At 51.0% G+C, this 225,902-nt stretch overlaps 5 protein-coding genes, 1 long non-coding RNA gene, 1 other non-coding gene and 1 pseudogene across 15 annotated transcripts; 4 read left to right on the plus strand and 4 right to left on the minus strand.

The window, feature by feature from the left end:
- Nucleotides 1–23,881: 23,881 nt before the first annotated feature.
- On the plus strand, nucleotides 23,882–29,723 carry LOC122472806 (annotated as a pseudogene).
- Nucleotides 29,724–36,014: 6,291 nt separating this feature from the next.
- On the minus strand, nucleotides 36,015–36,121 carry LOC122474185. Its single transcript, XR_006294865.1, has one exon. It is a non-coding gene; the product is annotated as a small nucleolar RNA U13 (small nucleolar RNA).
- A 19,636-nt stretch (nucleotides 36,122–55,757) lies between these two features.
- On the plus strand, nucleotides 55,758–76,696 carry L3MBTL2 (L3MBTL histone methyl-lysine binding protein 2). 2 transcript variants are annotated; one of them, XM_043562708.1, is made up of 17 exons: nucleotides 55,758–55,892; nucleotides 57,729–57,972; nucleotides 59,362–59,495; nucleotides 62,952–63,075; nucleotides 63,843–63,922; nucleotides 65,528–65,645; nucleotides 66,071–66,205; nucleotides 66,477–66,565; nucleotides 69,670–69,901; nucleotides 70,339–70,415; nucleotides 70,593–70,697; nucleotides 71,365–71,512; nucleotides 71,917–71,999; nucleotides 72,323–72,557; nucleotides 73,040–73,105; nucleotides 74,136–74,252; nucleotides 74,638–76,696. In XM_043562708.1, the coding sequence occupies exons 1-17, from the start codon at nucleotides 55,869–55,871 to the stop codon at nucleotides 74,748–74,750; spliced, it is 2,124 nt and encodes a 707-aa protein (XP_043418643.1). In that variant the 5' UTR covers nucleotides 55,758–55,868; the 3' UTR covers nucleotides 74,751–76,696. The 2 variants fall into 2 exon arrangements, with proteins under 2 accessions (XP_043418643.1, XP_043418644.1); XM_043562709.1 differs by having other exon boundaries at nucleotides 76,058–76,696.
- On the minus strand, nucleotides 74,109–86,347 carry CHADL (chondroadherin like). The gene is made up of 6 exons (XM_043562707.1): nucleotides 85,058–86,347; nucleotides 83,381–83,549; nucleotides 81,133–82,833; nucleotides 80,386–80,552; nucleotides 79,318–79,516; nucleotides 74,109–74,328 (listed from the first exon to the last, which is right to left on the minus strand). The coding sequence occupies exons 1-6, from the start codon at nucleotides 85,063–85,065 to the stop codon at nucleotides 74,302–74,304; spliced, it is 2,271 nt and encodes a 756-aa protein (XP_043418642.1). The 5' UTR covers nucleotides 85,066–86,347; the 3' UTR covers nucleotides 74,109–74,301.
- A 1,043-nt stretch (nucleotides 86,348–87,390) lies between these two features.
- Nucleotides 87,391–88,520, minus strand: LOC122473913. The gene is made up of 2 exons (XR_006294740.1): nucleotides 87,935–88,520; nucleotides 87,391–87,689 (listed from the first exon to the last, which is right to left on the minus strand). It is a non-coding gene; the product is annotated as an uncharacterized LOC122473913 (long non-coding RNA).
- Nucleotides 88,521–91,179: 2,659 nt separating this feature from the next.
- RANGAP1 (Ran GTPase activating protein 1) lies at nucleotides 91,180–123,543 on the minus strand. Of its 4 annotated transcripts, none has more exons than XM_043562713.1 (16): nucleotides 123,267–123,543; nucleotides 119,719–119,868; nucleotides 114,480–114,607; nucleotides 111,507–111,566; nucleotides 108,142–108,321; nucleotides 105,292–105,426; nucleotides 102,403–102,561; nucleotides 101,043–101,156; nucleotides 100,524–100,623; nucleotides 100,353–100,437; nucleotides 99,167–99,353; nucleotides 98,108–98,227; nucleotides 95,987–96,089; nucleotides 94,703–94,791; nucleotides 94,324–94,445; nucleotides 91,180–92,236 (listed from the first exon to the last, which is right to left on the minus strand). In XM_043562713.1, the coding sequence occupies exons 2-16, from the start codon at nucleotides 119,828–119,830 to the stop codon at nucleotides 92,167–92,169; spliced, it is 1,764 nt and encodes a 587-aa protein (XP_043418648.1). In that variant the 5' UTR covers nucleotides 119,831–119,868; nucleotides 123,267–123,543; the 3' UTR covers nucleotides 91,180–92,166. The 4 variants fall into 4 exon arrangements, with proteins under 4 accessions (XP_043418648.1, XP_043418645.1, XP_043418646.1 ...); XM_043562710.1 differs by lacking the exon at nucleotides 123,267–123,543 and adding an exon at nucleotides 120,250–120,410; XM_043562711.1 differs by lacking the exons at nucleotides 98,108–98,227; nucleotides 123,267–123,543 and adding an exon at nucleotides 120,250–120,411.
- Nucleotides 123,544–133,069: 9,526 nt separating this feature from the next.
- On the plus strand, nucleotides 133,070–193,911 carry ZC3H7B (zinc finger CCCH-type containing 7B). The gene is made up of 23 exons (XM_043562715.1): nucleotides 133,070–133,484; nucleotides 158,240–158,298; nucleotides 162,322–162,355; nucleotides 162,490–162,687; nucleotides 163,645–163,803; nucleotides 166,617–166,697; nucleotides 167,514–167,570; nucleotides 173,959–174,001; nucleotides 174,544–174,737; nucleotides 175,086–175,407; nucleotides 176,365–176,423; nucleotides 177,251–177,350; nucleotides 178,792–178,953; nucleotides 181,007–181,212; nucleotides 182,297–182,397; nucleotides 183,357–183,538; nucleotides 185,712–185,797; nucleotides 189,264–189,397; nucleotides 189,570–189,675; nucleotides 189,818–189,926; nucleotides 190,191–190,324; nucleotides 190,443–190,606; nucleotides 190,976–193,911. The coding sequence occupies exons 2-23, from the start codon at nucleotides 158,246–158,248 to the stop codon at nucleotides 191,220–191,222; spliced, it is 2,931 nt and encodes a 976-aa protein (XP_043418650.1). The 5' UTR covers nucleotides 133,070–133,484; nucleotides 158,240–158,245; the 3' UTR covers nucleotides 191,223–193,911.
- Nucleotides 193,912–198,110: 4,199 nt separating this feature from the next.
- Nucleotides 198,111–221,693, plus strand: TEF (TEF transcription factor, PAR bZIP family member). Of its 5 annotated transcripts, none has more exons than XM_043562719.1 (4): nucleotides 198,111–198,319; nucleotides 211,457–211,789; nucleotides 216,587–216,807; nucleotides 218,021–221,693. In XM_043562719.1, exons 1-4 carry the CDS (start codon nucleotides 198,217–198,219, stop codon nucleotides 218,234–218,236), a joined length of 873 nt encoding a protein of 290 aa, XP_043418654.1. In that variant the 5' UTR covers nucleotides 198,111–198,216; the 3' UTR covers nucleotides 218,237–221,693. The 5 variants fall into 5 exon arrangements, with proteins under 5 accessions (XP_043418654.1, XP_043418655.1, XP_043418653.1 ...); XM_043562720.1 differs by having other exon boundaries at nucleotides 198,115–198,319; nucleotides 211,472–211,789; XM_043562718.1 differs by lacking the exon at nucleotides 198,111–198,319 and adding an exon at nucleotides 207,302–207,485 and having other exon boundaries at nucleotides 211,472–211,789.
- The last annotated feature ends 4,209 nt before the right edge of the window (nucleotides 221,694–225,902 follow it).

The following is a 225,902-nucleotide window of genomic DNA, read 5'->3' on the forward strand; positions in this document are numbered from 1 at the left end:
ACTCGACCTCAATGGTCTCAGCTGTGAAATGGAGAGAATGTTGCCCACACTCCTCACCAAGCAGCCGTAAAGATAAATGAGTACCGGTGAGGATGTGCAGAGACCAGAACTCTTGCGTGTGGGTGGCGGGAACGTAAAATGGTACAGCGACTGTGGAGACGGGATAGCAGTTCCTCAAAAATTAGACATAACATTATCCTATTGGCCAAGAATTCCAATTCTGAGTAGATACACTAAAGAATTAAAGGCAGGGACTTGAACAAATATTTGGACACCCGTGTCCATGGCAGCATTATGCATTATTCACAATAGCCAAGAGGTGGAAACAGCCCATGCGTCCATCAATGGATGCAATGGATAAAGAAAATGGGGTATATCCATACAGTGGAATATTATTCCTTAAAAAGCAAGGAAAATCGACAAATGCTACGACATGGACGAACCATGAAGACATGATGCCAAGTGAAATAAACTAGACACAAAAGGGCCAATATTCTATGTTTCCACTGTGTGAGGTACCCAACTAGTCAAATTCATAGAGGTGGCAAATAGGATGGTGATGGCCAGGCGTTGGGGACACGGGACTGGGAGATTATTGTTTAATGGGTACGGAGTGCAGTTCGGGTTGTGCGACAACGTGAGTGTGCTTAGTGCCACTGAACTGCACACTTAAAAATGGCTAAAATGGTAAATTGTGTGTTCTGTATAGTTCATCACAATAAAAAGATTACATAAAATCATGTTAATGAAACTATGCTGCAAACTGTAAAGCCCTGACTCATATACTATTTTTCTCTTTCCTTCGTGGATGCTGTCCATCAATTAGCCAAAAAGGAGCCAACTATATGTTATTACCTGTGATGGCGAGATTTCTGGCCGTGAATTCTAGTCCTTCCTCCTAGTTCACACATGCAACAGAGGCCGACAGAACAGCACCGCCAAAAGGAAGGGGAAAGACGGCTGCGTCCTTGGGGCAAAAACAACAGGGTAGGCACGATTTTCCATATATGGCCTGGTGATGAGAACCACAGGAAAGGAAGCAGTAGGTGGTGACATCCTGGAATACGAGGCACAGAAGAGTACCCTCGATTCTCAGGGCTACCAGGTGGTCGAGGAAAAGAAGAAAAAAGACACACCACAGAAGGAGTGTATGATCGGACACACACACAGAACAAGTACTTGGGTGCTGTCCTGAGCGGGGAGCCGGCGGGGGCGGGGGGGGGGGGGGGGGAAGGGGGGGGCACTCATGCCAACAGATGGCCCTTCCAGAGATGAAAAACACCGTGTCTGGAGTGGAAAGTTAATGAATGGGTTTAACAAAAGATTTAATATCACAGAAAATTATGATTGGTGAATTAGAAGATACGATACAAACCATCTAAAATGTAAAGGAGAGAAAAAAGACCGAAAATGCTGAACAGTATTTCAGTATTTCTAGCCTCTGTAGAACACTATCAAGCATATGTGTAATTAAAGTTCCAGAAAAGGGGGTAGGGAAAAAAAAAATTTTTTTTTTGAGAGAGAGGGAGAGAGAGAAAGAAACACAGAGTGTGAGCAGGGGAGGGACAGATAGAGGGAGACACAGAATCCGAAGCAGGCTTCAGGCTCTGAGCTGTCAGCACAGAGCCTGACGCAGGGCTCAAAACCAGGAACCGTGAGACCTGAGCCAAAGTCAGATGCTTAACCAACTGGGTCACCCAGGCGCCCCAGGAAAAATAGTTTTTGAAAAAAATGACAGAAAAATTTGCAAATTTGATGAAAAGCATAAGTTCACAGATCCAAGAAGCTCAACGAACCCTAAACAGGATAAACACATAGAAAATAAAACCAAGGCACATAATAGCAAAACTGCTAAAAAGCCATGAGTAATAAAAAAAAAATGCTACAAACAGTCAGAAGAGGGCCTGGGTGGTTCAGTCAGTTAAGCATTAAGCGTCTGACTCCCGATTTCTGCTCAGATCATGATCTCACGGTTTCGTGAGTTTGAGCCCTGGTCAGGCTCTGTGCTGACAGCCCGGAGCCTGCTTGGGATTCTCTCTCTTGCTCTCTCTCTTAAAGATAAATAAATAGGGGCTCTTGGGTGGCTCAGTCAGTTAAGTGTCCAACTTCAGCTCAGGTCATGATCTCGCGGTTTGTGGGTTTGAGCCCCGTGTCGGGCTCTGTGCTGACAGCTCAGAGCCTGGAGCCTGCTTTGGTTTCTATCTCTCTCTCTCTCTCTCTCTCTCTGCCCCTTCTCCACTCACACTCTGTGTGTGTCTCTCTTTCTCAAAAATAAACATTAAAAAAATTTTTTTAAAAGATAAATAAACATAAAAAAAAAACAGCCAGCAGATAAAAAGACACTTTATGGAACAAAGATGAGTGTAAATTTCTTATCAGAAACTCTGCAAGTCAGAAGTCAATTAAAAAACAAAACAAAACAAAACAAAACTCTCAGGGCACCTGGGTGGCTCAGTCAGGTAAGCATCTGACTTCAGCTCAGGTCATGATCTCAGGGTTCGTGAGTTCAAGCCCCAAGTTGGGCTCTGCACTTACAGTGAGGAGCCTACCTCAGATTCTCTGTCCCTCTCTCTCTCTCTCTCTCTCTCTCTGCCCCTCCCCCACACCTGTGCACTTTCTCAAAAATAAATACTTAAAAAAACCTGTCAACCTATAATTCTTTTTTTTTCCCCATGTTTGTTTTTGAGAGAGAGAGAGAGTGCACGCTCATGCATGCACGAGCAGGGGAGGGGCAGAGAGGAAGGAGAAAGAGGATCCAAAGCGGGCTCTGCACTGAGAGCAGACAGCCTGATGCGGAGCTCAAACCAACCAACCGTGAGATCAGGACGTGAGCTGAAATCAAATACCTAACCGACTGAGCCACCCAGGTGCCCCGAAATAGAATTCTATACAAGAGAAAATAACCTTTAATTTAGTAATTTTTAAAAGTCCATTTGAAAAAGTCTGTTTGCCTTCATATTTAAAGGTTGGGGCACCTGGGTGGCTTGGTCAGTTGAGCCTCCGACTTTGGCTCAGGTCATGATCTCACAGTTCGTGGGTTCGAGCCCCATGTCGGGCTCTGTGCTGACAGCTGAGAGCCTGGAGCCTGCTTCGGATTCTGTGTTTCCTCTCTCTCTGCCTCTCCCCTGCTTGCTCACTCTCTCTCTTTCTCTCTCTCAAAAATAAACATTAAAAAAAATAATGTACAGGTTTAAGCCTAGATTTCTAAAACTAATGAAAATAACCTTTAAATATAAAGACAAATACTTTTTCAAATGGGCTTTTTTTCATGTATTTTTTTAAAGTTATTATTATTTGTTTTGAGAGAAACAGGGACAGCATGAGCAGGGGAGGGGCGGAAAGAGAGGGAAAGAGAGAGAATCCCAAGTGGGCTCTGCGCTCAGACAAAACCAAGAGATCATGACCTGAGCCGAAACCAAGAGTTGGACACTTAACTGACTGAGCCACCTTGGTGCCCCTTTCTCATGTTTTTTAAAGTAAAGTCTACAACCAACATTGGGCTCAAATTCATGACTCCGAGAACAAGAGTTCCATGCTCTACGGACTGATCCAGCCAGGTGCCCCTCAAATAGACTTTTAAAAGTTACTAAATTTGGGGCGCCTGGGTGGCTCAGTTGGTTAAGTGTCCAACTGGATTTCGGCTCTCTTGGTTCGTGGGACTGAGCCCCACGTCAAGCTCTGTGCTGGTAGTGCGGAGTCAGCTTGGGATTCTGTCTCTCCCTCTCTCTCTGCCCCTTCCTTGTTTTCTCTCTCTCTCAAAATAAATAAACTTTAAAAAAACTTTTTTAAGTTACTAAATTAATGCAAAAGATTACAAAGAACAGATAGAAAAATAGCAAGGTGTGAGATTTAAACTCAACCACAGTATTTATAGTAAATGTAAATGTTCCAAACACTCCAATTAAAACGTAGACATTATTAGATCATATTTTAAGAAAGACCAAAACACAACTATATACACTCCATAAGAAACCCATTTTAAATGTAAAGACACAGATAGTTTAAAAGTGAAAGGATGGAGAAAGATAGACATACAGATGTTAAAAGAAAACTGAAATGGCAATATTAATATCAGGAAAAGCAAACTTCAGAACAAGGAACATCAACAGGGATGAAGAGGGAGATTTCCTGACGGTAAAGGTGTCAGTTCATCAAAAAGATGTAGCAATCCTAATGTGCATGCCAATATATCTGACCATTTATATAAAATGGAAACATTCCTTGAAACATAAAAATTACCAAAACTGGGGTGCCTGAGTGGCTCAGTCAGTTAAGCGACTCACTTCAGCTCAGGTCATGATCTCGCGGTTTGTGAGTCGCGCCCCGCGTCGCGCTCTGTGCTGACAGCCTGGAGCCTGGAGCTGCTTCGGATTCTGTGTCTCCCTCTCTCTCTGCCCCTCCCCTGCTCACGTTCTGTCTCTCTCTGTCTCTCAACAACAAATAAACGTTTAAAAAAATTTGTTTAATTACCAAAACTACCAAGAAAAATAAAAAGTCTAAATAGCTCTACATCTATTTAAGAAATTCAACTGATAATTCAGGGGTGCCCGGGTGGCTCAGTCGGTTGAGCATCTGACTTCGGCTCAGGTCATGATCTCACAGCTCGTGAGTTCAAGCCTCGCCTCAGGCTCTGTGTCGACAGCTCAGAGCCTGGAGCTGCTTCGGATTCTGTGCCTCCCTCTCTCTCTGCCCCAACCCACTCGCATTCTGTTGCTGTCTCTCTCAAAAATAAATATACATGAAAAAAAAATTGTTTTTAATTCAATTCCTAATTCAAACCTTCCCACAAACAAACTTCCAGGCCAAGATTATTTCACTGATGAATTCTATCAAACATATAAGGAATAAATAACAGAAGTCATACATGATTCTTTTAGAAAATAGCAGGAACACTTCTCAACCCATTTTTATGAAATCAATGTTACCCTGGTACCAAAAATTTTTTCAGTGATAAGAAAACAAAAGACCAGTAGCCCTCATGAACATAGATGTAAAAATCCTAAGCATCTACCCAAAAGAATAGCTATTACGTTATAAGTGTAACATAATGAGAGCAAAGGATTTCTCCCTAAGCTCAGGAATCAGGCAGTAATCTCCATTCTCACCAATTCTTTGCAACATTATACTGGATGCTTTTGGCAGCAATATAAAACCAAAAAAATAAATAAATAAATCAAAGACAAAATTGTTAGCAAGAAAGAAGTGAACTGTTTTTATTCTCAGTGTCATGATTGTGTAAATAAAAAAAAACCCATTAGGAATCTACAAAATAGCTATTCAAACTAGTAAGTTAATTAATCAAGGAAAGAAGACACAAGAAAAGTAAACAAAGATCATTAGCATTTCTATGTATCATCAATTAACACTTAGAAAATGAAATCTACAGGGGCATCTAGGTGGTCAATCGAGTAAGCTTCAGACTCTTGATCTCGGCACAGGTTATGATCCCACAGTTCGTGGGATCAAACCCCGCATTGGGCTCTGCGCTCACAGTGCTGAGCTTCCTTGGGATTCTCTCTCTCCCTCTCCCCCATGTTCTCTCTCTCTTAAAAATAAATAAACTTAAAAAAAAGAAACATATATTCTATGGGAGCCTAAGTGGGGTGGCTCACTCAGTTAAGCATCTGACTATTGATTTCAGCTCAGGTCATGATCCGAGGGTCCAGGGATCAAGCCCTGCATCAGGCTCCTCGCTGAGCATGGAGCCTGCTTAAGATTCGTTCTCTCTCTCCTTCTGCCCCTCTCCCATTCATGCAAATACATAAATAAATAAAATATATATTCTAAATATGAGTCTTTTGTCAGATATGTGGCTTGTAAATGTTTTTACCAGCTTATAGCTTATTTCCCCATCCTCTTAACAGGGTTTTTTATGAAGTCCAGTAATACAATTTTTTCTTTTATGCATCATGCTTTTGGCATCATGTCTAAGAACTCTTCAACCAGACCCTAGGTCTTAGAGATTGTCTCTTATGTTATCATCTCAAATTTTACAGTTTTATGTTTCACAGTAAATCTAAGAACCATTTTGAGTTTATTTTTGTACAGAGAGGTTTGGCTTGAGGCTTGCTTTCTTTTTGTTTTTTGGTTTTTTTTTTTTGCCTACAGATATCCATCCAGTCACTCCAGCACCCTCGGTTCCAAAAACTATCCTTTCTCCCCCAAATGACTTGTATCCCTTTGTCAAAAATAAAACAAACAAATGAACAAAAGTTGGTCATACTTGTGTGGGGCTATTTCTGGATCCATGGAACCATATGTGCGTTCCTCTGCCAATACCACCATAGTGCTGATTAACGCAGCCCAAAGTCTAAAAATCAAGCAGAGCGATTCTTCCATTTTTCTTCTTCAGAATTGTTTAGCTATTTTGGTTCCTTTGTTTTCCCCATAGAAAGTGTGGAATAATCTTGTCAAAATATACAAAATAATCTTGCTGGAGTTTTGATAGGAATTGTGCTGAATCTATATATCAACTGGGGGATAACTGACATCTTTACTATATTGTATCTTCTTGTCCAGGAACACAGAATGTTTCTTTATATCTCTTTGATTAATTTCATCAATGTTTTTTTAGTTTTCAGCATGCAAGTCCTGTACATGTTTTGTTACATTTACACCTAAGTATTTTTTTTCTTCTTTTTTCTGTTTTTTTGGTGTGTGTGTGTGTGTGTGTGTGTGAGTGATGACTTTTTTATCTCATTTTTTAAGAATTTTTTTTAATGTTTAATTATTTTTGAGAGAGAGAAAGACAGAGTGCAAGCAAGAGAGGGAGACACAGAATCCAAAGCAGGCTCCAGGCTCTGAGCTGTCAGCACAGAGCCCAATGCGGGGCTCAAACTCACAAACCAAGAGATCATGACCTGAGCTGAAGTCAGCCACTCAGCTGATTGAGCCACCCAGGTGCCTCTTCATTTTTATTTTTAGAGAGAGAAAAATATTGAGAGTGCATGAGCAGAGGAGAGGAGCAGAGGGAGAAAGAGAATCCCAAGGAGGCTCCACATTGTGCCTGACATGGGGCTCAATCCTACGACCCTGGGATCATGACCTGAACCGAAACCAAGAGTTGGACACTCAACTGACTGAGCCACCCAGGCACCCCTGTAATTATACATGCTATTTTTACTTTTAATTTTGATTTTCATTTTTTAAGTCTTTCTTTTTTAATTTACATCCAAATTACTTGGCATATAGGTTTTTTTTTTTTATTTCAGTCTCATTGATAGTATACAGAAAGAAATACAGTTGACTTCTATATGTTCATCTTGTATCCTGTAACCTTACTGAACTCATTTATTAGTTCCACTGAGTTTTATTGCTGTTGATGCCACGGGATTTTCTACATAGACCATCATGTCATCTGCAAAAAGAAATGTTTTATTCCTTCCTTTCTGATCCATATCCCTTTTATTTCCTTCTCTTGCCTCATTGCACTGGCATGAACTCCCAGTACATGTTGACTAGCAGTGGTGAGAGGGGACATTTTTGCCTTGTTTCTGATCTTAGAGGAAAAGTATTCAATATTTCCATTAAGTATGAGGTCAGTTGTAGGTTTTCTGTAGATGTTTTTTAGCAAGTTGAAGAAGTCCCCTCCATTTCTAGTCTCTTGAGTTTTTATCATGAATGGGTATTGAATTTTGCCAAGTATTCTTTCTATATCAATTCATACGATCATACACTATTTCTTGGTAAATTACACTGGTTTATTTTCAAATACTGAACTAGCCCTGGATCTCTGGAATTAACTTCACTTGGTTGCGATGTACAATTCTTCTTATACATTTCTGAAATCTATTTGCTATTATTTTGTTAAATATTTTTGAATCTATATTCATGAGATATTGGTCTGTAATTTTCTTTTTTTCTTTTATTTATTTTTTATTTGTTTATTTTTTTACTGTCTTTGGTGTTTTTTTTTTAATTTTTTTTTTCAACGTTTATTTATTTTTTGGGGGACAGAGAGAGACACAGCATGAACGGGGGAGGGGCAGAGAGAGAGAGGGAGACACAGAATCGGAAACAGGCTCCAGGCTCGGAGCCATCAGCCCAGAGCCTGACGCGGGGCTCGAACTCCCGGACCGCGAGATCGTGACCTGGCTGAAGTCGGACGCTCAACCGACTGCACCACCCAGGCGCCCCTACTGTCTTTGGTTTTAATATCAGGGCAATACTGGTTTCATAGAATGAATTGAGAAATGACTGAAATGGCTCTCATCTTCTATTTTCTGGAAGAGATTATATAGAATTGGTGTTAATTCTTTAAACATTTTTTTTAGAACTTTCCAATGAAACCATCTGGACCTGGAGACTTCTTTTTCAGGAAATTTTATGAATTCAATTTCATTAATAGTTATAGGGCTATCAGGGCTATTCAGATTATCACTTTAATATTTGATGAAGTGAGGTAGTTTATACTTTTTAAAGAATTGATACATTTCACCTAAATTATCAAATCTGTGTGTATAGAGTATTTTGTGGCATTCTATTATCCTTTCAATGTCTGCAGATTCTGTAGTGATATTCCCTATTTCATTACTGATCTTAATAATGTGGTTTGTCAATTTTGTTGATCTTTTCAAAGAACCAGGTTTGGTCTCATTGATTTTTTTCTATTTTTCTGTTTTCAATCTCAATTTTTTTAGCTTCATTATTTCCTTCATTCTATTGGCTTTAGAATTTTTTTTTTTAATTTTCTATGTTTGTTTTTGAGAGACAGAGAGAGACAGAGCACAAGTGGGATGGGGGGCAGAGAGAGAGAGAGGCACAGAAAATGAAAAAGGTTCCAGGCTCTGAGCTGTTTGTGGCTCAGGCTCACAAACTACAAGATCATCACCTAAGTCGAAGTCAGATGTTTAACCAACTAATCCACCCAGGCTCCCCTGCTGTAGGGCTTTTTAAATCTCTTTCTGATTTCCTGAAGTGGGACTAAAGATCATTGATTGATTTGAGACATTTCCTCTTTCCCAATATAAACAGTAAGTGCTATAAATTTCCCTCTCCATTCTGCTTTAGCTGCATCCTACAAATTTTGCTATGTTGTATTTCACTTAAATTCAGTTCATTTTTTTTTTTTAATTTCCCTTGAGAATTCATCTTGGAGCCATGAAATATTTAGAAGTGTCTTGTTTAATTTCCAGGTGTTGGGAGATTTTCCTATCACCCTTCTGTTACTGATTTCTAGTTTGGTTCCATTTATTCCAGTGGGCAGAGATTTTACTTTATATGATTTCTATCCTTTCAAACTTGTTGAGATTTGCTTTATAGCCCCAAATATTATCAATCTTAGTTCCATGGGCACTTGAAAAAAAAATGTGTATTCCGCTGTTGTTGGGTAGATTGTTCTAGAACATCTGTAATGTCCGTCAGATCTTGTTGGTTGATGGTGTTATTGAATTGTATATCCCTGCCGATTTTATGTCTAATTATTTATAGTTGTTGAGAAAAGGGTGTTGTCTACAGCCATACCACCCTGAACGTGCCCGATCTTGTCTGATCTCGGAAGCTAAGCAGGGTCGGGCCTGGTTAGTACTTGGATGGGAGAAAAGGGTGTTGAAGTCTCCCAACTGTAACTGTGGAGATGCCTATCAGTTTACGCTTCACCTATTTTGCATCTTGTTATTTGGTGCACAAACATTTAGGATTCTGTCTTCTTGGTATATTGATTCTTTCACCATTATATAATACCCCTCTCTGTCCCTAGTAATTTCCTTTGTTATAAAGTCAACTTTGTCTAATATTAACATAGCCGCTTCTGCTTTCTTTTTATTAATGTTTGCATATATTTTTTCTATCATTTTACTTTTAATCTATAATTATTATATTTAACATTATGTGATATTTAAAATGTAATTTTTTTTTTAATTTTTTTTCAACGTTTATTTATTTTTGGAACAGAGAGAGACAGAGCATGAACGGGGGAGGGGCAGAGAGAGAGGGAGATACAGAATCGGAAACAGGCTCCAGGCTCTGAGCCATCAGCCCAGAGCCTGACGCGGGGCTCGAACTCACGGGCCGCGAGATCGTGACCTGGCTGAAGTCGGACGCTTAACCGACTGCGCAACCCAGGCGCCCCTAAAATGTATTTCTTATAAACAGCATATAATTAGGTCATGTTTTGGGGTGCCTGGATGACTCAGTCAGTTGGGCATCTGACTTCAGCTCAGGTCATGATCTCACAGCTTGTGAGTTCAAGCCCCACATTGATCTCTGTGCTGACAGCTCAAAGCCTGGAGCCTGCTTCAGATTCTGTGCCTCCCTCTCTTTCTGCCCCTCCCCTGCTTGTGCTCTGTCTCTCAAAAACAAATAAACATTTTTTAAAAATTAAAAAAAAAAAGAATACTCTGTGCTACCCCAGTAGTGCCTAGATGTAGACACACATAAATAAGACATATTTTTAAAAATTATGCCATGTTTTTATGTTATTATTTTTTTTTAACGTTTACTTATTTTTGAGAGAAAGAGAGTGAGCAAGCACACAAGGGGAGGTGGGGCATAGAGAGAGAGGGAGACACAGAATCTGAAGCAGGCTCCAAGCTGTCAGCACAGAGCCTGATGCAGGGCTCAAACCCATGAACCATGGGATCATGACCTGAGCTGAGGCTGGATGCTTAACCAACTGAGCCACCCTGGTGCCCCTATTTTTAAAAAAAATTTTTTTAATATTTCTCAGTAATCTCTACACCCAATGTTGGGCTCAAACTCACATCCACAAGATCAAGAGTCACACACTCTATGGACTGAGCCAGCTAGGCACCCCTAATTGGGCCATGCTTTTAAACCCATTCTGCCAGTCTCTTCTAACTGGTGTGTTTAGAAGATTTCCACTAATGTAATTATTAGTATATTAAGGCCTCAGTTTGCCATTTGTTTTCTGTTTGTTCTCTCAGCTTTTCACTTCTGTTTTCTTTTTCCTGTCTTACTGTGCATTACCTGAATATTTGTAGAGTTCCATTTGAATTTATGTGTCGTGTTATTTAGTGCATTTCTTTGTAAAGTTTTTTAGTGTTTACTCTAGCTATTTCATCATTTACACATAACCTATAAAGTCTCTTGGTGTTAACATTCTACCAGTTTGAGTTAAGTACTAAAATCTTCACACCCGTTTATCCTGCCTCATTCTAGTATCTTCTACAAACGCTGAGGACCACATTAGGTCATACTAAAGGTTTTGCTTCAACTGTCAAATACAATTCAGAAAACTCAGAAAGAGAAGTCTATGTATTTACCCATATTTTTGCTCTTACAGTGTTCTTTGTTCCTTTCTGATGTTGTAAAATTCAATTTCTTTTATTTCCTTTCTGTTTAGACAACTTGTTTTAGTCATTCTTTTAGGTTAGGGCTGCTGGAGACAAACTCTCTTAGTCTTCATCTGAGAATGCCTGGATTTCCTCTTCATTCCTGTCTTGCTAGGCTTCCCATTTCCTGGGCCTTTGGCTTGAGGATTTGTTTTTTGTCTGTGTCTGTGGACGGTTCCAGGTTCCAGGCTTCTCCAGATCCAGTCTGGGAAGCGTCAGGCAAAAGGAAATTCAGGAACTCCCCGCCATGTCATTCTTTGTGTCCAAACCTCCCTATCCGGTCCACCTTCTCTCCACCTTTCAGAATGTTCTTGTTTGTTCAGTGTATAGTCTCCGTATATAGAATGCCCAGGGCTTTTAGCTGTACTTAGCAGGGAAAATAAGGAATACTACGTCTACTCCATCTTCCTGGAAACAGACCCCCAGGAAATTATTTTTTTTAATACTCATATTTATAATGGCATTAAAATATGAAATACTTCAGAATAAATCTAACAAAACATGTAAAATGGCTGTACAATGAAAAGGACTAAGCACTAGTAAAAGAAATTTTAAAAGCCTAAGTAAATGGAGTGACATACCATGCTCCATATTATCCAATATATCCATCCAATATTATTAAGATACTTTCCCCCACGTGAATTATAGATTTAGTGCAATCACAGTAAAAATCCCAGGGTGGTTTTTTAATTGATAAGCTGATTATAAAATGTCTATGGAGATGCAAAGGATACAATAGCCAATTTTGAAATTTTAATAGCAAACAATCTTGAGAAGGAAAGACTAAGTTCAAGGACTTCTACCTGATAAAGACATACCGTAAGTTACAATAATCAAAAGAGTAAGACATTATCATAAGCATGAACAGGCAGATCAATGGAACAGAACACAGTCCAAAAAGAGAACCACACATTCATGGACAACTCATGTGCAACAAAGGTGTCAAGGTAATTCAACAGTGACAGAATAATCTTTAGAATAAGTAAAAGTGGAACAACAGACAGAGATCAACAAAACAACAAAAACCCCTTTGATCTATACACCAAACTACAAAATATTAACTCAGACTTTATTTATTTTGAGAGAGAGAGAGACAGACAGACAGACAGACAATGAGCAGGAGGAGGGGCAGACAGAGGGAGAGAGAATCCCAAGTAGGCTCCGCACCGTCTTCCTCTGCTCCTCCCCACTCTTGCATGCGCGCGCACATGCGCTCTCTTTCAAAATAAATGAACTTAAAAAGAAAGAAACAAAAGTGCTTACCAGCATTCATCTTCAGGGGAATGCAAATTAAAATGACAATGAGATATATGATACGCCCACTAAAATGGCTCCGATTAAAAAGACGGTCAATACCAACTGTAAGCACAACTAAATTTCTGTTTGGCATGTAAAACGCCTAGCTTTGGAAAATAGTATGATGGTTTTTTATAAAGTAGATGATACCCTTACCATGAAACCCAGAAATTCTACTCAGAGGTACTTACCCCACACGTCTGTCCATGGTGTATGCCTGTTCACTGCCGCTTTGTTTCCAACAGCCCTAAAGTGGAAACAACCTAAATGTCCATCACCAGGCAAAAAGATATCCATACCCTGGAATACTACTCAGCAATGAAAAGAAATAACCTAATACGTGCAAAAAAAAAAAAAAAAAAAACATGGATGAATCTCAAAAACTTTATGCTGGGTGGAAAAAGCCAGATATAAAAGTATATACTATATGACTCCATGTGTGTGGAATTCTAGAAAAGGCAAAGCTAATCTATCAGTAGCAAAAACCAAAATGGTGGTTGCCTAGGGCCAGGATACTGGGGGTAGAGTGGGAATGACTGCCAAGGTGAGAAGTGAGAACTCTTCTTTGTGGTGGTTGGTGGCTACATATCAAACTGTATCCTTAAAACGGATGCATTTTAGGGGGAGCTGCCTGGCTCAGTTGGTAGAGTGTGTGACTCTTGATCTCAGGGTCATGAGTTCAAGCTCCATGTTGCATGTGGAGCCTACTTAAAAAAAAAATGGATGCATTTAATAATATACATGTCCTATCGAAATAAAGTTGATTTAAAAGACATTTAACTTTTTTCCTAATTTCTTCACATCTTTCTGCAAGATGTGATACTCTTCCCACTCCTTGCTTCTAAAACACGGTCTTTGACTTCCTTAATATCATCTGTCTTGATTTTCTTCCTCCTTCTCCAACCACACACCTTAAATCTTTCCCAAACAGGTTTCACAATTTTGGCCAATTTCTCGAGTATTGTTTTTTTTGTTTGTTTGGGTTTTTTTTCAGATTTCTGCTGCTCTCTCTACACACTTTCCTGGCCGACCTCCCCTACTCCCAAAGTTTTACATTAATTGATAACCTCTATTTGGGGCCCAGATCTGCCCCCCAAGCCGCTGGCCCACATTTTCCCCAAAGGCAAGGGAAACAGTTCCACCTTGAATATACTAGACACCTCCAACTTCACATGCCCTATACTGGGCTCATCACCAAACACTTCGGTGTCTCTTTAATGACCACTGAATCCCAGCTACTCAAGTAAGAAACTATGGAGTCTTCCTGGCTCCTCCATCCTATTCATTTTCCATCCAGTGCAAGTCTTGGCTACTCTATCCTCTAAGTTATTCAAGAACTTGTTTCCTTTTGGCCACCCCCACTGGCATATGTCAGGCCCTCAGAGACTCTTTCCTAATCTATCACAGTAGCTTCCAAAGTGGCCTCCCAATCTCTGGCTTTTCTCCCTAAATGCATCCCCCTAACCACAGCCAGATTACCTGTGTCATCCTCTTGACTTAAAACTTTCTAGAACATAAATTATCCATAGGTCAGGTTCCAAATTCCAAATTCGCATGACACTCACAATCCGGTCTCGCTCCCTTCTCCAATGTCGCCACCTTCCAACACCATGTTGTGACAACTCCAACATGCAGGGTGTCACATTATTTCTCATTAAAACGTGCTCTGGACGTGTCCTCTCTTCCCTGGGCTCATGATGTTTCCTCTGGAATTCCCACTCATCCTTCAGGACCCAGCTCCATATTCCTGCTCCATGAATATTCTCTGGCTCTCCCTCCATGTCCCTAAAGAACCCCATTTCTGTCTAGACTCCAGCATACGAGCACATATGACACTGTATCATAACTTTCTCCATTTGAGTGTGTCTCCCACCAGACTGACCTCCTAGATACTGTCATTCATCTTTGTCTCCGGGCCTAGAGCACACAGCACAGTGCTCAGCACAGAGCAGCTGCTCAATAAATGTTGGACAGACGGATGGATGGATGGACGGACGGACGACTAAATGAATAAAAAAGGAAGCTCTTTGGCCCAATGGTTTCTACTTTGTAATATGATGCATCCATATGCACACGTTCACATCCATCTTCAATTCATTCCTTCTAAATATTCCTGTGATTTTCTTTTCCTTCCTGTTATATTTTACGAAAAACTGAAAATTCTCGTACAAGCCATCACGAAGTGTTGGCCTGGTCAAGCAGTTGTCATGGAAACAGGAGACTTACTGCACAAGCAGTTCTAGAGACCCCTGATGCTCTTTAGATCATCGCTGTTTCTTCCTCCTCCCCCCAGCTGGCAGGAGTGCAGAGAACATCAATGAGGGCAGCCCGCAGTGGGGGGGGGGGGGGGGGGGAGGGGGAGTTCAGAACTTTGAACCCTAATTTTTCCTTGCAACTGATGAATTCTAGGAAAAAATCCTGAAGTCATAAGGAGCAACAAAGGAAGAGGAGGCGGTGCAAAGACAAGTCTGGATTGTTTCCTTCTCAAGGGAGTGAAGCAAGGCCCAGCTCAAGGTTCAGTGTCCCATGGAGCCTACCCCTACCCCAACCCTCAGCACACATTCTTAGTCCTTCTTGGCCCTCTTCAAGATTCAGTGAGCCTAGAAGGAATTTTTCAGCTCACACAGGCCCCTCCAGTCTGCTAAGAGTTTATCATGAGTTGACTCATAGACATGTCCCATCTTATCTCATCTAGACAAACCTCCTGGCCAGGGGCCACACCTTCTCTAGCCTCCCCCCTGCCCCAGCACCAGGCCACCAATCCCAACAACCACTTGAACTTGGCACCATGCACTATGCTTTATATTCATCGTTTCACTGAACTCTCCAGAGAGGACACGTGTAATGGTGGAAATGTTCTAGCTCTTCATTGTCCAGTACAGAGCCACCAGCCACAGGTGGCTACTGAGCAGTTGAAAGGGGGCTGATGCAACTAGGGAACTGATTTTTTATTTAATTGTAATTAATTTAAACTTGGATAGTCATACGTGGCTAGTGGCTGCTGTGTCACACAGCACAGCCCTAACTGCCCCTGAAGTGGGGATGATAATCCTCATTGAACCAATGAATAAACCGGGGTTCTTGTGAGGTCTTTGTATCGGTATGTAAGGGAAATATTAGGGTTCTCCCAACCACTCAGGGGAGACAACGGAAACGTGAAATGGAAGGTCCCCTAATGGATGAGCTCAACACTACAAAGTCACCACAAGAAAAAAAGCAGGTCCCAAGTCTACACTGACGTCCACGACTGATGTTAACACACCAGAAGAAGGGCCAGACAACAATGGCAATAAGGAAAAAGGATGGTCAGACACCCGCACCCTGCTCCATCACCAAAGGGCAATCACCTCATATACACATCCCAGCCCTGGCAAAGGGTCAGCCCAGACATGCCCACAAGTCTTCAGGCTCTCAGAGTTCAAGGACACGCATTGCTAACCAATTCCCCCTGCACAAATCCCACATCTCCCAGCAACGGCCTAATGATAATCAGGTGTCCCACTTGGCCTGTCTCCCAGAAGAGCGTGCTAGATCAGCTCCCAATTTCTCCATGTAAGTCTACGAGCTAGTGCTTGTTCTGTTGGCCTCTGCACCCTTGCTGATCACGTGGGGGGTGGGGGGAGGGGGCTCTGAGGACAGGAGGTGCTCTCCCAGAGCTGAGCTGGGTTTCTGAGCCTGCAGGAGATCCCGGCTGACAACTACAGCTGGCTGCCTAGCGAGATGCCCATTTGTCTAGGACCAACTGATCTTTCCCAGGTAACTCCCCAGCTTTTCCGCCAGTCTCGTTTCCAGTTAACCGTACACGGCACTTAGCACAGGGCCAGGGTGCGCAGGAAGCACCCAGTACTGGTTTGAGGCCCTCCTCTCCCAGAAAGCTGCCCTGAGCACGGGCCCACACAGACTCCTTTCCTTTCAACTCACAGAGACCCTTAGGCTCACAGCACACTTGAGCTCTGGTCACACACTGTTCCCCCTACACACGCTGCCACATTCCTGGTCACCCTGCGCCAGGCTGGCCTGTCTTCCGGGCTCACCATGCTCACCCACGTCAAGGCGTGTACAAACCGGCCCTGCCTCGCCCAGGACCGTCGCGTGACAAGCTCCGCCTGGTCATCAGCTCTCAGCTAAAGTATCACCTGCTCAGAGAGGCTCTCTGACTCAGGCTGCAGAAGGCACACTCTTGCCCCCCAGCACATTGCTCCGTGTTCAAGCTCCCCAGAACCCTGTCACTGAAATGTTTCCTGTTAATTGTTTGTTTCAATCCTGTTGACTGGATTAAGTCCCGGTTCTACTTACTACCCACTGGGCTCTGTGATTTTCGCCAATAATAAAAATTATCGCTCAAAGTTCCTGAGAAGTTGTGACCTGCCAGGCACTGCTAACCTCCATTAATACTCCCAAAACCATGGGACGCCTGGGTGGCTCAGTCAGTTAGGCACCCAACTCTTGGTTTCAGCTCAAGTCATGATCTCACGGTTCGTGGGTTCGAGCCCCATGTAGGGCTCTGTGCTGATGGTGTGAAGCCTGCTTGGGATTCTCTCCTCTTCCCCCCCACTCTCTCTCTACCCCTCCGCCCCTCCCCTGCCCACTCCCGTGCTCGCTCTCTCTCAAAATAAAGAAACTTAAAAGTTTTTTTAAAAAATACTCCCCAAACCCTAGTGACGTAAGTGCTACTGTTACTCCAGTTTTACACGTGAGAAAAGTGAGACTCAGGAAGATTGAAGAACTTGCCCAAAGCCATGCAGAGAATCAGTGATAGAATGACACAAATTCCTCTGTACCCCAGTGCCCTCACCCAGAACGGGAAGCTCGCCTCTCAGACGAATAACAGTAGAGAAGACAGTATCTCATAAAATTCCCATTAGCTTCTCCTTTCCCGCTAGGTACAGGATGTCAGGGCTGTCTGGAAGCCAGGGAGCTGGTGGCGGGCCTGCCGATATGTCCACCTGTACAGGGAGGGCCCCAGCTGGCGGAGGCATCGCTCTGCTGGCGACGGGGATTGTGCACATGCGAAGACCACATAAAGCACATGCTTAGGGACGACGGAGGCACACGGCCCTCTCAGGTTTAGAGCAGATGGGATTTTAATCTGCGCCTCTGTAGGCAAAGTTATTACATGAACAAGGAGGTACACTAATGCTCCCCTGGGGAGAAAATCAGTTCAGGAATGTGAACTCAACTCCTGCTGAGTGCTGGGATAGTAAGCTGGCCTGGAATAGAAGACCATGAGGGAGAAACAGAGCTCAGGAAGCAGGAGGAAGCCCACAGATCAGTCGGACTTGCTGCGGGCGGCGTCCGTCGGGGAAGAACGGGAACGGAGCTAGCCGCACACATCCGACCGCTGTGGCCCGCTCGCTGCAGGACGAGGTCACGGAAGAAATCGTGTATCTGCGTCTCCACTGCTACGGTATTACTGCTTAAGCGTCTCTTGAGTCCCAGGAAAGAGGTTTTCAGGGGATGATAAGAAAATGGTAGAAGGGATGGGGAAGGTAACCAAGCTCTGGGGATGCCCTGCTGGGAGGAGGGAGCCACAGAAGGAGCCCCAGAGTCTGGGAATGGCTCCCTTCCAGCCACGGGGTGACTCCTGAGCCCCGACACACTCGCTGGTGAGACCCCCAGATGCCCAGGGGGAGGCTGGAAGGCCAAACAGAGGTTTTAGCAGCCACCCCCTGCAGGGGAACACCAGTTTGGAGTGTGAGCCCTGCCAGCTCAGTAAACACCTTGGCTTTCTACTGACACCCCAAAAGAGCTGCACTGGAGGGGTAAAAACATCTCAAGGACTAAGGGATTGATCTTGCCGTTAAAGGTAAAACTATGATAGGCTGCCCCAGTCAACCCTAAAAACAAGCCACAAGATCAAAGTGGCCCGCCAGGAATTCAACCACCCATCCGGAGTCACTATGACCTGTCATCCGTAGCGACCAGTAGATAATTAAATACATAAATAAATGTAATTAAATGTAAATGTAAATGTAAAATTAAATAAATGTAATTAAATAATTAAAGGGGCATACAAAAAAATCAGAAAATGTGATCCACTCTGCAAAGGACTGCCAGGCAACAGAAACAGGCACACAGACCCATACTGGAACTGGCAATCAAACTATTTCCTTATTAAAGTATAATGAATATACATCGTTACATTAGTTCAAGTGGCAGTCAATCTTACAGCTACAATATCTTTTCTAGTACCATTTATAATATCTCCAAAAGAAAGAGGAGGGGGGGGGGAGGAGGAGAAAGACCTAGATATAAATCTAATAAACTGCGTGCAGGATCTTTGCGCCGCCAGTACAAAACACCAGTGAGAGAAATCAAAGAAAACCTAAACAAATGGAGAGAGATGTCACGTTTACGGATTGGAAGACGCAGCGCAGTAATGGTGTCAATTCACTCCAAACTGATCTGTGGATTGAACACATTCCCAATGATTATTCCAGCACTGCTTTCCGTAGATACAGACAAGCTGATTCTAAAGTATATGCGGAAAGTAAACATTAAAAAAAGAAAAAGAGGGGCGCCTGGGTGGCGCAGTCGGTTAAGCGTCCGACTTCAGCCAGGTCACGATCTCGCGGCCCGTGAGTTCGAGCCCCGCGTCAGGCTCTGGGCTGATGGCTCGGAGCCTGGAGCCTGTTTCCGATTCTGTGTCTCCCTCTCTCTCTGCCCCTCCCCCGTTCACGCTCTGTCTCTCGCTGTCCCAAAAATAAATAAACGTTGAAAAAAAAAAAAAAGAAAAGAAAAAGAAAAAAAAGCAGCATGGGTGGCTCAGTCGGTTGAGCATCCGACTTCAGCTCAGGTCACGATCTCACAGTTCGTGAGTTCGAGCCCCACATCAGGCTCTGTGCTGACAGCTCAGAGCCTGGAGCCTGCTTTGGATTCTGTGTCTCCCTCCCTCTATCTCTGTCCCTCCCCTGCTCACACTCTGCCTCTCTCTCAAAAAATAAACATTAAAAAAATTTTTTTAAAGATTTAAATTATATGTGGAACTAGAGGAGCCAACAATTTTGAAAGAGAAAAACAAAATGTCAGAACTAATGCCACCTGATGTTAGGACTTACTATAAAGCTACAGTAATCAAGACGGCATGCTTCTGGAGAAAGAAAAACAGACACACAGATCGAAGGAACAGAATAGAGAGTCCAGAAATAGATCCACACAAATATGGTCAATTGATTTTTCACAAAGGGTAATTCAGAGGACAAAGTATACTTTTTTCAGCAAGTTTTACTGAAATATCTGGATACCCACATGCAAACAACCTCAACCTACACCTCACATCAACCACAAGAATTAACTCAAAGTGGATCATAGACGTAGAGGCAAAAAATAAAACTATAGGGGCACCTGGGTGGTTCAGTCAGTTAAGTGTCCAATTTCAGCTCAGGTCATGATCTCACAGCTCGTGAGTTCGAGCTCCTCATCGGGCTCGCTGCTGACAGCTCTGAGCCTGGAGGCTGCTTCAGATTCTGTATCTCCCTCTCTCTCTGCCCCTCCCTTGCTCATGCTCTGTCTCTCAAAAAATGAGTAAACGTTTTAAAAAATTAAGAAATAAATAAAACTAAACATAGGGCAGAAACAAAACTAAGCGTGGGTCAGTCAAAGAACTCTTACATAGGACTCTATACCGGGACTCAAAACAATCATAAAGTGGACTTGATCAAGATTTCACTTTGCAAAAAGAATAAAAAGACAAACCACAGACTAGGAGAAAATATCTGGAAATGACATTTATAACAAAAACTGGTATCCAAGAAATTAAAGGCAACAAAAACAAAAGTAAACTTGGAGCACCTGGGTGGCTCAGTCAGTTAAGCGTCCGACTTTGGTTCAGGTCATGATCTTGCAGTTCATGGGTTCAAGCCCCACATTGGGCTCTGTGCTGTCAGTGCAAAGCCTACTTTGGATCCTCTGTCTCCCTCTCTCTCTGCTCCTCCCCTGCTCACTTAAATGCTCTCAAAAATAAATAAATATTTTTTAAAAAGTAAATAAATGTACTACATCCAAGTGAAAAGTTTCTGCACAGCAAAGGAAATCATCAACAAAATGAAAAAGCAACTTATGGGGCAACTGGCTGGCCTAGTTGGTAGAGCAGGTGAGGCTGGATCTTGGGGTCATAAGTTTGGGCCCTACGTTGGGCATAGGATTTACTTTAAAAAAGCAGGGGCGCCTGGGTAGTTTAGTTAAGTGGCTGACTCTTCACTTTGGCTCAGGTCATGATCTTGTGGTTCGTGAGATCAAGCCCTGCATCAGGCTCCACACTAAGTGTGGAGCCGACTTGGGATTCTCTCTCTCCCTCTCTCTCTGCCCCTCCCTGGAAATAAATAAATAGGTATTTAAAAAATTTTTTTAATGTTTTAATGTTTATTTTTGAGAAAGAGAGAGACAGAGTGAGTGGGGGAAGGGCAGAGAGAGAGGAAGACAGAATCCAAAGAAGGCTCCAGGCTCTGAACTGTCAGCACAGAGCCCAACGTGGGGCTCAAACCTGTGAACCGTGAGACCATGACCTGAACCAAAGTCAGATGTTTAACCAACTGAACCACCCAGGTGCCCCCAAAAAACTTTTTTTAAAAGCAACCTACTAAATGGAAGAAATTATTTGCAAACCCTATGTCCGATAAGGGGTTATTATCCAAAATAGATAAACGACTCATACATTTCTAAAAATCCGAATAAAAACGGGCAAAGCATCTAAACAGACATGTTCCCAAAAAATACACACAGATGGCAAGTCAAAACCACAATGAGGTATCCCCTCACACCTGTTAGAATAGCTACCATCAAAAAGACAAGAAATAACAAGTATTCGTGAGGATGTGGAGGAAAAAGACCACTTTTGTGTCCTGTGGGCGGGAATGTAAACTGGTACCACCACTCTGGGAAACTTTATGAAATAACTAGAAATAGAACTATCATGTGACCCAGCGATTCCACTTTATCTTGAGTGAGAGAGCACACAAGCAAGCGGGGGAGGGGCAGAGAGAGAGAGGGAGAGACAGGATCCCATGCAGGCTCCATGCTATCAGCACAGAGCCCGTCTCAGGGCTCAATTTCACCAACTGTGAGCTCATGACCTGAGCTGAAATTAACAGTCACTCAACCGACTGAGCCACCCATATACATACATACACGCACACACACACAATGGAATTTTACTCAGCCATAAAAAAGTAGGAAATCCTGCCATTTGCAACAACCTGGATAGAACCACAGGGCCTTATACTATGTGCAATAAGTCAGATAGGAAAAGATAAATACCATATGATCTCACTTATGTGTGGAACCTAAAAAAAACAAACAAAAACCTTGAACTCACAGATACAGAGAATAAAGTGGTGGTTAATAGAGTCGGTGGGGGTGTAGGCAAATTGAGTAACGGGGGTCAGAAGGTACAAACTTCCAGTTATAAAGTTTTAAAGTCCTGGGGATGTAATACACAGCATGGTGACTATAGTTAATAATACTGTATTGAAGGGGCGCCTGGCTGGCTCAGTTGGAAGAGCGTGCGACTCTTGATCTGGATCTTGGGGTCATGAGTTCAAGCCCCACGGTGGGCACAGAGATTACTTAAATAAAAACTTTAAATAATAAAAATTAAAAAATAATAATATATTGCCTCTTTAAAAATTGCTAAGACTGTAGACCTTAAAAATTCTTATCGCAAGAAAAACAATTGTAACTATGTGTGGTAATGAACATTAACTCAACTTATTGTGATGATTTCTCACTATTTCACCATATATAAATTATATCAAATCATTATGTTGTACACATTATGTTGAACGTATAATGTTATATGTCAATTATATCTCAATTAAAAAAAAAAAAAAACCTAGTATCCAAAACATATAAAGGACTTCTATCTCAAAACTCAACAAGACAAACCAAACCCAATTTTTCAAAGTGAGAGAAAGATCTGGACACTTTGCCAAAAAAAGACATACAAATGGCAAATAAACATGGGGAAAAGAGACTCATTATTAGACATTAGGGAAATGAAAATTAAAAACCACAGTGAGATATCACAACACACCTATTAGAATGGAGGGGGCAGGGGAACCTGGCCATAGGGTCCTGGTGAGAATGTGAATGAGGGACTTTCATGCTTACGGGATGCAAATGTACAACCACTGTGAAACAGTTTGGCAGTTTCTTATAAAGTTAAACATACCCAAGGAGCCCCGGTGGCTCAGTCAGTTAAGGGTCCAACTCTTGATCTCAGCCAGTTTTTGATCTCAGAGTTGATGGTTGAGCTCCACACTGAGCATGAAGTCTACTTAAAAAAAATAAAAAATAGGGGCACCTGGGCAGCTCAGTTGGTTAAGCGTCTAACTCTCGATCATGGCTCAGGTCATGATCTCACAGTTCAGGAGTTTGAGCTCTGCATCAGGCACCTGGCACTGACAGTGCAGAGCCTGCTTGGGATTCTCTCTCTCTCTCTCTCTCTCTCTCTCTCTCCCCCTCTCTCTCTGCCCCTCCTACACATATTCACTCTCTCAAAATAAAGAAATAGCCTTTAAAAAAAAAAAGAAAGAAAGAAAATACAGCACATATTTTTAAAATAATAATAATAAAATCAAGGGGCACCTGGGTGGCTCAGTCGGTTAAGCGGCCGACTTCGACTCAGGTCATGATCTCACAGTCCGTGAGTTTGAGTCCCATGTCAGGCTCTGTGCTGACAGCTCAGAGCCTGGAGCCTGTTTCAGATTCTGTGTCTCCCTCCTTCTGACCCTTACCCATTCATGCTCTGTCTCTCTCTGTCTCAAAAATAAATAAACGTTAAAAAAAAATTTTTTTAATAATAAATTAAAATAAATAAAAATAGGGCTCCTGGGTGACTCAATCAGTTGAGCATCGGAATCCTGATTTTGGCTCAGGTCACGATACCAGGGTCGTGGGATGCAGCCCTCCTTTGGGCTCCACACTGAGCAGGGAGGCTGCTTGGGATTCTCTCTCTCTCTCTCTCTCTCTCTCTCTCTCTCTCTCTGTCCCTCTCCCCTGCTCTCTCTCTCTTAAAAAAATAATAAAATTTAAATTAAAAAATAGAGTTGGGGGGGCAAAAAAATAGAGTTAAACATACCCTTACTCACCTTATAACTCAGCAATCGTACTCCTAGATATTTATCCTAGAGAGAGGACAACTTCCGTTCACATAAAACCTGTACGAGAATGTTTGTAGCAGCACTGTTGATAATCATCAAAAACAGGAAACTGAAATTAGTGTTTTTTCTCTCCCAAAGATTTTTTTAATCATGGTAGGATATGGTAAAATTAAACATTTAACCATTTTCACGTGGGTAGTTCAGTCGTGTTAGATAAATTCATCTTGCAACCATGCCCAGGACTTATTTCATCCTGCAGATCTGCAACTCTGTACCCACTAAACCCGAACCCATCCTCACTCCCACCAGCCCCTGGCAACAGCCTAATTTCTGTCTCTATGTGTTGACTACTCCAGGTACCACATATAAATGGAATAATAGTTTGTCTTTTCCTGACTGGCTTATTTAGTAAAATGTCCTCAAGATAAATGCATAGTGTAGCATGTGTTAAAATTTCCTTCCTTTTTAAGGCTGAATAATATTCTTCTGCAAATATATATATATATATATATATATATATATATATACACACACACACATTTACATATATATGTAAGATACGTATGACAGACATATATAAACGTGTATATATATACATATGGGAATGTTATATATACGCACACATTATATACATATATTTTTAAATTTATTCACCTGTCAATGGATATTTGGGTGTTTCTACTTTGGGCTACTGAGAATAATGCTGCTATAAATATGGGTGTATAAATTTCTCACCAAGGGGCACCTGGATGGCTCAGTTGGAAGACTGTGCGGGGCGCCTGGGTGGCTCAGTGGGTTAAACGGCTGACTTTGGCTCAGGTCATGACCTCGCAGTTTGTGAGCTTGAGCCCCAGGTTGGGCTCTGTGCTGGCAGCTCAGAACCTGGAGCCTGCTTCAGATTCTATGTCTCCCTTTCTGCCTCTCCCTGCTTGTGCTCTGTCGCTCTCTCGCTACACACACACACACACACACACACACACACGAGTGTGCAATTCTTGATCTCAGGATTGTGAGTCCAAGCACCACACGGGGTGTAGAGATTACTCAAAAATAATTTTGTTTTACACTTTATTTATTTTGAGAGCAAGCAGGGGAGGGGCAAAAAGAGAGGGGGAGAGAGAGAGAATCCCAAGCAGGTTCCACACTGTCAGCACAGAGCCTAACACAGGGCTCGATCTAACAAACCGTGAGATCATGACCTGAGCCAAAATCAAAAGTCAGACACTTAATGGACTGAGTCACCCAGGTGCCCCACAAAAATAAATTCGTAAAAATATATATAAATATAGGGGCACCTGGGTGGCTCAGTCGGTTAAGCATCCGACTTCAGCTCAGGTCATGATCTCACACTCCATGAGTTTGAGCCCCGTGTCGGGCTCTGTGCCGACAGCTCAGAGCCTGGAGCCTGCTTCAAATTCTGTGTCTCCCTCTCTCTCTGCCCCTCCCCTGCTCATGCTGTCTCTGTTTCAAAAATAAATAAAAACATTTTTAATATATATATTATATATAATATACATATATACACACACACACATGGATATGTATACATACGTATACATATCTTCACGACCCTGCTTTCAATTCTCCTGGATATACTTAGAAGTATAATTTCTGGGGGCGCCTGGGTGGGTCAGTCAATTAAGCGGCCGACTTCAGCTCAGGTCACGATCTCACAGTCCGTGAGTTCGAGCCCCGCGTCAGGCTCTGGGCTGATGGCTCAGAGCCTGGAGCCTGCTTCCGATTCTGTGTCTCCCTCTCTCTCTGCCCCTCCCCCATTCATGCTCTGTCTCTGTCTCAAAAATAAAACGTTTAAAAAAAAAAAAGAAGAAGTAGAATTTCTGGCTTTTTTCCATTTTTAGTTTTTTGAGGAACCACCATACCGTTTTCTGCAGCAGCTGCATAATTTTTTGCATTCCCAGCAGCAATACAAAAGGACTCCAATTTCTCCATATTCTTGTCAACATTTATTATTTTCTATTGTGGTTCTGACTTGCATTTCCCTGAGTGATGATGAGTGATGTTGAGCATCTTTTCACGTGCTTGTTGGCCATCTGTATATCTTCTTTGGAGAAATAGCTATTCAAGTACTTTGCCCATTTTTCAATTGGGTTATTTGGGTTTTGTTTCATTTGAGTGTACAAGTTCTTTACATATGCTGGTTGTTAACCTTTTATCAGATACAGGATTTGAAAATATTTTCTCCCATTCTGTAGGCTGCTTTTTTTTTTCTTAAGTAAACTCTACACCCAACATGGGGCTCAAACTCACAGCCTCGAGATTAAGAGCCACATGCCCTACCGACTAAGCCAGGCAAGTGCCCATGTGGGCTGCCTGCCTTTTCACTGTTGATTGTGTCCTTTGATAAACAGAAGTTCTTGATTTTTATATAGTCCAATTGATCAATTTTTATTGTTTCCTGTGCTTTTAGTGTCAGAGTCAAAAAAATCACTGACAAATATACTGTTCTGAGGCTTTTCCCTAATGTTTCCTTCTACGAGTTTTATAGTTTTAGCTCTTAGGTCTTTTTTTTTTTTAACGTTTATTTATTTTGAGAGAGAAAGAGAGCAGGGGAGGGACAGAGAGAGAGTGAGAGAGAGAATCCCAAGAGCACACACCCAACGCGGGGCTTGAACCCACAAACCATGAGTTCATGACCTGAGCCAAAATCAAGAGTTGGACACAACCAACTGCACCACCCAGCTGCCCCTAGCTCACAGGTCTCTGAAGTTCAGTCTCGTGGGTCTCTTAAGTCTTTGACCCATTTTGTGTTAAATTTTGTACATCACATAAGGTCTTTTACATGTGAATAATCTAGTTTTCCCAGGACTACTTGTTGTAGTGTTTTTACATTTTATTTTTTTTAATTTTTTGACAGAGAAAGAGCACAAGTGAGCAAGGGGCAGAGAGAGAAGGAGAGGGAGACTGAATCCCACGAGGGGCAGAGAGAGAGAGAGAGGGAGAGAGAGAAGTGGGGCTCACCCGAAGTGGGACTCAGGCTCACAAACCGTGAAATCATGACCTGAGCCAAAGTCAGATGCTTAACCTACTGAGCTACCCAGGTGTCCCTTCTTCAAAAAAATTGTTAATGTTTATTTATTTTTGAGAGAGTGAGTGAGTGGGGTAGGGACAGAGAAAGAGGGAGACAGAGAATCCAAAGCAGGCTCCGCACCGTCAGCACAAAACCAGATGTGGGGCTCGAACCCACAAACTGTGAGATCATGATCTGAGCCAAAGTCAGGTGCTCCCCAGGACTACTTGTTGAAATGACTCCTTTCCCCCATTAAATGGTCTTAGCACCCTTGTTGAAAATCATTTGAGCTATTTTTTTAAATATTTTTTAACATTTATTTATCAATTTTTGAGAGAGAAAGAGACAGAAGGAGAATAGGGGAGGGGCAGAGCGAGAGGGAGACACAAAATCTAAAGTAGGCTCCAGGCTCCAAGCTCCAAGCTGTCAGCACAGAGCCCGACGCAGGGCTGGAACTCACAAACCTCAAGATCATGACTTGAGCCGAAGTCGGACACTTAACTGACTGAGCCACCCAGGCGCCCCGAGCTCCCTATTCTATTGAGTGTTAGTGTTTAATGAGTACAAAGTTTCAGTTTGGGAAGACGAAAAAATTCTGGAGATGGATGGTGGTGATGGTAGCACAATGGGAACGTACTCACACAAACTCCTTCAGAAAGAGGAAGAGAAGGGAATATTTCCCAGCTTGTCTTATGAGGCAGCATAACTCTGATACCAAAGTCTGCTACTGTGCAAAAGAAAACTGCGGATAATATCATTCATGAACTTAGACCAAAAAATTCACAAATTGAAAAATATCACTACCAAGTTGTAAAACAAAATATTAGCAAATTAAATCCAGCAATATATAAAAATGATAGTCATATCCAAGTGGAGTTTATACTAGGAATACAAGGTTGGTTCAACATTTGAAAAATCACGGGCACCTGGCTGGTTCAGTTGGTAGAGCGTGCAACTCTTGATCTCACGGTTGTGAGTTTGAGTCCCACATTGGGTGTAGATTATTATGTAAAAATAAAATCTAAAAAAAAAAAAAAAAAGAAAGAAAGAAAAGGAAAGAAAAATCAATGTACTCCACCATATTAATGTAATAAATGAGAAAAATCGATACCATTTCAATAAATACAGAAAAGTATTTGACAAAATTTAAGATAAAACTTATTCAAGATCAAACTCCTCACAAAGTAAAAATAGTGGGTGATTACTTCAAACTAATAAAGAGCATCTATGAAGAATCTATAGTAACAACATCATACTAATTGGTGAAACAGTCAGTGCTCTCCCCCTAAGATTAAAAACAATGCAAAGATGTCCACTCTAAACACAGTCTAGTCAACATTGTAGCAATGTTCTCAGTCGATATAACGTAAGAAAAGAAATAAAATGCATAAAGATTGGATATAAATAAGTAAAGCTGTCTTTATTTGTAGACCACATGATTGTGTAAATAGGAAATCCTAAAGAATATACAAAAAAGCTACTGGGATAGATGAGTTTAACAAAGTGGCAGGATGCAAAGTAAATACTCAAGACAGTATAGTATTGATGTAAAGTTAAATCAATGGAACAAAAAGAGGTCGAAAATTCTCACATACACAATTAATTGATTTTCAATAAAAGCATCAAATTAATTCTATGAATAAAGAACATTCTTTTCAATATGTATTGTTGGAACAACTGGATATATACATTATGAAGAATTAATCTTGATCCCTGCCTTACACCAAATATAAAAATTATTTTGGGATGGATCTAAATGTAACATCTAAAACCATACAATTTCTAGAAGACAACACAGGAGAAAATCTTTGCAACCTTAGAATGGCCAACAATGTCTTAGAACACAAAAACACTAATCATAAAAGAAAAAGCCGGGGGAAAAAAAAAAAAAAGGCTGATAAATTGGACTTCATCAACATTAAATTTTTCCGAAGCATCTGGGTGGCTCAGTTGGCTGAGCGTCTGACTTTGGATCAGGTCATGACCTCATTGCTTGTGGGTTAAGCCCCACATCGGGATCTCTGCTATCAGCATGGAGCCCGCTTCAGTTCCTGTCCCCCTCTCTCTCTGCCCCTCCCCAGCTCGTGCTTTCTCCCTGTCTCAAAAATAAACTAAAAAAAATTTGTAATTAAAATTTTCTGCTCATCAAAAACTGAAAAGGTAAGTCTTAGATTGTGAGAAGATATTCATGATAACAAAGGACTTACAATCAGGTTATACTTTTTAAAAACTCCTAAAACTCAATTAAGAAAAAAAAAAAGACCACCCCAATTTTTTTTTCAATCCAATTTATAAAAATGGGCAAAAGTTGTGGACATTTCACAAATGAAGGTATAAAACTGGCTAATGACCACATTAAAAGATACTAAACATCATTAGCCTCTTCCCGTAAGCGGCCTGAGGTGATCTCTGAAAATGGTTCGCTATTCACTTGACCCGGAAAACCCAACAAAATCATGCAAATCAAGAGGTTCAAATCTTCGTGTTCACTTTAAGAACACACGGGAAACTGCCCAGGCCATCAAGGATATACATATCCGAAAAGCCACCAAGTATCTGAAAGATGTCACTTTGCAAAAGCAATGTGTGCCATTCCGACGCTACAACGGTGGAGCTGGTAGGTGGGCCCAGGCCAAACAGTGGGGCTGGACACAGGGTCGGTGGCCCAAAAAGAGTGCTGAATTTTTACTGCACATGCTCAAAAATGCAGAGAGTAATGCTGAACTTAAAGGGTTTAGATGTAGATTCTCTGGTCATTGAGCACATCCAGGTGAACAGAGCCTCCAAAATGCGGCGTAGAACTTACGGAGCTCGTGGTCGGATTAACCCATATATGAGCTCTCCCTGCCACATTGAGATGATCCTTACTGAAAAAGAGCAGATTGTTCCTAAACCAGAAGAGGAGGTTGCACAGAAGAAAAAGATATCCCAGAAGAAACTGAAGAAACAAAAACTTATGGCCCGGGAGTAAATTCTGCATGAAATACATGCAAATAAAAGTAAAAACAGGAAAAAAAAAAAAAAGATACGAAGCATCATTAGTAATTATTGCGAAAATTAATATAGAAATCTCACTACAGTAGTCTTGGAGGCTAGGAGGGGAGGCTAGAAGAACCTACCACTCAAAATCAATTACAGGAAAAATTGTCAATTTTTTGACAATTACAGACCCAACAGAAGAATGTCAACAGGAAAGAACTGTCAATTGCAGGCCCCAACAGGGAAAGATGCACATTGCGTCTCCTACAAGAAATCAACTACCCTTTCGACTCAGCCAATGATAAACTGTTGTCTCCAATGGACTTTCATTCAAAACAGCCCCTTCAAACCACCTCCTTCTCCAGAAAATAACATTCCTCTCCTTTGTTTGGTGGACGTGCCTACGGTTTTGCTCTAGCTTGCGTGTTCCAGATTGCAAGTCCCTCCATTCCTGAATAAACCCGTTTTCACTGGGAAAATAACTGCTTTATTTTTAAGGTTAACATTATGAAAATAGGGATCAAAACCACTGTGAGGTCTCACTACATACCTATTAGAATGGCTGACATAAAAAAGACTGACAAGACCACGTTTTTGTCAAGGACACGGAGAACGGGAACCCCCACCTGCTGCTGGTGGGAGTGCAAAATGGCATAAACACTTTGGCAGTTTCTTCTAAAGCTAAAGTGTACTTAACACACCACGCAGCAGTCCCACTTGTATTTACCCAAGAGGAAAAAAAAACAACTCTATGTTGGCACAAAGACCTTCATGTGCTTTATTGATAACAGCCAAACCATGGAAATAGCCCAACAAATGGTGAGTGTATAACCAATCTGTGACATAGGCACATGGTACATTGTTGGAGCAACTGGGTGGCTCAGTCAGTTAAGCATCTGACTCTTGATTTCGGCTCAGGTCATGATCTCATGGTTCGTGAGTTTGAGCCCAGAGTTGGGCTATGCACTGACAGCGCAGAGCCTGCTTGGGATATTCATTCTCTCTCTCTCTCTCCCCGCCCCTCCCCTGCTCGGATGTGCACTCTCTCTCTCTATCAAAATAAATAAACTTAACAAAAAAAAAAAAAGAAAGAAAGAAAGAAAAAGAAACACACTACTGAGGGGTAGAGGTAGGGCGGGTTAAAAACAAACTACTGATAAACACGACATGACCAAATCTCAAAATTGTTATGCTAAGTGGAAAAAGCCAGATGCAAAAGACTAAATACTGGATGAAATTCTAGAAAAGAACATAAAGAAAATAAAGCAATGGAAACTCTCATACCATGCTGGAACAGAGTAAAACCGTCCTGAAAAAAAACTTGGCCATTTCTTGCTTTGCTTTTTTAAGATTTTATTTTTTATCTTTTTTTTTCTTTAAGTTTATTTATTTTGAGAGAGAGCTAGCACAGGGAGAGCACAGGCAGAGAAAGAGGAAGAGAGACAGAATTCCAATATACTGGCCTGATGTAGAACTCAAACTCACAAACTGTGAGACCATGACCTGAGCTGAAATCAGAGTCACAGACAATTAACTGACTGAGACACCCAGTGCCCCTAAAGATTTTATTTTTAAGTAATCTCTACACCCAACGTGGGGCATGAACTCACAATTCCAAGATCAAGAGTCACATGCTCCACCAACTGAGAAAGCCAGGTGCTCCTGGCCATTTCTTATAAAGTCAATCATATAATTTTCTTCTGACCCAGCAACTCTACCTCTGGTATTTATTTAAGAAAATGAAAATATTTGTCCACAGAAAAAATGTTCACAGAGCTTTATTCATAGTAGCCAAACCTGGAAACCATTCAATTGTCCATCAACAGGCAAATGGATAAATAAACTGATACAATGGAATACTACACAATAAACATGAATATACTGTCGGGGCACGTGTGTGGCTCAGTTGGTTAAGTGGCCGACTCTTGATCTCAGCGCAGATCATGATCTCATGGTTCGTGAGTTCAAGCTCCAAGTCGGGCTCTGTGCTGAAAGCATGGAGCCTGCTTAGGATTCTCTTTCACTCTCTGTCTCTCTCTCCCTCAAAAAATAAACATTAAAAAAAAGAAGATGGGGGCACCTGGGTGGCTCAGTTGGTTAAGCATCTGACTTCAGCTCAGGTCATGATCTCACAGTTCGTGGGTTGGAGCCCTGCGTCAGGCTCTGTGCTGACAGCTCAGAGCCTGGAGCCTGCTTGGAATTCTGTGTCTCCTTCTCTCTCAAAAAAAAAATACAACATTAACAACAACAACAAAAAAAGAAGGTATGTTTAAAAAAATAATAAAAATATATTGGATGAATGAGTACAATAAAGTAAGTTGAAACAGGGATTAAGCTAGTATACGAATGTATGCCATTAGTCCTATATGCTTGCAAGAGGAGGGGTTACAGATTTGATTTTTAGCTTGTTAGCCACAGAAGCAAAGAATAGAAAACAACTGGTTACATGACTGCAGCCAAAAGATCAGAAAAACAGTATTTCCACAATTTTTGGAACAGGGATATGAGAAAATTCACTCACTGATCCTCATGGTGGACAAGATTCTCGACAATACCCTGAGTTTACACATGGAATTCCATTAGGCTGTAGTTTAAAAGGTCTTGTGAGGTAACAACAAAATGAAATTCGGTTCAAGCAGTTCCATGAGAGGTCGTGACACATCTCTAATGGTCTAGATCATTCTAAAGGCAAGCATTTGATATTCAGGGATGAATGACATCAGGGCAGATGTCCCCTCCACAGAGGGCTCTTCCAGCCCCTGACATTGAGCAACCCAAGATGTCATCACATTACCCCATTTTATTTTCCGCATAGCCCTTGCCCCTGGTTGGCACTGTTTACACATTTACTGTCTAATTCTACTGACTGGAATGGCTGCTCCATGTGGATAATGACCTTGTCTTTTTCATCATCGTATGCCTAACATGTAGTGGGTGCTCAACAAATACTCTGAATGAGAGAACAATCTATTATTTCCCGCAACCACTCGATAGCAACCACATCCCTCCAACTCAGACTAAACAACACGGGGTCACTACGCATATGAAGAAAGACAGCAGGGGCGCCTGGGTGGCGCAGTCGGTTAAGCGTCCGACTTCAGCCAGGTCACGATCTCGCGGTCCGGGAGTTCGAGCCCCGCGTCGGGCTCTGGGCTGATGGCTCAGAGCCTGGAGCCTGTTTCCGATTCTGTGTCTCCCTCTCTCTCCGCCCCTCCCCCGTTCATGCTCTGTCTCTCTCTGTCCCAAAAATAAATAAAAAACGTTGAAAAAAAAAATTTTTTTTTTAATTTAAAAGAAAGACCACAAACTTTGCTGGGCACACTCTCACTGCCCTGTACCGGTCCCTCAGGAGTGAATGCTGGCTTCTCAACGTTTCCAGAATCAGACTCTCCTCACCCCTCCTCTGACTACTCTGGCCTCACTATATCCTGTCCAATTTTGCCAGAGCCTCTTGCCAGGTCTTTCTACTCCAACCCTTGCCCCTCACTACTCCCCGGTTCTTCCTAGTACGCCAGAGAGAAAGACCGACTCTTGCTGTTCCTCTGTGAACCACCCACCCGTGTGGTTCCATCTCACTGAGAGTGAAAGCCCAAATCCTCACCAGGGCCTCACGGGCCTCATGTAAGCAGGAACACTTCCTTCCTAGTCTCTCACCCAACCCAGCCCCAGGGTGTCTGCGATGCTGTGGAACTCGCCAGACTTTTTCCTATGGCCGTTCATCCTGCCTGGAATACTCTTTCCTCAGAGACCAGTTGAGCAGATTCCCTCACCTTCTTCAAGTCGATTCCAATCTCGCCACCCAATTTAAACATGGAATCCGCCCCCTCTTAAGAGCTCCCACAAACACACAGGACTTACTAGGTGGCGGGGACGGTTCTGAGCCCTTCAGCTTTCCTCCTGGGTTCCCATGTGCCAAAACCATTTTATTTCTGCCCTTCTCCACCCCAACCCCTGCGCGGCTCCTGCACTAAAACCCTGCATGTTTGTGAAATAGTCACCAGCCACCTGCCCAAGTCCCGGTGGCATCTCTGTGGAACGCTAACCACTAGGAACTGCTCCAAACAAAGCTCTATGTTTTCATCTGCCACCGAAAAGAGGGTGTAACTACCAATGTCACAGCTTCCAAAGGGGCCAGGAGTGCCTGGTGACGGGGAATCAGGGAATCACGTGCCTCTTGAGTTAACTTTCCTAAGAATTCTTAGCCAAGGAAGCAACTCTTAACACTTTCTGAGACCACTATTAGTGAAAAGCCTCAGGGGCATAGCTGGCTACCTTCCTCCCCACACAACCCACCTTAAAAGCCTGGCTTTTAGAGCAGTTCTGTATTCAGAATGGCCGTCTGAGCATATTCTCAAGCAGAAGACACATCAGAGAAGTGCCCGGGAGAACTCAGAGGGCCTTGGGCTTATCCCCAGAACCCAAATACGATTCCCAGTGTTCCCAGTGGTGGCGGCAGAGAAATCTTCCAGATCCCCCAGACCTATTTCAACACAAGACACCCTTAGTTTTATCTTCTCAATAAATAAAGACACCTTATCTTCTTTGGGCTTCACAGACCTAATCCCTTCATCTTTCTTCTTGGGTTCCATGTTCCAAAAACATTTTAATCTCTGTTCTCCACAGGGCTTAAAGGCTCCCATCTGCCTTCTCAGATCTGGTTAGTAGTGGAATTCTCAAGTGACCAGAAGTGAAAATCCTCATGGTTCTTTTCTAACCCTTGTTCAAATTCTATGCCATCTTTTATTTCACTGTATGCTTTTTTTTTTTTTTGATGCTTACGTATTTTTGAGAGAGAGAGAGAGAGAAGGAGAGAGAGAGAGCACAAGCAGGGGAGAGGCAAAGAGCAAGGGAGACACGGAATCTGCAGCAGGCTCCAGGCTCAGCTGTCAGCACAGAGCCCAACACGGGGCTTGAACCCTCGAACTGTGAGGTCATGACCTGAGCTGAAGTCAGATGCTTAACCGACTGAATCACCCAGGTGCCCCTCACTGTATTATTTCAACAGGTACTGGAACTAAGCTGTTCATCTCACAAAGCAACGCTAATAATCTGTTTCCGTAAAGCACTTTATAGTTCACAGAGTATTTTTTTTTATATTCCTTCTGTCACTTGAGGCAAACAAGATGTCACACATCTGCTAGGGAACACACCATTAACAATGAACACTTTTTCTCGACCTCTGAATTACAGATACAGAGTTGGATGGAACAGAGCGGTGGGGGCAGGGGGTGGGGGCGGTAGTTCTAAAGTTCATTTGTATTATTGATTTATCACAATTCAGGACAAAGAACTGGACTTTTAACTTTGCAGGAACAAGATTTTATTATTTTAATGTTTATTTATTTATTTACAGAGAGAGAGAGAGAGAGAGTGAGAGAGAGAGTGAGTGAGTGAGGGGGAAGGGATAGAAAGACAGGGAGAGAGATCAGGCAGATTCCATGCTCATAGCAGAGCCCAGAGTGAGGCTCAATCCCACGAACATAAGATCATGACCTGAGCCGAAATCAAGATTTGGCACTTAACTGGGCCATCCAGGTGCTCCAAGATTTTATTTCTTATTTTATTTTTTATTTTATTTCTTCTAAGTTTATTTATTTTGAGAGGGGGGAGGGACAGAGAGAGAGAGAGAGAGAGAGAGAATCCCAAACAGGCTTCCTATTGTTAGTGCAGAGCCCCACGTGGGGCTTGACCCCATGACCTCGAGATCATGACCTGAGCAGGAATCAAGAGTCAGAAACTTAACTAACTCAATCACCCAGGTGCCTCTATTATCTTTTTTTTTTTTTCTTTTTTTTTTTTTTTAATTTTTTTTTTTTTTTTTCCAACGTTTTTATTTATTTTTGGGACAGAGAGAGACAGAGCATGAGCGGGGGAGGGGCAGAGAGAGAGGGAGACACAGAATCGGAAACAGGCTCCAGGCTCCGAGCCATCAGCCCAGAGCCCGATGCGGGGCCCGAACCCACGGACCGCGAGATCGTGACCTGGCTGAAGTCGGACGCTTAACCGACTGCACCACCCAGGCGCCCCTCTATTATCTTTTTTAATAGGCTCTACGTTCAATGTGGGGTTTGAACTCACGACCCTGAGATCAAGAGTTGCATGCTCTACCAACTGAGACAGCCAGATATCCCAGAAACAACCTTTTATATTTCTTTTATATTTCCCTGTCTTTCAAAAGGCACATGGTAAATACTCATTAAAATATTTTTTGATTGCTTAGAGTTGTATAATTCCCACAGCCCTCTTTTTACTTCACTAAATGGGTAGCTCTAATGGGGATACTTAAACTTGTTTATGAGCTTCTAGATACATTTGTTTCCACGTCAGACAGGTAATGTGCCAGTGCCATAAGAAGGTCTGAGGGAAGCACATCTCACACAGTAACAGCATGAACTCTCAATCATCACATCTATGACCCACAAAAGGTTCTACAAACATTTTTTATTAGACTTCTGATTTTTAGAGTTTTAGGTTCAAAGCTAAATTGAGTGGAAAGAGGGGCACCTGGGGGGGTTCAGTCAGTTAAGAATCCGACTTCGGCTCAGACCATGATCTCATGGTCCATGAGTTCGAGCCCCGGGTCAGGCTCTGTGCTGACAGCTCAGAGCCTGGAGCCTGCTTCAGACTCTGTGTCCCCCCTCTCTCTCTGCCCCTATCCCGCTCATACTCTTATCTCACTCGGTCTCTCAAAAATAAATGTGAAAAAAATTTTAATAAAAAATAAATTGAGTGGAAAGTACAGAGATTTCCTATACGCCCCTGGCCCGCATACATTCATGGCCTCCCCCATTGTGAACATGTCCCACCAGAGCAGTACATTTGTTACAACTGATGAACCTACACGGACACATCATTATCATCCTAACTCCACAGTTTACTTAGGGCTTACCCTTGGTGTTGTACATTCTGTGAGTTTAGGCAAACGTATGACACGCATCCATTATTATAGCATCACATGGAATACTTTCACTGCCCTAAAAATCCTCTGTGCCCTTGTCTCTTCATCTCTCCCTCCCCCTAACAACCACTGATCTTTTATTGTCTCCATGGTTTTACCTATTCTAGAATGTCATATAAGTGGACTCATACAGCATGTAGTCTTTTCAGATTGGCTTCTTTCACTTAGTTATACACATTCAAGGTTCCTCCATTGTCTTTTCATGGCTTGCTAGACCATTTCTTTTTAGCACTGAATAATATCCCATTGTCCGGATGGACCACAGTTTATCTCTCCATTTGCCTTTTGGCAACTACAAAGAAAGACACTTACGAACGTCCATATGCAAGTTTTTGTGTGGACATAAGCTTTCAACTTCTTTGGGTGGACACCAAGAAGTACAATTGCCGGACGGTAGGGTTAGGTTATGCTTAGTTTTGTTAGAAACCATCCAACTGTCTTCCAAATTGAATGTACCATTTTGCATTCCCACTACCAGTGAATGAAAGTTCCTGCTGTTCCGTATCCCTGCCAGCATCTGCTGTCAGTATTCTACTTTTTGGCGATTCCAATGGGTGTATACTGGCACCTCGTTTTTTTGCAGTTCATTGCTGTTACATGATGTAGGGCATCTTTTCATATGCTTACTTGCCATCTGTTGTGTCTATTAAGATCTCTGGCCCATTTTAAAAATCAGGTTAGTTTCTTATCATTGCATTTTAAGAGTTCTTTTTATATTGTGGATCTTGGTCCTTTATCAGAGATGTCCTTTGCAAATATTTTCTCCCAGTCTGGCTCTTCATTCTCTTGACAATGTCCTTTGTAGAGCAAAAATTCTTAATTGTAATGAAGTCCAGTTTCTCAATTCTTTCTTTCATGGATCACTCCTTTGTTGTATCTAGAAAGTCATCACCATGGGGCGCCTGCCTGGCTCAGTGGGTAGAGCGTGGGACTCGATCTCAGGGTTGTAAGTTCAAGCCCCACAATGGGTGGAGATTACTTTTAATAAATAAATAAAAATCTTGGGGCGCCTAGGTGGCTTAGTTGGTTAAGTGTCTGACTCTTGATTTCGGTTCAAGTGAACATGTCACAGTTGTGAGACTGATCCCCTCTGCTATCAGTGCAGAGCCTGCTTAGGATTCTCTTTTCTTCTCTTTCTGCCCCTCCTCTGCTCATGTGCTCTTACCTTCTCTCTCAAGAAGAAAAAAGTTAAAAAAGTCATCACCATCTCCATGGTCATCCATATTTTTACCCTATGCTATCTCCTAGGGGTTTTATAGCTTTGCATTTTACATTTAGGTCTACGATTCACTTCAAGTTAAATTTTGTCAAGGATTGAGGTGCCTGGGTGGCTCAGCCAGTTAAGCATCCAACTCTTGATCTCAGCTCAGGTCATGATCTCAAGGTTCATGGGTTCGAGCCCCCCACAGGGCTCTGGGCTAATGGTCCAGAGCCTGCTTAGGATTCTGTCTCTCCTTCTCTCTGCCCCTCCCCTGCTTGTGCTCTAACTCAAGAAAAATTAAAAAAAAAAAAGTTGCCAAGGATGTATGGTCTATGTCTAGATTCTTTTTTTTTTTTTTTTTTTTGCATATGGATGCCCAATTGTTCTACACCATTTGTTGAAAAGGCTACCTTTGCTCTATTGCATTGCCTTTCTCCTTGGTCAAGGAGTCAACTGTTTTTATGTGCGTCTATTTCTGGGCTTTCCATTCTGTTCCATTGACCTATTTGTCTATTCCTCACCAATACCACATTGGCTTGATTACTGTAGCTTTCTAGGAAGTCTTGAAGTTGGGTGGTATCAGTCCTCTGGAGATGGAGAAACCAAAAGACTCCATAAAACTCTGCTCTTTGCCAGGTGCCTGGGTGGCTCAGTCAGTTAAGCATCTCACCTCGGCTTAAGTCATGATCTCGTGGTTTGTGGGTTCGAGCCCCGTGTCGGGCTCTGTGCTGACAGCTCGGAGCCTGGAACCTGCTTCGGATTCTGTGTCTCCCTCTCTCTCTGCCCCTTCCCCACTCATTCTCTCTCAAAAATAAACAAACATTAAAAAAAATTTTTTTAATCTGCTTTTTGCTCCTTTTCCCACTTCCAATCTTGCTAGGACCTGCACACCTCACTTCACACAAGCCTCATAATGCACATAGTGGACATCCTCCTTGTAAGGGACAAGGAGTTCATGATTTCTTCAGAATAGACAACATCTAAAGGAGGACCGGTTGAGAACGACCAACAGAACCATCATATGCGTATTCCAGACCACAGGTGCTAGACATCTCAATGCCAAAACCCCCTGGCGCCAAGGAATAACACTTGAGCCTTTGTCTTTGTTCTAACAGGTTCCTTGATGCCTGAGAGGGCACATACACCAGACTATAAGCCTCAGTCAAAACCCCAGATCCTGAGCAAAGATGAGACCCTCTGCTTTCCTCTCTCAGTCTCCCAGACACTCTGTACCTGCACTCTCTTTGCACCTTCAGTAAACTCTCCTCTCACCTCCTGCTGGCCTGCATTGGATCTCTACCCTGCGTGCAGCTAGGGATCCTCTCGGCTGGTCCTGTAGGAACCCCTTTAGATCCTTGGACCTGGTCTGCCCGCATCGCTCAGACTTTGCTCTTTTTCTTTTTCTTTTTTTTTCTTTTTCATGTTTATTTATTTGGGGGGGGGGGCGGGGTGGGCAGAGAGAGGGAGACACAGAATCGGAAGCTGGCTCCAGGCTCTGAGCTGTCAGCACAGAGCCCGACGCAGGGCTTGAACTCATGAACCGCGAGACCACAACCTGAACTGAACTCGGACGCTTAACCAACTGAGCCACCTGGGCGCCCCTGACTTTGTTCTTTCTCAATGCTTAGTTATTCTTTTTGCCTCTACATACAAACTTTAGAATCCACAAAAGAACTTGTGGGATCTTGAGACTGAACTGAATCTATAGATCAAGTTGAAAAGAACGGACATCTTGACAATATGGAGTCTTTCCATCCATAAACATGAAATATCTCTCCCTTTACTTAATCTTTAAAATCTTTCATGAGTTTCGCAGTTTTCCTCATACAGATCTTATACGATATAAATTTTTAAAATGCAACTGATGTATTCAATATGGAGTTTGTCCGTGTAATTGCTGTCTTTGAGGTCAGGGCCATGTCTGTTTTGTTTTGTTTTTTAAAGTTTATTTATTATTGAGAGAGAGAGAGAGGCAGAGCATGAACAGGGGAGGGGCAGAGAGAGAGGGAGACACAGAATCTGAAGCAGGCTCCAGGCTCCGAGCTGTCAGCACAGAGCCCAAAGCGGGGCTCAAACTCACAAACCGCGAGATCACAACCCGAGCGGAAGTTGGACACTGAACCGACTAAGCCACCCAGGCGCCCCTGGGCCATGTCTGTTTTTAAGCAGCAGATGGTCATGACAACATCTGCAGGTGTGGGTATGGGAAATGCTGATGAAGAGGAAGAGAATCTGATGGATTCCTTTAGAATCTGGATTCTAGTCCCAGCTCAGCCACTAACTTGCTGTATGACCTCTGGCAAAAGATTTCCCTTTCTAGGACTTAATGAAAGGGTTAGGCTAGACCAGTGGATCCTGAAACTGACCCAGGGCTCAACTCCCAGATACTTTTTTCAATAGGGTCTCGGGTGGGACGTGGGGAAATCTGTAGAATTAAAATATTCCCCTGGTGTTGCTGACTTGTTTGGAGTAAAGGCTCCCAACTTTTCACAATTCATGGGGCAGCCAGTGTTTCACTAATTGTTTCATGACTCCCTAGGTCTCCAGAAATACCTAACAGTTCTGTTCATTAAGCAGATAAGCCCGAACAAACTCAGTATTTCTGTCCCAAGAACTGAATGCCTGTTTAGCACCGCACACCTCCTCAAACCTTGGAATCAGGAATCATTTCTGGTTCCACATCACACACAATACTTTTTATCACAACAACATCTAACAAACTCAGCTTTGCAGACACAGGATGGCACCTAAAGGAATGTAGTGTGAGCTCCTGCTGAAACTACCTCAAGCTGGCAGCTTTGTGCAGCACCAGACAGATGTCACTTGTGTTATGGGCTCAACTGCATCCCAACCTCTTTAAATCTGTGACTGTGACTGTATTTGGAGACAGGGCCAAGATACAATCAAGGTAGGGGCACCTGGGTGACTCAGTTGGTTGAGCATATGATTTTGGCTCAGGTCAAGATCTCACAGTTTGTGAGTTCAAGCCCCGTGTCGGACTCTGAGTTGACAACACAGAACCTGCTGAGGATTCTCTCTCTCCCTCTCTCTCTGCCCCTCTCCTGCTCTCTCTCTCTCTCTCAAAAAATAATAAACATTAAAAAAAAAAGATATAATCAAGGTAAAATGAGGTCATGTAGGTGGGCCCTATGACTGGTATCCTTATAAGAAGAGATTAGGGCACAAACACGTGCACACAGATGAATGACCATGGGAGGACACAGCGAGAAGCTGGCATCTGCACACCCGGGAGAGAGGCCTCCGAAGAAAGAAAACCTGCCGACACTCTGATCTTGGACTTCCGGCCTCCAGAAAAAGTAAACTTCTGCTGTTTACGCCACACAGTCTGTGGCACTTTGTTACAGCAAACTAACACGCTAGGGTCAGCCAGGAAATTTCCATTCAACAGAAATACACATTTCTGCCCTTTAGGTCACGATCTCATGGTTTGCAAGATGAAGCCCCACGCTGGGCTCTGCACTGACAACACGGGATCCTGCTTGGGATTCTCTCTCTCCCTCTCTCTCTCCCTGCCCCTCCCCTGCCAGTTTCTCTCTCTCTCTCTCTCTCTCTCTCTCTCTCTCTCAAAATAAACAAGCTTAAAAAAATATATTTCTGCCCTAATAGTGCACCTGATTCTTTGCTTCAGCAGATACCAATAAGCAGTCAGAAGAGGTGCCTGAGGCCAGTGATTTAGGTAACCACTGGGAGGTAGTAGTGACATCTAGGACAAAGTCAACCAAGAACTGGAGAAGGATGGTAGCAGTGGGAACACAGCAAGTGGACATATGGAGATATATATTGTAGGTGAGAAGTTCTGCTTCTTTGCAGAATTTGCAGAAGGAATTGTGAGTGGCAGAGAGCAGAATCAAGGCTAATTCCTAACTTTTGGTTAATGATGTAGTTCGATATCTACTGTGACTACAATCTTTCATTCCACGATTGTAATTAAGAGCCTGCAAAACACCGTGCAATGTCCAAGGTGCTGGGACGCAGAGGTGGGAAAGATAAGGTGTCTGCTCTCAATTAAGAGTGTGGGTACAGGTTTCCCCAGAACTAGAACACATAGTTAAAATTTTGTTTGGAACCACAAAAGATCCTGAATAGCCAAGCAAATCTTGAAAAAGAAGAGCAGGCTGGCACTATCACAATCCCAGATTTCAAGATATACTACAAAGCTGTGGTAATTAAAACAGTACGGTGTGGACACAAAAAATGGACACACAGATCAATGGTAAAGAGTTATGAGCACATGGGGCGCCTGGATGGCTTGGTAGGTAGAGCATGCAACTCTTGATCTTGTGGTTTGAGTCTGAGCTCCACACTGGGTATAGAGATTACTTAAAAATAAAATCTTGAGGGGGGGGGCACCTGGGTGGCTCAGTCAGTTAACCATCCAACTTTGGCTCAGGTCAAGACGTCATGGCTCGTGAGTTCAAGCTCTGCATGGGGCTGTCTGCTGTCAGCACAGAGTCCACTTCAGACTCTCTCTGTCCCCCTCTCTCTCTGCCCCTCCCCTGCTCATTCTCTCTCTCTCTCAAAAATAAACATTTAAAAATAAATTAAGTAAATTAAATTAAGAAAAAGGAATAGAGAACCTGGAACAAAATCCACACATATGCTTAATTAATCTACAACAAAAGAGGCAAGGATATTCAATGGGCAAAAGATGATCTCTTCATTAAATGTACTGGGAAAACTGGATATCTACATGCAAAAGAATGAAACTGGACCACTTTCTTACACAATACACAAAAATAAACTCAAAATGAATTAGAGATCCAAATGTGAGACCTGAAACCATAAAACTCTTAGAAGAAAGCAGAAGCAGTTAATTTCTTTGATAATGACACTAGCAACATTTTTCTGGATAAGATTCCTCAGGCAAGGGAAACAAAAGCAAAAATAAACTATTGGGATTACACCAAAATAAAAAGCTATTGTTGCACAGAGAGGGAAACCATCAACAAAAGGAAAAGGCAACCTACTGAATGGGAGAAGATATTTGCAAATGATATATCCCATAAGGGATTAATACCCAAAATATATAAAGAATATAACTCAAAGCTAAAACAAAACAAAAATCCCAAAAACCCAATTAAAAATGATCAGGGGAGGGACGCCTGTGTGGATCAGTCCAGCTCTTGGTTTTAACTTGGTTTTAACTCAGGTCATGATCTCAGAGTTCGTGAGTTCAAGCCCCTTATCAGGCACTGAGCTGACAGTGCAAAGCCTGCTTGGGATTTCTCTTTCCTTCTCTCTCTGCCCCTCCCTGGCTTGCTCTCTCCCTCCTTCCCTCTCTCTCTTTCAAACAAACAAACAAACATTTAAAAACTGGGCAGGGGTGCCTGGCTAGCTCCGTTGGTAGAGCATGCTCAACTCTTGACCTTGGGGTTGTGAGTTAGAACCCCATGTTGGATTTACAGATTAAGAAAATTAAAATTTTTAAAAATGGGCAGAGGACCGGAATAGACATTTTTCCAAAGAAAATATACAGATGGCCAACAGACAAATGGAAAGATGCTCAATATCACTCATCACAGGGAAATACAAAACAAAACCACAATGAGGTATCACCTTACACCTGTCAGAATAGCTAGCATAAAAAAGACAAGAAGGGGCACCTGGGTGGCTCAGTTAGTTAAGCATCCAGCTCTTGATTTTGGCTCAGATCATGATCTCACAGTTTGTGAGATTGAGCCCACATCAGGCTCTGTGCAGATAGCATGGAGCCTGCTGAACAGTCTCTCTCCTTCTCTCTTTGCCCCTCCCCTGCTCATGTGCATGCACTCTCTCTGCCTCTCTTTCTCAAAATAAATAAATAAACATTTTTTTTTTAAAGACAAAAAATAGGGGCACCTGGGTGGCTCAGTTGGTTAAGCGTCTGACTTCAGCTCAGGTCATGCATGATCTGTTGGTTTGCGAGATGGGGTCCTACGTTAGTTGTGCAGAGCCTGCTCGGGATTCTCTCTCTGCCCCTTCCCCACTTTCACTCTCTCAAAATAAATAAATTTTAATATGTATGTGTGTGTATATATATACATCTATACATACATATTAAAATAGATATGTATGTATATAAAATACATATGTATATATACATACATACGTATTAAAGCACTTGGAATAGTGGCTAACAAGAGTAAGCATTCGATAAGTCTTAGCTATTACAATTCAGGGAAGCAGAAAATAAATAAACACTAAATAGTATATTGTGGTAAGTTCAATGAAGAAACTTTAAGTTTTTTTTTTAATTTTAATGTTTTTTATTATTTATTTTTGAGAGGGAGAAAGACAGAGCACGAGTGGGGGAGGCACAGAGAGAGAGGGAGACACAGAATCCAAAGCAGGTTCCAGGCTCTGAGCTGTCAGCACAGAGCCCCTTGCGGGGCTGGAACCCACAAGCTACGAAATCATGACCTGAGCTGAAGTTGGATGCTTTAAGATTTTTTTTTTTATGTTTATTTATTTTTGAGACAGAGAGAGACAGAGCATGAATGAGGGAGGGTCAGAGAGAGAGGGAGACACAGAATCTGAAGCAGGCTCCAGTCTCTGAGCTGTCAGCACAGAGCCCGACGCGGGGCTCGAACTCACGGACTGTGAGATCATGACCTGAGCCGAAGTTGGCCACTTAACCGACTGAGCCGCCCAGGCGCCCCAGTACAAACCAGACCCGACCCTGCTTAGCTTCTGAGATCAGACAAGATCGGGCGTGTTCAGGGTGGTGTGGCCATAGATTCAATGAAGAAAACTTTAAGAGGTGATACGGTAGAGAGCTTCACAAACTACATTGGGTGCTCAGGAAAGGCCTTTCTGAGGAGACATTTGAACTGAAACCTAAATGGCAAGAAGCAGCCAGACATGAGAGTATCTAGGAAAAGAACATTCTAGAAAGAAACTACAAGTGCAAATTCCCCAAGGCAAGAACAAGCTTGGCATGTTCCAGCGACAGAAAGAAGGGGCAGTAGGGCTGAAATTCAATGAGAAAGGAACAAAATGAAATGGGCTAGGCAGGTAGCTGACAGATCATATAGGCCCCTATAACTCAAGGTAAGGAATCAGATTTTAAGAGGGATGAAGGAACCAGGCACGTGTTTGAAGAAGGAGGAGGGCATAGTTTGATTTGTATTTCATTTTTGCAGCTTCTATGCATTTTCATTTTTATTTTTCGTAAGTAATCTCTACGCCCGACGTGGGGCTCAAACTCAGGACCCCAAGGTCAATAGTCTCATGCTCTACCCATTGAGCCAGCCAGGTGCCCCTGATTTATATTTTAAAGAGATCATTCAGGCTGTTAGGTGAAGAATAGGTTTTCAGTTGGCAAGTGAAGACACTGGGAAAATAGGCATCTACTGTAGGACCACAGGCAGGAAATGATGGTGACTCATCCGGGGTAGTAGGGTAAGGAGGTAAGAGGGCAGATTTGGGATGTGTCTGAGATACAAATCAACCAGACGGGTACTTTATACGGCAATTTCCGCTGTACAAAGATCTGGATAGTCTGCCTAATACTAGTCACAGGTGTTTATGTTTGCAACATAGATTTAGATTTGCAGCCTTAAGGCTTTAGATTCAGACAGACGTGGATTTGAACTCTGGCTCTATCACTTAGTCACTGTGTGACCTTACACAAGTCACCTGCATAGCCTCCTACCCCGTAAAATGGGGATAATGAGATTTAGCTCAAAGATAACGCACACACAGCCCCCCCCACAGGAAGAGCTCAACGGATGAGAGCTGTTAGCATTTTTATCAGTTACTGGACACCTCCACGTTCATTCCAATTAACTAACTGCAATAGTTCTTTTCCTGACCTCCCTGCTTCCAGTTCCACCTGCTCCAATCCATCCTCAACTCTGCCGTAGGACTTCACCTAAAGTATATACCCATCCTGTCACTTCCCTTTCAAACACTGTAGTGGCACCCACTGCCCACAGATTAAAACTCGAATGTCTTAGAATAACATCCAAGGCCCTTCAGACTCGGAACTGTGCCTCGCCCACCTATTCAGCCCCCTTCCCGCAGCCTGGCTTATAGCCATGTCAGAATTTCCACCTGATGTTTTTTTATAAGTAACAGCTAATTGGTCCAAGTGTCGGATCAATGGTTAGTGCCATTAATCACTATGTGTGCCTCTATCACAGGAAACCAATGGCATTTTCAGACTTAATTGTCACCAGTGGGAAAAAATGCTCTTGCAACTCAATTTGTCATACAAGTCCCACATTCTGTGCTCTGCACCAACCTTTTGAAGAGGTCAGGACTATATTAAAGGAATTGCTGCTGTTGGTATCCCCACAACACCCATCATATTTAGAAAGGGGGGGCATAACATTCCTGTGGATTTCCACATGCTTATCTCCTGTCCTACATGAGGGAGTGGACTATTTCCTTTGAATGCTTGCTAATAGATTGCAAGCAATCAATAGATTGCTAATAGATTGCTAAGGTGATCGGCTGAAATGGGCAAAAGGCACGACTGCCTGTCATGAGGATTCAATAAAATACTCAAAAGCACCTGGCGTAAGTAGATGTTCGTTAAATATTTGTTGTCTCTGAACCTGGATCAACAATGTGAAAAGTGTGGTTTAGTGAAAAGTTGTTCTGGCTCCAAGAAGGCTGGTTTACTTAGCCTTCCTAAAGCTTAAGTCTCATTTCTAAAAAAGATAAGAACTCCTCCTGCCTTTTAAGTGTGTTGTGAGGATAAAAGTGGTTACAGGATAAATGAAAACATTTAGCCCAGAAAACACCTGGTACCCATCACAGACATTAGGAAACAGAGTGCCCATCTTCCCTTTAACAGACCCATAGGGACTGAAAAAAATTGCATCTCTCGGGGTGTCTGTCGTGTTTGTGATGACAGACTGCCTGCCACCTGTGTAGACCTCTCCCCATGTATTATGAAATATACTCTCAAAAATGGGCATTGGATAAGCATCTACCAATTAACTTTACACATCCTGAAATGGTTATCACTACATTAACTGCCAGTATTTCCTAAATAAACAGTTTAGGTTCCTTTAACTGATACTTCAAAATCCCTACTTACATTTCTCATGTTCATTCCAAACATTTGCTAGGAGGTGGACCTGTCAATAGGAAGGACAAAATTATTATTATTTATCACCAATGCCCTCAAAATCATTGTTACTTAGAAGACCCAAAACAGTTGGAATATTCAGAATGCAACCAACTCCCCATCTGACTCCCTCTCAGTTGTGACTTTGCCTGAAGGACTCATCGCAGCACAGCCAAGACCCGAAAGAAATATTAAAAATAATAGCTGTGTCCTAGCAGTTTGGGTTGCGTAGGTACAGTTTGTTGACAGTCGGGAAGGGCAAGCAGATTCAGCAAAAGTATTTTAAACTAGCAGATGATGAGGTCCCAGGATGTTCGAGTTCTTGAGTTTTATGCTCATCCAAGGCAGTTATCCTGAAAAACCTTTGACTTATTCAATATAATGCTCTATCACTGCTCCCTGATCTAACAAAACTCTCTAGGACACAATGTCTTCATCTTCCAAAGAGGCTAATAAAAAAGCTTACTAGGGGAGTTAATTGTGAGGCATTACCTACGACAACGTAATTGAAAGTGCTTTTTTATGCGTTGCAAAGCACTACTTACATATTAGTCATTAGTTTTCCTAAGTCCAGCCATTTTTACGGTGGAGGAAAGTGTAGCCTATTAAGAAAAAAAAAAGATAAAAGTCTTCCCACGGGCGATTAGGGCTGAGCTCGCCCGGTTATTGCCACTCATCAAACCCTTCCAGGTTTTCAAATCCTGTTTCACATACACGTTTTCCTCATCGTGGCGCAGTGCGGGCCAGGAGCCACATGTCCCAGGTTCGTATCCCAGCTCTGCCTCTTCCACAATTCCAGGACACATGCTTGTGTCCCGTGTGCCTCGGCTGCCCCCTCGGGAAGGAAGAGGCGGTGACTGCTCCTGGCCAGCCCGGGGTGCTTAATAATGGCAGTTATCCTCCGTCAGCCCAGTTATCACTCCCTTTCTGGTTCCCCTCCCCCCACCCCCGCACAGTGATTGCAATCAAGGCCGGGACACTGCAAGTCCCAGTCGCTCCAGGCCCGGCGCTGGGCTAATTGCTCTGGCCGGGCGCAGCCCCCTACCTCCGAGTACCTAAGACAAAAGGGGGAGGGGTCTCGCCGCCCCCGCCCCCACGGCGGAACCCGGGGGCGGTGTCCCAGCTCTGCCGGCCCCCAGCTCAGTGGTTCTCCAGGGCCTGGTGGCCCGCTACACCCCCGGCGCCTCCCACCTACACGGCCGGCACTGACCGCCCCCCCCCCCCCACCCCGGCCTGGGCCCCGGTGCCCAGGCGAGCCCGCGCCCCGCTCCTTCGCGCTCCGGCCGGACTCGCTCCCCAAAGGGCTTCAGCCTTCCAGCCCCGGGGAGGGGCGGGCCGCGCGCCGGGGGCGGGGGCGGGGCAGGCGGGGCTGCCGGCGGTTGGCGCTCGGAACCTGCGCGCGCCCCAAGCCACGTGGCCGCGGGCCCCGCCCCCGCCCCGCCTCTGCGGGCTTGGAATTGGCGGGGCCTGGGAGACCACCACCTCACCCCTCCGCTTTTACCTCCACAACGTACCAGTGGAGCGCCAGGGGCGGGAGCTGCCCGTTGTCGTCCCATTTTGCAGAGGAGGCAAACTGAGGCCTGCCCAGAGTCACAGGTGGCCCGGCAGCGTCAAAGCTGTTAGCACCTTGTGGGCCCGAGGTCACGACCAGAAGGAGTTAGGCTCCTTTCCTTTAGATCACATTGGAATGGAAGCTCCATGAGGACAGGAACTGTGCCACCCTCCTTGCCCCTTCTCCCAGAGGTCTTGTAAAATAATTGGGGGAAGCCCAGCAGATGTGGGGGATTTGGTATAGAAAAGAGCACCCAACCTGCAAATCAGTGATTGGGGGGAATTAATCGATCCAATTTATGGGTTAGGGTAAAACAGGAGACCAGCTAGGAGGCTCCAGTGGCATCCAGGGGAGGGATGATGGTGGTCTGGATTTAAGCAGTGCCAGTAGGGATAGAAAGAAATGGAAATATTTGAGGCAGGTTTTGGAGAATTAATGGGATTTGTTGATGGATTGAAAGGAGGGATGGATTTGCTGATGGGTTCAAAGTTCTTGAGTGCTCAGTAGAGCTGTGTACTGAGATGGGGAAAACTAGAAGAGAAATAGGTATGCGGTAAGGGAATAAAGTGTTCTGTTTTGTGGTTTATGATGCAATTTCCACTTGTCATCTATAAAGATGGGTATAGGAGTCTGGAGCTCAGATGACAAACACATGGGCTGGAGATGTGAATCTGGGGCGTATAAATGATATTTAGAGCACTAAAAATAAAAGACGTCACTCATGGTGAGAAGTAAAGAGAAAAATGCAGGCCCAGGACAGGGCCCTGGAGAACGCCAATATTTAGGGTTCGGGTAGAGGAGAAAAGCCCTAGAAAGGAGAGAAGGCTGGCCAGAGAGGCAGGAGGAAGACCAAAGGGGACCCAAGAAAGGACAGCATTTCAGGAAGGATGGAATGATCACTTATGTCAAATGCTGCTGAGGGAAGAAAGGTGTGGCTATACATCAGAGAAGCTGTGTGTGAACTTAACAAAATCATTTTTGGTGGAGTGTGGGGACAGGTGAAGAAGGAGAAGCAGAAGTAGAGGTAGCGTGTGCAGACAAGTCTTCCAAAAGATTGGGGGTGGACTAGCACAATACAAGGGATGGAGAAGGTGGGTTCCAGGGATTTATTTGTATAGTTTGGGTGACACAAGAGCACGTTCGTGTTGCTACTGAGAATGATCCAGTAGCAAACAAGAGATCAATGACCCCCAGAGAGAGGAGCAGTGACTCACAAAAGGGAGACCCTGAAAAGCGAGGGGTGTAGGAGGTCCATGTGTAAAGGCATGATTCAGATTTTTCTTAATGTTTATTGATTTTTTGAGAGCGAGAGAGAAAGAGAGAGACAGAGACAGAGCGTGAGCAAGGGAGGGGCAGAGAGAGGGAGACACAGAATCCGAAGCAGGCTCCAGGCTCTGTGCTGTCAGCTCAGAGCCCAACGAGGGGCTTAACCCCACGAAATGTGAGATCATGACCTGGGCTGAAGCTGGACACCTAACCAACTGAGCCACCCAGGTGTCCCCGAAGGCATGATTCAGACCAACCAGAAAGGGTACCTGCCGTACATACAACATGAGACCCAGGCCCAGGAGCTCTGTGGCAAAGGAATGGCCACATGTTTCGGTGGCCACTGTTGCTTAGCAACCTGTGTTGAACAAGATGTTTCAACTGAATTCCTAATTAACAGTCATTTCAACTTATGCTAACGGTTCCTGCCACTGGGGTCCCCACTCTGCTTCTTTCCCTTTCTGAAAGTCTAGTACTTTTGTTGAAATGCTCTCAAACTGGAAACCTCAAACGTCTACTTTCTTGTACTGTTGATATATGTATGCATCAAGATACAAAAATTGATACATCACAGAGCAGATGGATTTAGGGACTCTCAACTTTATTTATTTATTTATTTATTTATTTTACATTTATTTATTTTTGATAGAGAGAGCACAAGTGGGAGAGGGGCAGAGAGAGAAGGAGACACGGAATCAGAAGCAGGCTCCGGGCTCCGAGCTGTCAGCACAGAGCCTGAGGCGGGGCTTGAACTCACAAACCGTGAGATCATGACCTGAGCTGAAGTCTGAGGCTTAACCGACTGAGCCACCCAGGCGCCCCTAGGGACTCTCAATTCTATTTATTTTTTTTCATTATTTTTTTTAACGTTTATTCGGACAGATCATGAACAGGGAAGGGGTAGAGAGAGGGAGACACAGAATCTGAAACAGGCTCCAGGCTCTGAGCTGTCAGCACAGAGCCTCACGCGGGGCCTGAACTCACGAACCCGTGAGATCATGACCTGAGCCGAAGTCGGATGCTCAACCGACTGTGCCACCCAGGCGCCCCGGGACTCTCAATTTTAAACGGAGGATGCCCAAGCCTTCAGGTTAAAGATCAGAGCCCTCCAATGAACTCCAATTGCCCTCTTGCCTTTTTCCCCATGGGCATCTCAGACTAAGCAGAATCCTTAATGCCTGCTATTCATCCACCCAACCTCACTCATTCATCTTCCAATTTTTAACTATTAGGAAACATACTCCCAGCATCTACCCATTTGACATGTCTTCCCAGAGTCCTTCTGGATTCCTCACTCTACCCCCTCCATACAATGAATTACTGCCTCCATCACATTTCTCAAAAAGTCTACTTTTCAGCATGCCTCGGTGGCTCAGCTGGTTAAGCGTCCAACTCTTGGTTTTGGCTCAAGTCACGATCTTGCGGTTTGGGGGTTGGAGCCCTGTGTGAGGCTCTGCCCTGCTGGTGTGGAGCCTGCTTGGGGTTCTCTCTCTCCCTCGCTCTCTGCCTCTCCCCCACTTGTGCGCATGTGTGCGCACGCACTCGCATGCACGTTCTCTCTCCCTCTCTCTAAATAAATAAATAAATAAATAAACTTTAAAAAAAATCTACTTTTCTGCATGCCCTCTGAGTCTGCCCCATTCCAAGTAAACATCACCCATCAGGATCATTACAAAAGCCTTCTAACTGGTTTTCCTGCTGCTTCTCTCAACCCACCTCTATTCCACACTGCAGCCAAAGAGTGGTCTTTCAAGGCAAAACCAAATTGGGGTGCCTGGGTGGCTCAGTCGGTTAAGCATCTGACTCTTGATTTCGGCTCAGGTCATGATCTCATGGTTCTTGGGATGGAGCCCCACGTAGGGCTCTGAGCTGGCATCAGGGAGCCTGCTTAGGGTTTGCTCTCTCTTTGCTCTTCCCCCGCCTGAATACATGAGCTCTCTCTCTCTCTCTCAAAATGAATTTAAAAATTTTTTTTTAATGTTTTTATTTATTTTTGAGACAGAGCATGAGCAGGGGACAGTCAGAGAGAGAGGGAGACACAGAATCCGAAGCAGGCTCCAGGCTCTGTGCTGACAGCTCAGAGCCTGACGCGGGGCTTGAACCCACGGACTGCGAGATCATGACCTGAGCTGAAGTCAGACGCTCAACCGACTGAGCCACCCAGGAGCCCCTAAAAATTTTTTTAAAAAGCATAATCACATCAATTCACTCCCTCATTTAAAACCTACAAAGGTTTCCCATTACATTCTCCTGACAACTAGAGCTGTTCACCACCCTCCCTAACTTCTGTGTCCCAGCCCGGAATGCCCTTCCCCTGACAACCTTCTCATCCTAACTGGCTACTTCTCATCCTGAGAGTCATATCCCTTTCTAGGCGCTCCCTTCCCTACTCTACATCACAGCGCCCTGCCAAGTTCCTTCTCAGTGGAACCATATGCTGTTTTCACTGTCTCTCTGCAGGAAGGAGGCAGTGAATTCCATGTGGATGGACAGAGATGTTCACCCATGTTTCCCAGAGTCCAGCACTGTGCCTGGCTTGCAGTAGACACTAGATATTTGATGAATAGGATGATTTACTATGAGCAGATTCCCTGCCTGTGAGATTTATGGTTGTACTTTTTTTCCTTTTTTTTTTAAGAAGCTCTATGCCCAACGTGGGGCTTGAATTGATGACCCCAAAATCAAAAGTTGCCTGCTCTACCAACTGAGCCAGGCAGGTGCCCCTATAGTTATACTTTTCCAAAAATTAATAAAAGATTAAGCAACTAATAAAGGGTATACTTCTTGGCTGTTTTATTCTTCTTGGTGCTGCCATTCTGGTGTCTAACAGGATGATGATAACTATGATTTTCTGTGTCTAGTATGTGACAGGCCCTGCACATTTCTTAGTTCTAATTCTTACAACAACCCAGTGAGGTGACCTATTATTTCCACTGCACAAATTAAAACTTAGACTCTATCTGTTTATCACGCTCAATGTTGGATCTTGTTTGTTGCACTTTGAAGTCATAGAAGTCTTCAAGTTGAATGATAGTAATTTTTTTTTTTAATTTTTTTTTAAACGTTTATTTATTTTTGAGACAGAGAGAGACAGAGCATGAACAGGGGAGGATCAGAGAGAGGGAGACACAGAATCCGAAACAGGCTCTAGGCTCTGAGCTGTCAGCACAGAGCCCGACGCGGGGCTCGAACTCACAGACCGCAAGATTGTGACCTGAGCTGAAGTTGGCCGCTTAACCAACTGAGCCACCCAGGCGCCCCAGTAACTTTTTTTTTTTTAAGTTTATTCATTTATTTTGAGAGAGAGAGAGAGAGAGAGAGAGAGAGAGAGAGAGCACGCAAGGGCACATGCACGCACACCAGCAGGGGGAGGGGGAGAGAGTGAATCCCAAGCAGGCGCTGTACCGTGGCCCAAACTCATGAACCATGAGTTCATGACCTGAGCCCAAATCAAGAGTTGGACGCTTAACCAACTAAGCCACCCAGCCACCCCTGAATGAGAGCAACTTAATCCAGTTTACCTGATAAAGAAGGTGAGGCTCAGGGAAGGAAAGCCTAAGTCTCGTCATGAAGGAACTGGACCAAGAACCCTGTTCATGTTAAAAACCAAACAGTTCACAAGGGTCAGAACAGCAAGCTACCTAATCCAGTGCTCTACCTTTAAGAAGCAGCCTATTGTGGGGTGCCTGGGTGGCTCAGTCCGTTAAGCGCCCGACTTCAGCTGAGGTCATGATCTCACAGTTCGTGAATGCGAGCTCCACTGTTGGGCTCTGTGCTGACAGCTCAGGGCCTGGAGCCTGCTTTGGATTCTGTGTCTCCCTCTCTCTCTCTGCCCTCCTCCACTCATGCTCTCTCTCTCTCTCAAAAATAAATAAACATTAAAAAATTTAAAAAATAATAATAACAATAAAGTCCTTGAAGGGGCTCCTGGGTGACTCAGGTCATGATCTCACAGTTTGTGAGTTCGAGCCCCACACTGGGCTCTCTGCTGTCAGCATAGAGCCCACTTCAGATCCTCTGTCCCCCTCTGTCTGTCTCTGCCCCTACCCAGCTAGTACTCCCTCTCTCTCTCTCTCTCTCTCTCTCTCTCTCTCTCTGTCTCTCTCTCAAAAATAAGCATTTAAAATAAGTAAATAAGGTCCCTGAGGAGGTGACTTGGAGCTGGAATTTGAAAAATAAAGAGCCATCCATGAGAAGAGCCACGAAAGAACGTCCCACACAAAGAAGAGAAGTGCAAAGGGTCCCAAGGGGAACTTGAGCTTGGCTGTCAAGAGCAAAAAGTGAGTGGATGGGTGCAGTAAAAGGGTCGCACAGGCAGCAGTAAAAGAGAAAGCTGTGGCCAGGTCATTCGGGGTCTTGTGCAATGTTTGGATTTTATTCAAAGTGCAAGGGGAAGCTTGCATTTCCCCTTAAGCAAGAGGATGCATTTGATCTGGTTTAGGATTTTAAAAGATCACCTGTGGGTTAAAGAAGGTGTGGGTTAAAGAAGGTGTAAACTCAAGCAGGGGCCTGTTGGAGGTCTGTTGCAGTGGATAGTGGTGGAGGGATACAGGATATATTCTGAATGGAGAACCAACAATGCTGGATGACAGCAGGGATATGGGGTTGGTGGTAGAAGGGGTTGAAGGAAGGAAAAATCAAGAAATGCTTTCACATGAATGTGGTGGACCTCCAGGTTAGAAATATTTTTAACATATATTTAGCCTCCAATTACTACATTTAGATTCTTTTTTCCTTCGTCTTTTTTTTTTTAAGTTTATTTACTTATTTTTGAGAGAGAGAGAGGGAGAGCGTTCATGCGCACAAGCAGGGGAACGAGAGAGAGAGAGAGAGAGAGAGAGAGAGAGAGAGAGAGAGAGAATTCCAAGCAGGCTCCTCACTGTCAGCACAGAGCCTGATCTCAGGAACCATGAGATCATGACCTGAGGTGAAATCAAGAGTGTATGCTCAACTGGCTGAGCCATCCATGTGCCCCATATTTTTCATAATCTCTACTAGTAAATCTCTACAGCCACCGTGGGGTTCAAGGCCATGACCCAGAGATCAACTGTCCCATGCAGCTCTGAGTGAACCAACCAGGGTGCCTCAACGTTTAGATTCTTTTTTTTTTTTTTTTATGTTTATTTATTACTGAGAGACAGAGAGACACAGAGCATGAGCAGGGGAAGGGCCGAGAGATGGAGACACAGAATCTGAAGCAGGCTCCAGGCTCTGAACTGTCAGCACAGAGCCCGATGCGGGGCTCAAACTCGGGAATGGTTAAGATCATGACCTGAGCCAAAGTTGGACGCTTAACTGACGGAGCCACCCAGATGTTCCTTAGATTCTTAATTAGAGCACAGCATGGCACAGGGAAATAATTTGGACTAACCTTAAATTCCAATCCTATGTAATCCTGGAAAGGGTCTATACCGAAAGAGCCACCGCTCCACCTTTCTTAGGGTGATGGCCTGTCTTCAGCTTTGAGCTGTTTGTAAAGCTATACTAACAGCCCCTAGAATTCTGAGTGTTTAAGGAGGTTGTGGGACATCCAAAATGAGTGAGGCAGAGTGCCTCATATTGGAGGTTTATTCAGGAAATGGTGATAGAGGGACAGTGTTGCAGGAGTTTGAGCATTTATAGCACTGGGCATAAGAATAGCACAGTTTCTGCCTGATTTGGAAATGAGTCTTTCCACTAGTCATCCTGGCGCAAGGGCACCTTAAAGTTCTAATCAGGGAGAATGCGATGTCATTCCTGGTGCCTAGAACAGTACCTATATTACGTGCTTAATAACTGTTTGATAAAGAACGAGATAGGGGTGAGAGGAGGGGGCTGGCGTGGAGAAAGGAAGCCTGCCCCAGCTTGGGCACAGCCAGCGGGCCGGGATTTTCATATCACTATAGCAACGCCCCCTTCTCCGCGCACCCGCGGGGAAACTACAAGTCCCACAAGCGCCCGCGGCTTCCCCGCCCCCAGGGGCAGGGGCGTGAGCGAGCGCGGAACCGGCTTATCCTTTTTCCTGGGGCGTGATTGGCCCGCGGCCCTGGGAGGCGGCCAATGACTGCGCTCGGGTAGAGCCGCGAGGCCAATATGGCTTCCTGCACCTGGTGACGGTTGAAGAAACGGTGTTAGGTCTCATGGAGAAGACCCGGGGCGTCGAGGTGAGAGGGAGAGGATTTCTCGCGACCGGGAAAGGGAACCCCGAGAGCCTCGCACGGGCGACCGTTCTTTAGGCCTTTTAGCGACGCCTGGAGGGTGGAGAGTGGAAGGATGGATAAACTGAGGTAGTTAGGCTGAGCAGGGCCAGAGGCGATTGGCGTGGCCTTTGGCCCCCACACTGCTGGGGCCCACGTCCGGCGAGTGGTTGAGGGCGGAACTGCCTCCCCGGCCTGGGGGAAGAGGGAACTGAGTTCAGGATCTCCAAGCTCCTGAATATTCTTCGTCCTCCCTCTCTCGGGGTCGTCTCTTTAGGGATTAGGAGGCCCGTCATCTCCTGTGGGGACGTGAAGGGCTTGAAAGTTTAATAAAAACTCCGCGCCTGCAGCGTTCACGTGCATGATCTCCTAGTGTACTCACAACAATCCTGTGTTACTGTTTCGTTGTTAGGGTTAAAGTAGCCGAGGCTTAGAGACAGGTGGTGACTCCCCAGGAAGACCACACAGCTGGCAAGTGAAGGACATGGGCACTCAGTCCGTCTGTCCGGCTCCGAAACTTGCCCCGCTCTCCTCCAACCTGTAACCCACGCTCCCTGGAATCCTTTGGCTTCTGGTCACCTCCTATTTAAATGCGGCCTCTTTTCTAGTACGTTGGCGTGTGTAGTTGTAAACCCAGAACGGAATAGCCCAAAACTTCTATAAGGGTGAAGGAGAATAAGAATAATAGCTCGCTTTTGTAGAGCTGTCACTACCAGCTGGAAACAGAACTAGGCTTTGCATACGTCAGTCTTCACACCAGCCCTCTAAAGAAGGCGTATTGTCGCCGTTGCCCTGATGAAGAAACCGAGAGCAGCGAGGTTCAATATCTTGCACACAGTCAACAGAGACGGGTAGAGACGGGATCCAAACCCAGGCAGATCTGGTTTTTGAAGGCCCGTGCTTTTAGCCAGTAATGATTGCCAACGTGTATTGACCACTTGCTACTTGTAAGCCGTTTGGAGTGCTGTACTTGTCTTCCCCCTATTTCTCCCGCAAAGCTTCTGAAAGAGGTGGTGTTACCCTCATTTACAGGTGTGGGAACTGATGCACTGAGGGATTGACTTGCTGCAGATCATACAGGTAGTAGTCAGCAGTAGAGACCGTATTTGAGCCCTACGACCTCTTCCACTACATGCCAGTCAGGTTGATATGCAGGATCTCCTTTCCATTTCGCATCCTGTCCGCCAACTACGTTTCTTATTTCATAGATGAGAAAGTTGAGGCCCACAGAGGTTAAATGACTTGCCCAAGGACCCACAGCTAGTGAGGATCGGAGTCCAGAGCTATGGTACATACCACTGTGCTAAGACTAGCGTGTCATCTGCTTCCCAATTCCTCCTCAAGGCAGTCTGCACCCCAGATGAACTTTTCTATGGCTGAAATGGTTTCTGAGTTGAGATTATTTTGGTGTACATATGCTGAAGGGGGAAGAATGATTTTCCAATATACGTCTTCCCCAGGAAGTCTCTACGAGATAATGTGGAGTATTTTCACATCATTGTGTTCTATTTGAATCATGTTAAAAGGTCATCATTTATGAATCCACAGGAGGAGCTTGGTAAATTCCTAATTCGGACTTTCTGTCTCGTTAAGCTGTTCTGATGAGTTGCGGTTAAGAATTGTACAAACAAGAGTAAGGAGCCTGGTGTTTGCTAAAGGGGTATTTGATTCTGCCTGCCACTTGGCTCAGAGGTGGAACTTGGCTCAGAACTGGAAAAGGGAGCTGAGAGCCCACCTGCAGCCTCCCTCTGCATACACTAAGTCAGACCTGATTTCTCCTGCCTGGTTTGTATCTTTCATTAGGAAGCTCCATCTTCAGAACCTATGGAGGAGGAAGAGGAAGAGGAGGACGATTTGGAGCTCTTTGGTGGCTATGACAGTTTCCGGAGCTATAACAGCAGTGCGGGCAGCGAGAGCAGCTCCTATCTGGAGGAGTCAAGTGAAGCAGAAAATGAGGATCGGGAAGCAGGGGAGCTGCCCACCTCTCCCCTGCATTTGCTCAGCCCTGGGACTCCCCGCTCCTTGGATGGCAGTGGTTCTGAGCCAGGTGCTTTGAGAGTGTCCCCTGAAGATGGGGAGGTTTCGGGAGGCTATGGAGGAAGGGGCGGGGGGGGGGGGGGGAACATAGGCCATGTGGGCAGAGCCATCCAGGTGTAAGGAGCCGTTTGCTCTGATGTCCAAGGGCCTGTGACAGAGACACAAGTACCCCAAGTAGCCCCAAAGGGTATTTCCTCTGCTGCAGTCTGATTTCAAATTGCAATTTCCTTTGTTCTTTCCTACAACTATATTTATTTGGAACATATTAGATGCCAGTCATTAATATGGTGCTTTTACATTTGGGTGAGTAGCTGGTTGATTTTTAAACCTGGATGTTGAGAAGAACACCTAAAATGTTCTGATTACTATCTGGGGAAGGTCAAGGAATAGCTTGTGGGTTGGATGTGAGGTGTGGGGGGAATACAGAATCCAGTGACCCCCGAGGGAGAGGATTACTGATGACAGTTCCCATGGATCATCTGGAAGCTAGTTACCTTCTGAGCTGTGATGCTCGGACAGATGCTGGACCCCTGTGTCAGGGCCTCCAGTGTGTGGACTGCCTGTGAAGACAGGCTAGATGTCTGTGAGGATAGTCCTGTCCCTTGGTGCCTGAAACTCTAATACTCTGCCACTTGACTCTTCTTTTCTACCAGTCTTCTCCCACCCCCACCCCTGCCTTTTTTTTTTATTTATTTATTTATTTATTTATTTATTTATTTATTTATTTATTTATTTATTTATTTATTTATTCCTTCCTTCCTTCCTTCCTTCCTTCCTTCCTTCCTTCCTTCCTTCCTTCCTTCCTTCCTTCCTTCCTTCTGTCTTCTTCCAGCCATTCTCTTAGAATCTTAGAACTTTGGAACTAGAAAGAACCATCAGAGACTGTGGAGTTCAGGTGTTCTCTAGCCTGGCTGTACATTAGGATCACCTGGGGAGGTTTTAACAGACTACAGATGCCTTTGTCCCACCACAGACCAGTTAATTAGAATCTCAGGCTGGGTATTTTTAAAGCTACTCAGGTGATTCTAATATGATGTCAGGCGTGAAACATTGATCTAGTTCAGTGTCTGTACAGATGAGAAGAAAAGATACCCACAGAAGTTAATGGCATTTTAGCTTCTCATTTTCTTCTTTACAAACTTTCCAATGCTCACCTGTTGCCCTGTGGATTTGCCTTAGCTCCACTGTTGACATATAACCGAGGGATGCCAGGCAGCTTACCTCAGGCAAAGCAGATTCAGTTGTATACAAACCTCGTCCTCCTGTTCCAGGCCTGTCAGTCTGAGTGGGGGCTTGGATTCACCTGGTTAATGTGCTGTTCGGGTTTTGAAGGGCCCATCATTTTGTTTGATCTGGGGTGACCGTATCAGGTGGGTCACGTGCTAAGTTCTCTTCCCAGCTGTCTGTGAGATGTGTGGTATCGTGGGTACAAGGGAAGCCTTCTTCTCCAAGACAAAGAGATTCTGCAGCGTTTCCTGTTCTAGGAGCTACTCCTCCAACTCCAAGAAAGCCAGTATCTTGGCCAGATTACAGGTAAGAGGCAGTTACTCGAAAGACATTTCCTGGGGCCCTGGGAGCTGAGACAGGAACACCCACCTGGCTGACGGCAGAGGGGCCAAGAGAGCTTTGGAAGGAGTTTGCTTGTGGCTGTCTGAGGTTGTCAATTTCCTGCTATTTATTATGCTCTCAAAATTTAGCCTGCAGGGGAATCAATTTGTAAATTACACACTAATAGAGGTGCCCTTCAATCCCCACCTTCCCCTGCCCCCAGGAGTCTAATGCCTTTAGTAAGTTTTAAAGAAAAGAAGAGCCTTGGGGGAGTCTGGTGCCCTTTGGTCTTTGCCTCATACTTTTTTTTTTTTTTTAAGTTTGTTTATTTTGAGAAAGCTAGGACATGAGCAGGGGAGGGGGAGAGAGAGGGACAGAGAGAATCCCAAGCAGGCCCTGTGCTATCAGCGCAGAACCTGACGCCCGGCTTAACCTCGTGAATGGTGAGATCCTGATGTGAGCCAAAATCAAGAGTCAGATGCTTAACCAGCTGAGCTACACAGGTGCCCCCCCGCCCCATACCTTTATAAATGCTCTGAAAGGAAATTAGGAGACAGGCATACATTTACCAGCCACGGTGGGTTTAGGAAGTTGATGCCTGGTCTCTGATTCCATGTCATAGGCAGCCACCTAGAAAGTCTTACTAATCTTTAGTTTATTATTGACATTCATAGAAGTTTTATAAATGGAAGGATTCTTAAAGAGATGTGTTGCCTCACCCACACATTAGTTGAGAAGTGTGCTGAGGTTCAGAGAGGAAGAGGGACTTACCTAAGGTGGTTCTGTTGGGGGAGCAGCAGAACTGGGACTGGAATGTGCTCTCAGGCGCCTAATGTTGTGTTGTGTCCTGGTAACTATGGCCACCGTCCATGACACCGGTTCTCACACCTTGCCTGCACGTTGGAATCACCTGGAGAGTGTTTAAAATATTAATGTTTGGTGCAACTTTTGATCTCGGGGTCATGAGTTCAAGCCCCACATTGGGTGTAGAGATTACTAAAAAAAAAAAAAATAAACAAGCTTTAAAAGAAGTAGTAACAAAATATTGATGCTTGGTCTTACTCCCAAAGATTCTCATTTAATTGGGATGGAGTGTGGCCTGGACACATGGGCTTTATAATTATTATTATTATTGTTGTTGTTGTTGTTTTAAGTAATCTGCACCCAACATGGGGCTCTAATTCCTAACCCTGAGATAAGAGTCTCATGCGCTGCCTCTACCACCCTAGCCAGCCAGGTTCCCCCTGGACATAGGGGCTTTAAAGAGCCCCACCCAGGTAATTGTCATGTGCAGCAAAGTTTGAGACCCACTGCTCTGAAAGTCACAGTAGACCATGTCTCCTGCTTTGTGCTTCTGTATACTTTCTCTCTCACTTTTGTGCATAATCATTGTTGTTTCCCTCACTGTGTAGATTTTAGTTAGGGCATAGAAAAATTTCTCTCCTCAGTGACCTAATAAATAGTATTGTTAATAGCTACAATTCAGGGATACTTGCTAACTGAATCCAACCAACCAATGCTCTCTTAAAAATGAATTTTTAGGGGCGCCTGGGTGGCTCAGTCGGTTAAGCGTCCGACTTCGGCTCAGGTCACGATCTCACAGTCCGTGAGTTCGAGCCCCGCGTCGGGTTCTGGGCTGCTGGCTCAGAGCCTGGAGCCTGCTTCCGATTCTGTGTCTCCCTCTCTCTCTGCCCCTCACCCGTTCATGCTCTGTCTCTCTCTGTCTCAAAAATAAATAAACGTTAAAAAAAATAATAATAAAAAAATGAATTTTTAGGGGCGCCTGGGTGGCGCAGTCGGTTAAGCGTCCAACTTCAGCCAGGTCACGATCTTGCGGTCTGTGAGTTCGAGCCCCGCGTCGGGCTCTGGGCTGATGGCTCAGAGCCTGGAGCCTGTTTCTGATTCTGTGTCTCCCTCTCTCTCTGCCCCTCCCCCGTTCATGCTCTGTCTCTCTCTGTCCCAAAAATAAATAAACGTTGAAAAAAAAAATTAAAAAAAAAAAAAAGAATTTTTAAAGTTTCCTGTTTTATTTTTTTAAGATTTTTTCCCCCAGAGAAATCCCTACACCAAACATGGGGCTTGAACTCACAACTCCAAGATCAAGAGTTGCATGCTGTACTTACTGAGCCAGCCAGATGCCCCTTAAATTCCTATTTTATTTTATTTTTTATTATTTTTTTAAAAATTCCTATTTTATTATTATTTTTTAACGTTTATTTATTTTTGAAAGACAGAGACAGAGTGCGAGCGGGGTAGGGGCAGAGAAAAGGAGACCGAATCCGAGGCAGTCTCCACACTGCCAGCACAGAGCAGAAGTCAGACGTTTAACGGACTGAGCCACCCAGGTGCCCCTATTAATCTTTTTTTTAATGTTTATTTATTTTGAGCAAGCAGGGGGAGGGGCAGAGGGAGAGGGAGAGAGAATCCCAAGCAGGCTCCTAGCATGGGGCTCAGTCTCACAAACCGTGAGATCATGACCTGAGCTGAAATCAAGTGTCAGACACTTAACCGACTGAGCCACAAAGGTGCCCCTTAAATTCCTATTTTAAAGGCTCAAAAGGGGCGCCCAGGTGGCTCAGTCGGTTAAGTGTCCGACTTAAGTTCAGGTCATGATCTCGTGGTTCGTGAGTTCAAGCCCTGCGTCGGGCCCTGTGCTGACAGCTCAGAGCCTGGAGCCTGATTTGGATTCTGTGTCTCCCTCTGTCTCTGCCCCACCCCTGCTTGCACTCTGTCTCTCTCTGTCTCTCAAAAATGAATAAACGTTAAAAAACATTTTTTTAAAGGCTCAAAAAATTTTAGTAACGTACTCAAAGAAGTTACAAATTGAAGAGCCAGGACTTTTCCCCAGGTCTGTGTAAACTCACATTTTTATTTCACTGATTTTTTAAAATAAATTCTCTGGGCCTTTCTGATCAGTGCTTAAGTTACAAGCTGTAGACTAGATTAGTGGCCTTTCACTCTTGGGGAGGCCCCGTGGAGCATCTGATGAAAGCCACAGACCTGCTCTAGAACATTCCCATATGTGTACAAAATGTTGCCTCCTAGACCTCTGTGAAGCCCACTGTCTGCCATAAATCTGTGGGAGCACCTGATGAAGGAGATGGCTGAGAGTTGAAGCCACTGGGAAAAGTCCCTGGAGGAAACAAAGGCTTAAAAGACAGAAAAGATACAAGTGTCCCTCCCTGCCCTGTAGCTCCAAGTGACCTATCCCTCCGCATTTGAACAATAGCTAAGCACTTACTGAATGCCAGGCATCAGACGGTAACTCACATCCTTGCAGCCCCCCTTTGAGCCAAGCATTGTTATTGTTATGCACTTGATTTACAAATGAAGGAACTGAAGAGGTTGAGGGACTGAATCCCAGGATTTTAAACCCAGACCTTCCAGATCCAGCGCTCCATTCTCAGCCATTAGGCTACCCACGTGTTCTCTTCCCTCCAGGGAAAACCACCTACCAAGAAAGCCAAAGTCCTCCACAAGGCGGCCTGGTCTGCCAAAATTGGAGCCTTCCTCCACTCCCAAGGGACAGGACAGCTGGCAGATGGGACGCCAACTGGGCAAGATGGTAAGACAGCAGAACACTGGTGCTCAGAAGCTGCCAAGGGGTTGGGAATGGGGTGCCAGGCCTGGGCTGGCCCTGCCTAGGAGCCGGGAATGGGAAAAAAGGACAGCTACAGAGTGTCCTGCCCCAGGCTCACTGTGGACTGCCATCTTCCCTATTTGGTAGGGATTGTGCAAATTACCCCAGAAAATCCCTTTAGTCACTTCTGAAGTACTAGGACCCCTACTCTTGATAGTTCAGAAACCCAGAATTTGCTGCTTTTCTTTTGTATCGCTCCTAGCCCTGTGGCTTCTGTGTCCCATGGGCAGTGGAGACCCCTGTCTGGTTTGGAGAGGGGTGGCGGGATAAAGAAAGTAACCTTCTGAGTGTGCGCAGCAGTTTCTAAGCGTGCAGGCAATAAGCAACTCTGCTCTAGGTGGTCTGTTTTTGGCTGTAGCTGAGCTCTAGACACACAAGGGTTGGAGGGGCCTACGTGTGTGCCCCTCCCATCCATTCCAATCAGCTGTGACCAATGAGAGGTTGAGGGAGGTCTAAAGAATTTAAGCCCAAAGGCCTTTGAATTTCCTTGTCTTTTCCGGGGAAGAAAGATCAGACATTTCCCCCTGAATGCTTCCTTCCTCTACTCCCGAGAGTCTGTCACCCTTTGGATAAGGTCCAGGCCTGTTCTGATGGCCACCAGTGGGGCAGGTATGGGGCTGCCTGCGTGGGGAAGGACCTGCTTCTATGGCTCCTGGGCGTCAGGTTCCAACTCTTCTCTTTCTGCTCTGCAGCGCTGGTCTTGGGTTTCGACTGGGGGAAGTTCCTGAAGGATCACAGTTACAAAGCTGCTCCTGTCAGCTGTTTTAAGCACGTGAGTGTCCTGGAGATGGGGGGCAGGGGAGCAAGCCGGGAACTCGGGTGCTCGCCACCTGTCTCACCCGCCAGCCTCATAAGCGTTCCAAGCTGGGCACTGGCACCAGAGAGCGAACGGTGATGAGGTCTGGGTGGGCGCAGTCCAACTTTGCCACTTGCTCCGGTTTCCCTTTCTGTCCACCTTTTTTTCAGAGTCCTCCCACAAACCCTCACTGAGGCCTTCTAGCACTGCGCTTCCTCTCTGAGGTCCTCACTCTGCTTGTTTACGTACTGGAGCTTCGTGCTAGAAATCCTTTCCTTCTTTTTTCCCCTGTGTTCGTGTTTTCCCATTGAAAGCTTGGTGCTTCTGGACTGCCCTGAGCCCCCGGGTTCCTGGGAGGCAGATGTGGATACCTCCTGGAGCCCATTTCAGCACAGAGAAGCCCCAGAAGAGTGAGGCCAGGAGGAGGGGTGGGGTGCTAGGCCTGGAGTGGAAGCGCAGGCAGCACGTGCAGCCTGTGGTAGCCTGCGGGCCAGGGAGCCACCTAGAGCCACGCTCTCCTTTGGCCTTTCAAGCCAGTTTGCTAACACCCAGGAAGTCACGGAGGAGGCCTCTTGACTCGTGGAGTCGTCTGACCAGAGTCACATCCTAGCAGCTCCTGGACTCCCGGTGGAGTGCCGTGGACATGGGACAGTGGGAAAGTCTCACTCTAGTTTCACTCTAGTCCCATGCTAGTCTCACTCTAGTCCAAGGCTCACACCTTCCTTAGTAGGAAGCTCTTTTGCCCTGAGTTTTCACTGCAGGGGAATTCTGTCACAATTGCACTCAACACACCGGATTTGATAAGCTCTGCCAGGCCGGCCCCTTTGCGCCTGGGTAGCATAATGGTTTCTAGATTCTGTGACAGACCCATTCTCTGGCCAGAGAGGTAGAATGGGATACCCCGAATAGCTTAAGCCAGGGCTGAGAATGAAAAAACGGTGAATTTCTCCAAAGGAGAATCAAGATGCTCTTGGTTCAAAGTGAGGTTTAGATACCGGAAAAGCCAGCAAAAATGGTCCGCTGCTGATGGAGAGCATCTGAAGAGGAGAAGACGGGTTGGAGAGGTAGAAAAAGAATGTGCCAGAAATAATGTGTGAGTAGACCACTGTGAGAGCCGGCGTGGTGATAGCTGAGACACTACTGGCCAGGCTTGAGTGAGGATTGAAAGAGGTGGTATTTGTGCCAAGGACAGTGCCTCGCTGTCACTGCGATGTGGCGAGCGCTAGGAGGTGTCATCACTGACACAAACTGTCACAGATGTGCTATGCCCAAGATGATACAGTGAGGAGGCGGTCCTGTAAAGATCAGTACTTGGGGATGACTCTGGATGTGTGACCACTGCACCGGCCCTCCCCTCCCATCGCCCCCACCCCATGCCCTGAATCAGCTCTTTGAGGACAGTGGACTCATTTTGCTTATCTCTTCATCCCTAGTCCCATGCCTGGCTTGGAGTGACAGTGAGTGATGTGAGAAGTTGAGGGGCAGAGAAGGCCACAATGACTCATGAGGCCAGCCACTCTTCCCTGTCTGCTCAGGCAGCTCACTGTCCCCCCCCCCCCAAATGCTCTTGTGCCCACACAGGTCCCACTGTATGACCAGTGGGAGGACGTGATGAAGGGGATGAAGGTGGAGGTGCTCAATAGCGACGCTGTGCTCCCCAGCCGGGTGTACTGGATTGCCTCTGTCATTCAAGCCGCAGGTGGGTATTCCTCTGGCCAAGGCAGGGTCTGAGTTTGAAGACTGACATCCCCATACGGCGGGGGGGGCAGTGTTGCAAGCAGAGGTTGGCTGCATCAAACCCAAAGCCCACCCACTGGAGTTTCTGCCTCCCTTCTTGGCTTCCAGGAGGCCACAAAGCATGGCAAGTTTAGAAACTCCCCCTTTTAAGTTTTTTCCCAGGAAGAATCAGGCTATAAAAAATTAACTCTCATGCGGTGCCATACTGCTTTCCCAGGACATGACATGGGTTTGTTTTGGCTGTGACCGTTGTGGACAACAGGGACCCCACTTGCCTGGAAGGAGTTCTTGGAATAGGAGTCAGTTTAGGCTGGAAAAGAGGGAAGGCCTGAGAATATACCTTTCCCCATCCCACCCATCCTCATTGGTGCCCTTTCCTTCTTTCAGGGTACCGGGTACTGCTCCGGTATGAGGGCTTTGAGAATGACGCCAGCCATGACTTCTGGTGCAACCTGGGAACAGTGGATGTCCACCCCATTGGCTGGTGTGCCATCAACAGCAAGATCCTGGTGCCCCCGCGGAGTGAGTTGATGAGAACATTCCCTGTCCTGGTTCCTGCAGAGCCCATGGTAGAAGGGGGCACTTTTGTCTTAGGTTAGACCAGAGCAGAACTCACTTGCCAGCCTGCTTCCTGTCCTCCCCAGTTCCAGAGGCCCTGGGGCAGACAGGTGGTACAGCGGGTTTTAAACATGTGATTGCTGGCCTGAAGAGGCAGAAATCAGTTGCTCTGGCACCCCCTGTTGGCGGGAGTGTTGCCAGGCTTTGTAACGAGGATTCTGCTGTGTCTCCACAGCCATCCATGCCAAGTTCACCGACTGGAAGGGGTACCTCATGAAACGGTTGGTGGGCTCCAGGACGCTTCCTGTGGATTTCCATATCAAGGTCTGGCAGTGAGCCCTTGGGGTCTCCTAACTGATCTCCTTCCTGCCCCTCTCCCATTTTCTCTGTCCATGCTACTCACTGGAGTATTTTCCCTAAGACTCCCTTGCTTGACAGTTTTTAGCAGCTTCATGTTTCTTTTGTTGTTGTTGTTTTAATTTTTTCAATGTTTATTTACTTTTGGGAGAGAGAGACAGAGTGTGAGCTGGGGAGGGGCAAAGAGAGACACACAGAATCTGAAGCAGGCTCCAGGCTCTGAGCTGTCAGCATAGAATCCGACGTGGGGCTTGAATCCATGAACCATGAGATCGTGACCTAAGCCAAAGTCGGACACTTTGACTGAGCCACCCAAGCGCCCCACCAGCTTCCCGTTTCTCAAGGAAGGATGTTGGTTGCTCTCTCCCTTCCCAGTTTAGTGTCAGCCTCCTCACCAATCCCGATTGTGATCCAGCCACGTCAGTCATGTTGCTTTATCTCTTGTTTGCTCCTCCAGATCCTTACCTTTGCTCATAGCATTTTCAAAGAGCATTCGTTGCATAGATTTTAAGTACATGGATACAAGGAACTGTGGGAATACAGACCCTGTATTTAGGACTCTCCAGTCTGGCAGAGGAAAAAAGTCAAGCACAGAAATAATTATATGTGTGTGTGTGTGTGTGTGTGTGTGTGTGTGTATACATATATATATATTTCTATTTATATATATACATTTTTTAAGTTTAAGTCATCTCTACACCCAACGTGAGGCTCGAACTCACAACCCTGAGATCAGAAGTCGCATGCTCTGTCGACTGACCCAGCCAGGCACCTCTAAGCACAGAAATAATTATAAATAGCCTTGATTATGAACCGGAGGTGTGCCTCCAAATCATTGCTGTGGCTTTTGATTTTAATTTTTAAAAATTTAGTTCTTTAACTTAAAAAATCACACACATGGTAAAAATTCAAAGGGAGTACAGGATTCATGGTGGAGACTTAGTGTCTCCCACCTCTGTATGCCAGACCTCCTGTTGTGGGGCTCGCTCGCATAGGGGCTTGGGCTGCCTCTGAGGCTCCTGGTCGGTGCTCACAGGTGCATTTCCCACCTTGCCGTGGTAAGCTTCACAGCAGTGAGCAGGGGGACGCAGAGCAAGTGCTGCTGTGACACATGGCTGAACTGGCCTTGTATCAAGGAAGTCTTCATGGAGAAAAGGCATTTGAATTCTACCCTGATGGGTAGGGTGTGGGTGGTATGGAAGCCAACAGCTGAAAATAGGGAAGGAATAGAAGTTGGGCCCATCTCATCCAAGGTACCGGACGCCTGGTGAAGAGGTTGCCACCGCCTGGCTGGTGGAGAGTGGGCCTTTGGTAAGGAACGGTTCCAGTAGCTCAAGGAAGCATTTGCTGGCTTTTTTCCTAAAGTAGAAATGAATTTTCCTTTATTTGATCTTGTTGGGTACCATCCATTTACTCTTTATTTCTCTGTATTTTGCTAATTTATCTTTTCATACCCCCTTTCCAAAACCATAAGCTTTGTCTCCTCTGCTTCTCAGAATGCCTTGCATGGGTGATGGGTTCGGCATTTGAAATTCACTCAGCTGGCCTTTGTCTGAAGGCAAGGCAGATGATCGTGGGTGGTGCGGGCCACTAGTGTCATCAAGGTGGCCTGTTCTCTGCTCAAACTAAAATGAGCTTGATTTCTCAGTGGCAGAGCATGGTTCCATGTGAACTGGTCAGCAAGCACATAGTGACTAGGTGTCACATACCCAATCCTGCAGTGGATACAGAAGCAGCTGCCTCTGAGGTTTGGCAGCAAGGAGGATAAAGGGGGTGGGTTTGTAAACGAATCCCTGATCCACATCCAGTCCAGTTCCGTGGATGCCCGCAATATGATAAGGGCCGGAGTACAATGTTTTGAATGAAATGCTGAGTACAGTGTCTTGAATGAAAGACCCACCAGCCAAGGCCAAGGGTGTGTACATGTGTTTGTCAGGCGAGAAAAAAACATTAACTGAGCACTAACTCTGTGCCTAGTTGTGTGCGTGGAGCCGAGGAGGTAGAAATGAATCCTACCAAACCCGACTTCTGCCCCTCCTGGGCTCAAGTTCTGGGTGTCACTAACCAAAAGGGGCACCGAGGTGGTATTGGGCTGTGGGCTGCGCTGGGTGGGTGCAAAAGAAAGGAATGACGGGAAGGGCTAGGAGGGGGAGGTAACCCAGGGGACCCCAACCCAGGCCTCACCTGAGTCTCCTAAATGAGCCAGTCAGGCAGTCCGTCTGGGGGTGTTCCAGGCCTTGAGGGTCTGTGGTGTAGGACTCTGTCCGCTTTTCCTGGTGGCTGCTTTGTGATCACTGAGGTGCTCCCCCTCCTGGTGGGCTTTGAAATCGCACTGCTCAGCCCGCACCAGGGCTAGGCTGGGTGGGGCTGGAAAAGCCCTATGGACCTCACTGGTCCCATTTCCCTGCCCCAGGCAGGCCAGCATCAAAGTCACAGTGAACCAAGAGAATCTCCTACCCCTTATCGTGGCCTGCCATCAGGGCACTAAGGACAGCTTGTGGGTATTTTGGTCCCCATCCCTTGCTGGGTCAGAGTAGGAAAGCCGTTCAGAACAGCAGCCCAGGGAGTTCAGAGCTATAATTTGACATTTGGAGACACAGTTATCTGGACACGAGTGTAGTATGTGCCATCTGCCCAGAGGTGGCAGGAAGTGGGAAAGAGCACAAGTCTGGACCCTAGGACAGTTGCAAGGCTCAGCTATGGCACCAATGGCTCTGGGTAAGTGCGGCTAAGTCACCTGAGCTCTCTGGGGTACCCGTTGCCTTAGTCTGAAACGGATCTCGTCATTGCCATCATATTGACTGACTGGCCTCTTGGTGCATATGTTGTAAGCTGTGTGCTGCTCCTCGGTATCATTCCGGGGAATTAGGGTTCCAATTGGCGTTCCCATCCCACAAGGGTTGAACTTGGTGGGAAGGGAAGGCTCATCTGCTCACTTCCTTGACTTAGTGTTGAGTGTGGTTTTCACACACCTTCCCTGATCTCTGGTTACTTTTAAGAGACACAACAGGAAGGTGGGGGCGGGGGGAGGGTCCCCAAGACCACAGCAGGCCTGTGTTCTGATGTTGCAGATGGTGGAGAGCATGAAGTACCCTTTTCGGCAAGGCATGCGGCTGGAGGTGGTGGACAAGGCCCAGGTGTCACGGACCCGCATGGCCGTTGTGGACACAGTAATTGGGGGTCGCCTTCGGCTCCTCTATGAGGATGGCGACAGCGATGACGACTTCTGGTGCCACATGTGGAGCCCCCTGATCCACCCAGTGGGTTGGTCACGGCGTGTTGGCCATGGCATCAAGCTTTCAGGTTAGCAGAGCCCCAGGCCAGCGGGACACGGGTTCTGCTGCCCCAGGTCCTAGGTAGGAGCATCTCTATACCCCACAACAATCCTCTGTGGTAGAGGTGAGCATTTCTATCATGTAGTTGGTGATAACAAGGTCCAGAGAGGTTGGGTGATTTGACCAAGGTCACTCAGCTTGTAAGTGGTATGATCGATCTGAACCCAGAGGCTGCAGACCCCATCCTCTCCATGTGATGTGGGAAGCATCTGGATCTGAAGGGTTCAGTAGTCCCTACAGAGAGCTCCTGATGTTTTCTGTCTTCCGGTCTGGGGGGATAGGCAGGTAGGGGGTGCTGAGATACAGGTTAGAGCATATGCAGGGCAATCTCCACATTTCTGCGGATAGTATGGAGGTGGCCCTGTTGGCAGCCTTCAACTCCCTTCTCTCCCTTGCTCCCAAAAGAGAGGCGCAGTGACATGGCCCACCATCCCACCTTCCGGAAAATCTACTGTGATGCTGTTCCTTACCTGTTCAAGAAGGTGAGGCATAGCCCTTGGAGCCTTTCGTCTTGTCTGTAGGTCCATTCCAGACCTTGGGACCCTGGGATGTTCCTTTCCTTCCCCCGTCTCCTTCCCAAGCCTATGGCAGGTGAGGCCTGCTCCCCCACCCTCCACCTGGGCCACCCAGAGATTCCCCAGCTGCCCCGTTCCTTTAAGGTTCGAGCTGTCTACACGGAAGGTGGTTGGTTTGAGGAAGGGATGAAACTGGAAGCCATTGACCCCCTGAATCTGGGCAACATCTGCGTGGCAACCATCTGCAAGGTGAGCCTGGGCCTGACCCTACAGCCTCTAGTGCGGTTTTCTGAAGCCTTTGAGGTGGCTCCGAGCTCTGCACACCTTCCCCACTCCGGCTGCTCCTGGAGTACCGGACTTTTGTGAGGAGAGGGCTCATCTGCTCCTTGCTCAACATCTGCTTTCGTGTCGGATCCGAGGCACAATGGACAGGTGCTTATTGAACACCTGGCCCGAGCCTGGTCCTGTGTCAGGTGTAGGCCCCGTGCCGTCAGCCTCCCTGGAGGCCTTTCCGCTGCCTCGTGTCCTCTCCTCTGAGGGCTGGAGCCACAGCCATGCTGACTTTGCTGCACACTGTACGTTATTGCTGCAACCTGAGGAGCAAATGGCCCCTGGGGGACATGCTGATTTGTCCATCCAGCCAGACTTCTCCAGGCTGGGCCTGTGTGCTCATCACTGAAAACACTGGCAAAAAGATGTAGTCCCTGCAGGAACAGCATTTGCTGTCCAGTGAGGAAGGTAAATAATGTCACACGTACGGGTTACAGGGGCGCTGAGTGCTCCAAAGCAGAAGCTCGGGGAAGGCCGAGATCTAGCTCTCCGCACACCGCTGATCTGCCGGCTCTCTAGCCACCTGCCCCTTGGATGGGGGTATAGCTCATGATACCGTGGTGTCTGCCTTCTCCCCACCCGCTAGGTTCTCCTGGACGGCTACCTCATGATCTGTGTGGACGGGGGACCTTCCACAGATGGCTCAGACTGGTTCTGTTACCATGCCTCCTCCCACGCTATCTTCCCAGCTACCTTCTGCCAAAAGAATGACATTGAGCTCACACCACCTAAAGGTAAGACCGGCCTTACAGTCAGAAAGGGTAGAGTGCGGCCACAGGCCCAGATTCCTGGCCAAGCCAGACCCTGGGGCTTGGAGTCTCAGAGTGGATTGGAAAGGTGTCTGAGCCACCCAAGGCCAACACTACCAGCCTTTACACTGGGCTGACCGGGCTCTATGACTAGTGTGTGGTTTGGTGAGCAGAGCTCCAACTGTTCCTTTGGGCAGTGAACAACCTGTACAACAGGACCATGGTCCTAGAGCAGGTACCAGTCCGGGGAGGAGAGAAGAAGGCTGCTGGGGAGACTCCAGACTGGGTCCTGATCCAGTTGCAGGTGCCCCTTTGGCATGTGCTCCTTTCTTGGATTCCCTCCTGCCTCCCCCCCTTTCCCTCCACGTTTATACTTTCTGCTTCTCCAGGCTACGAATCACACACTTTCAGCTGGGACACCTACTTGGAGAAGACCAAGTCAAAAGCAGCTCCATCGAGACTCTTTAACATGGTAAGGAAATTGAGGAAGCACGGGGTCTGGGTGGCCCTGCCTGCTCTCGGGGTGTTAATTCCAACCCCCTTCTCTTCCCTCGAGTCAGTACTCTGGAGACCAGCCACTTCCGGGGAGAAGTCCCAAACTCTGCCATAGGCATTCTACCTAACAGTCGAGCCGGTCCCTTTCCCGGAGGGACTGGTGCTTGGGAGCAGAGGGCAGCGGGATCACTGTCAAGGGACCCTTCCCCACAGGCGCTCCCAGCCCATTGCCTCTCCCCAGTTGTGCCCCACCGGGGCCGGGAGCTGGCCATGGTCACTGCTGCTTCCTCCCGTCCCTAGGACTGCCCCAACCACGGCTTCAAGGTGGGCATGAAGCTGGAGGCCGTGGACCTGATGGAACCCCGGCTCATCTGCGTGGCCACGGTGAAGCGGGTGGTGCATAGGCTCCTCAGCATCCACTTTGACGGCTGGGACAGCGAATACGACCAGTGGGTGGACTGTGAGTCTCCGGACATCTACCCCGTCGGCTGGTGTGAGCTCACCGGCTACCAGCTCCAGCCACCCGTGGCCGCAGGTCTGGGCTCTCGCGGCCCCAAGAGGCTCTTGACGTTGCTTTCCTTTTTCCTTCCTGCCAACCACTCCCGCTGCCCCGTGCCTACCTCATTCTTTGGCATGAGATCGAGAAGTCTCCTGGACCACTTCTAACTAGAGTGGCCCTCGTGTCCCCACCTCCCGCTCCTGACTTCTCTGTCTCCCTCTCCCTCTGGCCTGCAGAGCGCCTTCCTTGATCTTGCCCACTCTGTCATATGCTCGTGCCCTTGTGCACACAGGTAAACCTCCCAGGTCCCTCGGAGCAGCCCTGGTGACGAGGGTGGGAAGAAGGGACAGCTGCTCTCCAGTCCCTCCCCCATTCTCATTGCCCAACTTTGGCTTTCCTTCTTGGGGTGTCCCATGTGTAGGGGAGGCAAGTGAGGGGTGGGCAGGGGGTCTTGGGACGTGCCTATACCTTGTTCTCTTAGAACTCTCTTCTTACCTCTTACTCTCATCTTTTAACAGAGCCGACCACACCTCTGAAGGCCAAAGAGGCCACGAAGAAGAAAAAGAAACAGTTTGGGAAGAAAAGTAAGTGATGCACTGAAGCAGGCGGGGCTGGCGTGGGGCCTGGGACCAGCTGGGCCTGTGTCCCTGGACGTAGAGCAGGAGTCACCACTTAGGTAGCACTCTTCTCGATCCCTCCATCTCCTCTTCCTTGCCCTTTGGCCCCAACATACCTGTCAGCCTATGTCTTAAGGGACCCGAGGACACACAGGGAGTCTTCAGTCTCTGGCACTGGTCAGGATGGCGAGGAAAAAAGGCAAGAGATTGTAATTATAAGCGAGAAAGGGGGGAGGGATCCCCGTCTCTGCTGCCCTGTGGTCAGAGTCGCTGCAACCCCGTCGGCTGTTTGAAAGTGTGAGGTATGGAGGGGGTGGCGGTTTCTCCCCAAGCCTGCCATTCTTCCCTTGTGACACTCAGGGATGAGAGGGCAGCCACTGAACTTTGGTGTCCTCTCCTTAGGCGAGGCCCCACTCTTAACACTTGATCTTAGCCAAAAGGCCGAGAAGCGATACCCCCACTCTTAACAGATCCTGAGCCCTGTGTGGGCTCAGCTTGAGGGGACAGCAGGTGGGGCGGGGTAGGGAGGAGAGAAGGTAAAGCCATCCTTCAGAGCCGCTGGCGTGTGGCCGTGAGGTCATCTCCACGATGTGGCACCATACACAGAAGAGGTTGTCCAGAAATGAGGAGGAAACAGACGGGGTCCCTGTGTGGGATTAAGGTCGTATGAGGGTTTGGGTTTGATCACATGGGAAGACCCTGTACTGTTCACAGTAGTGGGGCTGCGAAAGTCACTTCACAGGTGAGGGAAGGAAAGACCGGAAGAGGGAAGGAAGCTCCGCAAGCAGGACGGGGTGGTGTTAACCCCCTACTGGAGAGAGCCTCTCTGAGCCTTGGGCACACAGCTCTGAGGGGCAGCGTCGGCGTTCAGGCCCTTGGTTCCCCCAGATTGGCTCTTCTGATGTCACCGCCCCTGCTCGCCGCTGGCTGAGACCCAGCCTTCAAGCCGCACGTGGATACCGCCTTGTGCTGGGTTTAATTCTGTTTTTATTCAAAGGGAAAAGAATACCACCGAGCAAGACCCGGCCCCTCAGACAGGGGTCCAAGAAGCCCCTGCTGGAGGACGACCTGCAGGCCGCCGAGAAGATCTCATCGGAGCCTGTTCCTGAAGAGAGTAAGAGCCTCCCGGGCGGGATCAAGGCAGGGCCGGCCTGCGCCAGTGCTCAGAGGCGGCCCTTCTCCTTCCCCACCTGGGCACAGAAGAGGAGAGTCAAGTGTGAAGGGACTTCTCTGGGCACCCAGCAGTCCTTGTTGGACCACTGGGCCTGGAGAGCTTCCCAAACACCCACCCCCGACTCTGAACGGAGCCGCACACCTCCAGCCGGGCCCTCTCCGTCTCTGCGGCCCGCCCCGCAGGGGCAAGGCGCCATTCCCGCCTCCCCGCCACTTCCTGAGGGCCCCCCTTCACAGGGAGCCAGAGCCTGAGCCCCCTGCCCTTCCGGAGTTTCACGCACACTCACTCTGTTCTCCCCGCCCTCCCCACCTCCCTTCCTCTTTAGTCATTGCTGTGCGTGTGAAGGAAGAGCATCTAGACATGGCCACACCTGACAAAGCCCCGAGTCCAGAGCTGCCTGTTCCCATCGAGAACATCAAACAGGAGACAGACGACTGAGCCTTCCCCACAGCCAGCCCGGGGCTTCTCTGTTGCTACCGCCCCTCACCCCACTTTAGTCGGGAGAATGAGCCTTTTTTGCATAAGTTCTGCCAGGTGCTGTGAAGGCCAGGCCCCCAAGGACCTCTGTCCTCCTCCCTGGCGAGGCCTGAGTGACTGGCACTGCCTGAGGCCTCCGCGTTGGTCTCTGAGTGTCTCCTCCAGCTAGAGTTCCCAAAGCTCTTTCTACAGCAACCTCCCTCCACACCCACCACACCCCTCGGCCGCCGGGGTCGGGGGCTGCCCCCCGTCACACTGCAAGACAAGTCCGTGAAGGGTGTGTGTGTCTGAGCAAGTCCTGTAATAAAGGCCTGGAGCAGCTCTGAGGGGGAGGCCGTTGCGGGCTGGTGGTGGGTGGCGTGGGTGCCTGAAAGCAGCCACGTGGAGCAGCCTCTCGCCTCTGGGGTTGGCACCCTGCCTCTCGCACCCTAGGGAGATCAGGGAGCCGTGCAGGCACCCAGCCCTGGCAGCTAAGAAGCAGTGACCGGGATACAGGTTTCGGTGACTTGTGGGATGACTTTGACCCTGTTTTTGCTGTTGACATGAGTACTGACCCCCATTTCTTAGAACAGTGTAGAGGTGGAGTCTGCTCCCCAGGGCAGGGTAGGCTAGCGGGGACCTGGGGAGGTGAGGACCACACAGGCCCCTGTGCCACTTGGGGAGCTGGAGGAGGGGGCTGCAGAGGCAGCAGGGCCGGAAGGGAGACGGCCGCCAGAGCTGTGCTTCACCTGCTCGGAGCCCAGCTCGGCTGGGACCTGCCCTTCTCCTGGTTGACAGGGAGAGAGTCGCGGGGCCTTGGTGAGGGGCAGTGGTCGCTCTGCTGGCTGAGGGGACCCTAAGGGAGCCCCTGGAGGAAGGGAGATGAGGGTAACGGGACACGCTTCCTGGCTCCCTGTCCTTTCCTGTCCATGCCCCTCTCTGATAGTACATTTTAGAAGTTCACCTAGTGTCTGCCCAAATTTTAGTTGCTTTCATTTTTCCCAGTTAACCTCCTTGGAAACTGTCCCCTCCCTCTGTCTCTCCAATAACTCTTCCCAAATGTAAGGTGGGGCAGCTGACCTTTATTTCCTGTCTTTGGGTGGAGAGGCGCTGCCAGGTGGGTTCCTGTGGGCGTCCAGCTGCCTCCTCTGAGCTGGTCAGGCTGCCACCGCCTGTGCTTGCTGGGTAGGGTGCTGGCTGTGCATTTGTTCAGGACCTGGGCTGTTTGGGCTTCCCCAGAGATGGGGTGACCCGCCTAAGCGAAGCTGATTTCCAGTCATTTCTTCCAGAGAGAATTTGATCCTGACTCCTTTGCTAAAGGCACTAGGAAAGCCCGCCCGCTGTAGAAACCAGGCCCAGAAAGTGGCCTGTCCCTGCAACCTGCATTCCCCAGAACGTGACTAGATTTGGAACCTGTGAAGATCAAGGACAGAGGGGCCATGCCCTCCCCTGCTATTACTTACACCCCAGACCTGGGCGGTGATGGGTCAGTGGCCTTAGACCCCCCCACCCCAGCGCCAGGAGGAAGACAGCCTGGGTATGCACTTTGGCTCTGCTGTGCACCCACGGAGGGCTTGCAGGGTCGTGTTCCCAGCTGAAGCTAGCTCATCGCCCCCAAAGCCCCTGCAGTTTGGAGGGCCAGCTCCGGGGCTTCTGGGGAAACTGGACCATATAGGATCATAACCTTTAGCTCCTTCCTGGATGAAGAAGTGATGCCTGCGCGTGCCCCAATAAGGATGGCAGGGGCGGAGGACAAGTCTGGCTGCCATTCCAGCCCTCAACTGGCCTCCCCGGACTTCCTGAAGTCGTTTGTCAGATTTCCGTTTCTTAGAGCAGAGTGTATTGTGATCGGGCACCTCCCAGTATCGATTACGAAGGCTGGCTTCACACAGGAGGACGATGAATAAATGCTGCCTGTCATCTTTTGAGTGGCCCATCTCCATAGCAACCACATGCTGGATGATCCTTCTTTACATTTCTGCCATTCCTCTCCTGCAAAACCCTGAGTTCCCCAGAGGCTGGGCCTGTGCCTTGTCTGCCCCAGTGGCCTGGTCCTAAGTTACCCCAGTGAGTGTGAGCGCGTGACACGAAAATACGAAACTTGTGTTGCTGGGGCCTAAAGATCTGTCTCTTCCATCCTGGGTGGAGGTGTCTGTTGGCTTCGGAGATGCTTACACTCCAGACACGGGACCAGCTTTGCACCTCAGTTGCCCTAGGAGGGAACTGGTCTGGAGTCCTGGGGGCAGGGGGGCTGCCGGCTGGGAGATCCTCCTGAAGCACCCCTTCCCCGCCTCGTGCCACTGCTGCCTGATCTGCAGTGGCTCCCTGGTGCGGACTGGACCGGGTGCAAACGCACACACCCCCGTCACCCAGTCTGGACACTTGGCTCTACTCGAGGGATGGGGGCAGCAAGGGAACTGCCATTCGTAACAGCCTCAGGTGCTAAGTCAGACACGTTTACACAGTTTAGTTCGTCTTCACAGGGGCCCTGAGGTGCGTGTCAACTCCATTTTACGGATGAGGAGAAGGCTTATCATACTAACTTCGTTTCTTAAATTCACAACAGTAAAATGACAGCAGTGGGATTAAATCCAGGGTGGTCTGCTGTGTTACAACTGGTATTCATTCATTCACTCGTTCATTCATTCTCCTTTCTGAAGCATCTTCCACATGCCAGACATCACGCTAGAGTTTGGGGCCTCCAAAGAGACCAAGGCGTGCGTGGTCCAGCCATGGCCATCAGCAAGGTGAACACGCCCAGCCCAGAAGAGGGCTCAGGGCCCTGTGTGACCCTTGAGGTCAGGGCCCTTCTCTTCCCACTCCACCCCCCCCCCTTTTGTTAAGTAGTCTCCACACCCAACATAGAAACAAGATAACGAATCCCAAGCTCTACCACCTGAGCCGGCCAAGCACCCCTGGGCCCCTTATCTTTCAATTCCTTTGTATTCCTGGGAGGAAACCGCCAAAATAAAAATGAAAGACCTATGTAACGCCAGGGCTAGCGTTCAGGCGATTATCTCCATGTCCGAGGGGTTGGAGGAAGGGGACAGCCTCAGACATACCGATTCCTGCTGCAGCCCGGATGCGGGGACAGGGAGTCAGGATTGCGGGGTCTTTCCTTTTAACAAGCCCTGGCCTGCAGCTGGGCCCGTCAGCCTCAGCTCCTGAGCCAAGCTCGGCCTCCACACGCCGTCCCCCGGGGCCGCTGTCTGGAGGGAACGCTGATGCTGTTCGTTAGCCTTAGCCGGAAGTCCCTGCCACACGGGTGTCAGCCGAGATTAATGCCACTGTCATTGACACCAATTCCAGATCTGATCTCAAAGGCACAATTGCTCACCTTCAGCTTGGGGTTGTAGCAGTTCCTTCCTCCCAGCCTACCTCACAAGGAACACTGAATGGTGTAACCTCCCCCCCCCCCCCCCCCGCAAAAAGAAGATGTACCTCAGAGTGAGACCTCAGAAATAGGGTCTTCACGGAGGTAATCAAGTTAAAACAAGGTCATTAGGTTGAGTCCTAATCCAGTATGACTCCTGCCCTTAAGAAAAGGGGGAATTTGGACTTGGATCTGGCAGGAAGACATGAAGGGACGGGGAGGTTCCATATGAACTCGGACAGAGACCGCATGGTGCCACCACAAGCCGAGAGACATCTGGGGCTACCAGAGGCTGGAAGGGGCACAGAAGGCTCTCCCCTGCAGCCTTCAGAGGGAGCACAGCCCCACCGGCGACACCCTCATCTCAGACTTCGAACCTCCAGAACAGCGAGGCAAAAACGTCTTGGCCTGAGCCGCCCAGTGTGTGGTACTTTTTTACAGCAGCCCCTGGGAACTGGTACACCTTCTAATGGACCCCAGGCCCCCCAAGTCTTCACCACGCAGGTCCAGAGGCAGGCTGAGCCTTCGTCTCCCCAGGGCCCACTTTTCTGTTCTCATTTTCCCTCTTAGGGCCGGCCTCTCCCCTAGAGCCCCCACTGCCCCCCCCCCCCCACCACACAGCAGCGGTTCCCACGGTCAAGGGCACCCGGATCCGGCTCCCCCTTCTCTGACGTGCTGCGTAACTTGGCTACAACCGGGGGCTCGAGGATGTGAGCATAAATGTCAGGCGGGTGATGGAACGACACGGAGCGGGGTGCAGCCCGTGGCCGGCGAGCAGCGGGAGGCCACGACGGCCCCTGCGCTCCTGCTCTCTCTGTCCCAGGTGTGAGCTGGGCCCTGGAGGTCAGGAAACTGTGGGATCAACGATGATCCGGCAAATACGGTGACGGTGGCATTACTTTTAGGGACACGTCGGGTCCAGGTATTCTGTGGCTTATCGGAAAGGCCAGTGTCCCACAGGATGAAATTGTGCAGTTGTTTCCTCACAGACCCATCTGGGCCCGGCCAAAGGTGGGGGAGCTGAGGAGCGGGGACAGATACGACCGAATGGAAACAGCAGAGTCATTGCCCAGGTCTGGAACCACATGAATTGGGACCAAGAGAAGTCAGACCTCTGCTACCCTGGGGGCTTTGGAACCTGACCCACCCACCGAGGCCTCCCACCAACCTGCCAACCTTGTCTGCTCTCCACCGTCTCCCCTTCCCGGGGCTGCTCCTGGCACTGGGCCTGGCGGCCGGCGTCCGCTTGGCCTTCCTGGCAGCCCAGCCTGGGCAGGTTTCAAAAACAGTCGTCGCAGCCTTCACCCTCTGGCCATGGGCACTGGGAGGGCTGGCACACGTGGCCCCCACACGCAGGTTCAGCCCAGTGAGCCACCTGAGGAGAGGAGAGGAGATCCTCAGGAACCGGCAGCGAGGGCACACTCTGGAGGGAACCCTGGCCCAGCCCGTCACTGATTAGGGGACCCAGAGCGAGTCACTTCAAACCTCAAATCCCTTCTCTGTAAAAAGGGGATAGGAATAGTAATAAATAGTTACAGAGGGCTTAGGGCGCTCCAGACGATGTTCAAATCGACCTATATATGCTAGCCGACAAGGCAATCCTTTTTTTTTTTTTTTTTTAACTTTTTAACGTTTATTTTTGAAAGAGAGAGAGGGAAAGAGTGTGAGCACGAGCAGGGAAGGGGCAGAGAGAGAGGGAGACACAGAATCGGAAACAGACTCCAAGCTCCGGGCTGTCAGCACAGAGCCCGATGTGGGGCTTGAACTCAGGAACGGTGAGATCATGACCTGAGCTGAAGTTGGACGTTTAACTGACTGAGCCACCCAGGGACCCCGACGAGGTAAGTCTTACAAAGAACGCCTATGAGGTGGACACAGTTCCTGCCATCCCCTTCACAGATGAGGGAATGGCACAGAGAAGTCACCAGGCCCAAAGTCAATCGCAGAGAAGGACTTGAGTTCTTTCTGCTCTCCTATGAAATCAGTGACATGCCCACAAGTATTTGTTAGGTTCCACCCCCCGCCTAGGCTGGATTGATCTCATTCCCGCTTTGTTGATGAGGGAATCCGGGCCCAGACAAGTCTACCCCAAACCTCACGCACTTCTGGCTCCCTCGGGAAGGGCAGGGGGCTCTGGCGGCACCCTCCCCCCGGAAGCCGCAGGCTGGCACAGACACGGTGCCCTGCGAAGAGGGCGGGGGCTTGACTGAGAGCAGCTGGTGGGTGTCCAGCTGGGGAGCTCACCTGTGCAGCGGGAGCAGCTGGCAGTCGCAGTGGAAGGGGTTGCCGCTGAGGTCAAGGAGCTCCAGCTGGCTGAGATGGGGCAGGGCAGGCACGGCCCGCAGCTGGTTCTTCTGTAGGTACAGGCTCTGGAGCCGGGGTCCCAGGCCCGAGAAGGCCCTGGGAGAAATCTGCAAGGAGACGCCAGGCCTTGGCGTGAGCTCCTACCGGGCCCGTCTCACCCCTAGGCCCGGGAGGTAGCCCCGTGCTCTCCCAGCAGAGGGGAGGCGGAGAGCCCAAGGTGGCCGGGGCAGTAAGGGCCGTGCTGAGATGGAGACCAGGCTGGTCTGATCCCAAAGCACTTGCCCTTCGCACGCCACTCGGAGGCCCAGTTCATGGTTCTTTCTGCTCTGCCTGAACACGCCCCCCTAAAGGCAAGTCCTCTTGGTGGCTCCAGCCCTCCCTCAAAGTGTGTAACAACCGCATGGACCCACATTCCTCCTTCCTCCATGCTTAGGCGGTACCCTCCCTGGCAGGCCTGTGTGGCACCGAAATCTGCCCGGTCTGTCACCACCCCTAAGCTCCCTGGGCCGGGGGCGGGGGGGGGGGGGGCGGGGGGCAGGTGTAGTGTCTGGCTTATCTCAGGGTCACCACGCCCCAGCCTCAGGCCCGGCACTGTGGGGGCAGCAGGGTTTGTGGAGTGAACGCACGCTGCATGAGGCCTCTTGTGGCCCGCCCCCCTCCCTTCCCCCCCTGTAGCCCTGTGCCCACCTGCTCCAGGCCACTGCTGTTCAGGAAGAGGTGCCGCAGTGACTGGCCCACAGACCGGAAGGCCCCATCCGGCAGAGCTTCGAGAGGGTTCCCCGAGAGCTGCAGCTCCAGGAGGGCAGGCAGCCCCTCCAAGGCCCCAGTGGGCACCTCTCGCAGTTGGTTCCTGTCAAGGTGCAGCTCCTCCAGCTCTCCAGCCGGGCCCACTGCCCCGGGGCCCACTTGGGCGATGCGGTTGCTGCTCAGGTAGAGCCAGCGCAAGGCCTGCGTGCCTGCCAGGTCCCCCGGTTCCAGGCGGTCCACGGCGTTGCTCTGCAGGTGCAGGGAAACGAGGCCGGGCACGGCGCGCAGGGCGGCCCCCGGCACTCGCCCGAAGCGGTTGCGCTCCAGGTACAGGTAGCCGAGGCGGGGGACCCCCTCGAAGGCAGCAGCGCTGAGGCCCGAGAGCCGGTTGTCAGAGAGGTAGAGGTAGATCAGGCTGCCCAGCCCCGCCAGGGCGCCCGCCTCCAGCTCCGTGATGCCGCAGTGCTGCAGGTGCAGCGACACCAGGCGGCCCAGGCCCGGGAAGGCCGCCCGGGGCAGCACGGGGAAGCGGTTCCGCCTCAGGTCCAGGAGCTGGGTGTCGCCGGGGAAGCCGCGGGGCACGGCCTGCAGGCCGCGGCCCTCGCAGCCGCTGTGCCGGGACTCGGAGACGCACACGCAGGCCAGCGGGCAGGGCTCGGCCGCCCCGTCGTCCCCCTTGGAGGCGCCCTCGGGGGCGCGGGGCCGCGCGGCCGCCAGCAGCAGCTCTTCCTCCTCCTCCTCCGCCCTGCCTCCGGTGCAGCGCAGGTCCGAGGGCCTCAGGGCGTCCAGGGCCTCGCCTCGAAGGCGCCGGGGGCCCCTGCACGCGCCGTCCGCGCGCACACGCGCCCGCGCCAGCCACTCGAGCAGCGGCCGGGCCTGGCAGCCGCACCACAGAGGGTTCCCCTGCAGCCTCAGCCGGCGCAGCTGCCCGGGGCCCTGCAGGGGCGGCAGGGTGTCCAGCTGGTTCCCACGGAGGTCCAGCGTGTGCAGGCGCGGGCAGCGGGCGAAGGCCCTGGGCTCCAGGGCCTGCAGGGCGCCGTGGTCCAGCGTCAGCTCCCGGAGGCCCGGCAGCGCCAGCCCGTCCTCCTCGCCCACGTAGGTGAAGGGGTTGTGGCCCAGCTCGAGCCGGGCCAGGGCGCGGGCCTGGGCCAAGGCTGCCCCCGGCAGGGCCTGCAGCTCGTTGTGGTGCAGGCTGAGCCGGCGCAGGGCGGGCAGGCCGGCCAGGGCCTCGGGGGCCAGCACGCTGAGGGCGTTGTGGGACAGCTGCAGCCAGCGGGCGCGCGTCAGCCCCTGGAAGGCCATGGCAGGCAGGTAGACGAGGGCGTTGTGGGCCAGGTTCAGGGTGGCCAGCGCACCCAGTGCCCCGAACGTGCCCGGCCGCAGCTCCTCCAGCATATTCCCCTGCAGCTCCAGCCGCTGCAGTGAGCCCAGCCCGTCCAGGGCTTCCTGGGGCAGGGAGCTCAGGCGGTTGGAGGCCAGGTTGAGGAGGAGCAGGCGGCCCAGGCCGCGGAAGGCGCCCTCGGCCACCAGCTCCACCTGGCAGTGCCGCAGGTCCAGATGTGTCAGGTAAGGCAGCTCCTGGAAGGCAGCTGGGGGGATCACCTTCAGCACGTTGCCTTGGAGGTCCAGCCGCTGAGTCAGCTGAGCGGGGAGAAGCAGGGGGGAGGCTGAGCGGCCCGCGCGCCTTGCCAACCTTGGCCTTGGCACGCACCGTTCCCTCACGTGGACGCTCCTCTCCCCCACGCCTTTCCCTCGTTCTCTTCATCCTGCTCCCTGACACCTCCTCCAGGAAGCCTTCCTCCTTAGCCACCTGGGCACTTTTCACATTGAGCTGTCACTGCCCATGTACTTTCTCTCCTCTCCACTAGCTCCTGACTCCACAGAGCAGAGACCGTATCTTATTCCAGCATATCCCCTGTTCTCTCCAGTTCTCTCCCACAGGCTTTGTAGCTCATCCAGGACTTATCTTACACGTCACCTACTTGTTCCAAACACATAGAACTTTAACTAGGTCGTCTCCCCAGTGTTGGTTGTTATTCCCGTGTTACAGACATGAAGACTGAGGCTCGGAGAGGAAAAATGACTTGCCAAGGTCTCCCAGTTAGGCAGTGACAGATCCACTGGTGCCAACCCAGGCTCCCCCTGCTGTCCTCCCTGCCCACCCCACCCCCCCCCCCACCCCGCTGACCTCAGGGATGGCGTTTGGCACCTCAGTGAGGTTCTGGTGCCGACAGGCGACATGCCGCCTGGAATTGTCACAAACGCACGTCTGTGGGCAGCGTTGGGCAGCCGCATGCCAAGCTGGGCCCGGTGGCAGCAGCAGGGGAAGCAGCAGCACCAAGGAGACGCTCTGGGGCCTGGGAGGGGGAGGGAGGGTCAGTTCACGGGGGCAGATGTCCCACGCTGTCCTTTCACCGAGCCCAGCTCCTGTTTCCAGAGCCCCTCGGACGTCTTTCTCCTTTGGCCCCAGGGAAAGTGTCATTGCCCTGAGCCTCACGACGCCCCGTGTGGCAGAGGCTCCATTCGCAGCCTGGTTTAACGCTGGAGGAAACTGAGGCTCAGAAAGGAGACCTGGCAAGTCCCTTCGACCATCTATCTGCCCCATGGCTCGATGAGTACTTGTTGAATGTGAGGATGAGCCAAGGGCTCAGAGGGTGTGCCGGGCTGTGGTGAGGCTCCGGGGTCCAGGGGAAGGCTGGGGCCTCCCAGTGTCAGGGTGGCAGAGAGAGAGGCAGCCAGGCCTCAGACAGATGTGGTGCCAGCTCCACGGTGGCGGGGAGCATACAGGCACCCACAGTGAGAAGACAGCCCGGCAGCCAGGGGGGAACCAGGCCAGGCCCCAGTTTGTAACGCAAGGTTTGGGGGACCAGGTATTGGGTCTGAGAGACTCAGGGAGCCTTAATTGGCAGGTGAGCAGGAGGCTTGGGCCTCTGTTTACGCCCCTGTTGTCCCTTCATCTTTGCCACCGCTCCAGTTCAGACTGGGGTGGGGGAGCTGAGCAGACAGACGGGCTTGGGCTGTGCTTTGGGCAGCTCTGTCCCCTTACCTGTCCATCGTCCCCCAACTTCTCCACCCATTACCCAAGTGGACCCCTTGGCCTCACAACTACACCCACTGCTTGTCACTTCTTAGGGATGACTGTGCCCCAGGGCTCTCCTGGCTCCCCCACCCCATGCTTTGCCCACCACCAACCAGAGGGAACTTTCCAAAATGCAGATGGGCCCTGACGCCACCAGCTGAGAACCTTCCAGCATCTCTGCACGGCCTTTGGTGGAAAGCCCTGACTCCTGATCCCACCTGGAATGCGCTCAAATTGTCCAGTGTCACCCTCGGCTCCCTGACCATAAACACACATGACAGACCTTCCTCCTCGCCACCCGACACCTAACTCGCCCAGCTCTTCCTTCTGTTCTCAGCTCACATCACAGCCTCTGGGCCGGGCCTCCACCCTCAGCCTCCCCAGCTCCGCTCACCGATGGTCACCATCTGTTGTTCAGTCTTCTAGAAGGCCGGGGCCGGTGACATCCTCCAGAGCCTGGGGTGAGGCCGAGGCTCCGGGTGGACAGGGGACGGGGCCCGTGGGGGCAGATCCCTCAGGGACAAGCGTCCAGGGCTCAGAGGCCTGCTGAGCTCTCAGACAAGCCCTGGAGGACTAGCCCACGGGAGCTCGCTGGAGCAGCTGCACTCCATTCACCATCTTCCTCAGAAACCGCTTCAGGGACACCCTCGGGGGATCTCTCCCCCCAGCAGATCCCATAGCCCCTGTCCCCCAAGCCCTCAGAGGCCCAGAGAGGGCCAGGAGCTTGCCCGCAGCCCCTCAGCTTCTCTAAACAGCCCCTTCTGCCCCCAGGGCCCAAACACTCACCCCTCCATGCCGTCCGGCTCACACTGCCAGTCGGCCTGGATGCCGCGGGAGCCCCCCTCTCTGGCCCGCAGGCCTGGCAGCAGGGACAGGGCTGAATGGGAGGCATTGTGGGCAGTCCAGCCGGAGGCTGAGGTGAAGGAGGGGCGGGCAGGGGCGGGAGCGGCGGCTGGAGTTACAGGGCCTCCTGCCCGGCGCCGGCTCAGGGCTCCGGATGGTGGCCCGGGCCTGAGAGCCCAGCCTGGGCAGCTGATCCTGGGCTGGCTGGCAGGGAGCTTCTAGCGGCCAGCCTGTGGGTCCCGGCCCTGGGCTCCCTCCCAGCTGTGGGCTGTCCCGTCGGGGTGCCCCTCACTAGCCTCAGTTCCCTGCTCTGTGAAAAACAATATTAGTAAGTAGCTCACAGGGTTGCCGTGGGGGTCCAGGAAGGTACCTGGAACATAGTAGGTGCTCAAGAATGGTTACCTCAGTCCTTTCTGTTTCACACATTTATATACAGTGTTTAACACCGTACAGACAATATTCTGCAATTTTTTTTCACCTAACATCAAATTATCAGGAGTGATCCTGGTTGATTCTTCTTAGTCGTGTTTTAACTGTTGTCTAATATTCCGTTGTATACAGGTGGCAACTCCGCTTATCCGTTAATCTTGGAGATTTTGGTCGCCTCCAACTTTGTTACAAACGATACTGCAAAAACAATGTCCAAATACTTACCTTCCTGGACACACTTGCAAAGTTCATCTCAATCATAGCAAACTTCAACATATCCTGGGATTGTTCAGATCCATGTTTCTGGTGCATTTGCTTCTGTCATTATTCAGTTTGCTTGGGTTTGGTTTTGTTTTGAACCAGAAATGGCGCCACACCACTCAGACTTCTGCATGTGCTTTATTTCACTCAGCAGATCTCATGCCAGTGGCATCACTGAGTGTGAACTCCTCTAGGTGCTTTTTTTTCCATTCGACATTATGTCTGTGGGCTTCATCTGTGATGCATATTTTAAGAATGTGTTTATTTTCATCTTTATATACCATTTCAGCACTCCATTCCATAAATAGTCCACAGCAGTGGCATGGGGGCAGAGGTAGGAGAGCCATCTGCCCCAGATGCAGGCAATAAGGGGGTGTGCTGTCCGTAGGGAACTTCAATGCAATGAGACCCACTGGTTTGCTTTTTATTGTCATCACGTGCTGGCTGACGATTCTAAACAACGCCAGTGCTAAAATATTCTTCCCTGCTTAGGCAGAGGATTCTCACCTCCACCTTTTTTTTTTTTTTTTAATGTTTATTTTTTGAGAAAGAGAGCACGAGCAGGGGAGGGGCAGAGAGAGAGAGGGAGACACAGAGTCCGAAGCGGGCTCCAGCTCTGAGCCGTCAGCACAGAGCCAGATGCAGGACTCGAACTCACAAACACAAGGTCGTGACCTGAGCTGAAGTTGGACGCTTAACTGACTGAGCCACCCAGGCAACAATCCATTCCACTCTTGGACATTTGGGTTGCTTCCAGGGTGAGGCTATTATGGAGAGCGCTGTTTCCCATGTTTGAGTGTCTTTTGGAGAACATGGCGAGACCTGTCTCTGTCGGGATATACTTACAGGTGGAACTTCTGGTGTTAGAATATGCTTATTTTCAGCTTCAGTGGATACTGCCAAAGTTTCTCAAAGTGTTTGTATCGATTTACACTTTCCCCCAGCAGTGTGGGACTTCCGTTGCTCCACACTGTCACCAGTGCTTGCTATGGTCTGTCTTGTACCTTAGCCATCCTAGTGAGGGTAGGACAGCATTACGGGATGATTCGAATGCGCGTTTCTCTGAAGACTAATGAAAGTAAACACCTATTCATATGCTTTATTGTGAAGCCCCCAAACCTTTTGTTCGTTTTCCTATAGTCTTATTAACTTGTAGGAACTCTATATATTCTGAATTATTTTTTTAGCTTATTTATTTAGAAAGAGCATGAACAGGTGGGGGCAGAGTGGGGGAGGACCCCAAGCAGGCTCCACACTGTCAGGGAAGAGCCCGTTGTGGGGCTCGAACCCACAAACCATGAGATCATGACAGCTGAAACCAAGAGTCGGGTCCTTAACTGACTGAGCCACCCAAGAGCCCCTCTGAATTATTTTAGAATATATATTGCAGAGGTGCCCAGCTGGCTCAGTCGGTGGAGCATGTGCCTCTTGATCCTGGGGTCGTAAGTTCCAGTCCCATGTTGGGCATAGAGATTACTTAATACAATCGGGGCATCTGGGTGGCTCAGTTGGTTAAGCATCTGACTTGGGCTCAGGTCATGATCTCATGGTTCATGAAAGTTTGAGCCTCACATCACACTCTGCGCTCAGTGAAATTCGTTTATTAACATGAATGCAGACAGCTCCTGCATCTGCTGTATTCACTGCCAAACATTAAGAAAAAAATTTTTAAGCTTTTAAGTAATCTCTACACCCAATATGGGGCTCGAACTCACAACCCCGAGACCAAGAGTTGCGTGCTCTGACTGAGCCAGCCAGGCGCCCCTTAACTGCTGATTATCTCATTGCATGCACACCCTGTAATTAACCATTCTTTTCCCGATGTGGACATTTAGGTTATTAATTTCCTGGAATCCTTTATTAAGTTGCCCTTATAATTTGTCACCTCGGGGGCGCCTGGGTGGCGCAGTCGGTTAAGCGTCCGACTTCAGCCAGGTCACGATCTCGCGGTCCGTGAGTTCGAGCCCCGCGTCAGGCTCTGGGCTGATGGCTCAGAGCCTGGAGCCTGTTTCCGATTCTGTGTCTCCCTCTCTCTCTGCCCCTCCCCCGTTCATGCTCTGTCTCCCTCTGTCCCAAAAATAAATAAACGTTGAAAAAAAAAATTTTTTTTTAATAAAAATAATTTGTCACCTCGTATACACACAAAACGGTTTCTCTAAGGTAGATCCTTAGAAATGGAATTTGAGGTCACAGGCTACACATACCCTCACCTTTTTTAGTATCTGCCAAATTGTTATCTAAAGTGGTTTTATTAGTTTGACATCCCTCCAGTGACATACAAAATGTAGGAGATTCATTGCTTTCCTGATGTCACCTCTACGTGACATTTGCCAGTCTGGTCCAAAATGATGCCTCTGTGGTTTTGTTTTCATTTCCTTAATTACCAGTAACATTGTTTGCTTTTCACACTTCATCACCTGTGAACTCTGTTCATATCCTGTGCCCGGTTTCCAATTGGATGTATTATTCTCAACACTAACCCTTATATGTAAGTCACAGTGTCTTTTTGTACTTTATCACCTTGCCAGTTCTCATGGGATTTTTGGTTGTTATTCACGTTCTATTTTGGCAAATTTCCTTGTGGCTTGTGCTTTTGGCGTGTCAGAAAATGCTCTTGTGTTGCAGCATCCGGTGGCTCAGTCAGTTAAGTGTCCGACTCTTGATTTCAGCTCAGGTCATGATCTCATCTCACAATTCATGAGATCAAGCCCCGCATCGAGCTCTGCACTGACATCGTGGAGCCTGCTTGGGATCCTCTCTCTGCCCCTCCCCAGCTTGTACACATGCTCTCTTTCAAAATTAAAATAAACATTTAAAAAATTATTTTTTTTAATATTTATTTTTTGAGAGAGAGATAGAATGTGAGCGGGGGAGGGGCAGAGAGAGAGGGAGACACAGAGTCCGAAGCAGGCTGCAGGCTCTGAGGTGTCAGCACAGAGCCCGATGTGGGGCTCGAACCCACAAACTGCGAGATCATGACCTGAGTCGAAGTCGGACGCTCAACCGACTGAGCCACCCAGGCGCCCCTAAAAAAATTTTTTTAAATGCTCTTGTGTTCTACTTCCTTACAAAAAAACTATGGCTGGTAAATGGATGGATGAGGATCACTCTGAACGTTGCAGACAACTGTGCTTCCACCCCATCCTGGCCCCTGCCATCCCCAGACCACCGCCCGCCCTGAATGCAGGGTTTATCACATACAAGCATATGCTGAAGATCTTCACCCGACATCCGGATTCATCCGTGGTATGCATGTGGCTAGAGCTGATGCGTTGGCTCTCAGTCGTCCAACCCTATACTGCATAGCTTTGCATCTGACCCGTGTTCCTGATGTTGGCCAGAGGCCTTTCTGGGTTCTTGTTATCAGGAAGTGCTGCTTGGGAGACCCTTTGGCCATGCTTCCTGGGGGTTTACTAGTTTGAGCTTCAGAATGGAACTATTGCTGGTTTAGCCCCAAGCCCATGATTGAACTCCCTTTGTGAGAACAGCCCGGTGCTGAGCGGGCCCTTCGTACGTGGCGGTTACGCACCGTCTAGGCTGAGGCACCTCTGCCCTTGCAGATTCCAAGTCATGGTGCTCAGGGACCCGGAGCCTGTGCAGTCTCGGGACTAGCTGTAGCTCTTGGGAGCGTCTGAGTCAGAAAAATTCCAAAGGCTACACAGCTCTCTCGGTACACAGTGGAGACCTGACCTTGGAGCTGGTCTGAAGGACCGAGTAGGGCTGGGCCTACATTCCTGGGACCACAGGATTCTCCTCAGTGTGTGGCCCCAAGAAGCCAGGAGTGCTGAGCCGCTGCAAGGTTAAGTGAGATCTGTGGGGCTCTTCTCAGACCAAAGCTCACACTCACGTAACCTAGGAGGCACCAAGGGCCAGCTCCAGGCAGCCTGGAGGGAAAAGCCAGGCCCCAACTCAGCCCTGAACCTCAGTCTCTCCTTCTGTTCAATTATCACTCGTGAGAAGTTGTACTCGAATCTGAAGACTCAGGTCTTGCATCCCTAACTCTTTAAGACTTCCCTGGCCTCACTGCCCACCATTCTGACCCTGGACCACCGTTGTTGGTCTCCTACACCACAGTGGGAACCCCCGCCCAAAGCTGCGGCTGTGGCCCCAGAGCTCAAAACAGGGCCTAACAAAGGGGTGGGGGTCAATTGCACATCCACCCGCCTTCTGCCACATCGCCTCACATGGAGGGTAGGAGGGCAAGGCACAGGCATCTCCTCCACCACCTGGTCAAGAAAGACGTTACCTGGGCACCTGGGTGGCTCAGTCGGTTAGGTGTCTGACTTTAGCTCAGGTCATGATCTCCCAGTTTGCAGGTTCGAGCCCCGCATCGGGATCTGTGCTGACCGCTCAGAGCCTGGAACCTGCTTTGGATTCTGTGTCTCCCTCTCTCTCTCTGCGCCCACCCCCACACATGCTCTGTCTCTCTCTCAAAAATAAACATTAAAGGGGCACCTGGGTGGCTCAGTCGGTTAAGTGACAACTTCGGTTCAGGTCACGATCTCACGGTTTGTGAGTTCGAGCCCCACATCGGGCTCTGTGCTGTCAGCTCGGAGCCTGGAGCCTGCTTCAGATTCTGTGTCTTCCTCTCTCTCTGCCCTTCCCCAATTCGCACTTTCTCTCAAAAGAAATAAAACATTAAAAAAAACAATAAAAAAAAAAAGATGTTGCCTGAGTGGTGCACAGCCAAGAAGGAAGTGCTGTCCCCTAAGAAACTTTGGAGGGGCCTCTTCAATCCTGTGGGAGACACGGGTTCCCCAAGTGTGCCTGCTGTCTAAGGAGGGCCCTAAGGAGGGTCTGCTTAGCTGTCCTTGTACCACGTGTAGCAAAGGGAGGAGGGAAGGCCCCCAAGGGAGGTGCCCTCCATTCCAGGCCCTGGAGCCTGATACCCTGTGGCGGCTTCCCAGCCAAGCTCAACCCTGCAAGGTGACCTTGCTAGACAGACCCAGGAGGCTCCTGACTGTGCAGCCAGTGGGTTTTATGGCAAAATCCGGACAGTGTCTGGCTTAGGTCCATAAATGGAGTGATGCAGGGGCCAGCAGCCCAAAGGCTAGGTCAAGGGTAAGATGGTGCTGAGCAGATGGAAACAGGCCCAATTCAGGGCCCTCAGTGCCCAGAGAGGAAGGGTCTCCCACCCTCCCTGGCCCCCAGGAATGGCTGTCCCCTGCTGAGCACCAACCAGCCAGCTGTTAAAAGGGGAGCTGGCACAACTGGATACATCTGGGCCTGGGCAGGAGAGGCTGCCCCACGGGACAAGGCTGGCACAGGAGCTCCTCTGGCGATGGACAACCCCGTACAGACGGAGGTGGGACTCTGGGCATTAAGGCCCTGAGAACCGCCCACTTAAGGGTTGAATGACTTTTCAGTCTCCACAGTTGCCACACATGACTTTATTTGTGAAGCCCCGGGCACAGCCCAGACACACAAAGAGCACAAAGGGGAAAGCACAGAGCGTCAGGGGGCAGCTCCAGCCCAGTCCCCACCCTGTCTGGGTCCTTTAAGAGCACCGAGCTGCAGCTCCCGCTCAGTGGGCCCCGCCCCTGCCCCTGGGCCGGAGAACAGACTTGGGCCAGCCAAAGAGCCCCCTCCAGCGTGGCCCTCGGGCCAGTCACAGACATCTCAGCAGCCAGGAGCAGGCCCCATGGGTCTGGAGCCAGCATCATCTACCCGCGACTCCTGCTCCTAGACACCCAGTGTTGCCACTGGCTTTTCTTCCTGTCCACGTGGCACAGGAACCAGGGCCTTGCCTTCTACTGATTGCCCCACAGCCCCACGACGGTGGCAGTCGCTGCCCCTCAGGCTGCAGAAATCAATACAGCAGGGATGGACGACGGGGATGACAATGGCTTTAGGACCAGGGCTTAGTGACAGGAAGCAAAGGCAGCACTAAGTGAGCAGCCCCAGGCAGGGCATGAAGCGCAGCCCGGCCACAGCACAGAGGGAGGGGACAGTGCACAGACCGCAATTCCCTAGGCGCTGGCGCAGCCCAGAAGGGTAAGGAAGGCAAGGTGGGAGGGGACCGCCACAGGGCCTGGAACTGGAGGCACGCATCAGCAGAGCGCCCTCAGGTGGTAACAAGTTTAATGGCAGAGCAGCTCTCAGCCCTTTCATGGGGGGGGGGGGGGGGGGGCGGGCCAGCTCCTCTCCAGTGGGACCAGGAACAGTCCAGCAGGGAGACATTAAAAACCCAAACCCCAACAGGAAGCACACACCTGCACACACACCACACCGACACACATACTCAGGGACTGACATGACGCGCGAGACAAACACCCTCCCTGCCTCTGGCCAGAGTCCTTCATCTGAGTCCCTTCCCAAGTCACTGGTTCAGGCCAAGGGGTGGGGAGAGGTCGGTTTCGCATCTACACCTTGTACAGCGTCTGCAGCAGGTTGTGGCGGGCAAAGGAGCAGGCCTCCAGGGCACCGTTGGGCCTGTGGGGAAAGAAGGGTCAGTGCGGGGGGTGGGAGGGCACGACACACACCACTGGGGCCCAGGGAGTTCAGGCTGCAGCAGGGGCCAGTTTCCCACCTATGGAGAGGGAGTGGGGGCCATTTCTGAGGCTAAAAACACGCCAGCATCCAGTTTTCTAACTTTCAGGACGACTTTTCCAGGAGGCGGGGGCGGGCGGGAGTGGGGGGTGAAGCTCAGAGGTGGCAGCACACCCAAGGCCGCTCAGCCCAGACTTGGCCAGAACACAGGCCTCTGCTCTCCACCAGGCAGCCCTTCCCAGGGCGTCCTCACAGACCCTACAGTGCCACCTGGGCCCTCACGAGTAACGGGCTGGCCACTGTCACCATTGAGATCATTAACATCACTACACAGGAAGAACGTGGGCGAGACATCCAGGGTGCCAGGCGAGTGTGGGGCGCAGCCAGGACCCGCAGCCCATAGACACCTTAGTCTAGCGCAGCTGTGAGACCCCACACCATGTGGCCAGGAGTTGAGGGAGGAAAGATGTGCCTGTCACTTCAAGGCCACTCGGTCACCTCAAAGAAGATCTAAGGGACAGCTTTTATAAATCCCCGTTTTAAAGTGGTATAGACCGAGGCCTGCACTGAGGGCGGGCAGGCGGCTGAAGGAGGTACCTGTGACAGACCAACAAGGGCAAGGGCTTCTTCTCAGAATAAAAGGCGGCCCAAGGGAAAAACGCCGACTAGAAGCTGAAGGGGACAAAAGGAGCTGGACTTATGTGGGGTGGGGGGAAGGCAGGGACTAGGGCCATTGACTGGAGATGCTCCAGCGAGCTAAGAGCTGGGGTCAAGGCGATGTCCCCTGCTGTGGGAACAGGCATGGGGAGAATGCAGCTTGCTGGGAAGTCGGGGCCATGAGACGTGCGGCCACGGTGAGGGCTCGCGCTGGACTCTGGCAGAGGGGCCACGCACTCAGCTCTACACCCGTGAGGTTCAAACTCATGACCCCGAGATCAAGAATCGCACGCGCCGCCGACTGAGCCCGCCTGGCACCCCTCAGCCCGGCTTTTCACTCGGGCCAGTCCACCTGCAACAGAATGGGTGGCCTGGGCAGCCGCAGTGGCGAGGGGCAGGTGTGGAGGCAGGCAGGTGGGCAGACATGCGAGAGCGTGAGGCCTGAGGAGGCAGTGCTGTGCGCAGGGAACCGCAAGATGCCGCGGTGGCGGAGAGGCCACGGTGCGAACAGTCCCAGAAGCCAGCCAGCGTTCCTCACTGTGCCCTGAGCCAGACCACCCCCGACGCTTCACACACCCAGGCACGACCCGATGGCACGAGCCACACGTATGTCACCCCACCCCCCCGCCAAGGCGAGGGGGAGTTTCTGTCGCTCTCCTGCCTCACTCCCACTTCCCTCCCAAAGCACCGGATTCACGGTAAGTACGGGTGGTCAGAGCCCCCAGGGACCACCTCATTCAGCAACTTGGTGGGGCAGATGGGAAGACTGAGGCCTGAGGAGGGCCAGAGGTCGGCTGGGGCTACACAGGGCCCCAGTGAGAGCAGGGGACAAGCCTTCTGACTCATCCCTGGTGGGCACTGGAGTCTGAAAGCTCCTTGTTATCCAGCTATGGCTACTGCCCCACCAGGAGCCAGGACCCTCCTCCAGGACGCGGCCAAGATTTCCAGGTCTCTGGGCATTTGGCATTCGCAGGGGAGGGGCCTGTGGCTGCGGAAGACGGGTGTGACAGGCCCCTTCAGCCTCAGCCCTGTAGCTGAGAGAATGGACACAGAACTGCTCGCAGACACATCCCGGAGTACAGGACCTTGAGCACCAGGGCGACCATGGGCAAACTCCTCCCCTCCTGTGCTGTTTCCTCGTCTGGAAAATAGGGGCCTTTCCACGTTCTCTCTCTCAGGAAAAGACACTATTCCTGAGGCCCCTGTCCTCAGCCTGGCACAGGGGAGGAGAGACTGAAACATGGATGCTGAGAGCCCAGGAGGCATGAGGGTCTCTCACAGGCCTGAACGTGCAGGCCAGGGAAGCCTGCACTGACGAGGGGCCTGCAGACGCCGGAACCGGCTGCCGTGTGAGCCAATGAGGGCACACTCACTTGGTCATGAATGCCAGCAGCAGGGGTGCGAGGGCCTTGGGGAAGTAGTCCTGCTGCACCATGTGGTTCAATGCCATCAGAGGGCCATACAAGTTGGCAATGGCCTTGACCTTGTCTTCACTCTGTAAGGGGAACACAGAGCACAAACAGGGTGAGTGAGCTACAGGGCCACCGGGGTCTGGGGTGCTGTAGGTCTCCACCACCAGCCCCCTGCCCAGAGAGTCCCATGGCCAAGGTCAAGCTGAATCCCATCACCAAGGCGAGGCTGCTTAAGCAGACCCAGAGACAGGGTGGGTGACAGGTCCCCCGACAGGACTCAAGGTGTGGGACAGGGTGGGTGGGTGGGCAGGTGTACTCCCTTCCTCCCCTGAAGTTGCACCTTGAGCAGACCCATGTGGATGAGAAGCCTGGTGAGGAAAGCATTGGAGTTGAAGGAGGATGAGCTGAAGGCCTTCTTCATCAAGGCATCTGCAAGACAGAAGCAGCAATGGGGCCACAAATGAGTTCGTGGCAGCAAATGGCTGGTCACCAGCCAAGGTCACGTAGCTCTGGCACACACAGGTTGGGTCCTTTCTTCTGCACTGATCAGGTGAGCACAGGGCAGCAAACCGTGGTCCCAGGCTGAGGGGACAGCCAGGAGAAGGGCTCAACCTACCAGCTCTGACACCTTGTCCTTCTCATGCTGACTTCACACACTGCAAAAGGGCTTGGGGACCTTGCACAACCAAGGCGGGGCAGGCAGGGGGCAAGTTTAAGTGAGGCAGATCACCCTGGGGGAGATTTCAGCGGTTCTGTAGACGTGAGGGGGAATGAGCAGAGAAGGGAGGGGAAGGAGTGGCCGAGGGTCTATAGGCACCGTGTGGGCACACACTTCCGTGCTAGGCTGTTCTGGGAAACAATTCAGGTTACTTGTTCCCATCAGTGCTCATGGGGATGGGACCTCAGGGAGCAGACTTAGTGACTCCGTCTGGGCCTCGCCAGCCTACCCAGCCTTGCTCGCCACTGACCCTCCTGCCTCGATGCCACCCACAGGGCACCAATCCAGGAGAAAGCATCACGTTTCTCCACTCCTCTCTACCCTTCTCCACGTGCTGGGCCCTTCCTTCCCTGTCTGCCTTCCCAAGTCTGACCACACTGCAGAGCTCAGACATGCGTGGTCAAGTGGAAGGTGACAGGTGCTATGATGGAGGTAACAGGGAAAGGGGTAGTAAGGGAGAGTCATGACAGGACCAGAGATCTTGGGAAGCCTGGTGAAAGAAATGGGGAAAGCAGGCATCCTCCAGGGTTGCAGGTGGAGGGGACTGTGTGCAGAGGCTCAGGTGAGGACAAAAGCTCAGCTCTCTCATGGCCTCTCCTCTGAGAGGACTGCTCCCATCAGGGCCTTGGGGCTGTGACTATCTGGTCTTCCTACAGCAGACGCCTGGCTGAGTTCTAACTGTATGTAACTGTATGGCTTTGGAAAGGCCTCAGTTGCCCCATCTGCAAAAAATAGGAGAGCAGCCAGCCTACTCCGTGGCAGGAACCCAACAAAATAGGTAGGAGGGGGTGGAGAGCAGTACATACTTTAATGTTGGAACAAGGGGTTCCAGCCACCGTAAATGTCATCTGAGCCCTGATGCAGCAAGAAGGCAGGGCCATCCGTGCCCCGCCCACCCCACGTTACCTACTGCATCTTGCACTGCTGTCCTCACTGTGGCTTCATCCTTAAACACAGACGACACTTTCAGGAAGGCAGAGACCACCTTTTCCGGGTCAGATGTGTCAGTCTGAGAACACAAGAGACAATGGCTAGTCACCAGGGGCCAGAGCCCCAGGGAAGATGTGCCTGCACTCTGCTGCTGGCTTGGCTGGAAGAGGCCTTGGTGAGACACGGGCCTCTGGTGGGCAAAGATGGGTCCTGCCTCGCGCCCACACTGTCCCCTTCGAGCCAAGCATGGTCCGGTCCATGGCAGGTATGCAAAGCATACAGGGGGAGTGCATCAGTATTAAAATGGGTTATTCCCGTGACCCAGTGCTCCTCTTCTTATAATCTAACCTGAACAAAATAATCCAGGATATAGGCTAGACGTCATTCAACACAAGGAAATTTAACTTCACCTAACTTCACTGGGGTGGAGACAGGTGGAAGCAACGTGAATGTCCAGAAACAGTGTCTGAGTGCTATATCCACTCACTGGGGTAGCAGGCATGGTTCCCGACACAGGAGATGGCGAATGGTATTACATGAAAAAGTGGGCCTTTAATCTCATTTGTCAGGGAAAGAAACAGAGAAAACATGAAAAGGAAGTCAGCCAAAAGGCCAAGCCAGCTCTGAGAGCGGACACATTTTATTTCTCTGTATTTATCATTTAACTTCTCTGAAACCCTGCTGTCTCAGGTGTAACCCGGCGTAACAGGGTCTACGCTCTGGGCTGCCCAGAGGGTTACATAATGAAACCATGTCTAAGTACTCGGAGCAGTGCCTAGCCGACAGGAGGCACTGAACAGTCACCTCAATATGAATCAGGGAATGAGGAAGCGAACAAATGGATGAACAAGCCAGCGAACCAACAAACGAGTGAGGCGGGAGCAAGGGCACACTAAAGCACGTGACCTCCACAGGAGCCCTGGGCAGGACAGCTGTTCTAGAACACAGGAAGGAAGCCTAGGTGTGTGCACACGAGTGTGCTGGGAAAATGCCCCAGGTGTCACTAGGTGCAGCAGGCCTGCCCTTCCTGCAGCCCAAGTGTGTTCCCGGTGGCGGGGTCCACTTCTGGAGGTTGACAGATACACTGGTCACACTCCTTTATGTGTATTTTTAAAATGTGGGGGAGGGGCCCTAGCCGGCTCAGTCTGAAGGAAGGGTATGCAACTTGATCTCGGGGTCGTGGGTTCGAGCCCCATGTGGGTCACAGAGACCACTTAATAAATAACACTTGGGAATGCAAGCTGGAGCAGCTACTCTGGAAAACAGTAGGTAGGTTCCTCAAAAAACTAAAAATAGAACCACCCTACACCCCAGCAATTGCACTACTAGGCATTTATCCAAGGGATGCAGGTGTGCTGTTTCGAAGGGACACACACACCCCAGTGTTTATAGCAGCACTATCAACAATAGCCAAAGTATGGAAAGAGCCCAAATGCCCATCGACGGATGAATGGATAAAGAAGATGTGGTATATCTATACAATGGAGTATTACTGGGCAATCAAAAAGAATGAAATCTTGCCATTTGCAACTACGTGGATGGAACTAGAGGGTATTATGCTAAGTGAAATTAGTCAGAGAAAGACAAAAATCATATGACTTCACTCCTATGAGGACTTTAAGAGACAAAACAGATGAACATAAGGGAAGGGAAACAAAAATAATATAAAAACAGGGAGGGGGACAAAACAGAAGAGACTCATAAATATGGAGAACAAACTGAGGGTTACAGGAGAGGTTGTGGGAGGGGGGAGGGGCTAAATGGGTAAGGGGCACTAAGGAATCTACTCCTGAAATCATTGTTGCACTAGATGTTAACTAATTTGGATGTAAATTTAGAAAAATAAAAAATAAAACAAGTTAAAGAAAAAACAGCAAGGAAAAGTGAGCCAGCTGAGCCTGATTAGTATTGATTGGAATTTCTTGCCACCAATAAATTTGCCTATTGATGTCGAAAAATAAATAAATAAATAACACTTAAACAAACGCACCTGGCAGTCCCCACTCCCGCTGACAGTGTCCCCTCCCAATCCCATGCTCTGCTCATCCCCATCTCCACGGCACGCTGGGCTCAGAGGTTGGAAGCGTGGCCGCCTACCTGCTGGGCTATCAGCACGGAACTCTTGGGCCCAAGGCGCAGCAGCTTCTCTGGAGAGGGGAAAGCCAGGAAAGTGGAGACGTCTGCAGGAGGCGGGGAGGATAGCACGGGAGCTGGCTCCTGAGGGACAGGCGGCACAGGTGGCTCTGTGGAGGTCCGAACCCAGACTCCTCACCCAGAACATGCAACCTTCGCTCTAGGTAGTCAAGGCTCAGAGTCTTGGATTCTTCCTCCCACTCACGTGCAGCCCCCAAAGGGTGAGGGGCCCGCAGAGGCCGGCCCTTGCTGGCTCCTAGCATGGGAGCCTCTGGGATGGGGGCAAGCCACCTCCTTAGGCCAGGCGCCTCCTTGCCAGGACATACGACGTCCCAGAAGTGATGTAAGAAGTGCGTGGGGGCCAAAGTGGACCCCACCAGGAACTGGAGTCTAGCCCGGATAAGCACTGCTAGCGAGGTGCCCAGAGAAAAACTAAAAACTGGAAAGTGTCTGGCCACTTGTCGAAATGCTTCCATAAACCAGGGAAAAAGTGAAATTCAACATGAGTGTGGGGGTCCTCGTCCAACCTGTGGTTCGCCAGAGTTTTTAGTCAGGAGCGTATGAGGAAAAGGACACGGTAGCCCTGACTCCACCAGCCCTCCTGGCGAGGCGAAGGGACACCGAGTGTTCAAGCTGGACCAGTCTCCAGAAGGGGGGGCTGTCCCTGCAGGTCGCCAAGATGGGTAGGAAAAGAATTTCTATTTATGCCTATTTTTTACTCTCTTCTTTTAGAGATATTTATGTATGTTTCATACTAAACGGTACAGCCGCGTCATATATGCTATAATCACATCATGATGCGTAAGTGAATAAACGCATCTGTACTGGGATAAATATAAATATGGATGAATACAGCTATATTGGGATGACTTTTCCTTTTTCACTTACAGGGGTGCGCATTCAAAAATAGTTTGCACCCAATGTACTTAAGTGGATTCCACACCCACCGCCCCCGTGAAGATGTCCCAGGACTTCATATTCGAGAACCAGGGCTCTGATCCTGCCAAACGACAAGGAACTCACTCCACTGTTTGGGTCCAGAATCTTCCTTGATGGTGTGGATGACTCCTCTCCTTGCCCTTGCTGTGGCTCTTCTTCCTCCTCCTCCTCTTCCTCCTCCTCTTCCTCCTCTTCTTCCTCCTCCTCCTCTTCCTCCTCCTCTTCCTCCTCTTCCTCCTCCTCCTCCTCATCATCCTCACCCTCATCGTCACTGCAGAGGGGAGTTGGCTAAAGCAGACCCTCCCTGCCCAGAGGCCCATGTTGGCTCTGAGGCCTGGCTCCACAACCCACAGACCCCAATCAGGTGGGAGGGAGCCTACAGAGGATGGGGGCGCCGCTGCTCCCAGGGTGAGGGCATGTGGGTCACCAGGGAGCCCATCATCCAACTCTCATCACCCAGGGAAGCCCATGTTGTGAACACGGAGAAACCACATATCCACCCTCGCCCGTAGTCCCCCACTGGGGAGACAGAAAAGGAAGAGAACAGTCCGTCACAGCTGAGGCCCAGGGCTTGGCATGAATACTGCCCAGGCTGAGACGCTGTATCTCACTGCTCACAGGAAGCTGTGGCTGGGGGGGAGGGGGGGGAAATGGGGATTTCTGGGACTGTGAGCCCCTCAAGGCCATCTGAGCCCCCAGTTCCTAGCAGCAACACAGGCATAGAACTGAGGGGACACAAGTGAGGGTCTGACAGGTGAATGAAGCCAACCTGGGGGCCAGAAGGCCAGAGGGAGCAGGTGCTGATGACGCAAACTGACTCCCACCCACACGGAGGAGGCAGCCCTGCCACCACGGCCATGGCCACAGCCCATGTGGCTCCGCAAACCCTGAACTCCCTGCTCTCTTGCATCAACCTCCTCCTTTCTGAACTCTGTCTCCAAGTCTGGTTCCACACCCCCATCGCCGCCCTGACCTCACTGCTACTCTACCCCATCTGTCAGCTCAGACCAAAGGTCATCCCTTCAGAAGCCTCCCCACCTCACCCACTCCAAAGGGTGACCACTCTCAGACCTTCACTGTCTCTGAACATACAGGAACTTAATCATTCTTGGCCGCCCGTCCAGCCAGAATGAAGTCCCACGAGTCAGAAACGTTCACTGTCTTATCCTTGCGCCCCTGATGCCTCGCACAGCATCTGACACATACAGGAGGGGCTCAAACAATGGCTCCTAAATGAATAAAAGGAGAACCACAGCCCACAGCTCCCTACCTGAGGGAGGCCAGCACCTTGGCCATGTTGAAGCCGTCTAGCACCTCCTGGAGCTGCTCGCAGCCTTCTTCTCCCAGCGCGTTGCCTGCTCGCGGAGAGGAGGAACGGAGAGTCAGGATGGGCAGCAGGGCCCGCCCGGCAGGCGTGGGCCAAGGCCACCACTCCTATTACCATTGAGGTCCAGCTTCTCCAGCTCAGCCTTGTCGGCCACGGCCTCAGCAACGGCCAGAGCAGCATCTCTCTTGATTTCACAGAACGACAAGTTCAGCTCCTGAAAATAAGAGAAAGGAGTAGAGGCCAGCAGAATCACAGGCCAGGAGACCACGTTCTCCTCTGAAGCCTGTTTTCCCCAAGGGAGGGTAAGGCAGGCTCTGAGCTCCAGCTGGGCACAGTGACAGCGACAATAATAATAATGCCAGTTAGCTAGCGATGCACCAGGTACTCAAGGCGCTCTCTTACACTATGCTATGATGACCTCCATTGCTCCCTCCTCCCATTTCCAAAACGATGAAACTGCGGCTCACATCACACAGGTGAAGAGAATTGCACAAAATGAGAGAGATGTGGCAGGGCTGAGCCACAAACCCAGGCCCACCTGGCCTTAAAGACCACACCCCTGCCACCCACGGCGGCAACCCCGAGTGTGGGGGAAGCCCAGACCCGAGGGGAAGACACGGGTGGCGCCGGCACCTTCAGCTTGGGCAGGCCCCCGCGCACGGCATCTGCAATGGCGACAGCACCCTTGGAGCGCACCAGGCAGTCCCCGAAGTTGATCACCTCCACCTGCCGCAAGGTCTTCAGCGTCTGCGAGGAGGAAGCAAAGGCCAGAGTGAGGGTGTAGGCCCCCCAGCAGCCCTCTGAGGGCCAACGGCACACCCTGTGTCAGCCGCCACACTGTCCTCCTCCATCCAGTCTGGCCTTCTCAGCACCTCACCAGCTTTTGTCACCTCCTGGCCTCTGGCTAACCTCCCTCCACTCTACTTCTGTTCTATCCAGAACCTTCCTGAAGCATAAATCTGACCAAGTTGCACGCTAGCTTAAAACACTGCATGGCTGCCTATTACTCATGGGAGAGCCTCAGAATCAGCAAGGCCACGAGTTTTTGCCTCCCTCTCCTATCGTCTGACCCTCAGACACCTCCTGAACCTTGCCTGTTTCAAACCAGGACCCTCTCCCATGCTGCTGATCCCTTCGCCTGAAACACCCCTTTGTCCAAGGTCCATTTGTCTTATACAACTTGGCCAAAATGTGACCTCTTCCAGAAAGCCTGCCCTAAGTCTGATCTGAACTTCCTGTACTTCCCCTACACTTGCAGATGCTTCTGCCAATCCCCCACAGCAGCAGGACTAGGCTTTTGTGGAGTCTTAGGGTCCAGCGAGGTCTTGACACCCAAACAGCCCTACGTTCACAGCCCCGCACTGTCACAGGCCTCTCCCCTCCCTCCATGAATTAGGGACTCCTTGAAGGCAGAGTCTGACTCAACTCTGCATGGCCCACACTTGGCACAGGGCTGGGCACTGGACAGGGCTCGATAAATAGCTGATCAAAGAATCAATGAGAAAAGCAGTCGGGCTGGAACCATCTTCCATGCAGATTCTGAGAACTAATCCAGCACCAACAGCTGGGTTTACACAGAGGCAGCTCAGGAGGAAGGCAGTATGGACACTCAGAGCTGCCCAAAGAGAGCGCAGGTAAGCTTCTGACACATGGCCTGTTCTGTAACGTACCCATGAGGTACACGTCCGGTGGGTGGGCAGAGCAGCTCACCTGCTGATACGTGCATTAAAAAGGCAGCAGCCAGGGGCACCTGGGTGGCTCGGTTAAGCATCCAACTCTTGGTTTCAGCTCAGGTCATGATCTTATGGTTGATGGGTTTGAGCCCCACAGTGGGCTCTGTGTGGAGCCTGTCTGGGATTCTCTCTCTCCCTCTCTTTCTTTGCTCCTCCCTTGCTATCTCCCTCTCAAAATAGATAAATAAGTTTAAAAAACAAAAGAAAGGCAGCAGCCAGACCCTGCTTACTGCTCTCTGACCCTGCCACTCCCGCCTCACCTTGGCCATAGCCACAGCGCCCTTCTCAGTGAAGGTGTTGTCGTTCAGGTTGATGACCCGTAGCAGGGGGTTGATGGCGAAAGCCTGGGCCAGGGCAGTGACACCGGGGTGATTGATCCCATTCTGTGGCATGTGGACCTCCTCCAGAGTCCCGATGATCTGTGAGGGGCAGGAGGGACAGAGCAGAGTGGTGGGCTCCCGAGCTCCAGGGACATCCAGTAGGTAGGAAGGTGGCACTACACACTAGATACGGGGAGAGGCTGCCATCCACTTGGGCACGGGCTTGTCCACGGATATTTTGGGTGATCTCAAAGCAGAACTCTGGGCATGGCTGTATCTGATCCCCTCCATAGCCTCATGAGGGAGACTGACCTGGGATTAGGAACTCCACCAGACAAAGACTAGGGATCAGAAAGGCTAAGTAACTTGTGCAGGGTCACACAGCACAGAACACAAGTTTCTGGGTCTGGTGTCCTCCACACAGGGAGGACCCTGGGTGTTGGCCCAGGAGTCTGCCCTGGTCCTTCTTTGCACACTGCAGCTCCACTGGGCCTGTCTTTCTTGGGGCTCTCCTGCCCTGTTCACACGGTACGACTGGTACCCCACATCTACCTCCTTTTCTAGGGGGCGAGGTCTTCCCCAACCACCTAGCCTTTCTTCATCCCAACCTTTTGACACTTCCCTTCTCTCTGCTTGGAACATTCTGTGTCCTTGTTTGTTGGCATCTTCTTGGTAGACTGACTCCTATGCAGTCTTCCTATATACCTCTCATTTTGGATACCTCCTCTCCCAGGAGGGCTTCCAGGATGCCCCCACCCCCACCCCCACCCCAGGCACAGGCCGGTGCTCTGCCTGTATCCCCAGAGCACTCTGTCCTTTCACTATCATGGCGTCCGTCATCTGGACTATCAACAACACCTTCCTGTCTACATTCCACCAGTTTCTGAGCTCTGAAGGAGCCCATGCCCCACTCTCCGCTTCCACCAAGGATTGAAGCCAGGCCTGCAAGAACTCTCCAACTAGGGGTCTTTCGTTGTTCCAGGGTACCAGAACAGCGCAGAGGGTTCACAAGCAAATACAAGCAGGCCAACTGAGGAACACTACCAGTCAGGGCTGCTCAGTATTTTCTGTGCCGCAGACCCTTCCGGCGGTCTGGTAAAACCCCTGGCACCCTTCTTAGCATGTTTAATAATTTTAAAACAAATTATATAGGACTACAAAGGAAATCAACTCAACTGGAAGACAATCCTCAAAATAGTTAGAAAAAACCCCAAAGGTGTACTGTAGTAATATGCGTTCACCATATTACAAAGGCACTGGACAACAGCACCTCGGGGCAAGTCTGCAGTTATTGTGACGCTACCGCATGAGAAACGTTTCTGTAGATCTGTACAACTATTTCACGTGAAAACATTTGTGATTTCTACCATCAACACAATCACGGGCGGGTGTTTTCTCTTTTCTCTTTATTTTTTTTAAGTTTATTTTTTGAGAGAGACAGACAAAGTGCAAGAGGGGGAGGGACAAAGGATCTGAAGCAGGCGAGCCCGATGCGGGGCTCAAATTCTCGAACCCTGAGATCATGACCTGAGCTGAAGTCAGACACTTAACCGACTGAGCCACCTAGGTGCCCAATCGTGGGCATTTCTAAAGCAGCTGAGGCTTATCGTCTACTTTCATAACTGAAGGTAACACTACATCTTAAGGGCACCTGGGTGGCTTAGGGCATGATCTCACAGTTCGTAAGATGGAGCCCCGTATCAGGCTCTGTGCGGTGGCTGCTTGGGATTCAATCTCTCTCTCTGCCCCTCCCCGCTTGCACTTTGTCTCTCAAAGTAAAGTAATTAAAAAAAACCACTACATTTTAGTTACGTTAGTGTTAATAATCATGCAATCTTCCCCCATCCACATTCAAAGACTCCCTGGGTTCTATCCACAGACTAGAGGCATCCTACGGACCCCAAGTCCAAGAGCACAGAAGGACATCTGATGGATGCTTAGCACAACCACAGCACATCCCCATTCCCACCCACCACACTGGGGACAGCAAGGTGAGGGAAGGGGCGCAGAGAAGGCGTAACCTTTAATGTCATGATCTTTACAAGGACGGTAACTAGGCTCCTCCGGCTCCAGAGGCAGCAAGAGCTCTCCTGCAGCCCGGGGTCCAGTAAGGCACTTGTCCCCCGCTATTCTCACTCTCTGCCTGAGGCAGGCGCTCCACCAGGTAGACCGTCTTTAAGTAGCAACACTATGGGGAATGTTGCTGTGGCCTGAATACAGTTAATACCGCTAGGATACTGTCTACCACAGAAAACATTTACATGAAGTGAAAAGACAGACTCCAACGTTCCCAGCCCCATGGGGTAGGGGTGGCCCTCTCCCGGAGCTCACAGTCAAGATCTCAACAGTGTCAGGGGAGGGGGCAGGGCACCAGGGCAGCTATGAGGAGAGAGGAGAGTGGAAGGAGAGGAGTAGGGGGTAAGGGCACCTGTGCCACTGCCCCCCACCTCCGTCTCAAGGCTAAATCTGAGGGCTCACTCCATCTCTGTGCCCCACCCACTAGAGGCAGAGACACTGACCTTCAGGGAGCCCAGGCCGACGTCATGCCAGGCTGTCATCCTGCTCGCTGCTCTGGCACCCCTGACTCTCATATCTGAGCCAGGCAGACCTCGCTCACTGATCAGAGCCACACACAATCTTCTCAAACAGGATTCCAGGAGCCACTACCAATTCACTTGCAGTGCTGGATGGGGTGGCTTTTCAGACACATCACAGGCATTCTGCCCCACTGCAGAATGAGCCAGCAGGCTCAGAGAGGGGAAGCGGCTCGCCCTAGGCCTCGCAGCTCAATTCCAGAGTAGGGATGCAGACCAGGATTAAAAGCCTCACCCCGAAAGCTTCCGCCAAGGCAGTGGCTCCATCGTTCTCCAGACGGTTTCTGCCAGCCACGAAGACCTTCAGGCCCAGTGGCTTGCCCTGGGCACTGGACTTCCGGTGACACTCAGTCAGAGCCGCTGCCAGGATCTGTGGGGGAAAAGGCAAGGGGCCCAGCCCTGAGGCAGGAGGCCTGGTCTTCAACCTCCCATGCCGCCTACTGGCGGTGGACACGGGGACAAGAACTGCTCGTGAGCACCGTGGCCGTACTGCACGTGTGCCAGCACCCACAGCTTACAACGAAGGGCTTTCCCATATTCCACTTCACTTGCGTGTCCCACCACCCTGTGCCTGTTAGAGACGGGGAGATAGAGACCTGGCAGGAAGGGAGACACCAACATGGACAGGTCAACTGAAAGACAGGTCCTAGGGAAGGTGCTTCCGTCAGCTCGCTTTACTGCCAGATGCCCTGTCAGATGGGGACCATCGTGACTCCCACTTTCTGGCTAAAGAAACTCAGGCTCCAGGAGGGACAGAAACATTCCTCTAGTCGGTAAGCGAGTGGCTGAGTCTGGACCAGAACCTAAATCGCCTGGCATCTCTTGCATGTCCCCCAACGCCTAAGGGGAGCTGGCTGAGACCGTGGCCCTGCCACACTCATCGGACACATGCCTGTGCCCAGGCCAGCCACCCACGGCAGGGTCTCAGCTGCTGGGAGGAAAAACCGGAAACCCAGTTTGTCCTGCTGTTGAGGTGGTGCCAGGAGGTGGCTTCTACATGGGTGATACCAACAGAGCCAAGAGTTAAAAAATACTGGCTGGCTGCTGGGAATCAGAGACACCACAGTAAATAAAACATAAAAGATTCACAAGAAGGGCATCAGGAGAGAAGCGATGTCTCCACAGCACCGACAGGCCATCAGCATGCTCAACGAGGGTCCTCTTGCACCTCATTTCAACCTCAAGACGAGCCTGGGAGGCAAGGGGTATTGGCTTTCAACTATAAACAAGGAAGCCGAGGCTCAGACAGGTAACCGAGCTGGCCACGGTCCCACAGCAAATACGCATGGGAGCTGCAATTGACAGCCAGGTCAGCCTGCCTGCACAGCTCTCTGTCCCTGGGAGCCACCACCAGCCTGACTCCTGATGCGGTGGGCCGTGCACATGCTCAGTAGAGACTGTGGACTTCCGCCACCAACCAGCCTCCTGAGGAACCTTTGCAGAGGAGGCAGCCAACTGTACCAGCACCCCCCATTCTCCCCAATTCCCTCTGGAGTCACCGTGGTGAGGTCATCGCTCCTACAAGAGTCCAGCTTGGGGACTCTGGGTCTGAAGAGCTCCAAGTAGAGGGCTATGTCTCATTCCCACGTGAATCCTCGAGGCCCCTCCAATTCCCATGTGCGTGGCACACTGGCCACACTGAATGCATTCCAGCTGGAGGGAACAGATCCTGAAGGACCCGGAGACCCTGGTGCTTGCGGCCCCCGGGAGGTTCAGATCAGCAAGGCGGGCACCCACGAGATGAGACAAAAAGCTCTCACCGAATGAGTGGTGAGGAAGGTAAAGGTAAGTACAAACCACATTCGAGAGTGGAGCGGGGCTGCTCCCGCCAGGAGGCCCCTGGGTTCAAACTGTTGTGTTCCCTGGGCCGTCCCACGTGCTGAAGTAAGGGCAATACCTGACAGCCAGTTCTGGAAGCTCAGTCTCCCCCGACGCTGCACAGCAGTAGGCAGCTAATGGAAGGCTGAGGCAGATTACAGGCAGGTGTCCGGCTCCCCCAGCACACCCTACTCTAGGTTGGGCTGGACCTGTTTTCTGTGCTGATGTCAGCACCTTAATGTCTTAACACATGCACGGCTTATTGCCCAATTAGACTGTGGGGGGGCAGGTCGAGACAGCTGGGAGCATGCCCCAAATCTCCCTCCCAGGGGGCGAGAGGCAACAGGCACCCCCTCCAGGGGACGCCGCTCCGGGACCTCAGCCTGGGACACTGCGAGCACAACACAAGCTCCCCTTGCTGCTCTGATGGGTGCATGGAAGCAGGTCCAAATCCCACATTAGTCCCACCCTAGCAATGCCATCTGGGGGCTTGACCCAAGTCCAGTTAACTGGAAGACTGGGAAGCGCATCACTCCCCATTTCAGCATGAGTGGGAGAACGAGGGTGTGCATTTAACACACCTTCAAAAAGATGTCCCCAGTCGCTGTAGTCCCTGTGTCCCAACCCTTTTCTTCTTTTGTTCAGGATGTGAATGGAGGTAGGGAGGATGGGAATTGGTCTTTCTGGTATCTGGGCCTAAAGGAGCCAGAACGACGGAAAAGAGAATAAGGCCGGGCTCCCCCAGTACAGGTTCTGGGAAGAGAAGACACGCCTTTCTGTGCTGACCAGCCCAACTGGTTGGGAGGACGGGGGGGGGCCCTGTCCAGGAAGAGGGTGAGCTGTGCCCAGGCCCAAGCAGTTTCTCTTCCTGGGTTCCCTCCCCCACGTGCACACACTGGACCTCACGTGGCTCTGCCAGCTGTTCTGAGGGCACAGCGAGTCTGGGATGCCCAAGCCCTGCACTCTGCAGAGCCAGCAGGTCGAGCATGTATGCGACACTGCCTCTGTGTTGCCAAGACAACACGGAGAACCGGGGAACGGTTGCTTGGCAACCCCGCCCTCCAGGCCTCCACCTCCTCTCCCCACTGGCCACAGGCAGCTGCCTTTGAGGCCTTTCTCCTCTGAAGAGAAAAACAACAACCCAGCCATCCCAGATGGTGGCCAAGGGCACATATTTCTAATGGATGCAAACGCAGCAGGAGACCAGGCAGGGAGGGAAGAAGGGTGAGGGACAACAGGCACATGCGGGAGGGCCCGCCACACCCACCTTGCCACCTCCGATGCCCATGCCACAGTTGTTGAGTTTGAGCTCGTGAAGGGTGAAGCAGGCGGAACTCTTGAGCAGGGCCTCGAAGCCTCGAACGCCGTCAGGCCCAAACGCGTTGTCGCTCAGGTCCAGCTCAACCAGCTGCGCCCCGGCTGTGATGAGTCCCTCCCCTAGTGAGGTCTGGGCACAGAAAGGGCTCATCTCAGAATCACAGACACCCACCAGATGTTGCTTCTATGCCAGGACCCCTGCCCTCAGGGGGCACCCAGGCAGAGACACAGACCGTTTCAGTACAGAGGTGTCCCTATTTTATATCCAGGACTGGAAACCCTGAAGAGGGCTCCCAATTCAGGTGGGGCGTGGGGCTTGGTATACATGGGGGTGGTCAAGAAAGGCTTCCTATAGAAGGTGGCATATGAGCTCAGGCTGGATGAGAATCAGTTAACCACAGATGAGGCGATTCCAGCCAACAGTAAAAACACAAACATAAGCAAACAAAAGAACATAAACAAAGACACAGGCATGAAGCAGCCTACTGTGTGTCTAGGACTCCAGAAGAGGTTGAGGCTGGAAGGAAAGGGAGGAGTCAAATCAGGCAAGCGCCCCGAACACTAGGCCAAGGACTGTGACCCTATAAGCCCGAGAGCAAAGGGCTCTGAGGTGGGTGAGGGACAGAGAGGACACATCCTCCAAGTCTGAGGAGGGCACACTGATGTGCAGAGGGATGCCGGATATGCCGACTGCCCGCCCAGGAGCATGAGATAGTGATCCAGGCAGCAGAGGAGGAAGCTGGCTGGCCAGCGTGGTGGGAGATGGGAGACATGAGCCCCAGGTCACAGGCCTCACAGAGGGAGGAAGACCTGCAGAAGCTGGGCGTTCAGAGGATGTGCAGGAGGGAGGCAGGCACCGCTGAGGCCTCCGGGGTTTCTGGCGGGCACCGGGCAGATGGGTGCCTGTCTCCGAGCCACAGCCCAGGACCGACGTGGCATGGAGACACTGAGCTCTCCTGGGAACCTGCTGGGCTGGGGATAACTACTGTTCCCCAGGAGATGGGTGAGGAGGAGGCTCTACCAGAAACTGGGGGCAGAAACAGGCGGGGCACTCATCATGCACACGGTTCCCAGTGGAGGGCAGGGGGTAGCAAGAGACACCGTCCCTGCCCAGGCCTCGGACAGGATAGCTGAGGCAGTTTCCACTGTCTTCCCCACCACTGACTCAGCAACAGAGGGCCATTCTCTGGCTGCCCCAACCTTGGGAGAAGGCCACGCCCCTGCCATCTGGCGCCGAGGACCTCCAGCCCTCCAGCAGTCAGAGTTGCTGAACCCTCTGTGTCTGCTCCACCATCCCTGCATCTCACGCCTTTCCCTGACTCCAAATTCTCTTATCTGCCTTTCTAAGATTCACTCTTGTTGCTGGTAATACGGAGATAAGAATATCTCCTTTAAAGATGGAGAAACTTGGGATGCCTGAGTAACTCAGCTGGTTAAGCGTCTGACTCTTGGTTTCAGCTCAGGTCATGATCTCACCGTTCATAAGTTTGAGCCCGCATCCGGCTCTGGTCTAACATGCGATTCTCTCTCTCCCTCTTGCTCTCTGCCCACCCGTGTGTCTGTACACACACACACACACACACACACACACACACACACACACTGTCTCTCAAAATAAACTTTTAAAAAAATTGAGAAACTTAAATGCTAAAATTCAGGTAAAATAATGCACACAGGGACCCACAGTTCGTATCCAACAAGTATGTTTTCTTCCCTCCCTCTTCTAACTTTTTTTAAATTTTCTTTTTAATGTTTATTTATTTTTGGGAGAGAGCGCGAGCAAGTGCGTAAGGGAGGAGCAGAGGGAGACACACAATCCAAAGCAGGCTCTAGGCTCCGAGCTGTCAGCACAGAGCCTGATGCAGGGCTCGAACTCACAAACCATGAGATCATGACCTGAGCCGAAGTCAGGTCGGACGCTCAACTGACTGAGCCACCCAGGCATCCCAACCTCTTCTAACTTTCAATCCTTTTACATACAAACCTCCAAATGAATTCATGAAATTTATACTCTAAATTCTACCTTCACCTGGTTCTTGTTCACCCTTTGAGGCTGGTAACTTAACCGGCTCCTCAAGGGCTTCCTCAATCCCCCAACAGAGGAGCCCTCCCTCTGGAGTCCCCATTAGGGCACCTGTCACTTCCTGAATCACCTTTAGTTGTTTACCAGACCAAGGTGCTTTATTATTTTTTAAATATTGACTTATTTCAAGAGAGAAAGAGAGAGAGAGCACACTGTGCACATGAGATCAGGGGAGGGGCAGAGAGAGGATCCCAAGTTGACAGCACAGAGCCCAACTCAGGGCTTGATCTCGCCAACCAGGAGATAATGACCTGAGCTAAAATCAAGAGTTGGACACTTAATCGACTGAGCCACCCAGGTGTCCCATTATTATTATGTAAATTTATTTATTAATGTATTTGTTTATAGATCTACACATTCATTTAAATGTAAGCTCTACACCCAACATGGGGCTTGAACTCACGATCCTGAGATCAAGAGTCACACACTCCACTGAGCCAGGTTCCCCCAGAGTGAGGTGCTTTAGAAATGAAGTTGGTACATGGGCACCTCAGGAACCCCTGCATTGACTAGAGGCGCGGAGGACTGAGAAGGCAGCCTGCACAATCAGGGTGAGAGACCCCATAACACAGATGGTCACAACAAATAACTGACCAAGAACCTCACCGTGAAGGCATCTCATGTACTAGGCCCCATGTTACTGAAAGGCGGCCTATTACCAGCCCTGCCTCTTTCCCTTGAGCCCCAGGCAAGCCACGTTCTGCTCAGTGATGCCCCCTCTCACCCCACCCACCGAACCCCAGGCTGGGAACCTGACCCGAGCCAAGCTGAGCCCCAGGAACGGGGAAATGGAAAACAGTGTGGATGGAAGCCACCCATGATGAGAACCAAAGCAAAAACAGTGGTATGGAGAAAGGGAGGGCCCAGGGGGAGATGGGGGGGGGCCACAGAAGGGCATGATGAGGACCACAGGGAAGTGCAAAGCTAAGAGAGGAGTAAGAGCGGAGGGAGTGAGATCTGCGGTGAGGGTGAAACCACGAAGCTCAGGAATGAACCCTGGAATCCCTGGGCGCTGCTGTACCTCCTATCACTAGGCCTCGAGTCTCCATTCTCACCTGTACCCCCACCTGCCCATCAGGACACAAGACAGATGCTGTGCCCCCCTGGCTTCTATTCCAGCATCTTCATCACAGGGTGAAGAAAGTGTGGACAAAAGTGTGAAAAACAAGCCCTGGGAACTGCTAAAGGGGCTCCTGCACCCAGGGGAGGGGAGCAGCAGACTGTGCACTTACCAGGGCTGGTGGGATCTCAGACCGCAGTCTCCCTGTGAACATGTCACTCCAGTGGCATCGCTTTGGAAGGAGGAGGAAGAGAAGCATTAGGGGTGCCCCTCAGAGGTGGCCTGCAGGTAGCACCTCACCCTCGTGGACCACTGACAGTTACAATGCTTTTTAATTTTTAATTTGAGTTTCCTCAGCAAAAAGCTGGCCCAGCTCTGGCGGAAGTTGGGGGAACCTGGCGGCCTCCAAAGGCCATACAGGGCTCAGCAGAACTGTCAGGAAAACCTGATTGGCCCAATCCTCTCGTTTTCCAGGAGAGAAACCAGGCTGAGAAGGAAAAGACCGGCCCCAGGCCCAGGGCAGTGGCAGGACCAGGGCCAATATGCCAGACTCCTGGCCCAGTGCTCGTTTCCAACATCAGTTTCCCCATACACTGTGGGTGAAGCAACACATGTCAGGATTTGGGTGGCAGGGGCAGAAAATAAGCAACATAGGATCCAGCAGCCAGGAAGTTACTAATTTTTCAAGGCTTTTTTTTTTTTTTTTTTTAAGTAATCTCTATGCCCAATGGGGGGCTCAAACTCATGACTCCGAGACCAAGAGTCTCATGCTCTACTGACTGGGAGAGCACCAGCCACACACCCTTCAAGGCTCTTTTCAACCCTCTGATCACCTCCAGAAGGTAGCCTTGCTCTGGGGCTGGTGGATCTTGCCCACCTCTCCGCTCCTTGCTCATCTGCCTTTGAAAAAAGGATGAGCAGGACTCAAGCTCAAGAGGGGACAATGCGTCAAACCAGAATTTAATAACGCTATTTTGTTTCCTTTATGGTAAGGATAAGCACTTTACATTTACAGAAGGGATGTTTGCTTTTACATGACATCAAAGTGAGCTGATTTAAACAAAATATCAGGTAATGGCACCCAGGCGGCGGCTCTATGATAGGCCAGCAGAGTTTAAAACCTCCAAGCACACAGCCTTACCCTTCAACTCTGGTTGCTATGTCCACCCAAAATATCAACTCAGGCAGCTCCAGCCTTTCCTGGGCCAATCCTGGGAATGATGGAACCCAAAGCAACTTTCCCTTGAAAATCCAGTCCTTGAAATGTCTGAACTAAATGAATCGAACCTTAAGTACTGGGCAAACTGGTTTCCTTAGAATTCTCAAGGCCTCCAGTAAACAAATCAACACCCGCAGGGCCTGGGGGGCGGGGCTGGGGGGGGGGGCAGTCTAGATGGGTGGGCTCAGTGAGTCACATCTGAAGACCGGTGCTCAGGGCCAGGACAGGCAGCCACAGCCTGAGCGCCAGAACCCTAACAACTGGCACCTTACCCCGAAGCTTCCCAAACCCATGTCTGATGGGTCAAGGGTCAGCATGGGGATTTGGAGCACAAGGACTAGGTTCCAATTCCATCTTAGCTGACTCCAGGCCTGCCACTCACCCCGCCCAGTCTCTGACCCCTGGGATCCCCTCTTTGGAATGAAGCTTTTGGCCTCAACAATCTCTAAGTGAGCAGTAGTAACCGCAGAGCAGTTATGATGCTGGGCTGTTGTTATCTGGACTCCGATCCCGCCTCACTCCTGAGATGTCTGACCCTGGACCACACTTTTCTCATCTGTCAAGACCTAGCTTATTGCCTGTGTTGCAAGAAGGGTGGTAACATCTTAACTCGAATCAGCACCCCTGCCCAGAACACCCCTGCAACCAGGACCCTGACCCAACCCCGGCTCCCTCCTGCACGCGCAGAGCTGAGATGCTGGGCGGAGCGACTCAAGGCACTAGGTCTGCACAGGATGACAAGATGCACAAGGCACTCCTGATGGCCAAGCTCTCTCACGACACAAGCCTGCACAAGCCTGGTCACCGAGGCAAACTCACAGGGAAGAAAACCCTTTTACAGAGGAGCCCAGACTCAGAGCAGAGTTTGGTGCGAGGGCACATAACGCAGATAAGGTGGTGGTACCAGGGCTCAAACCCAGACCTCAGATGTCAAAGCACAGCTCGTGTGGCCTCCGGGCCCAGGCCACAGCTCCTCCATTCCTGCCCCTTCACTGGTCGCTGGGGTGGGTTGAGTTCTTTGGCAGGACAGCGTCCCAGCTTATGCTCAGGAAAACAACAGGCACTGGGCCGAAGAGAAGAAACAGCCAACGGCTTGGCTATTAACCTGACCGCCATCTTCCTGAGGAAACAACAGCAAGGCCACCTCACGAACTAGCTCTAGGTCCTCACTGGGCAAACCCGCTCTGCCGGCCCTGGCCCTGCATTCCTTCCCTTCAGAAAGCACAGTGGGGCTGGGAAAGAGCACTGGACTTGAGAGTGTGCCATGTGGCCGGGCTACTTGTCAGCATTAGGATCCTGGGCTGTTTACTCAGCTCCTCTGAGCCTTGGTTCCCTTGACTTACCAAAGGGACCCAGTCTTTATTCCCCAGGGTGCAGTGAGGATTAAATGACATGTGCAGAAGAGCCCAGCACAAGCCTGGTCCCACAGGCACTGAGCACCATTTGCAGTTGGGAAAGTAGGGCTCTCCCTCGTGGCTCTGCAGAGGCTTTAATGTGCTAATAAACAGTAGGATTCCCGGGAATGGAGAGCGTGCAGGGACACCTTCCTGACGTTTTAAACACGATACCCCAACTCTTCTCACAGAGCATTTTGAAGGACTGGAATTTCATGGGACTCCCCTAAAGTGGGGCTAGCTGAAGGCTCTCTCTGTCCAGTTCCGCTTCTTTCCCCTTTATCTTTCATGGATGTTACTGGATAAACCTGACATTCGTATCTGTTACTGGGGGACCCAAGTGGACATATCATGCAGGGAGAGGGAGGGGCTCTGGCCAGCACCGGGAGGCCAGAGCAACAAGAGGAGCTGTTCATGGTGACTGCCAACAAGGCAGGACCCTAGAAGGGTCTAGACATAGGCAGGGGTTGTGGTGGCCTGAGCGGAAGCTTAGCCCCAACCCGTCTGGGCCTGCTCGCCCTGCAAATCTTACCTTCAACTCTGATTTCTTCTCCAAGGCCTTGGCGATGACCCTGGCTGCCTCCACGCCCACCGTATTGCCCTCCAGGCGCAGAGCCTCTAAGCCATCAAAGTCTTCGATCTCTTTAATCACATCTTTGGCTGGAAGGACCAAAGAACAGAACCTTAGATTCTGGAATCACCAATAACTGAGGCAGAAGAGAGCCCGGCCACTACCTCATCACTCACAATTCCAACAGCCATAGTATGCCTGCTGTGTGCTGGGCCCTGGCTTGCAAAGGAGACTGGACAGGCTCACATTCTACCAGGGAACACGGCTACAAAAACAATTCCTCTGCAGTGAGTGTTAAAGGAGGCAGGTGTATGGAAGGCTTGGGAGACAAATGAGGAAAGAAACAGGCCGCATAGGGCAAAGGGGCTTGAAGCACTTTATAGGTGGTGTGTGCGGAGGCTCTCTGCATGGGGGGTGTTTTCCAAGCAGGAAAACAGCGTCCAAGTCAGAGGACCAGGGGTACAACCACATGAAGGCTGTCAGTGTCACAGGATTCATGCGTGGGATGCTCATTACTGTATTGTTTTTGTTATGACGAAAAATCCCAAACAAGCTAAACGCCCATCAGCAGAGAACAGGTTAATTTACTGGGATACATTATACGGTTACGCTGCCGTCATCATGAATGGCGACACAGGTGTTTACCTGACTTGGAAAATACTCATGTTATAGCGGTAAGTGAATAATGAGGTTTTCCACTGGTGTTTGGTCTGACCACACATGTAACATATTATACCTATTAAAAAATACATACGGGGAGCCTGGGTGGCTCAGTCGGTTAAGCGTCCGACTCTTGATTTCAGCTCAGGTCATGATCTCACAGTTTGTGAGTTCAAGCTCCGCATGGGGCTCTGTGCTGACAGCAAGGAGCCTGCTTGGGATTCTCTCCCCGCCCCCTCGCCCCCCACCTCCAACTTGCACGTGTGTACACAATCTCTCTCAAAATAAACTTTTTTTTTTAACGTTTATTTTTTTTTGAGACAGAGAGAGACAGAGCATGAATGGGGGAGGGTCAGAGAGAGGGAGACACAGAATCTGAAACAGGCTCTAGGCTCTGAGTTGTCAGCACAGAGCCTGACGCGGGGCTTGAACTCAGGGACCACCAGATCATGACCTGAGCCGAAGTCGGCCACTTAACAGACTGAGCCACCCAGGCACCCCAAAATGAACTTTTAAAAAATAAATAAAAACAAAAAGATAAAATGTATTCTCTCTCTCTCTCTCTTTCTCTCCCTCCCTCCCCGCCCCCCCGCCCACCCTCTTCTCAAGGTCTAAAAGGATAGAAACCCAATGTTCAAACAGTTTTCTCTACGTGCTGGGATTATGGCTGATTCTGTGCTTTTTCCATCATGTGCTTGATAAATTCTTTTTCTTTTTTTTAATCTGCTCAATATATTCTTGATATACCAGGTTATAAAGCAACTTTTAAAGTACCTGTCATTATGATCCCAATTAGTAAACAAGAAAGAATGAACGAAGGAAGGAACTCACCTATGTTTAGAAAAAACACTGGAAAGAAAATGCACCAAAATTAACAGTAGTTGTATCCTGGGCTGTGAGATAATGAAAGGTATGGTTTTTTGCCTTATTTCCATATTTCTGTGTTCTGTAACGAGCATGTATTAAAATTTTACAATCTGAACAAAAACACACTAGATGCACGAGACGAAGCCCATCTAGTCCGGCTGGCACGAGATGCAAAGGGGATGAGGTGGTGGGGTGGAGGTGTGTGTGGGAGAGAAAAGCTGGACCTGACCTCTTAGGTGACAGAGACCAAGACGGGGCTTCAGGAAGGTGGGAAGGAGCTCCCTGAGAAGCTGTCCCAGCGGGGCCTTTGTACCTGCCTCCCTCCCTCGGCCTCCACCCCAGCAGCCAAACTCCCAACCTGCCTGGCAGGTTTCACAGCCCTGGTCTCCTTGCAAATGCCGCCTGCTACAATTTTACACTCTTCTACGTGATTACTTGATTATGTGGAGACTTTACCCCCTTCCTCACTGGGTCCTACTCCCATGGACTCTGCCCCCGAGAGACCAGTGCTTAGCATTCTCTCCCACACCTACTCAAGTAATTACTGTTACATCTACTTCACAGTTGAGTAAGTGGAGACACAGGGAAGGTACTAACTGCCTACTAAGGTCACTCGGCCAGACAGTGGTGGCCGGCATTCATTTTCCTTTTCTCATGTCACGACCAGGAGGGCAGGCCAGGGAAGAGCCTCCCACATTATCTAGAAGGGGACACTGAGGTTTCAAGGAATGAAGCAACTCTGCCCAGTTCAGGAAAACAGCAGAGTTAAAGCTTCAGACTGGTCCTCCAAACTTCTACCCATGTGCTCCTCCCCCATATCCTTGCTTCCTATACAACCAGGGACTTTATGCAGCCCCCCCGGCAGGAAGCCCCTAAGACACCCCCCGCCCCTGGGGGGCCACTGTGGAGCTGCAACTCCGGGTCTCAGCTGCCCAGGCCTCTTCTGCAGCTGGCTCACAGCACCAGGGCTGAAATAACCTCTCAGCCCCTTGAAAGACCTGCTCAAAAAATGGAGCCCCTCTAACATCCAGGTTAACGAGGAGAATGGAGCGCCGCTCAAGGGAATGTTTATGCAGCCCTTAAGAGTAAGGTGACAGAGCTGTCAGGGCCCCAAGGGAAGACAGACGCCCTATAAGGGACCAAAGTACAGAGATTCATGGGCAGTGTGCAGAAGTTCAGCCCTGGGGAGAGTCACAAGCGCAAAGTGAGCCTGGAAGAAAAAGCACCAACACGGGAAAAGCTGGGACAGGAGAGGGTGATCACCGCTGGGTTGCCTCTCTCACTTGGTTTTCAATCCAAACGGAGTTATACGTAACTTAGCAACGGGTTAGGGATGGGTCCCAACCACCCCTGAAAAACCACCTGTCACCAGGCTGCGCCGCAGGGACCGCCTTTCAGCCTCCACCACTTCACAAAGTACCAAGTTCCGTGTGTGTACGACTCGGCCATGTAAAGCAGAAAGTCCTTTCTTTGGTCCTTAAATGACCTACTGGGGAGAGTAAAGAACCTTGTTCCGGTCATCAGTTTCATGGCTTCCTCACACAGGCCTTTGCCCTCTCTGGACTGTGCCAGCTCACTCCCGGCCAACCTGGAGTGCCTGTCTGGGCCCAGGATTAGGCTGCCAGGCTCCTCTGCACAGCATTCAAGAGCCTCTGCCCTGGCCGCCCTATGGCATCCTGATTTCCTTTCTCCTAAGCCCACCCTGTGTGTCTCAGCTCCTGTGCCTACCTCATGTGGCTCTCCCTGCCTACAGTGCCCTTTCTCCTTCAAGGACAGTTCAACAAACACGACCTCATCCATGGAGACTTCCTGGGCCCTCCTCAACTAGAAGTGACTCCTGTGCCTTGCCTTTCTTTCTAGAACTTGCTGTTCACGTTTCTCAGAGCATGTCTCGCCTTCTGTCCCCTGGCAGTTATTTGAGTACCCCCTTCCCACTCCAGCTTAGGAGCTCCTCAGAAGCTGGGGCTGTAAGCGGGGCCTCCCTGGTGACCTACAAAATGGAAGCAGCATGTCGACCCTGCACTCATGAAGTGGTTATCTGCACAGATTTCTTTTTTTTTTTTAAGCAGGCTTCACGCCCAGCGCCAAGACCAATGGGGGGCTTGAACTCAAGACCCTGAGATCAAGATCTGAGCTGAGATCAAGAGGTGGCCACTTAACTGACTGAGCCACCCAAGTGCCCCGTCTGCATGGATTTTAAGGCTAGACAAACTTGAGTTCTAATCCTGGCTCCATTGCTTATAGCTGCATCCTTAGGCAAGTCATATCACCGCCTTGGGCTTCAATTTTCCATCTCCAAAATGCGGACGTAAAGCTACCTCAAAGACTTCTGTGAGGATAAACTGAGATATTGCTTGCATGGCACTTAAGACTGCCTGACTAGGCATTCGGTGAATGGCATTTACTTTACAGCGAGAGAGTGTGCGCATGAGCGAGCAGGAGAGAGTAGCAGAGGGAGAGGGACGGAGAGGGAGAGAGAGGGGCATGGGGAAAATCCTAAGCAGGCTCCACACACAGCACAGAGCCCAACACAGGGACTGATCCCACAACCCTGGGATCGTGACCTGAGCTGAAATCAAGAGTCGGATGCTCAACTGACTGAGCCACCCAGGCACCCCAGTGAATGGCATTTAATAGCAAATTCATGTTTCCTGAACTGAGCTGAATGTCTACTGAGAAACACAGGCACAGGGATTCAGCTGGGTATCAGTTAAAATCCTGGCTCTGTTATTTACCAGCTGTGTGATCTTGGGCAAGTTAGTTCTTCCAAATCTTTTTTCCTTATTTATAAAATGGTAACATTTCTACCTCCCTCCCTCAGGCATGATGCATGACTGAAAGTGATAACAGCACAGGCAGAAACTCTAAATCTTAGGGCCTTTCAGAGATATTCGGAAGATATGCTACCACGTTCCCAGCCACCCAAGGACTCAAGTCGTTTCTAAGCCAGCGCAAAGGAGCAAGCCTGCCTGCACTCCAGGACAACCAGGCAAGTCCAGACCAGTTTCCCTGGTCGGGCCAGAACTTCAAGAGGCCTTACAAGTACTGATGGAGGTGCCTTCACTTCCAGACACCAGGGGATGCAGGGCTGACCGGTGTTAGTGATGATTTGGCCAGGGATGAAAAGACAGGGCCTGAATTCTGATGCCTAGTTCCCTCCAGCCCTGGTTCCTGTACACAGACAAGAACATCCATCCATCCCTCTCCCAAGGGCATTCGGCTACCTGGACTAGACCTCCCCAAAGGGCCTGGATTATTGTTTTAATGCAGCTCCACAAGGGTCTTAGCTCTGGGGAAGGCACCCAGGATTCTCAGACCGGGCTGGGTCCGTGGTGGCAAAGGTCTGAAGTAAGAAGTCATGGGCTATATCCTGGGACTGCTGTCGTGGTCCCTCATTGCTTACTATCCCCTCTAAGATACAGCCCACCTGCCAACCTAAAGCCATCACCAGCAAGGATACCTTCCAAAAATGTGACAACAGGCAGGGAAGTCTGCATGCACTTGTAGGCACATCATCTTCGAGCCTTACTGTGAAATGGGCCCAGTGATATCTCACAGAGCTACCAGGAAAGCGACATGATAATGGAGCTAAACAAGCCCAAGCGTGAGTAAGAGTAAGCGGTCATTCGCACACTCTCTTTCTTCCCCTGGGCCAGCCCAAGCAGAAACTCACCATCTTCCGCAGTGTTGAGTTTGAGGCTCTTGCCCTTGAAACTCAGCTGTCCCCCGGCCACCTGGGTTTTGGCAAGCGTCTCTGCCAGCTTGGCAATGTCTTCAGAGGCCATGCTGGCTACGTTGTCGGGCTCCCCTGGAAATCTGCAAACTGAGCAGGCCGAAGTTACATTAAAAGAGAGAGCTCTCCTAGGGCCCCTGGTTGGGGAGGGCCGGGTAAGAGACAACCCATTTCAGGGGCTTGATCCTACCTCCCCCTGTGCTCTCGGGACTCCAAAAAGCTAAACTACTGGAAGAAATGGAAACAGCATTAGGGAAGGAACAATCCTAGGAAAGGTGGAGAAAGTGGCAAGAAAGTAGTAAAATCATGTTTTACCCTCTGAAGAGTTACCATTTCACTTTAGCTTCCCTGCCCAACCGCCCCAGCTGGGACATCAAACATAGCCGTGTGAGCTGCCCATTTCCTGGGTCCCAGTGAATGGCAATCGAGTCCCAGACTGACAGTGGCAAAGAGCCTGCCCCCAACACATACCTGCCTGATCATCTTGGTTGCTCTCTGTTTGAGGGTCCCATTTCTCAAACAGGACTAAGATGGCTAAGGGATCCAGTTCATCCATCCCAGGAAATGCCCCACCACCCTGGCTGGCATGTCTCTGGGGCTGGGGAACAGGGGTCAGCCCACCGCACGTCTGATTTCAACCCTGGCCAGGAGACTGGGGAGCCCATGGTAGCCAGACCTCAGGTTCCTAGGAGACCAGAGGTCTCTACATCACAGCAGCCACCATCACAATAGACCAAAGGCAGAGGTGAAGAAAGGAGCTTCCAGCCTGGAGAACTCAGCAGACTGGCAGAAAGACCCACTCCATTTCCCTAAAGAGGAAATGGCATGCAATCAGGGGGAGACCAAGGAAAACTGATGTGGAGGATAGAACTAGGTGCCTACAGAGACTCCTCATCCAGAACATGTCCTTCCCCAATCTATTCATCCTCGAGATACAACTGTGATGGCTCCCATATCCTCTCTTTCCCCCAGGCTTTCTCTGGGCTCAAAAGGTCTGCTTCCCACTTCCTTCTCCTTACCTTAACCCTTATCACCCTGGTTTGCCTTTTTTATTATTTTAAAGTTCACTTATTTCGAGAAAGAGAGAGCATGAGAGCAAGAGCAGGGGAAGGGCAGAATGAGGGAGAGAGGGAGAGAAGGGGAGGGGGGGGGAGAGAGAGAATTCCAAGCAAGTTCCACACTCAGCGCAGAGCCCAACGTGGGGCTTAATCTCATCACCACAAGATCATGACCCAAGCCAATATCAAGAATTGGATGCTTGGAGCACCTGGGTGGCTCAGTCGGTTAAGCATCCAACTTTGGCTCAGGTCATGATCTCATGGTTCCTGAGTTCAGGCCCTGAGTCTGGCTCTGTCTGCACTGTGGAGCCTGCTTGGGATTCTCATTCTCTCTCTCTGTCTCTCTCTCTCTCTCTCTGCCCCTCCCCAATGTGCACATAAGCGCGCTGTCTCTCGCAAATAAATGAACTTAAAAAAAAAAAAAAAAGAACTGGATGCTTAACCTACTGAGCCACCCAGGCGCCCCCCGGTTTGTCTATCTTTATCAATAAGCATGAATTATTCTTCTGGGTAAGAAAGCATCTAATCACTCATTCAACAAACTTTTATTAGTACCACTGTGTTCTGGACGTTGCTCCAGATATCAGGAGCACAACAGTGAATGAAACAAAAATCCTGCCCTCTTAAAACATGTGTTCTAAACAAGATAGTATCTTAAGACAATGACAAGAACAAAAATAAACAGAGAAGGCGGTAAGGTATATTCTGGGGGTTGCAATTTAAAACAGGATGGTTAGAGAAGGTATTATGAGGAAAGAAACCAAGACTTGAAAGACATTAAGGATTGGGCCAGGCAGATATCTGGGGGAAGAGCTTTCTTGCAAAGGGAGTAGCAAATGCAAAGGCTCTTGTTGGGGGTGGGAGTGGGGGGAGGGAAGGGGAGGGGAGGGGAGGGGAGGGGAGGGGAGGGGAGGGGAGATCAGAGGAACTGCTGGAGTGCAGAGAGGGAAGGAAAACAAAATCAAGAAATAAGAAAAGAGAATTAACAACAGGCCCAAATCACAGAGCCCATTTAAAGAATGTAGCTTTTTTTTTTTTTTTTTAAAGAAAAAAACAGGGGCGCCTGGGTGGCGCAGTCGGTTAAGTGTCCGACTTCAGCCAGGTCACGATCTCGCGGTCCGTGAGTTCGAGCCCCGCGTCGGGCTCTGGGCTGATGGCTCGGAGCCTGGAGCCTGTTTCCGATTCTGTGTCTCCCTCTCTCTCTGCCCCTCCCCCGTTCATGCTCTGTCTCTCTCTGTCCCAAAAATAAATAAAAACGTTGAAAAAAAAATTAAAGAAAAAAACATTTTTTTAATGTTTATTTATTTTTGAGAGACAGAGAAAGCGGGAGGGGCAGAGAAAGAGGGAGACACAGAATCCAAAGCAGGCTCCAAGCTCTGAGCTGTCAGCACAGAGCCTGACACGGGGCTCGAACTCGTGCTCCAACCTACCAACTGTGAGATCATGACCTGAGCTGAAGTCCGGCGCTTAACCAACTGAGCCACTCAGGCGCCCCAAGAATGTGGCTTTTAATAGAGCCACTGATAGGTTTCTAGCAGAGAAGGGACAGGCTCTGACAGACGTTTTGACAGCATCACTTATGTGCAACCTACGGCCTGGCATCTAGAAGGTGCTCCAAGAATGAAGACGTGAAACTGAATACAAATTAACCTGAAACCTCACCACCTCTGGCAGTTGTGGGATGGGGCGATTTGAGGCAAGAAAAATGGTGGTGGGGCTCCCGCATAGGTTCCCATCGGAACACAGAACTTCTCAGCTAGAAAAAGGCTTATTCCTCAGTCCAGTCGGTGCACATATACACCGTCCACTCTAAAGACTGCGAAAGCGAAGCACACAGGGGTGGCTTGATGTGTCCAAGGTCTGCGAAGGGCAGGCGACAGAGCAAAGACAAACAGTAGACACACAAACAGCCTCTCTCCCTTCTGGGCGCGAAAGTCTCAGATTTTCTCAGGTGCACGTCTCTCTCGCTCTTGCGAAGCGTCAGCAGTGACTCATGTCGATCCCAGGGGCTGCGGCGCCAGTCCAGGCCCTCCGCGGGCGTGGGACTACTGGGAGGCGGCGGCAAGGGAGCGACGCGCGAGTGCGGGCCGCAAATGACAGGCGGGCGGCGCGGGAGCCCCATCCGGGATCCCTGGAGGACGCGCCCCAGTTGTCACCGACGCCAACAGGAGACGCCGCTGCTGGCAGCTTCGCCAGATGCCCTCTCCAAGCCTCAGTTTCTCCACCTGGGAAAGGGGCCTGCGCCCCCCCCCAACACCGCCTCTCTCAGCCCCTCCGCCTTGGCCGTCGACGCGCAGGGGAGAAGGCCGAGAAGAGACCCAGAAGGCGCTCAGGGGCGCCACACCTTCCACGCCCAGCTGCAGGGCCGCGCCGCCCCCCGCCCCCATCCCAGGCAGGTGACGGGGAAAGGCAAGGGACCCCGACCCTTACCGCGAACAGGAGGCGCCGCCGCGTGGGGCGACCTGAGCGCGCGCGTCCGCCCCGCAGGGGCGGGGGCTGATTTAGGGTCCGGGTCAGGTCAGGTCAGGTCGGGGTCGCCGCCCCCGAGCCCAGCGGTCCCGAGGCCCGGCCCGCTCTTTCGTCTGCTCTCCCGGCAGTTCTCGCCACTCCTGTCTCCGACACCACCTGCTCGCCGCACCACCGCGGATGATGGCGGAGGAGGAGGATTTTGAAAGCCGGCAGTTTCTTTCCTTCGATTTGATTTGTTCAAGGCCCAGGCCGGGTTCCCCTTCCCCCGCTCCAGTGGCCTGGCGGGTATGGTAGTCCAGTCCTTCTGCGCGGAGCGCGACGACCGCCTCAGGAGGGCGCCCGCGAACTACGAGTCCCGTCATGCACCGCGTCCCAGCGCGCCTCCGCTCGGCTCCCTCTGCGCCCTCCCTTTTCGGCTTCTGGCTCTTTCTCCGGGAGGCCACAGGGCGGCGTGTAGCCGCGAGTGCCCAGGGAGACTACAATTCCCGTCGTGCCTTGCGGTCCAGCAGCCTCAGCCCTTCCGGAAAGGATCATGTGCACGTAACTTTATTGACAAAGGCTGGAACTGCCGAAGGCAAGCTGGTAGATCTGTTCTGCAAGAAATAGGTATCCTTTTCCTCAGAGGAAAGCCTCGCCTTTTTTGTCCCGTGAAATCGAGAAGTCATTCGAAACCTTTCACATGAATAACCGCAAATTGTTCGATAATTAAAAAGGGGAAATAATTACCCTATGGTAGAGAAGCTGCGACACCATCTTAACCAAATGGTTCACGTTAACATCAGTAACTGGACAAACTGACATCCGTCGCACACCTGCTGATGTGATGCACCGAGAAGGACACGGCATCACCATCCAGTCATCAGTGCATAAAATTAATCTGATCATGAGAAAGCAGTAGACAAACCCAAACTGAGTTACAGTTGATTCTACAACAGAATAACTGGTCTGTACTCTTGCAAAAATGTCTGTGTCACGAAAGACAGAAACGCTGAGGAACTGTTGCAGATTAAAGGAGACTAAGAAACATGACAACAAAATGCAATCTATGGTCGTGGACTGGATCCCGGGCTGGGGAGGAAGTTACTGCTAAGGGCAAGATGGAGACAATTAGCAACACTTGTAATAGTATTACGATAGATTGTAATAGTATACAATAGATAATAGTATTGTATCAGTGTTACATTTATTGATTCTTATTATTGTGCTGGGTTATGTAAGAGACTGCCCTTGTTCTTGGAAATACATGCTGAAATAATTAGGGGTGTGACATCAGCAACTGACTCGCCAGTGGTTCAAAAAATGTGTATATGCATCATAGAGAGTGCCAATGTGGCCAGACGTTCACAATACGCGAATCTGGGTGAGGGGTATACAGGGAGTTCTTTGAACACTTTTGCCACTTCTCTGTAGGTTTGAATTTTTTAAGTATCAGAACACAAATAGCTTTTTTATCTTTTTGCAAAGAACATCTTATCCATTATATAAATAACGTGTTTGCTATAAATACTTTAGCCAACATAGAACAGGATAAAGAGAAAAGTAAACATTACCCGAGAAACTCTAGCACCCAGAGATAATCACCATCAACATATGCAGCCTTCTGCAAAGTTACCTCTCACAACTTGGCCCACGCACATGCTTTTGCTTTACCTGCAATTGAAAGTTAAATATATTGTGTGCCAGATCCTTTCACACACAGTTCATTTACTCTTTACAACCACAAAGGAAGCGGGCATCATCGCCACCCCTTCCAGCACAGAGATGAGAAAGCGAGCTCCATACCCTGGTTCGGTTCGCACCACTGCTGAGATATGGGTCCTCTTTCCATCCTCCCTCTCCTCCGCATACAAGGCCCATATCAAAGGCCACCTCCTCTGGGAGGCTTGTCTACAGCACTCCGTCCAGAATGAGTCACCTTCCTCTGGGCCCCACAGCAAGCTGCAACCCCCCACAGCAGTTGATCTGAAGCTCTAAGGGCTTTTCCCACACAGTTAATAGTATTATTGGCAGCTTCCTCAACCCGCAAGAGCCTTGGGGCAGGTACTCTACCCATCTTGACAGCATCTTTTCCGGGATTAGGCTATCACAGGTGCTTCATTTTCCTCATTTGAACTGGATTCCCATCAGAGTTCCTGGATATTTGCTTAAAATGAGTCACCATTTGGGGCGCCTGGGTGGCTCAGTCGGTTGAGTGTCCGGCTTCAGCTCCGTGAGTTCGAGCCCCATGTCGGGCTCTGGGCTGACAGCTCAGAGCCTGGAGGCTGCTTCCGATTCTGTGTCTCCCTCTCTCTCTGCCCTTCCCCCGTTCATGCTCTGTCTCTCTCTGTCTCAAAAATAAATAAATGTTAAATAAAATGAAATAAAATAAAATAAAATAAAATAAAATAAAATAAAATAAAATAAAATAAAAAATGAGTCACCATTTGAGAAGGCTGAGATGCTCCCAATTAGGCCTGGTGCTATTCCTGTGCTGATTACAACCAGGGCTGATCAAATCAGTCTGGATTTCCCTTGGGGTGATTTCCCAGCCTCTTTTTTTCCAGTTTTACTTCCTGTGGCCTTCCTTGGCCTTCTGACAAAGACTTCCTAAAGGGAAGAGGAAGGTGGAGGTAGAACATCTTAGGTGATCTTTCCTGCCCTCACCTAGCTGATGGATCATAGGATTCTCTGCCCTCCCATGCTCATGCTCTTGCTCTCTCTCTCTCAAAAATAAACATATACACCTAAAAACGATAACAAAATAAAATGGGAAGACGGGCTTAAAAAGGAGGAGGAGGTTACCTGAGGGTTCACAGTGAGTCAGAGGAGTCCAGAGCCATCATTGTTTCCAAACAGCAAATTTCTCATCTCTCCTCTCTCTCCAACTCTCTCTTTCCCTTTCAAGTTATCACCTGAGAGCTAGTTTGTTTTCCAGGCCCAGCAAATGGCATCATAGCCTTTGACAGATGGATAGAGCCATCTTAGACCACCCCTTTCTTCTTTTCAACAGACAAGAATTGAGAACCAGAGATGTTAAATAACCTGCTCTAATTACACAGTAATTTAGACAAGAGACAGTGGATTCTTTTTTTTTTTTTTTTTTTAATAAACTGTGCCCAACATGGGGCTTGAACTCACGCCCCTGTGATCAAGAGTAGCATGCTCTTGGGCTCAGTCAGTTAAGTGTCTGACTTCAGTTCAGGTCACGATCTCGCTGCTCCGTGAGTTCCAGCCCCGCATCAGACTCTATATTGACAGGTTCAGAGGCTGGAGCCTGCTTCAGATTCTGTCTCTGTCTCTTTGCCCCTCTCCTGCGTTCTCTCTCTCTCTCTCTCTCTCTCTCTCTCTCTCTCCCTCCCTCTCTCTCAAATATAAAATAAAACATTAAAAAATTAAAAAAAAAAAAGTAGCATGCTCTACCAATTGAGACAGCCAGGCACCCCAAGATAAGAGACTGCAGAAGCCAGATTGCTGGGGTCCATTTCAACACACATGCAAAACAAGTCATTTTGTGAGTATGAAGTGGGTATAAGGGGAAGGGGAATGTTTTAGATCTTTCTGTCTCTGTTGTGCAGCTCCCCCCCCCCCTTTTTTTTAAAGAATGTTTTGAAGAGAAAAGCAGGCTGCCTCTGATTAGTTTGGTTTACTTTAACTGAGTGTTTTAAATTCCACTGTGGAGCCTGAAAACAATCTTAATTGCCAATTGTAAATGGAATAAATAACAATATTTATACTGGTTTCCTGAAGAGCTACCAAGGCTGCAGACTTGCCATTTAGTGAGATCAAAAACAAATGGCTGAATTATGCCAGACATGTGAGGAATGTGGAGAGACATTCCCAAGATCTAACCGGGTGCGGGTGCTCCCAAGACCGCTAGAGAAAGATGGTCCCTCAAGGGTCACCTCCCCTGGTGGGAGGGGTTTGCTAGATCATCTGTTAAAGACCACTCAAACCCCATTCTCCCCTGGGTTCAAGCCCAGGGCTCCCCATCAGAATACATGACCTTTTTAAACTTGGATGACTAACCATAATTAAAATAATTCATTCACCCCCACAAATCCTTATTAAGCATCTACTATGTACCAGGCACCATTCCAGCTCTGGGAATCCAATGGTGAATGAGATAGAAAAGGATCGCATCTGTACGGGAGCTTAAATTTGGGTCTAATGTTTACGGAGATTTTCCTGATACCAAATGCTTTCTGTGGATTATTTTCTCTTTTAAGAATTCTTTTGTTCCAAAATGAAAATGTTTTAAATGAACACTGACAGAAAATTTTAAAAATAGTATAAATGCAAGAGAGTCTTCAGAATAAAGTTAAGGGTGGGGGTGCCTAGGTGGCTCGGTGAGGCACGGGACTTTGACCCAAGTCATGATCTCATGGTTCATGAGTTTGAGCCCCGCGTGGCGTGATATCGAGCCCTGCTTCAGGTGAGCCCCTCTTCTCTCTCTCCCTCTGTCTCCCTCTTTGCCCCTTGTGGGATTCTCTCTCCCTCACTCACTTGTGCCCTCTCTCCCTCAAAAAAAAAAAAAAAAAAGTTAAGGGGCACCTGACTGACTTAATTGGTAGAGCCTGAGACTCTAAACCTCAACCTCGGGGTTGGGGTGGAACCCCATGTTGGGGGTAGAGTTTATTAAAAAGAAAAGAAAAGAAAAAATTAAAAATTACCTGTTTTAGGGGTGTCTAGGTGGCTCAGTCGGTTAAGCATCTGCCTTCGACAGGTCATGATCTCACGGTTTATGAGTTCGAGTCCCACATCAGGCTCTCTGCTGTCAGCACAGAGCCCACTTTGGATCCTCTGTCCCCCCAACTCCCCGTCCCTCCCCCACTTGTGCGCTTTCTCTCTCTCTCTCTCCAAAATAAATAAACATTTTTTTAATCTTAAAAATATTGTTACCCGTTCTGTTTTAATGTTTATTTATTTATTTTGAGAGAGAATGCTACAACACAAGCAGGGGAGGGGCAGAGAGAGGAAGAGGGAGGGGGAGAGATAATCCCAAGCATGCTCCATTCTGTCAACACAGGGGCTGGATCTCATGAACTGTGAGATCATGGCCTGAGTCAAAACCAAGAGTGGGATGCTTAATCGACTCAGCCACCAAGGTGCCCGCACCTGTTTTGTTTCGTTTTTAACAAAAATGTTATGTAGATTGTTAGGTGGATGGATGGATGGATGGATGAATAGGTGATAAAGTAACATAGCAAACTGTCAACAATTTAGCATAAACTAGGGCATGTGAGTATTCACTTACAGTCCTTTCAGCAATGTAACCACGTTTTTTATTTTTATTTTTTTTAAGTAGGCTCCATGGCCAGTGCGAAGCCCAATGTGGGGCTTGAACTCACAACCCTGAGATCAACACCCGAACGGAGATGAAGAGTCAGCCACTTAACCGACTGAGCCACCCTGGAGGCCCGTGGCCTTGTTTTATTGCCTGCATTTCATCTCTTGTGTACTAGTCTGGTGGGTAGCCTCTAGGTTCATGGGTCCCTCCCCTTCTCTCTCCCTCTTTTTTTTTTTTAATTTCTTTTTTAACGTTTATTTATTTTTTTGAGACAGAGAGAGACAGAGCATGAACAGGGGAGGGTCAGAGAGAGGGAGACACAAAATCTGAAACCGGCTCCAGGCTCTGAGCTGTCAGCACAGAGCCCGACGCGAGGGTCGAACTCATGGACCTCGAGATCATGACCTGAGCTGAAGTCAGCCGCTTAACCGACTGAGCCACCCAGGCGCCCCTCTCTCCCTCTTTTTAAAAATATTTATTTTTGAGAGAGAGCGAGCGAGCATGTGCGCAAGTGGGGGGTGGGCAGAGAGAGGGGGACAGAGGATCCGAAGTGGGCTTTGCACTAATAGCAGTGAACCAGATATGGGGGTCATGGGGGTCGAACTCAGGAACCACGAGATCATGACCTGAGCCAAAGTCGGATGCGTAACCGACTGAGCCACCCAGGATCCCCCGCTTCTCTCTTTTTAAGTCACTCTCATCTCTGAGAATCTGAATTCTATGATTAGTTCCTAGAAGAACATATTACTTAGTTTTAGTCGCACATTTATCAATGTTTTGCATGCAAGCACTCATTTAATCCTCAGAGTGACCCTATAGGGAAAGTACTCTTATTATCACCAACCTAAGCCTCAAGTTGTACTTCCCTTGCCCCAGGTTAAGGTCCCCTGCTGGAGGGCTGGGATCTGGGACTTTCCTGGAGCTGTGGGGACATGGGGTTTCTCTGTAGTCTAGGACCCAGTGTGGGGCCTGGCAATGAACCTTTGTGTTTGTTGAGTGAAGGAATAAACTTTGCACATGGTTGTGGCAAGGGTTGCCATGCACTCAGACTCTCCCCAGTCCTCTCTGGCTGCCAGGCCATGGCAGGCCTAAGCTTGGTACAGGAGGTGATCACTGGAGAAGGGATAAGTGAAAGACATAACTGTCATTTCCTGAAAGGTGGGAGCATGAGTGTCTGACTCTCCTTCTCTAGCAACCCTCTCCGGTGATTGGTCCTCAGATGCAATAAAGGATGCATCCAGACTTAAGTTGTCTCCATCATGGCGCAGTGGTCAGGCTTTCTAGGGAGACAGGCCAGGGACTAAATTCTGTTTCTGCCTCTTTCTTAGCTGTGTGACCTCAACCAAATCACTTAACTGCTCTGTGTGTTTTTTCACCTCAAGATAGGTAAAAACAGTCCCCATCTGATAGGGTTTTGGGGGGGGAGGGGATAAGAGAATCAACATGTACAAAGTACTTGGCCCACAGTAAGTAAGCGGTGGTCTACTGCTACTTAGGCTTTAATGTGAGGACGCAGAGCATTTGCTGCCCCATAATTTTGGGGCTTCCCAGAAAACAGCCTGCTGGTGCCAGCCTCGAGAGTTTTCTTTCAAAAACACCACCACATAGGGTTGACATGTTGTAAAGGCCATTTACCATCTCAGGCGGCTTAGATAGTTTAGTTGATCTCCAATTGAAAGGGGGAGCTGATGTCCAGCTGAATCCCCTTTAAATGACAGACAGTCTTTTAAGAATGTTATTGTCCTTGGGGCGCCTGGGTGGCGCAGTCGGTTAAGCGTCCGACTTCAGCCAGGTCACGATCTCGCGGTCCGTGAGTTCGAGCCCCGCGACAGGCTCTGGGCTGATGGCTCAGAGCCTGGAGCCTGTTTCTGATTCTGTGTCTCCCTCTCTCTCTGCCCCTCCCCCGTTTGTGCTCTGTCTCTCTCTGTCCCAAAAAAATAAATAAATAAATAAATAAACGTTGAAAAAAAAATTAAAAAAAAAAAAAAGAATGTTATTGTCCTGGCAGATTGGGATGGTGGAATTATATCATTTACCAGCTAGTTCATTTGAGGCAAGATGTGGTGGTCCAACTGGCCTCAGCATTCTCCTCCGTAACATGGGAGTGATAAAAAATAGTGGTGTCTAATCTCATCAACTGTCAAGAGTGTTTCACTGTAAGTTGTAAAGGGGTTATGTTTATTAGGTGTTCTTATCCTAATTTTTAATTTTTTTTAAATTTTATTTATTAAAAATTTTTTTTTTTTATTTTACATTTATTTATTTTTGAGAGACAGAGCACAAGTGGGGGAGGGGCAGAGAGAGAAGGAGACACAGAATCCGAAGCAGGCTCCAGGCTCCGAGCTGTCAGCACAGAGCCCGACGCGGGGCTCAAACTCACGAACGGTGAGATCGTAACCTGAGATCCGACGCTTAAACGACTGAGCCACCCAGGCGCCCCTATTTTTAAATTTTTAAAAAAGTTTATTTATTTGCTTTGAGAGAGAGAGAGAGCAGAAGCTTGAGCAGGAGGAGTAAAGAGAGGGGGAGAGAAAGAATCCCAAGGAGGCTCTGAGTTGTCAGTACAGAGCCCGACGCGGGGCTTGAACCCACGAACCGTGAGATCATGACCTGAGCCAAAGTTGGACGCTTAACTGAGCCAGCCGGGCAACCCTGTTCTTGTCCTTTTTTTACAAATGAGAAAACTGAAGCTGTGAGACTGTCTAGGGTCCCCCAGCTAGCAAGTGGTGGGAGCTGGGACTCTGACCCACCTTGGCCTTCCTAATGCCAACATACCACCCCACCTCCCTAAATTGCCAGGCTATACATGTGGCTGCCTTCAACTTATCATCTTGGGGACACCTAGGTGGCTCAGGTCATGATCTCACGGTTCGTGGGTTCAAGCCCTGTGTCGGGCTCTGTGCTGACAGCTCAGAGCCTGGAGCCTGCTTCAGATTCTGTGTCTGCCTCTCTCTCTTCCCCTCCCACACTCACACTCCGTCTCTCTCTCTCTCTGTCAAAAATAAATAAACGTTAAAAAATTAAAACAAAAGCAAATATGTGGTTTCTGTAAAAAAAAAAAGTTTCTTTTTTTTTTTTTTAAATTTTTTTTTTCAACATTTATTTATTTTTGGGACAGAGAGAGACAGAGCATGAACAGGGCAGGGGCAGAGAGAGAGGGAGACACAGAATTGGAAACAGGCTCCAGGCTCTGAGCCATCAGCCCAGAGCCCGACGCGGGGCTCGAACTCCCGGACCGGGAGATCGTGACCTGGCTGAAGTCAGACGCTTAACCGACTGCGCCACCCAGGCGCCCCAAAAAAAGTTTCATTTTTAAACGAACCCCACTCTGAAGGTCTCTGGACACTGCTTTTCATTTTTTTAAATTACATTTATTTGTTTAATTTACGTCCAAGTGCAACAATGGTTTCAGGAGTATCTCAGCTTTTCATTTTTGAATAAAAAATCCCCATCCTCTTCATGCCAGAAGCTACCTTTTATGGTCTTTAATCTTAGAGTGTCTAGGAGACAGAAAGCACACACAGAAAAAAGAGTCTGAGAAATTTCGGATGGTGCAGGTGCATTCCCCGCCACCCCGCCTTTCAAGGCTTCCTTAAGGCAAATAGTAGAAATCATGTGTAGAACACACAGGCTCTGGAGTCAGAACTGCCACCTTGGACGGGTCACTCTCCCAGCCTTAGTTTCCCATCTGTCAAACGGGCATGCCAAAACCAACCTTCTGGGATCTTTGTGAGAATGAAGTAAATAGACACAGCCCCAGGTTCTTGTCCCACCTAGCACTTACCACAGTGTGTTTAAATGTTTAAAATGTGTTCCACCGCTGTATCCCAGCTTCTAAGATGTGTTTGGGACAAATGTTTGGGGAAAAGATGACATTTATAAAAGTCCACCAGGCTCACAGCTGATCTTCAATAAATTAAATGCACACATACACACGTGTATATACATACACACACATAATATATATATATACATATATATATATACATACACATACATATACATATGTGTAAATATACGTGCATATATATGTGTGCACAAAATTAAGAGGTGGAAAGAAGGAAATCTCTCACAGAGATGTGGGAGTCCTCGGGAATCAATGGAACAGGTAGTAATAGCTGGATGACATTGTATTGGGATCCGAGGCTCTGGGTTCAAATCCAGTCTGGTCCTGACCAGCTCTGAGGCAGTACCAAGGGTGCAAGAAATACAGCCAGTCTCTCTGGTTAATCTCCCTTCACCTATTGGATCTTCTAAGCAGCCTCAAATCCTTTCTGGAAAGATCTCACACATAAAACACCAGCCGATTGAGGGTCTGATTCCTCTCTGAGCCTCCGGTCGTCATCCGTGAAAAGGGCACAAGCAGCTAAGGTTTGGGGGAGCCTGCAGTGAAAGCACCTGGCAACCCGGGGGGCCTTTTACACCCAGGGGGAAGGGCCGTGGCGCGGAGTCTGACCAGCATCAGTCCAGAAATGCAGACTTGCCCAACGAAAAGGCCCTGAAAGGGCAGGCCACGTTTAAAGAAAATAAAGGTGGATTCCAGGCATGAGCTTACCACGGGGCAGGGGGACTTCCCCGCCCCCAGGTGCGCCGCCCGCGCCGCCCACCCCGGGCGCCAGGCGAGGGAAGCCGCGCTCTAGGACCCGAGGAGGAAGAGCTGCGGGGAGACGGTGCCTCCAGCGGGTGCTGCCGCGAGCGGCCGGCCGAAGGGGCTGGAAATGAAAGTAAAGCGCTCCGGAGCCACATGGACGGAGCTGCCGGGGCGGCGGCGCCGGGAGCAGGATGCGGCCGCCCGTAATTAAATAGCATTTACTCTTATTATTACTAATAATAATAACGTAATCATACCTCTAGTCATAGCATACCATTTATCGGGCTCGGCGCAGGCCCGCGGGGAGCGCAGCCCGGCCGAGGTGAGTGCTGCGCGGGGCCCGAGCCCGGAGGGGCAGAGGCCGGGGCCCGACCGCGTCCCGGCGGCCGGCGGCGGGAGGGCTCGGGGGCGCCCGGGGGCCGGGCCGGGCGGAGGCGCGGGGGATCCGGGCCAGGCCGGAGCCGCGCGGGGCCACCTGGAAAGTGCATTTTGCAGAAATAAAGCAAGAGCCGCCAAATCCTCATTTCCTCCTTTTTGGGGCTCCCCCTCCCCTTCCCCGTGCCTTGCCCCAAAGTTTCAAAGTTGTGCGGCCGGGGGCACCTGCCGCTGGGTGATTTGGCTGTCCCTGCAGCTCCCGGAGGGGGGGGTGCTTTGGAATTTTGTGTCGTGGGGGGCTCCCGCCCCGGCGTCCGGAGCTTTGGGGTGCGCGGATGCTTTGCCGGCCCCCGCGAAGGGGGCCGAGGAGGCTGGCAGGGGCGTCTCTGGCAGCGCGCCCCTTCCTTTTGTGTGCGCAGCGCCAAGAGTTGGAGGGACCGCAGCAAGGGCCGTGGACCGCGGCCGCCGACGGGTCGCCTCTGCCGGCTGCCGCGGCCACGCGAGCCCGGGGATCCGGGGCCTGCGGCCCGGCCCGGGGGGAGGGGGTGGCAGGAAAGGGGGGCGCGGTCTGGGTAGGGGGGAATTTCCGGTCGCAGGATTCATCTCTGGGCTCGAAGGAGTGATCCGGCCCGGCCGCCGGGCGGGGAGTGCGCGGGGATTGCGGGGTGGGGGTGGGGGGACGCAGCTCCAGCACCTGGGGGGCGCCCCGCGGGGATGGGCGCCCCGGAGCCGCGGACCCGGGTCTCGGACCCTCCTCCCACTCTCAGAGGGCCTCAGGGACCCCTTCGGGCCTACCCCCCCCCGCCCTTCCCCCTTAAAATCTGTCTGGCTCGGATGTTTATAAGATGTCTGGTTTGGGGGTCTTTCACACAGACAAAGCAGTTTTCCCAGGAAGAAAAAAAAATCGTAGGAACGATTTACTCTGACCCCGATGGCTGGGGTGCCAACAGGGCATCAACGGGGAAGAGAAGGGGCTGGGGGCCGGAAAGGGGGGCTGGGGAGTCTGGGGTAGAAAAGCATATTGGGCCTGGAGTGGGGGACTGGGGGCCCACAGCAGCTTTGTTAGGGATTTCATTTCTCTTAGGTTGCACACACAGACTTTGGTGCCTAGGTACCAGACTTTGAACCCCAACTTCTTACCATTTTCCTCAGCGTCTGCAATTCATCCAGCCCCATGAAAATAGCAGAATGCAGATCCTTGGCTTTTCATACAAACACGATAATTATAGTACATTTAGCAACTGTTTAACCCAAAATTCCGGCAGAATCTTTACGTCTACTACCAAGACTACTACAACCCCTCTCCCCACATACAACCAACCATACCCGCCAAGGTCTTCTTTCCCCATTTTGACATCCCACAGAAATTAGACTGCATACAAGGGATGCATGGCCAAAATGCTATTGGAACAGGTTTGAGGCATGGGGTACCTTAAGCTGGGAAGGAGAAACCTATGTTCAGGAGGGATGAGATCTGAGCATGGGAGAGAGATTTTTGTTGGTCCTTGAGCTGGGATGAGGTTTATGTTCTGTGGATGCCGTGAATTACAGGCTGTTGGCTTTTTGTTTGCGATGGACAGTTAAGAATGTGGGTGTGGGTGGATTATTTGGGGCTAAGAAGCTCTGTGGGATGAGCTAGTCTCTAGGTATAAGAAAGTTAAGGCGTCAGTAGGTTTGGCTTGGAGAATCTGAAAATAAGAATCCCTTAAATAGCACTTTTTGGTTTATAACAAAAGGGCTTTCACATATGCTGGCTCATCTGTCCTCCATAGCAACCACATCAGGTGGGCATTTTTCAATCCTCATTTTCCAGGTGGGAAACCTGAGGCTTATAGAATCGAAGGTCTCTCTGTCACATAGCAGAGCTAGGATTCCCACTTAGTTGTCTGGCTCCAAATCTTCAGTGTTTCCAGAGTCCTGGGCCACCATAACAAGTTAGTTTTCAAATGTCTCCTGTGAGCATGGTGAGGTGCTAAAGGGCAGGCTTGGGGTTGAGTTTGTCACTGAGAGCCTGACCGGAACCCACGATAGGACCAGGAAATGCTCTAATACCAGAGTCAATGCAGTGGGAGTGAACAGGAGAGAGAGCTCTCAGGGTAACCTGGAAAAGTTAGGAGAGGCTTCCTCCAGGAAGTGGATCTTGAGCTTGAAAGAATGGGGAGGCTTGGCTGGGGGACAGAAGAGGAAGGAATTCCTGAGCTCACCATGGTTGCTTCTGTGCTGGGAGGTTGACGTACATTCTCTCTGATTCTTACAGTGGTAAGAGGAGTGAGCATTATTCTTATTTTTTTTTAAGTTTATCTATTTATTTTGAGAGAGAGAGACAGAGACAGAGACAGAGACAGAATCCCAAGCAGGCTCCACACTGTCAGCACAGAACCTGACGGGGGCTCAAACTCACAAACCATGAGATCATGACTCGAACTGAAGAGGGGTGGGCATTGTTATCTCCATTTCACAGATGAAGAAACTGAAGAGCACAGGATTAATGTGGCTGGCTCGATGTCACCCAGTTGGATTTGAACCCAGGCCTTTGTGACTGTTGAGTGTGCTACGTTGGAATGGATGTCACAATTGGACCACCTCCATTTCGAATATGTAGAGACCAGGATAGTGTGACTGGGCAGATGCAGTGGGGATGGGGGCTTAAGCCCAAAGACCGGCAGGCTCTCCAAAAGGCCAGGGAGTTGTACTGAACTACCGTATGTCCCAGGGCCTGGTCCTGTGAAAGTATTTAGGAGATTTCTGGGGCGCTTGGGTAGCTCAGTCGGTTAAGCATCCGACTCTTGGTTTTGGCTCAGGTCATAGTCTTGCGGTTTGTGGGATCAAGCCCCGCATTGGGCTCCACACAGTCAGCATAGAGCCTGCTTGGATTCTCTTTTTCCCTCTCTTCCTCTTCCTGCTTGTACTGTCTCTCTCTCTCTCTCTCTCTCTCTCTCTCTCTCTCTCTCTCTCGCTCTCTCTTTCTAAATAAACCTAAAAAGGAAAGAAAGTACTTAGGAGATTTCTGGAAGCATGCCTCGAGAAGGCAGGATGAATGGTGGTGAAGGAGGTCTGGGCCCTGAGTGTGGAATCTTAGTCCATTTCCCTAATGCCTATGGGTGTCTGGCTTGACACCTTGAAGTAGCTTGTAGATTGGAAAGGACGGAGATATGGTTGATTAACCCGAGCTTCCCAAGAGCAGAACTGGGTCTGATTCACCCCCTGTGCCCCAGGCTCAAGTGGAGGTGCCAGGAGGACGCTTTCGGCCAGTGTGTTGTCATGTTGAATTATACCCCAAGTGTAGAGGAGGAAGGTTTATTTTGCCCCAGGGTGGAGGGTCTTTGTAGAAGTGCCATTCGAACATTTGAGAGACGGGTTCAAGAAAGGCCAGAGAAGGCTTTCTGAGAAGAGGCACCGAGTCGGGCAAAGGCAGTGTAAACAACGGGGCAGGTCACCTGGTGCGGCCACCGTGTGGGTGGCAGGCACGAGATCAAGTTCAAGTCAGGCTCTACCGCTCTGGTCCCTTGGGCTCTCTGGGCCTAAATTTCCCTTTCTGAAAGCAAGCCTTGAGGTTTGATAGTGTGTGTGATGGTAAGCTGTGGGAGACGCCCAGTGCCTGGGGATCGGGGGCAGGAGAGTCGATGAGAGGAACTAGAAGCGGAGGGGTTTTTAAGTTTGTCATCATTTAGCCACTAACCAATCCAGCAATTACTGATAGTCAAGCCCTGTTGTGAGTGTTTTTTCCTAGATCAGCTTACTTAATCTTTGCAACAGCCCTGAAGGTAGGCACTCTGATTGTCCCCATTTTACAGATGAAGAAACTGTCAAGGGAGGTTAAGTGGCAGAACTGGACGACCAGGCAGCCTGGCTTTTGACTTGGCCCAGCGTGGGACGAGGGGTGGCTGGGAGAGGCAGGGCAGGGAGGGGAGAGCGACAGGGCCCCCCCCCCCCCCCCCCCCCGCAGTGGTAACTTCAGGTGGAAGAGGAGGAGGTGTCCTCTGAGGAGGTCCCACTGCAACCCGAAGCCGGAGCCTTGGCCCAGGCTGATGAAGTGACTGCTACGTGTCTGCTCCCAGGAGCCTCCACAGAAGCCAGCTCCTTTCATCACATTTAATGGCCCCTAGAAAACGGGCTCAGTTTCCTCTTCTCTGTCATCACCAGCTCCGGGGCTCCTTTCCCGTCTTATTTATTTCCCTAGGAAGTCTGTTCCCCTGCGAGTACCCTGATGGCTTCTGCAGGTGTACGAGCACTGTGTCTGCATCAGGCTGTGGGGACCACTGCTGCGTTCCAGAACCCAGCTGTAGCCGACTTCAGTTCGGCCGCACATCCCAAGCCCCGAATCCGAGGTTGACAACGCAGGCTTGATGGCAGCATCGGCAGTAGTGACACCAGCCAGCGCGTATTTAAGGCTGCTGTGTGTGGCCTGGCGCTTTGTGGGTCTTCTCTTATTGACTCCGCTTCACAGCTCTTGGAGGCAGGAACACGTATGAGCAGCCCCATCTTGCAGATGAGGAGATTGATGTTCCAGGATCACATGGCTGTGGCAGAGCAGGGAGTCGGCGGGGAGGGGTCAGACAGAGCCAGGCATATGACACCCCTGAGCCCAAGGTCTTTGCTGCTATGCAGGAGAAGTACCTTCAAGTTATTTTATTAGTTAGTAGTCTGTACACCCAACGTGGGGCTTGAACTCATGATCTCAAGATCAAGGGTCGCGTGCTCTGCTGACTGAGCCAGGCAGGCACCCCTCAAGTTATTTTAGTCTCCATGAAGGTCTTTTCTTATCCTTCTGGAAATCCCAATCATCTGTTGTTTGTATTGTGCTTTTGGCCATATTCTCATTAATCCTCTCGATGCCCCTTTACGGTAAGAAGTCCCTCTTTTGCAGAAGAAAGTTGAGGGGTCCAGCCTCCAGCTCTTGCTACCCTGTCCCTGCTATGACTTTGGAAAGGGGACAGGGTGTCACATTCCCTTGGACCGAGAGCCACGTCTTCCTAAGTGCTGGGGCCGGCCAGCGAGCATCCACTGAGCACTTCCTGTGAAGGCTGCAGGGGGAAGTGGAGGCTGTGACCCTTCTGGGGCTAACAGAGGTCCATCTGTGCTCTTGTGCTCTGGCGCATTCCATGTCATGCCCTGTCCCCCTGCAGCCAGAAGAACTTAGGGCAAGGAGTCCAAAGGCCTGAGTTTCACTCCCAGCTGCAGCACATACTAGCTGCATGTTCAGGGGCACAATCATATTATCACTCTTGGCCTCAATTTCTTGTTCTGTGAAATGGCCTCACTGATTCAGTCCTACCTTCCTTGAGTTTGCTGTGAGGCTCAAATGAAGAGGATTTGAAAACTATAAAGGCCACTGGTGTGACAGCGTGGTTGTGGTGGCCATAACCTCCGGAATGTTCCTGAATCTTCTCCACTGCCTACCTCGATCCAGGCCTGGACCACTGCCGTAGGCTGCTAACTGAACTTCCAGCCTCACCTCTTGTCATCTGTCTTCAATGCAGCAGCCTCAGTAAGGGATCTTCTCAAGATTTAAGTGGGACCTTGTCACTCCTCTGCTGAAAACCTCCCAGTAGCTTCCTGACTCAGAACACAGTGCTGGCTCCCCAGTGTGGCTTGCATGCAGCCTTCTAACCAGCCTTACTCTGCCCCTCGAAACTTGCTTCCTGCTTGGCTTGCCCTCACTCCAGCGCTGCAGTCACACTGGCCTTCTGTCTTTTCCTTGAACATTCTGAACTTGTTCCCACCTCAGGGCCATTGTCGTTGCCGTACCTTCTGCCGGTGCACGCTTACCTACCTTCTGTGTTCCCATGGTGGGCTCCATCTTATTTCTCTTAAATGCCACCTCCCCGAAGGGCCATCCCTAAACTCCCAGCACCGCTACCCCCTGCCCCCCATCACTTCCTGCCACATTTCCTATTTCAGCGTGTTTGTCACTCTCTGTAGCTTCACTTGTCTTGTGCATTTAACATTGCCCTGTTTATTTGTCTTCCCACGCCTGGACCACGTGCTCCACGAGGTCAGGGACATTATTAACCCTGTTCCCCCAGCACCTGGCATATAAAGGTGTCCTTTGGCTATTTGTTGGATAAATGAATAATAGTAGCAGGGTGGTCCAGATCAGCCCTTGCCAAAAAAGAGTGGCCTAGATAGATAAACTGCAAAGGAATTGGTGTTGACTGATCAAAAAGCGCTTACAGGGTAATTTTGCAAGTTGCCAGCGCTCTCTGACAGTACAGGTTCAGCAGAAACACAAATTTCTGATCTCCTCTTGGATGTGGGGGTTAGGGGCCCACGATATAAACCTGCAAAGCAGCCTTGCAAGTTGGGTGTCATTAGCTCCCTCTTCCAAATGGCAAAACAGAGGTTCAGAGAGGTGCCCTGAAAGCCAGCTTGGGGCTGTGGCGGACTCCCGGGCTCAGAGTCCTTTGCACTGCCCCAGCCTGCCTCTCTGTCTTCAGACAGTGAAGCGGGCTGAGCAATCCATGGAACACTCTTGGTGCCCAAGTGGTATGACCACAAGGATTCCTGAGCTTCTGTGCCCAGGGCCAGTGACTTCTCAATTGCTCAAAAGAAAAAGCACTCCACAATAGTAAGTGATCACTCTGAGCTATGGGACTCTGGATGATTTCTCCCCGCCCCACCCCCCGTGTATTATATTTGCCCATAATTCCCAAGCCTTTTGCAATAAGCTTCTGTTTCTTTCCTTTCCTTTCCTTTCCTTTCCTTTCCTTTCCTTTTCTTTTCTTTTCTTTATTTTCTTCCTTCCTTCCACTCTCCCCAGACCCTGACCATGCTGGTGCCAGCAGTGTGAGAAATATAGAAATGCATCTCTCTTGTTTTTAAAAATTTTTTAAGGTTTATTATTTATTTATTTATTTTTGAGAGAGAGAGAGACAGAGAGAGACAGAGCACAGTGGGGAGGGGCAGAGAGAGGGGGAGACACAGAATCCGAAGCAAGCTCCAGGCTCCAAGCTGTCAGTGCGGGGCCCGATGCAGGGCTCGAACTCACGAACCGGGAGATCATGGCCTGAGCTGAAGTCGGATGCTCAGCTGACTGAGCCACCCAGGTGCCCCGAGCTTCTGTTACCTTCCTTTGAAAGAAAAGTTAGTTTAAACATCTCATCTCCCTTGATAGCTGGGAAGTTGTGAAGAAGCTGGAACCTGGACCCCTGGAGTCACAGATGTGGGATTGAACCCTTCCTGTGCAGTTTGGCCCCCAAGTAGCTGGGAGGGTAAGGCAAGAGCGTAAAAGCCCTTTGTAACTGCTGACTCTTAGTTTGACTTACAGTGGCGGTGGCGCCGTGGGGGAGGCCTGAGGGAGGTTTCCTGAACTTTGGTTTCTGTTCGAGGTAGTTAAAAGAAAACAAATTGCAAGTTGCTGAGGCCTGTGGGTGGTCCTTTTCTCTCCGTCATTCCTTGACAGGTGGTTTCTGGTGGAGCCTGAGGTGGTACCTATGCTGCTTCTGGCTTTCTTCCTCAGCTGCTGGGTGGCCTTGGGCAAGTCGCGGTCTCTCCAACCCTCACTTCTTTTTAAAAGATTATTTTTTTCTTTTCTTTTCTTTCCTTTTTTTCTCCACCCCCCCCCCACCCCCACCCCCACCCCCTGTCCCTTAAGTAGACTTCATGTCCAGTGTGGAGCCCAACCCGGAGCTTGAACTCACAACCCTGAGATCAAGACCTGGGCTGAGATCAAGAGTTGGATGCTTAACTTACTGAGCCACCCAGGTGCCCCAAGACTCTATTTTATTTTTTTCAAGCCTAGCTTTTCTGTGGAGAGTGGACATGGTGGCACCTACCTTTGAGATTATTGTAGGGATAAACATGATTCCTTAGGACAGGGCTTCTAAATCATCTCTGTCCTGCAGACCCATTGGGCAGCCTGGGGAAGCCCGTGAACACCTTCTCAGAATACCGTTTTTAAGCGCATAAAGTAAAATATGCAGGATTGCAAAGGAAACCCAATTCTCTCGAACCGTAGCTGGGCTTTTCATCAGTGCACTGAGAACCAGATCTGGCAGTGAGTCTAACAAAAGCGCCATAATTCTGAAGTTGTGATGAGTGTCAACAATATTTTGTTGTGCCTGCAGTAGCTGAAATGTGAAAGAGCTGTGATTCTTAGCAAGACACTATTGCAGCGTGTTGCCTGCCTTTGTAATTGAAGGGGATGCTAAATACCAGGTAGGGGGTAGTGAAAAAAACTTATAAGTGTTTTCCCATCCAAGTTCATGGACTCCTGAGTTCTCTCTGGGGGCCGCAGGCCTAAAACCCTTGGCATAAAAGGTGGATGACACCCAGCACATAACCTCCAGAAATGAGCCAAGACCCCTGCTCGGCCTCTTTGGAGCAGAGGGGCCTCAGGTGGACAGACAGGGTGCACGGGGACCGTGGGGAAGGGATTCGTGCAGACCCGGAAGAATTCTGACTGGTGAGGTCGAGGATGGCGAAATTGAACCTTTGCTGGTCTCTGAGTAAGCTGTCGAGGGCCCGGTGAGTCAGGAGAAGTGCCAGGCATCTTTGGAGATGACGTAACCTCAGGTAGTGTTCATGCAGTATACGAGGCGAATCTGTGATACGCGGCCAATCTGGCACCGACCGCTCGCCTTTCATGAAACCTGGGGTAGGTGAGGGCCAGGCTGGCGGAGTGTGAGATGAGGCTGGAGGCAGCCCGCGGGGATGGGAGAGAAGCACCTTGGAGTCGGGAGGTCAGAGTGTGTGGGCTCCAGAGCCCAACTGCTGGGGTTCAAGTCGCCGCTCTGTCCCTTATAGCCTGGGTAACTCTTGCAGGTTAGTTCACCTCCTTGTGCCTCGGTTTCTTCATCTGTAAAATGGGGGTGATGATAGTATTTTCTTATGGCGTGTTGTGAGAATTATGTGTCCTATTTAAAGCTCTTTGAACAATATCTGGTAGGCGAGAGCGCTTAATAAAGAACTGAAATCAGCACCTTTGCTGTTATTCGAGGGTCTGTGAGATTCCGCTCACATAGTTGGAGAATAGGTTGGAGAGCGCGGCTTCTCTGTGCTGCCCAGAGATGAATCAGATGCAGCGTCTGCCTTCAGGAAGCTCAGGGTTTAGGGAGAGGGGGACATAAGCACACGCTGTCCTTTAGCTAGGGTAAGTGCAATGGTTGTGCCGAGCTGGGGTGCTGTGTTAGCTGGGGGTTGGGGAAAGGGTCTTCCCGGTAGAGGAGCCACCTCAGCTGAGCTTTAAAGAGGCGCCGGGCACTAGCCAGGGTGGGAAGGAAGCAGTGGGTGTGAAGGCTGTTCCACACAGAGTGGGCAGCTTGGGTTTGACATTGTCGGAGTGTGACAGTCCAGGCCAGTCATGAGGGGAGGCGAGGTACTTCCTATGGTGTGGTGTGCCTGGGGGGAGCCGCTTGGCCTTCATCCTCCTGGTAGTGGGTGTCGTGAAGGTTTTGTTTGTTTTTCGATTTTTTATTCACAGGAAGTAGCAAAAACAGTACAAAGAATTCCCTTCACCCACCCTCCCCTGCTGATGGTATATGGTGGTTGTACATTATCAGAATCAGAAAATCGGCATTGTTTCATTGTGAGACTACCGAGCTTATTCATCTTCCATCTTTAAAAAAAGTGTTTTTTTTACGTTTATTTATTTTGAGAGAGAGAGAGAACCAGCAGGGGAGGGCCAGAGAGAGAGAGGGGACAGAGGATCCGCACTGACAGCAGAGAGCCTAATGCGGGGCTGGAACTCACAAACTGTGAGATCATGACCTGAGCTGAAGTCGGATGCTTAACCACAAAGCCACCCGGGTGCCCCACCTTTCATCTTTAAAAAAAAACAACAAACTGCATTCATCTGTGTGTGCGCCTATGTGCACCTGTTAAGGGTTTTGAGCAGGGGAGTGACGTTGACATGTGTGTTAGGCAAATATCCTCAACCACCAAATGGTAGATTGGAGAGGGCTCGTTGGAGGCTGTTAGCAGGAGATGCTGAGGGCCTGAGAGCCGTGGTCATGGACATGGCAGGAGGAGCTGCAGGGTGGAGGATGTTTCAGAGGTAACAGTGGAAGGAACTGGGGACTGAGAACAGGATGGCAGTTGGAGCTATGAATGGAGTTTGGGGAAAATGGAGGAGGAGCGGGAGCAGGGGAGACGCTGCGAAGTTTGGATTGTGGCATGTTAGAGGAGCACCCAACTGGGATGGGCACCAGGGAGGACTTTGTGGACACATGGGCATCCGAGCTGGGTCTTAACGGATGAACAGGAGTTGGCTAGGTGTGTGTGTAGGGAGAGGGCATTCCAGGTAGAGCGCCTAGGATTAAGAAAGGCATGGAGGTCCTAAGCGGCCTGGGTGTTGGACATCTAGGTGGCACTGCCCAGGGGTTAAGAGACATGAATCTGAAATATTGGGGAGGGGGTGAGCCTGGCAGGAGGAATAGATTTGTGAGTCATCGACATGACTCACGAGATCATGACATGCAAGAGCTCCTCTGGGGAGAGCATGTAGAGGGAGGAGGACAGAAGCGCTGTCCCTTAAATGGAAGCTCAGGTGCGTTGGTCTTGAGACCTGGGCAGAGGAAGAGGAGCCCCTGACAGAGCAGCAATGGTCAGAGAGGTGTGAGGAGGACGTGGCAGATGCAGCCGAGAATATACTGAAAAAGGCAAGTGAAGAACTGTCCCTCTATGGGACTCAGCAACTAGAAGGTTCCTGGAATGGGGAGGACCCTTGGCAAGCACCTTCGGTGGAGTGGGACTGGGGCTGCTGAGATTTGGGGGGTGCAGAGGGAGGTAAGGCTCTAGAGACAGTGTGGACAAGAAATGTTGCCAAGGAGGGGCGTCTGGGTGGTTCAGTCGAGTTTGGCTCAGCTCATGAGCCCGCGGTTCATGAGTTCAAGCCCCACTTCGGGCTCTGTGCTGACAGTTCAGAGCCTGGAGCCTGCTTTGGATTCTGGGTCTCCCTCTCTCTCTGCCCCTCCCCTGCTCATGCTCTCTCTCTCTCTCTCTCTCTCTCTCTCTCTCTTTCTCTCAAAAATAAATAATAAAAACATTTTAAAAAATTAAAAAAGAAAAGAAAAGAAAAGAAAAAGAAATGTGACAAAGGAAAGGAGGAGAGGTTGTGCATGATCCAGAAGGGGAGGGAGTTACTTGGAGGTGGGAGAGACACAAGCATGCTGACAGGCTGCGGGGTCCTGGGCCTGGGTCCTGTTGCCTCATGGGCAACAGAGATGGTGATATGTGTGGGCCCTGGGGCCAGGCTGCCAGAATTTGAATCCCAGCTCTATCGTGTACCAGCTGTGTGACCTTGGGCAAGTCACTTCACTTCTTTGTGCCTCTCTTTTCCCCTCTGCAAAGTGAGACTCATAGTCTATCTCACGGGGTGCTAGAAGATATTATGTATAAAGAGATCGTGACGTGCCTAGAAAAAAAGAGAGGGAGATCACGACAGCCTCTGGCATGAGGCAACCACTCAGAAAATGTTATTATTACTTGATTATTTCAAGTATTTCTGTTTTTGTCATTTAACACTTATTCGTTCTTTTTTAAAAAATTTTTAAAATATCCATTTATTTTTGAGGGAGAGACAGAGTGCAAGCGGGGAGAGGGGCAGAGAGAGAGAGAGGGAGAGAGAAAGAGAGAGAGAGAGAGAGAGACAAGGAGACACAGAATCTGAAGCAGGCTTCAGGCTCTGAGCTGTCAAGGGCTGGAACCCATGAACCAAGAGACCATGACCTGAGCCGAAGTCGGATGCTTAACCGACTGGGCCACCCAGGCGCTCCAACACTCATTCATTCTTATCTATATAATGCCTGGGTTGGATGAGTTAATATTCATTCATCCATTTATTTTACCACCGTTTATGGAGCACTTGCTCTGCACCAAGCACAGGGCCAGGCACCGAGATTTCAAGAGGCTGGTACAGTCCCTGCCTGGTCTGATGAAGGTCTGAATTTGAGTCTTTCATCTTCAAACTCTTCTCCAAAGTGGGGGGGGGGGGGGGGGGGGGGGGGAGAAACACAAAATGCAAACAAACAAAAAACCCCTTCATGGTTCTCAGGTCAATGGTTTGGTCTTTTTCTTGGGAAGAACAGCCCATGGACATTCGGGCAGACCTGCAACACTGGGTTTAAAACCAGGCTGCTGGTTCCCACTTGGGCTCTGCCCTACTGGGTTGATCTCAAGTCAGTCATCTCATTTTGCGTTTTAGATTCAAGGTGAATACTTACTCTGTGGGAAAAAAAGAATCTAAATCATTCTAAGGTGTACAAAGCAGAGTGTTCTGTGTCCTGTTGCCCCTTGGCAGGTCCCAGTCCCCAGAGAGAACCAGTTAAATTGGAGAATATCTTGCAAACTTCTTGATGTAAACACACATTGCACACAGATGTGATCATACGACACACAGTGTTCTGGAATCTGCTGCTTTTTTTCTTTCTCAATGTTGTATGGCGGCATCTCCATGACGATGCACGTAGATTCAAAAGCTGCACTGTAAGGGGTATTGTGTAATTTAACGGATTAAGCTAATTCTCTACTGGTGGACATTAAAGTTCCTTCTAGCTTTTCACTCTTTAAAAAAAGACATCCTGTGCAAATATAATTGAGTGCTTGTACAAGGATTTGGGTAGATTAAGTTCGTGGAAGTGAAGTTTCTGGGTCGAAAGGGCGCTTTATCATTTAGAAGGAGTTTGGCTGCAAGTAACAATTCCTACCTCAAAACCGGAGTTCATTATACTCTCACGTGATTAATGAGGCGGAGCAGTTCCAGGATCAGCTAACTTATTGGGCCAGACACGTCATTCATCAACTTTGCTCTGTCTTTGCGCTCTGCCATCCCCAGCGTGTGCAGCTTCTCGATACTCACCGTCCTACAGCAGCAAGTAACAGATCATTGCTTCTGCCCTGTACTAAGTGTGAAGAAAACCCTTCCTTGGCTGACTTACCCTCCTTTCTCATTGGCCAGGACGATGTCACATGCCCTTACCTAAGCCAATCACTGGCAACCAAAGGGACTGTTGTGATTGGCTTAATCCAGTGCAGGTTCACCTGAGTGACTGGGAAAGGAACAGCCTTGGGTCTGTGCAGGGAGGAAGAGGGGCAAACCGGCTGGCGTCCTGGTTTTGGTAGATGTTGCTACGCCACTTCGCAGAGATGCTGCCCTTTCGGTGTACTTGCAGTGTTGGAAAGTGCCCATTCCTGCACCTGCATCAACTAGGCTCTCTTCTTACCGTGGTCTCAGAGGTGAAAAGTTGCTGCTTATTGTGTGGTTCTTTTATCAGTGAGTTTGAGTGCCTCTTCTTCATGATTCATGTTTCCTGTGGGTTTCCTGTTTATGTTCTCTGCCCCTCTTTTTAAGTAATCATAATGATTATAAAATAGTAATGGTTGACATTAAATGCTTATCCTGCCCCTGGCATCTCTTTGAACCTTCGCAACAACCCTATAAAGAAGGTATTAGTTAAAAAAGAAGAAGAAGAAGAAGAAGAAGAAGAAGAAGAAGAAGAAGAAGAAGAAGGTATTAGTATCCCTGTTCTAGAGATGCGGGGGCGTGAAACACAAAGAACTCAAGCAGCTTGTATACAGTTAATATGGAACAGGTCTCGAATTTGAACCCAGGTGTGAACCTGGGTATGTGGTCACAGACTGTGCTGACATGTTGGAATTGTTTCCTGTTGGTTCCTTAATTCATGGCTATTTCTGCGAAGAGCTGTTTGAGGTAGGTCCCGCTTGAAATTCCCAAATTATAAGAACATGGACCTAGAGTAGGGGGGAGGGGATTTCCCCACCTGGCAGTGGGGTCCTGGGGAGACTTGGGCCTGTTTTCTCCTTTGACATTTTTTATCCCTTGCACTCTTTTTTCTTTAAAAAGATACAAGATTTGGGGTGCCTGGGTGGCTTAGTCAGTTGAGCATCCGACTTCGGTTCAGGTCATGATCTCACAGTTTGTGAGTTTGAGCCTTGCATGGGGCTCTGTGCTGACAGCTGGGAGCTCAGAGCTTGGAGCCTGCTTCAGATTCTGTCTCCCTCTCTCTCCACCACTCCCCCACTTGCTCTCTGTCTCTGTCTCTCAAAAACAAATAAACATTAAAAAAAAAAAAAAAAAAGACAAGATTTGGGGAGCCTGGGAGGTTCAGTTGGTTGAGTGTCTGAGTCTTGATTTTGGCTCAGGTCACGAGCCCCACGTTGGAATCTACACGGAGAATGGAGCCTACTTGAGATTCTCTCTCCCTCCCTCTCTCTCTCTCCCTCTGCCCCTCTCCCCTAGACACACACAGTCTCTCTCTCTCTCAAAAAAAAAAAGACCCATTTGGCCCATGTGCTCCTTGCTCTTCTAGCAAGTGCCCTGAGCATGTCTCACCCCTGCCCTCACCAACCATGCCCTACCCCCTACCCTCATCATCAAGGAACTCACCTCCCTCTTCAGCTGAGAACAAATGATCTTTGAACCACTGTCTCAGTCTGCTGGGGATGCTATAACAAAATACCATAGACTGAGTGGCCTAAACCACAGAAATCTATTTTCTCACAGTTCAGGAAACTAGAAGGCCCAGGTCAAGGTGCTGGTGGATTCAGTTTCTGATGAGAACCCTCTTCCTGGCTTGCATATGTCTGCCTTCTCATTGTGGCCTTATCTGGCCTTTCCTCTGGGTGTGGACAGGGAGAGAGAGGGAGTGCTCTCTGGTGTCTCCTCTAATAAAAACACTAACCCTGTCAGACCAGGGCCCCCACCTTATGACCTCTGTGGAGGCCCTATTTCCAAACAGTCATATTGGGGATTAGGGCTTCAACATGTAATTTTGGGGGGATACAAGCATTCAGTATATAAATTCTGCCCCTTACCCTCCTCCCAATTCATGTTCTTACGTGCAAAATGCATTCATTCTGTCCCAACAGCCCCCAAAGTCTTAACTCATTCCGGCACCCACTCTAAGTCCCGAGTCTCATCTAAATATCTAAATCAGGTCTGAGTGAGACTGGAGGTAGATTCATCCAGAGTAAATTCCTCTCTGGCTGTGATCCTGTGAAACCAGACAGGTTATGTGCTCCCAAAACACAACGGTGGGACCGGCGTAGGATAGACATTCCCGTTCCAAACGGAATCAGTCGCAAAGAAGAAAGAGGTGAGGTGCTCCAAGCAAGTCTAAAACCTGGTGGGGGCAAATTCCATTTGCTTTGAAGGCTTGAGAATCCTCTTTGGCTTGCTGTTCCCTCTGGCTGGCTCGCTGGGGCACAGCACCAGCCCCCCAACGGCTCTTGCAGTGGGTCACCCCCTGCAGCTCTAAAAAACGAATTGGTGGCCCCACCCAAGCAGCTCTGATGATCTGTGGATCAGGGTCAGACTTGCTTTTTTTGGAAGGATAGAGCGTGTTTGCATCCAGATAGCTCTATGGTCCGGTCCTGTAGAATTCAAGAAGTCCAGCAGCCTTCCTGCATTCTGCTGTCCACTTTTCTCTGACCCCTTTGGTTCTAACGGGCAGAGTTTCTGTTGGTATAACCCCATCTCTATTTCTGACATCTGCCGCTAGCTGATTAAGTCTGTGGTTCACACCCATACTCACCTCATCAAATGGCTGTTCAGCCACATCCTTACTATTCTCTTCAGAACACGTGTTCCTTTTTTTTTTTTTGCAATATGAATAGGCTGAGAATTTTCCAGCTCTTTGAATTCTGGTTCCTTTTGTTTAACAATTCTTCAATTCATCTCTCAAATTTTACTATAAGCAGTAGGGAGGACGCATGCCACACCTTCCATACTTTGCATAGAAATCTCTTCTGCTAAATATCCATTTTCATTGCTTGCAGGTTCTACCTCTCAGAAGAAACTGGAACACAATTTATTTATCAATCTGCCTGTCTGTCTGTCTATCTATCTATCTAAGTTTATTTATTTATAATCTCTGCACCCAACATGGGGCTCAAACTCACAACCCTGAGATCAAGGATCGTGTGCTCATCCTGCTGAGCCAGCCGGGCTCTCCACTGGAACACAATTTAGCCAAGCTCTTTGCCACTTTGGGACAAGGATCACCTTTTCCTGAGTTTCCAAGAACTTATTCTTCATTTCCATCCGAGGCCTCACCAGAATTGCCTTTAACATCCTTATTTCTACCGGCCATCCCTTCATGGCAATCGGGGGTTTTTCTAGCTGCACCTCAAAGCTCCCTGAACCTCCTCCATATGTTTAGGTATTTGTTACAGCAGCACCCCCACCTCTTGGTACCAAAATGTGTACTCGCCTACTCAGGCTGTGGGAATAAAGTACTGGCTCAGAGCTCTACCCTAATGACCTCACTTAACTTGAATTATTTCTTAGAGGCCCCATCTCCAACACAGTCCTACTGGGGATAGGGTTTCAACGTATGTATTTGGCGGGGACACAAACATTCAGTTCATAACAACCACCCATACAAAGGTTCTCCCAGAGGAAAGACATTGGGAAGGAGGGAGGGGTGTGGGGCCTTAGGTGTTTGCTGGGGCTTGGGCGGCTTTTGCTTACTTGGCACTTTAACAAGGCTGTCCAATGCCCATCTCTCCAGGCCCTTTGAACCCAGGCTGTAGGGTCACTGTGTGGCCATGAGCAACTTTCCTGGCTTCTTGGAACACTTTTTCCCTCCCTGATGGGGTTGTAGTGAAACTTCAAAAAAAAAAAAAAATCACATTTATTTAACGATGTCTCATTTTCAGGTACGGTAAAGCCAGACACAGAGCTGCTTTTTTGTTCAAAACCTGTGACTTCTCATCTTACTGTAGGGTGAAGCCACGGCCCTTGCTCTGCTGATGGAGACCTCACATATGGTCTTCCCTGGTAATGTCACAGACCTTCCCATACACCACTCTTCCCACTGCCCACTCTGCTCCATCCACACTGGCCTCCTTGCTCTTCCTCAAATACACTGATCAGTCTCTACCTCAGGACCTTTGCACTCACCATTCTTTCTGCTTGAACACGTTTCCCCACGTGGCTTGCTCCCGTCCGTCATTTTGATCTCTGTTCAAATGTCAAAGAGGCGTTCCCTGAGTCTGCTATATAATTATCACTCTGTCACCTTATTTTTTTCCTTTCCTATGTGTATCCTTCCTGTGTGACGTTATGCATTTATTTCTCCTATCTCTCCTCCACCTGCACATGTACTCTAAAAGAGGACTTTGTCACTTTTGTTAATTACTAAATCCCCAGGGCCTAGAACATTTTAGGAATCCCTTAAGGGCTCATTGCACAGGTGGCTGGCTGGCTGCCTCCAGTGAAGCTCCTTTTTCTTCATGTTGTGGCTGTGTCCCTGCAGCCTGGTTTCCCCACTAAACTGCGAGGGGCAGGGGTTTCGTTTCTGTCATGGCTGAGTCCCCTGCCTCCAGAGCAGCGCTTGGCACAGTGGAGGAGCCACTCACATTTAATGACAGACTGAGGTCCTGATTGCTGCTCTGCCCACTTCCCCCTGCTCGCACAGGGCCACTGCCTGGCAGCCGCTGTGGTTTTCCTTTCCAGGTGGTGTGCTTCATACTTTACTTGCCCCTTCCATCTGGGTGTCTGGCGCTTAGCAGGTGCTCTCTAGCTTACTTTCTGAGAGGCGCACGACTGGGCAAAGCCAGACGTAGTACCAGACCACGCAGCTCTTGGGGTGGTCTGTCCCCCTCCTCGTTAGCAGGGCCCACGAGAGCGACCAGCAGAAGGTCCTTCAATCAGGGAGAGGTGAACCCAGTACCTGGTACATGGTAGGCACCCGGGAGACGTGGGTTTCCTTCCCTTCCTGCCACCTGACCTTCCGGCTTTCTCCTAGTTGTGGGCCAGGCCTGCTGGCTGACCCCTGTTGGCAGCCTCGAGGCGGGTTGGGGCCTGGGCTTCCCCATCCTCGTGGCTGTGCAGATGGAGGGGTGCCACAGGGACTTGTTGGGGGTGGGGGGAGGCTCAAACACTCAGTGTGAGTGTTTCTGGACAGGTGTCCTATAAGGAATGTCCATTCTGTCCCAGTCTTCTCAAGAAACTTGTCACTCTCCTTCACATCCAGCTCAGGAACCACCTCCTGCAGAGCCTTCCCCGGTTCCCCCAGTGGACCCACCGCTCCTTCCTCTCAGGTCCCAGGCCCTTTGCACCCACAGCCAGCCTGCATCACAGCTGACGGCCCACCTGTCTTTCCCCCCGCCCCCCGCACTGGACCAGGAGGTCCTGGTGGGCGGGACTGGGCCTCAGCCACCAATTCATTTTGTGTCTCCTCTGCCCCCACGCCTGGCACCAAGTAGGGAGGGCATAAATGTTGGTTAGACTGAACTATACCCTCACTCTCCGGGGCTCTCTCAGAGGATACTAACTCACCAATGTGTCGGGGGAGTCAGAAAATCTTCCCGAAGGAGGGGGGAATTCCCTCCACATCCTGGGCCCCAGTAAGACCTGGGCCTCCAGCTTGGTGTTACTTTGTATTACTCTGAATTTTAGCAGTGGTTATACTCTCACTGGAGAGGGGGTGTCTGAAGGCCCAAGCCATATGCATCTCCCCCAAGCATCCCTGGTTTCTGGCTGATCTTGCGTATGGTGGCACTTTTTTTAAGCACTGCAAGGGCCCAGCCCCTTGGGACAGCCCTACCAGCCTCTACCAGCCTGGCAACATTGCTTATGAAATAAAATCGGTTTGCCAGCCCTGGCCTAGGGTCTATACTCTCAATTGAATGACCCTAGAGTGGTCAATAATAGATCCTAGAACAGGACATTGGAAGAAGCATAATATTTTCACACAGAAGTCTTCCCCCAAATTGCCCCAGAGACCTCTGCCTTTCCTGGGCCATGAGTATTCAACACCAAACACAGGCTGAGGTGCCTAGGAAGGTTCCTAAGTGGTTCTACCTCTACTGTACCCTCGAGGAGGGAGAGCAGCAGCCTCTTTCCTGACCTAAAGTCAGCATTTCCAGGCCTGGCCCCCACTTGCTGGCCTTGTGACCTCTCCCAGCCTCACTTTCTCCATCTCTCAAATGTGGGTCCCAGATCGGCTCAGCCCCGAGGGTCATCAGTCAAGATCAGATAAAATGTGAGAGATGTCAGGGATTTCATGAACTATTGGATGCAGCCTGACAGAAGGCCTTCCCTTCCCTGACACCAATGAGCCAACTCCTATTCACCCTTCAAAGCCCAATTCAAATGTCGCCCCCTTTGTTTCCCAAATGTTTCAACTTTTTTGTGCCTCATCCCAGCCTGCGTTTACCACAGAAGTCTGGTTTGGGGTGGAGTTGGTGGGATGTTCTTGCCATGTCTCTAATTAGGTTATAAGACCTGGGTGCAGGTGGCCACGCTGGCCTCACCTTATAAAATGGGCCTGTAGCAAATGTTGAATGCCCCCCATAGAAATCCTGATCTACAAGCTACCACTTATAAAGTATCTGCTATGTGCCAGGCTCTGAAACGAGGACCCTCCTCTGTATTCAGCCCACCAGGAGGTGCTGTTTGTAAATCATTGTACAAAGCGGTAAGCTGCTAATCAGGGAGGTAGAGTAGCCTGCTCTGGGATTTGAACCCTTCTCCATGGTGCGGGCACACAGCAGTGCTGCTGCTCTGGGTTTTTGGTGGTCAGAGAGGAGGACTCACCCGAGGCTGAGTGAGGAACCTCCTTCATAACCACCTGGGGCAGGGAGTATTTTTTTCCTTGGCATTGGATGCGGACTTAGGAATTCTCACTTGGGATGAATCTGGGCAGTGCTTGTTTCTGGTAGGTCTGCTCAGACTCCAGGGCTGGGAGGAGACTGGACAACACTCCCCTCTGACTGCTACAGTTTTCTGAGAGAACTACAGGCTGAACAGGGCTGGGGGAGGGCAGGGGGGCAGCTGCTCCCACCTGGTGTGAGCTGGTGTGGGGGTTTGGGGAAATGTGACCAGTGGGAGAGAGTCAGTGAAAGAGACTCGGAGTTAAAGAGAGTCATCAGACACTCTAGGTAGGGGAGGGCAGGGTCGGATTTGTGGGCCTGAAAGCACCCCCACCCCCCTGCCGTGATGGCCTCAAGGAGGTGGGGGGCGGGCAATGAGGCAGCTGGTCCACTTGGCTGGGGGCAGGAAACAGCCCAGGTGGTAGGGAGGGATGGGGGCTGGATTCGGACCTAGGGCAAAGTGACAGGGCTTGGTGGTCATGGCTGTGACCAAGCCCTGTAGTGCTGGTTGTTTAGGCCCATGGGGGTCTGCTCCCCTGCCACAGGCCTGCTGCCCACGCTGGGCCACACTGTGTGGTGACGGGTGCACCCTTGCTTCTCCCACCAGGTGAACCTCTCTTCCAGGGCCAGGACTGGTCTCACCCACCTGTGGTTCCCCAGGCTCCCAGGAAACAGGGCAAATGGGTATATGATGGTCCCATCAAAGGGAGGGAGAGAGGGGCGCCTGGGTGACTCAGTCGGTTAAGCATCCGACTTCAGTTCAGGTCATGATCTCGCAGTTAGTGGGTTCACACCCCACGTTGGGCTCTGTGCTGACAGCTCAGCGCCTGGAGCCTGCTTCAGAGTCTGTGTCTCCCTCTCTTTCTGCCCCTTCCTCCTTCCTTCTCTCCCTCTCTCTCTCTCATGAAAAAAATAAATTAAAAAAAAGGGGAAGGAGAGAGACTCCATGGAGGAGCTAGGCTTTGAAGGAGGAACGGGATTTCCTTCACAGGATGGCTGCCCAGGTGGAAAGAAGTGCAATGGCAAAAGTTGGGGGACAGGACGACCACCACAGACCGTTCTGGCTGGAGGCCTGCAGGGGAGCTTGAGTGTGGGCGCGATGAGCACTGGTTTCCTAGACAGGGAAGCTGAGGACAGAGAGACCGACCAAGAGGTGTGCTTGGCAAGGCAAGGCGGTCCAGACCCATCACTGCCTGCCTCCTGCAGGAGAACAGGGTCATCCCAGGAAACACTTGAAGTTTTTTTGCAGGAGGGAGGAACAGGGTTGGATACCACATATCCCCAAGGTTGTTGGGCTTTATTTATTTATTTATTCATTCATTCATCCATTATTTTTTTTTATGTTTACTTTTGAGAGAGAGAGAGAGCACGAGCAGGGGAGGGGCAGAGAGAGAGGGAGACAGAGACTCCCAGGCAGGCTCCACACTGTCAGCGCAGAGCCCGATGAGGGGCTCGATCCCGCGAACCCTGAGATCATGACCTGAACCGAAATCAAGAGTTGGTTGCTTAACCGACTGATCCACCCAGGTGCCCTGTGGTTGTTGGACTTGTCCTGCTCCAAGCGCTCTGCACGTGCTGTCTCCTGAGCCCTCCTGACAGCCAATGGTGCAGGAGCTGCCTTCAGCCCCATTCTCCCCATTAGGAGACCGTGGCCCAAAGTCACACGGCAGGTGTAAATGCTGGCATTCACACTCCCATCTGTCTGAGTCCAGAGCCCTGACTCATGGCCCTGGCAGGGCAAGCAGATATCTAGTGGGCACATGGGCCCTGGCCCTGCCCAGTGTGAGGATCTGATGCGGAGTCTGAAGACTCGTGTGGCTTCACCCCTCCCTGGGAAGGACACATGGGAGGAGCGAGATCCAGGGAACCGAGATTCCCGATCTCACACTCTTAGAGCCTCACAGCCACCCTGCCAGGCAGGGCTTATCAGCTGACAAGTTACACAGAGGAGGAAAGTGAGGCACAGAGAAGTGAGATGGCCTGCCCTGGCCACATGGTGTCTCACAGCTGTGGGCGTGGCCAAGGATGTGGCGTTTGGTCTAATAGAGCTGTTTGCCTGCTCATTGGTTGAGTGGCCTTGGCAAAGAAATTTCATTCTTTGTGCCTCCCTGTCCTCATCTGTAAAATGGGTTAGTGACACCTGCCCCTCTTACTGGACAGGATTGTGAGGATGTGGTTGACCAGATGGAAATAAAGAACAAGGTAAGAAAGTTTTAGAAGGTATTAACACACTTGCTCCCTCCCCAAAGTAGCTGGGTGTTTTTATACCTGGTTTTTTTTTTTTTTTAATCTTTTTAAAACAATTATTTATTTATTTTTTAATTTACATCCAAGTTAGTTAGCATATGGTTTCAGGAGTAGATTTCACTCCTGAAACAATGATTTCAGAAGTGGATTCTTTAATGCCCCTTACCCATTTAGCCCATCTCCCTTCCCACAGTCCCTCCCTTAACCCCCTGTTTGTTCTCTATATTTAAGTCTCTTACATTTTTTTTTAAATTTTTTTTTCAACGTTTATTTATTTTTGGGACAGAGAGAGAGCATGAACGGGGGAGGGGCAGAGAGAGAGGGAGACACAGAATCAGAAACAGGCTCCAGGCTCTGAGCCATCAGCCCAGAGCCTGACGCGGGGCTCGAACTCACGGACCGCGAGATTGTGACCTGGCTGAAGTCGGACGCTTAACCGACTGCGCCACCCAGGCGCCCCAAGTCTCTTACATTTTGTCCCCCTCCCTGTTTTTATATTATTTTTGCTTCCCTTCCGTTATGTTCATCTGTTTTGTATCTTAAAGTCCTCATGAGTGAAGTCATATGATACTTGTCTTCCTCTGACTAATTTCACCCAGCATAATACCCTCCAGTTCCATCCACATAGTTGCAAATGGCAAAATTTCATTCCTTTTGATTGCCGAGTAATACTCCATTGTATAGATATACCACATCTTCTTTATCCATTCATCCACCGAGGGACATTGGGCTCTTTCCATATTTTGGCTATTGTCGATAGCGCTGCTATAAACATGGAGGTGCATGTGTCCCTTCGAAACAGCACCCCGTGTCCCTTGGATAAATACCTAGTAGTGCAATTGCTGGGTTGTAGGGTAGGTCTATTTTTAGATTTTTGAGGAACCTCCATCCTGTTTTCCAGAGTGGCTGCACCAGCTTGCATTCCCACAACAATGCAAAAGGGATCCTCTTTCTCCCTATCCTCGCCAACATCTGTTGTTGCCCGAGTTGTGAATGTTAGCCATTCTGACAGGTGTGAGGTGGTATCTCACTGTGGTTTTGATTTGTATTTCCCTGATAATGAGTGATGTGGAGCATTTTTTCATGTGCCAGTTGGCCATCTGGATGTCTTCTTTGGAGAAGTGCCTATTCATGTCTTTTGCCCATTTCTTCACTGGATTATTTGTTTTTTTGGGTGTTGAGTTTGATAAGTTCTTTGTAGATTTTGGATACTAACCCTTTATCTGACGTGTCATTTGCAAATCTTCTCCCATTCTGTCGGTTGCCTTTTAGTTTTGATGATTGTTTCCTTCCCTGTGCAGAAGCTTTTTCTTTTGATGAGGTCCCAATAGTTCATTTCTGCTTTTGTTTCCCTTGCCTCTGGACACATGCTGAGTAAGAAGTTGCTGTGGCTGAGGTCAAAGAGGTTTTTGCCTGCTTTCTCCCTGAGGACTTTGATGGCTTCCTGTCTTACCCATTTTGAGTTTCTTTTTGTGGATGGTGTAAGAAAGTGGTCCAGGTTCATTCTTCTGCATGTCGCTGTTCAGTTTTCCCAGCACCACTTGCTGAAGAGACTGTCTTTATTCCATTGGATATTCTTTCCTGCTTTGTCAAAGATTAGCTGGCCATACATTTGTGGGTCCATCTCTGGGTTCTCTATTCTGTTCCGTTGATCTGAGTGTCTGTTGTTGTGCCATGTTTTTACACCTTTATACACCTTGGTGGCCCTGTTCACGCCTTCGTACCAGCCTTCTGCTGATGCAGGCCCACCTTCCCGGCTGCCCACCATCCTCTCTCTGTAACCACTTGATGGGGGAAGAGTGAGGGCCACACTGTGGGGCAGAGCGTGGAAGAGGCCCATGAGTGGCCTGGACGGAAAATGCTGGCTTGAGACCAGGCAGCTTCCAGCCTCTTTCCCGCGGGGTGATGGAGCCCCAGGCTCAGGTTCTGACTCAGGAGGAGGCCCATCCCACTCTGGGCTGCCACTGGGTGGGACCAGCTGATCCCAACTGATCTTCTAGCCCATACATAGTGCCACGGAAGCCAGCTGGGCCATCTGGGTCTGGCGGGGAGCTCCCAGCCCCTGGGGGCTTTGCCCTAAAGACCAAACCTCTAGCTCTACTGCCGAGCCTCCCTTCTCCTTAAGCAGTTTCCACTCGCTGCCTCTCTGGAGCAGGCCCCCTGCGTGTGCTCAGTGCCATTCAATTGCTGTGCAACTTCAGGCCTGTCCTCAGCCTTGCAGAGGCTCTGTCTTCCTCATCCAGAACATGGGCGATTCCCTCCCTTGCCAAGACAGGCCACACACCATGCCCCCTGGCCTGCTCCAGGCCAGGCTGGTTCAAAGTGCAGAGGGGCTGCTGGTGGTAAAAGAGGATGGCCTGGGTTCAAATCCTGCCTCAGCTATGAGCGGGCTCAAGACTGGGGCTCCCTGAACTTGTTTCCTCCTTGATAAAATGGAGACAAAATGACACCTGCCTCGTGGCACTGTTGAATGATTCAAAGAAACCCTTATACAAAGTGTGCGGTGCTGCATTGTAGCTATAGTCACTGGCATCGTTTTGCATTTTCCCTGTCTCTTCTCCCTGGACTGAGTCTGCTGTTCAAACAAGGTGTTCTCCTGGGACTTGAGGGTGTCTGGTGCAGCACTGCAGCCCAAGCCATGTGTGAGAAAGGGCAGGAGGCCTCCACGCAGCTCCCTGCCCATCAAAGGAACAGCACAGAACCAGAGTCCAGTGGGGCCTGGGCGTGCAGGGCAGGAGCTGCGTGGTCTGGTTCCGACGGTCTCTATAGGTCACTGCCCCTCAGCGTCACCTGTGAAATGGGATGAGTGCAGGAATGAGAGGGAGTGCACAGTGGGATGGGGACTGCGACCAGCCACCGGCCCCCGCTGACTAACTGATGGACTGTTCTCTCCCCCAGAGACTGATGGAGAGGCAGAGACGGAAGGCGGACATCGAGAAGGGGCTGCAGTTCATTCAGTGAGTGTGGGGCTGGCTGGGCGGGCGGGGGGCCAGGGACGGCAGTGCCCGGGCTCTCTCCAGCTCTCCCTTTTCTTCTCACTCATCCTTTGCTGCTCAGGCTCCCTTGTGTGCTGGGGAGTGAGGAGGTGGGTTGTGCCAGGAAGGGGCTGGCATGGCAGGGGCTGGGCGGCCGGGGGGCGATCTGTGAAACCACCCCCATGCACACACACTCCCTGACCCTGGTCACCCTTCAGTCCCGCTCAGCATACCACTGCACCCTCGCCCTCCTTACACGCTGGCACGCTGCCTGTTAATTCTCCCGCTTGCCCGTGCACAGCTTGTAATCAATCAATAAATCAGTTTCCATTTATTAAGCACACCTCTCAGGCTCTGTGCTGGGCCCTTCATGTCCATCATCTTCTTAATCCTCACAACAGCCCAGTGAAGTAGGTGGTCTTTTCTCCATTTTGCTCAGAGACGTTAAGAAACCCGTTTATGGTCACACGGCTATAAAGTAATAGGATTCTTTTTTTTTTTTTTTATGTTTATTTATTTTGAGAGAGAGCCAAGCAGGGGAGGGGCAGAGAGAGAGAGGGAGAATCCCAAGCAGGTTTAGCACTGTCAGTGCAGAGCCTAAGGTAAGACTCAAACTCACGAACCGTGAGATCATGACCTGAGCTGAAATCAAGAGTTAGACACTTAACCAACTGAGCCATCCAGGCGCCCCCAGTGATAGGATTCTAACCCAGGTCTAGCTGACCCCAAACCCACATTTCTTTCCATTATTTGTCCCTCAAACACATGCCATGTTTGTTTTTAATTTTTTTCTTTACACACAAAATATTTTCAGTAAATTTTTTTACCTCTTAAATAGATCTCCAGAGGCGTATTTATCACGACACTAATGAAGTGTAAGCTGCAGGGCCCCTGATTTGTGTGGGTCCTTTCCAAAGCCCTGGAAGGCTCCCTTAGCAATTCTTAGTTTCTAATTTTGTGTTCTTTTTCTTTTCTCTCTTTTTTTTTTTAATGTTTAATTATTTATTTTGAGAGAGAGAGAGAGCAGGGGAGGGGCAGAGAGAGAGGGAGACAGAGAATCCCAAGCAGGCTCCTTGCTCAGCAAAGAGCCCACCATGGGGCTCGATCCCAGCACTGAGAGATCACAACCTGAACGGATACCAAAAATTGGACCAGAAAAAAAAAAAGTTGGACCGGTATCAAAAGTCGGATACGGGCACCTGGTTGGCTCAGTTGATTGAACCCCCGACTTTGGCTTGGGTCATGATCTCACGGTTTGTGAGTTCAAGCCCTGTGTCGGGATCACTGTTGTCAGCGCAGAACCCACTTCCAATCCTCTGTCTCCCTCTCTCTCTGCCCCTTCCCCCCGCTTGTACTTTCTCTCAAAAATAAACGAACATTTTAAAAAAAGAAGAAAATATTTTTTTAAAAAGTTGGATGATTGGGGTGCTTGGGTGGCTCAGTCGGTTAAGTGTCTGATCCAGATTTCCGCTCAGGTCATGACCTCGCAGTTCATGAATTTGAGGGCGCGTGGGGCTCCACGGCGGAGCCTGCTTGGGATTCTCTCTCTTCTTCTCTCTCTCTGCCCCTCCCCCACTCACTCACTCGCTTGTGTGCACACGCTCGCTCTCTCTTTCTCTCAAAATAAATAAAGTTAAAAAAAAAAAAAGTTGGATGATCAACCGACTGAGCCACCCTGATGCCCCTTGTGTTTCTTTTCTTAAATAGGAATCCCCACAAAACTAGGATTTATGTCTACATACCCTCATATAAACTCCCCAATTTTGTTCTCTCACACAGACCTCTAAAACACCACCTGCCTCTTCACCACAGACTGGGTCCCTTGTCACACCCACGGTGTCCCCATCGCTCTGATGGTGCTTGTGTTGACATTCACATGCTGTCCTTCCTCAGCTTGCAACACGGTCACTTTGTCTTGTTCAGGCCACTGCGAGGGCTGTGGCCCACCTTTCCCTCTTCTCTAGGCCAGTCTTCCATTTGGGGGAGGGATTTTTTTTTTTAAGTTTATTTATTTATTGTGAGAGTGAAAGAAAATGCAAGCGGGGGAGGGGAGAGATAGAGAGAGAGAGAGGGAGACAGAGAGAATCCCAAGCAGGCTCCTCACTGTCAGTGCAGAGCCCGATGCGGGGCTCAAACTCACAAATTGGGAGATCATGATCTGAGCCGAGATTAAGAGTCTGTTGCTTAACGAACTGAGCCACCCAGGCGCCCCTAAGGATGGCTTTGATTTGGGGGGAGTGTTCAAATTTTATCCAGAGGCCAGTCTTGCAGATACAGTGTTTCGTAAGCACTCTGTCTTTAACTTAAGTCACTGATTTCCGTGGAGCTGGACCTTTGAGCCCTGCCTTCTGAGTCCCCTCCCACCGCCCCCCCCACCTCCCTGGGTGATGTCCATACCTGCGAAATGAGACAAGGCCCCTTCCCTCACAGAGGCATTGTGCTGGAGGTAAATGGTAGGTCGCTCTGTGTCCTCCTTCCCCTTTCCAGAGAGGAGCTCCAAGAAGGTTCAGCGATAGGACAGCCGCCCGGGGAACCCCTGTTAGTCTCCTAAGGGATTGCTTTACAGGGTAACACAGTAGGACCTGCTGGTTTTAAAATTAACTTTTTTTTTTTATTTATTTATTTTTTCAATGTTTATTTATTTTTTGGGACAGATAGAGACAGAGCATGAACGGGGCAGGGGCAGAGAGAGAGGGAGACACAGAATCAGAAACAGGCTCCAGGCTCCGAGCCATCAGCCCAGAGCCCGACGCGGGGCTCGAACTCACGGACGGCGAGATCGTGACCTGGCTGAAGTCGGACGCTTAACCGACTGCGCCACCCAGGCGCCCCTAAAATTAACTTTTATCACATGTAGATTTTGTGTGCTTAGCATTTATTAGGCACCTCTGGGCACGGAGCACTGTAGGAGCTGTGAAGCAGCTTGCATGGGTGGGGTGGCACTGGCTTGTGTGGATGAGGTGACCTTCAGGTCAGAGTGTGCCCTACTGACCCGGGAGCTGGGGCTGGAGGGGAGAGGCTGGAGGTGGGAAGCCAGGAAGGAGGGTAGCCACGGGGCCTGGCTGGGCAGGACAGGGAACAGAGATGGGCCCTGGTCCCTGACGGTGGGGAAGCAAGGAGGGCAGGATGGGAGCCCCATTGTCACAATCAGGGACACCACCTCCCTCACACACACAGGGGAGGGACCTCGGTGTCTTCTCTCACCCCTTTGGCCGACTGGCTCAGGCTGCTCTCTCTTGCCCGGGTGCTGGCAGCAGCTCTGGGCAAAGGAAAGAGCCCCAGCCCTGTGCTTTAGGCCCGGCTCTGATGCCGACCTGCTGTGTGACCTTGGCTGAGTCACTGTCCACTCTGAGTGTCTGTTTTCACCTCTGTGACATGAAGGACCAGGAGACAAACCCCAGCTGCTCTTCTAGCTTAGCCCTTTAGCCTGACAGATGTGGCTCTGTTCTCCTGGACTGATGCTTTCTTCTATACTGAGCTGGCATTTCGTGGGCCACAGGGGAAGAGAGGGTGCCCACAACCCCGTCTGCTGGGCTGGAATGAGGAGTCAGGCTCTGACCTGGCGTTGGCCAAGGTCATGTGTGTTTGGGGGGCTGGGATGGGAGAAGGGCAGAAGCTGTCCAACTGGGGGGACCTGAGGTGGACTTTTCCTGCTGCCTGGGGCCTGCATTTACAAGTTTAGCGTGTCGGGGGCACGGTCATTCCCAGAGAACTGGTTTCTCAGGAAGAGGCCAGCTGGCTGGCCTTCTCAGCATCTGCACCCGGAAAGCCTGGGGCAAACACAGGGCCTTCCTCCCTCCCTTCCAGCAGAAACGGAAGACCAGCATGTGTTGGTCTGGGGAGAAAAAGCTGCTGTTCCCTTACTCCAATCCACATCTGAGGTCTGAGGTAGAAGAGCCCACTCCTGGCATGATCTGTGGCCTTTGGCTCTGGCTCCTGGGGCCTCCATGAGGCTGAGACCCCTGGGCTCACCCAGACTCTGTGTCTCTCTCCTTTTCCTGCTAGGTCGACACTACCCCTAAAGCAAGAAGAATATGAGGTGAGCATCGGTGGAGGGGCTGGGGGAAGGCAAAGGGCAGGGGTACCCAGGAGAAGGGGGGTGTAGAGGCTGGGGGCCAGGGCTGGGGCCGCATGCAGACCCCTGAGCCCCCTCTGCACCCCACTCCCTGGCAGGCCTTTCTGCTCAAGCTGGTGCAGAACCTGTTTGCCGAGGGCAATGACCTGTTCCGGGAGAAGGACTACAAGCAGGCCTTGGTACAGTACATGGAGGGGCTGAACGTGGCCGACTACGCTGCCTCCGACCAGGTGGCCCTTCCCCAGGAGCTGCTGTGTAAGCTGCATGTCAACAGGGCCGCCTGCTACTTCACCATGGTGAGCCCGCACCCCCTCCCCTCTCCACCCTGCCCGCCGTTTCCCGCAGATGCCCAGCCAAGCTGGGCCCGCACCCCAGTGAGCCTCTGCAGGCCCGGCTCCTCCACCCCCTCCTGTGGGAGTGTCACCGCCTGCTTCCGTGGCTCTCAACCCCAGCTGCACCACAGACTCACCTGGAGAGCCCTTAAAGTGCTAATACATGGTACAAAAAGTGGTTTGTAAGGATACGGATGCCTAAGCCCCACCCCCGATGAATTAAGTTAGATGTTAGACTGTTAGACGCTCATCAGGCTGGCCTGGGCATGGATAGGAGTCTGTAGGGAGTCAGGGCTGAAAACCACTACCCTCATCGTGTACTGCCTCTTTCTGCAAACCCCTGGCCACTCCTGCTCCTTCCTCCTGGGCTCCCTGCCATCTCCCCCCATCCTCCTGAAAGCTCTGGCCTCCTCCTCTTCCCTGTCCTGCTTGCTCACTGACTCAGGCACTCACCAGATCCTTAGGGATGCTCTGCCGTGCATCTTTAGAGGACCCCCTAACACCTCTGCAATCCAGAGTGGACTGTTCTGGATAAGCAGGTCTACCAGGTACCTGTTCACACCGTGTTCTGTACCCTGAGCTGCCTTCTTGATTTCACTTCCTCTCAGAGGTACCTTGATTACTCTTGGGCCATGAAGTTCTCAGCTGAAGGCAGATATGGAAGTAGGTGTGTCTGAATGGCCAGGCCCATTGCTGCAGAATTTGAAGGCCATCCCCCCACCTCCAGTGGCCTGCCAGTGCCCATTGCAGCCCCCTGAGCTGGACATACAGTTGCCCTTGACCAGAGTATGAATGTCAGAGGTGTTTCCTGGAGCTCTGGAGCCCCCTCCCCGATCCTCTAGCCTCCCCCGTCTCTGCAGGGAAAGGGGTGGGAGGGGGGTAACCAGAGCTGACCGTGTGGCCTCCCACTCCTCTCCGCAGGGCCTGTATGAGAAGGCACTGGAGGACAGTGAGAAAGCGCTGGGCCTGGACGGCGAGAATATCCGGGCGCTGTTCCGCAAGGCACGTGCCCTCAGCGAGCTGGGGCGTCACAAGGAGGCATATGAATGCAGCAGCCGGTGCTCCCTCGCGCGGCCCCACGTGAGTGCCCTGAGTCCTGGTGCAGGGCTGGGCTCTGCTGAGCCTGTGTCCCCCCCTGTGCCGTGGACCGGCAGATACTGATATTTGCACTGAGCTCTGGTTGTGTTTCAGGCACTGCTGAAAATACACAGTGTGTATTAACTCACTTAATCCTTGCATCAGCCCTTTGAGTTAGACGGAGGAACTTACCCGGGAATCACAGCTGTGGGCTGCAGAGCTCACACTTGAACCCAGGCAGTCTGATTCTAGAGTTGGCATTCCTTTTCTTTTTTTAATTTTTTTTAATGTTTATTTTTGAGAGAGAGACAGAGCATAAGCGGGGGGGGGGGGGGGGGGGGCAGAGAGAGAGGGAGACACAGAATCCAAAGCAGGTTCCAGGCTCTGAGCTGTCAGCACAGAGCCCAACGTGGGCTGAAACCCACGAACCGCAAGATCATGACCTGAGCTGAAGTCAGACGCTTAACTGACTGAGCCACCCAGGAGCCCCTAGAGTTGGCACTCTTAACCTCTAGGGTTGCAATAAGGACTCAAAGGGGTGTCACGTGTGTGGGGGTCCTGATGTCCAAGCTGTCACTAGGTGGGAGAGAGGCAGGGAATTGACCAGTAGTGAGCCTTGCTTGCCCTGGCCCACACACAGCTGGGCGCATGCCCCCTCCTCCTTTATTCACCCACTTCTTAAGTACTTAAGTACTTACTAAGCACCCACGAACTACCCAGATCTGTGCCCTTCAGGGACCCACAGTCTGCTGGGAGACGTGGAAACATCCCTGGGGTTTAGGTCTGACTCCACCGCTGACCCCCAGCATGACCTTGGGCAAAACACTTCCCCCATCTGCACATCAGCTCCTTGTCTATGAAGCACCCCTCCTATTTTATCCCTGAAACAATGAGTGTAAAAGGGCTCAGAAAAGGCTCAATTCTGCCCAGGAGTGATCAGGATCTTGGAGGGCTCCCTGGAGGAAGGTGGGCTTGAGTGGGACCAGAAGAAGCAGAAAGGATCTGGTGGTCAGAACAGAGAGTGGGAGGCCATGTGCATAGTGGTCAAGGATGTTGGTGTCAGAGAGCTGGCCTGGGTTTGAATTCTAATCTTGGGTTAGCCACCTACTAGCTGTGTGACTTTGGACACACAGCTTAGTCTCTCTGAGCCTCGGTTTGCGCCCCTGTCAAACGGGGGTGGTAATATACGAGGCATCATAGAGCTATGAGGATGGAATCTGAAGATCACACAGTAGGTTCAGAAAACATTCGCTGTTACTGTCCTTTTGTTTATTATTCATGCGTCTCCGATTCAGCTTAGTTCACAATTGAGAACCTTTCTTATGACAATAGTCCCTGGTCCTACAGTGTTTCCTAGTGTCCCCAGCAGGTCCACATCCAAGTCTCATGTCTGCCATTCCTTGGCAGGCAGGGTGGTGCTTACCTCACTGTACAGGTGAGGACTCCGGGGCCCAGTTAGGGCCTCTGACTCTGAGTTGGGGGATCCCCCCGTGCTCCAGTCTTTGTTGGCAAATACTGGCTGAGCCCTGCTCCGTGCTGGGTACTGGGGACCAGAGATGACTCAGACGCTGGCCCTGGGTTCCAGGAGCTCGTCAGGTAGGGAGGTGGACAAATGCTCGGGGTATTACAGCATCCCTGTTGCCTCTTTGCTGCCTGGACCACAGTCACCGTTTCTTTTTTACTGGTTAGTCTCTCCCACTAGACTGGCGCCTCCTCGAGGCCTGGGCCCCATCTGCCCTCTGCTAGTGGCGTCTCTGGTCCCAGCCCTTGCCTGGCACTTAATGCATATACAGTAACACAGCCTTGGAGGGAGGAAGGGATGCTGGGTGCTGTTATTGAGCGCTAACTGTGGGCCGGCTGGCTATGTTCCAAACTTCCCGCATTCTCGCTCCCGTGGGCCCGGGCACGACCCACATGTCCTTCCTTGCAAAGAGTTCCGGGACATCGTGTGGTGAAAGCAGCAAGTTGTAAGTCGTAGAGCGATAGGTGTAATGTGATCTCACTTATGTTAAAAAAAAGAAAAAAATCCTCACAAAACAAAACTGAGCATCCTTTATAGATCTGTAGGCACATTATGCACATTCCTGGAAAAGAGCTGCAGGGAAGCACATCAGACCACAAGGCATGCTCCCTCCGGGGAGGAGCCTAGTGTGAGGATGGGGAAGGGGGTGATCCAGGGGAGCTCTTGCTCTCCCTGCAACATTTCAACCGTCTACAGTAGAGTGACACTACGCCTTGCTGAATTTTAGAAATAGAAAGATAATTTAATTTTACCTCTTTTTCAAAAAATTTTTTAAAGTTTATTTCTTTTGAGAGAGAGAGAGAGAGAGAGAGAGAGGGAGTGCAAGTGAGGAGGGACAGAGAGAGAGAGAGAGAATCCCAAGCCAGCTCAGCACTGTCAGTGCAGAGCCCGACGCAGGGCTCAAACTCATGAGATCATGATCTGAGCTGAAGTCGGATGCTTAACTGGCTGAGCCACCTAGGTGCCCCTAGAAAGAAAAAGATAATTTTAAAATCCAAAGCAAAAATTATTCCTTTCCCCTCCCCACAGTGAAAGGGAAAAAGGGAAGCGTGGGTTCTGGTTCAGCCCCACCCCATGCTAGTCGTGTGACCTGGGCAGCCAGTGACCCCTCTTAGGGCCTCGCCTCCTTGTCAGTAACATGGGGTGGGGCGCTCGGCTGGTTCCATCTGTAGAACTTGGGGTAACAGCAGACCCCCCCCCACCCCTTCCCTGCAGTGCTGTTCAAGGTCTCTGGAGCACAGCTGCGTGAGCCAGGGCAGACTAACCCCCTCCGCCCTGTGTCTTGCTGTTGCAGGATGAGAGCGTAACTCAGCTTGGTCAGGAGCTGGCTCAGAAGCTTGGGCTTCGAGTTCGGAAAGCGTATAAGAGGCCCCAGGTAGGTGGGCTCTGGGTGCTGGGAGTCCACGGGGGTGGAGACGGGGAGGTCTGAAGGGAGCCCAGGCACCTCTGGGGAGAAGTGGGGGAGGGTGGCCAGGGCCAGGCCAGGACAGAGAGGAATGATAACAGGTGATCTTCCCTCTCTGTTGGCCGAAAGCCCTGGACTGACTTCCAGAACCTTTCGGAAAAAGGAGAGAACAGTCAAAGCTTCCAATTCACCTTAGACACCAGCTGCTAACACCTCCTCCTTCCCCTGCCCTGGCCGACTTAAGCACCCCCGAGATGGCCTGAGATGACACCGGTGTCTTTTCCGCCTCATGTTCTCACATAACCTCTGTATGGTGCAGATATCTATTTGGCTCGTTTAGATCCACACTTATTCACTTGGCACCTATTGTATGCCAGGAAGCTGCATGTAGGAGAGGGTACGGCTCTAGAGTCTGCTGTGACCTTGAGCAAGTTAGTTCTTTCCCCCCTGTGGTTTTTACATCTGGAACATGGGGATAATTATGCCCATCTCAGGGGGTTCCTGGGCGGATCATCAAAATCAAAGAATGTTTGATGTGGCACCTGGCACACAGTAGGAGCATGTATGTGGAGGTCCGTCCTCTGCCAGGTCACAGTTACAGGAAGAAAATGTCCAAATCTGCTCCAGAGAGAGAACAGGTAACTTCTGACAGGCCTTGGGGCAGGGAGCCTTAGGGCACTATGGACGCCAGCTGCCTGTGTTGGGGCCCCTCAGCTGCCCTAATTGATGGGACCCTGAGCATCTTTCCCGAACCTTCATCTCTTCCCACCTCTCTAATCCCTGCAGGAATTGGAAACATTTTCTCTGCTCAGTAATGGCACTGCAGCTGGCCTGGCGGATCAGGTAGGATGGGGGCTGGGACCCCAGGCCTCCCTCCCTGCCCCCAGTATCAACCTGTCTTGGTTCATCCCTCATGAGAGCTTTGGATTCACTCTCTGGGGTATCATGCCCCCAGCAGTGGATCTTGGGCCATTAGACTGAAGGGCTGGGTTCAATCTGTCCCAGCCCCCACTGATGTGAGCCATGCACCTGGCTGATAGCCTGGGCCTGGACCAGACTAATAACACCTCTGGGACGCACAGCACCTCCACCTCTTAAGAGGGGCCTCCTGTGACCACAGGGGCAAAGTGTGGGGACAGGCCGCGGCCACTATGGGCAGGGAAGTCTCACCCCCACCCTTCTTTTGCTGTTTTCCTCCTCACTGGCCATTCTGCATCTAGGCCTCTGGGTCTCAAATGTCTCCCCTCCTCCATACCCTGCTTTCTCTGCCTTTTCATTTTCAAGGCCCAGCTCAAGTATACACCCCCCACTGAGACCCTTCCCGATACCCCTGCCTAAGCAACTGCCAGGGAGATGCACAGAAGTGGGGGTCAGAGCTCACACCTGAGACTGCCACAGCATGCAAGCTGTGGTCTTGAGCAGAACCTTCACTTCTGAGCCTCAGTTTTTAAAGCTGTGAAATGGGGGTGTTGTCCCTCGCCCAGAACAGGGGAGTATACCCGGAGGAGTGTGGCACCGAGGGAGCTGAGGAGTAATAATTCCTGAGACTACAGCATTACCCTGGGTTTGGGACGTCCCCACTCCTCGGGGCCAAGACCCTTGTGCCACCACCAACAGACCTGGCTCACCCTCGGGGCGGTGCCAGGGCCCAGCACACACACACTGGACTCTCCCACTGCTCACCACACATGCTCAGGTAGACTTTGACACCTTTTGGAAGACCAGGGACGGGCTCTAAGAGCGCTGGTAGAGGCTGGTGTCCTGCCCTCTTGTACGTAAGGGGAGACTGAGGCACAGAGTGAGGACGGGACTTGGCCAACATCCCACAGCAAAGCAGCAGCAGGCCCGCCTGCCTTCTTAGCGTTAAGGGTTTTCATTCACTCACTCAGCAAACTCCCAGGGGACCCCTTCTTGGCCCTGGGCTGGGAGCTGGAACATAGCTGAGTTAGGCACATCCTTGCCCTTGGGACTCCTGGGTGCTGAGGGAGACCAGTGTGGATCTGCCCATACAGCCCTCCTTGTGAATATATAACCAGATATTATTGGGCCTGGCACATGCTGGATGCTCAAAAAAAAAGCTATAGCATTTTGCTCTAACAAATTGCCGTGAACTACGTGGCTTATAAACAACAGTAATTCATTTCTCACAGTTTTGGAGACTGGGGAGTCCAAGATCAAGGTGCTGGCAAATTCATTTTCTGGTGAGGACCCACTTCCTGGTTCACAGATGGCACCTTCTAGCTGGAACCTCACATGGCAGAAGGGGCAAGGGAGATCTCTGGTGTCTCTTTTATAAGGGCACTAATGCCATTCATGAGGGCTTCACCCTCAAGCTAATCACTTCCCAAAGGCCACACTTCCTAATACTATCACTTTGGGGCGTAGGATTTCAGCATATGAACTTGACATTCGTTGAACATATCACAAACATTCAGACTATAACACTGACTGACTGAACAATTGCAAATAATTTCACACTGCTTGAGGGAGGTACTGCCTACCCCCATTACCAAGGAGAAACCAAGAAGTTGGGTGACTTGTCTGAGTCCACTGAGCCTGGACTAGGTACATGGAAAAGAAAACAATCGTGGTTCCTGCTCTCAAAGAGCTCACAATCCAGGTCAAATGGACACTAACCTGATTATTTCTGGTTGCAAACCATCATGAAAGCTGTAAAGACAACGTGTGGGAGCCATGGGCCATTGGAATAGGGAGGCCTGATTTAGACTGGGCATCAGTGACCTTTAAAATGAGACCGGAAGTTTGCGGAGTAGGCAGCGCATGGGGTGCTGGTAAAACAACATTTCAGATGGGGCGGTATATGCAAAGGCCCTGAGGCTTGGAGGAGCTCAGAGTATGGGAGGAACCCAGAGGAAGGGAGGCAGGGCACTAGTGGGGCTGGAACATTAGATAGAAGCCAGACCACCTACCCCCTGGTGAGGTGAGTCTTTGTCACAGGAGTGTTGGGAAGGTATTGGAGGGGAAGAGTATTGATTCAGTTCATTGATTCATAAGGGCGTTTTTCTTTTGTTTTTGTAAATGACACTTTGCTTCCTTTCCTTTCCTTTTTTTTTTTTTTTTAAGTTTATTTCTTTATTTTGAGAGAGAGAGAGAGCAAGGAGGGGCAGAGAGAGAGGGAGAGAGAAAGAGAATCCCAAGCAGGCTCTGCTCTGTTGACACAAACAGATCCCACAAACAGGGAAATCATGACCTGAGCCAAAATCAAAGTTGGATACTTAACTAAGGGAGCCACTCGGGTGCTCCTGATTCAGAAGGGATTTATTGAGGGCTCCTATGTGCCCAGCATAGAATTGACTGAGGCACTGGAGATACAGCCGAGAAAGAAATAGTCAAGGAGCCCCACCCTTGTAGAACTTACAGTCTAACTAGAGGAGACAACAAATAAAAAGTGATAAGTGCTGTGGAGAAGGGGGCTGGGGAATGCTGGGGCAATTGGGAGGGGTTGCAGTTTTAAACAGTGAGCAGGGAAGACCTCAGCGAGGAGACACTGGAGCAAAAACCTGAAGGTGAGGGATGTGCCTTGAGGAGGTCTGGGGGACCAGGCAGACGGAATGGGTAGTGCAAAGGCCTTGAGGCAGGAGTGTGCCCAGTGTGTGGGGAGAACAGCCAGGAGGCCATATTGGCTAGAGAGGACTGTGCAGGGCTCCTCGTTCCTCTTTCTAGAGGGTTTAGGGAGGCAGGGAGTTACTCAGGCAGATTTTTTTTTTCTTTCTTTCTTTCTTTTTTTTAAAGCTAGCTTCCTCCCTTCCTTCTTTCCTTCCTTCCTTCCTTCTGTGCAGATAGGGGAGGGGCAGAGAGAGAATCCCAAACAGGCTCTGCGCTGATCAGTGTGGAGCCTGATGTGGATTCAGATTCACAAACTATGAAGAGATCATGACCTGAGCTGAAACCAGGAGTCAGCCGCTTAGCCAATTGAGCCACCTGGGAGCCCCCAGGCAAATCCGATTCAGAGTTCCTGGGTATCAAGGGCTCCTGCCTCATTCCTAGAGCTCAAGCAACGGGGGCTCCCTTCTGTTTTCTGCTGATAGTGACATGTTGTACCTTAAAGGACTACTCTGGGGTGATCCTGGCTAGGTACGTGATGGGGTATCCCTGCTCCTTCCTTCTCTTCCCACAGTGACTGCCCTGGTTAAGGCCACATCCCAGTCTTCCAGGTTGGGCTAGCCTCCCCTTCTTGTCCCCCAGGGTGAACTCTGACAGCCAGGCCTCATGAGTCTCTCCCCAGCATGGAGACCCTCAGTGGTTATTAATTAAAGCATCTGTTTAGAAGTAATAACTCCGGATACTCTTGCTTGGCGTTCAGGGCCCCCTGCCGTCTAGATCTGCCCTCCCTCTCCTTCCTCACCTCCTCCTCACGCACCAGATGGTGTGTGTGTGTGTGTGTGTGTGTGTGTGTGTGTGTGTGTGTGTCGGCTCCTTGACAAGCTCATCTGAGAGCAGGACCGTAGCTTCCTCTGTTCAGTGCCTCTGCCTGGCACCACTTCGGAGTCAGGTCAGGGATGCCCGGCTCCACAAGGGACCGCCCTCAGTGTCCACTGAGTCTGCAGCCAGGGGACCACAGATGGTGCCACGCATGGCATTGGGCACCCCAGCCCCTGCCAAACCATCCCCACATCCCCGCAACCGTGCTGGGGCCCCCACCACGTGCACAGGGGCCAGGGCTAGCCATGGGGGTCGGGGTCTGTGAGGAGCCCAAGCAGAGTGGACCCCACAGATCCTGCCTCTGTGGGCCACGTGGTGCTGCACGTGTCCACATGCACACACGCACGTGCATACGCCCAGTCACATCCACACGCTTCTGTGTCCACGTACCACGCACACAGAGCCATGTACTTACATGCATACGTACACACACGGTGGCCTAAGGCTCCACAGAGTAGTGAGGGGGGAACGTTCCAGCCAGATCCCCTGACCCGGAAGCTTGACACGCACACCGTGTGTGAGCCTGGCTGCGGGGATCCTGGCAGGGGTCCCCAGCCCAGGAGTCCCAGTCATTCAGCCAGTAAGTCGTTCCACGTGTGTGACCGGCAGTGGGGACTCATGAGCTGCAGCCACCGGGAGTTTCTTACGACCTGGAGGTGACATGGGCAGGCACAGGGTCCGTGCCAGCGCTCCCGCCGGCAGCGTGAGGGGCGAGACACAAGGAAGGCCGTGAGTTCTAGGAACAGATTAGAACCCGAGGCAGCCTTGGTTGGGAAGGAGGGAGCCAAACTCAAAGACAGACACAGCTCGAGCACAGGCCTAGCGGCGGGAGAGAGAAACGCGTATCCCAGGCCACAAGACTAGTTCTAGTTCGGAAGAAGCCGGGCGCTACAGCCGGGCCTGTGTTTTGGTTCGGGTCTTGAGCGCACCCTTATCTGAGGTGGCCACTCCACCTCCTGGAGAGCTGCCAGGGCCTGCCGTTTTGTGACAGCCACGGGCATGAGGCTCGCCGGGGCGGAGGCGCTCCATACTCGTTGTTACCTGAGTGTCCCTAGCAGGAAGGGGCAGGGAGAGATGATGGGCTGGAGCTGGGTGGCTGGCAGGGGCCCCGGCGAGCCGTGGACAGCACCGAGCAGGGAGACGCACGGCCGTCCCTAGAGACGTTCCTCTGGCACCTCTGTCCCCACCTCACGTGTTTCATATGCTTCCCGTGGGAGTAGCAGCTGTGACCCAGCACGGCAGCTCTGGTTTGTGCAGCCAACCCCCGCCCCGCCCCGGACGTCGAACAGCACAACTTCTCCGTGCAGGGCCAGGCTCCGGGGCACAAGAAGGAGGTATTCTGTGCAGGTGCCCGGGCTGGGGTCAGACAGCCCCTCTCTGGCCCCGGAGTGGCCGCGTCCCTGGACCAATGTCTCCTCTGTGTGGGGGAGAACACCTCTCAGGGCACCTGGACCTAGGGCTGAGCTTGTCTGGCTGTAAATTGCGGGCCCGGCCTGGTGTGAGGCGGGGCCCTGGGTAAATCTTGTTGCTATTGGCGCCACTGTAGATCCACGGGGCCACGTGGCTAGCAGTGAGGCTCTGGTCCCCCTGCTTCCCTCGGTGGGTGCACAGAGAACGTGGGGTCACCCGGGGCCCCGCTGGGGAAGGGGAGGATGTGCCAGGCTCGAGAAATGACTCGGGCCACAGCCAGAGGGGGACGCCGGGCAGGGACGATGCAGCAGGCGAGTCTGTGGGGACAGAATGTGGAGGCTGGTGAGCGAAAACACCCAGGCCCCCCAGGCCAGCCTCCTGACAGACACAGAGAGCACTTCCTGTGTGTCAGGCACTATTCTGAGTTCTATGCAAATGTCAAGTGATTTCAAACTTCTAACTGTCCTAGAAGGTGGGCGACTGTATTATCCTTACTCCACAGAAAAAGGAACAGGCCTAGAGAGGATGAGGAACTCGGCAAGGCCACAGAGCAAGCTCAGGCCCAGCTTTCCCTCCGACAGCAGCTCCACCAGTGGCAGTGGAATCTCACCAGGGCTCATTCGGCCTGGGGCTGTAATTGGGGGAGTGACACTGGTAATTCGAGGGGTGGCACTTTTGTCATAGAGCTGCAAACTATCCACGCAGGGCACAGGTGTAGGAGGGCTCAGTAAAATCCTAGCCACCCGGCCCGGGGTATGGACCCTATGCTGTGATGGGTAAGGAAACCGAGGCTCAGAGGTTATATCTCTCCCCGCCCGGGGCTCTCCTCCAGCAAAGGGCAGATATGAGACTTATGTGACTCCTGCCTCCTGACTCTTGCCTGTCCAGACCCGTGCTTAATTCCAGCAATAGGGCAACTGGGTGGCTCAGTCGGTTGAGCATCCAGCTCTTAATCTCAGCTCAAGTCTCGATCTCAGGGCTGTGAGTTCAAGCCCCATGTTGGGTTCTGCACTGGGTGTGAAGCCTACTTAAAAAAAAAAAATACCAGGGCGCCTGGGTGGCTCAGTCGGTTAAGTGCCCAACTTCGGCTCAGGTCATGATCTCACAATTCTTGAGTTTGAGTCCCGTGTCGGGCTCTGTGCCGACGGCTCAGAGCCTGGAGCCTGCTGCGGATTCTGTGTCTCCCTCTCTCTCTGCCCCTCCCCCACTCGTGCTCTGTCTCTCTCTCTCTCTCTCTCTCTCTCTCTCTCTCTCTGTCTCAAAAATAAGTAAACTTAAAAACTACCAACAGTGGTCACTGAGGTGGGGTACCGTGGAGGAGGTACCATGGCCTTCCCAGCCCATGTCTGCCTGACCCTCTGTGTCTTTCTTCCCACAGGGAACTTCCAATGGATTGGGGTCCATAGATGACATCGAAACAGGTAGTGTCCCTGATTTGAGGGGACAGGGTGGAGATGGGACCCCAGGAAGGCTCAGACGCTCCCAGCCTGGGCCTGAGGGCTCCCTGCCCTGGGGTTTCCCCCTCAGGGAGAGGAGGGTGGGGGGTCTGCCACACAGTAAAGTAACACTGGTCTCATGTCCTCCACTCCAGGCCAGCCCCTCTCCCAACTGAGAGTCCCCTTCTCTTCCTCACTGGCTTCCGGGAAGAGTCACATTTGAAAAGTGTCCCTTAGAGAGGGCATTGCTTAGCCCAGGGGGACAATATTCAAGCACTGGGCCAGGCCCATTGGAGAGATACCGTAGGACTGAAGGACCCTCTCCTGTTTTGTAGAGGCCTTCTTTCACTGTGACTGAGCCTCCAGGCATGGGGTCAGGTGGGTGGGACAGGCAGGATTCCTGACAGGAGCTAGGGAAAGGAGGGAAAATATTCCAGGAGAACCCTAGGGCCCTGGATCACCTCCCCATCCCACCCCCCACCAAGCAGGACCCCCTGCAGCTACTGAACCCTCCCTCCCATCCACAGACTGCTACGTGGACCTGCGAGGCTCCCCAGCCCCCCTCCCCTCTACCCCCACAATGCCCCTGTTCCCTCACGTTCTGGACCTGCTGGCCCCCCTGGACAGCAGCAGCAGGGCCCTCCCTGGCACTGAGAGCCTGGACGACTTCTCCGACGGGGATGTCTTTGGTCCGGAGCTGGACACCCTCCTGGACTCACTGGTGAGCCATGCTGCCACCATTCTTCTGCTCCCCTGATCCCCTCCCCCTCCCCAGGGCCCCAGCACCTTCATCACCTGTCCCACAAGGGGTGGAAGGAGGGTCCCATTCCCATGTCACAGTTGGGGAAACTGAGGCCTGGGGAGGGAAAGGGACCTGCTTGGGGTACAAACCTGAAGCTCTAGAATACACAATCAGAGGGACCACAAAGATCCTTAGCTCCACTCGTGGGATGGCTCTGGGCCGAGGCACAGAGGAGTTGGCTTGCCTGGGGTCCACAGTGCCTGTCTCTGCCCAGGCCTGGGTGGTCGAGTTCTCCTCCAACCCCTCCCTCTGTTCCCCACCTCGCAGTCCCTGGTCCAGGGAGGCCTGCCTGGCAGCGGCGTGCCCAGCGAGTTGCCCCAGCTGATACCCGTGTTTCCCGGTGGGACCCCACTGCTGCCACCTGTAGTGGGTGGCTCCATTCCCGTCTCCAGCCCACTGCCCCCTGCCTCCTTTGGCCTCGTCATGGACCCCTCCAAGAAGCTGGCTGCCTCTGTGCTGGATGCCCTCGACCCCCCAGGCTCCGCACTGGACTCCCTCGACCTGCTGCCATACTCGGATACCCGGTTGGATGCCCTCGACAGCTTTGGGTCGACCCGTGGCTCCCTGGACAAGCCCAACTCCTTTGTGGGTGAGACCTGGGTGGGCACATTCACCCCCACCCCCTTGACTGTTCAAGTGCCACCACGTCGCCAATCTCTGGAGACTGGAATCAGGATTATGGCTCTATTCGGCCAAAGCCCTCTCACCCCATTGTGGTCCAGAGCCACAATGGCCTCTGAGTTGCTGTGTCTCCTGCAGTGCTCAGCACAGTGTGGGGCTGAGGCCAGAGGGGTTGGGTGTCTTGTTCAAGATCAAACAGCAGAGCTGGGATAATCCAGGACTCCAGACTTGCAGTATGTTGCTCTCTGCCCAGACTTCTGGGGCAGGCTGGTAGGATCCCATGGGGATGTGCCTGAGGCTGGGGGAAGCAGTGCGAGCCTGCAAGCTCCTTCATCACCACTCTGAGCTGGGTGCCAGGGACCCAGAGAGGAAGCAGACCTGTCTGGGCCCTTACTGGACCAGCTTTCTGACAGCTGGACCTAGCCCAGGGGATGAATCCCTTGGGGATCCATGAGGCTGCAGGAGCACAGATGTGCTTCACTCAGCTCTGGGGTCAGAGGAGACTTCCTGGAGGAGGTAATGGCTGAGCGAGGTCTTGAAGGAGAAGGTCTTAAAAGAGCAGTAGGATACAGGCCTGCCTGATGGACAGACTCGCTGACAAGCAGAGTAGTCAACCAGAGGGGAAGGGCCTTGAAGACCTGAGGCTGGTGTCAGAGGACCTTTGAGCCAAGCTGAGAGCTTGGGCTTTCTCCCAGGGGCAGTGGGGACCACAGCAGGTAAGCACAGGATAGACATGTGCAGCCTGGGACACTTCTCTGTTCCTGGGCAGTGGTCTTGAGAGTAGAGTCAGGGGATCAGCACAAATTAGGAGTGAATGTGTGGCCTGGGGGGTTCCTACAAGTTAGAAATGCATACAAAGAAGTCCTCAGAGGGCTTCTCACGCCCTTCAGAGCAGAACAGGTGACCCCTGTGTTTTCTTGCCCAGAGGAAACCAAGTCCCAGGACCATCGTCCCCCAAGTGGTACTCAGAAACCAGCCCCCTCGGTGAGTACTTGGCCCAGATCCGCAACCAGGCACTTTGGGCCCTCCCAGGGGCGGCAGGGAAGTGGTTGTGGGCTTGAAAGTAGGGGTGAGCCTTCTGCATGAGATGGGGTACTGCATCTCCCAAGGAGAGGCACCCTCAGAATGGATGGGCCAGAGATGGTCTCTTCCTAGCCCTTCTGGACTGAGCCGCCTGCTGGCAGGGTGAGCTGAGGGCACGGCCCAACCCTTGTCCGACAGAAGAGGCCGTTGAGGCTCAGAGGGGTTAAGTAACTTCTCTGGGGTTCGTAACACCCCTGTTCTCGGGACTCAGCCAGGTTCTGAGTTTAGGAGAGCACTTGAGCAGGTGTCAGGCAGCCTGCGCTCTGCACTCTGGCCTCAGCCTAGACACAAGCTGTGTGGCCCTCGGGAAGTAACCTAACCTCTCTGAGTCTTGCCTCCTTCCCCATCTGCTGATGTGTTGGGGGATTGGGAGATAGAGGCTGGGAGTGGGGAGGGCATGTGCACAGGTCCCAGTCGGGCCATTCCTGTTTCTCTGCTTTCATGTTGGGCTTTTGCTCAAAGGAAGATTCTGGGCCAAGGTCACGGTCACCCATGTACCCCCACTAGGGTATTCTGATCCCTATGTTATAGATTCTTGGATCATGTTACAAGGAATTCCTTGCCCGGGAGGGTAGGAGAAATAGGAGGGTAGTACTGGGCTACAGTTCTGATCTTGGGTGGGTTGCGGGGGGCGGTCACGGAGTCCCCCAGCCTCTGGTGCCCGGGCTGGCCCTGGTGGCTCTGGCCATGGTCCAGTGCCCAAGATGGCCACCCTCCTCCCATCCCAGCCAGAGCCCTCCATGCCCAACACCGCCTTGCTCATCAAGAACCCCTTGGCTGCCACCCACGAGTTCAAGCAGGCCTGCCAACTCTGTTACCCTAAAACAGGTAATGTCACCCCTCTGTCCAGAGATATTGGGAACCTGGAGAGTATCACATCCCAAAATAACAGAACCCTCGTGTACCCGTCAGAAGCATGGGAAAACAGAATCCCCGCCGGGTATTTCAAGCAGGTGGGCGGGGGAGTTTGGATGGCATAGAACATGGGAGTTTGGGCTTTCAAAACTGCTAGAAGGGCTGGAGGAGCGGAAGCTGGGAGGCTCCACTGGCCTCTAGGCTGCTCTTCCACAGGCTGAGGACCAGAGTCGGGTTGTGCTGCTCCACACAGCGATCGGGGGGCCGCTGGACCTTCTGGCCTGAACCACAGCCGCCCACAGCCCGGAGGCTGGTTCCTGGCCATGGAGTGGAGGCCCGCCGGCTGCTGCAGGGACACCTTGGCCCACACCTCACTCCACCTCCACCTCTTGGTCCGCTTCTCACGACTGCATCTCCTTGGCGAATGCAAACTTTGCCTGGAACCCAGGTGGCAAAGGAGTCTGGGAAATGTGGTTCCTAAATCCCCAGCTCCCAAATCCAAGGGAGGCTACAGAAGTTTGGAATAGATGCCCAATGCCTAGAGACCATTTTCAGCACACCTGGAATCTCAGAATTCTAGACTAAGACTCATTTGCCAGAAGCCCTGAAGTTTTCATGGGATACTCTCTTAGGATGCCAGGGTTAAAAATCTTAGCAGTCTAGAATTCTCTGTCTCAGGGGTATTAGGGTTAACAGGACCTTAGAGGTTGTCTAGTTGCTGGCGTCTACCCCCACAAGACGTCCCCCTTCATCCCCCTGCCACGTACATGTCACCCATGAGAGTCATCTCACCAAAGTTCCCAGGGGCTTGCAGGGGTGGGGAACAGAGCGCCATCTTGTTGGATGGCTATGCCCACGCCGAAGTTCTTCCTCACAAGGACCTCAGACTGCCTCCCCAGTCCACACGCCCACTGCCCCTGCGCTGAGAAGCTGATAAACGCCCCATGAACTGCTATGCACCTGGTGCTGACACAGCCAGGTCATTCGGGGTCCCCACAAGGGCTGATTCCTCACTGTCAGGGCAGAGGAGGCTCTGCGTCAGAAGACTTGGCAGGAGCAGGGCGGGGGAGGGTGAATCGGGGCAGTGCCACGCTGGGCAGGACCAGAAAGGGGCCGACCTGCTCTCTGCCAGGTACTGTCTTCACGATACCTTCTAGGGAAACACAAAATGTCTGGCTCACTGGAGGGTCAGGAAGGGGGCTGGGTGCCTTAGAAAGGGTGCTTTGGAGGGGGCCTCCCCTCAACCTGCCTCCAGGGAACGTGTGGCCAGGAAGAGTGTGGCAGGAACTGGCAGGAAGCCCAGGTGAAGGAGGTGTGTTTTTAGGCAGGAGTCCAATTCCCACGGCTTGGGCCCATCCACTGTCACCCTTCATTTCTACATCTGAAGTTCGTCTCTGTCCACGTGTACCCACAGGCCCGAGGGCAGGTGACTATACCTACCGGGAGGGCCTCGAGCACAAGTGCAAGCGTGATATCCTGCTTGGCCGGCTCCGCAGCTCCGAGGACCAGACCTGGAAGCGGATCCGGCCCCGGCCCACCAAGACCAGCTTTGTGGGCTCCTACTACCTGTGCAAAGGTGGGTGGGCTGCAGCAGGGGTGGGCGGCACAGCCGGGGCCTCGCTCCTCTCACGCCCACCTGGGCTCTGCCCCTCATCACGGGTAGACGGGTGGCCATTCACCGAGGATGAATCCCACACCAGAGTGAGCATCTAGCTCCCCACCCCGACAGCTCCACAGACTGGTGGGAATATTCGGGATGTTCCGTTCCAGCTGGAGCCCCTACTGAGTGAGAGGGTCAAGCAGTTCACAGAGAGTGGTGGTTGTCACTGCAGGGTCGCAAAGGCTGTTGGAGAGATGTGGAGAGAATCCACATAAAGCATCTAAGACTGGCACATAGTAAAGGGCTTGATGGATAATAGCTTTTATTTATTTGGTTATTTATTTTAAGTTTATTTATTTATTTGTGAGAGAGAGCACAAGCAGGGGAGGGACAGAGAGAGAGGAAGATACAGAATACAAAGCAGGCTCCAGGCTCCGAGCTGTCAGCACAGAGCCCGATGCGGGGCTTGAACCCATGAACCGCGAGATGATGACCTGAGCTGAAGTCAGACTCTTAACCGACTGAGCCACCCAGGTGCCCCTATTGATTTATTTTTTTTTTTCAGTATCACTTTTAGGTTTTTATTTACATGCTAGTCAGTTAACATAGAGTGGATAATAGTAGCTTTTAAAGCTGCTTATGTTGTCATTTTCCACACTTCTGGCTCATGTGGATTTGGCCAGTATTTGACGGACGTTTGTCACATACCTTATTTGGGGTCTTCTGTTTCCCGACCAAGTGTCTTGGCACAGTCTACGTGGCACTGCGTGAACAGTCATGACCTTGTAAAGCGCTTTATCGTGCACCCTTCTGTACGCACCATCACACTCCTCACAACTCCACGTGAGGAAACAGACTTTGGGGGGCTCTGCCTTTGTCCCCTCACCCGGCTCATGGCAGTAGCCCCAGGCTTTCTGGACCAGCTCGCTGTCCTCCCAGCAGGATCTTGAGGACATGTCACTCCTGGGCTCAAAGGCCTCAGCTGTCCCCTGGCCAGTGTGGGTGAAGTCCAAATTCTGTGAGCCTTACAAGTCCCCCCCCTCTGCCCTAACCACCCCCCAAATACACTGAATCCTGACTCCTTTGCACACTCCTTTGAACTTGGTCAAGCGGCACCCAGATCTTAGGAAGCCACTCCCTGCAGGGCTCCCCAAGGGGTGCAGGACTGGTTCCAGCACAGAGCAGCCGGTGGTGATCGTCTGTGCACCGGCTCACTTGTCCTCGTGTGTCTGCAGCCTGGCAGCAGGATGGGGCAGTGCAGACTTAGAAAGAGCGTGAGCAGGGGAGAGGAAGGAAGAAAAGCAGTTCCTGCCCCCAGGAAATGGCAGGGCTCTGGGTTGTGAGCCTGCTGCCCTCCCAGCTCCCTGGTCCCCAGGAGTTTTTCGGTTTTTTGTTTTTTGTTGTAAAGTAGGCTCCACCCCCAACGTGGGACTTGGGCTCACAACCCCAAAATCAAGAGTCGCACGCTCTACCGCCTGAGCCCGCCAGGCCCTCCTGGTCCCCAGGGGTTTTATTTATTATTTCACTTAACCCTCACAACAGCCCAGTTCTCTGTTTATGGGACCGACAGCTGAGGAATCCCAGGGAATCCCAGCCCAATCTGCCTAGGCCCTTAACCAATGGTATTTTCCTGGTGAATAGTAAGAGAAACACCCCTCCTGTTTATGTAGAGGCTTGTATTCCTCTCCAAAGCCCTTTATCCTACCTTTCATCCTGCCCGACCCACATAAGGCTGCTTTGTGAGGTGGTGGGGTGGGGTAACTGCATGCTTTGTAGATGGAAAAACAGGTCCTCCCCCCAACACAGGTGCAGAGCAAAGAAGGGACCTGGCCTGAGAAGGGCTTCCCCCAGCTCTGCTGCCGGACCCCTCCCCAGTCCTGTGATGAGCAGGCCAACCCCCCCCCCCCCCGCCCCAACCCCCGCCATGGCGGAGATGAACCTGGGCCCGGCCTGCCGCAGTGGCGGTCCCAGGAGTTCTGCGGGCTGCCGTCCCGCCTGGCAGAACGTGTGTCCTGTTGCCTCTTTGCAGACATGATTAACAAGCAGGACTGTAAGTACGGGGATAACTGCACCTTCGCCTACCATCAGGAGGAGATCGACGTGTGGACAGAGGAGCGGAAGGGCACCCTCAACCGTGACCTGCTCTTTGACCCGCTGGGGGGCGTCAAGCGTGGCAGCCTCACCATCGCCAAGCTCCTTAAGGAGCACCAGGGCATCTTCACTTTCCTCTGTGAGGTATCTGCCCACTCGCCTGCCACTTCCACGGTCAATGGCGCGCACATGGGGCTGGGGGAGGGCCTCCCCAGTGCACTCCATTATAAAATGTTCGTCTTGGGACCGTGGGTTTGGGAGGCCTGACTTTAGAATCAGTAGGTCCTTGGACTGTCAGAAAGGCCCATTGGACCCTAGCATGCTAAAGCCCAGATCCTATCCAGCCCCCTCATTTGGGGGAGGCTGAAACTGAGCCCAGAAAGAGAGATAATCGTACCCCCTCTTTCCTTCTGACCATCAAAGGCCAGGCTCGGCGCCGGGGGCTTTCAGTACTCATCTTCCCCACACCTCCTTGTCTCACTGTGCTGACTCCATGCCCATTACAGCTTCCTGCCCACTCCCCTGCCTGTGTCCAGGCTGCCCCCTGTCCTGGGAGTACCCTCCCTGTGTTTCTGCATCTCAGACCCTCCAAGGCTCCACTCTGATCCCAGGAGCGCCACCAAGTTGTTGTTAGTTCCTTCCCCTGAGTTGCCCCAGATGACCCTGCTGGCCCCCTGCTTCCCCCCTGCTTCCCCCCACCCGATCAGAGCACGATGAGGGCAGTGACAGTGTCAGGCCCACGTCCGTGGAGTGAGAGCGCCAGATCCAGGCTGCTGGTGCAGCTCAGCCCAACCCCGACCCTTTGCATGGCCGGCCCTTCCCCCCAGCTCTTAGAGCAGGTGGACCAGCTGCTCCCTTCAGAGCAGTCAGCCTGGAATCACCGGTCCCAGCTGGCAGCTGCATGTGCTCTCAAAGCACTCGCCATTCTGTTATGTCCTTTCTGAGCTTCACAGTGAACCCATGGGACAGCGGGCATGGTTACCCCAGTTTCCAGTTGAAGAAACTCGGGCTCAGAGAATTGGAGTTACACCCCCCGCCCCAGGCATTTGGGGTGGGGGGACCAGAGAGAGCCACAGTCCAGGCTGCGAGCTAGAACCAGAGAGATAGGGGCCACCGATCCTGGGGTTCCCTTTCTCACTCCCCTGACTCAGGGCAGGGCTTGCAGGGACCCAGTCTGTCCCTCCCCGGGTGGCCATGCCAGGTCCCAGCCCACCCTCTCCCCGGACAGATCTGCTTTGACAGTAAGCCCCGGATCATCAGCAAAGGCACCAAGGACTCCCCGTCTGTCTGCTCCAACCTGGCTGCCAAGCACAGCTTCCACAACAACAAGTGAGTGGGACTCACAGCCCGGGCCTGGGAGCAGGGGCACACAGAGACTTGGGGTAGTTCAGGTGCCTGGGGAGCAGCTGAGGCCAGAGGGTTGACTTAGGGCGTCAAGGCAAGGGGCAGAATCCAGCATCCACCTGGAAAGGACGAAACCCCATTTATTAAGATCTATATTCCAGGCATTCTCTAGGGTATTTGAATGGTCTCCTCTGTCTTATGAGGGAGGAGACACAGTCTCTGTTGTACTGATGAGGCTTGGGAGTAGCTCACGCAACAGGCACATGGGAGGCCACATCTCCGACTCCCATCTGGTGCCCTCCACTGTCATGACATTGGCCTTGGACAGTGAGTGGGAGGGGCTGAGTCAGGTCTGACACTCAACCTTCGCTCCCTCTTCCCTTGGCTCTGCCCCAGCATGGATGATAAAGTCCAGGCCCTGGGGTCAGATAAACCTGGGTTCAGATCCCAGCCTGATCAATGCCTGTTTTATGCCCTGCGTGCAACCCTTGGTTTCCCTGTCTGTAAAGTTGCTAGGGTTGCTGTGAGCGTAATTAAAATTCCCGTCCCAGAGGAGATGCTCAATGATCGTTCCCCTGGCCGCAGGAGTGGCTCTGGAGCACTGAGCTGGGGAACCTGCCCCTTCCCCCATCCACAGGCCCTCCCTTCTCCCAGCCTCATAGCAGGTGGCATCTGTGCCCTCCTGCTGGCAGCTCCACCTTTGAGCTGGCCCTGCCTTGAGGCCAGGGGAGAAGCATACAGCCGAGTGTAGGATCCCCATGTCTTGCCTATTGTGGTGTTGTGTTCTAGAAGTGGTTAATAGGGCAGGAACACCCAGGGAGAAGCCTCTCCCCGCAGGCTTGCCCGGCACTGGGGAGACTGGCCCTGTCCAGAATAGTGGCAGTGGGGGTAGGGGGTGTTGGGGCCGCAGACTGCATTGTGCCTTCCGCCCCCGTGCCCGCCAGGTGCCTGGTGCACATCGTCCGCTCCACCTCCCTCAAGTACTCCAAGATCCGCCAGTTCCAGGAGCACTTCCAGTTCGACGTGTGCCGCCATGAGGTGCGCTACGGCTGCCTGCGGGAGGACAGCTGCCACTTCGCCCACAGCTTCATCGAGCTCAAAGTCTGGCTGCTGCAGCAGTACTCTGGTGAGGGGGCTGGGCAGGGGCGGGCAGAGGGCGGCGACAATTGGCTGAGGGTGGATGGGCCGGCCCGTGGCAGGTGGCAGAGGGGGACTCGAGTTCAGGAGGGGCAGTTAGCGGGGGAAGGGGTGCCTCTGCAGGAGCCAGTGCTCCCCAGACATCACAGAGGACACAAAGCCTTGCTCTCGGGGAGCTTCCAGGCTTGGAGGGTCCTGGGTTGATCCCTATCCAAGCCGTGCCGGGGGAAACACATATGGAGAAGGGAGAGGGGGCAGAGCCGGGCTGCCTGACTGGTCATCAGCAAGGTCACTTCCCCCTCACTGAGCCTCCGTTTGCTCATCCGTGAACTGGTGATCCTAATCTCCACCTCAGAGCTGAGGAGATGAAAAGATAGCACTCCCTCACTCATTCATCTAATAGGATGACGAGTGCACCTGCTCTGTGTCAGGGACCGAGCAAGACTACCCGAGGTCCTTGCTCTCAGAGAACATCTGATATCTGTAAGCGGGGGCAAGGCAGGCAGTGCAACAAGTAGGTAATAAATCCCGTATTCCATCTGTTCGAGGATGCACATACCCCCCCATCCCCCACTGCGTGTGGTAATCCAATTAGCATTTGGGGGGGTGTAACATAAAATAATGGTGCATCTAACAATTGATGTCTTCTTAGAGTTGATGAAATAGGGTTATGTAATTTCAGATGTGCTCAGTGCTGTGAAGAAAGTAAGGCAGAGCATTGGGATGGGGAGGGACTCAGGCTGGGGCATTTGGGATAAGAAGGTCTCTCTGAGGAGAGTGGCATTTGAGCAAGGAAGGGTAAGGGGAACATGCCTGGCAGAGGGAATGGCAAAGCTGGAGGCCCTGAGGCCGGAGCAAGCTTGGTACAGAAAGGCTGTCTGTGACAGCCGAGTGGCTGAGCATATGGGGAGAGGAGGGCCTGAGAGGTAGGTAAGGACCCACGTGTGTACAAGTCTCTAGGCCGTACATAGAGTTAGGATTGTTCTAGATAGGATGTGCAGGGTCTGGAGGGTTTAAGTGGGTAGATAGCGTCTGATCAGTATTTTTAAAAACTCGCTCTGGCTACTGGGTAGAGAATGCAGGGGTGAGGGTGGACAGAGGGGGCCCAGGGAAGGTGTGGCTCAGGCCAGGGTGACAGCAGCAGGGTGGAAGGAGGGATCGGATTCTGGGGATAGGTTGACGGTGGAGCCAGTGGAGTTGTCAATGGACCGGATATGAAGCATGAGACAAAGGATGGCATCAAGCAACTGCAAGATTTTTGACCAGACTAACTGGAAGAACGGAGTGGCCACGTTCTCAGAAGGGGAGGCTGTAGGGGGAGCAGGTGTGTGGGGGGTCACAGCAGGGCTCGGTGTGGGAAGTGGAGATGTTGAGCAGGCAGCTGGATGTGGAGGTCCGGAAGTTCACCACCGAGGTCTGGGCTGGAATATTTGGGACTCATCAGCCAGCAAGTGTGTGTCAGGGACAGTGCCTGATCCAGAGTAAGCCCCAGTGACAAGCAGCCACCATGGAGCAGGAGGCCTAGGACAAGGTCGAAAGGAAATCAGTCTGAGAAAGAGACTGGAGGGGATGGGAGCAGGGTATGCTTCACGAAGAGGCTCCACGCTGTACCTCAGAGGGTGGGCTCGGCGTCAACAGTCAGAGTGGGAGGGTCTGGGCCACCAGGGGGTGTCTGCCCTTTGCTGACCTGCGGGGGTCCCGCCATGAGCTAGGGAGCCAGGCTGGGCCAGGCACGGAGCCCTAAGAACCACTGGGCTAGCGGCTGCCAAGCAGGAGTGAGGCCTGAGGCCCCACTGAGCGAGGCAGAGGTGCTACCTCAAGTCGAGGAAGGGTGCTGAGCAGCTGCCCCAAGAGACGGAGCAGCATGAGGGCAGGAGAGCCCCCACACCATGCCGCAGGGCCAGCCTCTCTCTTGCATTTTCCCACTCTTGGCTGCATTTTCTGCTCCTGCTCCCTGGGAGGGCTTCGAGCAGGTCCCCCATTCCCAACTGCACGTGAACAAACAGGCCCAGAGAGCATGAGTGCTCTCCCCACACCCCACATCTTTCTGTGGCAGGGCCCACTTGGGGGGTGGGGGCCTGGGTGTGGCACCTGGAGATGCCCCGCCTTTCTCCTCACTGAGCCCCTTCACGGACGCCTGCACGTGGTCCCGCCCTCCACAGGCATGACCCACGAAGACATTGTCCAGGAATCCAAGAAATACTGGCAGCAGACGGAGGCCCATGCAGGGAAGGGCAGCAGCAGCTTGGTAAGGCCCTGGGTCGGCGCTGGGCGGGGGGTGGCATCAGGCCCCTGAGGGCCACTCCCCATTCCTTCAATTGAACATAATTTCAGACTTACCAGAAATTTGTAAGAATAGTACAAAGAATTCATGTATACCCATCTCTCGATTCCCCAGACATGAACCATTTTACCACATTCCACTCTCACTTTGTCCTGGTATGTGTGTACATCCACACAGAGACACTTATCTACAATTATAACCTACCTTTTTCTGAATCACTTGAGAATAAGTTGTAGCCATGATGCCTCATCATCCCCCAAAACTTCAGTGTGTATTTCCTAAAAATAAGGACACTGTCTTACATAATGACCGCAGTACAATTATCAGCATCACAGAACTAACCTCGGTGTAATTATTCAGATTATGATGTCCTATTTATTCAGATTTTGTGAATTGTCCCCAAGCCCCAAGTGACACTGCATTTATTTGTTGTGCTGTCCGGTCTCTTAATCTAGAGCAGTCCCCCAGTCTTTCTTGTATTGCATGACATTGATGGTTTGGAGGAGCGGCTGTCTTATAAAAGGTCCAGCCGGAGGCACCCGGGTGGTTCGGTTGGTTAAGTGTCCGACTCGTGATTTCGGCTCAGGTCATGATCTCACAGTTCGTGAGATCAAGTCCCGTGTTGGGCTCTATGCAGACAGCTCGGAGTATACTTGAGATTCTCTCTCTCCCTCTCTCTCTGCCACTCTTTCTCTCTCTCTGTCTCTCTCTCTCTCAAAATAAATAAGCATTTGGGATTATCTGATGGTTCCTCAAACCCCAGAGGTGATGTTCTTCTCAGTTCACTCATCAGGAAGCACATCATCTCAATTTGTCCCATTACTGGTGATCACTTGATTGAAGGTGCCTCTACTATATGGGTTTCTCTCCTGTGAAGTTACATTTTTCCCCCTTTGTAATTAATAAGTACATTCTGGGGAGATACCTTGAGACCAGGTAAATATCCTGATATTCCTCAAACTTTTCACCTACTGATTATATCATTTCCATCTCTTTTGATCCTCATCCTGCTCCTGAGGAAGTGAGCTGTGGCATTTGCAGATGGGGAAACTGAGTCTTAGAACATGCTAGAGACTCACCCAGGGGCACACTTAGTGGAGTAAATGCCTGGTTCTCTGACATCTTGTCCTTAGCTCACTCTGCCCTCCTACAATTGTGCACCATTCCTGCCACCCCTGAGGATTCCTAACCCATAAAATGGGGTCATAATCCTGCCTCCCATCTCCCAGGGTAGGTGTGAGGGTACAGAAGCTGACCAAGCTATAGCTTGCTGGGTCCCTGCTCTGCACCAGGCCCTGTGCCATCCTGATCCTCATATGCTTCCCTAAGAGGGAGGGATCATTATAGCCATAGATGACAGTGGGGACAGAAGGGGTGATCTCAGGCCCAAGAGATAGCGTGAGCTAAAGCCCCTGTGCCATCCAAGAGGACCCCCTCCCCAGGCCAGGCATACCTACTGGTCAGCTTGGGAGAAGGCCAGGCCCCTAGCCCCTCCTGAGGCCAGCATGGGTGTGGCAGTGAGCCAGGGAGCAGGGCAGGCTGGTCGACAGGGCTGCCTGGCCCCCTTGGGACTTCCCTCCTCTCTCTCCCTAGTCCTTCTTTCTGTTCCTTTTTCTTTCTTTCTCTCTCATCTTCTTGGCTGTTTCCCTCCTCCGCCCCTTCCTGTGCAATCCTCTTTTCTCCTCCCTCTCCCCCTCCCTGCCATGTGGTTTATTTTTTGCTCCTGGCCAGGATCCCGGCTGGAAAACAGTGAGGGGCTTAGGTTGGATCTGCAGTGTTATCTTCTAAGAGAACTCGGAGTCCTTACCACCTCTACCCCTTCTTCCTACTCAGGGCTGCTGCAACGGTCCCCAGCGATGGGGGCGGGCCTGGCTGCCCAAAGGTGCCATGACTGACTTCAACCCACTCTTGCTGCCAAGGCCCACCCTGGATACCACCCTTGGGCCTGGCTCAGGAACAGGGCTTCTGTGCCAGTCGTGGCCGTGACCAGGGCATGAGGGGTCTTGGCTTGGCTGCCATCAGAGTGCAGGGCCAGTAGCACCGTGAGGCCGAGAATGAGATGCCAGGGTGGGAACTGCTGAGGCCCTGTGCCCATGGTGCCATAGCGGCGCCATCCCACAAAGAAGCATGAGCACCCGCCTCTTGCCAGGTCCCTGTCCTCAAGCCACTTACCCGTGGGGGGATTAGTAACCTCTCTGAGCCTCTGCTTCTATCCAGTCAAGTGGGAACGAACCCACCTGCCCCCCAGGGCTGCAGCAAGGAGCTAGTGAGTCTGTGCGGTTGTGGAAAGGGAAGGCCAGTGAACTGGCGTGGCTGTTCATTAGAGCAGTCCCCACTTACCCCACCTGTGAAATGAGTTCCCTCAGGCTTCTGGAAGAATCCAGTGGAACACCTAGAAATCAGTAGTGACATGGAGAACCTACTGTCCGCTCTGGCACCGGCCATGCCCCAGCTACAAACATGCCTCTACCTTATTACTAGGGTGACGTGTGGGTTGTCCTGGGGCCGAGCCAGGCTGCAAGTGTTCCAGCACCAGGCCAGGGTTCAGTTCACACACACGGACAGAGCCCCTTCCTGCTCAAAGACAGGCCCTGAGCTAGGTAGTGCCAGGGACACAGTACTCCCATGGGAAGGGACATGTCCCCTCCAGCCTAGAGGAGTGAAGGCTGCCCGGAGGGGTAACCCTACATCTAAGGCTCCAGGGAGGACAGGGAGGCTCAAGGTGACAGGAGAGCTCATAGGTTAGCCAATATAGCTGGGTGAGGGGGTTCAAAGTGGCAGAAGACAAGGCTGGGTGGCCACTTCCCCTGCCTCTCCCCTACCCCCACCCCAGACGTGCAAAAGACCAGGCCCTCCTGTCTGCAAAGGAAGGGAATCCAAGGCTGCCCAGAAGTCTGTTCCACGGCAGGCTCCTGTGCAAGTGGCTTCCCACCTGGGCCCTGCTGTCCACAGGCCCGGCCCTTGTAACTAGATAAGTTGATCAACATGAGGTAGTTCGGGTTCTGTGGGAGCCCCTAGGATGGGCAGCTGCCACTTAGCAGAGCTCCGGGGAAGGTGTGGTGGTTGAGCTGAGGTTTGAAAGTTTCCAGAATAAGCCTGAAGCAAAAAGGAAGGGCATTCCAGGCAGAGGGAACAGCATGTGCAAAAGCATGCCACGCTCAGGGAAATGCCAGCAGCTGCAAAGAGCAGACCCACGGGGACTAGCTGGATAAGGCAGAGTATTCAGTCAGGGATCTGGAGCCCCGTCCCAGGCCTGGCTCCCACACTGAGAGGCCATGAGCCCTGGGGTGGGGAGGTAACTCCCCTCTGGTAGTGGACTGGCTCACTCTAAGGCTCTAGGTGGCTCGAACGCGGTTGGAGGCCACCTGCATGACAGACCCCAGGCCTCAGCCCTGGTGCCTGTGGGTTCACCAGCCCCTTTCCCCAACAGGGTGCCCCTCGGACACATGGGCCCAGCACCTTCGACCTGCAGATGAAGTTTGTGTGTGGCCAGTGCTGGAGGAATGGGCAAGTGGTGGAGCCTGACAAAGACCTCAAGTACTGCAGTGCCAAGGCCCGGCACTGGTGAGCCAGGCGACACTCGGGGGCTGGGGTGGGGGGTGGGGAGCCCACCCAAGCGCCGTGAGTCGGGAGTTAGGAGGCCGGGGCTCTCTGTGGAGTTCACACAGCCCGAGGCTCTGCCCTGAGCTCTCCCAACCATCTCCCCCGCTCCCCCCCACCCTGCTCTGCCCTACAGCTGGACCAAGGAGCGGCGGGTCCTTCTGGTGATGTCAAAGGCCAAGAGGAAATGGGTGTCGGTGAGGCCGCTGCCATCCATTCGCAACTTCCCACAGCAATACGATGTGAGCGCCAGGAGTGGGGTGCAGGGTGGTGGTGGGAACTCCGGCGTGGGGGCTGAGGGGCCTTCCGAGGGCTTGCCTGCCGGCTGGGGCTGTAACACAATCCAGGGGAGCTCAGCAGGCTCTCCCCGCGCCCACCCGGCAGCTCTGCATCCACGCGCAGAACGGCCGCAAGTGCCAGTACGTGGGGAACTGCTCCTTCGCACACAGCCCGGAGGAGAGGGACATGTGGACGTTCATGAAGGAGAACAAGAGTGAGTGGGAAGACTGGGCAGGGTGGGGGCCTGGCCCAGTGTCCCCTCACTGCCAGACACCCCGAGTCATCAGTCGGCCCAAGAGCACCTGCTGTCTCTCCCTTTGCCACCACCCAGGCCCTCCTCCTGCCCCCCGCCCCCGACCGTGCCCGCCCAACCACAAGGCCTGGGATGCCCCCAGCTCCCAAGTCCAGGGGGTGTCGTGGGGCAGAACGGATGAAGAATCCCCTCTCACCAAGCACTCTGGCCTCCATTGCCCACCAGTCCTGGACATGCAACAGACCTATGACATGTGGCTAAAGAAACACAACCCAGGGAAACCAGGGGAAGGGACCCCAATCAGTTCTCGGGAAGGGGAGAAGCAGATCCAGATGCCCACAGACTACGCCGACATCATGGTAACCCCCTCACGCGTGCGCGGGCCCGGGTCTGAGCCGGGCCTGGGAGGGCGTGGGGTGGGAGAGCGGTCCAGGCGGAGGTGCGAGGAACGGGCACCCACGGCGGTTGTGCCCCCAGATGGGCTACCACTGCTGGCTCTGCGGCAAAAACAGCAACAGCAAGAAGCAGTGGCAGCAGCACATCCAGTCTGAGAAGCACAAGGAGAAGGTCTTCACATCCGACAGCGACGCCAGTGGCTGGGCCTACCGCTTCCCCATGGGCGAGTTCCGGCTCTGCGACAGGTGCTCCAGGGAGGGCGGGACCCGTGGGGCGGGCATGGCGGGCCTGGAGGAGCCTGGCAGGCTGCAGGGTGGGCCTGAGATGAGCCTGGGGTCTGGAGACAGCGCGCAGAGGGTGTTGTCCTGAAACAGCTGCTCCTGGATGTGAGGAGCAGGGGGAGCGGGAGCAGGGTGGGGAGGGACGGGGTGGCCTCAGAACTGCCAGACCCCTGCCTGCAGCCCTGAGGCAGATCCTCGAGGAGGCTAGGACGTGCCAGCTTTCACCAGGACCGGGGCTGCCCAGGGGAAGGCTTGTCTTGCGAGGGGAGGTCCACAGCCCGTGGTGGACAGGGCTCGGGCTTGGGCAGTGAGCCTCCTGCTGCCTGCCCGCAGGCTCCAGAAGGGCAAGGCCTGCCCAGATGGGGACAAGTGCCGCTGCGCGCACGGGCAGGAGGAGCTCACCGAGTGGCTGGACCGGCGTGAGGTGCTGAAGCAGAAGCTGGCCAAGGCCCGCAAGGATATGCTTCTGTGCCCGCGGGACGACGACTTTGGCAAATACAACTTCCTGCTGCAAGAGGATGGGAACACCGCCGGTGCCGCCCCAGAAGCCCCTGCTGCTGCCGCTGTCACTGGGGAGTAGGGCCATTTGTGGGCCTCGGGTGAAGTCCTAGGGTCAGGGGGCGGGGGTGGGGACAGAGGTCCTGATAGGAGGGCCAGGGCAGGCCAGGGCTGGGGGCGGGGGGCCGCCCTCGTCAGGCAGCCCCCGGCCCCCTGGGGCCCCGTCCGTCCTCCGTCCTCTCTGCCCCCACCACCTGTGTGCATACCCAGGTGCGTGTGCTGTAGCCCTAAGCGGTCCCAGGGTCCTCATCCTGCTGGAACACCCTGGGCAGACACCCCCAGCCCCCGCTCTCCTGGTTGGGGAGGGAGGGGCCTGGCTGACCCCTCCAGCTTCAGCCTACAGCTTTAACTTCTGTCTGCTCCTAAAGGGGGCCCAAAGCTCAGGGCTGGGGAGCCTGGGGTCCCCACTTGAATCTGCAGCAGGAGGGTCCTTTTCCCTGCCCCACCCTCACCTCATCCCCACCTCCCTGGGGGCAGATCAGTACACAACAGAGGGCTGGCGGCCCCAATTAGCTTTAAAATGCAGCCCCAGGGTGGAGCTGGGAACACAATACTGGTCGCTTGCCCTCTGGGGCCTCAGTTTCCCCTTTGGTTGGAAGAGTGGGAGGGGCTGGGCTAGATGATCTCTAGAGCCTCTCCAGTCCGGCCACCAGCCCAGCCCTCCTCCCTTGTGAGCCACCAAATGTAGACTTTAGGTCCTAAGAGTCCTCAGAGATGACTCAGCTCAAGCCCCCCCCTATTGCAGATAGGAAGACTAAGGCCTGGAAGGGAGGGGTGATCTGCTCAGGGTCTCCCGCCCACGGCACAAGGTAAAGCCAGAGGCAAACTAGTCAAAAGGCTCAGGGCCAGTTGTCTGCTGGAGCCTCCAGGCTCTTGGCAGGGATATGACAGTCTCTGAATCAGTGTGCCACAGGGGCTCCAGGCAGTGGAACTTGTTGGCTGAAGAAGGGAGGCTCAGGGGATTGGTCATGGCAGCACCCTGTAGAGGGACGGTCCCCTCCTGAGGATGGTCGTAGCAAGTGTAGCAGCAAGTTGCTTCCCACGCCAACTCAGGGCGGTGGTAACAGGCAGGGCACCCATGGGCTCAGCTCCTGCATGATGCACTGGGAAGAAGGGGAAGGGTGGGGGTCAGGGAACGTGGAGAGAAGGGAGATGAATGCCATGGGCCACTCTAGGATCGCTGAGCACCATGGGTCACTTTAGGATGGGACACAGCTCCTCTTTCTTGAGGACCCAACATGGCCCTCATCCCTTTCTCCCCAGACCCAGACATACAGTCACGCCTGTCTGTCCCAGCCCTCCCTGATTCTCGGCCCTGCCAACTGCCTGGGACCTCAGCTGACCCCCGGCCCCTACCTCCAGCCACCAAGCCCTTTCCCATGCCTCTCGTCTGACCTGTCTGCGTGCACCCCCTCCTCTCCATCCCACCCACTGTGGGCAGACCCGGCCTCCCCTGGTTCCTGAGACATTCCAGAACGCCCCACACTGTTGGCACAAGAAGTGGGGCCCCCCGGAAGGAACCGGGGACCACAGCTGGAGTCAGGGGTGGGGGGTGAGAAAAAGAAAATGGAATCCCCCTCATTTCTCCTCAAGCAAGGATCGATAGTGAGCAATGATGTGATTATGGGCACCCCAGACGCAGAGAACCTTGTTCCTCCTGCTGTCACTGCCCAGCCTTTCCCAGTAATCGTGGCATGCATCCTTTCTTCTCCCTGCCCCCTTCCCCCAGCAGGCCAGCAGATTCGTGCTGGTGGCGTGGCTGGAGGGGAGGAGAGACCACACCCGAGGTGGGGGCCGTGGCTGTGAATGTCGATGACACTTGTTTTCCCTGATCCGTGGTGTTGCAGTCTGTCGTCACCAGCCTCGTTTTTAGTGTGTATATATGTCGCCCCCGTGATGCATATATACACAGGTATTAAATATATCGCTCTATATAATATTATATATGTGTGTGGTATCCAAGGAATCACTTCTAATGAGGGCTAAAGATAAAGAATTTGGCCAGAAAATGCAGCCATCCTGGTGTGTAATTAAGAGGGATTTTTCAGATTCGGGGACTTGGAGCCATGGGTTGGAGGTGATTTCTCAGCAAGGGCAGGAATGGCCTCGCCTGGGCCCAGTTTCCAGACCACTCCAGCCTTGCCGGGAGAGAGCAGTGGTGCTCCAGGAAAGAAAATGATTGGTGTTTGTCTCCTGCCCAGAAGAATAGGATTAGTGTCCAGATTTTTCTTCTTCAACATGTTAGCCATCCAGGGTCCCCTGGGATCTGGGGCTCCCTGGCCTGGCCAAAGCTGGCTCCCCCACAGGGTTGGGAAGAGGGCCAGAGGTGGGGGGCCTGGGGACAGGAGTACACTTTGAAGGATGAGGGTGATTATTTCAGTCATGACCCTGACTGGGAGGCTTGGAGAGTTGAATCAGGGGCCCGTGCCTACTGCCAGCAGGCAGGGACAATACTTTTAACATAGTGATGGGGCCGGGGAGGCAGGCGCCCCCAATGTGAGTATCCCTTTGGAGTAGGGCGAAGGAGGGACGCTGCATTTCTCAGCTGGGCAGTAATCAATTTAATGGTCCTTTTAAAATGTCTGTGTATTAAAAATTTAAGAATACCACACTTTAATATTAAATATTCATAAGGTCTAGTATCTTGATAATAATGTAGATGTTTTAATAACAATTTTTGTCCTTCTTAAAATAAAATGAAAGAAACTTGATTCTTTTAGCCTTTGTTTCTAGAAAATAAACGTGTGCACTTTGACCTCTGTCCCCGACCTCTGTCGCTCCTGTTCCTCCCTGCCTGGAGCTTGTGCCCAGGGGCCTGGGCTGCTCTGTCCACATGGGGCAGAGCTGCCTGGTGCTGGGCATGCCTAAAGGCAGAAATTCCGAGGGGTGAGGGGCGGAAGGTCTGTGTCCCTGTGTAAACAGGGCCACCCAGCTGACCCCAGCTCAGGCAGCGCCTCGGCTGGCAAGGACAAGCTGTGCTGTGTACAAGAGGCCCCAGCAGCCACCCTTCACTGGCTCTCCTGCAGCCTGCCTGCTCACAGCCTTCCGCATGGGGGTCCCGAGGTACCCACACCTCCCTGCCTTTATCAAGGACACCGTCCTGAATTCCAGTCCTGAATTCTGTGCCCTTTCTGGGTGTGGCTTTTCCAGAATAGCGAGGAGGCCTGCCATTGCTTTGGAATATGATTCTGACTGCAGCCTGGACTCCTCGGGACCCAGATTTCTCATCTTTAAAAGGAGAGAGTATATTAGATTGGGAATTCTCAATTCGGGGAAGTCCATATCTTCTGGGATGGGAGGTACTTTCTCAAATCTCTTGGGTTGTGTGTGTTGCCAGGGATGGAGGGGGACCCTGATGGGAGGGGCCACATATGTTCAAGAGCAAGCTCTCACTAGATAGCTGTCAACTGCAGTGTGGAGTGACACCAGGAACAGGGGGCCAAAGGTGCATAGGGGCTCAGGTGCTTGATAAATGACCGGATGAGGAAGAGAAACCAGCAGCTTGATCGAGCACCTGTGCACCAGACACTGGATGCAGCATGTCTGTTCCCCACGACAACGCTGCACATTTGGTGTCCACATCTCAGAGACATTCAGCAAAGGTTCCAAGGACCCTCAGGAGACAGTAAAACAAGAAACACTGGGAACTGGGTGATTGGCAAAGGTCCCTTCAGCGCTGACGGTCTGGGGTTCTCAGCATCCCTGGTAGCACCGTGAAAAACCAAAGTGGCATGGCAAAGTACAGGCCCCCAAAGGAAACCTCCAGACCCATCCTCAAGCTGAAGAGATCATGAACCTGCATCCAGACCTCCCACGAATTCAGAGAATCAAAGACCGTAAGATAAGCAGGACTTCAATGTGCCTGGTGGACTAAACTCTTAAATTCTCTACATTCCCCTAAATTCTCTTCTGGGCCTCCTTTAGCTCAAGTTGGTAAACACTCACTGAGCACCCACTCTCAGATCCTGGGAACAAGGTTACTGAAGAAATGTGGCTTCCCTTGAACCCAAGTCTGCCAGCGGATACAGACCTACATGGGAGAGGGCAGGATGGTTTGACAGGCACTGCGGTGGGAGGCATTGCAGGTGCCAGATCCAGGGAGGGCTTCCTGGAGGAGGTGAAACTGGGATAGAGGCTTCAAAAGATTGCTGTCCCGTGGTTGTCAATGCGCACTCATTGTCCCGCATCTTTCTTTTTCTCTCAATTGTATTTCACGCGTGTCTCCAAGCCCTGATGTAACTTAGGTATTATGAGCAGTGGCCGACACTTTATTCATCAAGGGACCGGAGCTGACTTGAGCAGCCCCCAGTTATTGAACACACGTCTGTTTCTGGTCTTCCCTCCTGTGAGTAAGGGTCACAGTGAGCACCACCACCACCACCATGGAGCCCCAGCAGGCTCCTCCCTGCCTCTGAGGAAGCTGCTTCTGAGGGAGGCCCTGGGCAGGTGGGGTGACTGTCAGGGACCTGCAGATGGTGAAGGGGCTCTGCACCTCTCTAGAGAAAGCCCTTGAGGGCTTTGCCAGAAACTGCATCCACATATACCCCCTCCCAGGGGAGCCATCTCTAGTAGGCATCAGCCTCTGAGCCAGGAAACCCAAGAAGTGCAGACAATCCCAACACGCCTGCCACACGGCCCCTTCCAAATGTCTCCGGGTTTCTATGCGGCCTCCCCTTTCCCCATCTCTACCCTCTCCAGCCTCTTGACCCGGCAACCTGCTGATGTGGCCTCTGTGAGAGCACAGGTGACACTGCCAACTGGGCCCCCTGGAGTAGGGGTGCCACCTGGACTGACTTGCAGTGGCATGAAAATTCCCTAAGGGCGGGGACCTGCCCGGCCGGGTTTCTGACTTAACTTTGAATCTCTCACAAAGTCTTGGCTGGTGCCAGGTATGCAGCAAGTACTCACTTACGGTCTTAGATGCTTAGCACATCTGTACATTGGAAGGGTTCTGCAGAGAGTTCATAGGGACAAATGTCCGGGGACGGAATGTCACTTATCAGGTGGGTATTTTTGCGACACAGGGCGTTTCCTGTTCCCTCTGGAATCATGCTCTGTGGGCACCTACCCACTGCACCTTTGTGGTAAGCCAGTCTAGCACACCAGAGAGTTCTTAGGCCAGGGAGCGGTTCAGTCAGCTCCAGCTTGCAAACCCCAGGTCAACTTGAGGCAACCTGAATGTGAGGCCCACCTCACCCTCACTGCCCAGGGTCTCAGAAGCACAGGGCACTGGAAGGATAAATAAGAAACTAAATTTGTTATGAGGTAGAGGAATGGGGAGGAAGGACAGGGAGAGAAGTTACATATGTGCATATAATGTTTATGTATTTTTGAGAGAGATTGGGAGTGGGGGAGGGGCAGAGAGAGACAGGGACAGAGGACCCAAAGAAGCAGGCTCGGAGCGGACAGCAGAGAGCCCGATGCAGGGCTCGAACTCATGAACTGTGAGATCATGACCTGAGCTGAAGCCAGGGGCCCAACCGACTGGGCCACCCAGGCACCCCTGACATTATATTTCTAAAGTATACCTTTATCAAAAGTGTTGAGCTTTGAGCCATATAATGTTCTTTGTATTCAAAAACTTGAAATTAACTTTTAATTAATTTGGGAAAAAAGAGCATAGTTTGGGGAAGGCTGTTAGGGAGGAGGGGAGGGTATGTAGAGGACAGGCTGAGGGCTGTTGGAGAGGCCAGGGGGGTTCCTGGAGTATTTTTGCTTCTGTACAAAATATTTTTGGAAAACAGTGAAGAACTGCATAGAAATCATCTATGCGCAGGGAACCAAATGCTTATTGCATCTACTTGGATCGTCAGAGACATAGAACCAGAACTGAGAGGAACTTTAGAGGTCACAACACTGAGTAGTTTTGGAACCGAGACCCAGAAGGGCCATGCAACTTGTTCAAGATCCCATGTCCGTGTGCGGCCTGACACCATCCCTCCCACCCCCACCCCCACCCCGCCGGCCGAGTTTGATGTCAGTCTTCAATGGAGGGAGACATACAAAATCTTGGCTTTGACCACACATTCAAGTGGCCTGGGGACCACAGAGGCCAATGTCCCGGTGAGAGGGCCAGAGAGCGGGGGCTACAACAAACAGCCAGTTGCCACGCAAGTCCCCAGAATGGGCTGGGCAGCAGGACGTCACCCGAGACCAGCCTCCACCAGGTTGGCAGAGCTTGCTCCCTTTCGATGGTGCCTGCTCTGCCTGCCCTCCCAGGGCTTGTCTGCTGGGCACCTGCCTCTGTCCCCTCCCCGGAAGACCAAAGGAATCCCAGGCTGCAGATATTCTCACTTCTTGTAGGAGCGCAGACTTCAGGCTCTGCAGACGGCAAAGCCGCAATTGCACACACCACACGCAAACCTGTGTGCCTTGCAGGGCACATGTGCGGAGCATACAGATACCTGCCTCAAAACATGCCAACAAACCTCTCTGGGCTCACGAGCTTGCAGGTGAACGTGTGATGCCCCTTCCCGTGCTAGTGTGTGCCAACACAGAGTATGTCCTCTGTCCTGAGCTGCCTGGGGTGCCAGGGTCTCAGGTTCCAGCCCAAACTGATCTCCATGGCCGGCCCTGCCCTCTGCTGCACTTGGCCACCGGGGCCCCTCGGCCGAGCGTGCCTGAGTGTGCAGGGCACACTTGCTGTGGGCGTGGAGCCATCTCCCTGTTCTCACCTGGCAGGCCCCGGTTATGGCTCCCAGCCTGGGGGAGAACTTCCCTTTGCAAAGTTAGATAACAGCCCGGGCTCTCTGTCAGAGGATTGGCGCGGCGGCTCCACGTGCTGCGGCTGGCGCAGAGCCAGGCCCGCCCTGCCAGGCAGCGGGAAGGGAAGGCCTGGCTGCAGCCGGAGCTGGCGGGTGGCCGAGCTGGGGGCGGACGGGTGGGCCGGGGCCCCTACTGCCCATTGGCTGCCTCAGGCTCCCGCCCCGCCCGCCTCCAGAGCCTGCGGCTCCCGGGCCAGCTCCTGTCTCTCTAGCTGCTTCTGAACTCCCGGAGCAAGCACCTCCTGCCGGGCCATGTCGAGCTGTGACCGGATTGGAGTGGCCCCTGCCATGGACATGCCTGAGGTCCTCAAGTCCCTGCTGGAGCACTCTCTGCCTTGGCCAGAGAAGAGGACAGGTAGGAACAGAGGTGGCCTGCGTTGGCTGGCTGCCCATGTGCCCGAGGGGTGGGGGCAGTCACAGGCACCAGTGGCAGGACAGGCGTCTCCAGGCAAGGGAGGGTCCTCGGTAGGGGTCTGCCCTTGGCCCCTTCCCGGGCAGGCGGAGGGCTGGGTGCAGAGAGGGACACAGTGGGGGGGAGCGCCACTGCAACTCGGGGGGCTGCCTCCGAGGCCTGCTAGCTTTGGGAAGCCACGGCCAGTGTGTGGCCGCTGACAGGTGCTGTGCTCACGTGGGACGAGGGCAGGACCGGAGCGCCCTGCCCAGAGAATGCACTGAATGCTGACTGCTTATCTGGTTCCTTCCCTCCGCACGTTGGGATGGCAGCGGGCTGGCAGAGACTGTAGATGTGGGCAGCCTCCTGTGTCTGGAGAAGAGGCTTTCCTCCTTTCGCCTGCTTCAGCTCCCGCTCGCTGGAGGGCTGAACCCCTGGATGGGATGGAAGCCGTTATGTAACAGGACCACAGGCTCGCAGCCCCGGTTCCTAGGATACACAGGCAAACACGGGGCCAGGGAGCCAGCAGAGAGGGCGTGGACCGAGGGGCAGCGCCAGCAGCCAGCGCCAGGTGTCTCCTGAGTTCTGCCTGAGACGCCGAAGCCCACGGCTAGATTTGGGGGCCAGGGTGCTCGGAGTGCGCCCTCCTGATACATCTCTCTCCAAATCTCTTCTAAGGTGTCCGGGGCTCACACCCAGGTCCTCGGTGCTCAAAATCCACATGTGCCTTTAAAGGAGCCCAGCAGTCCTCTGCTGCCGGTGTCTGACTTAGGAGCCCCGGGTGTCCTAGGGACCTTTCTTAGGCTCTCCCTCATCCTGCTGTGCTGGCGCCAGATCTGTCTCACCACCAGAGCCCTGGTTGTCCCCACAGGACTTCCTTACAAAGGACTCTTAGCTATTCCCAAACTCTGGAGCCTGAGGACAGACACCACAGCCCCCTGCCCTCTTTCTCACCCCACTGGGGAGTGAGGAGACACTGCCCAAGGCGGGGAAGGTGGCTCTCAGAGGTCAGGGCATGGTCCCTGTGGGCTCTCTCACACAGCTCTGGGCCCAGGCCCCTCAGACCACCCCCCGGTGGTTTTGAACGCTGAGACAGTCGGGGCCACCCCCAGAGGTGGGTATCATTAGAAGGAGTTGGCTCAGGCCCCCAGATGTTAACCAGGAGAAGCCCATCTTCCCTGGAAACCCTCAACTCAGCCTGGGCGATAAAGCTGCAGCTGACTTTTTCTTGACATCTCTTAAGGGCCGTGTGGGTGGATGAAGCTAGAAGTCCTTGCAAAAGCTAGATGTAGGTCCAGGCACCCAAGGAAGGTAGGGTGTCCCCGGATGGCCCAGTGCACGCACAGGGAGCACCTGGGCGACCAGCAGCCCTGCAGGGACAGCTGTCAGCTGGGCAGGGAAGGGTTCTCGGGGCAACTCAGGACCAGGATGACAAGGCTTTAGAAATATGACAGCAGCTGCTGGCCGCTGGCTTCCAGCTGGTCCCTAGAGCTAACGCTGGAAAGTCCCCATTGCTTTCTGTGGATGGGCAAAATCGGGGTCTGGCACTGAGGGGGCTTGCCCAAGTTCTCAGGCCGAGCTTTTCCAAGAACTGGCGAGTTCTGGCTGAAAATCAGTTTGGCTGGTACGGCTGCGTTGGTCCAAGGGTCATGGACCAGATTCTCATGCCACCTGCTATCCTGTCCCTCTCCTCATCTTTGATAAAAATGAATGTACCTACCTGAAAACCAATATTCCTTGGTGAAAAGAATACACATGCCACACAGAATGAGAATCTCCAGCAGTCATGCAGCGAGTACTTTATAAGTTTTCTTCCCCCGTGTCCCCTGACACTGGCATCTGCGCTCAGTGGGAGAACAAAAGGGTCGGCTAGTCGCCCCAGAGCGCAGCCGGTCCTCGGGATTGCTCACCCTTTGCTTTGGTGTGAAAGGGGTGGTTTCTCCGTGGGGGACGGCGGCCTGTTTACAAACCGCCCCCCCTTTCTCCAGCCCAGTGACTGCTTCGGCACACATTTAGGTCACATGCAGAGCATATCTTGGGTCCAGCGTGAGGGAGTTTTAGAGGCAAGCCGTGCACGGTGTGAAAAAACCCAGGTGTGCTCTCATGAGACCCTGCTCTCCCTGCAGCCGTGTTCTAGTATAAAGATGCTCCCTAGCACCCAACCTCGGGGCCCCTCTCCCTCTTGCTGCCCTGGGCCTCCCACCCCAGCCTGCGCCGACCTTCACCTCTTTCCTGCCCCTGGTCGAGCAGACTTTCTCCAGCACAGCTAACCAGGCTGGAGACTCCCATGGCTTCAGGTTGTAGTGGCCACCTGGTGGACCCTCACTCTGGCCACCAGGGTGACTGACCTTCCTGAGGGCAGACAAATTCATATCCAGCCAAAGAGGGGGTCTGTACCCTAAGCCCTGACTCAGTTTCTTCTCTGTCTCTGGTCCCTGATCCCTAAGGATTATTCTTGTTTCCACTCCTGCTCTTTCTCCTGAGGATCCTCTTCCAAGAGGTAATTCTGTTCCCGCACAGTCTATCTCTCACTTTCTTCTCCAGCTTCTGGAAAGACTCCGGTTCCCTCAACCACACTTAGATCTTCACACCCTGTCCTTACCTCAACGCACGGGGCCTCAGCTACGCTCAGAGGCCGGCCCCCCATATTTCTACCACCTTTGGTCCCTCGGGCCTCCTTTTCAGGGAGATAAGTAGCAGGAAAACACACCCAAGGTTGAACAAGTCCCTCGCTTTGAGACAGGGTACCTGCCTCAGGGAGCTTTTGACTAGAATTGTTTTTTAATGTTTATTTATTTCTGAGAGAGAGAGAGAGAGAGAGAGAGCGAGCATGAGCAGGGGAGGGGCAGAAAGAGAGAGACGCAGAATCTGAAGCACGTTCCAGGCTCTGAGCGGTCAGCACCGAGCCTGACTCAGGGCTTGAACTCATGAACTGTGAGATCATGACCTGAGGGGAAGTCAGACGCTTAACTGACGGAGCCACCCAGGCGCCCCTTGACTAGAATTACTTGTGGGCCACCCAGCAGGGGAGCCTGGACATGCCCCCCGGTCTGTAAAAGGGCAAAAAGAACACCTGCTTCCCACGTGTGTTGCCAGGATTAGAGGAGTTGTCCTATGTGGAAGCCTTTGCAAACTGTGAAGTGCCACAGTTTTCTCTGCGAAAGACAGAGAGCAGCTGAGCCTGGTATTCTGCTCCTTCCACCAACATCACATTTGTAATCTGACCCTCATTCCCTTCTTTCCACCCTCCTTCCCATGGATATTCTCCTTGAAAGAACTGGATGTTGCAAGTTTGTGGGAGCACACACACAGGGCTGTCTCCTTGGAAACACGAGCTGAGGCTCCCAGGGCATGGTGCCATTGTCTGCACCTAACGGTGCCAGCTGTGCTGGCCAGAGAAAGGGCTGAACGATAGGCTGGATCCTAGGGGGACTTGCTAGGGCAAAGGCAGGGGTGCACAGGAAGGGCCTGGGCGTCCTCCCCTTGGAGGACTGAGTTAAGTGGCCCAAGAGGTAGGCTCAATGCAGCCTGGGCTGTCCTGAGTTTGGCCTCAGTAAAAGTCCATGTGGTTGCCTCCACTCCCAGCCTGGGGGAACCAGAGAAAAACTGGGAAATCGGAAGTTTGCTTTCAGCGAAAAGGAGGGGAGCTGGTCTTCTCTGCACTGGGCTTGTTATCTCCTTTAATCTTCACTGCCGCTTTTAAATGAGGAAGTGCACTCAGAGGGATCGGCTACCCTCCGGCCCGGTGTGTGGGCCAGCCTCTCTTCTTCCCTCCCACCACAGGGACCCAGAGCCTTCTTTTCTGTATGTTCCCCACCATCACCAGGCAGAGGAATGTGATAAACTCATTCTCATCCAGCTCCAGAAACTATCAGTTAGTGTCCAGGAGTGCCCCTTCCAGGTGGCTCTGCATCTTTATGAGCTTGGCCCAAGGCTAGGTTGCCAAGGGAATGAATCCTGATTTTAAAAGTGCTGTTTCCCGAGTGTGAGCTTTTACATCCCTATGCGTGAAGCGGCTTTGCAAGGGGGGTATGATTGTCCATTCCACAATGAGGAAGGCTCAGGAAAGGGAAGGCCGCATGCTTGTCAGGAGTCCCAACCCAGCTCTGCCAGCTCCCAGGCTCCTCCCCTCCCACAGGATTCCCCAGGGTCTCTTCAATCATCCAATCAGATGTCTTGACTGCTTATGGAGCGTTTGCTAGCTTGTGGCACAGGGGCGAATGAGGCAGACACTGCCCCCTCGCCTGCGTTTGCATTCCAGTGGGGAGAGGCAGACAATCAGCCAGGAGGAGGGTCGCGGCCAGCCTCCCCGAGGGAAGGGGGTGACACTGGAGCTGAGGCCTGGAGAGTGAGGAAGAGTGAGCAACCCCAAGAACTTTCAGGCTGAGAGAACAGCACCTGCAAAAGCCCTTTCCTAGGGGAGGAAAGACACGTGTCTGGGGAGTAAAAGGCCACCATGGTGGCCGAAGGTGAGCAAGAGGGAGAGAAGGAAGAGGTTAGGTTGGAGAGACCCGCAGGGGGCAGAGCCTGCAGGGCCCTGAAAATCATAAAGAAGAGTGAAGCTGTTACCGCCCTGCCTGAAGGTCACCGCCCACCCCCACTTTTCTTGGGGAAGTGGCAAGTGGGGACGAATGAGGTATTCCCAGAACAACCCAAAATGTGATTATGCTGAGTTAACTTCAATGGAGCACTCGCTCTGTGCCAAGTGCTGTTCTCCGCAGCATGCCTGCATTGTCTCCTTTTGACATTCAGGCACAGAGAGGTTAAGTAATTTGCCTAAGGTCACACAAGAAGTAGTCAAAGTAGGAACCGGACCCAGATGGTCTGGTTCTAGAGCCCACACCCTACCACTGTACCGTCAACACAGCTTTCACTGGAGACACCGTGGCTGTCAGGCGGTGGCTGTTGAGACGTGGCACAGGCTGGATGGAGGTGATGGCTTGTCTGGAAATGGCCCTCTCAGGGCAGTTCTCCATCTGTAATCCGAACCCTGGGAGTGGACAAGATGCAAGCCAAACGGGAAACTCGCATTGAAGAGATGGGCAAGAGTTAGTGAAGAGCCTCCACCCACCACTTCTCCCCTAGAACACACTGAGACCAAGGTACACACCACAGCCCAGAACTATGCAGCCACAGGTATGTGGGTCGTTGGCCAGGCTTGCGCTGGGGGATTTGCCACAAGGATGGCTCCTGTTTGTTATTCCAGGTTCCGCTGTGAATCAACACGACGACTGTTCCTTAACGTTAATAACATTCCAAACGTATATGACTTGGCTCTGAAAGATTTTGTTAACCTTCCTACCAGCAGCACTGCCAACAAAGCCAGCCAACAGCTTTTTATCTACTACCTTGAACCAAGTTTTGTGCCCCCCTGTGTTGGGTGTTGGCAAAGCACACAGATAACCGGGCTTTGTTGGAGCTCTGGGGAAGCCTTCGCATTGTCCTGCTCGCACACGCACCACGCTCACGTCACATCTCAGTAGGCCAGAAGATGAGGTCTGTCCTACCAGATGCTGAGCATGTGGCCAAATAGATCATCGTGGGGTATCTGGTCAAAGGCTCCCTTGCTGGAGTTTTAGCTCCTCTGAACTTCAAGTTTAAATAATAATACTCCAAGTCTACACGATGGCTTAATGAAAGGTACTTGTTCTGTATATGCTCAGTTAAGTTTTGAACTGGGGTTGGTTAGCAGGTTTCCGGAACACTAGGGAGAATTTCAAGCCAGCCTCGCTACGGAAAATGGTCATTTCACATCCATGTCTCTGCTGTAGTTTGACTCTAGAACCCAGCCTCCCCAAAATAATTCTGCTCCTGATCCAACAGCACCTGAATGAAGGGGAAGGGTGGAGGCCCACCCACTCCATGCCACACACTGTTCAGGCGGGCACCTGAGAGCGCTTGTCACACATTATCCTCATAACCGCTCTGTGACGTAAGCAAACCCATCTGTTTCCAAGAGAAAAATCACCGAGACTTAGGCAGGAGAAGCCCCTTGCCCAAGGCCAGGTGGCTAGTCAGCGGGCCGAGGGCAGACCCAACCAGGCCTGCCTTCAAGCCCACAAGTTCACTGCCGTCCCCTGGACCACGCTTCCCTCGAGACGTCACTGAATTCAAACCCTGTCACTAAAGAACACTGAGGTACCGCTTCATACCTTTAGAGTCTTAGCCATGTAATGACATGTTCTTTTTATGGAGATTTTCTTCTTCGTAGGGCTCTCAGACACTGTGGAAATCAGCTAATTACTCCTCACAACACCTATTCCTCCTCTAGGAGAAGGGGTGAGGCCACGATGGATGTTGTTCCCACTTTACTGATAGGAGACGGGGGTAGACAGGGGGCTACCGGCCAGCTGGAGAAGGGAAGCCCCAATGGAATGGCTCCCGCCCCACCTCCAGGGAGGTGCTGTTGAAGCTGCCGGTCCACAATGTAGCTAACCTCCCAGTTTACAAGCAAGCACGAGAGAGAACACGTTTGTAGTGTTCCCACAGTGTTTGTGACACACCATTTAGCCTGCGGTTATCCAGGAGGAAAAAAAAAAAAAAACCCTTTCTAGGGAGTGCCAGGACACGAAAAGAGAATGGAATCAAAACTGAGTTGTAAAGCCCTAACCTGCTTGTCTCGCTCACCAGTGTCGTTGGCCGGTTAGGTTGGTCGCTCCAGGCTGGGTGGTAAGTGGAGTTGGCATTATGCCCTCTGGATAACTGTAGCTTACAAAGATACCTAAATCTTTACTCCTTCTTACTACACCCCACCCTTGTTATAAGCAAATGTTAAAACTTTCCACTGTTAAATGATCACAAATCCAAACATTTTTTTCCCCTTCAGTGATGTCATATTAGCCATGAAAATATACATTTAACTCTAATGCAGCAAGCCTCTCCATGGTCAATCTAGCCATTTTTTTTTTAACGGTTATTTATTTTTGAGAGAGAGAGCGCACAAGCAGGGGAAGGGCAGAGAGAGAGGGAGACAGAGGATCTGAAGCGGGTTCTGTGCTGACAGCAGAGAGCACAATGTGGGGTTCAAACTCCCGAATCGTGAGATCCTGACCTGGGCCGAAGTCGGCCGCTTAACCGACTGAGCCACCCAGGCGCCCCAAAGTAGCCATTAAAAAAAAAAAATCATGTCTATTTCCTTGGGCTACCCTTTGAAATGTGTTTCTAAAAACCTCTAGGTCAGTTTCTCCTAAAGATATCCTTATTTTTAAGGATTTTATTTGTAAGTAATCTATACACCCAACCTGGGGTTTACAATCCTGACATTAAGAGTCCCATGCTCCACCAACTGAGCTGGGTTAGAGGCTGGGTGCCCCCTAAAGATTCCTTTGCTCTGCCACACTCAGAACTCTCACGAACAAGTATGCAACACAACAGATTTTCTGTGCACAATTTTGGTATTTCTACTAAACAGAGAATCACATGGGCATACATCAAGCAGTAGAGTTGTACCCAAGAGTTTTAGTAAAATTACGAAAAATACCATTTGTTGCAGGGTTACAGTTGTGCTAATGCATTGGCTTATGGAAACCCCACAACGTAGATCCTGTCCTATCTCCATTTGATATATTAGGAAAGGAGGCCTGGTGAGGTGAAGCAATTGGCTGGAGGTATGAGCCAGAAAGTGACCGAAGTCTAATGGGCATGGCAGTCAGAACTTGAATTTGGAGTCAAATTCCATCATCCTGTCCCAACCATCCCCCAGAGGCCCTTCAAACCTCCTGCTTTCCAGGCCTGCTCAGAGGCCCAACTTCTTTCCTCAACTCCCAGCAAAATTCTGATTGCATCAGCTTGACAGCTTTCAGCTAGCTGAGTGTTGCACCTACACCTAGCCCCAAGGACTGCAAGCTGCCATTCCCCAGCCTGACTACTGGAAGGCCCAGGCTCACTGGTGAGAACCGGGATAAACGGGCCAAAGCACCCCCTCCCCACCCACTCCTACCCGGCTCTGGGAGTTTAGACAGGGAGAGTGTAGTACTGTTTGGGTGCAAAGCAGAGCATCATTTACGCTTTCATGAGATACAAAGTTCCTGGGCGCTGTATAGGAGCAGCTTCCTCTACCGTCTCCACACTTTGTGGACCCTCTCACATATTACATTTTTACGTGTTTCCGGAAGAAGTCCCGGGGAGTTTTTGTGTTTTAAGGCGGGGGGGGGGGGGGGGGGGGGGAAGGAGGTTCTCCCACAAAGCGTGTAATCGGTACCCTGTGTAAAAGAATATTGTTTTGCTTCGCTTTTCCCCAGGAAAAGGAAGGAAAGGTCCTGCAGAGGAACAGAATTTCAGAGCTGTATAGGATTTTACAGATTAGCCCAACCCCTGAATTGTATGGATGAGGAAACAGGCTCTGAGTGAAGCCACGAGACTTTCCCAAGGTCATAAGCTAGTTAAGTGGGAGGGCGGAAGCGTGTACCCAGGCCCCGGCTCGGGGCCGGCCCTTTCTCTCCACCCGCGGGCCTCAAGAATGCTCCCTCCACGCTAGTGTTTATCTGGCCGCCACGCCCGCACCAGAAACCCGGATCAGCGGGGAACCTGACACCTCCCCCGCCCCAACCCCCCAGCAGCGGCCAAGCTAGCTCTGGCCAACCGTACGGGCAGGGCAGGTCGCCGTCTGCGGCCCTGCCCTCAGCCAACCTCTGGGTCGCGGGGGAGGAGGGGGTGCCACCGCGCTGGTTTTGCGTTCTTATCCCACGACCCTGGGCAGAGTCCCCGGAACAAAAAAGCCCGCCCCGCCCCTCCCCTCCGGGCCGCAGCCCCGCACGTGCTGCGCCTCGTGCAACGCCCCGGACCCCGCCCCCGCCCTCCATTGGCTGCTCGGTGCCTTCCTCTTCTTTCCCCTCCCCCCACTAGACTAGGGCTGCGGCTCCACGTGACCCGCGGGGGGACGGCCGTGCGGCCGGAGCGGGCGATTTGATAGGCTCCCTCGGCCGGCCTGGCCACTCCCAGCCCAGCCTGTCTTCAGTGGCGCGTCGGGAAGGTGGCGAGATTGCGATGAGAGTGAAGGGGAAACGGTTACGGTGGTCTGGGAGGAGAGCGGGGGTTATGAAGAGGGAGGCGATGGTGAAACCACTGGTAGAGGGTAAAGGGCTGCGGCGGAAGAGGGCCCGTGACACCGACTCCGGCAGGCGCCAATCAGGTGACACGGGCGGACGGGGCGGGGCCTCCGGCGTTACTCCTCACCTGGCCCCACACGTGCCTCGCTTACCCCGGCGGCCTAACCAATCACGGCCCAGAAGGCTGCGCCTGCCCTCCTCACAGGGTGGACCAATCCAAAGCTGCGATCCGGGGATGCTGGCCTGGCCTCATGAATAATTAATGCGCTAGAGCCAGTCTGCAGGCGGGGTAGGGATGGAGGGAGGTGGGGGTGCTGCTGGGCGCCTGCGCAGTAGCTGCCCGTGTCGGCAGCTGCGGCGGGTCGCACGGCTCCGGCCCATCTCGGGGGGCGGGCGGGGGAGGCGAGGCGCGCGAGCAGAGCGCGGGGCACGATGTCGGACGCGGGCGGTGGAAAGAAGCCGCCTGTGGAGCCGCAGGCGGGGCCGGGCCCGGGACCGGGGCGCACCACTGGAGAAAGGGGCCTGCCGGGCTCCTTCCCACTGGTCCTGAAGAAGCTGATGGAGAACCCCCCGCGAGAGGCGCGCCTCGGTGAGGGGAGGGGGTCCGCGCGCGCCTGGGGGCGGGGTTTCCGCAGGGGCGGGGCCCTGTGAGGGCGGGACCGGGAGGTCGGAGGTCAGGTCCTAGCTGTCCTGCAGAGGGGCCTGGAGGGCGAGGCAAGGGGGTTGGGAAGAGAAGGTCGGGGTGAGTCGGGAGAGGCTAGGGCAGATGGGGGTTGGCGGGGAAGGGGCAGGAGGGAGAGGGTGGGGTGGGGGTCACGGTGAGGAGGTTCATTCGGGCAGCCTCACGGCGCGCGACGTGGAAGGGTTACTGAGAAGGCTGATGGGGGTCGTAGCAGCCACTTAAAGGACGCTCCAGGGCGCCTTCCCTGAGGATGCCTGCACCAGAATCAGTTGGGATGCTAGTTTAAAATGCTGGTTCCGGGGCCCCACCCATCGCCCACCCAATCTGTGGCTGTTGGGACAGGAATCTGCATTTGAAGGAGCACCCCACCTCTGTGATTCCAAAGTCCACTAAAGTTTGAGAAGCGCCAATTGTCTTTGTGTATGGACTTCCCCGATCCTGGGAGCAGGACCTTACTTCGTCCCTGCGTGTGCCTATCCCCGGCTACTAGGTACACACGGGAGCTTTTCTGCTGCTGAGGTGGGGGAGGGGTGTCAGGAGAGGGGATGCCAGGCGCTCTCCCAGGGGGAGAATGGGACCAGGCAGGAGGCAGGTAGAGGGACGAGGGTCAGAATGAGGCCACTGTGGCCCTTCACCTGGTTGGTTGGGGCTGAGTCTAGACTTCGGGGCCACTATAGCAGGGCTGGGCTTCTTCTGGTTTCCTAGGCCACAAAGGTCCCTGGGGCCTGTGTGGAAAGCAGGTTTGGCCCTGTTTTTTGGCCTGAGAACAGGAGGTTCAAGGCACAGAAGGAGTGCCACCTATTGTGAGGTTTTAGGGGCACTGAGGTCTGCTTCCTATCGGAGATCTTTGCATTTCTAAGAACCATCAGTGTAGTTCAAGGATTTGGGAAGGAAAATAAGCCCTCTGTGAATGACCTGTCTTGAGTTTATTTTCTTCTTAAAAATGCCATTTCTCTTGTTTTTCTGGGTGTGTTCTGAGGCTCCCATCTCTATGGCTGTCATTGTTGGGTTATAAATAGATTCAGCATATCAGGTAAGGCCAGGCTCCCCCCTCCTGCTTTGGAACCTCATATGCACAGACCCTTTTCTTTGTTTTGAAGGCACTGCATTATCCCGGATGTGAGGATGAGACAGGCTGCTGGAACAGGTGTACACATCTCTCAGGTTCTTATTCAGCATTACCAAGTAACAATCATCCATAACAATAATTCTGCCTTACATTTGTATAGTGCTTACAAAGCACTTTGACATAATCTTACTTAGTCTTCCATACTAGTCCTATAAGGTATTATCCCCACTTCCCAGATGAGGAAAGCTGAGGCTCAGAAATGAGGATGCTTCCTCAAGGTCACCTAGCTAGGCCTTACAACTCGCAGTCTGGCCTGGTGCTTTTTACTGTATCACTGGCAATCAGTGATGTCAATCCCTGTGACCTGAGTGATGGGCCTAGTTCTTTATCATCTCTTATAATTAAAAGTCCATCTTATAAAAACACTGATTAAAAGTATTCTTGGGGCTCCTGGCTGGCTCAGTCAGTGGAGCATGCAACTCTTGATAGTGGGGTCCTGAGTTCAAGCCTCATGCTGGGCACAGAGCTTACTTAACAATAAATTTAAAAATAAATAAACTTAAAAAGTAAAAACTGAAAAAGGTATCTATTCTTAATTGCTTAGGCCAGGTAAAACCTCGAATTTATTGTTACTTGTCCTTCAGTATAGCTGTTTTTCTACCTCTTTCCTTTTCCTACCTCCTTTGATCCCCATGATCCCACCCAGCACTGGTCACAGTTATTTCTGAACAGAATGTAGACTCAGGATTTCAGAGGAGGAGAACAGGGAGGCCATCTGGCCCACCCAGCCCACCAAAGCTTGGCTTTCTTACTTCCCATTTGGTTTTAAACCAAAGCTTGGTACAGAAGGCAGTTGCAACAATTCAAGTTAGAAGTCATGACCAAATTCTGTTTGTTAAAACCTCCACCTTTTTAACACACTGGGTGTGTCCATTTTTATTGGACCAACAGGCTGCTTTTTGACTGACTGTGGCCTAGGAGTCCACGCATGACTGCTTTATTTCCAACATAATCATATTTGATTTCTCTTTTTCACTTCAGAATCCAGAGTTCAAAGTTGTCTCCCTCAATTTGAAAGCCCATTATGAACTTGTCATGATTTTATCTCCTACTTCCCTGATTAGCCTCCCTGTCACTTTGATTTCCTTCTAACCTTGTCACATTTCTTTCATCTTTTTTTCTTAATTTGCCCTTTCTTGGATATCTACGTGCATAACTTTTGGGCTGAGACAATTAGGTGGGATCCCGTCTCCACTAATTGATTAGCTTTGTTTTGAATGCAAACAAGCTTTTCTTCTTCAGCTCCAGCCTCTCCTTCTTCCCAGAAAACCTGCCTTCTTCAGTCTTCTCTGCTTATTCAGGGATAGAGGTCTCTTGAAACGGTTGCTCTGAAAAAGGTCCTGAAAAGACAGCTCCAGGCTCTCTCTATCCAATAAACCTAAAGGGAGGCAGGCAGTTCGCAAACCCAGCATTTTTCATTCAGTATGTTCATTTTCCCTCCGCTTGCTCCTGTAGTGGACCTTGAGATCTAGAAACGAGTCAGACATAGTTCCTGCCCTCAATGAGCTCACAGTAATAGCAGATGCCTGCTGTGTGCCGGGAGCCCTACAGGACACATATCTCTAGGGGCACCTGGCTGTCTCAGTCGATGGAGCATGCAACTCTTGGTCTTGGGGTTGTAAGTTCAAGCCCTACATTGGGTGGAGAGACTACTTAAAAACCAAAACCTTAAAAAAAAAAGTTACCTCTAGTCTTCACCAAAGAGTCTGCTTTATCCTTACAGTGGAGTCCACTGAGGCCAGGAGAGGTTCAGTAACATGGCTAAAATCACACATCATAGCAAGTGGGTGGCAGAGCTGGGATTCAAGCCCTATTCTGGGTTGCTGTGGAGAAGAATAGCTGGAGGGGACAGGACAGGAGAACACAAAAGTTCTTGGCCTGAAGAATCCTAAAATATCCTTTCCTAAAATATCACTAAGATACCAGAAACTCCATTTTTTTCCCTGAAACCTGTCCCCTGCAGATGCCAGTCCCACAGGCCTATTCTGAATTAAACCTGGGACCACATCAGGCCCTGGAACTTGTGAACATTCTGGCAAGCCCAAGCATGGATGAGGTCATGCAGCCATCTGTAAAGGAGGCCAGTGGGCCTGGGTCAAACAACAGGTTATAACTAGAAGGCAGAGGGGGCTCTTGAAATTGATGGGATGGATCAGGGCTCTGAGAGAGATGAGTCAGCCCAGGGAGGCCCACTGCTTGCCTCCTGGGATTGAGTTACCCTCTTGTGTGGTGTCTCATCACAGATTCTGTGTCTGCAGATAAAGAAAAAGGGAAGGAAAAGCTGGAGGAAGATGAGGCTGCAGCAGCCAGCACCATGGCCGTCTCAGCCTCCCTCATGCCGCCCATCTGGGACAAGACCATTCCGTACGATGGCGAGTCTTTCCACCTGGAGTACATGGACCTGGATGAGTTCCTGCTGGAGAACGGCATCCCCGCCAGCCCCACCCACCTGGCCCAGAACCTGCTGCTGCCCGTGGCCGAACTAGAAGGGAAGGAGTCAGCCAGCTCTTCCACAGCATCCCCACCATCCTCCTCCACTGCTGTCTTTCAGCCTTCTGAAACCGCGTCCAGCACAGGTTAGTGCCTGGCCACCTGTCCCAGCCCAAGAAGCCCAGTTCCCACTGAGGGCTGCTCAAGTCCACACACCCAGGGAGGCCTTTCTCTCAGAGCAGGTCCTAGGGGGCTTGCCGTGTGGAGAAATCCTCTGCTCCCCACCCTTCAGCGCAGTCCGCTAAGGCTGGGGATAAAAATAGAAGTTCCTCAGCGCAGTTGCTGCCTTTCTGTTGGTTGGTGTGCTGCAGATGGTTAGGACAGTGGAGTGAGCCCTTCCAGTCTGAGCCTTACAAGACAGAGACCCCATCCTGCATCTCCTCAGCACTGCTCTTTACCTCTGCGTGCACTTGGCCACAGCTTATTGGGAAGCTCAGGCAGGAGTAATAATAGTAGTAGTTGTAACACTGGTAATAACAACAACAAGATCAACAACAACAACAACATCCACTAACATTTATTTACCACTTACTCTGTACCAGGCATTAACACATAATCCTCACAAGAACCTTAAGAGATTGATACTCTAAAACCTGTGTTTTTAGGTGAGGAAACCAAGAAGTTAACTAACTTGCCCAAGGTCACACAGTTGGTAGGCAGTGGAGGCAAATACTTAAAGCCAGGATGCCTGACTCCATAGCCACGTACTGCTTAGGCACTGGCACAAGGAAGGCATTCCTGCTGCCAGGACAGACATCACCTTCAGGACTCCTCCTTTATCCTCTTGTCCTTTTTCTGTTTTACCTCTGGGGATGGGTGGGTTGGTGGGTTGCTTGGTTGGTTTGTTTTCATGATGCTTGGACATGAACCCTTCACAAGAGACATGGTCCCTGCCCCAGGGAGCCCTACAAAGGCATACAGACCAGTGGATCCCGGGAAGGATCCCAGGAGCCAGTATGGAACCCAGGGGACCCACACCCAAGGAAGTCTCATGCTCTATATTTATTTACTTTATTTTTTTACTTTTTATTACGGAAAAATTTTCAAATACAAAAGAGACTACTATAATGAACCTTCATGTAACCATCATTTGGCTTTCATAATTCTTAACTCATAATCAGTCTTGCTTTCTATAGCCTCTTCCATTCTCTCACCTGATGATTTAAAGTCAGATCCTAGGGGCGCCTGGGTGGCGCAGTCGGTTAAGCATCCGACTTCAGCCAGGTCACGATCTCGCGGTCTGTGAGTTCGAGCCCCGCATCAGGCTCTGGGCTGATGGCTCAGAGCCTGGAGCCTGTTTCCGATTCTGTGTCTCCCTCTCTCTCTCTGCCCCTCCCCTGTTCATGCTCTGTCTCTCTCTGTCCCAAAAATAAATAAACGTTGAAAAAAAAAATTAAAAAATAAAATAAAAAATAAAAAAATAAAGTCAGATCCTAGATACTATATCATTTCACCTGTAAATATTTCAATATGTATGTAAAATGTAAGGGTTCTTTCAAAAAACATAACAAAAATACCCGTTTTTCCATATAAAATTGACCATAAATCCATCAGCATTCAAATTTCCAAAAAGTTGTCTTATAACTGTTACTGTTTTGCAGTTTGTCTGAATCAGGATCCAAACAAGACCCACACGTTTCATTTAGTTATGTCTCTAATCTTCTGTAATCTACAGGGTCCCCTCTCCTTTTTTTCTTTGCAATTTATTTGTTGAAGAAACTCAATCATTGGTCCTGTAGAGTTTTACACGTGCTAGATTTCTCTGACTGTATCCCTGTAGTGCCATTTAACATGTTCCTCTGCCCCTTGTTTTTCTCCTGTAAAATTAGATCTAGAGGCTTCAGCTGATTGCAGCTGAATTCTTGCTTGAAGGCAGCTCATTTTGTGCTCCTCATGTTATCCTGGAAGGCTGGGTCCGTGGGTGGGGAGGGGGCAGATCTGTAAATGAGCCCACATTTTATACCGTAGGCAATCTAGGTAGCGAAGCATTTGCCTTTGTTTTGTTTTTAAGTTATCCTTCTTAACGAAATACGGCATACAGAAATGCCCATATCACAGCTCGGTGCATCTTCACAAAGTCAACCCACCCACGTAATTACCACACAGACCAGGTTATAGAGCACTGTTGGTATCCAGGAAATGTCTTGTGGCCCCATTCAGTCATTACTAGCCAGAGATAATCACTATCCTTATTTCCATCACCAACGATGCATGGAATTGTGTATGTCATACATGGAATTCTACATTAATTGAATATATGTGTATATTATATGTTATGTTTGTTTTTACCTATTATATTGTAAGTTAATTATGTTTATATTCTGGCATTTATAGGTGCTTATAGCTAGCTTGATAATACACATACAAATTATGTGGGCATCAAAATCTTTTTTTTTTTTTTAAGTTTTATTTATTTTGAGAAAGAGAGAGCATGAGCAGGGGAGGGGAAGAGAGAGGGAGAAAGAGAATCCCAAGTAGGCTCCACGCTGTCAGCACATAGCCCAAGGCAGGGCTCAAACTCACCAACCATGAGATCGTGACCTGATTCGAAATCAGGAGACGGATGCTTTACCGACTGAGCCACCCAGACACCTCAGAGGTTTTTTTTTTTTTTATTTTATCTATTATTTTTTGAGAGAGAGGATCCCAAATAGGCTCCATGCTGTCAGCATGGCATCCAGCATGGGAATCAAACTCACAAACCATGAGATCATGACCTGAGCCAAAATCAAGAGTCTGACACTTGACCAACTAAGTCACCCAGGTGCCCCCAGAATCTCTTTACACTAACAAAATATATTTACAAAATATGCTTATGGAATAGCTCTGTGGCAGAAGAAAACCACAATACAGGTAAAGTAAGATTGATATTGAAGAATTGTACACGTGGTAGAAATGAAAGTAGCATTTCCTCTTCTAATTTTTCAGTTCCTTCTGTTAAAAGACATCAGTGGTATGTGTGCTCTGTCTCGCTTCTTTTCTCAGATTTGTGAGAATCGTGCCTATGGCAATTTGTTCATTTTCATTGCTTGGATGATATTCCATTGTATGATCACACCACAGCTTATCTATTTTGAGGCTGATGGACATTGGAGGTGTTCCTAGTTTTAGGTTATGCGTGGCACTGCCGTGAACATTTATGTGTGTGTCTTTTGGTAAATACATCTGTGCATCTCTGTGGGGCATTTACCTAGGAGTGGTATGGCTGGGTCATCAGACATGTATACTTTCAGCTTTTGTAGATCCCTCCAAATAGTGTACAAAGTGGTTGTAGCCATGTCTGCTCCTCCCAGCAGGGAGTGGGAGTTCTAGTTGTTAGTCTTTGGCACCTTGGCTCTTTGTTTTACAGGTGTAGAATTTGAGGGCTGCACTATTCCCATAGTTACCACATTGGTCCCTGGTCATTTCACTCTCCTGATTACAATTCTTTGTAATTAACTTCCTCTAATAGGATCCAGTGAGTTTACGTACATGATCTGGTGAAAACCTATCATGTCACACCTCCGCTCAGAACCCTCCAGTGGCTTCTCCCATCTCAGGACAAAAGTCAGAATTGGCACTGGCACTATTGACATTTGGACCAGATAATTTTTTGTTGTTGTTGGGGGAGGGGGAGGGGGAGGGACTGTCCTGTGCATTATAGATGTTTAGCAGCATCCTTGGCTTCTACCCACTGGATGCCAGTAGAACACCGCCCCCCCCTTCTTTTATGTGGACAGAATCGTCCCTGTTGAAAACCACTGCTTTATTGGGATTAAAAGCCCTATATTTTATGTTTTGGACCAGTCGTGTCAGTCTGTCCTCTCACCCTTTCGCTTCAGCCACATTGGCTTCCCTTCTGTTTCTTGAACATACCAGTGCTTGCCTGCGCACATCCTGGTACACTTGATGTTCATTCTTTCTGAAATGTTCTCCTCCCAAATAGCCACATGGCATCCAACACTTTTATAGATATTTTTAATTTATCTTGTGTAATGTCAGCCTTCCCCCGCTAGAATAACATTCCACGAAGGCAAGGATTTTTACTTGTTTTGTTCACTGGTTTGTCTTTGCAAGGACGGTACCTGGCATATGGTAGATATTTAACAAATATCTACTGACTGAATATTTTGTGTATTCCTATCAGTAGCATTGAATGAGCAAGCCAGAGATACAGTTTTTTTGTATATAACTTATTTCTAATAATACACAACTTTTGAATTCTGAAAGTGCCTTTAATCCAATGTCCACTCTAAAATGGTAGCCAGAAAGAGCAGAGAACAGGATTCAGAGTCAGCTAGACCCGGACCCAAATTGTAGTTGGGTCACGTACCCTCTGTGTGACCCTGGGAAAACCAGGTTGTTTCTCTGAACCTCAGTTTCTTCATCTGTAAGATAAGGTTAACACCTGTCTGTCTTTCAGAGTTGTCCAAAGACTAAATGAGCACAGTGACTGATATGTCTCAAGGGACTCAAAAATGGAAGCCATTTCATTGTTCAGTCTGTGTCCTTAGCTCATAGTATTTCACAGAGAAATTCAGCTGTTTCTCATTATTTGAGAACTTGAAACCACAGGAAGTAAAAGGGGTATAATGATTTAATGTTTTGCTTAACATTTCTGGGGGGGGGGGACACAATCGGAAAATCCTGTCTTTTTTGAGAACCTCTGTTTCCTTTTGAGCATTTTGTTCCTAAAGGAAAGAATTCTTTCCATATTTGTGTTGTTTAATTGAATCACTTATGCCAGTCTGGCTTGGGAGTTGATGCTGCTATGGTTTTTCTTCACTCCAAGTGGCAGTGGCTGGTGCAATCTTGAGATTCAAGCAGGTGTCTGGATGTGTGACATGAGTGAGTCTTTCTGTTCAGCGGGCTGCTTTGGGAACCCCTGCCTCTGTGTCTTTCAGAATCCTCCCTGGAAAAGGAGAGGGAGACACCCAGTCCCATTGACCCCAACTGTGTGGAGGTGGATGTGAACTTCAATCCTGACCCAGCTGACCTGGTCCTCTCCAGTGTCCCCGGTGGGGAGCTCTTCAACCCTCGGAAGCACAAGTTTGCAGAGGAGGACCTGAAGCCCCAGCCCATGATCAAAAAGGCCAAGAAGGTCTTTGTCCCCGATGAGCAGAAGGTAACCTGATATCTGTTATAAATGAAGGTACAGTGTTGGTTCAGGAGCCCAGGGGCTGTGTTTCTTCCCATTTGATTTTACGTGGAGGACCCTCTCTCCTCGCAGATACTATTTAGAAAGGCATGAGTTCAGAGCATAGAGTCATATCCTGCAGCAGTTGGTAGAAAGAAAGGGAGTCAGGTAGCATTTGGCCCAGTGCGACTCCCTGTACCTTCTGTCTTTTCTTACCGGCCACCACTGTGTTGATGTTCCCACTTCCCTGGCTTTAGCCCAGCCTTCGGGCAAGAGCTCACCAGGCCACAGGAACTGGGGTTGAACGAGCCCTTGCTTTGAAGGACAAAAGATAGTTGTATGTTGCCATCCCCAGGGAGGAGCAAGCAACTTTCAAGCTGATGCTTTTGTAGGAACTCAGAGAGGGGGAGAGAGAGGAGAATTTTGTAGTCTTTCCATCTTTTTTTATGAAAAACTCAAAGGAACGTATTTCATCCAAGGTTTGGAATCAGGCAGACCTAGGTTCAAACTCTACTTTGCCACCTAAGCCTAACTGAGTCTCAGAGTTCCATCTGTAAAATGGGAATAACCATACCTGCCTCTCAGGTTTCTGAGGCTTTAATAATAATGACAATGAAAATGGTAAACATTTGTATATATTTACCTTCTATGTTATGTAAACCTTCCTATAAGCCAGGGACTGTTGTAAGCACCTTGTACATGTTAACTCATTTAATCCTCAGACAACTCAGTGAGGTAGTTACTGTTCTTATCCCCCATTGTAAAGATGAAGGACAGGAGACATTGAGAGGTCAAGGGACTCAAACAGTTCCACCACTGATAAGAGGCAGAGCCAAGATTTAAATTCAGGGGACCAGATGCAGGGATGCAGGCCCTTAGCCATAACCAAAATGCAAGGCAAGTGCGCATACAGCCAGTGCCTTACGTTGAAGTAGCACAGAGCAGGCTACCAGTGAACCCTCTTCCCTCCACCACATATCCTACCCAAGGACTTCTGTTTGTTATTCCACCTTCCTGGGGAAAGGCTAGGGCCCCTCCATGTCCTTGACACGTGCAACTCCTTCCCTGGGGTCCCAGCTTTCGTCTGGCCGCACCAGATGTGTTTTATGAGGAGCATGGAGCGTGGGGTGCGGCAGGAGGGGAAAGGTTGGGTTCCCTCCTGGGGAAAGAGGAGAGACCCACAGAGAACACTTTCCCACAGGATGAAAAGTACTGGACGAGACGCAAGAAGAACAATGTAGCAGCCAAACGGTCCCGGGATGCCCGGCGCCTGAAGGAGAACCAGATCACCATCCGGGCAGCCTTCCTGGAGAAGGAGAACACAGCGCTGCGGACGGAGGTGGCTGAGCTGCGCAAGGAAGTGGGCAAGTGCAAGACCATCGTGTCCAAGTATGAGACCAAGTACGGGCCCTTGTAACCCGTGCCCCTGCTTGGGCAGCACTGCCTGCACCTCAGACCTCTGCCTGGGGGCTCCCTGAAACCCCACACACGCGTGGAGACTTATGACTCGTCACGGTCGAATGGTGGCACACCTGCTCCAGGAGCGTTCACGTTCAAGCTTCATTATCACACGGCCAGCGCACGTGGCGACTTCTCTGGGGGGCCAGCCTCCTCACCAGTGGGGATGCGAGAGAATCTACGTAGACGGGTGAATCAGCCTTAGTTTCTATTCTTGGATGTCCCAGTTGAATCGGAAGGGGACCTCTGGGGTACAGATCTCCTTTCACAGGGCGCTCAGGCTTCCCTGACTCTCCCTCAGTCTCTGGCCTAGGCCATCGAGCCTTTCTCCACAGAATGAGTCGTGACCCTTGTCGCCCGATGTCTTCTCAGGTAGCGGGGCGCATTTCCAGGTGGGGTGTGTCTGTCATCCACCTCACCCTCCCCAGAAAGTCGTTGAGAGAAGCATCTGTTCCCATCCCCCTCAGAGGTAGAAAGACACAGCAGCTCCTCCATAGTGTCCACATGGGTGCCAGGCCACAGGAGCAGGGTCTCTGCACAACCTGGGATGGGGTGTGGGTCTGGGGCCTGCAGCACAAGTGCACCCAGCTATTCTTAGCTCCCACACCCCTTTTCTCCTGTGGCTCTGAGGCCTGGAAGCCAGGGAGGAGGCCCTGGTGATGGTCTCTCTCCACTTTCCATTTGCTTTGGAGGAGGGACTCCCTGGGCGGCTGGTCTTCGAGTCTTGACCACAGTGCAGAGGGAGGCCTTCTCATTTCCTCTTCTCCAGGTCGGTCATTCATGGAGGCCACCTGAAACTTCTTTGTCCCACTACACTGGGCCTCTGGGCCTGCTGTTTCTTTTCACCCAGTGACCACGCTCAGATCTTGGATTTAAAAGGAAAACCCCCCTCGCCTAGGAAGCTTAACTTCCTGGAGCCAGGATGCACCTTCCGCATGGTGTTTAGAAAACCGGCCTCCATAGCCCCTTACACTGTGGGCGGAGAGCTGGGGCATGTTTCTCAAGAAGTTCCTGTTTTTTCTTGCTCTGCTCTCCAGTATGGGCCAGGCCAGAGTCCATTTTCCCTAGAAACAAAAGAGGGCTTCCCAGTTCTTGCTTCAGGACCCCTCCCCCGTGCTAGCTGCCCAGAGTGTCAGCCGGCAGGACCTGGTGAGGGATCACCAGGAGCACAGCTCAGCTCTTGCACGGAATAGCAGCCTCTTGGGCCGTGCACTTGGGCTAGGGTCCCTTCTGTCTGCATCCCAGGAGACACGGGCCACCCACACAGGCCTGGCTGTGGTGTGGAGGGGAGGGGTCTTCGCAGCTGTGGCTCTGCTACCTCACAGCTGCTCTTTTCTCTTGTGTCGGCGGACTCAAGTCGTCCTTTTTCTGTACCTGGAAGATTGAGGAAAGCCATGGAACCCTCTGCTCACTGTGGTCAGCAGGGGTACCTGGAGATGGGTGTATTTATTTGCTCAGGGCGGGCAGCCTGTGGTAAAGAGGGGTCAGAGGTGAGAGGCGCACTTTGTCGTGCTTAACCACTGGCTTTATTTAAAGTGGTGGCTCCGAGTCCAGGCCCTGACCCTAAAAGACTTTTCATAACAGATGTTAAGACCGGGGAAAACCATGCACTGGCCATGGGCCACACCCCAGGAGAATGCCACGGCCCTCTGGGGACCTGCACACCTGCCCTTCCAGGGTACTTGACAAGGGTCCCCGAGGCCAAGGGAGGCCGCCCCCTCCCTCTTGATTTTTACTTTGTGGTTCTATAAAAACCGTGTTCACTTTCACTGTATCGTAACCACAACAGGGCCGTTGCATCCGGCATGTCCTTGTCCTGCCCCGGGCAGCTCGCCCGCCCGGGCACTCTCTCTCTGGTCTGGCTACCCACCAAGAGGGCAGTTCTCACTTTGTAATTGGTAGAAGAGCCTCCAGCTTAAAAGCTCTTCATTTTCTTTGGCCAGAAAGTATATGGCTCGTGTTTGTTTTGTTTTGTTTTGTATTTTTAAGGATGGACATTTAATCTCCGGATGGTGTCCATGTTCCGACCCCAGCGGGTGGAATGATGGCCTGGTGTCTCTCCTCTTTGTCTCACCTTCTGCCTGTTCATTGCCCTCCCTTTCTTCCCCGCCAGGCAGTGGGTGTCTGGTTCCTTCCCAAAGTGCTTACTTGGAAAGAGTGTGGCTGCTGACCTCTTTTAGAAGAGCTCCTTTGAGTTGGGAGCCTGGCAGGGACAAGAAGGAGGGGTCCACAGAGGTTGACATTTTGAGGAAGAGGAGTGCTCAGGTAAAGCATGTATCCTTCCCAGGCCTAAAAATCGGGTGCTTGGAGCAGGAGAGGCCTGCTGCCTGCTCAGTATCCCGTCAGGAATTGAGAGTCTCCTTGACTCTCTCCTGGACCCTTTCCGTCTTGGGGCTGACAGCCAAAGAGTGAGGCTCCTGTGCTCAGACCTTTGACGTCTTTTAAGAAGCACTGGAGGCTAGGGAAGCCAGCTAAACGGCTTTCCTTGGGTTTATGATAGCTTGGGGAGTGCATGCCTTCCTAAGCTCCCTGTCTTCAGCTTCATGGCAGCCTCATTGCAACCTCAGAACAGACAAACCAAGAATGAGCTAGAATGTTGAAAGAATATACATATAATAAATGTATATCTAGATATAGAAATATATATATATAAATATATATATATATATATTTAGAGAGAGAGCTTTCATGATGGCTAGCACCTTGTGGAGGACCTGGGTAACTCGTACCCTTGGCCAAAGGAAGAGGTTTGCCTGTCCGGGTCCTGAGGTTGGGGAGGGCACTTGGCAGTGACCCTGGACTCTGGGTTAGCATTGCCCTGTGAAGGGGGCTGCTGTGGCCCCAGGCAGGCAGCTCATACAGTCCTCTAGCCTGAGGCGGGGTAGCAGGCCTGGGAACCAGCAGGGGAGAGCCCCTTCGTGCTGGGCAGCTCTCCATCCAGGCCCCTGGGGCTCTGCTCCAGGTGACACAAAGGGCCAAGAACCCCTGGTTTTCGTGGCAGAGCCCCACCCCAGAGCTCCTTTGACATCTGTTAATTAAGTGCAATAAATTTTTCTAGAAAATGGCAAAGATGACTTCCAGGTGGACATTGCTATCATATGGTGTTGGGGATGCCAGAACACCACTTGGTTTTATTTTTCTAAGTGCATGTGACAGAGTGTGTGGGGCTCTGCACCCTCCCCTGGGAGCTGGCATTCCAGCGGGCCCCTCGCCCCTTTACCTTTGGTGGGGGAAGGAGGCAAGGAGAAAACCCCTTCTTCCCAGTTGGAGAGGGCAGAAGCAGACTGTAGCCCATTGGCCTTATGTGCGTGTGTGCGTGCGAATGTGTCAGTGCTGGTGGGCCGGAGTGATGTGGCAGGGAGGGAAGCCGGGAATGTATCCTTTTCCAAACAAGATTAAATATTTTGAGATGAGAATTGTGGGGCTGTCTCTTCTGTCCTCCCTTCCCATGTTTCCTCTGGGTGCATTTCAGCCTAGGAACCTGAGGGACGTCCAGGCACCCATGTGTCACCAGCTGGGTACTCTTGGCCAGGTCACCCAACCACGCTGTGCCTCAGTTTCCTCATCTGTCAGATGGGAGTAATTCTGCCTGCTTACCTCACAGTTCATTGAGGAACAACAAATACCAGATAAGAAGCAGTTTGAACAAGTAAAAGTACCGTACACATACTAGAAAGACCGGGAACTGCTCAGGAAGACTGCTCAGGGAGCAGTGGGCAGCAGCTTGGTAAAAAGGAAAAAAGCATAAAGACTGAGAGTTGGGTCCTGATGGTGGGATTCTGGGGGGTTTCCTTTTCTCCTCTTGCTGAATATTCTGTCTGTGGCCATCAGACCATCACAATTAAAAGGTAAGTTTATAGGGGCATCTGGGTGGCTCAGTTGGTTAAGCGTCCAACTTGTGATCTCAACTCAGGTCATGATCTTAGGGTCAGGGTCACTGAGCACTGTGCTCCGTGCTGGGTGTGAAGTATACTTAGAAAAGAAAGAAAAAGTAAACACAAGGGTGCAGCCACTTGGGACCCTTGTTGTCACTACTGATTTGCTCAGCATTGGTGTCCCCAGGTCCACATCCCCTGCTCAGGGCAGGCCTGGGGTCCCTGGGGGCCTTCATCGGGGGCGGGGGCAGAATAGGGTGCACCATCCGACTCAGAGCCTGCTGCAACTTCCCATCCTCCTCCTGCATCTCCGCCCTGTCCTCGCCCTTCTCCCTCGGCCCCCTCTGTGCGCAGAGCTGGTGGCGCCTGCTTCCCCCAGGAGGCCTGCAGCTGCCTGTTTAAAACGAAGACTGTTCTGCCCTCTGCCTCCCCGTGCTGCATGGTAGAAGTGCTGAGGGTCGCTGTGTCTTGAGGGACCAGGAACCAGCCCTAATTTTGTTTCTGAGGGGGAAAAGTTTGCATTTAGAGTTTGGAGACGGCAAGGTGGACTTTTAAAAATGGCCATTTTACAAATAGAAAAGCAAAGTGATATGCCCCAAATAATAGCAGTGGAGCTGAAATTCAAACCCAGAGTGGGTTTCAAATTTTCAAGTTCAAATTCCCTGAACAGTAAAGGGAGGCAGACTGTTGTTGGCCCTGGGGTCAGGGCAGTACCATATATCCTGTCTTTTAACCAACTGCACCCGTGGGTCTTCCTGCCTCCGCACAGCTTACAAAGGCCTTACAGCCCAGCCTCCTGCTCATGCCAGCTCCCAATATCTTGAGTATCTTCTAGTATCTTCTTTTAAACATTTTTTTAAATGTTTATTTTTGAGAGAGACAGAGTATGAGCCAGAGGAAGGGCAGAGAGAGAGGGAGACACAGAATCCAAAGCAGGCTCCAGGCTCTGAGCTATCAGCACAGAGCTCAACGTGGGGCTCGAACTCATGAACTGTGAGATCATGACCTGAGCTGAAGTTGGACACTCAACCAACTGAGCCACCCAGGTGCCCCACTTCTATAGCCTCAGCCAGGGCTTGGTGTTTTGAGATACTATCTTGTCTGAACTTCACTGGGGGTGGGAGGAATGTTCACCCCATTGTACAGAAGGGGAAACCAAAATTTAGAGAAACTTCATCCAACAAATATCTATTAAGTGTCTATTCTGTGTCAGCTCCGCCTCCTGCCCTCACAGTCTGCTAGGAAAGACAAACATTCCACAGACGAAAATAGGGAATGATGGATTGTACTAAGTGATGTGGCTGTAAAGACTGGGGAACTATGAGAGAGACCAGTCCTACTGGAAGGGGTCAGGGAAGACCTGTCTGCAGGCAGCATTTAAGCTGAGACCAGAAGGGTGAATGGATGTGACTTGCCCTTAAGACTCACAAGTTGGGCACAGCTGAGTCCTGTGGGTGGCTTCTGACCTCTGTCTGTATGCCTGTTTCCTGGGCAGACACGGCCGTCCTGCTGTCTAGAGGGGTGAGGCACAAAGAGACCAGTTAGGAGAAGACCCAAGGTGAGTGGAACCTTGACGCTCCCACCCTCTTGTCATTGAGGTTGGGAATGGGACACCAAGAAGCCTGGGAAAGCAGATGTAACTTAAACCGAAGCTCGGGCCCAGCGGCAGAATCCTCAGGCAAAGGCATTGTGTTGGCCTTTCCCCACCGCCTGAGCCACCTTGGGGTCTTCAGGGGGCTGCTACGTGGTTACTGACCCAGCCCTGGACACAGTTCATTGGTCAACGAGTAAACATGTGACTAAACCGGGCCTATAGGGTCCTTCCCTGAAATCTGTTTCTCCCTGAAGGTGACCTGCCCTAACCCACTACTCTGTGCTCTCATACGGATGCTCCCACCCAAAGCAGAGGTTTGTGCAGCCTTGGGAGCATAGGGTTTTCGGGCCCAAAATATGGCAAAGCTACAAGATCTCTGCCGAGCACGTGGCAGGTAAGAACACAGGCTTTGGAGTTAGTCCTGGGCTCAAACCTTGCCTCCATCACCAATTCAGGGTGTGATCTTGGGCAAGTCACTGCCCCTGTCTGGGCTTCTGTTGTTTTGTTTTGTTTGCCTTCTTTCTTTTTCTTTTTTTCTTTTTTCTTTTTGAGAGAGCACAAGTGGGGGAGAGCCAGAGAGAGGGGGGCAGAGGATCCAAAGTGGGCTCTGCATGCTGACAGGCTGACAAGTACTGGGCTTCTGGGTTTTTTTTTTATCTGTAGAGTGGGACACCAGCTTCACAGGCACCTGGGAAGTGCTGACGCCACTGTAGCAATGGTATAGAAGGTGCGACACGGACCAGGCCTAGCAGCTGGTCAGTGTGGGATGCAGCCAGGCTCAGACCAGCTGTGTGGCCTGGGGTGAGTTATTCCACCTCCCCAGGTGATTTCTCTGTCTGCACAAGGTGAATGTGCTACACAGAGAATGTGTGAGTGCCTAACACCATGCATTTCTCCCTCCCACCTCACCGGAGGACAAACTTCCAAAGCTGGACACACACCCCCTTCCTTAACTGTACCTAACTACCAGACAGCCCTGGTACATCTCCCAAGGCTATGCCAGGCCAGCCCCGCTGGCAGCTCCTGACGTCAGCTGCTAATCCGGGAAAGCTGCCAGCCAGAGGTAGGGGTGAACAGCAAAGGAAGTCAGAAACAGGTTAGAAGGTGGGTGCCCCCAGCCCCTGGCCCCCAGCCAGCCCTTCCTGTGCTCTCATCAGCTTCTTACTTCAGCAAACCCTCCCAGCCTCGCAGGCTGATGCCCGGACGTGGTGGAGCAAGGGCCTCTTATCGTGAGCCACCGGCTCTGAGGCTGCAAGTGTCTCCAAGCTGGGTAGGGGGCATCCTTTTCGGCCTGGGTTCCAGGCTGACTCTAGCTGGTGCCATGTGGGCTGCAGAGAAAGCAGAGGAAGGAGGAATCTCACCCAATTCTCTGAGCCTAAGCCAGGGACACCATCCCTCATGCTCTCCTGTCATCTCAGCCTCACACCACCCAGGATGTGCATCGCTTTACAGAGGAGGACGCACTGAGGCTCAGCCAAGTCCTATGTGACTTGCGCAAGATCTCATAGCTACTAAGTATCAGAGCGAGATTCTAACCCAGACCAGGTGGTTCCTGAGCCCAAGCTCTTCCTCCGTCCCAGCCATCTCCTGGCCAAGGTGCTGTGCTGCCTCGGCCTGTCCGCGTGCAAAGCACACCCCCACCCGCCACCTCCCTCGGGCCGGCGGAAGTCAGCCAGCCAAAGCAGCCAGACCAAGGCCTGGTCTGACATCTTCCCATGGACTGTCCAAGCCATCCTGGCCAGCAGTAGGGAGGCCAGGCCCAGCTGCTGGTGAGGGGGAGGAAAGACTAATGCTTGTCCCACACGCTGGGCCAGGACCTTCACAGTGTCCCCCATTGGACAAATGTGGAAACAGGTTTGGAGAGGGGAAGTGACTCCCCTGAGGCGATTCTGCTTCTCCTCCCCACCCTCCTCCCAACCTCTTCCTTGGTCCTCACCCCCCGCCCCCGCCCCAGACTAATATATTTCCTTCTCCTTCCCTTACAGCATGTCCTCTCCTCCTCGGTGCCAGGGCCAGAGGCTCTGGACCACAAGGACCTTAGAAGTTATCCTATCCAGCCCCTCCTTGAATGGATGGGTGAGGGACCCAGAGAGAGAGAGAGAGAGAGAGGAGCTACCCAAGGCCACAGAACAAAATGAGATTTGGGCTAAGGGATC

Source organism: Prionailurus bengalensis, chromosome B4 (genome assembly GCF_016509475.1).
Source record: "Prionailurus bengalensis isolate Pbe53 chromosome B4, Fcat_Pben_1.1_paternal_pri, whole genome shotgun sequence".
Lineage (NCBI taxonomy): Eukaryota > Metazoa > Chordata > Mammalia > Carnivora > Felidae > Prionailurus > Prionailurus bengalensis.

What these genes read in the sequence shown, in the direction of transcription:
- L3MBTL2 (XM_043562708.1), top strand. Translation starts at nt 55,869, where the DNA reads ATGGAGAAGACCCGGGGCGTCGAG. An exon ending in GACGCCAACTGGGCAAGATG is followed by an intron (nt 63,076 to 63,842) that starts GTAAGACAGCAG and finishes TCTGCTCTGCAG; the next exon opens with CGCTGGTCTTGGGTTTCGAC. An exon ending in CCAGCCACCCGTGGCCGCAG is followed by an intron (nt 72,558 to 73,039) that starts GTCTGGGCTCTC and finishes ATCTTTTAACAG; the next exon opens with AGCCGACCACACCTCTGAAG.
- CHADL (XM_043562707.1), bottom strand. An exon ending in ACAGCAGTGGCCTGGAGCAG is followed by an intron (nt 80,553 to 81,132) that starts GTGGGCACAGGG and finishes GTCTCCTTGCAG; the next exon opens with ATTTCTCCCAGGGCCTTCTC. An exon ending in CAGCTGCTCCCGCTGCACAG is followed by an intron (nt 79,517 to 80,385) that starts GTGAGCTCCCCA and finishes TCCTCTCCTCAG; the next exon opens with GTGGCTCACTGGGCTGAACC.
- RANGAP1 (XM_043562710.1), bottom strand. Translation starts at nt 120,334, where the DNA reads ATGGATGAACTGGATCCCTTAGCCATCTTAGTCCTGTTTGAGAAATGG. An exon ending in GCGCTGTGGCTATGGCCAAG is followed by an intron (nt 101,157 to 102,402) that starts GTGAGGCGGGAG and finishes TCCTCCTCGCAG; the next exon opens with ACGCTGAAGACCTTGCGGCA. An exon ending in TCCACATGGGTCTGCTCAAG is followed by an intron (nt 94,446 to 94,702) that starts GTGCAACTTCAG and finishes TTCCCCTTACAG; the next exon opens with AGTGAAGACAAGGTCAAGGC.
- ZC3H7B (XM_043562715.1), top strand. Translation starts at nt 158,246, where the DNA reads ATGGAGAGGCAGAGACGGAAGGCGGACATCGAGAAGGGGCTGCAGTTC. An exon ending in GCTCCCTCGCGCGGCCCCAC is followed by an intron (nt 163,804 to 166,616) that starts GTGAGTGCCCTG and finishes TTGCTGTTGCAG; the next exon opens with GATGAGAGCGTAACTCAGCT. An exon ending in GAGTTCCGGCTCTGCGACAG is followed by an intron (nt 190,607 to 190,975) that starts GTGCTCCAGGGA and finishes GCCTGCCCGCAG; the next exon opens with GCTCCAGAAGGGCAAGGCCT.
- TEF (XM_043562716.1), top strand. Translation starts at nt 207,835, where the DNA reads ATGTCGGACGCGGGCGGTGGAAAGAAGCCGCCTGTGGAGCCGCAGGCG. An exon ending in CCCGCGAGAGGCGCGCCTCG is followed by an intron (nt 207,992 to 211,456) that starts GTGAGGGGAGGG and finishes GTCTCATCACAG; the next exon opens with ATTCTGTGTCTGCAGATAAA. An exon ending in TGAAACCGCGTCCAGCACAG is followed by an intron (nt 211,790 to 216,586) that starts GTTAGTGCCTGG and finishes TGTGTCTTTCAG; the next exon opens with AATCCTCCCTGGAAAAGGAG.